At 43.8% G+C, this 230,663-nt stretch overlaps 1 protein-coding gene, 1 long non-coding RNA gene and 1 pseudogene across 9 annotated transcripts; 2 read left to right on the top strand and 1 right to left on the bottom strand.

Annotated features, from left to right (window-relative positions):
- Positions 1-15,079: 15,079 nt before the first annotated feature.
- LOC128781162 (uncharacterized) lies at positions 15,080-21,848 on the top strand. Its single transcript, XR_008427057.1, has 3 exons — positions 15,080-15,173; positions 17,072-17,316; positions 21,662-21,848. It is a non-coding gene; the product is annotated as an uncharacterized lncRNA (long non-coding RNA).
- Positions 21,849-75,120: 53,272 nt separating this feature from the next.
- Positions 75,121-229,773, top strand: OSBPL3 (oxysterol binding protein like 3). 8 transcript variants are annotated; one of them, XM_045197313.2, is made up of 26 exons: positions 75,121-75,426; positions 83,289-83,427; positions 93,909-94,039; positions 126,363-126,430; positions 155,769-156,009; positions 170,366-170,482; positions 170,640-170,693; positions 171,655-171,768; positions 174,853-175,020; positions 175,610-175,733; positions 176,688-176,791; positions 176,998-177,090; positions 178,388-178,544; positions 188,382-188,509; positions 191,813-191,920; positions 196,822-196,956; positions 197,875-197,968; positions 201,463-201,713; positions 204,345-204,482; positions 212,009-212,072; positions 214,902-214,980; positions 216,154-216,298; positions 219,061-219,205; positions 222,401-222,527; positions 224,315-224,437; positions 227,433-229,773. In XM_045197313.2, the coding sequence occupies exons 5-26, from the start codon at positions 155,914-155,916 to the stop codon at positions 227,527-227,529; spliced, it is 2,661 nt and encodes an 886-aa protein (XP_045053248.2). In that variant the 5' UTR covers positions 75,121-75,426; positions 83,289-83,427; positions 93,909-94,039; positions 126,363-126,430; positions 155,769-155,913; the 3' UTR covers positions 227,530-229,773. The 8 variants fall into 8 exon arrangements, with proteins under 8 accessions (XP_045053248.2, XP_045053247.2, XP_045053246.2 ...); XM_045197312.2 differs by lacking the exon at positions 83,289-83,427 and adding an exon at positions 110,201-110,323; XM_045197311.2 differs by lacking the exon at positions 83,289-83,427.
- LOC123479998 (elongation factor 1-alpha 1 pseudogene) lies at positions 86,630-87,926 on the bottom strand (annotated as a pseudogene).
- Positions 229,774-230,663: the final 890 nt, after the last annotated feature.

A 230,663-nucleotide genomic window follows, 5' to 3' on the forward strand; every position in this document is an offset into this window, starting at 1 on the left:
AGCCGGTGGTCCGCACAAAAGTGCTTCCCCTGGGCTTTCTCCTTCCCTAATCCAGGATTCTTGCAGGTACGTGATAGTGCCCTCAACCCGGACTGCAATTCCTGTTTCCGAATCCCATGTGCCCGCCCCTATGTTTACTGGTTCCATTTTTAAAGTTGGCAGTTTATTTTAGGTAGGTGGCATTCTGGTAGAAGTGCACCTTTGGGGCATCCTTTTCCTGTATTTTTCTCTAGTTCTTTATAGACATTGTACATTTTTGCTTTAACCACGGAAGATTATGGTAGATTGAAAAGCCTGTGCTGTGGAAGTCACATGCTGCCTAGGAAGAGGCCTCACGGCGGCTGGCCCTCCCCATTCGCTAGACTCAGGCTGTCTTGTGTCAGTCGGTCTGAGACAAAGGCAAACCAAAACCAGTTTTCATACAATGGAGAGCATTCCTGTCTGATGATGGGGTCTTTGGCTCCCTTCGTCGTATCGGAGTACTTCGAAAGCCAATTCAGATGCAACTGAGCATGGAATAAGAGTGGCTAATTAAGGAATAGTTAGTACAAGCAAGGCTGATACCTGACAGCGGATAAATACACACCTGCCGTGACCAAACTGTGCTTCCCAGGTGAATGCACGCCAGGCAGTTTGGGGGCACACTCTGAACTGCCTCCTTGGCTACGTTACTTGTTACTTGTGTTCACATGCTTAGAGTATAATAAAAATACTAGGCTTCCACTCAATAACAGTTGGATTCTAGGTACTGTTATTTGGAGTTTATGGTATTCGGAAATTGATCATGCCCTTCGGCTATCTTGGTTCACTCAGAAGGCTAAACAGCTTTGCTCTATTTCTCAGAGTAGATATGCCCAGGTTCTTAGAAGGAACTTAACTGGTCTCCCTATATATCACCAACAAAGTATAGCTTTCTATACATGGAGACACACAATAGCACGAAGACATATAGTAGAAATGGTTAAGAGATGGACTGACTTGCTAGAGCTTTGGTAAAGTGGGGTATTTTAATCACTTAAGACAGTTGCCAGAATGCTGGAAGTGGAAGAGATCTTTTTTAAAAGATTTTATTTTTCAGAAAGTGGGGAAGAGAGGGAAAGAAACATCAGTTGGCAGCCTCTTGCATGCCCCCTCAACCAGGGACCTGAGGTGCAACCCTGCATGTGGCCTGATTGGGAATCCAACCAGAAACCTTTCGGTTCACAGGCCAGCCCTCAATCCACTGAGCCACCCCAGCCAGGGTGAGCTCTTACAAGGTTTTTATAATCGGGCTGTGCCCCTACACGGGTGAGAGGTGAACTAACCTAAGCCAGGCCCAGGGAACTATGGGAACTGCTTGCTTTGTGTTGGGCTGGGCCACTAACAGGGTGTGGTGGTTCAACCTACGCAATCACTGGGAAGAGGGAAACAGGTACACGGTAGATACCTGGGTTTGGAGAGGGGTAGGGCTAGCCCAGTCCCTTGACACCCCTACCCTGACATGTGAAGCCTTCCTCTTGAGAGGGGTGAAGTAAGTAGTGAACAGAGTTAAACAGCCTGGGGTGGAACGTTTCCTGTACCCCTCCCCCCATGTTGTAAAAAGCCCTTCTGCTTGGGAGGACGTTCTTTGGAGGGTGCTGGCCCCAGAGTTGCCACAGTCAAAATGTGCTCTTGCCCCACGGACCTGGTTACAGGGCCCTCGGTTGTGGAGGATGAGCCATGCCCCTCCCTTTCCATCCCTCTGGATTTGTTACCATTTTGCACACAATACCTGCCAATAAAGATTGTCTAAATTAAAAAAAAAAACTAGCTTTTGAGCAACATAGCTGAAATCACAATCAAGATACCCTGACTCCTATTAGTCTTACTCTAAACCTGCCCTTCCCAGACATATTGATGAGCTTCCTTTTTGCTTTTTCTTCCTCTATTCATTAGAAATGCGGCTACGTTCCACCCTGGTCCCATTAAATAATGCATCTATAGCTTGAACACTGTACTTTGAACGAGGACCATTGCAGTGAATTGTATTTGTGGTGCAATGCAGAGTTCTGGGTTTGGAATCGTTCAGAGTAGGGGTTGGCTAACAGCCCCTGGGCCCAGCCTGGTCAGACCCCTGTGTCCGTAGATTAAACTTCATTGGAACACAGCCACGTTCATCCGTGTCTTTTCTAGGGCTACTTTCACACCACAACGCCAGAGCTGAGTGGTTGCTGCAGACTCGGGACCCCCAAAGCCTAACGTACTGACTGGCACTTTATGGAATAAGGTTCTCGACCCCTGGTTTACAGGGGAGCTTTGCACAGTCTCATTTTTGCCACCTGGAGAACAAATAAGCTGCACCTCGTAGCTGTCGAGCGCTCACTGCACAGCACCTGTGGGAGCTCTTCCCTGGTCAGCACTGAAATGCTTGCTCATTTTATATCCAGGTCGACTTCCTTGAACATCACGTATAAAATGACTGCTCCCAAGGCTGGCAGGGACCAGCCGTGTCTGGTGGTCTTTCTTATTCTCGGGTGTCTCTGGTGTGCTCTAGGACCTCTGACACCCGTGCCTTATTTTTTTACCTCTTTCAGTTTAAGTCAGTTTCACACTCCATGGAATAAAGTACATGGGCATTGTAAAGTTCGAGGAATGTATAGCTGTAGTCATCTGTTGGTAACTCAAATAGATACTGCATTTAGCACAGCATTTGCCCAAAATTCCAGTCCCGCAACTCAACTTGCTTCATAATTACAGGGTGCATTCCCATCTCAATCTATCCTCCCCACTTCACTAGTCAGATGGAACAGCAAAGTCCTTGGTGGATAGGCTCTGCAACCTGAGTGAAATGACATACAACAAAACCAACTTTTCCCTAGACTACTTGACACACACAAGAGTTAAGGTCTTGTAGCGTCTCATTAAAACTATAATGAAATGATGGCATCTGCGGACCTGCTGTGCTGTCCTGTCCCTATCTTATACCTAAGTAAACAGGCTCAGGGCAGTTACAGCCACAGGTAGCTCAGGAGCATGACTTCGGGAGAATCCCATGTACTGTCCAGAGAAAGACAAGGAAAGAATCATCGATGTATGAGAGATACATCAATTTGTTGCCTCTCGCACACCCCCAACTGAGGACCCAGCCAGCAACCCAGGCAGGTGCCCTGGCGGGGAATCGAACCAGCGATCCTTTGGTTCACAGGCTGGCACTCAATCCACTGAACCACACCAGGGCTTCACTTCTTTAACATGATTGCAACTTAGACTCGTCTTTGCTTCAGGACCTCCCCACCTCTGAAGTTAGAAATCCCACTGCACCTGTCTGATCACAACCTCATGTCACTCCCTGTCTCTCGTCGTCACTTCTGTTGCTGATTCAACGGAACCAGCAGACCCCATGCAACCGTCCTTTTATACATTCATTGTCTCCCAGGCTTCCTCGTGGTTAATTCAGAAGTTCATCGTGCTCCTCGGCTTATCTCACCCCTCACTTCTGTCCTCACAGCAGATGGCCTTGCCTTCCAAGTCAGATACGAATTCTCTATTTCCTGACCACAAGGAAAGTTTTTGTTCACCATCCCTTGCCTTCAACAACGTTGGTCTTAATTCAGATGTGGTTCAGAATGTTCGGTTACCTTGGACAGTCGCTCCAGAAGTTACCTACGAGGCAGCAGGGTCAATCTGCCACCCATTCCCCACGCCCTTGTGCTCTGCCTCCCCTTCCCTTAGAAACTGGACGAGCCAGAAGCTCGCTTGCATTCCAGTGCAGGAACTTTGCCTGGGAACTGCACTCCAACAGAACAAATACACCGCCTGAGTTCTAGAAGTTATGTACTTTTCATTCAGTTTCAGTTTAATGCGATTGTAGCTGTTTCTACTGGATCGGGCAGGGGTAATACATCTGACTAAGAGGTGACGAATGTTTCCAGTTTGGGGATGAGAGGGGAAAACTGTAGATAATTTTCTAGGTCACCTGCCCTCAGTTGGGGCAGACCATGTTGTAAGACGAAAACTTTATACTTTTTCCTGGTGAATGTTGGAGGAAGACAGCTGAGTCTGAGCTCTCTGCTGATACTGCTTAATGGAATTTTAGGCACATTAACTCTTCTGTGCTGAAGTTTCCTCCTCTGTAAACTGACATTCAGTATATTTACCCTTAGGGTTCTTTTGAGGATTAAATAAAAGATTGTACTTGGCACATTGCCTGACACTCAATAACCACTCAAAGGTTAGTTAAGTTTGAACTGCATGGACAAGACGTTTGTCAAATTAACAGTTGGACAGATTGTATGGAAGGGAGATAATGCAGACTAAGTGCCCGAAATTAGAGATTTATATCCATGATTCGGGTGCATAATTCTGATCACGCCCAGGCATACGACTTTTTTAGTAAAAGGCTTATCTTTGCCTTCAGCAAGCCCTGTCCATTGTTCTTGGACAGCTAGGCTAACACACCTTCGCAATGTCAGAGCAATCCTTTTTTAGACCCCCTAGAGGGTAACCCTCCTCAGTGGGGCACATAATCTTGTTGACGGTTCTGTACCGTGCTTTCTCCCACCCTCCTGTAACCTTCCTCACATTCCCTCCTTAATTCCAAAGGTAAAGGAAACTGCTAAACTGTTATTCTCCAGAGCATTTGAGATCTTGCTTTCTGGCAATGGTGGTGTTTTGGCTGAAATAAAAATCTTACACAAATTCTCCATGGTTTTGGATGTTCTTAGGGCCACAGAGTCCTTGACCCATAGTTCCAACATCACTTACAGATCTTTTATTCCTCTCAGTTTTTATAGGGAACCTATCCACGTGGTATGGGGAATGTAGCCCAGCCCTATCACAAAACCGACAGGCGCGAGTCGGCACACAGGAAGCCAAACCCACAGATCAGTTTTCCTGTGGGGAATCAGGCCTGCATTGTACCTAGGCTGCTATGAGGCTTGCTTTTTGCTAAAACTCCCTCACCCTGGACTGAGGCAGCAAATATTTACTGCGTATCTTTAAAATGGCTTCCTAAAATCTGTGCTAAACCTCCCAAGTAGGGAGTGTAACCAATTCAACCACTCTTCCCCTTGATATGCAACATCCTTCTCTTTGATGTAATTACCAACATTCTTTCCTTGGTTATTTGTAAAAGGTAATCACCTACGGCAAACCTGTGCATAGTAAATGAGGACCATCCTCAATGTAATGTGCCCAGAAAAGCAATAAAAGCCTGTCTGGGCGGGGGTCTGGGCCCATGCCGTCCCTTTTTTTCCACAGGACTCCTGTAGTCCATGTGACTTTGTTTGTTGCAGCCACAACACATGGACCCTGTGGGCTGGAGTCCACATCAACTTTTTAGTCATTTTTGTCCTTTTTCTTGACTTGCCAAGGAATTTTTGATTGAATACTGACATGGAGTATGAAAATTATAGCGATTCGGGATGATATCTTCCTCTAGAGAAAGCCCACCCTTTGTTTTGCCTGGTAGATAGACAGGAGGCTGATACCTTAATTCACTTAGAGACTGAGCTGACTCCAGGCTGGGTTTGGAAAGGCTTTGGTTCAACTGGGTTCTTAAACTGAAGCCTCCTGGGGTTACAGCAGAGCCAGGAGAGTTGACGGGGCTCATCCCAAGGTGAGTCTTGAACCCTAAACCCTTGCCTCCTCAGCACCCCAAGACTGGCACAAACGCAGCTCTGCTCCCCAGAGCCATTCAGCTGGGCTCCTGAGCCTCCTGCCTTGTTCAGCTGGGGAATGTGGCAAATGGCATAAGATCAGGGGGTTGGGCACAGATTTTGCCCTTTCATTTTTACTGAGATATTCACCCTCCAAGTCTCTACTTTTTGTTTCTCCCTCCCCAGAAGTTTCTCTGCCTTTCAGGAGAGGCCCTCTACCAAGCCCTTCCCCTGGGCATTTAGGCTTTTGCCCCACATCCAGTGTGGGTACTTCCTCTGAGGGAAGAAGCAGCTCCAGACCTCTGTCCACAGTTCTCTAGTCTTATTTAAACCACAAAAGTAATCCTAGCTAATTAGATCATAAAGTTAATTAGAATAACTCATTATATTTTTAACAAATGAAAAGTAATCTGTTTGTGGTTTGTGTGTGGGGGTGTGTGTATTTGTGTGCATGTGTAAAAATGATTTTTTAATAATATTCTGTCAATTTGGAATAGGTTATTTTGATATCTTACTCAACCATGAAGAAAGTATTTTATATTTTTAATCTTTCAATTAGTTTAATATGTTATTTAAATTTTGTGAATGATTTATTTTTAATGGTTTATGTTTTTCATTTCCATTTATCCCCTTATACCCTCTTCCACCTCCACCCTCCCTCCCCGCAATCACCACACTGTTGTCCATGTCCATGAGTCCTTTTTCCTTTTTGCTCGATCCCTCCATCCTCCATTCCTCCAACCCCCAACAGAGCTGTCAGCCTGCTCTCTACCATATTTTCCCATATATAATGCACACTTTTTTTGCCCAAGTTTTTGAGGGAAAAATAAGGCTATGCATTATACATGGCTAGTACCTGAAATACATTGTATCTGTTCTTGTGTTTTGTAATTATTTATTACATAAAATTTCTTGTACTACAATATCTTCAAAAATAAATGCTAAAATTCCTTTATAATACAAAAAACAAGTATCTAAATATAAATCAAAAATTGAATTAAAAAATTAAGATGAAAGATTTTTTTCCTGGAAGTTTGGGCCAAAAACGTGGGTGCACATTATACACAGCAAATGTGGTATTTTGCTTGTTAGTTCAGTTTGTTCATTAGATTCCACATATGAGTGCAATCACATGGTTCTTGTCTTTCTCTGACTGGCTTATTTCACTTAGCATAATGTTCTCCAGGTCCACCCATACTGTTCAAAGGGTAAAATGTTCTTTTTTTAATTTTTTTACAGCTGAGTAGTATTCCATCGTGTAAATGTACCATGAATATTTTATTCACTCACATGATAAAAATACTTTAGAAGTGAAAAAGTGTAGTTGTGTTTTGATTGCTGCTGAAAGTACTAAGTTCTTGCTATTCATTTTTTTTCCTTTACTAAAAATAGGAAAGATATTTGATATTAGGACTGATAAAACAGTAATATTTCTTTTCAAAGTGCTGAATAGTCTTCAGGAAAATATTGTGCATGAAAAGATGGAGTTTATTTTTATTTTTTTATTATGACCATAATCATTGACATAATATTTTATTATATATGACCAAAATCAATGACAATGCTTTTGTTTAAAAAATTTTGTTGCATATTCCGGCCAAATTTAGGGCAAACACTTTAAATTATGGTAGTCTAATTTGCTACAGGCCAAACAAACCAAAACCAGACATTTGTAAAGCAGAGGGATGTGTGTGATAACTGCACATTATTCGAAAGACTTGTGTGGTTAATTTAAGTGGATTGTTTAAACACTGGCAGTGGGTGAATTGAAATACTTTGCACTTAATTTTTGCAAAAAGAAACACTGCAGCTAATTGAAATCCTGTAGCTTCTTTTATTTCGCATGTCTCTTTTATTTCCATCTGGCAGGTGAAATCCAGAGGGGCTGCCACCCTTTCTGACATACGTGTTTTCTAGTTGACATCAGTGATCACTTCTACTTCCCCTCCCAAGTACTGCTGTCAATGCTGTTTTCAATAGGAGCTCACTGGCCGATGATAATAGGTTTGATTCCAGCCTAAAAAGGCCTGACGTGGAAGATCTCACTCGACATTCCTTATGCCTTTGCATTTTATCTCTTAATTTAATTTTTTTTTCCTTCAGCACAGATACCTGATGATGATGAGCAGTCTGTGCCCTACTATCAGGCTGAAAGTTCAAGTACATTGTGACTCATTTCTTGAAATTTCTCTTTGTCTTTGTCGTTTCCTTCTTTTCTTCGCTCCCTTTGGAGTGTTTCCATGTCCAGTGTCTGTTCTGGCATTGCACTGATGCCTTGTTAGCTTGCAGTCACGAGGTGACTTTATTTGTCTCGTTGTGACAGCAGCAGAATCCCTGTGTGATCTGAGCAGAGCTCCAAATAGGAGCTCAGGAAAACTGGGTTGATTAGAAGACGGCCCCCTTCCCTGGGTCTGGTCAGTTTCCCTGGAGAAGAAGCAGGGGGAGATCCATGAGTGTGCAAGTGGTGACTTCCGGTTTTCAGTTATGTTCAGGAGGAAAAGCCTGGATGATGATGGGAGGCAGTTGGTAGTTAAAATCCATGTGAGATTATTTATTGTAAAACTAGCAAAAATTCTGGGCCAAACATTCCTTGGCTCAGTATTTTTTACATACACGAACTATCGCCTGCTTTAATTTTGTCCTCATTTCTACTTCTTGGATGCAGGAACACAAAGGAAGGAGTCACTGGCAGCTCTTAGAATTCCCTCCCACGCTGAGCCTTGCTCCAGGCCTGACTGTCAGAGCCGGAGCGAGGAGTGATTCACCGGCACTGCCCTCCTGCCTTGGCAGAGTGAGCATTTGCTGTGTAAATGTGGTTGCCTCAGGGTTTGCACTGATATTGGACCTTTGCTGTTCCACCAGCTAATGGCAGCTATTGACTTGAGGTGCAAATACATAGTAAAAAAAAAAAGTATAAATATCTTGCTTATTAAACTGACCTAATGCATTTTTTTGTTCTGTTAGTGTTACAGAACAAGTTCCAACAAGAATTAAACAAGTTACAGCTCTAACTTGTTTAATTTAGTGTCACAGGAGACATATCAACAGTGATAAGGGATGCTTAACACCTCACAACTTAAACCAATTTTCCCACCTAATATCATAAATCCCACACAAATGGCCACGTTTCTTCCAGGGACAGATGTTTGTGAGCACTGTTTTCAGCTTTTCTGTTTGGTATCTCAAGTCATGAGAGGTTTCTCCCAGGTCCTTTCCCAAGTCACAAGTTTTAGTGCAGCTTTGTTAAAAAAGGGTTTTTTTGAATTGTAGTAAAATATACATAACCGAAAATTTACCATTCTAACCATTTTTAAGCATGCAGTTTAGTGGCACTCCCATTATTATGCAAATGTCAACATACCTCTTCAAAACTTTCTCCTCATCTCATACGGAAACTGTAGTTACTAAAAATAACTCTCCACTCCTCCCTGCCCCTACCCCTGGTAACTGCTGTTCTATCAGCTTGGTTTTTATACGGGAAGATAATTTTGTGTGCTATTTTGTGTCTGAATGTAGTTACCAGACAGATGATTTCGAGAAACCTATTCAGCAATGACATAAATCTTAATTGGCGACAGCTAAGGACGGTGGCTAGGCAGGGCCTCCCCTTCATTAAAGTGTGGGAACGGAACGGTCACACTCCCAGCATTTCCCTTCCTGCGGGATTCTCGGTGCTTTCTGAAAGCTAAGCCTGTCACCTGGGGGGGTAGGATTCATCTCACTGAGATTTTACATCTGAAAAAATTGGTAATGATTCCAACTCTATGCCAAGTGCTAGGATAAAGTAACTGCCTTTAGGTGGTTTTTATTTTTTTTAACTTCTTTCTTATTTGACCTCTTTTCAGGTTTTCTTATTTCTCACTATTTCGTCTCCTTGAGCTCTTCCCTTGGTCTCCGAGGTATGATTTTTCCTTCCTCCTTCTCACTCCCCCCATCTTCCTTCCTCCTCCCCAGGGTTCTGTCCCCCACCTTTCCTCTTATTTTACCTGTGCCATGTGATTGATGATGGGAATAGTCTATAATCTATACATTCGGTCAATAGCCACTCATTGCATTGGTCACTGAGCACACGAAGTGAGGCTAGTGAGACTGCAGAAATCAATTTGTGTTTTAATTTTATGACTTTGAATTGAAACAGACACCTGTGGCTACTGGCTACTGCAGTGGCCAGTGCTCCTCTGCAGCTCTGTTCCCTACCTTGTGATCTCTCACCCGGTGGCCACTCTGCCTGTCTGCTGGGTGTCCTCCCTGAACCACCCCTGGGGGCCTGTGCGGATTAGAGCACGCAGCACCCCTGGACTCGCTGAGCATCCGCACAGAACCGCATTTACACAGCAACCTGTCTTCAGGGTGCTGCCCCCAGACAGTCACTCAGCGAGGCCAATGTCAAAATCATTGTTTTCCCTGACTAACGTCTGTCTTCTACTTCTGTTGCCTTTTGAAGCTGATGGCATCACCATCCAAGCTGAAAACCTTCAATTTATCTTTAATACATAACCCCAGTTCTTTACCATTAGCCTCAAATTCCTTATCAAGCTGTCGATTCCACCTTTCAACGCTATCTTGATTTCAGGGTCTTACTTGTCTCTATTTACTTTCTTAGTTCACACCCACATTCTGCCTCCACAGAACTTGTAATCATCCTTTCGATGGGAGTCCCTCCCTTCCATTTTCCCTCCTTCCAGTCCACCCTCTGCAGCGGCAGTAACGCACAGCCAGCCCAAGTTGCTACTTTTCTCCTGCAACTTCCTTCAGGACAAAGTCCTAACTCTTCAGCTGTAAAGAACATTGTTTTATAACCTAAGCAGGGACTACTGTTCCAGTTTTAACTCCTGCCATCCCTGCACCCTATCCTTCCGCATTTTCTGATCTCAAGCCCTTCTAATTTTTCAGTTCTCCAAGCAGAGCTGTTTTATGCCTCTTCGCCTTTGCACATGTTCATTTTACTTTAAACAATTTTACAGCGCCCCCCCCCTTATTTGTGAAGTATACATTCCAAGACCCCCAGTGGATGGATGCCTAAAACTGCACCGCAGGTAGCACCGAACCCTGTACGTGTTGTTTTTCCTCTGCATACATACCTACGGTAAAGTTTAATTTATGAGTTAGACTCAGTAGGGGATTAACAACAGTACCAAGTAATAAAATAGAATAATTATAACAATAGCCTGTAATAAAAGCTATGTGATGTGGTCTCTCTGTTTCTCTCTCTCTCCCCCCACCCCCAACTCAGCGAAGATGGCTATCAAGTGACTAACGGAAGAGTAGCTTAGGTCGGATTCACGTCCCAGGCAGGATGGAGCGGTACGGCACGATATGAATTGTTTATTTCTGGAATCTTCCGTTTAATATTTTGGACTTTGATATTTTCGGACTTTGATTAACCACAGGTAAGTGAGACCACGGGAAGCGAAACCGCAGATAAGGGGTCTACTGTACTCGACAGGAGGAAACCAATAAATGTTCCGTGAATTACCGTGATATACATGACCCTCCCAACTACAGCTTACATTCTGTGATGGCAGTGACGAGCTCCTTTAATTGCCCCCACACTGCTGTTAATTATTCCCTCCTGATCGCAGGCACCAGAGATCTCACGCTATCTCAAGTCGGGGGGGTTACTAAAGACCACTAAGAAGAGCCCCATTCACAGTCAAGGCAGCTCTAGAGACCAGGTTAGCAGGCTTGCCCCTTCAGCAGGCACTGTTGGATCCTTACCGAGTTGTCACTAATTCAACTCCTCTTTCAGACTCCCTTCTCTTTTGTGTCTACAGCTGCTGTCAACTAGCTGACTCTTCCGCTTCAACGACCAGAGGGGGGAATCCCATTACCTTAGTAATTATCCCTGATAGGTAGAGCTTTCTACAGCAAGGCACTTTGTGGGTCTTCAGGTCTCCATCTCTGTCCTAATCCACGGCTTTCTCTTGCTCCAAAAACGGCCTTGGGAGGACCCTCTTCATCAGCTCCAGGCTCTCAAGGAGGAAGTAGCTGGGGGGCCCAATAGCTGCTCTGATTGGCGTGTTTGTTAAGGGTCTTGGCCAGAGTCCAAAAATGAATGTTTATTTTGGTTATCAGAAGGGAAGATTAAGAATTTTATAACTATGTATAAACTAATTCTGTTTAGTGTATCCTGCATATTTGTTTGGGTCTTAATATTGAATGAGGGTACAAATGTCCTGTTCTTCGATTTGTAGCGTCTGGAAGAGCTTGTGAATCTGCCCTCTCTCCACAGTCAGTTCCACGCCATCCGCAAAAAAAAAAAAAAAAAAAAAAGGAAAGAAAAAAGAAAGGCCAACTTGCTCCTGAGGTCAAACATTTTCCTCAATGGGATTAGCGCTACAACACTTTATTTTTAAATTACCATTTGCCAGAGAAACATGTCCTTTCCTCTTTCAGAATCATTCAGGATGCACCTCTACAAAAAGATGCAATTTTACATTGTCCTGATTTGGCCTTTTCGTATTATATTTGCCTTATGTCTGTTATTTTAATTTAACATGTATTTTTAAATACACAATTTGTATACTATAAATATACTACATATATTATCTCATTTAGTCCTCCTAAAAACCCTGTGGGAAAAGTACTATTATTTTTTTACAGATTAGAAAATTTGAGATTAGGAAGGTTAAATAACTTGTCCAAGTTTGCACAATCGATGAAAATAAGAAAGGAGGTTTAAAACCCATCGCTGTCAGGGTCTGTGGTCAGCCCACCTGTATTATGACATTTTCCAGACTCTTTCAAAACACAGGCCATTATTTAAAGGTCACACGCGAGCAGACAGATGTGCCTCCCAGCTCTCCTCTTCCTCATCACCTGTGCCTCCCCACTGCCTGCATAATCTGATGCGCCCGATTGCATTCTCTCTAGTCCCATCTGCCCACCTATATGACATGTGTTGACGCCTAACATAAGAAAGTATTTCTTGGAAGAATAAACATTACATGGATGTAAATTTACATGATTTAGTAACAAGTTACAGGGTCAAATATGACCTGAGAGATATGGAGGGAATAAATGTGGAAATGATAGTGTTGCAGAACATAGGATGAAAGAGAAAATAAGGGATCTAAAGAATTTCACATTCTTTTCTCAGTTCTTGCAAAATAAAAGATGTGTTTAAAAATATGATTGGGAAATCATGGAGGCCGGCTGTGCTTTCCAGTGAACACAAGAGGGCGCTAGGCTCCACAGTGATGCAACGGCTTTAAGGCCCCTGAGCATCACAGCACATAATAACAAACAGTTGTTTTCAAGTGATATTTCTTAAAGGTTATACCAAGTGTTAAATAGACATTTATAGCTTGTCTTCTAGCTAGATATACTGCTAGTTCAGTAGATATCCATCTCAGTTAATTTTGTGATTTTACGTGCCAGTAAAATTTGCCAGTCACCAGATGAAAGATATTAATATTTCTAAGGAAAATGAAATAAGGCTGGTTGACATGGGGCATGGAGGGGAAAGGTGCCAAAGCATTGGCAGGCACCACCTGAGCTTTCTCGGTGAAGAGGTAGTCTTAGCAAAGACGTCAAGTGTTGCAACCCCGTAAGAAGGCCACACACCCACACCAGTTTGCTGGAGACTGTTAAACCTTCAACCCAGCTAACCTCCTGCTTGCAAAGCAACCTCTGATGATTATGTGGCTTCTCACGGGGGTCTGTGCCCATGGATGGATGCTCAAGGGCAAAACAAACTTTAAGAATCATGTTTCTTATGGCAAAACAAATCAAAAATAAAAATATTAAAATTAAGTATTTGGTGGCAGTTCTAGTTCTCATATTAGGAGGGTTGCGGAACAAGCAAGGTTTTTAAGTAGCACCCAGAATTTAAATCTAAGTGTCAGAAAGAACAGAAACAGTGAAGAGTTGGGAGAGAATGGGAGTAAAGGTTTTGCAATGAACTTGAGGTACAGGCAGTTTGGACAGGTGGTGACTAGCAGCATGCAGTCGGAAATGAGGCCCTGGTGCCCGGAGACAGTGGAATGAGGAGGAGAAATACAGGTTTGGGAGCCATTGGTATGGGGGAGGGGTTATTTCATGGGTGGAATTACTGAGGAAGAGAGTGGGGAGGAAGAAATGAGGCCTCAGGACAGTAGTAGGGGGTTAGGAAGGAAGACCCAAGAAGGGCACTGGAACAGGATTCTGTGGTCATAAGGGAGGACCAGTGTCTTTCGGAAAAGAACAAGAGTAGTGTCAAGCGCTGCAGAGAAGACAAAAATGGTAAAGACTGGATTTTTCTACTTAAAATCCCTGGTTACCATCAAGAGAACAAAAGAAGTTGAGGTAGAAGTCAAATTCTAAGAGTTTAACAGTAGGTAGGCCAGGAACACCTTGTCATGCCAGAAAGCAAGGCAACTCAAGGACTTGGAAGTGCCTTTGAAAAAGATAACACTGGCCAAAGATGGGTTGATATGAGCATCAATAAGGAGAGCGACTTATTGTTGCTGTAACAAAGAACTACAATTTAGTGGCTTAAAACAGCACAAAGTTGCAGTTTTATAGATTACAAGTCCAAGACGGGGTTCACTGAGCTAAAGATCGGGATGTCAGTGGGACTGAATTCCCTGTTGGAAGCTTTAGAGGAAACTGTTTCCTTGTCTTTTCCAGCTTCTGGAGGCTGTTTGCCTTGGATCATGACCAATCTCCTCCATCTTCAAAGTCAGAACTGGCAGAGCCCTCACACTGCATCAGTCTGACCTCTTCTGCCTCCCTCTTCTGCTTTTAAGGACCCTTAAAAAGTAGTACATTGGGTCCACCCAGACTGTCCGGGATATCTCCCTATTGTACAGTCATCTGATCAGCATCCTTGCTTCCATTTGCTCCCTTAATTCCTCTTTGCCCTGTAACATAACATAGTCACAGGTTCCTGGGATTAGGACATGGGCATCTTTGGGGAGCATTATTCTTCCTGCCACAGTAACTACAACAGATTGAAGCCCATCAACTATCTTCAAATGCGTGAGTTCACAATGCTATTAAGGCAAAGAAAACTCCCTGCTAGGGAACACAGCATTTTGAAAATTGGTAAATAAAGGGAAATGATCCAGTCTTCATCCTGCTCTTCCTGTACAAACTGTAGCCTGGTAACCAACAATTTGAGAAAGAAAAAGTGTTCTTTATAAAAGGATTCCAGCTAATACATAAAGAGGGAACATCATCCTTTCCCAGTCCTGGGTGAATGGATGATCTGGGCAGTAATCACCAATGACAGCTAACATCATGAACAACAAAACAGGCACCTGGATATTCTGGCCTCCCGATGGGAGTACGGAGCACACCTCCTGTGACTTCTTCTTGCCAAAACAGCAGACCCTGACACTGGTGAAGCCTCCAGATATAACCACCAGTGTCAGGAATCACAGGGGACAAAGGAACACATCGATCGACTCTGTAGGGTTCAAAGAGCAAAATCTGACCTGGGGGAAACTGCAGGACACATGAGGTACATCATTCAAACAAACAAAAAACCCAGAACGACAAGAACAGAAGATGGAGGGGGGACTTCGTGTCGGAAGACTTAGGAACATAAGGACCAATGCATTGTATGGGCTGCATGTGAGTCTTAATTCAAACAAACTTAAAAAATTATTAGGCAATTTGGGAAATATGAACAGTAACTGAATAATCAATGATATTAAGAAATGGTTAGATTTTCTTTTTCAGGGTTACAAAGCTGTTTAAAATGATTCTTTTATTTATTTATTTTTAAAACTATTCTTTCAGAGATGTATACTTATTTACAGATTAGTGATGTCTGAGAATTGCATCAAAATACCCAAGGGGTAAGGCAGAGAGTGGGTGCAGGAACAGATAAGATCGGCCGTAAACAGATCACAGGTGAGGCCAGGTGATGGGTATGTGGAGTTTCATTATAACGTTCTCTCTCTCTCTTTAAAAACAGGGGCAAAGAATCTGGGCTCGCTAGTCAGTCTGTTCAAATCCATTTATGAGTTGCGTAACTCATCTGATTGGGTTGTTAGGAGGTTTGAATGAGAATATGTTTTTGTGGTAAACAGAACTTACCACTTTAACCATTTTTAAGTGCACAATTGAATGACATTAAGGACATTCAGAATATTGTACAGTTATCACCACTATCCATTTCCAAAAGTTTTGATCATCCCCAAAGAAACTTTACTCATTAAACACTAACCCCCATTCTCCTCTTCCCCCAGCCCCTACAAATTTCTGTTCTACTTTCTGTCTCTATGACTTTGCCTATTGTAGGTACCTCATATAAGTGGAATTATACAATATTTGGTTTTTTGTGTGGATTATTTCACTTAGCATAATGTTTTCATGGTTTATCCATTTTGTAGAATACACCAGAATTCACACTCTTTTATCATTGAATAACATTCCATTTTATGTGTATACTACATTTTATTTATTCATCTTCCTGTTGAGAGAATATTTTAAAAACATTTAGAAAAGTGTTTGGCATATAACATTCAGCTTGCTAAATGACACCTAGTAATTACTACTGTTATTACAGGAAAGTATTAGAAGAAAATATGCCAAAATTTTAACCACATTTATATTAGGGTTGAGGGATTCCATTTCCTTTCTCTTCCTTTTTTCTGAATGATATGCATTTCTTGGTAATGTGGCTTGATCATTGAAAATTATTTTAAGTACACATACACACATTTTAGCTATTCCTTTTTCTCTTAATTTTTTTTACCAAACTCTTTTTCAAAGGTGTCATGAAAGGCAAGGACCTACATCCAAGATTACTGTATCCAGCAAAGCTATCATTTAGAATAGGGGGGCAGATAAAGTGCTTCCCAGATAAGGTCAAGTTAAAGGAGTTCATCATCACCAAGCCCTTATTATATGAAATGTTAAAGGGACTTATCTAAGAAAAAGATGATCAAAAATATGAACAGTAAAATGACAACAAATTCACAACTATCAAAAATTGAACCTAAAATAGAAACAAACAAAAACAAAAAAACCTAAGCAAACAACTAGAAGAGGAACAGAATCACAGAAATGGAGATCCCACGGAGGGTTATCAGCGGGGTGGGGGAGGGGAGAGAGGGGGGAAAATGTACATGGAATAAGAAGCATAAATGGTAGGCACAAAATAGACAGCAGGAGGTTAAGAATGGTATAGGAAATGGAGAAGCCAAAACTTTCTTGTACGACCCATGGACATGAACTAACTCGGGGCAGGAGGGAATGCTGGTGGGAGGGGGCTGTTCAGGGCAGAGGAGGATAAAAGGAGGGAATGGGGCAACTTTAATAACATAATCAATAACATATATTTAAAAAATAAAAAATAATGGTATTTTTTAAAATTATAGATTATTGCCCAACTTGCTGTAAGGTGCTGCGTTACATTCTGTGCCCAGTTGGTGGCGGTATCAACACTTGAACCTACCTGCTACTTACCGGTCTATTCTCACCACCACAGCCCCAGTTAACACACTTGGGTTTATTTACTACAGGCTCAGGAATGTGGGCAGTAGCCATCTGCGTTTACAGACAGCATCTCTACTGCGACCGTCAAAGACACCAGTGCACCTGTGTCTGTGAAGTCCCCCCTTTCCTGGTTCCAATCAGTGCCTCCCCGATTCCCAGCCCGGTCCAACCCGGAGCTGCCAGTCATGCCGGGAAAGAGGGGCGGACCGGCCAAACAGAGACCCTGTCTTCTCTCCTTTCCTCAAGCTGGGCTGGAGGAAAGGCTTTGATGGTAAGTGATGGGGAGCCTTTTGACTAACATGAGATAACACCGTGACCAGTGACTTGGCACTGGACATGGCCAGAGGGTTCCTTTAATACCTAAGAATAAGGCCGATCCCGAGCGAGTCCACAACAGCATGGCTGGACCGATCCTCAAAATATTAATCCATAAGTCCTTCTGTACCAGATGGTAAATGCCCCAGCCACACACACACACACACACACACACACACACACACACACACACACACACACACACACACACACGACTGCCCTGACCCTTCTCCTGGGATCCTCCACAGGCCTCAAAATACAGAAATTAAAGAGGCCGCTGCCTGGCCCAGCAGGGGGCCCCAGCAGCCTGCTGCAGCCCTTGGGTTCTGATAGGCTGGGGGCCCAGGTGGAGCAATGGTTAAGGACTATTAGTATCACGCCCACCTAAGATCAGCTACAGAAATCAGGAGACCTGCCACAGATTTCGTCCAAGCGCAGGGCAGGGAAGATTGCCGTGTAACAGGTGATTGGAGGAAAGAGCAAAGCTGCACTTGCTTTGGCTAATGTCCCTGTTAACACTATTATTTGCATACCTAGCAAAGTCAACAAACACAACCAAAGGAAGGAAATGAAAAAGTTAGAGTTGCAGAATATAAGAGAAATCCACACACATCAAATGCATCGCTGCACTGAGTGAACCTTTATGACTAAATACTTTATTCATAATAGAAATAAAAAGCATTAATAACCCAAGACAGATTTTTTCAAGGAAGTAATTTTAAAATTCTGACACAGACAGAAAAAGGAAATCAAGACCTCAGTATGAATGGGAAATTGGTGTCCTATTTAAGAAGACTAAACGCAGTAAGGTGATAATAGTTGCTAGGTCTCTGGTTCTCAAAGCGTGTTCCTCAGACCAGGTACTCTCGTATGAACTTGAGTAGGGTCTCTCTCACTCTGCATGGCTGGGTATCACATTTGCCAGTGAGGGATGGACTGGGGAGGAATAAAGTGTTCAGCTCCTGAGTTTCCAGGATTGTTTAGGGGAGGCACTTAAGTTAAAACAGCTCTGCTTTACTCCAAAGCGATGTGTTTCCCACCAAACGAGGCTGCCTCCCAATGATTATGATGCTGGTCAAAATAATTTCATATACTGTACGTATTGCCAAAGCAGGCACAAAAATGATATTGTAAATGGTACAGAGCTATAGAATAAAAACCTGAGTATTGAGTACATCGTGACTTATTGCCCTGCTCCTGGATGTCAGGAAGCCCCAGAAGCTCCCACATGTCCTGTGTGTCTGACTTTCTTACACATTCTTGTGGCACAACCTCAGGTCACAGTGTTTTTAGAGCAGGTAAACAGACCGATTTGCCTGCATGGAGCAATAAATGCAGGATGAGTGCCTTGCGGCCAATTGGATGCATCTCACTGCCAAAGGAAAACCAAGTTGCAACCCTGATGTGCTGGAGCTGGAGGAGGAAGGCAAGTCTAATAACTCAGAAAGTTTCTGTGTGAGTTCCCACGCTGGCTCCTCTCAAGCCCCATCCATGCACAGCTCCAGCCTCCTCCACCCCTGGCGAAGCACTGGAGAGGGTAGGAATGTCACTCTGGAGGCTACATTAGGAGACAGAGAAACTGTAGTCCTCTGGAGAAAGTGCTCGAGACCAACATGGCCGGTTGGGTGATGATGTTGAAATGCCTGCCTCTCTCCTGGGCTTCTCTCTCCATCAGGAGTTAACAGTAGGACACAGCCCAGTGAGACTGTGTGGCTTTGACCATTCCCAGCAAGAGTGAATCCCTTCCCCAAATGTGTGTATAACGTATATACTTTTTAACAGGACTGTATCCTTGTAACATTTGTTTTAAACACTGCCTTAAGTAGACCCATATCACTTTAGCAATTAATATATGACATTCTGTATCTCAACTATTTAAAATACTGTGCCTTCCCTTTTGCAAAATGTATCAAGATTTGCCACTTTTGCCTCCGTTCAGGGCCCCAAAGCTCCCAGTTTCACTAACACTGATTATAAATGGGTTTTTGGTGGGTCAGCTCTTCCCCATGGCACGAAGACAGAAAGGGCTTCCAGGGAAAAAGCACATTTTCTCAGGCTCTTCATCCTTTTGTCCTTTTCTTCGCTCACTGTGTTTTTGCCTGGCATCTCAAGAGTTAGAAATTCACAACCCAATGTCAAAAAGAGTAACACCCAGCCCCAGGGTAACAGTTACTCCAGAACTGCCCACTGAGAGAACCGTAGGGTTTGGAGCAGAGCACGGAGTTTACTCAACGGAACTTCACCTCTGACTTTAATTTTTTTTTAAATTTAGGAACCAATAAGTTTATTGGAAGAAATGGTAAAACTTGAACATAAACACTGAAGTGAACACTTTGCAAGGGCAATGTGGCAATAGGGGTGCTGGGCCGGTGACCAGGGGAAGTCACCCTGTGGCCACCCTGAAGGCAGTCCAGGCTCAGTTCTTGCTGTCGCCCAGGGCGAGCTTGTCAAAGAGGTACTCCGCCAGGCTGGATTCCGTGGCCCCCAGCTTGCCCAGGGTGATGATACTGGCTACCCAGTTTTTGATGGACTTCACATCCTGGCGCAGGTGGTGATGCGCAGGAAATCATACAGGTGGACGTCGTTCTTGGTGGTAGCCAGGGGGAATAGATTGAGCAGGCTCCGGTTCACCATCCTCTCCATTTGCAAGGCGGGTTTCCTGGACCTCCAGCCGCTTTCTCAGCGGCGACGGTCAGGCCTCGGGATATCGCCCAGGCGGACGCGCCCTCTCGCTGGTTCTGCAGCCGCATCAGCACCTGGGCTTGCTCGCGTTCTTCCCTCCACTGCCACAAGCAGAAGGCAGCGAAGTGCTTCAAGGGCACTTCCCGGAGGTCGAAGTAGAAGGCGAGGGACAGGTACACGTAGAAGGCGGGAGCTCCAGGTGGATGTGTTTGTTGAGGGCTGCCTCGCATTCTGGGTGGTAGTTCTGGCGCACTTGTGAGGGCGACGGCGGGGGCAGCAGGGTCCCCACCACGGGAGGCTCCGGAACCTCGGCTGGAGGTGCAGGCACGAGGGCTTGCGTGTCGGGCCCCCGGCCAAGAAGGCCAACAAAGCACCCTGACGAGGGCTGCGGGGCCGGCAGCAGCATGGGTGAAGGCAGCGGCTCCTCGGGCCCCGGATCACCCCTGTGGTGGTCGATGGGGGTAGCCGGAGGCTGAGCTAGCAGCGATGGCAGTGGGGCCTTTGCAATGTCCCTGCGGTGGGCGACCACTGTGGCCGGAGACGGGCGAGCTCTCACCCCTGACCTGAGCTAAGAGAGGTCCTGGAACAGAATCGGGACAGGAAAGGACGTTTTCCTTGTGAGAGCTGTGAAGCAACATGAACACATCCTTAAAACTATACATTGAAAATGATTGATATTTAAAGAGGATGTTTTCTTCTGTGTTACAATTCTGAGATTTCCTGTCGTCGCTCTGTATTCCCCTCCTTTTGGATCTGCGTAAAACAGAGATCAGAGGAGACTGGGAGGTGATGGGTCCAAGGCTTGTGACCTGCGTCAGGGACATCAGCCCCCAGTTAGACGTGCCATCCGCAGTTGCAGCCCTCGCCGGAGTTCGAAGGGCACCTTCGCAGTCGGAATGCCCTAGGACACGCGAGAAACCAAGGGTGAGGCGAGGCCATTGCTCTGGGCCTCTTTCGGAGCGTTTTAGAAATGTTTAAAATGGGGACGGGCTCTGATGCCATTAGATTTAAAGCCTACATGTCATCTCCTGTCTCAAGGAGACCCTTAAAAATAGGCCATTAGTAGACAGCACTTGCGAGGCTCCAGGGAAAAAGGCACTCAGAGTAAAAAGGATTAGGATATTCAGCAGACACATTTTGCACATTCCGAGAGGCTGCGGGTGAGGGCGGAAGCGTCGCTAAGTGCATGGGTGCGCAGATATTACAGCAAACGGCGGCCGTCAGGGTGCTCAGGTTTCCCGCGGCAAAGCCGGAATTAGACCCGCACGCATTAGCCATTTGAAATGTTTGGAGTCTCTTGACATAAAATAAAGTGTTCCTGTGTGTGCTTGTGGATGGTGGAAACAGTGATGGGCAAAACCTGTGGAAGCCTGGGAGCTGGTGGGTGGAGAGGGCCCTTAAACCCTAAGTCAGACCTGATCAGGCTGCAGGTGGCACACCGGTGCGAGTGTTGTCCCAGCCCCCGGGAGGTAAGGGCTGGCTGCTGGGTGCACAGCACGCATCGGCTTCAGGGTCTCTGCTCCTCCCGCCACCGCGGTTTTTTAATATATGCGGTCTGTGGCACTAGACTGCCTGCGTTCTGGCTAAGGTTTCACTGATTTTAGTTTTTCTGTCTCCAGGAATGGAAGGATCTCACTTACTCACGTTGGCTTTGACAATGTGGTTTTTTGGACCTGTTCTGGCCTGATTTGGTGAATGAAGCTTTCTTGCTGCCCCCTAGCGAACACTTCAATGCCACGTGCGCTTTAACACTTTGCTAAAGACTTTACCAGGAAGACCAAAGCTTTGTGACCCTGGAGGTTCTTCGAGCCTCAGTTTCCTTACAAGAACCATAGTAATAATAACTACTTTTCTATGCTTGTTGTGAGAATATGAGGGGACTGTCACTTTTTTCTTAATTAGAAAAAAAATGCCCCCTAAAGTTCCTAGGAGGCTTCTGGCTGTGGAAGTCGAGGAGCCCCCACAACCCCTCAGGAGGAGGCTCCCTTTGTTTTGGGAAGACCACCAGCATGAACGACTTTAGTTTCAAAAGGCAAATCTCCAGTATAAATGCATATAACCAATATACCAATGCATCCAATCGTCCTGCCATTTAGGATGAAAATTCCATTTATTTTACATAATGAATATTCATGTAGCACTTATGTGCACCAGGTATTGGTCTCAGTGCTTTGCCAATATGAACCCATTCCATCTTCATAAGGAGCCACAGGACAGGTGTGAACTCCAATTACTTGCTGAGGTCACACAGAGAGTAGGGCCAGGATTCGTGCTAGTGTAGTCTAGCACCCGAGCCCGTGCACTTAACCACCGTGCCAGGCCCCAGGCCCCAGGCCCCAGACCCCAGGCGTCTGCCCTGTTTCTCATAGAGCCTGGCCCCAAGGAAAGTGCCCGGAGCACCGGAGGCACTGAAACACACCGAAAGGATGAACAGGAGCGTGACTGACCGGCTGAAACACCTTCCACATAAAAACCAACAGCACTCTTAGCAACCCCGTAATGTACTGTTCCTATTATTAGAGTGAGCCTGTGTTTATCACCGAAAACAGGACACTACTAATAATTACAGCAGAACAACCAAGAGCAGTCAGGACTGTCCCAGGCAAACCAGGACACATGGTAACCTGAACCATTATATCGTTATTAAACAGGCGATGAAACTGAAGTACACGGAGGTTCCTTTGCTCCAGATCACATGTTCGTCAGCAATGGTGACGGCCCGGGAAGCCCAGGAGTCAGGCTCCTGAGGATTTGGTAGGGAGTCTTCGCTATGGGGAAGTGAGACATAGCGAGGTAGAACGTTTTCCTTAATGTCACACAACCGTGAGCCCCGAATCCCGAATTCATAAAAAATTCCATTTTTTATCCTCCCTCTTCGAAGGCATTTGTGCCAAAGAGATAATTTATGAATCTTGTTTGTCCTCCAAACCACCTTTGAAGAAAGAGGTTCTCTCCAGGAAACCAACCCTCTCCTACACAGGAATTTGCTTTGCTAAAGCCTGGGGGGAAGCCCTCGGGCATTATTTAGTAAATTTGAATTAATACGTGTGCAGGTTTCCAGATATCTTTGTGTTATACAGCCTGTGACTATACTGCCTTAAAGTCAGTACATCTTACATGATGTAATAAGGGAACAAGGAGAGAGAAAAGAAAGGTATTCGCTTAATATATGTATATACACACACACAGATTTATAACAAAATTTGTGGCCATGATAAGTCCTTGTTTCTGTAACTGCTCATGAACTCACAGCTGGTATTACCACTACCTTCTTCTGCTCCCGGCTCTGCGATGCTTGAGTCTTCAGCAAGCATCTCAGCTGGCTGTGGTTCTTTGCTTGGAGCAGGGCCTAGGCTGCCTGGATTGGGCTGTAACTTTCCATCGACCTTAATCATAGGGCAATATAGCACTAGGAGATGCCCTAGGGGTCTCCTGTATTCCAGACATGCTCCTCACTTCCACTGTGGACGGGCCATCCAGTCTCCCCTTGGTAGTCAGGGTCCGTCACCGCAGCCAACACCACAGCTCTCGTCCTCCCTGGTGACTCAGAGGCCTGAGGAGCCCAGAGTGACTCGGTGGCCACCTCAGCTTTCAGGTGAGTGCAGTCATTGTTGTGTCTCCTGGTGGTAACATTCCTCCTCCTGGAACCAAGACCTCTCGGGTTGGAGAGCATGGAGTTGTGGGAACTGGAAGCACAATTCTGCTAGTGAGTCGCTAGAGGCCATAGGGAGGGGTGCCGCTCCCTGATTCCCGGCCCAGGAGTCCCAGCTACGGCAAACAGCACCACGTGTCGGATGCTGCATTGGAGCAGATAGATCCGTCTGAAGACACCTGCCCCATTCCCGCAAAGTACTGCCACCGTGCTGGCGGCTATAACCCAGTCTTCACAAGGCCTTTTCACCGTCCTGTCAGGCCGGCTGCTTCGGGTGGTTGGAGACATGGCAAGACCAGCGAATTCCATGAATACGAGTCCATCACCACACCGCTTTCGCTGTGAATTGATGTCACTGATCCGAAGCCGTGCCGTATAGGGTACCAGACAGTGGGTAAGGCATCTTGTACGTCCACAGAGAGTAGTTCTGGCAGCAGCACTGTTCACAGGGAAGGGAAATCAGCATCCAGACTAAGTGTTTATTCCAGTAAAACCAAAGCTTTGCCCTTTCCAGGACGGAAGCAGTCCAGTGCAATCAACCTGCCACCACATATGTGGTTGGCTGATCATCTGGGAAATGGGGGACTCAGCGCTGGTTTCTGCTGCAGGCAGATAAGGCACTCAGCGGTGACCAAGCCAGTTCAGCCCTGGTGAGTGGAAGTCCGTGTAGCTGAGCCACGTGTGACCTCATCCCTGCCCCCACTGCCACGTTGTTTGTGCGCCCCCTGGGTGACAGCAGGGGTGGCTGAAGGAAGAGACAGGCTGGTATCCACAGGGTCAACCATCCTATTCGCTGATTACCTGAGTCCTTATCTGTGGAAACTCAGAGTAAAACATCCTCAACTCCGGTCACTTGTTATGTGGAAACCAGCTGTTCAATAATCTGAACACTCGCTAAGTCCAATGAGCAGAGGGGTGGCAGCCGAAGGACTAGGGAGGACTGAACAGACTCAGTGGAAGAATTTCCCTCTGAGGAGCACTTGAGAAGCACTCAGTGTGTGTCGTAAAGGATCAAGCTCACCAAGAGGCCTGGCCTTTGCCCTTGTCTCCTGATCTCTAGGCCAGGGGTGTCAAACTCATTTTCACCAGGGGCCACATCAGCCTCACGGTTGCCTTCAAAGGGCCACATGTAGAGCTCCTTGCCCCTAGTGAAGGAGTAGTTACATTTATACAGTCCTAACATTACATTTGGCCATGGTCAAGACACTGCTAAAATAATGTTTCCACCCTGAAGTATTTATCATAACAATAGCATAAAAGGTCAGCATCATATGGGCATGTCACATGGATTAGAAGATAAATAAAATTTATGAGTTGGGCTTGCAAATCACCTTCCCAGTTGGAGTCTGAGGCAAAAAAATACGTGAAGCACAGTGCTGACAACCCTCTAAATTTGCAGGAGTTTGGTCTTCAAGTTCTTTGTGAAAATAGAATTTTCCTCCTATTCCAACCTGGTGTGTATTTTTGTATTAGCTTCATTCTGGCTCGGTTTAATGTGTGGGGAAAGATCTATGCTTCATTGCACACTGGGTATTGTCTGTATTCTAGAGGACACCCCTCTGGGGTCATCTGATTCCATCTGATTCTTTCTTTAGGGGTCTTGGGAGTGGCTCTACATGAAGAGCCAACCAAAATTCACTGCAAGTGAACCCACCTGCTGCTGCCTTTGTTCTATAGTTCAAAGTGATAAGGCGAGACCCTCTGTTGGACAGAGTCCGTTCCAACCTTCCTCTCAGATTATACGGAAAAAGAATTGTTTGTAACAGCCCAAGCCACTGCTCAGAAAATTCCAGTTGAGGGAACTCCACCCCCCCCCCCCCGCCCCCAGTTCTCCAAAGAGCCTTTTACTTCAGAGAATGAACAGTTTATCCTTCTTGCCAAAATTAAATTATGACTCCAGGTCCCCATCCTACGCACCAGGAAAATAAATTTTTCCCTTCTCTGGGGCCCTCCCTCCTCAGATGGCTCCAAGAACCTTTAGGGATGCGCATTCAATACAAAAGTTCACTCTGGACACTGGCACCTGAAGGAGAGAAAAATGGGAAACTCTCCATCAGGAATTCAATTCTTTTCAGCTGGTGCTATTTACTGCCAGTAGGTGTCGCTATTGAAACTTGAGTTATTCACCTCCACCATGGTCCAATTTAGTCCTTTTCCTGCTGTTACAGATTTTTTTTTTTAAGGGGCAGATTGAAGAGTGTATACAAAAATTAAATGTAAAGTGTTATTGCAAGGGATCTGGTCAAGATGATGGAGTAGGGAGACAATGCACTTACCACTAAATTATAGAACAATTCACCTGGATAACCATCTGAAAACTAGCTGAACAGAAGTCCTGTAACTAAGATTATAAAGAAAAGCCACACTGAGACTGGCAGGAGGGACAGAGACAAAGCAGTCGGGCCCTGCACCCGCATGTGGTGGTTAAGAATCTGGAGGGATAGCTCAGCTGCTGAGGTCCCCTCTGAGGAGGAAGGGGTCTCAGCCCCACGCCAGGTTCCCCAGCCCAGAACACCACTGCCAGCAAGAGGAAGCCACATAACATGTGGATGTGAAAATCAGTAGGGATTCCATCTCTCACTGCGAGACAGAGGCTGCTGGAAACCCAGGAGTCCTCTTAAAGGGTCAGCACACAAACTCTCGGTCTCAGGCACTAATCTTGAACTTCTGTAGAGGAACAGTGGCTCGTGGGGGAGTGTTTTGGGGGCGGGCGCCAGAGACATAGAAGGAGAAACTGAGTTGTGTGGCTTCAGGGTGAGGGCTGGAAGGACGACCACCAGTGTCTCATACTGAGCCTTCTGCCCACGTGACCTGTGAACTCCAATGGCTCCCCTCTCAGACCCGGACCTGCTGAAGAATTCTGCAGGCCCCAGGCAGGTGGCAGTCGGCCTCGGTGTATCCGAAGACTTTTGCTGAGTGTCTTCAGACCCAGTGCTGGTACCAAATCTGAATCTGTATTAACCTGGTGAACACCACTTGCCCTGCCCTGGTGACTCCCTAATACCCTGCCTTATCCAACTCACTTACTGCCTGAGGCTCGTTCAGTGTCCAGGTCTTATGAGCAGCCAGCAGGTGGCAGCATGTCTTTGGGTACCTTGGGTCTTTTGCTGACCCAGCCGGGTACTGCTAGCAGCTGGCCTCATTTCACAGCATGGCCCCTCCTACCCACATGCAGGCCCAGCACAGAGAGCTACAAACCGCGAAGCTCGTACTAGGTAGACCAGGGCCCATCACAGGCAGTGTCTGCCATTGACCAAAGTCCACCCCAAGAGTCCCTAGAACCAGCACACCTAGGGGTAGGATTCAGAACACAAGTGACACACCCAAAGGGAGGTCTTGGCAGGAACCAGACTCTGTTGTGGCAAATCTTGCTCTGTGTTGTCAGCCCCCTCACAGCAGCCAGCCTGAGAGTCAATCCCACCCACTGAGGTGCCAACAGCAATCAAGGCTCAGCTACAACAGGGGGGTGCATGCAGCCCACACTGGGGACACTCCCAGAGCACCTGCTCGGAGGGTCAGAGAGACTGGGCCACTGGGCCCCAAAGGACACCATAAGGCCTTACTACATAAGGCCACCCTCCCCAGCCTGGGAGACAGAGCAGATCTAGCTAATGCCTAGAAACAAATACAGAGTGGAAGCCAAAAGGAGGAGACAAAGAAACGTCCCAAATGAAAGAACAGGAGAAATCTCCAGAAAAAGAACCAAATGAAATGGAAGTGAGCAATCTACCAGACACAGAGTTCAAAACACTGGTTGCAAGGATGCATAAGGAACTTAGGGGAAGAATGGATGAACTCAGTGAGAATGTCAACACAGAGATAGTAAGCCTAAAAAAAAAAAAAAAAAGAACCAGTCAGAAATAAAGAAGACAATAACCAATGTGAAGTATACACGAGAAGGAATCCACAGGAGATTAGATGAAGCACAGGAATGAATCAAAGATTTGGAAGACAAGGTAGCAGAAACCATCTGATCAAAGCAGCAAAAAGAAAAAACTTTTAAATATGAGGATAGTTTAAGGGACCTCTGGGACAGCATCCTGCTCAACAACCGCTGCATCAAGGGATACCAGGAAAAGAAGAGAGAGAGCAACGAATTGAGAACCTGTCTGAAGAAATAATGACTGAAAACTTCCCTGACTTGGTGAAGGATAAAGACACACCCGTCCAATACGCACAGCGAGTTCCAAACAAAGCAAATCTGATGAAGTTGCTTCCCTGCTCAAAACATTCCAATGGCTTCCATCTCACTAAAAATGACACCCGAATGTCTTACCATGGCCGGCCCAGGACCTAACTGACCCAGCCTCTGGTCATTTCTCCTGCTCTACCTTCTATGGCCTTTCAGGCCGCTCAATCCACTCCAGCCACAGTGGTTTCCTAACAGTACCATGAATCACCATGGGGGCCTGAAGGCCTCTCCTGCTCAGAATTCTCTTCCCCCCTTCAGAGCCCGGCTCCCCGGCCTCCCCAGGCGGCCCCCCTGGCCAGGCTAACATCACATTCCCTGCCCCCACCTCCACCCCATTCCTGGTTTTATTTCTCTTCACAGCACCCATCACCATCTGACACTAGATTATATATTAAGGCACTCTGAGATATTTGTTAATTGCGTGTTCTCTTCTGCTACAAGGATGTTGCATGAGGCTGGGTTTTGGCACGTGCTCTGTCTCCAGCGCCGAAACCAACAGCTGCGGTATGAAGGGCAGTCAATAGACATTTACTGCGCAAATCGACGCAAGGGCAGTTGGCCGTGTCTGGACACGGTCTGCTGGAAGCGGGATTTAAGGCTCTGCCTGGATGTACGGATCTGCTTGTGATGTTCTGGGGTGTTAATCAGAGCACTTCTTGGTCGTGACTTACATTGTGCCTGGGCCTCTTAAGGCAGCCGGTCATTTCTTGTATCCCACACGCCAGCGCTTCCCGCGTTAAATCCTCTTCCGCACTGACACTCCCAGCAGCCAACCAGCACCCATGGTTAAGACAGCATCTCACAAACACATTCCATTCTCAAAAAAATCAGTAACATTTATTGCATTTAAATATTGAGTTCTCGTTCACAGTCAATTAAAAACCATTCAAAATTATTTTCTTATAATTCACAATTGTTGTAAGACTTCTAAACCCACTAACAATATCCCAAACGCTTTCTCAGCTTCTTGCCATGGGCTCAAATGATCCCTGCAAATGCGCCATCCCGCCATCGGATGCCCCCGTTCCGTCCACGTCAGGTCATCTGCGGTGACGGGGCAGGTGTCCCCACTGGTATCCGGTGATCTTGTTGACACAAGAAACATCCACATCTACGGGGAATTTTTATGAGTTTATTTGAGCCGAACTGATTGCCGGAAAGTAGTACCTGAACGGACTACGAAGGTGCTCAGGAGGGTGGCAGCCGTGCAGTTCATTTTATACGTTACACTCCAGGGAGGGGGCGTGAGAAGTGTTACCTGAAATCCACTGGCGGTAGACGAAGGAGGAGGGGAAAACAAAGCTCCGGGACTAGATGAAGCGTAAAATAGGGAGAAACAGATTTCCTTTGCTTTGGTTGGCGCAGGATCATTAACAATGCACGTGCACGGCACAGAGCCGTGGTGTGTGGAGAACAAGGTAACAATGAGGCTAGTGCTTCAGTGAGAGGTTGTGCCCGGAGGGGTCTGGATAAAGGGGAGGACTCTGACATTCCAAAGGTAGCTTGTCCTACATGTAAAAAGACAACAGACAAGCTCATTTAAGGTAAAGATTGACCTCTGTCAAGGAAGATACTGGCCTAGGGCAGGACCACTTGCCACAATTCACTTCTAGTTAGAAAGTTTTCGTTTCAGACCATCCTATGTATAACTTTAGGTCTCTGAGTTTGTGAGGCCCACTCTGCAGGCTTCCCCTGAGCTTGTCAGGTTTACTATGTGGCCCCTTTTTTATCCACAATCCCACACTCTGATACAGTCTCTGGCCACCCAAGTAAAAAGGCTTTGATGATTTACAACCACTGGTAAACTCACCATCGCGGTTCTGCCATCATGCCTCTGCATCCTGAGTCACTCAGAAAAGGAAATCGCTGTCCCTTGGCTCACGTTGGGTGCCCCAAGATACCCCCTTAGGGCCCAGGTGGCTGCACCCAAGGAAGTTTACTGGCTACCGCCCCAGGATGTCCTGAGGAATCACCCCTCTAACCAAACCTGTGCATATCAGAATCAGCAATCGGGGAAAATCCCCTTCTTGCTTCTGAGACTCAAGGCTCAGCCCATTTCCTATCTAAGGATGTGTCATTCCCTGGGGGGAGGGGAATTTGTCCTTTATTACAAAACTGTCAGTTGGTTATTCACAGTATCAAACAAGCATAAAAGCAAAGTGATGAAAAGGCAAACTACTGCTTGTTTACATAGAGGAAGTCACCAGGCACTAACCTGCAAATTGGTTACAATAAACTATGGTATTATTAACTCAGAGCCAGAAGGCAAGCAACAAAAACTAACAACTGTACCTGGCTTATTCTTTTTGAAAACACGTACATCAAGATGTAGGTGGTTTTTAACCTTTTAGATTATATGGTAATTATCACAGTTTTTAAAAGGATGGGGGGAAATATCTTGGGTAATGTTTCCTAAACAGGTTGGGGTGGGGGAGTGTCCCCAGGAGTAGCATGACTGTATATTGGCTAAAAGGTCAAGGAGAAAAACCAGTGTCATAAAATGAGTTGGTGAAGGAGCCGGCGCAATGAAATGTTAATATCGCTCTCTTTGTTCTCGCCTAAGGAGCCCGGTAGAGCTCTTTGTCCACTTGTTTTGAAACCGTTGCTCTTTCAGTTCTGCAAGGCAACATTTTAAAAAGACAGAACAACAATTTCAAGGGAGGACTGGTGTTAACAGATTTTATGGTGGTTTATTTATGGTGGAGGCCCTTAAATTCGCTGAAGGCTATTTTCCTTTAGAACTCTACCAGGATGGATGACGGGTATTTAATTATTTACCAAGTGCTTTGCCGTCACTTGTTTTCTCCGTAGCACCTGGTATTGATGGCTGCAGATGGGATAATGTATAGGAGAGATTTTAAAGAACACAAAGTCAGAGGATGTTATTATATCCTTGTGACTATGATTATACTTCTCTTCTTCTCTCTGTCATTGTTACAACTATTAATCTTTCCAGATAGCGATGGTTGAAAAGCTATGGAATAGCTGAGACTGGCTCGATTTCAGAGAAAAAGCTAAGAAATGCAGAGCATAGCATCTTTCCATGGCTCTCTGGCAAAGATACATGAGGCACAAAGAGACAGAAAATCTCATAGAATCCTCCCTTTCATTGAACTTGCATCCATGTGTATTTGCACACATGTTCACTTATGCACCTCCATCCACTCACAGTCCTGGGAAGAAAGGAGGAAGGGGATCTGGCAGGTTTTTTTCATTGCAAGAATCTCTGCTGATGTTTGCTGAGTTGCTACTCGTGGCCAATTGATCATTCATTTTGTCATTAACTTTGTTAATTTCCTTGTCAGTCACGAACCAGCTAAATCAATTATTTCTCTGGCGTCACCTTTTCCACTGATTTGCACAGCCAGTAATTGATGTAATTGGCAATTTATAACTTGTTCTCTTTGTGGTGACGCTCTCACCATTTCCCCAGTCGCCCAAGCCTTAGGGGTTGTGACTTCCTGCCACACCACACAGCATAGTCCCTGCTTCCTGGGGTGCTGGCTGGCATTTAAGCTATCAGAGTGCTCTGAGCTGCGATGGTTTTTGTTTTGGGGTTTTTTTTTTTTTGAGATGCTTAATATTTTACATCCTCTGCTCAGTGTGACTCATTCTGTAAGAATAGACAGCCTGAGCTTTCTCATGCTTCCCATTTCGCTCTGAGCTCACTGAAGACTACCCAATGGGCAGCTTGAAGGTCACTCTTGAAGGCCCCCCTCCCTTGTTTGCAATGCCTTATGGAGTCATGGAGCCAGAAAAGGAGGAACTTCTGCTACCTGGGAAAATAAAGCAACCCTGGACTCCCATACACCTGTGGGGCAGCACCTGGCGGGGTAGCAAGGGAGAGTGGGAGACTTCATCCCTCTTGTGCTCTAGTAAGAGGACTTCTTTTTTAAAAAACTAAAAAAAAAATTTAAATTAAAGTATAGTTGGTATATGATATCATATTAGTTGTACAGGTGTACAGCCACGTGATTCAACATTTATATAGCTTACGTACGATGGGCACACCACACTGTATGTAATAACCCTCTATCACTGTGTAAAGTTGTCCCACTATTATCGACTGTATTTCCCCCTCACCTTTCTCACCCATCCCTCTAATTCCCTCCCCTCTGGCTACTAGCAGTTTGTTCTTTATTTCTTTGCGTTTGTTTTTTGTTTTGTTTTGTTCATTTGTTTTGATTTTTAAAAATTCCACATATAAGTGACATCATGCAGTATTTGTCTTCCTCTGACTTACTTTACTTCAAATAATACTTTCTAAGTCCACCCATGTTGTCCCAAATGGCAGGATTTCATTCTTTTTTATGGCCAAGTAATATTCCATTGTGTGTGTGTGTGTGTGTGTGTGTGTATCTTTACCCATTTGCCTGTCAATGGACACACCTAGGGTGCTTTCATATCTTGGCTGTTATGAATCATGCTGCAATGAACGAAAGAGAACTTCCTCTCCAGGGAAGGCATTAGGGATGATAAGGAAGATGGTACTTGGAGGCACCTGCCGCCCAGAAGGGCACTTCTCTCCTTTAGCCTGGGTGGGAGTACCTGCTGGGTGTCTTTGTGAGCTTGCCTCTGGATCCTTTGTGTGGGGGATGATGCCAGGAGTTGAGAGCACAGGGTCTGCAGGGATGAATTTGCCCCTCATGTACCATGAGAGGAATAATAAGCTCTCAAGGCCCCTCCACAGCAGGGACACTGCTGCCAGTCCTTGTGGCACCTTCTTGTCAGTAAGAAAAACCACCCCTTCCTTGAGGCTCTAGACTGTCATCTGTTGGACTGTTGTTGTAATAGACATGAACATACAAGTGAGTGATCTGGGTAAGTATGATGCTCCTGAGATTTGTTCAGTGTATTCAGAGAAGGTGGAGGAGGGGACAGCAGTGAAGCAAGGCCTCGGTTACTTCTGTGGAGACCAGGCCTTAATGGGCCACAGAATCCTGCAGAAATGGAGTGTGGGTAGTAGTGGTAAAAGTGTAACCCCAGTTCTGGGGCCCGGGGCAGATCCCAGAGGTGGAGACCCAGAGAAGGTTAGGCATGTGTGTCTAACAGGGGTCTTGCTCAGGACATGACCCCAGTGTTGCAGGCTTCTCTGATGCTTTCAGCACATGAGCAGGGAGGGAAGAAGGTGCCACATGCTGGAGAGCACACGTGGGGTCCTCTCGGGGGTACAGGTGAGGGTTGGAGGTCCTGCAGTTCTGCAGGTTGGGGCTTAAGCCATAGAATTGTTATGTGGCTGCTATCATAGTGGTCAACTGTGCTCCCAGGACTCCAACCTGGAAAAGCACTCGTTCAGCCACAAATGCCCATGGTACCCCTAAATGATTCTGGCATCCCCACCATAGAAGACCCTGACTCTTTCTCCCGCCCTCGTCTCAGCCACTGCTAATCTCGCCCTGGACCTCTTTCCTGTGGACGAGGCTACCGAGCTGCTGTAAACAGCTAGAGAGCAGATGGCAAGAGAGTAAGATTCAAGAGACCACTGTCCTCCAGATCCGTCCAGGGAAAAAGGAAACGGAACAGAAATCATGGAGTCTTAGCATGTTTCAGGCCTTGCGTGCTGAAGTTTGCACACCTTTTATTATTGAGCAGTTGGCACGAGCCAGTCTGTTATGTATCTTTACTTTAATCCTGGCTCTCTTACATGGGGAAAGGGACTTTGCACAAGGGATTGAGTCAGGGACCCGGAGATGGGGAATTTCCTGGGTCATCCTGGTGGGCCCAATGTTAAAGCAGGTAGGTCCCTTATTAATGAAAGAAGGCACATGAATCAGCGTCAGAGAAGATGGGACAATAGCAGTGGCGTCAGTGATGCAATGTTAGAGAGACAACGTGCCATTGTTGCTTTGAAGACGGGAGGGGCCCCCAGCCAAGGAATGCGGGCACCTCTAGAAGCTGGAAAAGCCAAGAAAACACAGTGGAAATGAAGCCTGGTGCCATCTTCACTTGGGCCCAAGGAGACCCAGTTTGGACTGTCGGCCTCCAGAACTGTAAAGTAAACTTGTTTATTTTAAGCCAGCACGGTGGTGGTAAGTTGCTAGTGCATCAGTAACAAACCAGTGGAGGGGTATTTTGTCTCCATTTCACAGGGGAGAACATTGAAACTTGGAAGAACTTGAGCCAGGATTGGAATCTAATTCTCTATGCCTTCAAAGGTCACACTTTGCCCTGTACGCCATGGCTGCCCCTCTTAAATTTTTATAACTAATGTCCCTACTACAACCATCAAATATTTAAATGCTGGAACAACTACTTTAGAGAGAATCACTAATGGCTTACTTCTGAATATATTTGCTTGCCACAAGTGATTTGTCAAGAGAACAGGAAGCACCAGAGTTCATGAAAAGAAAATCAGAATATCCAGACTCCCCCGCAGAAGGACTGAATTCTGCAGGGACTAGCACAGTCAGCAACTCTTCAGAGTGTTTCTTCACTTGTTTATATTTATAAATCATCCTCTGTACGCTTAATAGTATATTGCTAATAAAAACATGCACAACATCATTAGTCAGGGAAATATAAGTTAAAGCTGTAATGAGATGCCACTAGACGTCCACTAGAACAGTCGCAAGTTAGAAGACTGAGCATTTAAGCATTGGTGAGGATGTGGAGAAACTGGAACTCTCCTAACTTGCTGATAAGATGTAAAATAGTACAGACACTTTGAAAACATGTTTGGCAGTTTCTTATAAAATTAAATATATATATCTAACCAATAGCCCATTAAGTCCACTACTAGACATTTCTTCTACTGTGTCAAAAACGCATTCAGTTGTTCACTTAAAACCTCTGTATGTAATTCATCTACCAAGTTTTTTTGGGAAAAAACCCAGGAGTTGAAAAAAGAAACACACACACGCACGCACCGGGGTCCTTCAGATAATCAGCATGCATAGACCTTTACAAGGGAGGTGAGTGGCATGGTGGAAAGAGCACCGAGCAGGAACCAAAAGCTTCCTTCTGGTCTCAGTCCCTTCCCTTCTTAGATACATATTTGACCTTGTGGGATTCAGGTCACCTCTCTGGGTCTTAGGTCCTTATCTGCAAGATAAACAAGTTGCATTAGATGACCTCACTGTTTCCATGTAGCTCTAAAACACCACTACTTACCATTTTACCATTCCTTGAGAAGTTTCTAGTTGCTAGAGCATTGCTTTTCCAACACACTCTGATTCTAATCTGTGATTCAGTTGACACTGGTCATCGGTTAGCAAAGTCATTCTCAGAGATTACATTTTCTTATTGTAGTAGGTCGTTGGATAGGCAGGAGCTGAGTGGGAATGACAGGCCAGGTGCAGAGGGTCACCAGGGCAGAGAGTCCTGGGTGCCTAGCAACGGGCAAAACTACAAGCCCTTGCACAACCACTCCCTTAAGCATTAACCCCTGGAAATGACACCTAGGCCTCAGCTGTGTTTCAGCTCCAGGCCCAGAGGAGGAACAAAATCAGACAGAGTGACGCCATGGCTGACATGCAGTGACTAATGACCCATGCTCTGGCACCAACCAATCAGTGGAGACCATGATCCTGAGGGGGCACACCTGGAAAGTTGATGGATATTCTACTGAGATCCTGCCTTAAGCATCAGGATAAAAGCCCTTAAAATAGGGGCTCCGCAAGTACGTGCACTCTCTCTCTTTCTCCATAAAAAAGCCGTGCCTTTCTTCCCTCTTTTGTCTCTCAAGGTATCTCTCTCTCTTGAGCCCCAAGGGCCCTTCTTTGCCTCTGTAACTTGCTTCCTGAGCCCCTTCCTTCAACGGCTCACTTCTACCTCTGTGACCCTCTAAATAAACTTCTTACAGTTTGAGTCTTGCCTTTGAATTCTTTCTCGGTCAGAACTGACGTTCCAAGGTTGCTCAACCAAGGTCTGACACCTGGTGCTGTTGCACCACCAACACTTCTGGGAAACTTGGATCCACTCCATCAGATATTTCCCAGGCATGTACCTTTGATCAAAGGAAGTGTGAGCAGCGTACATTCAGGTTCTGAGCATTTTCCATATCTAGATGCAGCATATACGTATGTAGTCAGAGAGATATGGGGATTACCAAGGACATGCTCTTTAAAAAGCTTTGAGCAAAAGGGCAACGTGACGGTAAAAATACCACTGGACTGAGAGGCTCTGCAGCCTCAGCCAGGAACGTGTTCAGAGGACATTTGCATATCTGTTTGCTTCCCCAGGATTGTTTAAAGATGAAACGAGATCTTGCCAAATAGGGAAAGCACGTTTTAACTTGCAAACTGTTGTACAAATGTAAAGTGGTTTGTTGTTACTGAGAATGAGGAGAGGGGAGGAAGCAAGTGTCAGAGAGGGGACCATTTTCCAAACAAGAGTTGAGGTGTGGTCAGTACCAATCACTGCTTGGAAGCGATGCAGGAGATAGAGAGGCTGGCTTTTTAAGGACACAGGGGTAAAGGTATTTTAGAAGGGTTCTGTGGTTGCACTGAACTCGGGGTGATATCTGCTGCTTCCTGCAGGCCCTCAGCCCATCCCCTAGATTGTGTCTGAAGAAAGCCCAGCCTCACTCATCTTCAAGATGACTGACCTTTATTTAGTTGCCAGGCTAGACTGGGAAGACTCGGGAGAGCCAAATGTCCGTAGCTGGAGGTGGGGGAAGAACCACAGAGAGTGCTTGGGAAACGGATTGCATAAGACTGCTGAGGCTCTGCCCAGTGTGGTGGGAGGCTGGAGGTGGAGAGATTGGGTGAGAGGGAGAACTGGTAGAGATGACCCAGAGAAAGCTTTCTAGCAGAGGGGTGAGTTTGGAGGGGCGGGGGGTGGGAGGGTGGAGAAGGGAGGGATGGGGGATGACTCTTTCACAGAGCACAAACTCTCCCAGCAAGCTGCTGATATTTGATGATATCATGTCCCCACTGCTACATGGTCCCAGGACCCCAAACAGCGTTAGTCATGCAGGATGCGCTGAATAAATAGACATTGGGCGGATGACTGGAATGGATGTATAGTAAAAAGGGGTCAAAAGACAGCATCCGAAGTGCCCCTCCACCCACACTGTGCCAGGAGGAGAGTCCTCGCCCATCTCTGCGGTCTTGGAGGCAGGAATGGAGAATTTCCCAGGCTAACGCAGCCAGATATCTAAACTATGCAAACCACACATCATTAATACATGACTATCCAAACCCAGCAGGCCTACTTGATTCCTCCTTTTCCTCGATATCCAGTCCAGGATCCCCATCAGCAGCATCCTCAAAATGTTTTTGAATCTTTTTGTCTTTACCATGGCTCTTACTCCACACCCCATCATTACCCATCTGGACCACAGCCCTGGCCTCCTAGTGGTCTCACTGCTTCTGTTCCCATCCACCCAGCTGCCACAATTATTTGTGAAGTCACTCCCCTGCCTGAAATCATCCAGTTGCTTCCAACTGCATGCAGAACAGTGCCCTAACTCCTAATGTGAGCCCTGGAGGCCCTATGAGAAGTGGCCTCCATTTTTCTTCTCTATTTTGTCACCTACCAGTCTGCCCCTCACTTACTTTCCTGTAGCCACACTAGCCTTCCCTCTGTTCTTTAAACTTGCCAAACTCTGTCTGCCTCAAGACCTTTGTTCCCACTACTTCCCAAGCCCAGAGTCATCTGGCTGGCTTTTTCTTGTCATTCAGAAAGCCTTTCCTAATTAACATGGTCACCCTTTGTCACCTAGTACAACCTATTTTCTCATCTGTTTTCTTTATAGGATTTATCTCTCTTTGGAGATAGTTTTAATTGTTGTTTACTTTGTTTCTTGGTTCCTCATCCTCAGGAATGTGTCCCTTTTATGGGAAGGGATTTGTAAATATTGTTGACTGTCGTAACTCTGTTTCCAAATGTTTCTGGTACCTGGTAGGCGCTAAGTAAAATTTCTTGCATGAATGCCCACTTAGCACGTGAATTTCTGACTCTAATTTAGCTTTCCAAAGAGATTGCTTGTAGACCATCTGCCAGCCAGAGGACAGGGGTATCTCCTATTCCCTAACAGCTCTATTTTTCATATAAATACATAGTAATACACGGATGCTTGAATTTGTATACGTCAGCCTCTGTGAGTTTGGTTAACATGAATCTGTTCCTAAAAGATGAATTCTTCTTTGGGGCACTAACAAATCAGGTGTCTGAGCCTGCAGACTTGAGAGCTTTGCTGCACACTGAGAGGCATTAACTGTGAAGGGCAGCCTGCCTGGGTGCACCTTGACCTTCCAGTTATGACCTTCCACTCACGATCTTCTACTCATGACCTTTGTGGGTTCCTCTGGCTTCCTTTTGGAACTGCTCTAGGAATAAGACAAAAAGAACTCCTGGTGGAAAAATTTCCAAAAAGGAAAGGAAGGCTGTATAAGTATTCAACGGGTCTTTCATCCTGAGCTTTTATAGTTTGGAAAGTTTCAATTCCAGCACCACATGGTGCCCTTCTTTGTCCAAAAGCAGGACTGAGACATGCTTACACTTCTGAAGAACAGGAAGGCAGATAATCTAACAGCTACTGAGTGCTCTAGTGTGTCTCAGACACTAAGGACTTTACAAATATTAACTCACTTAAAGCAATATTTCTAAAGACGAAGAAAAATAGACAAAATATTAACTGTGTATAAGAGTCAGACATTCAAGATGAGCTAACACAAAAGGGGCAGATTGTCAAATCAGACCCAGGGCAGCTAGAGATCTGGCCCAGTGACAAGAGTTACTAGTAATTCCAAGAATATGGGTAATTGTGAGGTACAGGGGAGTCCTGTAGACTCTGGCCCATGAAAACTGCTCTCTGGGTCCTTTCTTGCTGCATGAGGATGCACGAGTACTCTGGCCGCATTTAACATATGACGTCTCTAAGCAATGTGTATTGTCATCAACAAAGCAAAAAGAACAACTTAGTTCATGAAACATCTCAGTTTTATACTCACATAGCTTACATGTCATTTTCCAGGAAGCTGTGCCCCACACATTCACAGATTCCAGGTGTGTTTATCACAAGCCATCTAGACTGACCGGGTACATCCTGCTAAAAAGTTCTCCATAGATAAGGACTCTCTTACTAGTAAATACCCATTAGTTTCCTTTCCAGAAGGCCTATCATTAGTTTGTTTACAGAAGATTTGATCAAGTCAACTCATTTTCCTCCCTCCCTTCCTTCCTTCCATCCTTCCTTCCTTCTTTCCTTTCTCCATTCCTTCCTTCCTCCCTTCCTTCCTCCCTCCCTCCCTCCCTTCCTTCCTTTTGAGAGGCATCTCAGGCAAAGAGAGAGAATAGCCAGCTGCTAACTGTTTTCTTTCCAAGGAATAGTTTCCTGATCCTAATAATTCCACCAAAAGCAGTGCGGTGATTATTTCCTTGTACCCCCAAGCCTTTCCCCTCAGATTAACTCAGCCCCTGTTCCAGGAGAGGCAGCACAATTGGCAGCATCTCCTTAACCAGCCTCCAGTCTCTTTGGCTTCCGGACCTCTTTCTCCACTGCAGGGTTCACCTACCTCACCACTAACTATATTTACATCACAAAGATAATATGTGGTTATTTTTCCCCGTAGTTCTTAGTTTGTTTTTTAAAAGAATCTGTTCTTCAAATGGCTCTTAGTAGTAGTGTTCTGTTTCCTTTGTTCCACTGACTGTAAATAGTGTTAGCTCACTGAGCCCAAGTTCTGTTCAAAAGGTATTGGAAGCCCACCACATGCTGCTAGAGGATGGAGAAGACACCCCTGTTCTTGGGGACCTCACGACATGGGGAAACACAAATCCGTCTGTCCCCAAATCCTCCGACCTTATGGAGTCACCCTGACTTCAATCTCAAAGTAAGAATGGCTTGTGCCCTCAGAGAGAATGTAGACCGTTTTCCTCCTAATGGTATTCTGGAACCAATTTAAAACAAATATTTTGCTTTTCTTAATACACCAATAAATAAGTAATAGCAATGGAATGCATTTGGTGCTTTAATGTGATGAGGAGGAAGTAAATAGTAATCGCTAATTGGGGATGTGGAAGAAAGCTCGAGGAGGAGGTGATGGATAAACTGGGTCAGATGGATGACCAGGGGATTATCAAGCTGGAGAAGGGCATTCCAAACAGCAGCGTGTGACTGATGCATTCGTTCAGTGGAGAGGAGAGTGAAAAGGGGCAGGGACGGCATAACAGACGAAAGGCAGCTTGCTGTCCTCAGCGTTTTCTCAATGTAAAGCAAATCTGAAATCTTTGTCCTACACAATCTAGGAAGTTCACAGTGAGGGCCGGAAGGAGGGCGAGGCAAGGGAGGTTCTTGTCTTGGGTGTAAAATTTAAGGGGGTTCCCAAAACTTGTAAGATAAACAATATCTTAATACAACATTTTAAACAAAGATAAGAGGAGTGTTACTAAGCTTTCCTTTTGCCTCGGGCTCCAATATGGTTCTGTAAGACACTTTTTTAATTAAAAAATTTGGCATTTGTTCCTAATGGTTTTTGTGCTGACTCTGATATTTTTTTAAAAAAGTATTGCATTGAAACATTATCTTGGTGACTGAATTTTATGGGCACTCTATTAAAATTTTGGCATTTGAGATGAGAGTTTTACTTCTCTCACCCCAGCCCCAACCCTAATTCCAGCCAAACATACAGTGAGCATGGGTGACAGACACAGCATGTCACTCTGGCATAAGAGCTCAAGTTAGAAAGGGTTCACAGCACTAATGGGGTATGGGGATAATGGGAGGAGAGGGCTTAAGAATTTTGTCTTAGAAAACAGTATAGAGGTTCTTTACAAAATTTAAAAATAGAACTACCATATGATCCAGCAATTCCACTCCTGGGTATTTATCCAGAAGAATTAGAAACGAGGTCTTGAAGAATTACTTGTATACCCACGTTTATAGCAGCATGACTCACAGCAGCCACAAATGGAAGCAACCCGAGTGTCCATTGACTGGTGAATGGATAAGCAAATGTGGTGTATACATGCAACGGGGTGTCATTCCTCGAAATGGAATGTTATTCCCTGAAAAGGAGAAAAATCCTGCCACATGCTATAACACAGGTGAGCTTCCAGGACGTCAGAGGACAGGAAGGAGACACGGCGACGGAATGCAATGCAGAGCCCTGAAGGGGACCCTGGGACAGAACGAGGACATCGGGGAGGAAGTGAGTGGAATTTAAATACTGTGTGTAATTTAGCTAATAGTATCGTACCAATGCTAATTTCCTGATTTTTATAATGGCAGTATGGTTAGGTAAGTTGTTAACATTTGGGAAACAGGTTGAATGCTTTGTGTGAACTCTGTGTACTGCTTTTGCAGCTTCTCTGTATGTCTAGAATTATTTCACAACAAAAAGGTTTTAAAATTCCTAGTGAACATGATTTCATGGGTGAAAAACATCCCATTTTACATTTCATTTTTTTATGAATTAATTCCAAACTCTCTTCTGTTATTTTGCTAAAATGCACATATTTCTCAATATATAGTTCTAATCAGTTTTTATATACTGGTCTTTTTTTTTTTCCTCCTTCTTGAATTAATGTCACTCATTCATTCAATAATTTCACTTAATAGTGGCATTTTGTTATTATGAGTGGCCCCGTGCTGGGCACTGAGAACATAGAGATGCATAGCTTTTGGTCTTTACTCTTGAAAAATGTACAGAATAGTGAGGATAATAACCATGAAAAGAAGAGAAATCGGTATAATACACTAGGCTGCATAAGACGTAGGTAGGCAAAGGGCTCTGAGATACAGAGAAACCACTCTCCCTTTCATAAAGGATTCAGTCTAACATACTAACATATCTGCATAATTACGTGTAAAAAACAATCATCCACAATGTAATATGTCGCAGTTGGCAGAGCTCTTCTCCGATGGGAACAGAAGGGTTGGGTATGCGGGGCCTCTCCCACTTTGGAAGGAAGAGATCACTTTCCTGTCAATTCAGTCTCCAGGAGCTTCCGAGGACCTGAGGTCCTATTGAAGATTTCTACCCTGAGTCTCCTATCTCACACATCCCCAAATGATTCCCTTTGCTCTTCCATTTCCAACTGCCTCCTCTTTTCTGGCTTCTTCCCTCACACTGGAAATATGCTGGGTCTCTTACCCCTAGTTCCAGGCACCTACCCATCTGACCATATTTTCCTTGAACAAAAGGCAGATGGCTGAGATCAGTAAGGAAATATTTCCCTTTGCCCAATAAATAAATAAAGGCAACAAATAAAGGAATCAATAAAAATAATTCTTCCCTTATTTACCCACCTATGGCCACTCCTCTATTTATCTCGACTCATAGTCTTTGATGCCTCAAATGTAACGTGTCAAGGATTGAACCCATTCTGTGGTTTGTAATATTCACTTTCAGGATACATTAGGAATCCATTCCCTGGAAGGACATGACCGGGGAGTCAGGAGACCTCTGCTCTGGCATGGAATGAAGCTTTTTGTTGGTATTGAGCTGGCCATTTCATCTCTCTGGCTTCAGTTCTTGGATGAGTGAAATAAATGGACCACACCACATTATTCCTGAATTCTTTACAGCTCATATAACACACACGGGCCTTTAATTTGCACCTGCAGCCTGACCGGCTTCTTCTCTCGTTGTTCTTGCCCCTCAGCTCAACTGTCCAACCATCCTCTCTCACCTTATGTATCTTTGCCAGTTCCTCAGAGTGGAATGCCCTCCTCTCCTTGTCTTCCTGTGGACCTGCTATACACAGTGTTCAAGCTTCACTGCTGCTTTCCCGTGAATCATTCCTTGGCACCTCGAGGCCAGGCGCGCACACCTCCATGCATCTGGTGTCCTGTATATGTACCTGAGTTACAGCATTGTCCTCAGGGACTTAAATAAGTCTGTGTCCCCAAAAGGCCATAATGCCTTTAATGCAGGAATTACATGTGTGTCAGTCAGGGGCCAGTTTCAGAGAACAGAATCCACTCTAACCAGTTTAAGCAGGAAAGGATTTATTACAGATATTAAATGGCTATCAAGTGATTGGGAGGGGTGGAGAAAGACTCGCGATGAGGCTTTCAGGAACCTGTGCAAAACCACACTGCAGAACTGGGCCACTCAGAGAGCTCCTACCTTTTTTGGTATCAGGAAGTCTCCAGCTTCACCACAGTGTCATCATTAGAACAATTACTAAATTCTCTCTGCTTACATCTGTAATCAAAGCCTCAAAAAGAGCAAGAGCCTGTTGACTCCTCATCACCCTCACCTGGACAATATTTCGTGGGCCAAGCCACCCCCTAAATGACCAATTTAGAGGTTGATTGTACTGGGGTCAGGTGCTAAGTGTGGTCCAAAGCGCTGCAGTCAATGGAAGTTAAGTTCATCTGGTGCAAACACAGTGTGAGGGGCTCCGGGGGAATGGGGTGTGGCCAGTGTGTTTCCTCTCTCCTCTTGCAGAGCAAGCCATTTCCCCTACCATTGGGGTTCTTTAGCAGTGATCGATGACAAGACAATTGGAGACTAGATATCAAATTTAAATCTGCTCTTAACCCTAACGATCCCTGCTGCTCCTGTCTCCCACAGAATACGAACTGCTTTCACAAGGTAGCACGGGATCATAGAATTCTGGGAATAGGAAGAAGTTCAGGGGCCTTAAAAATTCAGTAGTTACCATGTACCACTTTGTAGCACAAAGAGACAAATAGAACAATGTAATTAGTTGTATTTTATCTAAATATATTCCATTCAAAGACCTGGCCTTCCTCTAAGACTTTCTTTGTCCTCCTATCTCTTTGGTGATTGATAAATGGATTTGTAGTTCATAGCTGCTGTTTGTTTAGGCTTTTCCTGGAGCAGTAAGGATGGGGTTGTCCTTTGTTCATTTTTCATTTTGTCCGGATCATGTCCCCAGAGGTCTGTACCACAGCTGCACTATGACTTCTTGTGTTTCTGCTCCTTCGTCCATCTCAGTCTTTGTTTTCTGTCATCTACGAGGACGTCGGCTGCAGCGCCTACAGATACTGAACAAGGGCCTGGACACATGGTAGATAAAGGATATGATGTCTGTGATTCTTTGTTCCTTCCTCCCTGCCTTGTCACATCACAGGGGATGATTCTGACTTCCTCATCAGTGAGGCTCGGCTCGCTTTGGGAAAAAGCAAGCTGTAAAGAATGTGTCGTTTGTCGTGAAGTGTGATCTCACGTCCACTAGGATTACCTCCCTCGGCATTTACAAATATGCAGTCCGTTTTTATTTTTCCTAACTCGAGCTTTTATTACACCTATAATGTATTTCCATTACATTTTCTGGGGCTTCTTTTCCTGGAATGCTCCTAATTATCTCACTTCTCTTAAATCCAAACTTACTCTTTGTAATTAGGTGTAAGCCTCTATGACTTCGTCTACCCATTTGTGAGCATTTACTTATTGAAATACATATTACTTCACTGTAGGTTGCTTTCCTGGGCCCGTGAGTCCTCAGATCCATTGCTTGTCCTCTTGGGTTCTGCTGATTGTCTCAGGGTGTGGGGACACCTGTAGCCTGAGCTCCTAGGCCCCATGTCAGCATTTCTAGCTGGGTTTGTTCGATTTTGTTTGTTTTTTTAAGATTTCATTTATTTATTTTTAGGGAGAGGGGGAGGGTGGGAGAGAAACATCAATATGCAAGTCCCCAACTGGGGACCTGGCCCACAACCCAGGCATGTGTCCTGACTGGGAATCAAACCTGAGACCTTTCAGTTCACAGGTTGACACTCAATCCACTGAACCACACCAGCCAGGGCTGGAGAGACTTCTTGATGGTGTTCCTCTCTTGAGTGTCCCTGCACTAAATGCTCAGAGGGGTTTCTCTTTCCCAGGGTGACCCCCAACAAATATAAAGATAAGTTCTCAGAAATAGAACTGCTGGGTCAAAAATATTAGAATTTTTAAACTAACGTTGAAAAACATTTCTTCCTGCTGTGTTTCTGTCCTTCAAGCCGTTTCTTCCACGTGTAGTTGTCTGTTCAGCTAGCTCCGGGCCTTTCTGCTTCATTCACTCCAGCTGTGCCTGCTTCTCAGCCTCTGGACTATCCCTCCAGTCTCAATACACTTTTAACGATAAAACAAAGATGTAAGGGGGGAAGCTGCCACCTCCTGTTGGTGATTGAAGTCTATGTTTTCAGAACATGCCCAGGCAAGTGGAAAGAATAAGCAACCATTTGGGGGGTTCAAGCGAACATCGACACTTGAACCCCCCAACACCAATACAACTGCATTGGTAACTAGCTGAGTAACCAAAAGCAGCAATTTATTCATGGTGAGGTTCCCATCTATTGAAAGTGCTGCAGAAGTAAAGAAGTTAAGGTGAAGGAGAAATGTACAGGTGAAAGCTAATGTTATTATTCGCTTTTTCAATTTTATTTTTCCAGTGTTGGTTGTGGAGGGCTACTGACTCTCATGCCACTTGTGCCTCTTTATTAGCCCATTATTAAAAGCAATAGGTCAAACAATGCATGTGTTAGGATAGCTAGTTAGGAGCCACCATCAACACTGGTACAAGTGTTAATGGTGGGGAGCGGGATCTGAAAGCTGTAACCAAAGTGACCCTCTGTCTGATAGTGTGGTTCCAAAATGATTCACTGAGAGAGCCTGGGGAGGCTGGAGTGAGAGCTTGGCTCGTTTCCCCTGACTCCTCCCTCAGCTTGTCCTTCCTGAAGGTATTTGGGCCTTCCAAGTCAGTCCCCAGCGGCTGACCCCCTGTACAGCTCCAGGGGCAGGGCACCCTCGGCGAGCCGGGACCTGTCTCAGGCCGACTGGGGACCGTGAGCATGATTAAGGTGAGACACCTTATGGGACCGACCCAGAAAATAACATTAACCCACGAGCAAGTAGATGTCATTTGTGATTTAATGTGTGGTATCACAAGAACAGAAGCATTTTTTGTGGTCAGGGAAGATTTGTTTTCCCAGGTCAGAAGAACTAATTAGGAAAGAATAGAAATGGATTTAGCAGCTTTCAGGTCTGTTTTTATACCTGCTGGGCCAGAGCATGCACCCAAACCTCTGCATCCCTTCAGCCCATGCGAATAGCCAGCAGGCCTCCTGGTCCTTGCAGGATGATGAGCCGAGTTTCACAGGTGCCCTTTAGACGTAATTTCCATCTTTGGTCCAGCAGGATTTTCCTGAGTTTTTCTAGAATTGTACCAGGCACCATGAGACCATGAAAATAGCATGGACGTCAGGAACAGACCAGGTGTAATGCATGGATTAAGAAAAGTACTTGTCGAGTGTTTTTCATATGTCAAACACAGTCCCAGTCAGCACACTGAAAATACAGCCGTGAACGAGAGAGCTGACCCCAGCTCTGGAGGAGCTTATGGTGTGGTATGTGTGTATGTGTGTGTGCCATCAGCTGCTCATCAAGGATTCTTCTCCTGCTGTACCCCAAACATATCATCCAGTTTGCTCTGCGTCTCCCCTTCCTGACCCCATGACCCCGCATCAGGCCTCTCCATCTCTCAGCCCTTTTATAAGGAGGGACATTAACTTTCTCCAGCTTCTGTAGCTGAGTGTGAACCCGCAGCGCCACCCACCCCAGCATGGCAGTCAGTGAGCGAAGGTGCTCCGGACACCAGGACGCACTCTGGGAGAGGGCTCACTGTGCTACAGGGTACCGGCCCAGCCACCTGTCTCTGAGCCCCGGGGCCATGTTTCTGCGAGAGAAAGTCTGATCAGTGCACCTTATGGCCTATGCTCACACCTCCTGCCCAATCGGCAGTGGCCAGAGAATTTGCCTTTGAGGCTGGGGGATTTAACAAGACAATTCCTAGGGCATACGGTGCTGCTTAGGAGATGGAGAGACAGACCAAAGGTGCCTCCGCTGTTCCCTACCGCTTACATTCCTCACAAACAGTATGGAGACGATAACACACTCCTCTCAGGGCTGCTGTGCTAGCTAAACAAAATAACCCAGGGAAGGGGCATTCCAAGGTATTGTGTACTCAGTAAGTGTTACTTTCATCCTCTTTCTGAGAAGCAAACCAACAAACAAACCTCAAGAAACCCTCTTCCTTGAGTTAGCCTCAAGGAATCCCTGCTTCAATACATGAACTGTCCATCTGACAAATATACTCATTGCAGGTATATTTAGCAAGTACAGAAAATTATTAGGGAAAAGGATCTACATCTCACTCCATCGCTCATGCCTTCTCCCTTCCTGCTAGATTGGTGCTGGTGTTATGTGATGGGATAATCCCCTTCCACCTCTGCCCCTTCCAGAGTCCTAAACTACGGATTGGAGGTCACCTGCTGGGCAGAACGGAGAAGCGAGGATGGGAACTGGCCTTGAAAAAGAAAGACTAGGGGGAGCTATAGGCAGAGAAGTTTGGGGGCAGACTCTGGAGAAGAGTAGGGGGTGCAGAGGGCTGAGGAAGGAGCATTTGGAGAACTGTCGCCGTGGCTTGTGCATCAGTCCCTCACTAAGGATGTCTGAGAGGTTCTGGTAAGAGGCTAGAAAGACTTCTTGCTCCATAGCTAATGAGCAGACGAGAACACATTAGGAAACTTGAGTCAAATTGACAATTTGCATTTAAACTCCTTTAAAATAAAATAATTACCCTTTTCAAAATATTAATTATAAAAGACATGTGTACTACAAAATACTAGTAGAAAAGAATTAGAATTCCTTCTACTTACTCTTGGCTGCTGGGATCAGTCTGCAGCTCCCAGATGAGACAGAACCCGGTGGGTGTCTGGGCTCTGTTCTGTCTACACGGAGACAAGAGAAACCTTTTTTCCAGGAAATTGCGGAATGTGGGGGACAAGAAGCTTAAACACTGAAGTTAAGGAGGCCTGAAATGATCGGGACATGATTCTATAGCAATATATAGAACTAAGTATAATCAAAGATTTCAGCTATAGCTGGGGCGAGGGGCAATCAGGAGTCACAGAATCTCCAGCTAGCTGCTGTTTTCTGGGCATGAAAGATGTTTACAAAAAATTTTGGAGAGTCCTTTGACATTAAGGCCAACAATCCATTTTGTGTGAAAAGTGAGTTTCCTCAAGGGAGCTTCTAAATAATTTGCTTCTCCACTGTGCAAAACAGAAGTTTTTATTGATGTAGCATTTAGTATGAGGCTGTCTTCTACATCACCGAGGCACCCTTTCACAAACCAGCTTTGATGAAAAATTAAACAGAGGCTAGAAAGACTTCCTTCTCCGTCGCTAATGAGCAGACGAGAGCACATTAGGAAACTCAAATCAAATTGACAATTTTCATTTAAACTCCTTTACAATAAAATAATTACACTTTTCAATTTTTTCACTTGTCAAAATTTTAATTCTAAAACTAATGTGCACTATGAAATACTATGTAGAAAAGAATGAGGTAGGTCTCCATGTGTTGACATGTGAATATATTTATTATTTGCTTTTTTTTAAATGTTAAAGCATTTTGCAGAGCAATATGTTACAGAAATTCAAGGTGACAAAGACAAACCAAGGGAGGCTAAGCTGGAATCAAAAATGTGAAGGTCCAGGTATATGACAGTAGGTACCAAGCTGTTTCTATGTTGTAAAAGACACCACTGTGTACCTATGCAACCCTTTAAATCCTTGCGTGGGGCAAACAAAACACCCTGCTGGGAGTGTCCAGTTTCCCTGAGACTGTGTGTAAGCAATAATTTTTTAAAAAGCAACACCAAACTTCTGCATATTCATATTTTCTCACATATGTATGCATTTTTGTAAATGCAAAGTAAAATACCTAGAAAGATACATATATGAACTTTTGTTGGTGCTTATCTTTGAGAAACAAAACTTGCGGAAGGGGGACTGGTAGGAGAATGTGGTAAAGCGGAGTTTTGAGTTTTACTCTATATTTCTCTATTGTTTGACTTCTACAATGGGAATGTAGTGATGTATCCATGACTAGTTATGCTTTATGCAAATTAAAAAGTAATTCATAAAGCTGTGGGAACTTGGAAAAGAATGAAAATTATAGATAAAAATCACCTATAATGTCATAAACTCAGATATGACTACTGATCATTGTTTTATTTTTTTAAATTTCTATTGTTATTCAATTACAACTGTCTGCATTCTCTCCCCATCCCTCCACCCCACCGCAGCCAATCCCACTTCCCTCCTCCACCTCTACCCTCCCCCTTGATTTTGTCCTGTGTCTGTTATAGTAGCTCCTGTAAACCCCTCTCCCCACTATCCCCTCCCCACTCTCCTCTGGCTATTGTTACGTTGTTCTTAATTTCAATGTCTCTGGTTATATTTTGTTTGCTTTTTTTCTTTTGTTAATTATGTTACAGTTAAAGGAGAGATCATATGGTATTTGTCTGATCATTGTTTTAATCTGCTTGAGGTGCTACTTACAGTACCATAGACTGGGTAGTTTAAACAACAAACATTTATTTCTCAATTCTGGAGGCCAGGAAGTCCAAGATCAGGGTGCCAGCATGGTCCAGGTCTGGTGAGGTCTCTCTTCTTGGCCTGTCAGTGGGTGCCTTCTCACTGTCTGCTCACATAGTGGAGAGAGCTCTCCTATCTCTTCCTCTTCCTTTGAGGGAACAAAATCTCATCAGGAAAGCTCCACCTGGAAGGCCGCATCTGCACCTAAGGTCGATCTCCAAATACCCTCACACTGGGGATTAAGGCTTTGAATGAATTGGGGGGTGGGGACAGTGAGGGGGGAAGATATAAACATTCAGCACATGATAAGAGTATTTTGGTATATTTCCTTTCAGTGTTTTTCTAATTGTATTTAAAATAGTTGGGATTGTATTGTATGTACATTGTTTGGTATCTGTCACAATATTTTTCCTTTTTTTTTGAAAGGATTATTATCTTAAGATAGATTCATGTAGGTAAAATGAATGAGTCAAAGAGCACAGACTTTTAAATACTTTTATGCATTTATTGCCCATTTGCTTTCTGGGAGGGCTGAATCGACTTACAGGTCTGCCAACTATGTACGAAAGCATCCATTTTATTGTGCCCTTGCCGGCATTGAGAATCATCAATTTAGAAGCCATCACACGCTTCTGATTATTATTTTTAATCTTTTTATTGAAGCATAAAGATACATACAGAAGAGTGTCTGATTATCACAAACAAACTCACCTGAGTAACTAGCATTACTAATAAGGAAGAGAATAGCATTACTAATGACTTGAGAAGGCTTCCTCATTCCTCTCCCAGTCCTTACTACCACGAGAATAACCACCATTCTTAACTAACAGCAACAGATTTGTTCTGTTCGTTTTTCTCATCTTGGTGTAGTATTCTATTTTATAAATGTGGTGTATCACAGTGTACTTACCCTTTCTACCGTTCATGGGTGTTTGGACAGTTTTCAGTTTTGGACTAATGAGCGCTTCTACACATTTCCTTTGTGACTGCACGGATGCATGTTGGTAGGCATGCACCCGGAGTGGAGTTGCTGGGTGTGCCTACACTCAGCTTCCATACGTGCTGCCAGACAGTGGTTTCCAAAATGGGTGTGTCACTGAGACTCCCACCAGGCGTGTGTAAGAATTCTAGTTGCTCCAGATTTTGGTTAACACTTGATAATGTCAGTCTTTTTTATGTTAGCTAGCTGGCTGGGCTGTGTAGTGACATATCATTGAGGCTTTAATTCGCATTTCTTTTGATTAATGACGTTGAACAACGTTTCCTGTTTACTGGCTATTGAGAGATAACGCTCTTTTGAAACAAGTCCCAGTAGCTTGTCCATTTTTAAAAATTAAGTTGTCTCAGTGTACTGGATAAGCCATTTTTTATAGTCTAGATTTGAGCCCTGTGTAATACATTAAATATCGTCTACTTTTTGGGTTGCCTTCTTCCTGTTTCTGATGAATAAAAGAAATTCATTTTAATAGACTCCAGCTTACCCATTTTTTCCCTTTATGGTTAATGCTTTTGTGTCATTTTAAAGAAAATTTGTGTACTTCAAGGTCCTGAACATATTCTTCTTTTGTTAAATTTGTGTTTTTTTGATGTTTAGACTGAGTATTTTTCTTTTTTAAAATATTTCTTTTGGTCTTCTGTAATTTCATTGTCAGCCATTATCTTTTACAGATTGTTTTATAAAAACATTGGTGTTTTTCTTATTGACTTCTGTTAAATATTTATCCATTAAGAAAAAACTTCACTTTTAGTCTTAGATATTTTTATAAGTTTGATAGGCTTATAGTTATTTTTACTAGATTTTAAGATGATTGATTCATATTTTCTTTTGTAATATTTTTCATTTACTTTAGTTTTAAAAAGCTTTTTCTTATCTGTTAGGAAAAATATATCTTATTTTATGGTGTTTTGTTATTTTGTTTTGTTTCTCTTCTTTACATTTACCTTTTTAACTAACAGTCATGATTTCTTATTTATTTTCTTTAATGTCTTTTCACTTCTCCTAACGCCCAAGTCACATTCCCTTTTATTAACTGATTCTTCTCTTTCTAATTGATTTATAGTGCTTTCTTTATAATAAGTTGGGTTAGTTTATGTAGTTTAATTTGCTTTTTTTGCTATTCTATATCCATTGATTGGTAGGTTAATTCTAGTTTTATGATATAAATTTTAACTGTTTTTTTCAATGTGTTTGTGCTTAGCTAGAAATGCTTTCCCATCATTTTTTATCTTTTTAAAATCTTTCTCTTTTTTTTTGAGTTTCAAAAAAGTCATTTGAAATTCTAGATTAGAATATTTCAAACCTATAAACCACCTTGTGAAGCACTGTTTCTTTTTTCCTTCAATATTTAGTCTTTAATACAAGATGCATTTGATACCTCTTCATTATTTATTCAAAACTTACTCTCCCTGAAGATAGACAGATGGGTAGACAAAATAGACTACAAAATAATAAACGTTTGGATAATACTTGGTGATCGGCTCCTGACCCACTCCTTTGTCAAATTCCGGCAAAGTGATAGTTTGTTATGAAGACGACTCAGGATGGGGAGCTGGCCACATCGGAAAGACCAACCATATGATTAAAGGGTTGTGGCTTTGGGTCCTGACATCCCTGATTTCAACCTATAAAAATTAGTAAACAGAAACCTCATTAAGATGGAATCGGGGGTTAGAAGAGCGAACTCTCATGCACTACTGATCCCAACAGCAAGTGACTACCTTGAATCTCTGACAGGAAGTGACAACCACCTTACTACTTCAACTGGAAGAAGGAAAGATTCCTCCTGGTCCAGTAACAGCGCAGCCAATGGGAGATGGCCATAGCTCAGCCAATGAAAAGTCACTATACTTCCAACTTTCAGTTTCCTCCAGTGGACTCACTCTTCCTTTACAACAGCTCCTCCCACGTCCATCAAAGAGCGTCCTAATGCTTTGTTTCCCTGTACTTGGAGGAATTCGCTGCATGCCCCCAAATGCAATTCTTTGTTCCCAAATAAGCCCATTTTCCTGGAGAAATATCTGACTATTTATTTGTTGAGGTCAGCAAAGCCCATCTTTGCTTCTTACTGAGCAAGCCTGGGCTTGTTCACCGAAACTGTTTCCTTATCCAAATGGAAGTAACGGCAGAAAAGACAGGGTTCTGGCTGGAAACCAGTGACATACTTAAAATAAATAATCTGAGAAGAATTTAGTAAAATTTAATGTAAGGGCTGTTTACAAAGCCGTGGGCAATGTGTAAGGAAGCCACAGGGATAGCACAGTACCTCAAGGGTAGAAACGGGGCCATTTCCACCCCTACATCTGAAGACAGGAGGGACAAGACCAGTTACCAGAACTCAGAGGACCATGTCCTGTTGAGACGCCAACAGGAGGGGACACCTTTTGTGAAGCCTGATGTGACCGTGCAGGTGGGAAGCTCGGAGAACAAGTAACCTGAGCTCATGCACCTCCTCCCTCTCATCTTGTGCAGGTGCTTTCGCGTTGATGAACCCAACCTGAATCCGGAGGGCAAGAGCGCCCGTTGAGGAAGTTCAGTGGATGTGGGACTTGGGCCTGCACCAGAATCACCTGCAGGTCTTGTTGAAAGGCAGACTTCCGAATCAATGCTGGAGGAGGAGGGCTGGATTTTGCATCGCAGCATGTTCCCACACTTGGAGAACGTGACCAGGGGGCCACACTTGGCGAGTCCTGGGCACACAGGAAGGCGGAGGATGGTGGGAGCGGCCCTGAAGAGGCAAGTGGTAAATATCCAGCACGCTCTCTTTCGTGTTGTTAGAAGATGGAATAGGATGTATGTTTAAAGTGCTTGTCATGCTGTCATAGGTGATCCGTAGATGTCCTTTTGCTGGACTTCAGACCTCAGAGTGCTCTTGGACTTTTTCGACCTGATTGGCTTTGCTCAGATCTCCAACACCTGCATGAGAGGGCTCACTAGGACCCTGACCCTGAACTTGGGTCGCCATCTGGTTTCAGCAGCTTCACCCAAGCTCAGAGCACTCCTGTGCCATCCTCGTTCTAACCCTGGGACATCTTCTTCTTTGCAAGTGTATCACTTTGAGCCTATTGTATGGACACTATCTTTAGTATTTGGGCCTCAAGCTGACTCTCTTTTGGGTTCTCAAGTGCTTTCTTTTAAAAGAGAGTTTATGATCCAGCAGTAGCAGAACTTGAAAATTTTCCCTTAACAAAAATTGTTCTCAATATGAATGTTTTCTCTTTTATTGCCATATGGCTAAACAAATACCTATTATATGACTCCTTTGGGGAGATAAACAATACTTTTGCGTTTCTGTGGAGAATACGCATTGTCTACACTCAGCATACCCTTTTAAGCGATCAGGTCTAGCCCTGTTCATCTGTTTGAGCTGTTTTGCAGCACTTATTAAGTTGTGGTAACTGATAGATGTGGAAATGCCATCTTGTCAGGTAGTGATTTCTGACTGACTTCCTCCCCTCTGTAGAAAAACTACTTTTGTCTCTATTTGCAATTATGGAAGATAATAGTTTCTTATTGTGTGAAATGACTTGTCCATAACTTATAGCCAAAGCCTTCCGACTAGCAGCCCTCGTGATTTGGGGTCAGGAATACTTCCTGCCTCCCCCACAGGATCCGAGCATAGAGGCAGTTTGAAAGAAGGCGTTTGAAGATATGTTTCCTAGAGGATGACGTACAGTGCGTGAAAGGTATGACGCATAGGTCCTTCGGTGGCTAAATGCTTAAATATCCCCTTGTCCGAGTACAAAAATTAGAAAAGAAATTAGTTCATGTACACTCCCTCTAGGCTTTCACATAATGGCGGTTTTTGCTTTTGATACTAACCTATAAAACCAGGTCTCATTCATGTATTTTTTGTAAGTTTGAAAGTTAGAATTTGTTGTAAATGGGCTGTTGGAATTCAAAACAGATTGTGGTTGAGTTAAAAGACCTTTAGTAATTAAAAGTGCAGTGGTCAATAGCACAAGGTTTAATTAACTGCTGTGGCATTCCATTACTGGTATACCATCTGCGCTTGATTACTAGTCTCAGTCCTGTGGGTGGTTGAGTTTCTAGATCGTTGTAGAACTGAGTGTTGGTTTCTAGCAAAATGTCTAAGACCCTTCATGTGCGTGGGCAGCAGTGCGGTCACTGCAGGGGAACAGGGTGGGTGGCGGTGAGAGAGGGGATGGGGGAATAAATGGGGATGGAAAAAATACAATAAAAAAAGAAAAAATATCTAAGATCCTTGTCATCTCTAAGGGATGTTACTTAATTTACACAAGGTCTTACATAAGTAAGTGACTGTTTATTAAATCCCCTTTGATGATTACAGTTGCTATAGAACCTCTCCCCACCACCCCCACTCTCCAAAAAGGTGGCAGGCACTTGAAAATTAGAGTCTAATTTTTCTTCTGTTTGTCTAAACATATTCTGAAAACTGGGTTTGAGTTAGGCTTTCTTGACACTTGGTTTTCAGGTTACAAAACTCTTCACCCCAGTGTCCTCAGTCTTCAATCAGTGTCCATTAAACGGACAGAGAGATGGAGATTCCGTCATAAAAGAAACAAAAGAAAAAAACAAACACACTTCTGCCCTGACCTGTGTAGCTCCGTTGGCTGGGCGTCGTCTCGTAAACTGAAGAGTCACAGGTTCAAATCCCAGTGAGGGCACATGCCTAGGTTGCGGGTTTGTTCCCCTGGTCTGGGAGCAAACGAGAGGCAAATGATCTATGTTTCTCTCTCGCATCAGTGATTCTTTCCCTCTCTTTCTCTCCCCCTGCCCCTCTCTCAAAAAATGCATAAATAAAATCTCTAATAAATCTTTAAGGTTTAAAATCTGGTGACTAAAGCCATAGTTATAAAAGCAGCAGGAACCAGGTTTAGGTCACGGAATCTTTGCTATGGTTTAGAATTTAATGTGAAATCATTTGAAAAAGCCATTCTCAGACTCCGCATACCTTCCGTTCCTTAGCTCAGACAAACTTGAACCAACTAACCAACATATCTAAGGATCTACTGTAATTTGGTTTTTTTTAAGATTTATTGTAAAAGGGTAAATGTGTATTCACTAGTTTGTCCTGATTTTCAGATAATATAGGTATGTTTGCTATTGATAAGAGGTGCCCATTTCCTCCTCCTCCTCCACTGCTGCATATTTTAAAGCCAGCAGTGGTTCTCAACCCTGACTGCATGTCAGAATCAGTAATATGATCAAAATAGGATGAGCATAAAAAGTATAAACCGTATAATTTACCTTTTTGTCATACTGCCTTGGAAATCCAGTGTGCATTGTATACATAAAGCACATCCTGATTCAGACCAGCCACGTTTTAGGAACTCAGTAGCTCCGCTTGTCTAGCACAACCACATCAGACAGCACAGATACAGACCTAAGAGTCCAAATAATTTTAAGAAAATGAAGATGTAGATCAGGAGCAAAAGCGTGCTGAGAATCTTGTCTTGTTCTCGGGGTTGAGTAGGCAGCAACTTACAGATCCTGGTAAAATGTTAATTAGTCCACATAAATACAATGGATACATTTTAAAACACTGGAGAAAAAGTAGAACCAATCAAACAAAAGGCAGGAAGTGAAAAAAAATTAAAGAAAATAAATGAGAAATCATGGCTGATAGTTAAAAAATATACATAGTCCCTTCAAACTTTGGAATAGTGCGCTATAATTGAAAAGCATAAGGCGGGCATTTGCTGATGTCCCTGGTAGTCCCTGCTTATGGGAACTGATGCTCTTGTGTAATCCTTGCTCCTCCACTGGAACTGGACTTGTGACTCTCTCCTAATGAACAGAACATGGCAGAAGTGATGAGATGTTACTTCCAAGATTAGGTTGCAAAAAGGATGTGATTTCCATCTTGGGTACACTCTTTCTCACTCCTTCTTAGGTCACTCACCCCAGGGAAAGCCAGCTGCCATGTCCTCAAGCGACCTTGCAGAGAGACCCATGTGGCAAGGCCAACAGCCACATGAAATTCCCATCCCACTCCCAGTCAAACATCCAGATGAGACCACAGCCCCAGCCAGCAGCTGACTGCAACCTCATGAGAGATTGTGAGCCGGTCACCTGAGTGAGTTGCATCTGAAACTCAGACACAGAAACTGTGAGATAATAAGTGTCTGTTGCTTTAAGTGCCTAAGTTTTGGGACAATTTTTTATGCAACAATAGATAATGGGCACAGTAGCCATACATCAACATTAAATATCAAAAAACCAGTTGCCGTTTAGTACAGGTAGTGTGAGTCCCATATATATATATATAAAACACCAAAGTTAAAATGCGTAAGAGGTAGTAGAATAAGATTGATTGATATATATGATTATTCCAGCCTTTGCTTTTGCCCTCTTCTCTCTTCACACACTAAAGTGAGTTTGCCTCCCCGTCACCCCTCTTTTTAGATGCTGAATCAGAAGCGTATAAAGAGATCTGCCTGAAAGAAAGGAGGAATTAGTGAGAGACCAAGGTAGTCTGTGTAATAAAGAGCTGAAGGTTAAGGAGAAGAGAGCAGAGGAAAATATGCACAAACTGGGGCTAGAGAAAATTTTGTGACTTAGCATATCAGAGCCCCCAGAGAGCCTGGGAAAGTGTAGTGTGTGGTATGATGGGGACACCTTTAAGGGCTTTCTAGAGATGGGTACAAGGATTAGAAATGCTTCTTAATTAGCATTTTTTGAATGGACTATATTTCCTTGAATCTCACTTTATTCAGAGACTGGACTATGTGGAATGTAGAATTTATTTTATATATATATATATATATATATATATATATATGTAAATATTGGTATATAACAAAATGGAAGGAAGCAGTGAAGGTCTTTCATTTTTTATTCTTTATTCTTCCATGTTTGAAATTTCAATAGCAAGCCTATATTGATAAAAAAATATGAAGGAGGAGCTGATTCACTTAAACATCTGTGAGATGTTGTTAGTGCAAGGCAGATGTGACATAATTCTCATCAATAGCTATGGCATGGGTAGCAGAGGGGTACTGGTGGCCTCAGTGGTGACATAAGACAGCACAAGAGAGAAGAAAATGGCGGCACCCTGTGTAACTGAGAGGCCTTTGCTATGAATACAGGTGAAACACCCCAAGGTATTGGGAGGAACTTGGAGGTGGGGCTGAAGACCCAGCAATTGTGGATTGCAAGAGTCAGAGAAATTCTGTTTCCTGACTGACTTGTGACCCAGTTTTTTTGTTTGTTTGTTTGGTTTTTTTTTACTGTTGACACTGTTAGAGATGTCCTCATTTTCCCCTCCCCTTTGGTCACCTCTACCCAGCCCCCGCCTCCCCTTCCCTCCAGCCGTCACCACACCATTGTCTGTGTCTGTGGGTTATGCATGTACATTCTTTGCCTAATCCCTTCACCTTCTTTTAACCCTGGGATTATGAAACCTGGGAAAAAAAGGTGGCCCTTTCACAAAATTACTGATAATCCTAATCATCCCCTAAACAACCTGCAAAAGTCAGCAAGTCAGGTCAGCTCCGGGGCGCAGAGAAATGGGACTACTCAGATACTGCTGGTGGGAGTGTGCATGGCAAAAACAAAGCAACTCTGTAGAGGGGAAGCTGCTCAACTCACAAATTGCTAAAAAGCCAATTAGATCTTTGAATTACACACACACACACACTTCCAAAGGAAAGTAATTCTCCCCCTGTGCCCTTATTCTCCATCCCCAAACATCTTAGTCACCCTCTGCCTGTGAAGGCTGTGCACCCCTGCTGGGGCATTTAGTGGGCTCTGGTGTAGTAACAGTCTGCTGAGTATCTGTCTTCCTTCTGCCTAGCACCATGCCAGAAGGCAAGGGACTCAAACATCCTAGAGATAGTCCTTACCTATCGGTTCTTAAAATCTGGTTGATTAGAGAAACCACACCCAGTAAACAGTGAGTGACAGTGTTGGGTAAACTGACACTGTCTACTGACTGTCAAAATACAAAACTGCATGGCACAGAGAAATGGATAATAACTGGTCAGTGCTAATAACAACAGCCAGACCGCATTGTATACCATCAACCCAATGGGGTTATTTGGGCATTTACAAACATTTCCATTATAAAGTTTGTTGAGGAGGAAAGGGTTAAAGGACTTGCTCAAAATCAGACCTTCCCTCCTCCCACCCTCAATCCCTCCCTTTTCCTCTGCTTGCTGCCTCTCCCCTCCCCTGCCTCCTTCCCTCTCTCTCTTCCTTCTTTGCTCTTTTCATCTATTTGTTAAACAGATGTTTATTGAGCACTTACTATGTGCCAATCTCTATATTTGGTCCTAGAGATAAAAAGGTTAGCAAACACCCTGGCCCTTGAGTTTCTTGGAGTCTGTAGGGGAGATAGATCAACCAATCATACAAATAAATATAAAATTATAATTTTGGTAAAGTTACAAAGGAAAACAATGCAGTGCTAAGAGACTATGTATCCATAGGGTTCAAGTCTAGTTTAACCCCAGCTCTTCCTACCAGTCACCCTTCACTTCCTGCAAAGTAGCAAATTCTCATCCTAAAGATAATGTTGCTGATTTGGCTTTCTGGAATCTGTTCTCCTTTGAAACTGTCAGCGTTGGTGACCATACTTGCATCACAGTTGTCATTGCTGGGGCATAGCAGCATGATGTCAGGCTTCAGATTTAGAGAGCTCCAGGCTCAAATGCCCACTTTGTCACTTTCTATCTCTGTGACATTGGGCAAGCCATCAGGTCTCTCTGAGCTTCAATCCCCATAAGTGTAAAGTGGGACTATTAGTACATGTCAAGCACATGGGACACAATACAAGGCAATAATTGGCTGTTATTATTATGACTTAAAACTGAGAATGTTATTTCCTTCAAATCTGGAGTTCTAAACCTAGGGAAATCAGGAAGTTTGTTCAGAGTTAGAGCCATATCTGATGTCTAATTAGAATTCCCCTTCTTTCTTTTCCTCCCTCCCTCCCTCCCTCTTTCTTTCAGGAGAAATGAAACATCAGTTTGTTGTTTCACTTTTTTATGCTTTCATTGGTTGATTCTTGTATGTCCCCTGACCAGGGACCAAACTCACAACCATGGTGGATTGGCACAGTGCTGTAACCAACTGAGCCACCTGGTCAGGACTCTAAATTAGAATTTTCTACCTTATGTTTATGAAATATTTTTCAAGATAAGAAACATATTGTAGGCATGAAGGCAGAAAAGCAATGGAAACATATATCAACAAAAGAAAAAGATAAGATCCTTGGTGTTTGTGTTTGTGCAGTCATCATTTTCTGTTAAAGAAACCCGTTTGAGTAAGAAGCTTCCACCTAAAGCACTTTAGCTGTCTGTTTTGGCAGCAGTAACGGGTGTGGTGCTAAGACTTTTAAATACCCTACGATTCTGGAAAGCTAGAGTCAGGGTTTTTGTTCCTCTAAAAGCGACATTAGATTGTTTGTCCACTTACATCCAGTAAGACTATTATCCACTGATTGCAGTGCATCAGAACCCTCTGGAGATATTTGGGCATCCATTCTATTAAATTCGTGGTTCCTGGCTAACACTTTATTTTATACCTCGGCTTTATCCAGATGAGCAAATTGTTGCCAATGTACATACGTTGTTCTGATCAGTTCTTAGGAAGGAGGCTGTGGGAGTACAAGTGACCTGTCCCGCTGAGTAGTTGAGGGAGCCCTGCGCCCTTCAAGCTGGAGGCTTGGAGACACCTTAATGTAAGGGATAGTGTTTGGACTAGGTTCTAATCCTGCTCTGCCACTCACTAGCTGTGCATCTTGAACTGGTCACCAACCTCTGTGAACTTCAACTTCTTTTCCTTGATTTTCTGTGCCTGGCACATAGTAAGTGCTTCTTAAGTGTTTTAGGTATTACTGCTGTGGCATAGGGTGTGTCCTCCCCATTTTTTCATATGGGAAAATCAAATTAAGTTCAGAGGAGTAAGATCAAGACCATATAGTTAGTTGAGGATGCAACTAGTGTTTAAACCAGGGTTTCTCAACCTCAGCACTACTGATAATATCAGATAATTCTTTGCTGTCTTGTGCATTGTAGAATGTTTAGCAACATCCTGGGCTCTGCTCAGTAGATGCTGGTAGCACTCTCCTTACCCACTCATGGCAGCTAAAAATGTCTGCACATATTGTCCAGTGTCCTCAGGGGACAAAAGTGGTGCCCTACCTCAGGCGGGGAAGCAATGATCGAAACCCAGGTCTCTCCAGCTCCAAATCCCATAGTCATTCCATGACATGATGTTGTCAGTTAGAGACACCACATGATCCCTTATTTAAAATAGAAATTTAAACAAGCTTCAAAGGTTGATTTAAGCCCAGTTGTGAGGTCAGTACCTCCTGTTGTAAGTTCCCCTCTTTTGGCCTTTTGGCCTTTTAATCTGTTAACACTTCCCAGGTGAGCAGGTTGACTTCTGCTCACTCCCCATCAGGTGCCCACTGACTTCATGGTCCCCATCCCTCCATCATAATCCTCTTTTCTACATTTAGATGCCTTAAAGTTTTAGCTACTGAAAGTTTGTTTGGCAACCCAATTAAAACACGAGCAGAGGACCTGGGTAAGCATTTCTCCAATGGGGACATAAAGATGGCCAATAGACATATGAAAAAATGCTCAATGTCACTGATCATCAGAGATATGCAAATTAGAACCACAATGAGATATTACCTCACATCTATCAGAATGGTATCATGAATAAATCAGTAAGAGTTGGCGAGACTGTGGAGAAGAAGAAACCCTCGTGCACTGTTGGTGGAAATGCAGACTGGAGCAGCCACTGTAGAAAACAGTACAGAGATTCCTCAAAAAATTAAAAATAGAACTAACTATGACCCAAGCAATTCCACTTCTGGGAATATATCCAAAGAAATCCAAAACACTAATTGGAAAAGAATATGTATATCCCTATGTTCATTGCAGTATTATTTACAGAAGCAACCCAAGTGCCCATCAGTGGATGAAAGGATAAGGAAGAACTGATACATATATACAATGGAATAATATTTCCATAAAAAAGAGTGAAATCTTATCATTTGGGACAACATGGATGGAGCTAGAGGGTATTATGCTAAGTGAAATGTCAGAGAAAGACAAATGCCATGTGATTTCACTTATATGTGGAATCTAAAGAACAAAGAAAACAAACAAACAAAACAGAAAAAGACTCATAGACACAGAGAACAGACTGTGGGTTGCCAGATGTGGGCGGTGAGGGGGAGGTTTGGGAGGCTGGATGAAAAAGGCGAAGGGATTAAGAAGTACAAATTGGTAGTTACAACATAGTCACAGGGATGTAAAGTACAGATCAGGGAGTATAGTCAATAATACTGTAATTCCTACGTCTGGTGCCAGGTGGGTGCTAGAATCACTGGGGGTATGACTTTGTAAGTTATTTAATTGTCTGACCACTATGCTGCACACCTGAAACTAATGTAAAATGATATCAAGTATCAACTGTAAGCAAAAAATTTTTTGAAAAAATTTGGTTGTGGTTGTTTAGATTTGCCTTTTTAAAAAAATTTATGTATTTTTTGTCTTCTGTTTTGAAAATGGAGTTCAGCATTTTGGGTTAAAAGCCTATGCCTCACCAGCACTTGCAACACGCTTTGTTCAGATCATCTGGGGGAGTTGTTATGAGTGACTCCTCAGGTCTGCTACTGGCATTCGGATTCCGCTGGGGAGAGGAGGGTGGGAGTTTTCCTAACTACTCTGTTAATTCTACCAGGCTAAAGTGTTGAGAAACTCTTCAGAAATGCAGGGTTCATTTATTGCGTTAGTAATGCTTGTCAATCAGAATCACCAGAGTTTGTTTAAAGAAACAGACACAAAAGATTTCTCATGAGCAGAAATTAATTAATTCAGCAATTCTTGTTGAGTCCTGAACTCTTCACTTTAACAAGGGACTGAGGTGACTCTGACATGGTGTCCCCAGACCACTTGGGGAAACACTTTCAGGAGTTAAGTTTGAGTCATACTGGGTTGTGCCACATGCAGGCCATGTAACCTGGAGTAAGAGGTAAGACTTCTGAACCCCAGTTTCCTAATCTGAAAAGTGAGGATATGTGGGGGAGCTTTGTCCAACAGAGCACCCCTGGCTGTCCCAAATGAAAATAAGTCTACCAAGACGTGATCTGCTTGGGGAGGAAAGGTGGCCGATCTCTCAGAGGAGAAGGACCAGGAGCCTCTTTCTCACTGGGCTTTTCTTGGGTTCGATTTGCACAAGAATACAGGTAAAGCTCATCAATCATTGTCAGGCAGTAATGATCAAACAATAGGTAACATTCAAAGAACTATGAGGGGTTATTTTGAGTCAGGGTCAGTTAGCTAAAGGGCCATAAAACCTTGGGAAACAAACTCATTTCATGCTTGGACCCTTATCAGAAAATTGAGGGCATCCTTAGCAAAGCAGGTTTCACAGGATTTTATGCATTCTTTCTTAGGCCTGATTGTCCCGGGGAACCGCCCATTCCTGCCCAGGGCTGCACTGCCCTCTGGCATTGTTTCAGGCTTAAGTCAGGTGGGGGAAGTAAGGCAGCCAAGAGATTAGGAGACTCCTCACAGACAGAATGAGGATTCTGGCTGTCTGAGGACAGAATGAGGACTCAAAGCCAAGGAGTGAGGTTCCATCAGCCCCTTTTTCTATAGCCCCCGAAATCCTTCCCTGAGGGCTCCTTGGTGACCGTGCCTGTCTTAGGTCATCCCCCCCTTGAGGAATCTTACCCATCATTGACTAACCAGTCATCCGCCCGGGGCCAAGCAGGGTGAAGTAAAGGGCGTGCAGGAGGTGTTGCTGCCAGGGAGATAAGCTTTGTCTCCTTAGTGGCTTCTGTCCCAAGGTCCTTTACTCAGCAGTTCCCAAGGAGGATAAAACAGAACCCGCCTTGCAGAGTTTCTGTGAGAGCAGAGACATCTCCCAGGTATAAAGCTTTGGGAAGGGTTTGTGGCCGTCAATGTGACTAATGGGTATAAAAACTTAAGCAATTTTGATTATTATTCTTACTAAGGCTTTTTAAAAAAGATACACCTAACAATAAAAACTATTTATAGATGACTTTTAGGGGGAGGGAAGGGTTCTTCCCAAAAATAGATGTAAGGAGTTCTCAGGGGTGGCCGCCAGCCCCCTTGGGTGCTGTGTGTGTGCAGTCGCCTTGCTCACTGCAGTGGAAGTTCCCCCACAGTATTTGTCACTCCACGGCCACCCAGTCCTGTTCTCTACCCTTACAGTGGCCTGTACACCTTTGTGGAGTTGAATGACTTGTCTATTACTTTACGAGTGACCGTGATGAAGTACCGCGAACAGACTAGCTAGAATGACAGAAACGTCTCGTTTCACAGTTCTGCAGGACCAAAGTCGCAGATCATGTGTCAGCAGGGCCGGTCCCTGCGGAGGCCTTGGAGGGAGAATCTGTTTCATGTCTTTCTCCCTGCTTCTGGCAGTTTGCTGGGCTTTTTGAAGCATCCCCCAACCTCTGCCTTCTCTCTGTGTATATCTGTGTCCCAATCCCACCCAGATGATGTTATTTTAACTTGCTAGAGACCCCATCTTCTCAAATAAGGGCACATTCTAGGCTACTGGGGATTTAGGACATCAACATATGAATTTTGGGGGACATGGTTCCACCATAGCAATGGTCCTCTCCACTGGGAATTGAATGCAAAGCCAAGATATTATTGATTCTTCACTACAGTGAAGTGTATTCTGTTTATGCCACTCCCAAACTACAGCTTGAACAATGCAAATTCGTCATCACATATTTGTGAAAATAAGTCACAAGCCCACCACCACCCTGAAAGGTGAGGCTCCTGTGATCGCCACTCGTTGCCCTGTCCCCGAACGACAGGGAACACCTGTGATGACTTGCCCGAAGCCCCTGCCATGACTCTGTGGCATGTCTCTCCATGTTTTCTGACAATATGGAGTCTTCATTTCTCTAATACCGACAATGTTAGGAAATGTGATTTCTCCCTCCATTAGCAAAGGCAACCATGGACTTGTTTTCTTTAAATAAGGGCAAGCGTTAGAATGCACGTGACCTCTTGGTTTTATAGCTCATGATGACTGGCGACACTGGTGGGGGAAAGAGAACTGACGAGATGGATGTAAAGATGATATACACGGTTGAAGAGTAAGGCTCTTAAAAAAAAAAGCAAATACGTGGAGTCATTATTTGATTTGCCCAAAGTCTCCCTGACGTGTCCTGGAATCTGGGCACTCAGATCTAGGGAGGTTCCCACAATTCCTTAGCTGCTAAGTGCCTCACTGTGCCTAAAGGGTTTGTGCAAATGATGTGGTTTATGCTGAACACCTGTCTTCCTTCTGAGAGCCTGGAGTTTTACTCTGTGCTGGAAAGAGAGTACCTGTGGGATCAGCCCCCAGTGAAAACTGGGGACACTTAGGTTCCCTGGGTGGCAGCAGCACTTCCCATGGTTTCTTACATGTTGTCATAACACTTGTTGCTAGAGAAATTAAGCATGTCCTGCCCTGTGTGCCTTCCCAGGGAAGCACTCGGAAACAAGTGCCTGGCTTCCTCCCTCCTGATGTCACCCAGGTGCCTTTTCTCTTTGCTGGTTTTGCTTTGCATCACTTGGCTGGAATGACTCACAGTCAGGAGTCTAACCGTGTGCCAGTCTGCGCATCCTCCTAGTGGATCCTGCAATGTGGAGGTGGTCTTGGGGAGCCTTGGACAGAAGAGCAGCTGCTAGCAGAAGCAAAAGCCTCTTTAAGCTAAATGCCTGCAAAAACATGATGTTGGACATCATTGCAACTTTTAAGTTGCTCAAGTGATTGCACTCCAGTTGGGATTCCTATATGTAGAAAGTAATTTACTATATAAAGAATAATGTTCTGGATTAGAAGGCAATCAAACAAATCGGAGACCCTTTTTACTTTTATTATAGATTTTCCTAAGTAAACTATCAGAGAGCTAGAAGCAGGGACCAACCAGCTGGCATTAATTAGAGAAAAATGTTCTTCCTCCTAAAACGTTGAAACTCAATTTCAGTTCATAACTTCTTGGAAAATTCAAAGTGCTTTTGAAGACTTAGACCAGGCTCTTCTTATTGCGGTGATAGTGCAGAAGTACATACATACAAATGTTGTTATCTGAAGCTTGAAGGCAGTCCCTGGAGAAAACTTTAGAAAGATGCCATTTTAGAGAATAACAAGAAAGCACTTTAAGAAAGGGAAACAAAAATGAATAATGAATAATGCGTGTGCAGGAAGCTGATGGTGCTGTGGAAGCTCAGGGAATTACTTGCTGACTCTTGATTTCTAATAGGTCAGTGGTTTTCAGACTTCTTAGAAATGAGTCTCGCATCTAGATATTTGAGAATTTGGAACTCTGCACCAAGCCCTGGAATTTCTCAGTGCCCTTTACCAACTGGATCATTCTCAGAGTGTCCAGAAGCCCAGTGGTGTGGGATCAGGTATGCTAATGAGAGGCCCATGCTTCTCCCATTTCCCCCTCTCTGTGGTAGAGCCCACACTACCCAGAGCCGGGCAGCTCCAGGCACCTCAGGTAATTCTCTGCCATCCAAGTTCAGAAATGACAACTCCAGAGTGCTGCTGGCTGTTGTGAGACTCTTGCTTTTGCCGAAGAACGGGCAGAGAGCTGACTGCAGCTGCGTCAGTCAGGGGGGCGGGTCCAGCTGCAATAAATGGGAACCTGTGCTCATAGCCCTGGGTGGGCACCGCATGGCCTGAGGAAGCAGGGACCTCGGGAGAGAGAAGAACCATTCGTGGCCTTTCTAAGGCCATGTGCAATTTGAAATGTGTATACAAGGAATTTACGTGGAAGTGTGAACTCTGTAGTGGAGGATCGATTATTTAATAACTCCAACTTTCTAGAACCCAGAGGAAAAAAAATACTTAGGGTCTTTGTACAGTCAAAAAGGATGTCACAAAGTCCACATGCTTTTCTTGTAGCTCCGCTGCTTTGGTCCTTACCTAGAGTACACTTAAACTTACTTTATACTCCCCCCCAAAAAAATCTGTCTTTGGCCTCCCCGAAAACTGCTCTCAGTGGTCACTATACCTTCCTTGGGAAAATAATGTTCTTTATTTTATGCACTGATTGGGCAGCATTTTTTAAATGTTGACTTCTCTTTTCCTTTCCCCTGACTTTTAGAAAATTAAATCATTCATTGAGGTGAAATTCACTTCATACAATTGACCATTTTTAAGTGAGCAATTCAGTGGCATTTGGAATGTTCAGTGTTGTGAACCTCCCCCTCTATCTAGTTGCAAGACATTCCCATTACTCCAAAGGAACCCCACACTCATTAAGCAGTTCCTCCTCATCCTCCCCTGCCCCTCGCCCAACAACCACAAATCTGCATTCTGTCTGTATGGATTTACCTATTCGGGACGTTTCCTGTGAATGGAGTCATACAATATGTGGTCTTTGTGAATGGTTTCTTTCACTTAGCATAAGGTTTCTTCAAGTTCCATCCACGTGGTAGCGTATTATCAGTACTTTAACCCATTTTATGGTTAAATAATATTCCATTGTATAGATATTCCAAGGTTTGTTTATCCATTCATCAGTTGACAGACATCTGGGGTGTTCCCACTTTAGAGCCGTTATGAATGATGCTGCTAGAAACAGAAACTTTGTGTGCTCCCTGACTTTTGCCAACTCAGTTCTCATCTCTGCAGTACAGATGATGATGACACCCACCTCACAGGGCTGTTAGGGTTAAATGAGGGTAGACGTGTAGCATAGTGCCTGGGACATGGTCAAAGTTCAATAAATTCTTGTTATTATTGTTTTATTTTTTAAATATTTTATTTATTTATTTTTAGAGAGAGGGGAAGGGAGGGAGAAAGAGAGGGAGAGAAACACTGATGTACAAGAGATTCAGTGATCGGTTGGCTCTCACACGCCCCCAACTGGGGACCTGGCCTGAAACCCAGGCATGTTCCCTGACCGAGAATCGAACTGGCAACCCTTCAGTTTGCAGGCCAGCACTCAATCCACTGACCCACACCAGCAGGGCTTTAAAAAAAAAAAAAAATATATATATATATATATATATATAACTCAAAAAGCATCAGGTGTTCATTTCCATCAAGGCAGATGACTTTATACTTCTCAATAATTCTTGAGGTCATCATTGTATCACTTCAATAATTAATGTAAGAAATAGTGACCCTGAATCATAAGGGAGAGGTTAACAGTGCAACTGTGGCTAGTGTTTTCTGGGTAAGAAGGCAAGGATGAGGATGATACCACATTGACGAACTTCCATCGGAACTTAGCATTAGGTATGGTAAATAAGCATGGCCTTACAGGGACCTGCAACACAGTATCTTTTGAAAAGTAATGAACTATGAGTTTGCGGAGGACAAGTCAGATAACAGGGGCCTTGGAGTGCTGTTTCCCAAGCAGAATTGTGTGATGAACGTGGTAAATGGAGAAGAGCACGCCGACACTTCTGAGCCCAGCAGATTTGAGTGGATGCTGGAAGATCAGAGAGGAACTTGTACAGGGGTTGACGTACTATCCTTGAGAGGTGACTGGGCTTATGAAGAAGACGCACTGTACCAGGGAGTCACCTGTATGAAAAATGAGTAGCAATGGGAAGAGATGGACCAGAGGAGGGGAGATTCAGAACAAATGCTGTGAGCTCTGGTGAAGTGAAGGGTGGCGATGCCGTGGGCGGTGTTTGGAGAGTGGGGAGGGAGCTGCTCTGAGTTAGGCCATGGGGACGTCTCTGACAGGTCAGTGTCAGGTGTGTCACATCCCTCACTTCTAGGTTCACACGGCTGTTACCTTCTGTTTAGGGATGAAAGCAGATGAACTCTTGGGTGCATTCTCAACATCCATTTTCCGCTTTTTCCTTGCTGTCATAGTAGGAATGGGTTAAGTGTTCCAAACTTCCAGTGATGTCACGACAAATGTTTATTTCTCACATGTGCTGAGAGTGCCTTTCAGCTGGGCTGGGTTGAGTCTCCTTCATCTTCATCATTCTCACACCGGGCCCCGGGCAGGTGGAGCAGCCTACGATGGGAATACTGCCCAAGGTGAAACACCTACTAAATGGAAAGGGGGTATTTACACCTAGTTGTTTGGAATCTTTCAAAATTCAGTCATATCTGTTATGGTGTAAGTTGAGTTGATATCATACATATTTAGGGGTTCTTAGTCTTCACAATGATTATTTTAAAGGATTCACAATATTCTGTTGATGAGTATAAAGTAGCAATTAGGAAAACATAACACAATTTAAGTTTGTATTTACTTAAAAATTACAATTGCATGAAAAGCAACTAGAAGGAAATAATGAATAATAATAATGTAAGCTAGGGTTGTTGTTTGTAGGTAGAATTATAGGCAATTTTATTCTCTTTAAACACTTTCTTCAGTGACAGTTGATATTCAATATTATATTAGTTTCAGGTGTACAGCAGAGTGGCCAGACATTTACTTACATTTCTTTGGTTATAAAGTAGTTTTTGCAAGAAATAATGATGTAAAGCAAATAGACTTTCTCTCGTTTCTGCATTTCGCAGTCCTAGAGAGTCTCCCCACTCTGAGGAAAAACACGGACTGTAGGTATTGCTGTGCCTCATTCCAAGTACATATTCTTCACAGAAGAATTTATTTTTGGTTCCAGGAATTCAGTTCATTACGTTAAGAGTCTCTAAAAGCCAGACAGAGCAAGACTGTTACAGTTTCTTCCCCAAAGCGCTGGTTTCACCTGAGTGTGACCCAAGTCTCTGTGGGTCGATAGGGAATTGGGAGTGAAGGACCGGTGAACAGTGCCCTGTACGTGATGAAAGCCACATGATACAAGGCCTCACACCGCTGCAGAAATGAAGAGGTTAACACAAAGGTGAAAGACCTCCTCCCAGAAAAGGTGAAAATATACAGCCATTAAGGATCGCTACTTTTCATTTCTATGAATAGGGAAAGATCTGTGGGAATTGGGCTACAGCAAGGGAGAGGCAGCTACCTGAAGCCCTCCTCTGAAGTTCCTTTTGATGTCATTTGGTAGAGTTGATGTGGGCATTCTAAGGAATAGGGAAATAAATTAAAGGGGGACAAAAAGGGTAAAGTAAAAGTCAGTTAACTTATGACCCTGGCAAAGTGATAACTTAAGGACATGGCCTCTTTCTGATGTCAGTTTGCTACAAGATCATCTGTATGATCTCCACCGCCACCCCCACTACCTTCAATAAAGGTCATTCCTTTGGGATTGCCTTTATTTACTCGACAAACATTTGAAGGCCTACTAGCTGCAAGGCATTGAGACAGTCCTTGGGAGATTACAAACTGGATTATAGGCCCTCACTTCGTGAACCTATAATCCAGTTAGAAATTAACCAGAAAATCACAAAAATAAATGTAATTGCACCTGTGATGGGTGCTACCAACAGACACACCCACACATCCACAATTTCTAACAAGAGCATAGGATGGACTGACTTGACCTAACCATGAAAGTCAAGGGTGACGACAGAATGACATGTAAAGCATGAGTCAGCATTAATTAAATGAAGAGAAAGGAACAGCATATTTTAAGCAGAAGCATATGCCAGAAAGTGCTCTGTGTCGGGCAGAAGCAGCAAAGTCCTGGAAGCAGGTCAGTGTGAAAGACAGGGGTGAGAGGGAGGGGCGCCACGGCAGGAGAGGAAGCTGATGGACACCAGATCACTTGGGACTTTGAAAATCATGTAAGTACTTCTGTCTTTCTCCTGAGAGCAATGGGAAGCTATGGACAGGTTTTAGTTTTAGATTTGGCTTTTAACAAATCCTTCTGGCTGCAGAGTGGAGAATGCCCTTCAGGAGAGCAAGAGTGGGTTTCAGGGAACTGGTCAGAAATCTGCTGCAGCTTTTCAGGCAAGAAACGACCGCTGCTGGAACTGTTATAGTGGCATTGCTGGGGGAGCCGGAGATGGGAATTGAGGGGGGCTGGTGAAAGACCAAGCCTTCTGGGTTGCTCTATGAAAACTGAAACACAGCAAAGAGGATATATAACATAGAAAACCTTTTTCTGCCAACACACTTGTTGGAGATTTGGAGATAAAAATAGATAGTGCATGCTGTCGCTTGGCTCACTCAACTCCTAACCCAGCCTCCTTCTAAGGAGCCTTGCTGCAAAGCCGAAAATCTCCTTTCCCAGCCTTCCTTGCAGCTAGACTTGCAGGTGGGATTTGGAAGGTACCAATCAGGTGCATGCGTGAAAAGCACGAATTTGCAGATGAGGTAATAAAGGAGAAGCAGGATTCAAGGCACACGCTTTATTGGTGAGGCTTGTGCCGGGAGAGTGTGGTTGGGGCAGTTCGGCCACGTCTTTCTGGTCTGACAGGGAGCCTCCTGGTAGTGGCAGGAGCGGCAGTAATCTTGGCAGCCCAGCTTGGCAGTGCCTGGCACATAAATGCTTGATACCTGTGGACTCTTGTTATAGTCCTTAGGATTTAGCTCGAACAATATGGGGGGATGTCCACGTGCCGAGGAGATAGTACCTGAAAGATAACGGAGTGCTCAGCCCGACTTCTGAGGTAGTTCAGTCCTGAAGGAAATACAGATCCATGGTTTAAAGTATATGACATTGGTGTCCCTGCACCCCTGTTTTGCTCCTTGTTTACAACTGCCCTATAGTCCCACAGTCTAATGTCCAAAAAAATCCGGTTCTTTCAAATGCTTGGGAGAGAGCTAGCCTATTGTCACTGAAGGTGAACTATCTTCCTCTAGAGCCTCCCGGAAATTTAAACATCTAATGTAAAAATGACTATCAGTTAGAATGAACTGTCACTTTTAGTTGCACTGATAATATGCACTTTAAGCAGGAGCTGTGTCTGAACCAGGAAGCGTAACAATGTTGCAACTTCCTCTACAAGAACTTTATTGTAACAAATAAGAATTTTTGATCAAAAAGTTAAAAATGTCAACAAAGACATGCAGGAAGTGACACTCTGCTCCTAATTCCCCAAATAATTTTTCTGTTCCCTGAACACATTTTTGGTGCCTCTCTTAGGACATTTTCCCTTTTTTTTTTTTTTAAAGCTTGCATTGTAGTTATTTATGTCCATGTCTGATCTGCCCAATATATGCAACTGTAAAAACATTGAGGGCAGGGACACCCACTGACTCATCTTTGGGTCTCTTAAAGTGCCTGCTGAGAATCGTCCCTTACACAAAGGAGGCGGTCAGTCTGTGTTTAATGAAGGAGTTGGTGGAATCTTGCGCAGTCCTGAGTCATGAGGACTAACACTTTTGAAAGTATGCTAACAAGGTGTTCCTATGCAACTAAATATACTTTGATTCATTTTCCAGAGAGAAGAGAAGGGGAAAGAAAGTGCGTGGGAGTGCACAGGATGGAGAAGGTTGCATCACTGCTTCAGACAAGTGTTTTCTCCAGCTCCCATTGGTGGTGGGAATGGCACAAAGAGGACACGTTAAGAGAGTAGGAGACTCAGCCTCCAATCACTCCTAGGCTCTATGATTCTAGTCCAATGCAGGAACTCTCTCCCCTCCCTCATAAAAGGGATTGAGGAAGTGAAGAACCATAGTTTCTCCTCAACACATTGTCTTATAGTCACCATTCCAGAAGATTTAAGCTCTAATCTTTTGATGATTTAAGCTCTTAATCTTAAAATGTCTTAAAGTTTATATATCCTCAACATGGTAATTCAGCATCATCTCACAAGCTGACCTATCAGTAGCTGCTTCCTAAAGCACTGTGTTTAGAAGGATTCTGACTCCCTCTTTGGGCTCAGTGGAAAGACAGTGTTGACTTAATAGCGTTACCTGGTATGAGGCAGGAAGGGGAGTAGCAGCAAATAAGGCAAGATATGTCATCCCTGATCTAGTCCAATGCCTTCATTTCACAGGAAGAAACTGAGAACAGAAGCTCATGTCTTAAGCTTACTATGTGCCAGGTACTGTTCACATTGCTTTCACAGTACATATTTATTTAATCCATAACCAGTCTTAGAGGAGTTAGCATTCTTTGATTCCCATTGTGAAGATTAGGTCTAGGGAAGCAAATTTTGCCCAGAGTTCACACTCTGGAAATCCTTATCTTTAAGCACTTCCCTATACTGCCTCCTAACCTGCGGGCACTAACTGCGTGGTAGGCTAATGGACAGCCAGGTGCAATTTTGCCCTCCCGGAGACTTCTGGCAATGTCCGGAGACTTTTTGGTTGTGGCAAGGAGAGGGCGTCCCTTGAATCTATTGGTTAGAGGCCAGAGATGCTGCTAACTGCGCAGAACAGCACCCAGAAAAAAGGTGTATCTGACCCAAAATGTCGATAGTGTTGAGACTGAGAACTTGGAGTTAGGCTACGTGAAAGTCATTTTCAGACCAATGATGAAACTCTTCCTGTGAACCGGTAAGTACAATTACTGTCTCCATTTCACAGACAAGGAAAAGTGCTCTCAGAATCAGGAAGATCCCAGGACAGGAACCCAGGTAGCCTGATTCTGGAGGCCTCTGGAGTTCCCCTTCCGCAAAACTCCATTCTCATCAGCTTCCTTTACTATAAAAATGTGTAAACTCTTTAAACACATGCTTACATGTTACAGATGTCAGAAGCTAAGGATGTACAGCCAACTCTGAAAAATTTCCATCATGGTGGGTGTTTCTTTATAGATAAAGTGTTTGTATTTGTTCAATAGTTCAAAGAAGAGAGTCTTTAGAAGCTCTTAGTGTAGAGCCATTGATCTCACTGGAGTAGACATGCAGATCCTTGCTTTAAAATAAAACTCTGATGAGAAAACTAATTTTAGGACATTAACAAGCTTTTTTTTTTTAACCAGAATAATTAGCTCTGCGTGGGATTCAACTTTAATTTTTTTTTCTTTTGTTTTTAGGAGCTAGAGTGAGCCTGGAAGCTTATTTAGAGGAGAAGAGGAAATGAAACTATTAAAACACAGTATGATTCCTCTTTTTCTAGGAGGTAAGGTGCAATCTGAGTATGAATAACTTTCTCATCCTGTCCAACTGACTGCCTCAAGTACAAATAGAAAAAATATATATGTACAAAAACATGGTTAGCTGGAAGAAATTGAAGAAGCCAAGAATGGAATGCTAGTTTCAACAGTAAAGCCCCACGCAAATAACTTCCTTTAGGAAGTGAGGCTCGTCTCCTGCAAAGAAAACAGCGCTAATATAGCTGGGTGAGGGTGGGAGTTAGAGAAAAGAAAAAGACATCAAAGAACTTGAGGGAAGAGGGGGAGGAAAAACCGAGCTTCCCTCTCAGAGGGAAATGACTGAAAAATGCAAGAAGGGCTGGGAAAACAACGTCTGAGCTGCGCCGGCAATCCAGGCTGGGTGTGGGCTCAGTGCTTCCTGGAATTTGGAATGAATGAATGGTCAGGCGCCTGCCGGACTTGTCCGTCCACCCGGCCTTCGTCAGGTGATGATGGGGGTAGGAGGATGACTTAAAACCCTCCAAGTCATTAGATTTTCAATCTTCTCCAATAAGGTTCCCCGTATGCTGACGTGGGCAGCCTGACAGTGGGTTCACTGTGCAGCTGGTTGGGATCCTCCCTCCCTCTCTCCTGCTTGCCAGATCCAAAACAGTCCCAGACACCCCGCAACGGGGATGGTTCCAGAAGCCGAGACTCTAGTGCGATGAATGAAATGTGAATAGTATGGCTCTGGCAAGAGACTCAGACACCTTAATGTGGGGTCCGTTGGGAAATTGGAAATGCGTCGGCTGCCGCAGGTGGCAGGTGGCACTGGAATTTAACATTCTGGAGTCCTTACTCCATGCCAGTGACCCTGGCGAGCGAGCCACGTTCATTGTTCAGCTCGGTGAGGTAGTTTACCTTGCATTTGCCCTTTCCTCAGCCTGGAATGCTCTTCCCGAGACAAGTTCCTTTCAGGAATCTGCGTCGAAGCCACCTCTGCCTCGTGGCCCTTGGGGCGCCTCGCGGCTCCCTACCACACATATCATCACTTTTGAAAGCTCTGCTTAGGAATTACCTCCGTGCTCACAGTTCATCAGCATTTTCTCGTTTGTTTATATTTGTACGTGTTCGTCTTTGTTTATGGTCTGTCTTCCCACTAAAATACAAGCTCCAAGAGAGCAGGATCCTGGTGTGCCATCATCCCCGCTGCACGCCTGCCACTGCCTCGGATGCACACCTGCGCCACCCGACAGGTTCGCCGCTCGCCCACAACCGTCCCTCCCGCCACGTGCGCCACCGACAGGGTTGCGTCTCCAAACTGACTCCAGGTGATCAGTTGGCTTGCATTCATGCTAGGATCTAAGGAGGCCTAGGAGTGAGTGGGCAGTCGAGTTAGGTGGACTTTACCGTCTTTTAAAAAGCTCCTGCATTTTAACTCTGAAGCTTTCTCTCTCGCCCCCCACCCCCTGCGCGGTAACTGCATGGAACAAAACCACCACACTCCCCGCAAGTTGCCTCCTGCCCCCCCCCCCCCCCCCCCCCCCGCCACGAATCTGCATCGCTGCCTCTGCGTGTCAGGGTCACAATCTAGGGCCAGGGCTCCACGTGCCTGCAGTCTTCCCGTCACCACCTACTCTTTCTTCTCTGTTCGCGATCCCTTCGCCTCGGTCTGACTTCCTCAAAAGGTCCAGTCGTCTTTGCCAGTTCGACCACTGCGTCCCCTGGAAGCTCCTCCTTAACCAGTCCCTCCCGCGCCGTCCTCCCCTTTCCCCTCCTTCTCTAGCCGGGAATGGCCACTCGACAAATATTTATGGAGCACCTACAGCGCACAGATAGCTCGCTGGGCCGCTGGAAGCCCCTTCCCAGCCCCCACCGCATCTCTCACCTCCCTCCACCCTCCCCACCTGTCCCGAACCTAGCTCCCCAACTCCCTCGACTGCGTCATGGAATCTACACGCTTTTTCCAAGCGCATCGCCCCACCTCCTTCCCCGCAGCCGACTCCTCATTGGTCAGCGTGTGGCTCACTCCTCGGCCTCTCCCTTCTTCCACGCCCTCTGCGCGTGGCCCTGCCCCCAGCGCGGACTCAGGCTCCTCCTCCTGATTTATTCCCACCTACTAATCGCTGGGGGAGGAGTGCAGAGAAGTTCTGGGCAAAGTCCTGGGAAGCGGCAGCGCTATCGCAGCGCCCGAGAGCCCTGCCGGGCTAAGGGACGCCAGCGCAGGACAATCAGTTTGCTGCGCGGGCTCCAACCCCTCTGTGGGCCCTCGAGTGGCTGTCCCCGCCCCAGTCTCCGGCAGCTGGTGAGGGAACTGTCAAATACACCTTGCTGGGGGACGGAAGAAACCGGGTTTGCCTACTCCGGGGTCTGTGGACAAACCTCGGAGCCCGGCACCGGGGAAGAAGGCAGGCGGAGTTCCAGGTTGCAGAGCGCGCAGGTAAGCGCCAGGACGCCTGCCAGATTGGTGCTGGGGTGTGGTGGGGGCCCAGCGGCGGCGGCTCGGGCTTGCTAGGGCTGCGATTTCGGAGGGGGGACGGACCAGTCTCTACAGGACCGGAGTCAGCCTCCTGTCGCTGGAGAAGAACCGGCCGGAGGGGCAGCCCCGAGCCAGGGAGATCATCCTCGGTGCCGGTGCCAGTCTCTTTGGACGTAGGGTTCGAGTGCTGCCCACCCTAGAGCTCTGTCCTTAGAGGGAAGGTTTGGCTGGGATTGAGGGCGTGAAAGCGCGGAGCTCCGGGGCCTGGGTCGTGGCGCCGGAGGATGCTTTGCAGAGGGGCTGTCCTGGGTTGTGTGGACGAGTGCCGCCGGGGAGGGAGGTCACAGGAAACCCGTTTAATTGGGCTGAGCGCGAAGCTTTACCACATCCGCGGGATGGGGCGCGGCTGGGGGACCCGGGTGACGCTGGCTTTGCAGGCACCCGGCTCCTTTGCCTCGTTCGCCGGGCCTGCTCCACCTAACGGTGCCCAGGCTGGGGGCTGAGGGCACTCTCCCCTCTGGGCTTCCTAGCGTCCTGCATATTGTCTTGGATCGTACAGATACTTCTTCTTAACCCTGGATGCACCGCCCTGCTTCGGTAATGAAACTTGCCAACCACCTTCTGCACACATGTACGCCCCCTCCTCCGTCTCACAAATTACCAGACTCCTGAGTCTGGACTCTGAGATGAGGGGACTGTGAAGTTGTCGCGTTAGATATATCTGGGAACTGTGTTGAGGTACGTAAGGTTCCCCAGGTGTAGATGCAAAGGAGATCCTTCCACAGGCAGGTAAAAGTGTAGATCTGACTTCTGATCATCGACCCTCTACCCCCACGCATCATCATACAAGGTGAGGTCCCCCTTCTGGCCAAAGAAGACCAGTCAAGCAGGAGAGCTCAAGCCCCTCCCCCAAGTTGCTAGCACACCACCTTGTTCCACATTCCTCATACCACTCAACTCTTTGAAATTATCTCCTTGGGCTCTTGACCATCTGCTTTTCCTGGAAGTTCCAGGAAAGGAGAGATCTTATCAGTCTTGTTCATCTCTGTCTTCAAAGTCAGCAACACTGCCTGATACACAGTAGGTATGCAAGAAATATTTACGGAATGATGCAAACCTCTTTAAAATATAAGGGATGGTGATTTTCATGTGTATTTTTTTTCTATCAGAGAAAATTAAACACCAATAACTCCTCTTGATTGAGCACCTACTAGGAACCAGATATGTGTTGGGAACTTTGTATACATTACCTCATTAAACATTACAGTGGTCTTATTAGCTAGAGATTTCTAACCAGGTAGGAAATTGAGGCTCCCCCAGGTTAACCAGTTTTCCCGGGATGATCCTGGCGGAACTAGAATTCCAGCTCATTTTTTCTTCTATTGTTCTGGGCCTCTTCCAAGAAACTGAAATGTGTTTTCCACTATTACAGCCCATTGATATTGAGCTTTATTTGCAACAGAAGCTATTGCTTAGCCAAAAGAAGATTTGTGGTTTTCTCATTCCGATATAGTTTCAGTAATAGTTAATAGGCCAGATGCTACTAGGCTGCCATAAGCCCATATTATCTTATTTAATCTTCACCAGTGTTGTGAGGTCATCTCCCTTTTGCAGATGAAGAAACTGCAGCCTAGCCTCAGGGACTGGCAGGGTCAGACAGTCCGTTGCTGAGCTGGATTTTGTTAATAGCCCTTCTGACTCCAAACATTTAGCTCCTTCCACTGCATGCACATGTGTCCTGCTCCCACTACTTAATTAAAGGTTACTTCATTATTGTAGAGTCCAATTGACACAACATATTAAAACCAACGGAATTTGGGCTATAAACTTTCTGCTGCCAATATCAAGTTTCTGTTGTCTTACTTTCTAAATTATTGAAACTCTTACTGCCATTGATTTTTGTGGTTGACTTTATGGTTTGTGGGCCTGCTAGTTGAGGGACTTTAATATAGGAGGGAAGGAAATTCTCCTTTCACCTAAATTTAAATTTACTTTCACCTAAATCTACAGAGAAAACCCTGTGGGTTTTGCCCGCTATGGTAAATGAACTCTGAACACAGTAATGCTTTGTGCCTCTTGAGGAAAGTGCGGGGAACATCCAGCTGGTTCCTCTGGTCCCATATGTGGAATGGAGAGTTAGAGACTAATGTGAATCCCCAAAACTCCTGCAGCAATCTTTTAGTAAAGTAACTAAGTTTCAACTCTTTGTGCTCTTGTAGTGAAACTGAGGGCAAGAAGTTGGATAAGAGTGTCATGGTTACTTCCTAAAGGGCTAGTAGCAAAATAGGGGGTGGGAAGGAATTAGAGACTCCTTTATTCTTCTACTTCCATTCTAGTTTTAGGGGGTAGTATAAAGTTTCTCCCTGTGTGAGGGTCTGTATAATCCAGTTTTACTTATAACATGCCTCTCAGCAGTACTATATTTTATTATTTATTTATTTATTTATTTATTTATTTATTTATTTATAGAGAGAGGGGAAGGGAAAGAGATAGAGAGGGAGTGAAACCTCAGTGTGTGGTTGCCTCTAGCACACCCCATACTGGGGACCTGGCCTGCAACCCACGCATGTGCCCTGACTGGGAATCGAACTGGCAATACTTTGGTTCACAGGCCCACACTAAATCCACTAAGCTATACCAGCCAGGGCTAGTACTATATTTCCTTAATTGTTAATTCCATTTCAGTAGTTTAGAGAGGGCAGGATAATGCTCCCACCTAGAATGGCCACAGAAGTGATGGGAGTGTGGGACACTAAGGGAGATGGAAGCTGTTAGGTGGCAAATGCCTTCCATGCATAACTGAGAGCTGTTTATGGTTCCCTGTGAATTCCTATCCTGTGCACGTCTTATGCACCAGCCTTTTAGCCCTCTCCTCTGGAAACCTTCTTGACTTCCAGATCCCTGCTATTCATTCCAGGTTTATGCTCACCCCAACTCTTGTCTGTGTCCTCCTCACTGTCTCCCACACCCATCCCCTCCTGTTGCCCCTGTACCGGCTTAGCTCAGGGTCTTGGAGACTTCTGTACTCTGGCCTAACGTTGCTCACAGGTGGATTTTCCTCCCTCAGTCTCTTCGTATCACAGCCCGAAGGTAAATTCTTTAAACATTCGTGAGAGGCTCATGTAGTTAATAACAGTGATAGTAACAGCAGCAGCAGCTGCTGAACTTTTTATTCCAGGGACTGTCCTAAGTGCTGTCTGTGAATTACTGCATTTACTCGTCAAGAGCAACACCCCCCCGAGCTGGCACTGTCATTTGTACTCCAGTCTCCAGACAAGGCTAGGAAAAGTTAACTTTGCAACAACTTCACACAAACACAAGGTGGAACAGAGACTCAAACCCCGGGTGCTTTCTCTCTCTTCACTTAAGTGTAGCCTGCTTAGTTTTAGCAGAAAGGCCTGATCTGGCAGCCTGGACTCCGAGTCGCTTTCACCCCATCATTACCCCACCCTGTGTACCGGCAGCCTGAACTTGATGCAGCAACAGAGCATTTTGCCTTTGCTCATACGTTCCTGTTGCCTGGAAAGCTCATTCATTGTGTCTGTCTGTGAAAACCCATGTCTTTCAAGGCTGAACTTTCATAAGCTACTTTCACCAGAACAATCTCTGAACTCAATCTCTCACGGCATTAAAAAAAAAAAGTGAGTCCCCAGTTCAGCTTCCGACTACTGAGTGTGTTGGATTCTTTCTTTTCTTCAGCACCTTATTCCTTTCTTATTTCCCCTCCCCCGCATGGGAGTGCCACCTGACTTAGTTATTTATGCAGATGTACTACCTTCCCTTCTAGATTGTAAATGCCTCGAAGGCAGGGCCAATATGCATCTCTCCTGTTTCTGTCCCTCACATTATTATCCCTGGTATTCTATCCATAATAAATAGGTGCTCGGTTAAAAAGGAGAATATGCAACAATTGTATTTGGCTATATTCTCTTAGAATATTCTGTGAGAAAGTAACTAGAATGTGGCATTTTGTTTCCTACTTTTTGATCCACAATACTGTAGTGCCTTCATCAATTTTTGCTGAAGCAATAAAAATCCTAGCTATTCAAGTACATGGAAACCACCTTTTGTGGTTGTTTTCACCTTGGAGATGTTGCAAGGAGGTCTCAAACCCCTACACAAAGCAAACATTGTAGAGTAAATATCTTGCATCTTATATGCACTATTGTTTTCATACACGTGGTAATGTCATTAAAAATATTAAAACCTAGGGAATTTAAAATAAATTTTTGTTGATATTTTATTGATCAATGAATAGTTTACATTTTATACCATCCGATTTACCAGATCCTCTATGAATAAGCTCCTCCCTTAGCTCATTGCTCAGTGTGTGAACTGAGGTCAGCATGCTGCCCTGCTCCCAGGCCATAAGGTACTCTGCCCTCCCAGTGTTTGCATATCTTTTGTTCTCCTTATAACGTTATCCTCTTGCCCCACATTCACCTGGCTAGTTCCCGCTCATTCAGCACATTTCAGCATGGATGTCACTTGTAGGAAGCCCTCCTCCGCGGACTCCAAGTTGAAGTTGGAACACACTCATGGCGCCCCGTGCCCTCCCATTTTAAAGGCAGAGGCTATCACGCCTATTTGTAATTGGAGGTCACTCCACCGAATCTTTCCTGAAACCAATGACTCTCATCTGGCTTACATTAGAATCACTTAGGGATCTTTTCTTAAAAATCCTCACTTGAGGGCATGTTTATTGATTTCAAAGAGGAAGGGAAAGAGAGAGGGAGAAAAACATTGATGTGAGAGAGAGATATTGAATTGCGTTTGCCTTCTGTTTGTGCCTAGACTGGGAGACTGAACCTACAACCTAGGTATGTGCCCTGACTGGGGATCAAACCCACAACCCTTTGGTGTATGGGACCATCCTCAAACCAACTGAGCCACCTGGCCAGGGCCCACTTAGGGATCTTTTAAAAATATTCCCTGCCGAGGCCCCACTCCCAGAGTTTCTGGATCAAGTAAGCAGCTTGTGGTGAAGAGGTCTGGTCACTGGAATTGTTTTCTCTTCTAAAGGAGTTTTCTCAGTCTATCTTGTAGCTGGAGACTCCTCCACTGTGTGAATGGAATGTATTTATCCAGTTACTTCTTTTTTAATAACAGTTTTATTGAGGTATACTGCACATTTCATACAATTTGCCCATTTAAAGTATATGTTTAGTATATTCACAGTTGTGCCACCATCACCATAATTAATTTTAGAACATTTCATCACTTCTGAAAGAAATCTGCACTAATTAGCAGTCTCCTCCTTCACTCCTCAGCTACTACTCTACTTCATGTATGAGTGGATTTGCCTATTCTGTACATTTCATGTAAGTGGTATAATGCAGTATGTGGCCTTTCATTTAGCATGTTGTGTTTAAGATTCTTCCTTGTTGTAGCATGAATCTGTACTTCATTCCTTTTTATTGCCTAATAAATAAAACCCCATTGTACATACACACCATGTTTTATTTATTTGCCAGTTGATTGAACTAATAGTTTTTGTCCTTAAAGTGCAAGAGGAAGGAAGACAGGGAGAGGAAAAGGGAGGAAGGAAGGGAGATAGGGAGGGAGGGAGAGAGGCGGCGGTGTGTGGGGAGAGAGAGAGAGAGAGAGAGAGAGAGAGAGAGAGAGAGAGAGAGAGAGAGAGAGAGAGACATCAATTTGTTGCTCCACTTATTGACGCACTCATGGGTTGATTCTTGTATGTGCCCTGACCCAGGACCCAACTGCAACCTTGGAGTACGGGGACGATGCTCTAACCAACCGAGCTACCTGGCCAGGGGTAGAACTGGTATTTTTTAAAGCTTCCCCAGGTAATCCTAATGTGCACTCAGGAGCTAAACAGGAAGGTTTTTTTGAGTCTTGGTCTTTGCTGTGTCTTGGTGCTGCTAGAAAAGTGCCTGGCACAAGATAGATGTTTAATGAGCGTCTGAACAAATATAGCCCTTTCCTGAAAGTGTAACTCCCATTACGTTGGTGCCATAAAAAAAAGTCATTAAAAAGTGATCCTTCTAGTTGATTGTTTAGATCTCAATTTGAACAAAACAACTGTTTAGAAAAATTATGAGATAGGAAATTTGAACATGGATGAAATGCTATGATTTCTAGTATCTGCTTCAAAATAACCCGGGGATCGGAAGGAGTATAGAGGAAGCAAGGCTGTTGGTTAATTAGCGATTACTGAAGCTAGGTGGTGAGTTGATGGGATTTTTAATGTCATTCTCCATGGCGTCTGCTGTGCGCTGGGGTGCCACTGGCCACATGTGGCTGTTGAGCACTCAAACTGTGGCTAATCCGTATTGAGAGTAACTGTAAGTGTAAAATACACACTGATTTTTGTACCAAAAAGAATGTAAAACTATCTCAATAATTTTTTGTTTATATGTTGAAATGATAGTATTTTGGATATATCATAATATATAATTAAAATTCATTTCACCTGTTTCCTTTTACCCTTTTTAACTGGCTACTTCAAAAAAATTTAAATTACATACGTAGCCCCTATTGCATTTCTGCTGGGCAGTGCTGCTCTGTACTTTTGTACCTGCCTGGAATTGTTTGTGGTGAGTTGAAAATATCTGAGACATGTGAATTTTCAAAAAATCTGGAGTAAAGTACTTTCCGTAAATGATTCGTCTTACATGGAAAGACTGGGAAATATTGATTACCTCAAAAATGATTCTTTGTAGAAGCTTTTAGCAGGCAGGCTGTGGTCTTCCAGTGTCACTCCTGGACTTCATCTGTGAAAAATTAAAAATTCTGTAATAAACGGAATAGCAGCATGAAGAAGCAGAATTTCTCCGTTAGTTATTCATCTGATTCTTTTGTCTTGTCTGTTTGTTTGGGAGCCAGACAATGATTGTTTCTAGACTCCCAAGACCTCTGGGATGTGAACGGAATATACAGCTTTCTTAAATAATGATGACAGTAATGTGTGGATTCCGAGCGGAGAAGCACATTGCCTTTATGTAACATTTCTTTAGATGAACACCCCGTCACTGTCTAGATGTCTGTGTCATCTCACAAGACAATAGCCAAGGCAGTAAAAGCAGTTCTCTGAGAGGTGTGGGCGAGACAAATGAGTCCAAGGACCTTCTTTCTCATCTCTGTTTTCCAACAAAAGAGAGTGGGCCTGAATTGAAAAATTGCTTCAATGTAAAGTAGAAAGGAATTAAATTGCAGCTAGCAGCCCAACAAAGAGGTCATCAGAGGATTTCTGACTGTCACTATAAAACAAAATAAAGTTTATTATCTGATTATTCTCCATGGATCAAATGCTAACACCTGTTTGTTTTTTCAATATTCTGTGGGTCACTTTTCTCAATATAACATTCCTCCACGTTTGTATTAAAATGTACTATTATTAAAGATTCCTGTACTTGTTTTCTGTCTTGATATCAAATGTCATACGAGGAATTTAAAGTTACAGTTTGAATCTTATAAAACAAGTGTTCTTCCCCAAATTATTTGTGGTGGGCAGTAATCCGAAATGGTTAGAAGCAAAAGCTAAATAATAGCTTTCTAATCTCACAAACATTGTTAAACTTGAAGGAAATGCCTTCCTAGGCCGAAAGCACACAGTAGGATTTTTGTTCATCCATTAGATAAGTATTTATTGTACATGCCGGGCACTGTGATGGGTACAGGGCACACGGAGGTGAATCGAATAGACGTGGAACCTCCCTTCAAGGAGCTTACAGTATAGGAAGGGACATAGATGTTAAACAGTGACAGAGAATGTGTTAATTATAATGGGGATTTGTGGCTCACAGGGAATGAGTCTGCATTTTAATTGGGACCCTGGAGAGTAAAGTTCCATTTTTCTGTAGGTCATGATTCAGGCCATTGATGGTGTGAAGCAGGAGGAGGGGAGAGAATGTGGCTGGGGAATCCTCAGAGGAGCCTGATGTGGGAAGTCCTGCACTTTTTGTTTCTTTCTGCTAATCGTAGGAGGTCAGGTGGAAATGAGTAAGTACAAGGAGGGGTGTAACTCCTCTTCCAGGTTTTCAGTTGCTATGATGCTACACATAGCTTTGTTTATTTGCTATGGGAAATTAAATCTGAAGTTGCATTTTTAGTACCTTTGTAACTAAAACTGAATGAGATCTAACAACCTGTTCTCCAGCATAGCCACGGAAGGAGCTTAAAATAACTTGCTGGCTCCGACTCTGGTGTAGCTCAGTTGTCTAGTAGCTGAGATGAAGTGAATTGTGGGTATTTAGGGAAGGCCCACTTGGGTTTTTCTCATAGGTTCAGAGCCGTTTGCAGCAAGTTTTTAGTGTATATGGAATGAACTGATGTGTCCCTTGGAGCTTGTTGGAGGCATTAGGGAATAGGGGCCCATCCTGGCTTTAAAGATGGCTGGGGAACAATGCCCAGTCATTTGCTCATTGGTTGTCCCACATCCATTTACCCTTTCAGATTTCCATTTGAGAAATCACTCCTGGGGCCTTTGGATATGGTCTTCCGGGGCCAGAATGAGGGCCTCTTTCTCCTCAGCCTAGCGTGGGCCTGTGAGCCTCTTGCTGGAGCCTGGGTCCAATGCCAAGGGTCATGGAGATTCTGCTGCCTAAGGTGTGTCCTGACCAGACCATTTCTGTTCTGACCACATTGTCGTAGTCTGGCTTCCGGTCCCCTGACCCTGTGCAGCTGCTTGCTTCTCCAGCTTCCCCCCCAGTTTTTTAAACTGATATTTTCCCAATGCATTTTCTCTGGTTTCATTTGCCAGATTGGTTTCTTTTGCTTCTACTCAAAGGACCCTTTACTGTCAAAGGCCCAAAGAGGCTTAAATAGTTTACCCACTGTCTCAAAGGGAACAAGGGGCGGAGTCAGGGGGAGGCAGGTCATTCTGCCTCTATTGCCAGGCATTCAGTGTGGTGGAAAGCACAGGACTCGGAGCCCGGGAATCAGAATGTGGACCCAATCCCAGCAGTGCCTCTACCTCTGTGACTCTGTAGGAGCAGAGCAATAGCCATCGGAGATGCTTTTGCTGAGAATTGGACATTTGTGCCAGGCCGGGAAGGACCTGTACAATTAAGACGAAGGAAGGGAGTGGAAGGCCAGATAGAAAGGACTTGGCAGGCAGAGAATGCAGGAGGAGCCGACACTTAGCATTTTAAGGAATGATGAACGCTTCAGTTTATGGAGAAGGACTCTTTTGAATGGAAAAGTGGCAGGAGCTGAGAATGGAGAGGTAGGTTAGGGCCCAGCTGCAGCGGATCTTGAATCCCGTAGTAATGGTTTGGACTTTATTCTGTAGACAGTGAACGAGGAGATGCTGGATGGGAGCTCTCTTAGAGAAAATACTCTCGTGAAGGTAGACAAGGTCAGACTGGGACGTCAAGCACTGTGAGACCGGAACTACGGTGGTCACAATGGGAGAAGAAAGAAAAGACAACACAGAAATATCGGGAAGTTAGAATGACAGCCTGTGGGAACTAGGGGGTGGGGGATGGGGTTGAGGGAGAAGGCAAAGGTGGTTCTATGGGAGATAATAAATGGTGTTGGTACAATCAGGTCAGAAACAAAGTGGGTCAGTGACTTGGGGTCATAGTTTGAAATTGGCCGTAGTGGAAGTATTTGTATCATGGAAACCAGCAGAAGCAACAAACCAGGACTTTTTGTTTTTCCAGAAAGCTGGTGGATAAACATCTACTAGTTCCCACTGTGTATCCTAAATGTAAAATATCTCTGAAGGGTATACAAGAGACTGGTAACATCAGATTTCCCAAGGAAGGAGGAATGGTGGCAAAGGGACAGATGTGAGATTTAAATCACACCTTCTGAATTGTGTCCCAAGTAAATATGTTACTTATTTGGCATCAAATATACTAGAAAACAAACAAAAACTGTGGCTCTAGAGTTTTAGGCCTATGTGACTGTGTTATTTAAGGTGCCAGTGAAAATATGCAGACAACTGTAATTGAATAACAATAAAAAATTTAAAAAAAGAAAAGAATATTTTCAAACAAACAAACAAAAAAGAAAATAGATGAGTAGATCTTAGGGAAAAAGAATGCTTTTGGTTTTGAACACACTGAACTTCAAGGGTATGGGTGAGATTAGTGGAAATGACCTATAGGTATCTCAGAAGAGGGCAAAGCTGGTGATCACTTCTGAGAGTCGGCAGTTTAGCTGAAATTTTGTCAGTGCAGGTTTCCAAGGGAGGCCCAGCCTATAACCCTTTTGGCCTGGTCCCAGGAGAGAGAGGGATGCATGTGGTGTCTTGGGGAATGCCAGCCAAGAGGTAGGTAGGGGAAGGGTAATTAGTCACAAAGGTAGGAGGACGGTATAATGATACAATATTAATAGTAGCTTCCTTTTATGGATGGCCTACAAAAAGCAAGGCTCTATTCTCAGTACTTTTTGAAAGAACATCACCTGACTTAATTCTCAGAACTGTTCTCTGGGGTGGGTATTATTTCCATGATTGCTGGTGAATAGAGGAGAACAATTCCAAAAAAACCCAAACAAACTAGAAAAGAGCTCCTGGAGGGATGTTCATAGAGCACGACCTTGAAATGTAAGATTTCAAAGGTTAAGGCATTTCGGGGAAGAGGGGAATGATGGGCAAAGGCTGAAAGTGAGCTATTAGATGTAGGGTAGAGGTGCGTAGGAGTTGGCAGGTGGTACATGGCCGCCCCATTCTCTGGCAATGGGAGAGCCACAAAATGTTTCTGAGCCAGGAAATATGCTTTAATCAGTTTGTATTGTTGAGAATTATTCGGTTTCGTTGTTGGAGGCGAGTCTGGTAGGAGACAGGAAACGTCACCATGGCACTTTGAGATACAGCGTGTCGATGGCCCGTGAGTACTGGTACTCCGTCTGCAAACAGGAACTGTGACGGCCGGGCCAGTTCTCTCTTACTTCTTGTTGTTTTCCTTTCTCATTAAACTTTGTTTTAATGAGTCTCATTTTCTGTGACAGATTTTTGGTCAAGTTGTTTCCATTACAAAGTACTGATTTTAAAAACTAATAACAAAACCTGCCACACATAAAAAACAAAAACAAAAACAAATGGTTTACAAAACATGTTCCTTCTGAAGGTTTTACAGTGCACTGTAATCATTAGCCAGTCTTTTCCTATCAAATAGCCAACTGAGATGGAGAGCCCTGAGATGGTTCTTCCGCCACTGAGTAAGGCTAGGCTGGTGGGTGTTGGAAATGATCTTCATTTAGCCTTCCGAGCTTTCTGGGCAGACGTGGCGACTGTGCCAGCTCCGGCAGCTCCACGGCTCTGAGGGTGCCCACAGCAACTCTCCATCTCGGGCCACAAACAGCAGATGGACCTGAGGAGGATAGTCAGAGCAGCTCTCGGCATGTTAGGAACTATGGCAGCATCACCAGGGTTAAAAAACTCCAGGCCATCTTGCAGCTTTTCCCCAGAACAACCATCAATTGTCTCCGCATCTCGGCAAATCGGCCAGCAACACGAGCTGTGTGGCAGCCCAGCACAGGTGCATGTCCCACACTGATTTGGCCGGGGTGGCTCAAGATAATCACCCGGGCCGTGGAGCCAGCTGCTTCCATTGGTGGGTCATTTTTGCTGTCACCAGCCACATTGCTTCAGTGAACATTTTTGACAGATATGTCGTGACACTGAAGCCCACGTTGTCCACAGGAAGAGGTTCACTCAAAGCTTCATGGTGCGTTTCAACAGACTTTTTACTTCAGCTGTAATGTTGACTGGAGCGAAGGTGACCACCACGCCTGCTGGGTTTGAGAACACCAGCCTGCATTCAGGGACGCTACCAATGCCACCATTTGCATTCATCCTGGAGGGGCAGCGCAGGGGATTGTCAGTGGGTGGGTTGGGGGCAGGATGCAATCCTGAGCTTCCACTGGCACTGCCATCTTTACTGGTGACTTCCCACCCCTTGAGCCAGGGCATGTTAGCACTGGCTGCAGTGCGTTGTTGCCACCCAAACCAGAAACAGGCACAAATGCTACTGTGTCAGGGTTGTAGCCAGTTTCCTTAATGTAGGTGCTGTAGAGCGGGTCGGTGGAATCTGTTCTGTTCACACCAACAATCAGCTGTTTCACACCCTGCGAGTGAACCAGAAGGGCATGCTCCTGGGTCTGCCAATTGTAGGTGATCCCTGCTTCAAGGTCACCAGCACCAGCAATCAGGACAGCCCAGTCAGCCGGGGATGTGCCTGTAGTAATGTTTTTGATAAATTCCCAATGTCCTGGGACATCAATGATGCTCACATAGTACTTGCTGCTTTCAAATTTCAACAGAGAGCTATCAGCGGTGATACCACGGTCACATTCAGCGTCAGATTATCCAAGACCCAGGCATACTTGAAGGAGTCCCTCCCTATCTGAGCAGTGTCCTTATCAAACTTTTTCTGTGCATTTTTATTTTTTTAAAATCCCACCACATTTGTAGATCAGATGGCCAGTAGTGGTAAATTGCCAGCATCTGCATGGGCAATGACGACGGTGTTGGTATGAGTCTTTCTCATTCCCGTTTTGGCTTTGATTTAATGGTGGTTTTACAACACCTGTGTTCTGGCAACAGCCCCATTGGAAAAAAAAAAAAAGCTAGTTCAGAAATTTCTAACATTTATGGCCCTATAACTTCAAAAATCACTACTCACACAGACAGGCTATTTGTACTGATGGCTGGTAATTGAATGAAGGAAGAACAATTGAATATTTTCTCCAACAAGTAGCCTTTGGTTTCCACACTTCCTCGTGTACGTATTACAGAGTTTACAGACCACGGCTTTGTGCCCAGGAGAACTCCGAGTTATGATTCCAGCCTCAATCTCCACACACGCAGGTTTCCTTTGGAAACAGTTCGTGAGGGGATGCGAACCCAGGCCAGAAGATGTTGTGCAGGTTGAATCTGCACAGAGAACCGACGGAAACTTTCAGTATGTTCATCTGGTCAGGGACAGCAGAGTGTTGAACGGTTGTCATTATTGAATTAATCACCCAAAGCCAGTTCCAGACATGACGTCAGCTTCATTAAGCTAAAGGAAGTAGTAGGAGACTGTAGACACTCCAAGACAGTAAATATTTCTAATTTGGTATCAATTACATGGCCTGTGATCATCTTCCAGCATGTTTCATTGTTCTCAGTTACAATACCAGCAATATCACCATTTTCTCTGACTTTAAGCCTGGGTTTACATATCATATCACACACTGAGGGAGAAGGAAAAGGGGTAATTGGATCCTCTAGTAGTATCTGCCCCTGCTGGGGTTCCTAGGCTGGGGGACATGGCCAGGAGGTCCCTGAGGGTGTAGCAAAAGCCTGGGTCCAGGTGGATACCTCGGTCTGCCCTGCCAAGGCCCACCTGCCAGGAGGTCCACAAAGGGGCACGCAGGTGCAGCGGGCACCTAGCTCCTCTCCGTCCACGACTTCCAGCACCTGATCTTAGTTGTTTTTTGGACTCAAGCTGAATTTGCCTGTTGTGGTGGTGTATTGTTCATCTTTTTTCATTTTATCTGTCAATAAATTAGGGGCTGGAGATTCTATTTTCCAGAAGACAGCAAATAGGGAAGCAGGAAAGTGGAGGTGAATATTTTTTTGTGTATGATTTATATATGCTTATAGAAGTAATATTCTCTACAACATACACACGAGACATTGTGCATGTATCAGCAGTCCTCTAACCTTGCAACTACACATGTATACAAACAATATAAAATTTCACCCCAATTGGCTTTTCAACGCATCCTTCCCCTGGGCTACTGTTGTCTTAAGGTTGTTGTTTGCGAGCCATTAGGAATAATACCAACAATGAGGTATCAGATATGAGGAAATGACACATATGAAGAAAAGAACAATACTTGTGGCCCAAACATAGTTCAGAAAAAGGTCTGCCTGGACTTCTTCATGCCAACCAGCTTATCCTCCTGACTTGTAATTCCTGTTTTTCTAGTCTTTGATCCCAGGGCCAAAATAGCATTCCACTTTGTTTGTTACTCTCAGTTCTGCATCATTTGTTTCTTGATTAAGGACCTGAAAGCCTCTTTTGTTCTCTGGCATCTGCAGGTCGTACTTTAATGTGGTATGTGCACGGGTGTAGGTGGCTGTTTATAGAAGATAGCTGCCTTTTCTGACCCATAGATTAAGACACCTTTATCTGACAAATGCTGGGTGACCAGAAGGACAGGATGCTGGAATTTGGGTCTTTGTAAAATGTGTGATGAGTGGTTCTGAGAGATGCCCTGATTTTCCTTCATTGCTAAGAACTGCATAGATTAGTTGGGCTAAATAACCGTGTTCTTGGGTCCTGCTCTGGCTAGTTAACTCACGCAGAGGTTTAGCATGTCAGGGACTTTCCCGCATCTTCCTCCTCTCTCTCAGAGGAGTTGTGTGAGAAGTAGCCAAGTGTTAATAGATGTGAAGGGGTTCTGGAGGACACGAGAGCCACATGATTGCTAGCTGGGCAGGGAGCCAGCTGGAGGAGCGTGGCCCCTTCAAATGGGACTCACAGTATGGCAGTCCCCAATGGCTTTCTCTGGGGCGGTGGTCTAAACTTCAGTAGCATCGCCTGCAGGGCTTCTAAAAACACAGATTGCTGGGCCCCGCCCCAGAGCTTCTGATTTGGGGGGTCTGTGGTGAAGCCCAAGATTGTGTGTTTCTGACAAGTCTTCAGGTGATGCAGATGCTGCTGGTCCAGGGACCCCTTGGAGAATCCAAGCACCAGCTTATTAGGCAAAAGACTCTGAGTCTCCCTCCACCAGCCCCGAGTCCGCTCTGATTCGGGGAAGAACCAGATAATTCTGGTTATCATAATCACCACATTTTGCATAGCATTTCCACATTTGTAAATCACTTCAATGTGCTTTGCTTCTCACAACAAAGCGAAAGCTTGTGAGAGGTAGGCAGGACAGGGACTAGCCTTGCTGTACAGGTGGGGAAAATCCAACGAAGGGCCTTGAGTGGGGAAGTGATTTACCCAAGGGGCAAAAGGCAGAGCTGAGACTGGCATCTGGATTTTCCTACTGTGGCCTGAGGGTAGCCTTTGTGTTCCTCGTCTTTAAAGGTGGTGGAGAGCTTAGAGGTCATGCGCTGTAGTAACACTCAGTTCGTTTTAACCACCCTTCATCCTCAAACAGCTTTTCATTTTGGAACAGTTTTAATAATTTTTTTAATCCTCACCTGAGGATATGTTTATTGACTTTTAGAGAGAGGAAGTGGGGGTTGGGTGACAGCGAGAAACATTGACGGGAAAAGCATCGATTGGTTGCCTCCCATACGGACCCAGACTAGGAGTGGAACCCATAACCTAGGTATGTGCCCTGACTGGGGATTGAACCCTCAGCCTTTTGGTTGAGCATATGGGCCAACGCTCTAACCAACTGAGCCACCCAGCCAGGGCTAGAACAGTTTTAGACCTACAGAAAGGTTGTGAAGGTAATGGTGAGAGTTCCCATATGCCCCCCACATCATTGCCCCTATAACCACTACCTTACAGTAGTAAGGTACATCTGTCACAATTAAAGGAACCAATGCCGATATATTACTATTAATGCAAGTCTATATACCTTATCCAGATTTCCTTAGTTTTTACCTAATGTCCCTTTCCTGTCCCAGGATCCCATCCAGGGTTCAACGTTATGTTTAGTCGTCGCGTCTCTTCTTGGTTGTCACAGTTTCTCCGGCTTTCCTTGTTTTTGATGAGCTTGACAGTTGTGACGAGTGCTGGTCAGGTGTTTTGTAGAATGTCCCTCAGTTGGCATTTGTCTGATGTTTCTCTCATGATTAGACTGGGTTATGGGTTTTGGGGCAGGGGATGCCACAGAGGTAATGCCATTTTCGTCACATCATGTTGAGTGTACATCCTGACAACTTGATGTATCTGTGCTGATGTTGACCTTGGTCCCCTGGCCGAGCTAGTGTTTGTTCATCAGGTCACTGCGCTTCCCCCAGCCCACTGTGCGGAGCCCACACTGAAGGAACGGGGACTTATGTCCCACCTCAAGGGCAGAGTAGCTACATGACCTATTTTCTTCTGCATGTAGATTTGTCTGTCCTCCCCCATTCATTGATTTATTTACTCAGTTAATTAGTATTTATATCAGTATGGATTTGTGGATATCTATTTGGCTTATAATCCAATAGCCCTTTATTTATGTCGGCGTTCCAATTCTTCTAGCTTTGACTAGAAGGAGCTTTTTCAGTTGACTTCTGTGTCCCTTTGACATAAGCCCATCATTGTCAGTATTGGAAGTACATCCTCACTTCCTGGCACCACAAGATGCTCTAGATTCACCTGGTATAATTTCTGTCTCCATCCTAGAATCATATTTTTAAGGTTGGTCTCGATCCACTGACTTGATTTCACTATTCACTCCCTGAGTCACTACCCACAGTGAAAAACATTAATCTGTCACATCTTAAAACTAAGGAAATTGGCACCTCAAAAGGTGAAATGGCTTACGCGAGGTCACACAAACTTGTTTGCAAAGCCAGGGCATGAGCAGGTCCAGCTCTCGGGCCCCGGGGCTTCTTTCTAGTCCTGTGCCTTTTCTACCAATTTATGCCATTCAGAACCTGGCTCAACATCCTCCCTGCACCCAAACGTGCCTGGGTAATCAGATGTAAATTCAACTGGACATGCTACTGGCTACCCAGGACAGATATCAGCAAAAAGGGACAAAGAGTAAGGGCCAGATTCTTGTGGGTTCTTGTGGCCAGTCTGTTTTCCTATCAGAATATGGTTGTAGAATGGTGAACACGTTAAAAACCCACAGATTTGACTGCTGACCTCAGCACTTTGTAACTGTGGTTTGACCGCAAACTGGCCTCTGTTTTGTGGGGTCAGAGGGAGGCTTGTAGAATCCACACACTCTGTATTTGGGTTTTCCTCCTTTTCACGGGGGAGGCAGAAAGAAGTGAAGTTAAGCTGCAAAACTCAAATTCTACTTCATCCTATGAATTCCTGGGATCCACCACAAAGACTGAGCTGAACACATTGGTTTGGGTGTTCTAAAGGCCCAGAGAACCTGGTATTAGGACTTGGTGTGACTAATCAGTTACACCAAGAAGCTTATTTTCTTTTGTGGGAGGAAATAATTCAGTCTTCAAAAGGTCTGTAGATGCAGGGAATAATAGAAGACAGACTTATTTCATGTCTGCTTCTCAGATGTTCCATTTCAAAAGATATTTTTTGATTTTTTAATAATTGAGGGTGAGTGCTCTGGCTGAAGGATTATTCCCATAAATGGTTTTAAAGGAATACAGCAACAGTGGTGTGTTAGGACATTTTGTTTGCAAGTAACAGAAACCCATCCAGCTTTCAAAGACAATTTCAAAGAAAATTTATTGGTTTATGTTGCTAAAAAGTCTAAGAGTAGGTGTAGTTTCAGACATGGCTCAATCAAGGGGCTCATATCGTGTCACTGAGGCCTTGTTTTGTGCCATCTCCCAGCCTGTTTTTGTCTGGCTTCACTGCCAGCCAGGCTTTCTCTGTGTGAGTACCTCTCACCAGCTACAGGCCTTTCCCTGCATGCTGGCCAACACTGTTCTGCAGATGATGGCTGCTTCTGAGTGTCCCTGCCTTTGGCCATGCCCCTAACTCTGAACCAGTAACTGGGGACAGGTCTTCAGGGCTGTCACTGGCCTGGCAGGGGTCAGAGGATCTCACAGAAAGGAGGTTCTGGTAGCAGAAGGATGAGTTGGCCGGACAAAAATGATGGATATCTGTCTTTTACAGGGTTGTGAGCACTCAGGGTAAATGCCTGATGAGTGATTACGTGCTCAGCTTGGATGCTCTCCATGCATTTGCTTATTTCATCTTTATTCTGTGAGTTCTTCTAGCGAGACCTCTTAGTTATTCTTTGATTAATGTACTAACCTGACTGTCAGCCCTTGTTGGGCCCTCAGCAAGTCCTCTTCTTGCTGTTTTTATTGCTAATTTCAATTATTCTTTGCTAGATGATGGTGATCTTCTCTTTAAACCTGTTTAACCAGATTAGTGTTAGACAGTATACATTTGGTTTTAGCTGAACCATTGGCATAGATGCCTTTAATAAACCTGCTTTAATAAAGGAGATAATTTCCATCTTCCTTTTTCCCTTAATGCCATCTCTAGCTCAGATCATTAGTGGTTAATTTGAATTGTTGCTTCTGTAAAGGAGAACAATTTTTTTAAAAAATCATTACATGAGCCAAGAATTACTAGTTCCAGATTTTTTAAAAATTTAATTGAAAGTTTGATTATTCAGATCTCTGGCTTGTTTTCATTGTTGCTACCTGCCTTCTGAAAATTTCACTGTTTATTAGCACCTTTGCCTGAAAGTGGACAAGATAAGACCAAGGGTGTAGTAAAACCTCAACAGCATCGTTTTTCTTATTTCTTTCTAGAGGAGCTCCTTACTTGGTGATATTTCTGCAAAACCAGTTTTGTACAATGACCACCATGAACTGTGATGGATTATCTGTGAGTTTCAGTTAATCATCCTTTTGGTATTTCCTTTTACAATAGGACGTTGAAAATTGGCTGCAAAGTCATCTCCTTCTGGTGGTTGCCAAGACTTCAGATCTTTTCCATTCGCCTGCTTCTTGAGTCCTATTGAGATCAAGTTAAAAATGAATTAATGCCAAGTTCATAAGAGGGTAAGTGTTTGGGTCTGTTCATCGGTCTCCCAGGTGTCTGTTATTTCTATATTTCATAGCCCAATAGAAAAGATTTTTAAAAATCAGCCTCCATGGGCACAGATAACTGAGTTTCATATATATTGATTTTATTTTGTCCATTTCTGTGCTTATTTGAAGCATTGCTTGACTAGTTGTGCCATCGATTTTTTTTCCCCTTTTTTTAAATCTCCAAAGTATTTGTATCTGCGCTATGGTTAAGATTCACAAAACCCATTTTGATTAGGTCTCTCATTCATTTAAATACTACGTAAGCAGGGCATGCCTTTGTATTGTGAGAATATTTTTAGACTAATGAGGTGGAAGGGTTTGTGTTTCATCCCCTTGGTTTCCCTCTGTTCAGACACCTGCACTTGCCATTAATTACTACTGACACGACTCTCTCTTTGTCTGTTGTGCGGTGTTTTAAAATAATGTTGGGAGGGAAGCTGGGCACTGAGGCACATGTCTGCTTTAGAATAAACAGGGGTTTTTTGAGTAGCTCAACAGAAGGCTTATTTAAGAGTAATTGCTATTTTGGTATAATTTTAAGAAGGTTTTGTTTCTTTTCATCTTTTTGTGCAATCGTTGCTTATCCCCCATAGCTGATCACCTCCGGTCAGCTCCTTTTTTTTTTTTTCCTTCAACAATTGTGGATGCCATTTGCGGCCTCTGCATTACTTCAGGAATAGAAAATTGCTTTCTCTGGGATCTTTTTTAGTAGTAGGCTCTTGGGTCAAACCAGGGCAAAGCAGTTGGGTTTGCAAGTGGCTAATGCTCATTATGACATTTAAAAACATTTATTCATAAAAGGTATTTTTAAAAAATGTATTTTCCTTTGGAGGTTTAGCCTATTGCTTTTCTTTTATTTTAGGTTAACTTTTTACTGAAATGTAATTTCCTCCGGTGGTGTATGACTTCTAGTTCATCTACATTCACACTTGGCATTGTCTGGCTTTTTCTTTTTAGCCATTCTGTTGGAGGCTTAGTGGTATCTTGTGATTTTAAAATTGCACTTCCTTGATTAGCAAAGAAGTTGATCACCTTTTCCTAAGTTTATTGGGCATTACTACCTTGCTTTAAGGAAGTACTTTGATCTTCGTTATGTTCCTTAGTCATTTAAGTCACAGCCACAATTTCAGTGTTAAACAACACTAAGTAAAAAACTCAAAAGAAGGATTTTATTAGCATTTATTAAGTTGTGATATGAACTTTTATGCCAGAGAACAAGTCTCCAGAACGTCACTTCCTTTCATTATCCCCATCACTAGATTTACAACATTGGTTTGGAAGTTTACGGAACAGCTTATAATTAAAATTCACAGTCTTTATTTCTAATGCGGTCTATCATCCCACATTAATTGAGTGAATGTGTTGGACATCATAAGGGATGCCAAGATGGGGACTTTGGTCTTGAACTTTGAGAAGCTCACATATGTACACGGCACAGTGAAATGATGCTATCACAAAGCTCTAAAAATGTGCCCCGGTCACCCTGAGAAGGGAGGGATTAAGTCCTGTGAAAGGAATATAGGAGCATTCCATAAACACTGAAATGCCTTTGAACTTGACTAGAGGTAGAAGGAATGGGCATTTTCCAAAATGTGGCCCATTTGGGCTATAACAAGTAGTTTAGAATGGCTGGATTATAGGATGTGCAGAAGGATATAGAAGAGGAAAGTCAAAGGGAATGAAATAAATTTTCTTAATACTCAAAGGGAGACTATCAATCAAAAAAGAACCAAAAAAAAAACTCATTAGAAAAAGCAAATGGAAACACATGGTGATGCTATTTTTTAACTATCCCATTTGCCGAGATTTTACAACACTGTTTGACAAGAGATTATATTGACAAATGGGTGGAGAAATAGTCTCTACTTATGGCCGAAAGGGGAATACATTGCTATAAATCTCTATGGAAGACAATCTGGCATTCTTTTTCAAACTGAAAATGTATACTTTTGATTCAGCAATTCTCTTTTAGAAACGTACCTTATAAATAGCTTATGCATGAGCAAGAAGCTATAATGGTAAAAGATTGGAAATAACCTAAATGTGGAAGGCAGTCCCTCCATTCAATGGCTTCCCATGTACCCAGAGAAACGAAGGGGGGCGGTCCCTCTCTATTGATAATATCAATGTGAAACAATCTCCAAGATTGTACATTTTCAAAAATATTTATTCTGTAGATATTTATTGAATGCCGATGAATGTGCCAGGGCCCTGTGGGTCCTGGGAATACAACAGTGAACAAAATTCTACTCTGGGCGAGTTTGTGGTTTAAACAAATAAGAGTACCAGGGACTGGGTGTTGTAATTTGATTTTACATAGAATGATGAAAGGCCTCTCTGATAAGGTGATATTTGAGTGGAGACCTGAAGAGAGACAAACACAGATGACACAAATGTCTGGGAAAGAGTGGTTCAGCTAGAGGAAACAGGAAGTGCAAAGGCCCTGGGGCAGGGGGAGCCTTAGAGTTTGAAGAATAACAAGGATCCCAGTATGAGTTTGTGGAAAGAAGTGGAGAGAAGTAGCAGGGCAGATAAAGGAGGTGAAGGGTGGGCTTAGACAATGTAGAGCATATGTGAAAAGAAAGGTAAAATGTTTGTTTACGAGGATGGTCAGAGGGTCAGAGGATGTAGACGTAGGAGGTAGAGTGCACACGAGTGGTCAGATGTTAGAAGACGGTGGCAGAGTAATCAGGTGGATGGTACTTGTGTAATCACGTAAACAGGAGCAGCTTCATGGGAAGAAGTGCATACAGGTAGAGGGAAGAGGTGTGCACTGGCTCATGCAGAGAAAGTACTTGTCTAGAAGCAGTACTTGTCTTTAAACCAAGGGATATGTGGGTTGATCCAGGGAGAGTATGTAGCACAGGAACATGACTGAGACAGAACTGTTCAGGTGAGTGCAGAAGAGAGGCTGGTGATGGAGACCCTCCCAGGAAGGTAGGAAGATGGCAGGAGCAAGGAGCAAGGACCCAGAGGTCACCAGAGCTGTCCTGAAGGCCAGAGCAGTGAAGGGGCATGGGAAGCTGAAGGCTTGTCTGTGGTGGAGCTGGGACTTGAACACGATGCTTCGACTCTGAGTCAGTCTTTCCATTAAACCAAGAAACGTGAGAGTGCGACATAGGGCGAACGCTCTGAGAAAAACAGAATGTAAGATTATATACACAGTATGAACCCAATGGCAGAATAAATTAGATAGGTGACCAGAGAACATTGCAGGATGAAATGCAACAAAAATTTGTAATAGTTATCACTAGATGGCGGGATTACATATTTTCTAAAATTTCTAAATGCAACAAACACGTATTATATTTCTTAATCTGGGAAGAGAATGGGCTTAACCTGCTGCTTAAGGGGTTTTGTTTAGATAAGAATTTCCTTTTTTGAAGACTTTGGTGCTAAGGAAGATGATAGTACCCACACTCTCCACCTTTCCTCCTGTTACAATGAATCCCTTTTTCCTGTCCCCATCTGAGACAGTCCACCAGTGTCTGGGATTCCAACCTCTACTGTTTATTCAAGGTCTTTGCCTATGGGTTCATCCCCTCTCTCCTGCATTATCAATTTCTCCATCTCCTGGATTTTCCCCATCAGCCTCTAAATGTGCAGAATACGTCCTGAATCCAACCCTTTTCGCCAACTCTGTTCAGGTCCGAGCCCCCATCATCTAGACTAGTGCCCTCACTGGACTCTTAGCCCTTCTGCTCCTCCATGACAGCCTGTCCTCCCCACAGCGGCCAGGGACAGTCACTAGATTGGACGCGCCGCGAGGGCAGGAACTCTGGTCTACCGCTTTCCCCCTTAGTGCCAGAAAAATTCCTAGCACATTGTAGGTGCCCAGTCATTTTTTGTTGCTGGAATAAATGAATCCCTGAATGATGTAGTGGCACTCGGGCCCATTATGGGAAAGGTTTTGGTGTGTTCTGCCTTATTAGTAGGCCTAACTGGTAAATTAGTGTGCTACTGGCTTTAAGCAAATTCATGGTTGTTTGTGCTATAATGTTGTGTTAGTTCAAAAATAATTAATTGGGAGCCTCTTACGTGCCAGAAACTCTTCAATGCGTAGCAGGGAGCAAAATAAAATCCCGGGTCTCATGAACCCTCTAGTGACCAGGGGACATCATGGGTCTTCGAAGTCATGGTAATGGAAGGTGGGATCATGTTTTCCTTCCTCATCTGCCCAATTGCTTTATCCTTTATTCTGACCCTTCCCATTGGAAGGAATACATATCCCATCCCTTTAGTAGCATTGGCAATTATCCTTGGCCATGGGACCATGTATCAGACCTAGTATATTTCTTAAGCTCTTTTCAAAAGATCCTTTCAAAGTGTCTTCCAGTATTATATTTTCTAGGTACCATAGGTTGGTCCCCATATTCCTGTTAACAGTCACCAGATTTGAAATCAAAGACTGTGTGGGTGCAGAATGACTTTTTCTTTGTCGAGCATCCCAGTTTGAACTTCTTTTTCCTGTGCTATTTGGACAGAACCTCAGTTTCTTTGCAGAAGAAGGAGTAAGAAGCTTTGCAGGACTTGCTGTTTTGTGCCCTCCCCCCACTTTTCTGATTTGGGTGAGAGAATTGGCCTGGCAGCCTGGGATACTATGGGTGGAATGGTGAGAGTGCTGTTTGTTAAACAGTTCCATGGGAGCATGGGTCCCTAGTGAATGTGTTTATGTGAATTCAAGTAGTATAAACGAGTCTTGGCGTAAAAGTAGCTAAAATGACATTCGTAATTATACAGAACTTTGCAAGCTATTTTGGTTTGATGCCCTACCTTGTGACTGAAAGATTTTGACATCCTTATGGAGAAAGGTTTAAAAAATAACAGTCTCTCTTGGTACGGAGAATAAATAATAACCTCATGTCTAAAGACACCTTAATTTGCAAAAAGATTAATCCAAAGTGTTTGACTAGAAAGACTTTTAATAATAAAGCAGCTAGATGATGATTTCAAGGGCTCAGGATGGTGTTTTGGCTTCAGTGACAGTATATTTTGACATCATAGCTTCTTTGTTTGTGGAGCTCTGTGAAAACTGCAGTTCTTGGGGAAGGGAGGAGAGTGCATCACCGGGAAAGAGGAAGAAAGGTCTTGGATGGAAAAACCTTCGTGTGATCTCTCTGGGGCTGTCATCTCTGGCGTTACCCACCCTTCCTCTGAGTATGTTCTAATGTCGGTTCCGATTGCCTGTCACCGTTGTGGTATTGATTATCGGGAAGGTTATTTTCTCCATGAACTGTTTTGTTTCACAGTTTGTAGCAGGGGTTATCCCGGGGTGCATGCTGCAGCCTTTTAGTTCAGGCTGTTGCACATTTAACACAGTGCCAGATGGCTCAGACCGCTTATTAAGTGGAGCCTCCGTTGTGCATTGGTGGGAAGTGGCTTGAAACTTCGTTTTTATTTGTTCAGTCAGCATTTATTAAGCATCTACTGTGCCAGGTCCTAAAATAGGGAGTGGATTTAAATCTATAGCTTCTGATTAAAATGAGCTTCCTTCCTTGGCTATGGAATGCTTAATCAGTGGTACAATCTGACTGCTTTTTACCAAGCTTAGTCCTTTTTCTGTTCATCTCTTTGGTTTTCATACTGAGAATAATAACAAGTACTCAATTAATAAATTCCTATTTAAGATGAAGATTGAAAATTCGGTCATAATTCAGCTGTCATGCACTACTTTCATAAGAGACATTTAAACCCATGTTCTGAGCAATCTTTCCTGCAGGGACAGGAAATTAGAACTTGCTGGTATAATTTTCCCTGAAGGAAACCCCACGGAAGAGGTGCTTCATGTGGGGAGATGAGGGCGAGCTCCCTGGCAGAGCTGACAAATGGTCGACTATGGGAATCAAGCTGTTAGATGAGTTGCCAGAACCATTAGAGGGATGAACCAAAACTACTCGAGTGCAGGTTTAATCTTTTCATCTTTTAAAGTGATATTATGTTCGAAAAGCCCGGAGCTGTTTCAGGTGAGGTGGAGGAAGGGAAAGGGAATTGGGTGGGGAGATGTTTTAAATTTGGGAACCCCAGTGGTACTCTTATTCAATGGTTTGCAGATTGTTAGGTATGGGGAATCCTGGAAATTACCTTAATCTCCAGAGGGCTGATGTAACACAGAGTTGAGAACGTTGTAGGATTTTGTCTATAACTATACACGTGCCTGGCATGAATTACATTGAACTAGATGAAAAGTTTTAGTACCAACTTTCTTGAGGTGGCTTGTGGGAGGCCTTCCTTCCTTCCTTCCTTCCTTTCTTCCTTCTCCCCTCCCTCCCTCCCTTCCTTTCTTCCTTTTTCTTCTTTCCTTCCTTCCTTCCTTATCCTTCCTTCCTTGCTTCCTTCCTTCCTTCCAGACCTTTCTTAATCAGTAGAACAACACGTAAAATTTCATTTATTGTTTAAGGATGCTACACTTTTTTTCAGGCGTGGAAGAGTGGACCATACCTTCTGAGATCCCTGAGGCCTCAGCCTGCTGGGGTGCATTCATGGTGAATGTCAGGGCCGACCCACGGCAGGCCTAGGTGGCCAGGTGCCCGGTAGTGGAAACATGACTCTGGGCAAATCTCGAGCCTATGGACCTTGGTTGTTCCATCCCTAAAATGAAAGGTTGAACTACTTATGTTTTGCTTAGTTCCTAAATTTTTTCTCCTTATTTCTGTTTAGATTACTGATCTTAACCCAAATAATATTAGTCTTGTTGAACAGAATTTTGTGTGTCCTTCCGGTGCCTGGGTAGTTCAAGTGCGTCTTCACTGTTGTATTCTAAGACTTTATCCGTGTCTGAGCTCCTGTGTCAGAGCATGAAAGAATCGCTGGAGGAGGTCCCTCCATCTTCCTTCCTGTCCTTCCTTTTAGTTATTCGGTGAGATAATCCAGTTAAGAGTATCCCCAGGAAATGTTATCAATGACACAAAGACTCTTTATAATCTCATTCATACTTGAATAAAATGATTCCTTTTTATATTTAAAAACATGAAAACATTTGTGGTCTCTCTGAAAGTGTTTACTCATTCAAGCTGCAAGATGTACCGTGGGTGTTGTGTTTGATTTCTGAGAGCTTTTGCAGAAGGTTTATGTCTAGAGTGTTTTGTCTTTTTTTTTTTTTTTATATTTGTTTAGACTAAAATTAATACAGAGCTTTTCTTGCTAACCCTAAGGATAATCAATACAGGTTTTTCCCCTGTGGTGCTCTTTTTGTCGGCTTTTAAATAGAAGAAACCAGTGAAAGGATACTTTTCTTTAAGCTCAATTCTTACATCTTCTCCAGTAAATTTGGGAGCTTGGGGGAAAAGAACAAGATATCTTCGTGTGTGTAGGTTATAAATACTCTTCTGGCTTTTGTAAACCAGATTTCTTTTTCAGCTCCAACTGTGTTCTTTTTTAAATTTTCATATCTGCATTCACAGTCGTGGCCTCTGTGTACATATTTAATATTCCTGAGTGACCCTTTTGGTTTGCATTTACTTTTTCTCTTTTTTTTAAACCACAAGGGATCTGACATTAAATATAAATCTTCTATGCACAATGGAATAAGTAATTATGATTTACTTTTTACTTGAACAACATGTTGCTTTATAAAAGGCATTTTACGTATTTATATTATTTATTTTATTATTTAAAATATTTTTTGCTTATTGATTTGAGAGAGAGAGAGAGAGAAAGAAACATCAATTTGTTGTTCTACTTATTGATGCATTCATGGGTTGATTCTTGCATGTGCCCTGACTGGGAATCCAACCTGCAACCTTGGTGTATTGGGATGACGCATTAACCAACAGAGCGACCTGGCCATGGCCAAGGCATGTTTATTTTTAAGAAACTTGAACAAAGATCACCTAAAGACCCACTTATGTTAGACCATTATAAAAAGATTTGTTCATAAGATTTTGATTGGTTTCTTTGGCAGTCTATTTCCACAATGCCAAATTTCTTTATTTTTCTCTTCCCACTTTCTATTCCCTGATACCACCGTCATCAATAACTGGTGTTAGGACAGACTTCCTTTCTTCCTTTCTTCCCCTCCCCTTTCCTCCCCTCTCCTCCCCTCCACTTCCTTCTTCTCCTCTCTTTCCCTCCCCTCCCAACTTTTAAGATTTGCTCTCTTAGCAACTCTCAAAAGTGCAATACAGTATTTTAACTATAGCCACTATGCCATATTTTATATTCCTGTGACATTTATTTTATAACTGGAAGTTTGTACCTTTTGATTCTTTCACCCATTCTGCTCCCCTTCCCCCACTTCTGGCAACCACCAGTCTGTTTTCTGTGTCTGTGAACTAGGTTTTCCTTTTTCCCTTTTCTTTCTTTTCGGTCCCACATATAAGTGGAGTTATATGGTATTCGTCTTCCTCTGTCTGACTTACTTCACTGAGCATAAAGCCCTCCGGGTTCATTCATGTTGTCGCAAATGGCAGGGTTTTCTACTTTTTAGTGGCTGAATATTATTTTATTGTGTGTGCATGTATGTGTGTGTGTGTGTGTGTATATATATGGATAAAGAAAATGTGTGTGTGTGTGTGGTTTCTTCATTCATTCATTCATTCATTCATGGACAGTCAGATTGTGTCCAGGTCTCAGCCTTTGTAAATAATGCTTCAGGGAACATGAGGGTACATGTGTCTTTTCAGGTTAGTGTTTTCATTTTATTTGGCTGACTACCCATTGGTGGGATTGCTGCATCATATGGTAGTTCTATTTTTAATTTTTTGAGGAATGTTCATAAATGTTTTTCATAGTGGCTGCATCAATTTACATCCTAACCAAAAGTACACAAGGATTCTCTTTTCTCCACATCCTCACCAACCCTTGTATTTTCTTCTTGTTTGATAACAGCTATGCTCATAGGCACGAGGTGGTATCTAACTGTGGTTTTAATTTGCGTATCCCTGATGATGACTTGATCACCTTTTCACATACCTGTTGGCCATTTGTATGTCTTCTTCAGAAAAATGTTTATTCATATCTTCTGCCCATTTTTAATTGGATTTTTTTTTGTTATTGAGTCATGTGAGTTCTTTATGTATTTTGGACATTAATCCCTTATGAGATATATAATTTTCAAATATTAAAGTCATTCTATTTACAGGGGGGAGGGGGTGGCTGTTGTGTAAATATTAAATAAACAAATGTTAATTGTGAGACTTTGATACAATTTCATATATATGCAACTTTTATCTTAATTAAGATTTAAGACTTAGCTTTCCATGAATATGAAATACATTTTTTTCGCCTCAGGTTTGTTCTCTGTAACTTGCCTTTCATCTGCTGGGCACTGACTTTGACCTGTCCTTGGTGGCGGTCCGAGTTCCAGATCACACAGCAGCTTTAATTCTGAGCGAACTTGTTCTGAGTGGCCTTCTTTGTCCCTTTTATCTTTAGCCAAGAAGTTTTACAAGTTTTGTGTGTTGAACCAAATAGTTTCTACTTTGGCCTTTGGGAGCTTTGATGAGTTTATTTATTTATTTTGGGGGTCTATCTTGGTTTCAAGACTGGTGACAAGGACTTAAATTGATTCTTGAGAAAGTCCCTTTCACCAGTGTGTGTGTTTGTCCGTGTCTGTGTGTGCACATCTGGGGGGGGGATATTTGTTCCTGGAGCCTTGACTGCATTACTAAATATTTTCTCGGGTTAAAGAAAAACGCAGTGAGGTAAAGTCATGTTTCCTTAGGCGCTTTTGTGCCGGCACTTCGTGCTTTTACAGAATAAATACTTTTAATGACCTGGCCTGGGAACCTAATCATTTATAATAGCATTTCCATGGGGAAACAAATTGTAGATTCCAAGTAGATGAATTTTACAAACATTATAAAACACTGGAACATTGGAAGCTGTTTAAATAGTCCAGTAAGGCCAGGCCCTCCAGCTGGGCTGTGTCTGTGTGAAGTACTTACCAAGTGACTTTATTAATGTGATCATCATCATTTGAAGATCAACACTCACCAGCTATGACACCTCTCAGTGGTTCTCTCTGTCTCTCTTGGATGGCCTGGTCCTATATTCACCATACAGTTCACTGAGCTTCAGGAGAAGGAGGCAGTTTGCTCCTCTAGTTTGACAAGGCCCACCCTCACTGGGATATACAAAAGAAGGTGGTCCCTTGGAGTCTGAGAATGCCAGAGCTGGAAGGGATATATGGAGACCTAGAAATAACCTGAATGGCCACTGCCTTAATTTGGGTTTCCCTGAAAGCATAGCCTCAAGCAAGGAGTGACTGCAGGTAGTTCATCTGGGAGGCAATTTTAGGAAGCAGGAGTGAGAGAGTAGAGAGTGTCAGGGGAGAGGAAAAGCCAGTGTGAGAGTGTGTTATGGAGGCCGATACTACAGGCAACTGGGGCTCAATTCTGCTCTCAGATTCCTTCTGTGGAAAGATAAGAGACTAGAGCATTTATACAGCTGTTCCTGTAGCCTCCTGGGGAGGTTGTAACCTGGGCTGTTAATGCTTCCCCATTTTGGGGCTGCCCTTGCCTTCAGGCTGAGTTGTGCTCAGCTCCAGGGAAGGTCCTGGAGGATAAGGGAGACACCTGTGTTGCCTGTGGGGGGAACTGGAAGCTTGAGTCTACCCTTCTTGGAGCCCCCCACAATGTCTGTGGCTGAAATCAGAGCTGGGCTGAGGGAGTATGACAAGGGGCATCAGAAGTATCTGCTGCCAACACCAGCACCAAGAATGGATTGATTATATAAAGTGCAGCGAACTATATCATTGAATCACATTAATTGTAAGATCCAGCATTAATTTCTGTACTTCTAAGAAAGGAAATGTACCACTAAGGAAGAAAAATATGCTATCAAGTAGACTATGTTGGCCACTAAGTGTGAGACACACCAAATATCAGAGATGTTAAAATAGGGGAAAAATATTCTCTAGAATTGATGAAACACGGTATTTAATAATACTATTGTTAGCATAGGTAGCGAGACATGAATACAGGAAGGAAGCAAAGGAAAGCAGACATTATTAAGCATCATCCACTAGGGAGCAAAAGCCTGCTTAACGGGGAAGCCACAACTTCACACACTCCAGGGGACAGCAGCATTGCCTGCCAAGGGGACTAACATCTCTTCCTCCCCGCACAGGGAGGGAGGGCCAGCTTTTCAGTCTCCCCTGTCCACTGGCCCAGGCTGTGAGGTGAGGTAAGCACTTGCACAATAGAAGCCAAGCTGGCAACCATAGAGGCCTGTCAGTCTAGCCTGGGAAAGGGGTTGGACTGGCCAAGAGATATAACCCCAGAACACCTGGGATATAGGTTGGTTAGGGGGTGGACCCATCAGAAGCCTTCAGAAAGCTTGGGAGGTTAACTGGTTAGTTTGAAGGAGCACGTGGTCCTTGCCAAGCCCAAGATAATATAATCCCAGCTAACGAAGAGTTTTCTCTCTCTTTCTCTCTACCTCCCTCCCTCTCTCCCTCCCCCTCTCCCTCCCCCTCTCCTTCCCCCTCTCCCTCTTTCTCTCTCTTTAAAATCAATAAACGATGAGGATTACAAAAACATTACACAGAAAATGTGACTTTGAGATTCATTCCTTGTCAGTGGCTGGTGGTGAAGTAACAGCATTGTGACTTGGAGGGTGGCCACTGGGGGAGCGCAGGCGGCAGCCGGAATGCTGTTCTGCAGGTCTCTGCTCCAGCCGCTGCGTACATCCCGTGGGCCCATTCTGCAGACCGTTGAATTATACCGGGAAGAGCTTTATTCCCAGTTTCCTAGGTGTCTTTTTCTCTATTTCAGTACATTTTTGGAAGGCAAATAGTAAATGGTAACATTTCACACATTTATGGGAATTCAGTTTTGCTGTTATTTTATAAATCCTATATTATAGAACTGTGAACTCTTAGAATCTTTGAGTCTGCCCTCCATCTGACATTTTAGTCCTTTCTAAACATCTCATCAGGGAGAGGAACTTGCGCCTTCGTTTTTATTTATTTTTTATTTATTTATTTAATACGTATCTTTATTGAGGAGTAATTGGCATGCATTGTATCAGTTTCAGATGTGCAAAATGACTGGGCACTTGTGTACACTCTGAAGTGACCTCAGTAAGACTAGTCATCTTCTGTCACCATAAAAAGCTGTAATTTTTTCCCTGTCATCGTAAGCGTGCTCTAGATCCACTCTTGCAGCCCCCTTCATGTACGCGCTGCAGCTCCGTGAACAGCAGTCGGCAGTCACCGGGCTGCACACCAGCCGGCCCTGTTCGGTTACTCGTTTCACAGCAGGAGGTTCTGTACTTCCTGATCTCCTTCACCCGTCACCCCCACCCCCAACTACCACTAAGTTCTCTGCATCCATGAGATTTTTTTTCTTGGTTCGTTTTGTCTTTTAGATTCCACATGTAAGTGAGATCACATGTTGTCTTTCTCTGTCATTTTTTAGACAGCTCTAAGCCTCCCTAGAACTCAGCAGTCCAGCCTCCTCTGATACAGATTGTCGTCTTTGTTTAGTGGTTTAAAGGTATGAATGGGGCAAGAATAATGAATGGAAGGCTCATCCGTTTTACTTGAAGCACAAGCCAAGCAGCCACTCTTTTTTGGGTGACTGCTCGCTGCTGTGCGAAAGAGAAGGAATCAAGAGAGTTCTCATTCTCACAAAGCTGATGATAGATACAGAGGGAGTCAGTGGCTTTCCTGTTGCTCTCCCTCCCCACCCCACCTGTTGCTACAGTGCACCCATCTAACGTGTGTGTATATATATATATTACATATATATACATATATGTAATATATATATATACACAATGACAAGGGAAGTGAGCAGAGCAGGGGAGGGAGAGCTCAGTGCCGCCCGGAGAGGGCAAGGTGGACCTGGAGCCTGGCCTTTGGAAACAGGCAGGACTGCTGTGCTTGTGTGGCCTTTTGTTACTTCAGAGTTCAGAAGTCCAAAAGCTGTTCTATGACCTTCTTATTAAGCTAATCAATTAGCTAAGCTTATTTAACAAAAGGAGATATTTGGAGTAAACAAAATAATGATAATATTTCCTCATAATGACTCGTATCTAGCAGACAGTATATTACTTAACCACATTTTTTAAGTAATTGAAACTTGCCCCTTTAAGAACTGTGGCAGCTTTTAAAAAATGGCCAGAGATTCCCATACATTGGTAAGTGATGTCTATATACCCTTCTTTTGAATATGAGTCATCTTGTGACTGCTTCAACCAATAGAATATGGCAGAAAGGGCCCTATGTGACTTCTAACACTAGGTCATAAAAGGCCATGCAACTTCTGTCTGCTTCTCTTGGAATACGAGTTCTGGGGAAGCCAACTGCCACATACAAATATGACTACTCTGAGGTTTCCGTGCTGGAGAAGCTTAGTCAGCAGCCCCAGCTAAGCACCCAGCCACCAGCCAGCATGGACTACCAGCCTCAACTACCAGCCTCTCTTCAGATGATTCCAGCTGTGGGATCAGGGTCTCTCCGTGGCAGGCCCATGAGGGGCCCTGAGCCAGAACTGCCCGGCCACGCCTTTCCTAAGTTCTTGACCCCTCCCTCTAATTATGAGCCAAATAAAATAGTTGTTTAAAGTTACTAATGTAACGTGTTACAGAGCGGTAGGAACAAGGACCAAGAAATAACATATTTTAAATCAACTGTCTTGCATCTCTCTAAAATGTATTAACTGCATTTTTGAACAAAGTGTAGACATAATTTGAACCTCCTATGAACAATGAACAGCTTATATCTCACATTGTGATTCATGTCGTTATTATGTTCTCCAGATATGCCAGTGAGTTGTGTGCTTCTAGTTGTTTTCTTATCCTTTGCTGCCAGTAAGCTTTTCACCATATCTGAGTGTGCCTCGTTCAAGGTTAAACCACATTTGGGATCACTGTATTCAAACTCAGGTGCTACATTTTATGAGAGCAGTTTTAAAACATATTTAGTGAACACTTACTTTGTGTGGGGCATTTTTCTAGGTGCTAGATGAGATGCTAAGCTTAAGAGAACAGCGGCGTTGAAACCAATGTATCCCCAGTTCCTAGAAAAATACACAGTGCTCACTAAGCCTTTGCTGAATGGACAGATACAGGACACTGAGTTGGGTGATCAGAGCAGGTGCTCACGATGCATTCTGTCCTTGGGGGAGTGACTAGGATGGAGAAGGGGCTGGAGACCATCCTGTGGGAGAAGGAATTGTTGATATTCAGCCTGGAAAAGAGAAGAGTTGCTTGAAGGAGGGAGGGATTGTCATGTGGAAGAGACAAGGTGTTGGTTTGAATGAAAGAGGATTTTCTCTTGTCTTTCTATTAGCAAACCATGCCTTAGGTGGAGTTTATCAGATACCCGGTGTGGCTGTTTGGGCTTAAGAATGTTGCTTGCTCAAATACAAGAAAAAAGCTAACCATGGAATTTGTCAGGGTAAAAAACAGGCATTGACTCATTGTGCCAGAATTATTGCTTCATGTTTTATGGTTTATAAAATATATATACACATATATTTTTACTCCTCCCCCAAGGATATGTTCATTGATTTTAGAGAGAGAGAGAAACATTAATGTGAGAGAGAAACATCGATCAGTTGCCTCCTCTGCAGATGCTGTGCCTGGGGATTGAACTCACAACCTCGGTATGTGCCCTGATGGGGGGATCGAACCTGCAGTCTGTTGGTGTACAGGAGGATACTCTAACTAACTGAGCCCCCCGGCCAGGGTGTGAAATATTTTTGACAACAATGTAGGTTGTTCATTAATTTAAAGTGTCGGTATTAAAGAGAGTGAGAAGGGCCTCAGGAGTTTGTACCTTGCCAAGTGAGATTACAAATACTATTTTGTGGTATAAACGTTTGGATGAAATAGAGCCCCTGGAAGAGCTCTTGGCATTCCTTCTCTTTTGAGGAAGGGGGGTCAGGTTTATTGAGATTTTTCAGTTTTGAATGGCGTCATGCCATTTTTGACACCTGGAGTTTCTTCTTGTTAGCATCGCCACTGTCGTCTCGGTAATCAAGCCAACAAGGTTAATGCAAATAAGAAAATAGAAGCTCTTGCTTAAAGTTTCATAATAAGTTATAGCCTTGTTTGTAACCAGAATAGAATACAAAGACTTCAGCCATCCCTCAAAATCAAGATCACTTTTTCATCTTTGGTTTCTCCCCAATAAAATTATTTTCTTAAATTATTCTTGATTTCTGATTGACAAATGTTAAATGTCTTCCTTGGTTTTCTTTGCATATTAAAGGAGATTATTGACTCTTTATAGTTTCTTGTCCCTGCTGGGATGACTGATGGAATAAAGGATTCTTAACTGTCATTGTCACTTCCAGTTTGTGTTTAACCTGAAACAAAAGGTAAACTGACTACTGATTTCCCTGGAGCACAGTGATGAGTGTTCAGAAAGATTCCGAATCGACCACCCGAAGTGACGCCTGTTTATAACATTTACTCTGGGCTGTGATCTTTTCAACAGTCCATCCCTGTTTCGTCATGTCCCAGGGGAGACAGTCAGCATCAGGGAATGGGAGAGCTCTTCTTGGAGCCACATTTCCATTTTATTCCATTTCCAGCCACATTTCTTCTTGGGGCCATTTTATTCAATTCTCCGTCCTGACTGCTCTCAGAATTGAGTCTGTTTCTTAGCATGGCTCTAATATTAGATAAGTCTCCTTGTAGATATGCATAGATATACAGTATAGTGTTAACCCTGATCTTGTGTAGTTTAACAGAGTTCTTAGAAAAGTGTGTTCTGATTACATTATTAAAATATTCCACAAAAGCAAATATAGAGACTGTGGAGATAAGACTTGAGATGGTAAATTTCTGGTTATGGATTTGGTGCTTTGATTCCGGGGTGATTTTGAAGGTCAGGGGAGGACTGGGGAAAACAATGGCACTTGTAGGTATCACTGCAGACTGGTCTTCCATAGGGAGCAGACTGTGTGATCAGTGCACCCCAATCCAGTCCCAGCAGTGTAAGAAATTCCTATGACTCTTGCAAGGGAGCGGGCATATAACTGACACCTTGTATTTACCGATGAGAGAAGAAGGATTCCTCTTTCTCAATTGTCAAACTTTGAAGACTTTGGAGAAGTAGAGAGGGAGTCTGGGAAGGACTTTGTGAAATCTTGCTCAGAGAAGAATTGAGCCTGTTTTTTTTTAATATTTATTTTTTAAATATTGAGCTATGTTTTTTCCAAATGATGCCAAATACAGGTGTGCCTTGTCTTGCTGACGCCTAACCTGTGGAAATGCAAACTGACATCACATCTAAGTGATGGGACGAATCTGACCTAAACAGGTGTCAAATGAAGATTATTTTCTACTTTGGCCCAGCAGGTACCTTACACTCTAATAGTCGGCGAAAGTATTTTCTGTCGTTGCTGGTTTGTAACAATAGTTTTCATTTCACTTATATTCTATTACTGACAATTTTGTCTTAGTCGAAGAAACAATGTTATTTGTCATGAAAGCTTCTAACTCAGCTACATGAGGAGAATATAATGAAAATATTATTGTTTCTCGGAGGTCCAGCAAAGGAGACTTACACTTGATCAACGAGATTAGCCTTGAGCAGGTTATGTTTACCTGCGTAATATTTGAATAAAAAGTTGTTGAGGTCATTGATACTGGCCGTTCAAATGAGGCTTGCATTGAAGTGGGGAGAGGCCACTTTTGCACATGTAAAGAAATGCTCTCAGGTGACCTTATGTTCTGTAACTTCCAAATGCTTCCCCTTGACTCCAGCTGAGAACACTGACTTCCATCCAGATTTCCACTGTAGAGCAATTACACGTACGGTCCGCCTTCTCTTATCGGCTCAGCGGCATCACATTCCATTTCTCCCTTCTTTGCAACGTGGCTTTCTTTTTTTTTTTTTTTTTGCGTCTTATCCATGGAGCTATTTATAGACTAAAGCAATGTAATTCCAAGAAATCTTAGTATTTTTTTTGTCTTACCCTTATGATTTATGCTGTATATAACTCACATATATCTTTGTTTAGGTATGTTGACACTCTCTTTGGCTGAAATTCCAGATTTTGATAGTGAACTTTGTGAATTATTCATCTGTTGACTTTTCTCTGTTCATAACTAATTGTGTAAACATGGACTATGGGTAAGAACTGGGAGTATATGCAAGTGCTTGCCTGAACTGCAGTGTAAGATAAATGAATTATGGAGAGGCAGATTTTCTTTCTTTTGCATAACATACTTAAAATTTTGCTCAACTATCACTTTTCCTTGGGAACTGAAGTATAATTAGAAATATCAATGACCCTAGCGTGGTGTATTGGGGTTAGTCTAGATTGGGTTTTGAGACTGGCCTCTGATTGTCAGTGTCTTTTTATAGTTTTCTGGGTGATTGTTTTCTTTTACATGTCTTGCTTCTTCTAATCTATTCATAAACTTAAGATGCTGTTGTGCACATGAAATCAATTAGTAAGTTTCGGGTATAAATCAGAGTTCATTGAGAGAGGAAACATTCTAAAGGGCTTGTGTTTGTGTAGTTGCTTTTTCCTTTCACGGGTCATTTGCTTTTGAACTCTAGGGCAGCATTAATAAATTGTGCAGCTGAATTGCCTCACATTTGACTCCCTTTTGGGGAGTTTGCAGGTGGTACTAATGCTGTCTCCCTCCTTGAGCACGTGTAACAAATGTCCTCTTCATTCTCCATTTTAACCTTGAGCCATGGAACCTCCTCGCAGCTGGGCCCCAGTTCTGCGGGCGTCTGCCTGCTTGGCCTGTTATTACTCCATGAATCACTGCTGGCCTTATTAAACTATTTTGGGCAGCAGCCTTTCTATCCTCCTTATGTGAACTTTGAAGGCTGGAGTTGCTACAGCAGCATAGGACCCGAGTGGAATTTGAATACGAAGGAAAGAAGGTTCACTGGTTTGTAACAGGGCATCCCACCTATAGGACGATAAGGTATGTGCCCACTGAGGCCACACTGTGTCTTGAAATTTTCTTTTGTTCTAAAAAGTGACCCCAGAAAGTTCATTTTTGAATGTGTAGTATTTCAAATGCTTGACTATCGGGCAGTTTGGTCCCTCCTCCACCCCACCATGGCCCCTTCCTTTTTCTTTCATTTTCTCTAGCTGCTAGAGTCTAGCATACCCATAATCCTGGTTCGTGTTGGTGGTGTTCTCTTGCTCTTGTGTTCTAACCTTTTGAAGAGCTCAGATCTACAGGAGCATAGTGTGAGGCTTGACCAAGGTTTGGCTAAATAAGCAAAGGAAATGCTGTGAAGAGGAAGGTGGCCTGTGGTGAGGCCTACATTTGAATCCCTGTAATGATGGCCAATGACATAACCTCTGTTAAGTTTAAAATAAGGACAGTGTGCCCAACTGCATGGGGTGCTGTAAGGACTGAGTGAGTAAGACATGCAAGAACTAATTAATGGGAAAGTTGACCACTGGTTAGAAGTAGTTAGTAGAAAAAGTCCTCTAGCTGACACAGAACAGGCTGGTCCCATATCCACATGTGGTGGATAAAAATTTGGGAGGGATATCTTAGGAGGGAGGAGACCCAGCCCCACTTCAGGTCCCCCAGCTCAGGGTTCCAGTGCCAGGAAGAGAAGTCCGTATAAGTTCTGGCTGCAAAAACTAGTGGGGATTGAGTCAGTGGAAGAAACTTCTGGAGCCCCAAGCAGTTCCTCTTAAAGAATCCACACAGAGACTTATTCAGATTCACTCCCTCTGAGCTCCAGCACCAGGGTAGCAGCTTGAAAGGCACCAGTGGCATACAGGGAGGAAATAAAGTATCTGGCGTGAAGGCAAGAGCTGGGGGACAGCTTTCTCCCAGGTAGAAAGGCAGGCAGAGGCCATTGTCCCTTTTCTGAAACATCCCAGTGCAAAGCTAAAGAGCCAGCAGGCAGGCAGGTGCCATATCCGAGTCTCCATCAACCTGGCTAACACTGCCCTGCTCTGGAGATCCCCTGAGACTCTGTCCCACCCAACTTACAGGCCACCAAAACTGTTAACCATGACTTTTCCATATGAATGGGTGGTCTTGGCTCATGCATTATAACTACCTAAATCCCCTCAAACAAGCAACAGCTGGTCTCAGTGAGTCCCCAGCCCCCATATCTCTTGCTAAGTAGCCCCAGGCCCAGCACTAGCAGCAGCCAAACTAGATTCACAGCTTGGCTTTGCCTGAGAACCTCCAAGCCCAGCATGAGTAGCAGCCATCTCAGATTGCTTTATAGCTCAGGCAGGGTGGCCCTGGGCAGAACACAGGTAGGAGCTGACCTTGGCCGGCACCACCCAGGAAACCCCAGAGCCTACACACCATGTAGACAGCTACAGAACACATTGGAGCACCACCACCCTGCCCCTGCACAGCTGATCCTCCATGGAGGATGGAGGTTGGTGGTAAGTGGTCACAGCCAATCCTTGCAGCTGACTGGCCTGGGTAAATCCCTCCCACTGATCTGCCAACAGTAACCAAGGCTCAACTACAAGAGGAGGGTGTACTCAGCCCACATGAAGGTCACACCTTGAGTACCCAGCTTGGGTGATGGGGAGGCTGTGCCACTGGACCCTACAGGACACCTACTACATTAGGCCATGCTACTAAGACAGGAAGTCATAGCAGCTATACCTAATACATAGTAACAAACACAGGGAGGCTGCCACAATTAGGAGACAAAGAATCATGGCCCAAATGAAAGAACAGATCAAAACTTCAGAAAAAATAACTAAACAAAATGGAGATAAGCAATCTGTCAGATGCAGAGTTTGAAACACTGTTTATGAGGATGCTCAAGGAACTTAGTAAGGACCTCAACAGCATAAAAAATATCCAGTCAGAAATGGAGGCTACAATAATTGAAATAAAGAACAATTTACAGGGAAACAACAGTGGAGTAGATGTAGCCAAGAATCAAATCAATGATTTGGAACATAAGGAAGCAAAAAACAACCAATCAGAACAAGAAGAAGAAAAAAGAATCCAAAAAAAATGAGGGTAGTGTAAGCAGGCTTTGGGACAACTTCAAGCCTTCCAATATTTGCATCATAGGGGTGCCAGAAGGAGAAGAGAAAGAGCAAGAAATTGGAAATCCATTTGAAAAAATAATGAAAGAAAGCTCTCCTAATTTGGTGATGGAAACAGACGTGCAAGTCCAAGAAGTGTGGAGAGTCCCAAACAAGATGGACGCAAAGAGGTCCACTCCAATACACATCATAATTAAAATACCAAAGGTTAAAGATAAAGAGAGAATCTGAAAAGCAGCAAGAGAAAAGCAGTTAGTTTTCTATAGGGGAGTTCCCATAAGGCTGTCAGCTGATTTCTCAAAAGAAACTTTACAGGTTAGACGGGATTGGCAAGAAATATTCAAAGTCATGAAAAGCAGGGACCTACAGCCAAAATTGCTCTACCTAGCAAAGCTATAGTTTAGAATCAAAGAGCAGATAAAGAGCTTCCCAGACAAGAAAAAACTAAAGAAGTTCATCATCACCAAGCCATTATTACATTAAATGTTAAAGGGACTTATTTAAGAAAAATAAGCTTAAAACTATGGACAATACAGAGACAGAATCATGGATACAGAGAGTGTTTTGATGGTTGCCAGGTGGGAGGGGGGTTTGGAGGAATGGGTGAAGAGGTGGGGTGATTAAGAAGTACAAATAGGTATTTATAGAATAGCCATGGGGATGTAAAGTGCAGTATAGGAAATGGAGCAGCCAAAGAACTTATGCACATGACCCATGGACATGAACAATGGTGTGGGGACTGCCTGAGGGGGTGAGGGGTGCAAGGGGCCAAAGGAGGAAAATTGGGACAACTGTAATAGCATAATCAATAAAATAAAATAAAAAAAGAAGAAAGAGAAACTTCTCTAGCCTTTATTAGGGAGACATTATAATTCATATTGTCTAATGTTTCATTTTAAAGATCAATCACTGGGACCCACGGAGGTTGAGCTTGCCTCATAGCTGTACATGAAGAGCGAGGATGAGAACCCGGATTTTCTAACTCATAGTCCCATGCTTTCCCGCTAAAGCACAGAACTGCCCCACATGTTACTGGGCAGGGTTGCATTTGAACTACTCTGAGCCTTGTTGATGGCAATGTTTGTTGTTCATCAGAAACTACTTTTTCCATATGCTGTTTCATATTTCACTTTTATTTCCTTATCCCCTGCTGCTATAACAAACTAAATTGTTTTAAGCCACAAAATTAGGGGCTTAAAACAATATGCATTTATTCCCTTACAGTGTTGGAGGTCATAGGTCTAACATCCTTCTGGAGGCTCTTGTGAACCATCTAATTCTTTGCTCTTTCTCCCTTTTAGAGGCCACTGCATTCCTTGGCTCACGACCCCCCATCATGCCTCCTTTTCCATCATCACATCTTATCACACTGCATTCTACTAAGATTTCCTGCCTCTCTTTTAAGGACTCTGTGATTACATTGGCCCCCACCTGGGTCTTTCTGGATAATCCCCCCATCTCCAGGGCTTTAATTTAATCATACCAGCAGAGAGTAAATTCACCAGATCCAGGTATTGGATGTAGATACACTGGGGGCCGTTATTCTACCTACCACAGACAGACAACTGCCTTACAACCCGGAATTCCCAAATTATCCTTCTTTTTCATCTGTAGCTCTGAATTTGTCAGTCTGCTCACATACATTTTTGCGATCCATTTACTCTCTCTCTGTGCCTCATAATGCATTTGTTTTTTAAGAGTAGACCGGTTCTAGAAATTCAATGCACTGACACCACCTACTCAAATGGCTGTTCATACTTCCCAGCTTACCCTGATGTTGAGAGGCAGTGGTTGGGAACAGATATCTGAGAGCATTCCCATGTTCATTTTCTCCTTCTAAACATGTGCTTCCTGTGAGAAAAATAGCTAATTTGGGGAATTTAAAAAATCTTTAAATTCTACCATGTGTATGTGGGGTTTGGATTAGGAAAGGTTTGCCTTTCTCTTTTTGAGTGTACCTCATATTTGAATGATTGTCAGCAGAAATCTCACCGATGAATTTATATAATCAGGGGTCCTTCATCTAAACCTAGAATTCCTAAACCTTTACAGGCTCAATGGAAGGTTTTTAGGGATCTGGACATCTTGGGACTGTGCAAAGCCATCTGATCAGTTTTCTGGAAAGACTCACCATCACTTCCATTAGAGTTTTAAAGAGCTTAGTGACCCAGGAAAGGTTAATGACCAACTGAATAGACACCAGGTAGGTTATTTTCCATTTCCTCAATAGGTAAAGGCCCTTGGAAGTATGCTGCATGTATTTTAGTACATGATGAGATCTTTTTTAAGCTGTGACTCAACTTCCTCCATTCATGTCACAATAGACCTCCCACCGAAGTCCATGTCTTTTTTGCTGTCTGCAGTAAAAGGTTTATCCTGTTTCTGCTGGCATATTCCGAGATATCTTTAGAACAAGATATGGGAAACCTTTGTTAAGTGTAATCGGAGTCTTGGATAGGCAATATATAATTTGTTTGTTTAAGCAGGAATTGAAGACACAAAAGTTTTATGTTGTTTTTCTCATATCCCCTGAATACCAGTTGTTTTATTTGCAATTTTTTTCCCCTTTGGAACTGAAAACTAATTTCCTTTAGTGTTTTGCCATGCATTTCTCCCTGACCTTTGATTACTATTTAGCCTTTCTTCTGACTCAAGTTTCCTCATGAAGAATGCATGATATTTTCCTGCCTTTATCATTCACTTTGCCTTTGCTTCTACTCTTATCTTGCCTTACCGAACCCAAAGGATAAGGACTGACTTTTGGAATTTGCTTAGCTTCCATACATTGCTAGATAAATGAGGCCTTACAATAGTGAAGAAATACTGTATGTGCATAAGGCAAAATGACAAATGGAATCCAGTGGTGTGGTTAATTGCTCCATACGATCTAAAGCTTAGTGAGCACCACATAAATGACCAAAGGTGATTTATGCTTTTTGAAACAGAAAGGTTTTTAAAAACAGGTACTATTTGGAATTAAGCTCAGATGACTACAGAAGGGAATATTAAGGTTCACTGATTTGGCAAAGCAACTTCAAATCACCAGGCAGAAGAGGGAGCCTTTCATTACATGAAATCTCCTTTCTTGACAGATTCTTGTTCTTTTTTTTCTAATATGTGGTGTTTTGGAGGGAATTATTCCCTTGACATTAAATAGGGTCTATGCAAATTTTCTTTGAAAACTGTGGGACATTATGTAAAAATATTGCTTAACTATTTGAAAGGAATATTTTGCTTTTGATAAACCTTATTTATGTTTTGTTTTTTTTTTTAAGAAAAGGAGTTTAAATCTCATTTAGCCCAACTTAACCATTTTAGAGACAGGGAAAAAATGAGGTTAGGATAGATGGTTTTTATAGCATTAATCAAATTTTAGTGACAAATTTGGTGATAAAAATGTAGGACTCCATACTCCAACCCAGTGATGTTTCATTTTACCATATTGCCTGTGTTTTATAGAAAGAGGAAAAGGTTGAATATTTAAGGAAACAGATTTTATACCTTGTATGGGGTACGCCTACGCCCACCAGCATGGCTAAAATTTAAAGGACTATCAATGCCAAATGTTGCCTAGGATGTGGAGCAACCGAGCTACCAGGCATGGCTAGTTGGAGTATGAAAAGGCACAGCCCTGTCGGAGAGCAGTTTGGCAGTTTCTAATGTTAAACAAACACTCTTACCCAATGGCCTAACAGTTCTGCTCTTATGCGTTTACCCAAGAGAAAGGCCTGTATGTAAATGTTTATTACAGCTTTATCATAACAATTAAAAGCCGGAAGTAGCTCATATGTTCACCTACTGGTGAACAGGTAGATTGTGATATATTTATACAATGGAATACTACTCAGCAATGAAAAGCAAGGGACTGCTGAAACTAGCAACAATGTGGCTGGAACTCCAAAATATGATGTTGGGGGAAAGAAGCAGACACAAAAAGAGCATATTCTATATGATTCTACTTACTTGAAGTTCTAAAACAACCAAAACTAATCAATAGTGATAGAAATCAAAGAGGTGACTGCAGAACTTGATTACAGAAGGGCAGGAGGTAACTTTTGGGGTGGGGAACTTGTTGTACCTTTTGTTTGCGGTGGTGGTTACGTAGGCATACACATTTGTCCGAACTTATCAAACTGTGTACTTAAAAGGGGTGCATTCTATTTTATATAAATTGTACATCAGTAAAGGTGATTTAAAAGAGAGAAAGAGCTGGGATAATGAGAAGCTAAGGTCCTGAACAGCAAAGCACAGCTAATATAAAGCATAAAATATTTTTCCCGTGCTACTGAATTTTCTCTGATCTCATTTTCCCTCTCAGAACTGTGGTCCTTCTGTTGTTGGCCGTTGCCACTTGCCCGAGAGCGCAGGTGTAACAACAAGCCAGCGTACCGTCGTGAAAAGCAGCTGAACAATCCACTCATGCACATTCCCACAAGCAAGTTTCTTCTGTGCTTGAGGATATTTTGCCAACTTAAACTGTAATCATGGGAATCATTTAGAACTTCAGTTATTAATTCTTCTTTAGTTACCAAAATGTTACCAGCATAACTATACATGCCAATAAAATGATACCTGGAAAAATGCCAAGTGCTTTTCTGTTCTCTGGGAGGAAGTTTAGAGGATTTGTGGACTGAATAGGTTGACTTTATAGCTATATTCTCAGCTAAAAAATCCAAAAATGAAAACGTTGGCATCACAGTTGGGATTCTGAGTCATATTTTAAATCCTGCAAGGCTGTCGCTTAGGCAAATGCTATTCAAAAAACTCTTAAACTGTGTATGTATCTTTGTGTTGCCAACTCCCCTGCCAGCGTCTCTCAGACATTTCTCTCAGCGACATCTAAGACTAGAATTGAAGTCACATGAGTCCTCTTGAAATGAGGGCTAGACATAAAATGAAATCAGCATTGCTTCTAACTGAGTGAAAGATTGCCAAGGGCTTTCTCCTTAGTGTGCTGGAGGATTATTAGGTAACTTTTAGAACCCAGGCACATTATGGAGCATCTGATTTAAATAACATTAGTGATTATATTTATTCAAGTTTTCTTTTGCTCAACTAAAACAAAAAAGACCTCCAGTATTCTTTGTTACAGTTTTGGCTATATTATTTTCACTGATCTCATTTTCAGTGGGTCCATTTATTAGTTTGCTCACTGAACATTTGACAGGTATCTTGCTAGACAGCAGGATATAGAGATGAAAAAGAAAAGTGTCTGCCCTCCAGGAGCTTACAATTCAGAAAAAAAGACAAGACATGCAAACAAATATTTTTATAATACAGTTGCCAGAATAAGTTATGTGGAAAGGCAGCCTGGTGTGAGCCAGCCTGGGAATGTAAAGTCCATCTGGTCTACCATGGAATTGAAGGTCAATGTTTCCTCATTGATTTTCTGTCTGGATGATCTCTCCACTGATAAAAATGGATTATTAAAGTTCCCCACTATTATTGTACTGCTGTTTATTTCTCCCTTTAGGTCTGTTAATATTTGCTGTATATATTTAGGTGTTCCTATGTTGGGTGAATAATTTTTATAAATATTATACCCTCTGGTTGGATTGACCCCTTCATCATTATATAGTGACCTTCTCTGTCACTTACCACAGTCTCTTTCTTAGTCCCCTTTGTCCGATAAAAGTATTGCCAACCCAACTTTCTTTTGGTTTCCATTTACATGGAAAATCTCTTTTTATGCCTTTACTTTCAGTCGGTGTGTGTTCTTATATACAAAGTGAGTAGGCAGCATATACATGGGTTGTTTCTTATCCATTCAGCTAGTCTATGACTTTAGATTGGAGAACTTAGTCCTTTTGCATTTAAAGTAATTATTGGTAGGTATGTGCCTATCGCCATTTTGTTCATGGTTTTCTGGGTGATTTGTAATTCCTTTGCTCCTTTCTTCTCTTGCTGCCTTCCTCTGTGATTTGATGGTTTTTCTGTAGTAATATGCTTAGATTCCTTTGCCTTTGTCTTCTGTGTGTCTGGGTATGTTCGGCAGGAGTGGATGGAAAGCCCCATCTGAGCTACAGCCTGGGAGGGGCTGCTCTGCTGCGCTCACAGTGGGGGTGGGATGGCTGCTGCAAAGGCTCAGAGACAGTTCGTGGGGAACTGCTGTGGGCTGGTGTGCTGGAAGCTGAAACGTGAGGTGGGAGTGAGGGGAACTGAAGCTTGTGTGTACTACTGAAGACTCAAGACTTCCTTCTGAAAGGAGGTAATCCTCAGTCCTGTGCAATTTAATCATCTTTTGAAAAATGTTCACATGGAGATCCCAGCACTGTTGAATTAGAATCTTCAGGAGGGGCCATCAGCATGTGTTGTCCTTTAACATGTCCAAGGATGATTCTCTGTGTAGCCAAATTATCTATTATTTGTAGGTAATTAGTCTCCACTGAGGAAATTTGACAGGGACAGGACATCCCCTCTCAGGCTCAAACTGAGAACTGGAGAGAGCTTTTTATAAACCAGTATTTGTCTTGAAAACACTGCTTCTGCGGCTGCAAAGAGGCCGCTCTTGTTCTCCTCCATTCGGAACACCTAGGAGGTAACTGTTCTAGGCATGAAGGCAGAATCAATTCCGCCACCACGGCACACCAAGCCCAGTTCCAGGAGCCCACCTAGCAGCCGTGTTTGCCTGTGATCACAGCAGCGCAAAACCCAAGGCGGGTAGATCTCCCTCTCTGGCTATTGAAGGGCCATTTTACTGTAACAGCATTTAAGTTTAAGCTTATCTTCCTAGCTCCAGCGATGCCATCCTGTCCTAAAACTGATCCATGGAAACCAAAATAGCTACTCTACTCAGCCCTTCCCATGTCCCAAATATGGGCAAAATAGTGGCTGTGGAGTTGGGCATGTCAAACCAGCCAGCTCTCTGAAGTCGAACCACATGCAAGTGTGGGGGAGATAGCCTGATTTAAACACACTGCTCGTGAGACCCACCTCAGTTCCTGCTTTGCTCCTCTCTGTGTAACTCAGGGATGCTGCTTGTGACAGATAGTGATCGGGAAGAGCAGTGAAATGTTCCCATGTGAGTAGGAACCACTGAATGCATTTTCAGCCCTGAGAAGCTAGAGAATGCTCTTGCAAAAAAGGGATTTCTTCCCCAGGAATGTAACTCGGGAGGAAAGACATCCTTGTAGAACTCACTTGAGACATTACAGTACTTCTCACTTGAAGCAGGCAAGTGCCTGGCCACTTGCAAGGAAGGAAAAAAATGCTTACTGTTAAATGAGAAGCCCGGAAGGAGAGATGTGGAATACTCTAGTGGGTCTTGGAGTATTTGGGCGGGAATAGGGATATTTCTGCTGACTTTGAAAAGGCACCTGGAGATCGATCTATCGATTGATCAATCGATCTATCTATCTATCCATCTGTCTATCTATCTCTATGTAGGTAGATAGATAGATATACACATCCTTATATTTAGTAATTCTAGTAATAAATTTAGTAATTTCAGTAATAAATATTTAGTAATATTTAATAATTCTGTATTTAGTAATTCCATGTAGGAATCCATGCTTGGTACTATAGTAATAGGAAAGTCACAGCGTGAGAAAAACAGGTACAAACATGAAAGGTGGTAGACTCCCACTGCTTTTTTCCCCTCTCACTTTATTTAAAGTGATTAAATATGTTTTGAATACATTTTTGTTTTTAAAAATGTTGAAAATACAGAAAATTAATAAGAAAAAAGGTGGAAATTCCCATTTTTTGCCACCCAAATGTAACTATCTCTTTGGGTGTTTTCTGTGATCTTTATTTTCAATATACTTTTTACATAGTTCTATGTACTTTTATATTTAGCATATTTCCTTTTTTTAAAGATTTTTTAAATTCATTTTTAGAGACAGGGTAAGGGAAGGAAAAAGAAAGGGAGAGAAACACTGATGCAAGAGAGAAACAGTGATTGGTTGCCTCTCATAGGCACCCCGACTTGGGACTGAACCAGCAACCTAGGCATGCGTCCTGACCAGGAATTGAACCAGTGACCTTTTGCTTTGTGGGATGACGCCCAGCCAGATAAGTCACACTGGTCAGGGCTAGCATTTTTCTTTTAACATGAACAACTTACATGCTGTATTCTTCATAAATAGTTTTAGAGGCAATATTATTCATGATATAAAATAATATATTCTAGACATAATTTGCTTAACTTTGCCTCTAATGCTGGGCATTACGCAAGAGGATAAGAATATTTTATAACATTTTGATAACAATTGCTAAATTGGTTTCCCAAATACTTATTTTATTTAAATTAATTAATTAATTTTAATCCTCACCTGAGGATATGTTTATTGATTCTAGAGAGAGAGGGAGGGAGAGAGACAGAAACACCAATAGGCAAGAGAGGCCTCAGAAACATTGATTGGTTGCCTCTCGTCTGTGCGGGAACCGGGGATTGACTGGCAACCTTTTGACTGTGCCCCCTGGCCACCTGGCCGCCTGGCTCAGGCAGGGTATTGATATTTAAAATTACTTTTCTAATTTTATATGCAGAAAACAATATCTGACACTGGATCAGATAAGGGAGGAAGCTGTTGGACTGATGCAGGGGTAGCTGCCGGGGCCGCAGGGAAGGTGGCAGGAAGCGCAGCTGGAACTTGGCAGGGCCTCAAACTTGGTGGAAATCTGTCAAGTCCTCCCTTCCCCCCACCAGGTCTCCCACCCCCCATGGCCTCTCCATCTGCTTTGTCTGTCTTTGTGTGTCTGATACTTTCCTCAGCTCTGTGTCATTGCGTGTGTGTATTGTCTGTCTGTCTGTGTCTCACTCCGTGTTTCTGGGTCCATGTTTCTCTGGGTCTGTACCTCCTTGCCTGCCTCTCACTCCCTCCCCCTGTCTGCCTACCCTGCTTTCCCATTCTCTTATCTCTGCTTCCCCTGCACATGGCTAAAAATAGCTCCCCACAGTAGCCCCACTTGTCCCCTAAGTTCCATGGTCATGAGTCTGTCCCTGTCCCTGTGTCTCTTACAAATTCTGGACGAAGTGAATCTGCTTGGCTCAGCTCCGTCAGTGCAGTGTCTGCCTTTGCTTTGGGTCACCCCAGTAACCAGGGCGGGGAGGGGCAGAGCACAGGGAGGGGCTGGTGCTCAGAGAGAAAGGCTCCGTGGAGAGGTGCCCCTTCCAGGTGCCTGGGGGACAGTCCTGAGCCCAGCCCTAATGAATCTCACTCCACAGAGATAAGTTGGCAAGTGGGGCTGGTGTTCTTTTGTGGGCCTATTAAAGAAAGCTGAGATTAGCGAAGACCTTCTCTTGATAGAGGATCAATCATAATTGATGGAAAGCATCCTCTAGGATTAGATTTGCTGTCCCTAAGGTGTAGGCGACTTTGCTTCATTGCTCCCATCACTGATACTGCCTGTGTGTGGTATTGGTGGGGGAGGCGGGGAGCTGGGGAGACGGTGAGCTCTACTGCAGACAATTTCAGAGGGTCATACTTACAAGTTTGCTCTTTCTTTTTCTTTTGTTCTTCTCTTAAAGCTAATTCAATCCTGCCTTTTTCTCCTGGTTTGTTTGTTTTCTTTCAAGGTAATTAGCTTACTTTGTACTCAGAACGGAGCCTGTGGTTTTTCAAAAGAAGGAAAATGCATCACTTTTCCCCAGAAGCTCTGAGTCAGTGAGGGGTGGGAGGTTGTAGGGGGTGGTGGTGGGGAGGGGGACAGAGATCCTTGAACTGAAAACCTGAAGCTGGGCTGACAGCAAAGCTGTACGTCAGAACCAGGAGGTCAGGCTAGAATGAGGTCAGGATCAGGCCTGGGGCTGAGCCGGGGGCTCTGTGCAGGTTAGAGGAGAGCTGGGGAGGGTAGGGGAGAGGGTGTGGTGGGAGAGGGCCAGGGAGGGTGGCCTGAGTTGTTATAAACTTCCCAGCTCTCATTTGGGATTTATTGTAATGATGAATCACAAAATGCAGTCTGTTTCTTTAATTGTGTAATAAGCAATACATATTTGTGAAACCACATTCTAAAGGCACCAAGGTATTCACCGAAAACTTAATTTCCCCCCCAGCCTGGTCACTCAGCCACACAATTTTCCCCGGGCGAGAATAGTTTCCAGAATAGTTTCCTGGTTGAGGAAATCATGAGACAAAGAGGCAAATTGCTCCGATCACCCCGGGCAAGGGCAAGCCTGCCTTTCTCACACCGGGCTTGGCACTGTGCCCTGCTCACCTCGCTTGCTCTGTTGGGACCCTTCGTAACACAGTCCAGACACTCAGCGTTTATGGATAGTTCTTATCAATATTTTAACCACCTGTGTTCTAATTCTCCCTAAACAATACCTTTGCTGAGGCCAGGCCAATCCTGCTAGTCCCTGTCACAGTGTGTGCGAGTTATTCTAGGGTATTTTTAAAATGAAGTACGTCCACAACACTAACGGTTAAAGGTACAGAGATTCCACAGATGTCTTTCAGTGCCTGCTAGGTACTGCGTGGAGGACATAAGGGTAATACAAGCCTGTACTGACCTTAAGAGACATTTAGAAGTTGCCAAAAGTCATGACTTTCCATGTATCTTCCCTGAAAAAGATATTTTTTAAAATCCAGCAATTGGACGTTCTGTATCACTGTTATACTTCAACCAAAAGTTTTTAAAAAATCCTATAATGTAAACTCCTTTGTTTGCTTTCATTTCTAGATAAGCAGACATTTTCTGAAATTAGAATTTGGGGAGAGGAGCAAAATGCTGCGGACACTCCAGCCTCAGGATCCCTTGTGGGTGGGTTTGCGTGTCTGAGTGGCGGTGGGGTGGGATTCCCACTGCGGGGCGTGGCCGGTATTGTCCGGTCATTTGGGATACCAGGGGAATGATGGGACCAGAGGGCGTGCACCCCATTTCCCGATGCTGGAGCCGGGGTACTGTCGCTCTGAGCTATGTTCTGGAGTTGAACCTGGAGGGCAATTTCCCCTTATTGGAAGTGCCACGAGCTTTCTACTTCAAGTACATTGCTTTCTGGATGCCCTTGGTGTGTGACCACGACCTAACAGGTTTTTCTGAAAAAATGAGTTATGAGTTTCAAATAGCTGTTAGTTTTGGAACGTAACCTTTCAAAAGTTGAGATGACTTGTCCTTGCTCTATTTATCTTGCTCATTTGACTACAGTTGGGGCTGTTCTTTTGACTAGTGAATACTGCGTATATACATGTATGTATTTTAACCTACATGGTGGTATTTCTGAGAATTAGAGTTGTAGTAACGTTTTTCTTTTTTTTTTAATGCGGACCTTTGCTAAATGTAAAGCAAGCATACAGATCAAAGATCACACAACTGTTTTGGAGCTTAAAGGTCATTTTAACGTCACATCTAGATTTGGCTTTTAATTAGTAAGGGATTTAATTAGACCTCTGATTGCTTGGAAATAGGCCCTCAGTGAGCTAAGCTGTCACTGCCCACCGGGATAGAAGAAGGCCTTCAACATCTTGGAGGACCCCATGTTTTATTTCTGGATGTGATTGTCAGCAACCTCGCAAATGAAGAGGAATCTCCATGATCTTTCAGAGAGTTCTGTGATGACTAATGTGGCAGCTGGGGTTGACGAGTCTTGTTGTAATTTGTATTGGTGTTTCCACATGTTGAAGTTGACTTTGACCTTTGCCATTTCATTCTTTCCTTTCCATGAGTCCTCTAGAGCATATATATTCAGGCTTTATGTGGACTGATATGAAATTATAGGCTTCCATGTTGATATTATTTAACTCATTTGTTTTCAACTTAGTATGATATTTTTAAGGCAGTCATGGTGGAGTTCTCAAAACTTTCTTATTGGAGCTTCCTTCCTCTCTTTCAGAGCACAGAATAGTTCTTCGAGTCGTAGGACTGGATTTCAGTGTCAGAAATCTCACTCTGCAAAAATAGATTCACCTCAATGCCGGTGGTTTTTGTGGGAGAAGATAGGTAATTGCGTGTCTGATTCTATTTGAATCAAAGATTATTTTTAGAAGAGGAGAATTTTTTTATTGATGTATAATTTACATACCACAAGCTTTACCCTTTTAGAGTGTGTAAGTCAGTGACTTTTTTTAGTACATTCACAAAACTGTGCAACCATCTTCGCTGTCTAATTCCAGTGCATTTCATCTCCCCCAGGAGAAATCCCATATTCCCCATTTCCCCCTACCTCCAGGCCAAGGCAAACACTACTTCCTTGTCTCTATAGATTTGGTTATAATAGACATTTCATATAGATGGAATCACATAATATGTGGCCTTTTTTATCCCTCTTCTTTCATTTAGCATGTTTTTAGTGTTTATCCATGCTTAGCGTGACTCAATGTTTTATTCATTTTTATAGCTGAATTATATTCCATTGTATGGTATCTCTTAGTCAGTTTGGGCTGTTATAACAAGTTGTCTTTGACTGATTGCCTTAAACCATAAACACTTATTTCTTACAGTTCTGGAGGCTAAGAAGTCCAAGATCAAGGGGCGGCGAAGCCACTGTCTGGTGAGAACCCACTTCCTGGTGAGTTGATGGCCATCTTTCTGTAACCTCGCATGGCTGAGAGCAGAGAGAGGAAGCAAGCTTTCTTTTTATAAGGGCACTAATCCCATTCATGAGGGCTCCACCCCCTGACCTAATTGCCTGCCAAATGGTTCCACCTCCAAATACCATCACACTGGAGATTAGACTTCAACACATGCATTTAGGGATGACACAGACATTTAATTTATAACATATGGATATCCCACTTTTTGTTTATCTATTCTTCAGTTGATAGACATTTGGGTTTTTCACTTTTTGACTATTATGAATTATGATGCTATGAATATTCTTATACAAGTTTTAGTCTGGGCATGTGGTTTAAGGTCTCTTGGGTACATACCTAGGAGTGGAATTGCTGCCTCATCTGGTAACTATGTTTAACATTTTGAGGAACTGCCAGATTGTTTTTCAAAGTATACACTTCCACCAAAATGTATGAGAGTTCCAATTTCTCCACATCCTTGCTAACACTTGTCATTATCTGCCTGTTGTTTGCTTGTCTGTATCTTTTTGCAGTTTTTTAATCTTTTAAAATATTATCTTTTTTATTGTTTACACTGTTTTAGATGTCCCCATTTTTAACCCCCTTTGCCTGCCTCCACCTTATTCCCCTCTTCCCTCTGGCCATCAGCACACTGCTGTCTGTGTCTAAGGGTTATTTAATTTGTATTCTTTCATGGTTAATGATGTTTAACATCTTTTCATGTGATTTCTGATCATTTGTGTGTCTTCTTTGGTGAAATGTCTATTTAAGTCATTTGCCCATTTAAAAAAATCGGGGGTTTTTTCATTGTCGAGTTGTAAGAGTTCTATATGTATTCTGGATACTAGACCCGTATCAGATATAAGATTTGCAAGTATTTTCTCCCATTCTTGGGTTTTCTTTTCATTCTCTTGATGTTATCCTTTGAAGCATAACATTTTTAAATTTTGATGAGTTACAACTTACTATTTTTTCTTGTATTGCCTTTGTTTTAGGTGTCGTAGTTAGAGACGATGACCTAATCCATGGTTAGGAAAATTTACCCCTGTGTTTTCTTTCTAGAGTATTACATTGTAGTTTAGCTCTTACATTTACAACTATAATATATGGTGTGATGGAGGGGTTCACCTTCTTCCTTTTGCATGTGAAAAATCCACTTTTCCTGGTATCATTTGTTAAAAAGACTATTTTCATCATCGAACTGTGTTAGCACCTTTGTCCAAAGTGAATTGGTCATACACGTGAGAGTTTCATTTCTGCGTTTTCAATTCTATTCCATTTATCTATATATCTGTGTTTTTGCCAGTACCCACTGACTTGATTCCTATAGCTTTGCAGTAAATTTTAAAATTGGGAAGTGTGAATCCTACAAACTTGTGAACATTATATTCTTGATATGATGTTGCCATCGACTCTTCTCCCACATTCTTTGAGAGATCTCTTCTCTGCCATCATGAAGTCATGTTAGATCTGCTACTTTGAAGTGGCCATGAGTTCAGTTTCAGGTGCAACCTCACTGTTCTTATATAAAAGGTATGGATTCCAATCAGGCATATTACAAAAGTTCGAGCACTAGCTCCGTCTCAGTTCCTTAACTATGAAATGAAGCTAAAACCTAAGTGAAAGGATAATTCTGAGAATTAAAAATACACAATAAAGATTTAAAAAGTAAATAAAATAATTCTTCTAATGTTTTCCTACTAGAAAAGTGATATGTATAGGAAAGCATCGAGCATGGCACCGGGAAATGATAGACACAACATAAATTGTCTGTTGCCTTCCCCATGCCCGCCCTGCTCACGGATGTGAGAACTTCCCTTGTACCTTGTGAGATGGTTTGAACTCTTCCTTAAAGTCAGCCTTCTTCTGTGTAGAAACCGTGTTCTCCAGAGTCATCACGTGGGTTGGTATTACTGAATTTTCTGGTCTGTTTTGTGCTATTGTTTGTAGCATGGTGTTTCAGACTTGGCTCACTGCTTTATTGCCGATGTCTAGCGGTACCTGCCCAACAGCAAGTGACCAATAAACATTTGTTTAGTGCATACGTTGTTGATCCCTTGTTCTTGTTTCCTTGGTAACTGTAGTGCAGGTTGCTCAGAGGTAGGTTTTGAAGTCAGCCTGCATAACAGTTGTGTGTATATTTCATTTCTGAGATACTTTCCACAAGATTTTTTGAGCATTTGTCCCATTGACTGAGTGCCACTCGTGGAGTGGCTCTTCCTTCTTCTACATGACGTTACACTTGCCATTCAGATGTTTCCCCTTCCAGGTAATTCGGATTGAAATAGAAAAGATTGAGTCTGAGCAGTAAGCTTTAGAAAGCGAGGGGGAATGGGGAAATTAGGTTTGGGGAAAGATACGTGATAATGAGAGACCCGGAAGGGCTTTTAGGGGAGATGGGGTCAAATAGAGAACCGCATCTCCAGTATCTAGAACATTGTTTATGGTTTCTATGGGATAGTCATGGTTTCTCATGGCTCTGCATCTCTCAAGCCTGGACATGAAACTATAAGCAAAAGGTATCCGAGTGTTATTACTGGCTCTTGTGAGCCTGATTCGTAGCCAAGAAACAGTGTCTGTGCATGCTAAGCTATTATCTACATGACGAGGAAGCCAAGCTTTAAGAGAGTTTCAATTTTATGGACTCGTACGATAATGGAGTTTTAAAATTAGACAGGACCATCAGGCTAAAGGAATGTTGGTGAAGGTTACCTCAAACAATGGATTCCATGATCAAATAGGTTTACAATTAATTCAACAAAGTGAACAGACTTGGCTTGTCGTTTGCTTGTTTTAACTCAGAACCTCCAGAGTGTTTATGTGTCAGTATGTATAACTGCGTGTCTTCGGGGGGGAAGGCAGAAGCAGTACTCCCCGAGGTAATGGTCTGCGGGGACTTACTTCTTCCCCCACAGAGAGCCCTGTGACGCTGGTGTTTAGCAGAGTGTGAGTCGCTGTTTCTAGGAAGGGTCATGTCTGCTGGTACATTACATACAAGCGGACTATGTCCGGTGTTTTACTAAGAGAACTTTCCAAACAGCAAGTGCTTCAGTTAGGGGTTAAAGTCAAACGCCTGGAACACTGTGTATGGAGGCATAAAGTGCCCTGCCGCCCAGGATCTATTCTTTTGGAATGTGCTACTTGTATAGATTGGTCTGTGTGGTGCCCTGTAGTCCCTGATCTAATGAACTGGTGAAATTTGATGGCTGCAGCTTTTGCTCTTACACACACTCCTTAAGTTAGAGGACAGGGTGGGGACACAAACAAAGCAAAACCATTGACTTCTGCTATGAATTAAACAAAACGGGGACAGCTGTTCCAAGCGGTCAGACAAGCTTGTTATGACTGGAATGCAGTCTTGGGGTTCTGCGGGAGAGAAGGCTGCTAGAAATGTGGATGCAGGCTACTCTGTACCCCTCACAGTTCTCTGCTCATCCCTCCCTCCACCCAGACACCCACCCTGCCCTCTTTCTTCCAAGTCATCTGGTAGGGTTTGTTCTTTAACTTTCTTTAAAAGAGAAGGATAGAGAAAGGGAAGGGGGAGAGAGAATGTCACCATTGTCATGGAAAAACTGCGCCTCTGGGAGTCCCAGCGTCAGTGGTTTCCATTCACACCTCTAGGTAAAAGGCCTTAGCGTCTCACCAACACTGTTGGGAGGTCCCTGCACTCCCCTGCTGGACAACTTTGGGGAGGCGTGACCTAGGCAGGTTCTCCCATCCTGGAGCATCGTGTTTCTCCAACAACGGAGACACAGCCCAGAACAGAGGGGCAGAGAATGAATGAGGACTGCTGGAGGTATTTGAGTCAGAATCTGAGATTGGTGAGTATTGGGGAAACGAGAGAAGCGTGGATCAGGTGACCATTTTAGAAAAATGAACCATAGAAATCAGAAAAGTAATGACTGGTTTCTCTTTATTTCTGTGATTTGTGTTTCTTATTTTTAAAAGTCAGGCAAAAAATGTATATATATCATTTTATCAATGTAAAAAACATCCAAACCTGTAGAGAATTTTTATGAGTTTATTTGAGCCAAACTGATGGCAATTGCCAGGAAGCAAAATCTCAACGGATTGAGAAATGCTTCAGAAAATGGCAGTTCTACCGCTTATTTTATACATCAGAATCAAAAGGGAAGGCAGGAGGGCGTTCCATGAAATCCATTGGTGACAGATTAGGGAGGTGGGAGAAAGCAAGGTGGGGAAATCTCTGAGGTTGCATAAAAAGTAAAATAGATAAACATATACTTTTACATTGGTAGGTATAGGATAGTTAAAAACTAGCATTTACTACACACAGAGAGGGTATTTGGGCAACAGGAAAACAATAAGAGGATCCATGGTTTTATGTTCTGGTGGGAGATTGTGTCCTGAGGGTTCTGGGAAAAGGGGAATTACTCCGACATTCCTAAGGCATCTTAGATACGGAAGGACAATGGGCAGGCTCACTTACGATAAAGACTGACCTTTGTCATGGAAGCTGCAGGCCTAGGACATGACTACCCACCATGTCACACTTTTCGTTAGGAAGTTTTAGTTCCAAACCATCCTGTGTGATTACTTTCGGTCTCGGAGTTTGTAAGGCCACCGTGCAGGCCTCCCTTGAGCTTGTCAGGGTTAGTATGTGGCTACTTTTTCATCCACAGTTCAAAGGGGAAATTAAACTATTACTCAGAAATCTCAACCAGAAAATAACCAATGTTAACATTCATTTCAGCTTGCCTCTCTCTACATAGTGAGAGAGATGGGTAGAGGAATGGATAGAAAAATGATGGGCAGAAATAATTGTATAAGACTGAGCTGAAACTAAACATAGCTTTAAAAGTAAAATATTCTTGTAGAAGACATGATACTCTATATAGAATTTCTTAAAGAATTCAACAAAATTAATAGAATTAATAACACAATCCATTAAGAAACAAAATACAAACTGAATATACAGAAATCTGTCGCATTCATAACACTAATCAACAATGAAAAAAAAAGTAAAATATTCTATTTGACCATACTTGAATTTAACAAAAGGAAAAGAAATGGCCAGTCCACTGAAAGGCTATTCCTTATTCTGAGTGGGTTAGTTTTCTTAGTTCAGAAGAGAGCTGTTTGGCAGTGAGAATGGGTTCAGCCTGCCATAACAACATAATAAACGATCTAACACTTCACTCAGCATCCCTCCTCTGACTCAGATGTTTGTGCTTGTTTTATTTTTATCATTAGGATTTATACTTTTAACACGCAGCACCTTTTTTTCCTCTGGTTATTCCCCACCCCCACATTTAATTCTAATCAATGCCCTTTTAACTCTCGATTTTTTCCTATGGCTTTACCATTCCTAATAGTTTACTCTCTGGTAGGCTTCATTGTCAGGAGTCATTAAGGTTTTTAAGAAAAAGCATATTTCCTGAGTTGTTTTATATTTGGGAATTGTTGCCTATTGTCTTTATTTTTGAAAGAAAACTTTCTAATACAGAATATTTTGCTAAAGATTTCCAATTTATGTTCTACTAGTCTTGCTGGAGGAAATAGGATTCTTCCACAGTATCACAGGAAGTGCATTTTAGGGATACATACAGGAGAATTTGAGATAGAATGGCAAGATTTATTGGAGCAAAAACAAAGGAAAGAGCTTAGGCAATGTCTCATCCATTACCTGGTGGCTCAGCACCTCCTCGCCTGTGGAAGAAGTCCAGCCTGCAGGGCTGCAGGCCTGCACTTGTTCCCACCAAGTCCAGGAGGGCCAGGACCCAGAGCTGCTGAGCCATTAGCCAGGCACCTGAGGCTCCAGTTGTCCAGCACAGTCTCTGTTTCTGCCCAGCTCCCACCCCATCAGCATCGTGCTCCTGCCCGTTGGGCTGCTAAAGAGAGAGTGAGCCTCGGGTGTTTGTTAAGTCTTGATTATATTTCCTTGGGCTTGGGAGAGAGCAGGCTTTCCTTCAAACTGTCCAATATCTTTCCTGGCTTTTTCTGAGCTTTCATCCTTATCCTATCCAGTCTTTCCCCAGATTTTCCCAGGTCTGTCGTCTCTCCTTTATGGTTGCCATTTTGGCTTCTGCACATGTGCTTAGTAGAAGGACTTTCCCCCTCACCATTTCTCCCTCCCCCTCTAATCTAGGGGAACTGGCTGGTTGTTCCCAGGGGTGATTGGAGAGCCAGTCTTTCCTGCCCACTGGGAGGGTGTTAATTCATTTGGTTTGGGGGAGCAACTCCAGCTATTCTCTGGAGTTTCTGTGAAACTAGTTTCCTGACTTATTCAGGCTTAGCCAGTTTTCTCCCTTCTCTTTTGTTAATATTGGCTAATATCTAACTAGCTACCTATGCTAACATTACCCATCTGTGAGAATGCCTGTCTTGAATGGGGAACTTTTACTGAAGACTATCCGTTTGCCTGAAATGGTGGAATCATATTGGGCAGTGATTAAAATAAGTTTGAGTTGGTAAATTGGATATCAGATTACGGGAACACTTGAATGTTGGGATATATTGGCTGTTTTCCTGGTGAATGTCTCATTTCCTTGCAAAATTCATAGCTTGCCTGCAGGCCAAATGGTTAGCTGCTGGGTGCTTTTTGGAGCTGTTTCTAGGACTTTGTAAATTTTGTGGGAATCCTCTTAAGTCTCTCCCCATCTATCCCCACTCTGTAGAAAGGCATCTGGCTGGCTGAGGGTGGATTTTTGTTGACATCTGAAGACAGTAGAAAGTGATAAATATTTACATCTGCCAAAAAAAAAAAATAGCATGTGCTAATTGTTTAAACTGATAACAATCCTTGTTCCAAAATACAATTTCACGTCACAGACTATTTTTTGAAAACTGAGTATCTGTTATAAGCCATTCCTACATGACTCATGGACTTCACACGTCTTTTTGTAACATTCCCAATGCTTTTCCGTTGAGGCTGTGGGAGTCGGAAGGTCTGATCCTTTCAGCGCAGCTCATCTCTGTACTGACACAGTTTGAAGTACCTGTAAGTTGAAGTTGGGCTTATTATTAAAAATCCCTGCTGACCTCATGTAGAAAACGAATAGCCCAAGCCACGCTTTAGTTCATGCTCTCCTAACGCTGGAGGGAATGGGAAAGAAAATTTCCCCAGTGACTCGATACATTTACGTTTTGGCCATTGAAGTCCAGCCGTGGGCTTTTTCAGAGCCGGTAGAGTAAGAGCACACCTGGGAGACTTCCGGAGGCAGAGATGCCCCGAGGTGTTCTCACCTGGTGCTGAAGGGAAGGAGGGGAAATACCTGGTGCACTGTAAGGCTGTGCTGTCCGACATGGTAGGTGGCAGCCACGTGGGGCTATCTAAGTTTAAATTGTTTAAAATTAAATCCAATTTAAAATTTAGTTTCTTAGTTGCACTGGCCACATGGCAGGGGCTCCAGAGCCACATGTGGCTGGACGCTGCTATATCAGATGGCACCGGAAGTTCTGCTGCGTAGCTCTGGTTTATGGGCTGATCTTCTGTTTCATGATCATTCAGGGATCATTACAGCCCTAAGGAGCTGATCTCCTGTCTCTTCTCCCTTCCTCCTTCTGCCTTCTGTCATTCTGCTGCTGCAGCTGCAGTGATGAAGCACTGGTCTCCACATTAACTTGCTGGCGTCCTCTGGTTTCTGGGCATGGATAGCCCTTGGGGATCCTGTGTGTGGTCCAGACTAGACCTTTGCTCCGCAGGACCAACTAGACAGCGCTCTGGCCAAGGTCCAGGAGTTAGTCAGTGTTCTCACCAAAGGACTGAGTGATTCTTGAGATTTTGACTCTTGAATTTAATAATATAACTGCTCTTTCACAATCTTTAAATGTATCCACTTTGGACTTTTACTTCAGTTCCTTCTTTCCCTTCTGGATGTGTCTTCTTGATGGAGAGTGCAGTCCTGGGATCTGTCCCAGCTGTACCCCCATGGACAGACTCTATGACCATAGTAAGACAATTTCTCTTACTAAGAAATTGTCTGAGTGTCTCAGTTGCCCATTGAGAACCCACTCTCCATCAACGCTAAAGCTAATGAAGATAAATGCCAAATGATAAGTGGGAAATGTTAAAGTTTGTGTTAAAGGGTTGTTAAGGGGCTTGTCTGTCTTCTTACTGTTGTGCCTAGTTTTAGATTTCCAGTGTCCCACTTGTGGTCTGTCACTATTGGACACATGCCCAGCTTGATTAGCTCCTTGGCCTATTCACTCCACAGTGTGCTTCGTGTCAGTCACAGGGAGCCAGGTCTTGGGTCGTTGACCAAGGAGCCCTCTTCCAAGTCTGACCTAGAGGACAAAAGTAGGGTGCTGTGTTATGAGGAGCCTGCTGGCCTAAGGGTGGGGAGAAGGGGATTACTGCTGATTGAACTACGAGTCTCTTTGACCCCATGTTCTCATCCTCCCCCTGGCCACCCTGGGTGTCTGTCAAGGGTTCCTGCCTGGTGTTGCAGTTTTCTAATGCTGTGTGACAAGCAGCCCCAAACTTGGTGGATTAAGACAATGACCTTTAGCCATCAAATCTGCCATGTGGGCAGGACTCAGTGGGGAGAGTGGGACTTTTAGTGGGTGACATTTGAAGGCTCACTACTCACATGGCTGGAAGCTGGGCGGGTCTTAGTTCTTTTCTAAATGATCCCCTCCGTGTGTTCTCTCTACATGGCCTAGTTTGGGCTTCTTCACATCCTGATGGCCAAGTTGAAGGGCAGGCATCCTGAGAGAGAGAAAGAGAGAGAGAGAGAGCGTGCGCATCAAGTGAAGACTCTATTACCATTTCTAACATAGCTTTGGAAATCACACAGCATCGCTTTGCCTATAATCACAGGCCCACTCAGGCTCCAGGGAAGGGAGCAGTGACCCCCATCAGTCGATGGAGAAGTATCATTGTTACTTTATAAGAAGAGCTTTGCAATGAGATGTATATTGGTCTCATCATCTTTGAAAAATGGATCTTCTATACCTTGTTGTGATGAATTAGAATTGGCATCAGCTCTCTCTAAGCCATCAATAAGACTGCATCTGGAACCTGGGGCCCTTTCATTTTCAGGAGGTAAGATCGTCACTGCTCTGTGCTGAACTGCTCTGCCTTCGCGTAGCGGTCAGGGAGTCAACACCATGATGGCACTGGGACTCCTTTGATGAAAGATGCTATCGAAACACAGAATGGTATATTGAAACACCTGCAGTGTGCCAAGCTCCCTGATTCAACTGACATCTGCAATGAACGCACCATGTATGGGCGTTCGGAGTGAAAATCAGGGGCCTGGTTGCTGAAAATGACCTTTAAAATTAATTTGATGGAATCCAGCTAGACTTGAGAACATTATTTACACCTCCCATTTTGACGTAGGTTTCCTTATTTGTAATTTCTATTACTTATGACTCTTTTGTGACATTCTCATTTGATGCTCCTAAAAAATTAAGATCCATCTTTCTACAAAAGTTTTAAGTTTGATAAATGGGTACTTTAGAATATTTCTTTTCCTATTTGAGATAAAATAAGTTTTAGTAAAAATCTTGTAGCTAGTATAAGGGGGAATTGACACAGGTCATCAATTTGATAAATAACCTGCCACGTGCCAGGCTCTGTGCCAGCTGTAGGAAATTAAAAAAACAAAACAAGACAGAACAATAAGACAGTCTTCAAATTGCTTCTGATCTACACGCTCTCCTAGAGGGAAAAAAATAACCATTGTATGGCGGGCATTAGTAACTAAGGGGTGTTTACATTCTTCTTGCTATTTGAGTCTAGTGTACCAATAATTGCCCTGTTTTTATCACCTCTTTTCTTGTTTCCTTCTACTTCTTGTAATTTTTGTTCAGCTTGTACAGTTTAAAAGTGTTGTATGTCCATTTTCTTGCAGTATCCTGCCCCTACGAGTGAACAGAGCTTCCTGTACCCCTTCTCCTCCCCATCTGCATTCACTAAATTAGTGATTCCTTGCTTTCTCTGTGGCTTCTTACAGGCATCGTTTCAGAAGTACACCCGCAAAATATATCTTGGGAAATTCATTGTATAGAATTTGTTTAAGCTTGGATTCTCAGTCCTTGGGTTATTTTTAGTGAGGTAGACGAACTGGAAGTGTGCACATTTGAAACATTAACCATTAGGTATTTAGTTTCTTGCTATTTGATAGTGTTCGGTTAGTGCTTATAGAGCTTCATTCATTCAGAGCTCAATGTTTACATTTCTGAAAAGACCGATTAGTAAGTTTTTATGGAAGATAGGTAAGTTTTAAAGATTTACCCTTCATATTTCATAGTGACTCAACTGATAGTCTTTTCAGATAAGTAATGAAATTCAGTCTGTGGTTGCCAGTTGTTAAAATTCTACCCAGCATCTGCCAGCAGTTGTCAGGTGAGGGAGGGTAACAACACCCACTGATAAAAGTCAAACCACAAGATGTTATTTATAGCTCTTGGGGGACGCTCTCTCTTCCTACCCTTTAAACTGCTCAGTCACATCCTGCTTTGCATTTTAATTTGATGTAAATTTACATGCAGTAGAAGAATTTCTGGCAGTAGATACTAACATGAAATTAAATACTAAAATGAAAGAAGGCAGTTTCGTGGAATAAATCTCCGTATCATTTCTGGGTGGAGACAAGATTTCAGGCAGCGGTTCTCAACCCTCACCGTGTATCACGGTCACGGGGGAGCTTGTCAAAATGCCTTTACCAGGCCTCATGCCAAGGTGGTCGAGTGCGTGGTGTGGAGCTGGCCCCGACTTTGGTATTTGTGGAAGCTCCCCGGGGTGATCCTGACCTGCAGCCAGGCCTGAGAAATATTGCATGGGATGCCGTCCCTGCCCTCCACATTCCTCTCTACATAGTCCAGTCCTACCCACACCTTCCAGGCTCCCTGCAGGCCACCTCTTTCTTTTTAAATATTTTTAATTTAAATTTATTGGGGTGACTTTGGCTAGTAAGATCACATAGGTTTCAAGTGAACATTACTGTGATACATGGTCTGTGTACTGCATTGTGTGCCCACCGCCCAAAGTCAAATCATCTTCTGTCTCCAAGTACTTGGCCCCCTAGACCCTTTACTACTCCCCACCCCACTTTCCTCTGGCAACTGCCATACTGTTGTCTGTGTCTATGAGTTTCAGTTTTCTATCCCACATATGAGTGAAATCATAGGCTTCTTAGCCTTTTCTGGCTGACTTATTTCACTTAGCTTAATAGTCTCCAGGTCCACCCATGTTGTCACAATAGCAGTATTTCATCTTTTCTTACGGCTGAGTAGCACTCCATAGTGTATATGCACCACCTCTTCTTTTTCCAGTCAGCTATTGAAGGGCACTTTGATTGTTTCTACATGGGAAACAGTATGGAGGGTCCTCAAAAAATTAAGAAGAGTTACCATATGACCAAGCAATCCTTCTTCTGGGTATCTACCACAAACATTTCAAAGCATTTATTTGCAAAGATATATGCACCCCTATATTCATTGCAGCACTGTTTCGTGATGACCAAACAAGGCCACCTCTTTCAAATGTTCACGTACAACTCCAGCCAATGAGCTCTTCCCTGTGACTTCCTACAACCCCTGCGAGGTTTCCTACCCTCAACTGTGTTTTGTTGCATCACGTACATTTTCTCTCCTTGATCAGATTGATTTCCTCCTTGGATTAAGCTTTCATCATTTAGTTCCACCTCTTAGGGTTTGGCACAGCCATGGACACACAGTAGGTACTTTACAGATTTATATTGAGTTGATTTTGCATCAGTGTGGCTGTTCTCCTTTATCCCCTTGTCTTTGCACTATAGCCTCCTTTATTAGCCCGCACTTATCCACAGTGTTTCTTCCCCCTGAGACATGGAAGGACAAGCAAGAGTGGCTAAACTGTGGAAGGAGGAGGAAACTCAGCCCCTTCCTGATTTTATCACTTAAGAGTGGAGGGATTGTCATTGCCCTGTGGCCTCAACATTCAGTCATCCTGTTCTAGGGTGGCTCTCAGGACCACAGGGGTGACAAACGCAAGATGGAGCGGGCTGTCCTGCTGGAGAAGGTGGAACTGATCTGGGGAATGCACCTCCACCGTAAGGCCTGTTGAAGGATGTGGGATTATTTCAGAAGAAGATAATATACTCCTAGAACCTGAAAATAGAAAGGAAAGGGAGAATGGATATCGGTAAACAACAAGCCAAGTCATGCATCATAACTTGCCAAAATATCAGATCTACCACTTTTCACCTTTGTTCATTGGTTTGGATAAAAATACACTAAACTGTCAACAAGGAGCCTCAAATGTATCCCTAGTCCTATGAAGTCATGGTGAAAAGCTGAAGGACTGGAGGGGGAAGTGTGGTGTTTCTACCTTTCCAGGGACTGGAAAAGGGTAAGGAAAGTGTTCAAATAACTGTAGCCCAGCTAGTGTTTACAAACGGGCTGTGGTTTCTGGGGGAGGTTCTTGACATCTTTGAGGACAAGTGTGTTGGGCAAGAGATTTGCCAACTTAAGAGCATTCAACTGAAATTTTATGGGAAGGAAAAACATTAATAAAATTTGATTGGATGGAGAACACTAAGCATAGCAAAGATAAGACTGATATCAGAGAAGGAGAATGTCAGTAATTCACACACACTCCTAACTCCCCCGCCATGGGGAGCCTGGTGGTCATAACACCTGTAGCTGCCTGCCACCGTGCAGCTTCTGAGGACTAAGCAAGTAAACCTGAAACATTAAAACTTGGACATAGATAGGGCCATCTGAGCTGTCCACCTAGGTTAGGGTGGTTCTCATGACTGAAATATGATTCCAGAAGGGACTATTTTGCTTTAAAGAAGCAGGCCTATGGAAATGCAGCCCCTAAAGGTGCACTGCCAGGTATAAGGTTGCCAGGAAAGGTTGTTAGGGTAGGATCAATCTTATGGATTGCCCGACAGAGGTCATAGAGGGTGCTTTCACCCCAGAGACCAACTCTAGAATAGAGGCCACATATTCTGAAAAAACCCACTGGAGGCTTCATTCTGTTCCCTTCTGCTAAACCCTTGACTCGTTTTGCTGGTCATTTGATTTTTAAGAAGTCTGAGAAAACACTGCAAGGAGATACCTCTGAAAAGAAACGGAAACTTTGGTCAGTTATGTAGAATGACAGGAGTCAGGAGATGACACCCCCAGAGAAGCCACGTGCTCTAGAAACATTTCAACAGTTCAGACAAAAGAAAGAAACTAACTCTCTATTGGCCAAAGACAAAATGGTAAGGAGACTTCAAAAGCACAGGATAGCTACTGTGTTCTGACACACACGTATAACCCCAAACGATTCCTATAAAGAGGACAGGAGGAAGGCTCCTGTGGAAATACATAAATGTGCTCACACTGAGAATTGTTTTCCTGCTAACTCAGATTAACGAAGGATATACAAGGATATACAGCTCAACAACTACTGCTACCAGTCTTTGGTAAAAGGCGAGAGATTTATATGATCTGAAGAGAAACCAGAGCATACTACCAGTCTTTGGAAGTTACTTTCCCACAGAACGGAAAATGAGCAAAATGCAGTCCCCGAGTGAGATGTAGACGTAACACCTGGTGGTCAGGGTGGTAAGAGTGAGTCAAAGTGCAAGAAGCGTATGGCATCCTTTCGGAGAGCACAGAACCAAAGCAGGGGCTCGCAAGAGAAATAAAACTGGGGGTGGGATGGTTTCAGAAAATGTTTCATGGCAAAGGTGACACATGAAGTGCTCTTTGGAGGGTGGAGGGAATTTCTGCAGGTGGAGGAGAGAAACCGGGTTCGAAGGGTGCTCTGCACGGAAGGACTAGCCGGGAGCAGGCAGAGCAGCATACTTGCAGGAGGGCCTAGAATGTAGGGCGTGTGTGTGAGTTTTTGGAGATTAGGTTTGAATGATAACAGCTAAAATGTAATTGAGTGATGTACTTTATTGAGGTTTACATGCATTATTTAAAATTTGTTCTTCATTTACAGTTGACATTCAATATTATTTTGCATTAGCTTCATGTGTGGAGCATAGCGGTAGATAATCATACACTTTATAAAGTGGTCCCCCTGTACCCATCTGGCACCATACATAGTTTTTATAATATTATTGACACTATTCCCTATGCTATACTTTACATCCCTGAGACTGTTCTCTAGTTAACAATTGTCCTTAACCCCTTAACCTCCTGCAGCCAGCCCCTCAACCTCCACTTCCATCTGGCAACCACCAGTTGGTTCTCTGTATCTGGGAGTCTGTTTCAAGTTTGACATGCATTATTCCAGTGAAACTTCACAAAAACTTAGTACTTCTCTTTGTCCCTCTTTTCAGATGAGGAAACATCTCAGAAGTTCAGTAATAGCCAGTGTGTGGTGGATAGAGCCAGAGTCCAAAGCCAGTTCAATTTAACTGTATTGTGAAGAGTTTAAGATTTTTAACTTAATTCCATGACTCCTGGGAATTTAGAGCCGAGATCAGACCCTGGAACCCTTTTTGCAGTGAGGATGGACTGGGGAAGGGAATGTCAGGTAGATTAAAGTGAAGGGAGAGGTAAAGTAGAGACCCCCTAAGGGGGGGTCCAGAGTGCATTGGTGGCTGTGGGCACGGAAGAATGGAAGATGAGTTGGAGGGTGATGAGATGCACGTCAGGGCAGAGCTCTTCTAGTCCTGAATCACAGTGTTGGGGGACCTGGGGGGAGGAGTCTGGGTGGCTTAGGAGAGGTCAGGGGTCTAATCAGAGTGAGGGGAGCCAGCACAGGTATCAGCACGGGGGAGCGATGAGTTTTGCTCTTGAAGTGACCAGGAGGCTTCATGTTCCTGTGATAAACCCAGGAGCTGTCCACCAGGCAGGGGCCGGAGGGGGAAAAAAGAGATCAGTGGGGATGCTGAGCTGCCATATTGCAGTCATGGGTGTGGGTAAGACAATCAAGAGCTAAAGTTAGTAGAAAGAAGTGTGTGAAGGACAAAACTTTGGTAACACTTTAAAGATAAGAGGAATTAGGTAAGAGTGTTACACAAATATGATAGAATAATCTCGGTACAACTAAAGCCAGGAATGAGCTATGCTTGCAAAAGTGGTTAAAAGCTACAAGGCAGTTTACAAACGTGTATCCAGGACCAGATGAAAAAATAAAAGATAAGCTTCTAGGTGTGGAAACTATCTTCACAAAACATTAGAAGTCAAAAGACTCATTCTAATTCTATTTGTTTTCCATCTCTTTTCTAAAGAACTACTCGTTAAAAAGAATAAGCATGGAGAAGAGGAAATTGAAACCAAAGACAGGTGAAGGGATAGGAAAGAGGTTCTGGGTTCCAGTTCAGCCCCAAGCACACCAGAGACTGAACCACTTCCATCTTCACAGGGCCTCTGGGAGTGAAGTACGCCACGTGAAAGAGGCTGAGATGGTGTCGAAGTCTAAAAATGGGTAGATACTGTCAGGATTATTACACAGAGAAAGGAAATTTCTGAAGACTCTAGACCAGTGGTTCTCGAGCCTGGCTGTGCATGGGAACTTGGTAGGGAGCTTTTGCAAAATACTGTAGCTCAGGTCTCACCCTCAAAGTTTACGATGAAAGTGGTGTGAGGACATTACACCACCTCTCAGGGCATTCTAACAGGCACCCAGGGGCTAGAAGCACAATTCCATAGCCGTGAGTTCTGTCTGTCACTGCACAGCTCTTGAATGAATTACCTCTTACTACACAGGTGGACAGTTCACGTTTAGAAAAGGAGCCTATTTGAGTTCACTTAAGACGAGACACACTGAAGGACCCTCGTTTCCTTTCGTGGTGAGGTTGTCGGATCATAAAATACCACAGACACAGTCGATCTTATTTCTACTAGTTGACACCCGAGGATTGGGAGGGTCATCCCCAGCTCACGAACCTGTCTCCTTTAGGGCTTGGATGACATAACAGTGAGGTCTACAACACCGGGAACCACCCGGGTTGAAGACTGTTCAGTGAGAATATGGTAGCTGGCGAGGACGACACAGCCCGATGACGCAGAGCCAGCGGCAAACGCCCCTCTCTGGAGGGAAGCCTGTGCTCAGGGGTGCTGGGTAAGTGCCAGGAGTGATGAGGAGTAGGGGCTCAGCATTGCAGCGGAGTCCGGGGCATCGAGGCCATCAGCCAGTGTTGCCAGGGAAAGGTCTTCATGAGCAGCAAGCTCCTTTCCCGTTTTCTAAAGGAGGATGTCAGACTTCTGAAAAGTCTATTTGGTGTTGAAGTTTCTGCCTTGTGATATCCTTGTCAGAGCGGAAACTTAAGGTCTCAGTTGATAGCTTCTCTACTAGTGAAGGATAGGATCGTCTAGGTGTGTGACATGGAATTTTCATAATCACCATTTGGAAATTACTTTCGCCTCCTTCTCCGTATCTGCCTGCAAGTATTCTCTCCTAGAAATCTACCGGCTTTGAATTGTCCGCCTGTAAACTTCTGAAAGGCTGGTAGTTAGCAGCCTTGGCCACTCAGGTCTCTTCTAACCTTCCTTTGCCTTTCTTCATGAGCAGCCTTTGATGGGCCACGTTCTGATTCTGGGAGCAAAGGGTTACTATGTGATTCCTCCCTCTCTTCTCACTTGTTCTTAAGGAGTTTGGGGAATTGGAACCGCTAATCCAAGGCTAGGGCTCACCCAAGAAGATAACATGGAAGGCTTGCTAGAGTTGGAGGCAGGGTAGAGAACTGCCTACTCTCAGAACACCTCATCATCGGCCCAGCAGCAGCTTGTACAACTTTCCAGCTTAAAAAAAAGGGGGGGGGGATGATGACTTATTTAAACACTGCCTTACTCTGCAACATATTTGAAGTCATTTCCAAGAATACATATACCACACAAGAGAATAGTGGGTAGTTGAGAGAACTGGAGCACAGTGACAATAAAGGTAAGCCAAGCACACAGAAACACCCATCTATCAAAGATTACCTGCAGCATGCCATTAATCTGGCTGTGTCCATCCTTGTACCCCAAACAAAGAGGGTATGTTCTCAGACATACATTTTTCATGTCTAAAGGCCAAGAACAAGCCAGTCATTTAGGAGGGGCACTTTGATCCAAGGCCTGAACTGTTTCTCACAAAGGCCCTTTAAAGCGTCTGTATTGTGTAAATTGGTATGGCCATGTTGCAGAGCCATTTGGAATATCCAGTAAAACTGAAACTAGTTCTGCCTTAAGATTCAGCAATCCCACTTATTTTAGAAAATTACTCCACAGCCTCACCAGGAGCGGATCTTGCAGTACCATTTTTAATAGCAAAGACCAGGAAACAACCTAAAGGAATACTAAGTTAAACAAGGCATAGTCATACCATGGAACAATGTTGCAGGAGTAAACTAGAATGTATGTGGTGTGTGTAATTATTCTGAGTGGAAATAAGCCAGCTGCAGAAATGTCTGGTATGATACTATTTATTGTGCAAAAAAATTAAAAAGCCAGAAAAATGGTGGATATTATGTTTGTATAAACAAGGGTAGAGAACAGTTCATTTTGGGTGATAAGAACATGGATTATTTTTATTTTTCTAATAAAAGAGAAAAGCAGCCACTGAGACGTTGTGCACGACAATGACCCCCGCATCCCACAGAGGCTAACTCATCAAGAGATGACTACCCTGTCGTGTTTTATATATGTTTATGTGATTAGCTCATCGCCTCAACAACCCCTTTAGGGAGAGCTTTTAATTATTTCCATTTGTCAAATGAAAAGCTGAGAATTAGAGAGGCTAAAAATGTACCTAAAGCCACTTAGGCTGGCTTTGGACCCAGTCAGTTTGAATCAAAAGCTCGTAGTCTTATTATAATATGACTGTACAAAACTTCCCAGTGGGTTGGTTGTAATGCCCCTCATTGCAGGCCAGGGGCCCAACCCCAGAGGACAGTGCAGGAAAAGTACATGGCAAGAGCCTGGAGGGTAGATATTTTGTGTTCAGGATCAAGGACAGGTCCATGGGCGTTGACTCTTAGAACCAGACTACAGTCAATGTCTTAATGAAAATAGGGCTCCTAAACAGGATGAGGGATGGCATGGGCTTCTGCTCACCCCACCATGCCACGTGGGCCTTAGCAGGATAGGGTCTGTCTGGCCAACTCTGTCTTCGTGTCTGAAGAGCTGTTTGAGAAAATTTGATGTGGTGATAAGCGTGGGAGTGGGGACTGGAAACACACGTATCTAGCATTTACCATCCCTGGTTTGAAGTAGTAGCTAAGCAGTGGCACAGTATGTTTTTGAAAAAGAGCTTGGGGGTCCACTCCAATCTATTGTCAAAAGTATAGAAGATGCCTCAGGATTCTATGCCCAGGATAAAATATTAACCTTGGCAGTGGTTCTTAAACTTGGGCATCAGAATCGCATGGAGAACTTGTTAAAAACAAGTTACTGAACTTCTGGTCATGACAGCAGAGTTGAAAAAATGCCGTGCTTGCCTTCTCCCACGACCACATCGAAATTACAACTAAAGGACAGAACGGCCGCTATTGAGAACTGCCTGAAGAGTGGCTGAACAGAACTAAAACTAAGGATGTAGAGAAGCTCCATCAGGACTGGTAGGAGGGGCAAAGATGCTGAGTGGGTTGGTCCCATGCTTATGCATAGGGGTTAAAAATTTGGAGGGACATCTTGGATGCAGAGATTCTCTCTGAGGAGTGACGGGTCCCAGCCCCACACCAGGTTTTACAGCCCAGGGCACCAGTGCCAGGAAGAGGAGTCCCCATAACCCTGGCTGTGAAAACCAGTGAGGATTATGGTTGAGTGAGAAGGAGGACTTCTGGAGTTCCAGGTGCTCCTGCTAACGGGCTCATGCATGAACTTGCTTGCTGAGGGGCTCACATGCTCTGAGCTGTGACGCTGCAGCAGCAGCTTGAAAACCCCGGGACATATGGGGAAGAACTGAATTGTGAGGCTTCAGGCAAGGTCTGCTTTCTCCTAGATGTAAGTGCTGGCAGAGGCCATTGTTTCTTTGCTGAGTGTCCCCTCCCCCGCCCCCTGACAGGTGCAGGCAGGTGCCACATCTGAGTCTTCATTAGCCTGGCTCACACTGTTTGACCCATCCTGGTGATTGCCTGAGACCCTGTCCCACCCAACGTGTGGGTCCACCCAAGCCATTTTCAGTGGCTTTTCCATTAGAAAATGGCCTGCCTTGGCTTATGCTTCAGACTTTCCTAAAATCTCTCAAGGGCTCACAAACCCCAAACAAGTAGCATCTGACTTTGGTGCGCTCCATACCTCTTGCTAAGTGGCCCTAAACTTGACACTAGTGGCCGCCAGCCTTGGTTTGCAGCTTAGTATCTCCAACCTCCAAGCCCAACACAATAGCAACCATTGGCAGTTCACTTTGTAACTCATACCAGGTGGCCCTGAGCCCTGAGCAAAGGGAGAAGCTGACTTGACCTGCATCAGACTCCTACCAACAAGCCCCAGAATCAACATACCTAGGGACCAGCTTCAGATCACACTAGAGCACCACCCAATCACATCCACAAATGATACACCCAGAGGGCAGGCTCAGTAGGCACCAGAACCCTTCTAAAGTGAATCCTGCTCTATGAAATCAACCCCTGTATAACAGGTCCTTCACTATAGTCACAGCCAGTCCCCACAACCAAGTAGCCTGAGGAGTAGTCAATTACTCCCATTGATGTTCCAACAGCAGTCAAGGATCAGTTGTAACAGGAGGGCATACACAACCCACACAAGGAACACTTCTGGAGCACCTGGCTCGGGTGACCAGGAAGACTGCATCAGTGAGCCCCACAAGACACCTACTACATAAGGCCACTCTGCCAAGACTGGAAACATAGCACCTCTACCTAATACACAGAAACAAACACGAGGAGGCAGCCAAAATGAGGAGATTAAAAAACATGTTCCAAATGAAAGAATAGGACAAAACTCCAGAAAAAGAACTAAACAAAATGGGGACAAACAGTCTACCAGACTCAGAGTTTGAAACACTGTTTATAAGGATGCTCAATGAACGCAATGAAAACTTTAAAAAAGAGACAGGAAACATGAGATAAAAAAAATACATAGAAAAGAGCCAGTCAGAAATAAAGAACACAATAACTAATCTGAAGAATACATTAGAGGGAATCAACAGTGGAGTTGATGGAGCAGAGGGTCAAATGAGAGATTTGGAAGGTAAGATAGGAGAAAACACTCAGAACAGCAAAAATATAAAAGAATCCAAAAAATGAGGATAGTGTAAGGGGCCTCTGGGACAATATCAAGCATAACAACATCCACATCATAGGGGTACTAGAAGTAGAAGAGAAAGAGCAAGGAATTGAAAACCTATTTGAAGAAATAATGACTGAAAATTTCCCTAATCTGGTGAAGAAAATAGACATAAAAGTCCAGGAAGTGCAGAGTCCAAAATTAGATGAGTTAAAAGAGGCCCACAACAAGACATACCATAATTAAAATGACTAACATTAAAGACACAGAGAGAATCTTAAAAGCAGCAAAAGAAAAGCAGTTCGTTACCTACAAGGGAGCTTTCATAAGACTGTCAGAGCTGATTTCTCAACAGAAGCATGTCAGGCTAGAAGGGATTGGCAAGAAATACTGAGAGTGATAAAAAGCAAAGACCTACAAACAAGATTGCTCTACCCAGCCAGGCTATCATTTAGAATTGAAGGACAGATAAAGAGCTTCCCAGACAAGAAAAAACTAAAGGAGTTCATCACTACCAAACTGATATTACAAGAAATGTTAAAGGGACTTATTTAAGAAGAAGTAGAAAAAAAGATAAAAAATATGAATAATAAAATGACAAGAACAATATACCTCTCAATAATTACTTTAAATGTAAATTGATTAAATGCTCCAGTTAAAAGACATTTGGTTGCTGAGTGGATAAGAAAACAAGGCCCATATATATACTGCTTACAAAAACCCATGTCAGGTCAAAAGACACACAGACTGAAATAAAGTGATGGAAAAAGATATTTCATGAAAATGGAAATTAAAAAAAAAGCTGGGGTAGCAATACTTATATCAGACAAAATAGCCTCTAAAACAAAGGTTATAATGAGACAAAGACAGACCCAGCAATTCCACTTCTGGATATTTATCTAAAAAAATTCAAAACACAAATTCTAGAAGACATATGCATTCCTGTGTACATGCAGCATTCTTTACAATAGCCAAGGTATGTTCATTGATAGGCAAGTGAATGAAGAAGAGATGGTACATATATACAATAAACTGTTACCCATAAAAAGAATGAAATTTTGCCATCTGCAACAACAAGGATGGACCTAGAGGGTATTATGCTAAGCAAAATAAGTCAGACAGAGAAATACAAATACCTTATGATTTCACTTATATGTGGAATCTAAAAAAAAAAAACCTAAAATGAACAGACCAAACAGAAACAAACTCATAGATAACACACTAGATTTTGATGGTTGCCAGATTGGCTGGGGGTTTAGGGGGATGGGTGAAAAGGGGAAGGATTAATATGTACAAATTGTCAGTTTAAATGTTAGAACAGTCATAAGGATGTAAAGTTCACCATAGGGAATATAGTCAATAATATTGTAATAACTATGCCTGGTGTCGGAGGCGTAGAAGACTTAATGGGATAATCACTTCATAAGTTACATAAATGTTTAATCATTACGTTGTACACCGTAATGTTTCATCATTATGAAACTAGTAAAATATTGCATGTCAACTGCAACTGAAAAGTAACAGTTATTTTTAAAATTAAGTTAATACATTTGTAGAGTAATTTTATAATTTTCCTTTACATCCTCTTTAATCATCTCTTATGACAAAGTTTTTGTAGTGCCACCTATAGGAAAAAATGGAAAGATAAATTAGTGGTGCATCTCCAGTGAATAAAATTGATCAATTATAAAAAAAAAAAAAAGCAGGTTGTCAGGCCCTATCCTCCATTCCTGACCTCACAGATTGGTAGAATTGACATTTCTTTCTTTTTTTTTTTTTTAATGATTTACAATTTATTGTTTCACTCTCTGAGTCCACCCAGTTATGTCATAGAACAGTATATCATGTATATACATATACAATGGAATTTGTATTCAGTATAACAAGCACTATTTTCTTGATTATTTCAAGTATACAAGTAGGAGAGGTTCATTTTTCCTTATTTTGTTATGGAAAAAAGATTTTATCTGATGTAAGATATATTAGATCAAAGTATCATTAGATATTTTGTTCTTTCTGAAATTATGAGTGCAAAATTGTAGGAATTAGATTGGCTATATTGTACTGGTCTTTGAAAACTTAGTACTTAAAATATTTCTGACAAGCTCCCAGTGGAAGCCGCAGCTGCTGGTCTGAAGGCCGCTTTTTGAGAATCCCAGGCCTAGGATAATAAGCTAAGGTTTTGGCTTCCTACCCTGTCTGCTACGTCACAAATACACAAGTGGAAGAATTAGTTCAGGGTAAGATGAGAACAGTTGAAAACTACTGGCTACATCAGAGGGTCTCAAACTCTAAAGTGCACAGAAATCACTTGGGGGATGTGTTAAATATGCACATTATCAGGCCCATCCCTAGATATCCTGATTCAATTTATCTAAAGTGGAGTTTCCAAAATCTGCATTTTAATCAAGGGTCCAGGAGACTTTGAAGAGGGTGAACCTAGATACTTTGAGAAGTCAGACGTGACTGCACAGTTATGGGGATTTACAGTGGGTTGGCTCCTCTGGACCAGAGATGCCAGTTAATGAGGAATTAACATGAGCTGTGGAGGGGATCTCAGCACCCTGGGTAGCTTCTCCTTAGTGAGTCTCCCCGTGTGATATCCTTGGGTGAGGACAGAGTTCACATACCCATGCCATCCACGGACGCTGTGACAAAGGACAAGTGGGCCAAGTACATGGAATGACATTTGGTCCCTGAAAATATCTTGACAGACTAGAATAACAGGCCAAAATTAATAATGATAATAATAAAGTTACATCCTGAGTTTCAGTAAAAGGAAGTCAGGGAGGCCCGTTCAGAAAGAAGAAAGCCTAGCGTCCTCCACAGTGGCTCCGCCACCCGAGTCCCAGGGAACAGTGAGCACCATTAGTGGTCGCAGTGTGTACAGGGCAAGAGAGGCGACTGCCCCCTTCCGTCCAGCACCGCCAGACCGCACTGGGAGCGTGTCTTTTGATCTGGGCATTTTCCTCCCTGGTCAATGAAAATGACCTCCCTGGTCATTTTCAGGGAGGCACAGATGGATGGAAGTGTAATCGGAGTTGGACATCTGTGACCTAAGGGCTCTGGATCCGTGTCACATAAGAAACGGCTAATGGAAATGTGGCTCTTCGGTCTGGAGAAGAAACGGTTTGCCGGGTGGGAGGTGGGGATGGCAGGAGTTCCAAGGCTGGCTCTGGTGGGGAAAAGGTGAATCTTGTTCTCTGTCATGGTAGAGGGTAGATCTGGGACTGACGTATGGAAATTACAGTGAGATAAATTTCAACTCGAAATGAAAAACCATCTGGAATTTTTTTTTTTTTATAACAACATTAAATCTCTGTTCTGGGAAATGGTCAAGCATTGATGATCTGGCAGAGATAAAGAAAGAATTTTTGCTTTGGGTAAGAAGCTGGGCTAGAATTCATACTTAGGTTTCATGATTCTGGGCAATGATTGACAAGTATTTTCGTGCTTTTCCTTCAATTTCCTCAACAGTGGTAAATAAGCGGTTTGAGCCTCTGTTGGACTTTCTGTCTTGTGGAAACTGCCACACCGCTGGCCTGTGCCCGAGCGCATTTCCATTGCCATATCGGGCTCTGAGCAGTAACCGATCTAAGAAGTGGCTTGCCAAGGGCATAAAACACCTTCCACATGGATGGTGTGCAGTGGGGATGGCTGTTCTGTTTCAACAGGAGAGAGTAAGCATTTGAATCTTGAGGCCTCTCAACCCCAGCCTTCCCAGAAGACACAAAGGGTTTCTGGAGGGATTCTTTGCCCGTAGAGAAGTGGGGCTGGAGGTGTCTTTGAGTCTCAGTCCTCATCCTGCAGGAACGGCCAGGGAGTGTCCCTGCCTCGGCCCGTGGTCCAGGTCACTGCGGTGTGTCAGCTGCATCTCACACATTGGCCCAGGGTCAGCCCTGGGGGCACTGTGATTGGAACCCTCTTCCTGGAGCCCCTGCTCCGCTGCAGAACCCGCCACCAGATAACCAAAGCCCTGCTTGTGGTCACGGAACATTTTGGAAGTCAAGACAGAAAGTGTCACTTATTTTTAAAAGGCTTCATATCCAGGAGTAGAACAATTTTCTTTTACCAAAGAAGATGCAAAGATCTGAAATGGACGTTCCATTATACATTTGTTGGTGTTAATTCAGGACATAGTGTATCTATATGCCATCTGGACTTCATGTGAATTGTTTGCAAGGATGGAATCAAAACTGGTTCTCAAACAAAACACGACCATGTGTGTGAGTGTCTGCCCTTCGGCCTAATGGCTGAGTAAGTAGCTGTGTTATATGCCAGTGTTTCAAATCTGCTAGTTAATGTTAGGCTGCTTTTTTGGACAGCCAATGCTGATGAATAATGTGGCTTTTATATTTCAGCATTTCTTTCTGGCTCCCAAGCAAGCACTCTATTTGGGTGATTGAAAAATCTGTTCGCACTTGTGTTATGGGTTTTGGGAAATGTTACTATGTAGAAAGACAAAAATGTTTTAAAATTCTACAGAGTCCTTATATAGTTTTGGTTGCAAGGGCGGGTAGGATCTCATCTTTGCTGCGGCTGCCCCTCTCAGGAAGCCAGGAGAGGAATAAATGGAACTAACATCTGTTCGGGGTCTGTTCTATTCAGGCCAGGCAGCTGATCCTCATTTCCTCATTTCATCCTCACAGTTCCTCATTTCCTGCATAACAAAATGAAGGTCAGAGAGGTTAATACATTTGTCAAGATGCACAGGGTTTATAATGAGGGAGCACCAATTCAAACTTAGGTCAGGCTCCTTGAGAGGCACATACATGTCGTGTCCATCTCCTTTCTATCATTTTCCAAGCTCTGTATTCTTTCCTAAGTGTCCAAAGTAAGTCTTAAAATCAGTCTTTGTTGCCAAAAATGCTCAGCAGTGGCTTGGTCATCTATTCTTCACCATTCTTGGTAGAAATCAGAGTCTTCTTCTCCCTAATGGAAGCCCCATATGTTTGCATGTCTATGTCCATTGGACTTTTAGCTGGAACTCCGTTTTCACCTGGGCCTCACCCATCAGCTTCCCAGGCTGGATGGCGATGGTGATAGAGGACCCAGCTCAACCCAGAGGCCCAAGCAGGGCCTTTTTGATTTGACGTAAATGCATTGGGCTTTATACACCTGTCGGGTTGGGCTGCCAGGTGGTCTGTTGAAATGAAAGCAGGTTCCAGACTGGACTCTCTCACACAGCAGACTCTTGGGTTAGGCAGCCACACAGCCTGTTCCTGTGAGCTCAGGCACGTCCCAGCTCTGTCCTGGGGCACGAGGACAAGTACTTGTAGGAGAAGGTTCTCTGGGCAGGTACCACAGCGTTCAGCAGAGGGATTGGCCCCCGCCAGTTGGATCAGGGGCCAGGGGATGGAGAACCTTCTGGGGAGGCTGCACATGCTCCATTTCTTCCTGTGCGTGGTGGTGATGGCAGCATTTGCAAAGGTAAAATTTCACAGAGCTGTCTGTGCCCTTAGGATTTGTTCACTTTACTACTTGCAATTTATGTCTCAGTAAAAAATAAAGGGGGAAATAAACGATTGTCTGTAGGTTGTTCACAGCCGATGAGCAGGGCAACTATTCTGTTTTGTTCAAACCCCTTGAGTCAGAGGTTTTCCACAGAAGGGCCTAAGGGAGGGTAAAATCACACAAGGGTCTTCATTCGTGCCCACCTCATCCTCTCAAACACCCCAAACTGGTGGCCTGGCCCCTGGACATTATCTGTTTCCCCACAGGGCTTTCCTTCACCATTTTGCTAGGTCAGTGCAGTGATGTCAGCTACAGGGAGTAGAAGACACAAGGCTCCTGTCTGACTTCCTTGTCAAGGTCGATGGCTTTGCTTTGGGACTCCCATTGCGAGGTCTTCCCTTTGGTCACCCCCCAGGCCAGCCCTCAGGGTTCTCTAGGTTGGAAGCAGTGGCCACCTCATCCCAGTAACCACCTTACCCTCAGGGCCACCGTGGCCTTCATTCCCTATGCTGCCCTGCTTTAAGCAAGTTCTTTCCCCCGAAATTGACTTCTTTTGTCCTTTAAGCTGCTCTTAGTAATTTCAACAGAATTTCTGACCAGGCTCGCAGGAGGTTCTGGGGGATGGATGAAACAGATCTATTTTCCTAGGCAAGAATTCCAGACGCACCCAGGATGGGTATGGGGGTGGAGCTGTGCATTCCCACCCTTTCTTCCCCACCTCCCCACCAAGGAGAGGAAGAGAAACCACTGGCCACCGACAGTGGTTTTCACAGAAGTCTTAACATTAATTACCAGTTGAAAGGAGTCAGGCATTTTATTTGGCCTGCTCACAGCCCCTGGCCTTGGCAGCTGGCCCCTGAGAAGGGGAGTTTGGCGGAGTTAGAAGATAAGGAGAGGACCCCGTTCATCGGTCGTCTCTACCGCAGGGTAAGGGTGCTTCTGATTTCTCAGTTTCAGAATTCCCGTGACTCGTACTTTATTGCCCAAGGGCTCTTTCCTTTTCCTTCTTCACTTGTCGTGTGCCCCCTCTTCCCATACTTACTGTCAGAATCTCAGCCTTGAGAAACAATAACAGAAGCCTTTGGGGGCATCCCTAAGCCACTATGGAATCAGTTGTACTAGTGATGGCCGCCCCCCTCACATTTTACCTTTTTAAAATCTTAAACAGCAACAGCCAACGCTGTTGTTAAATGAACCATTAATATATCTTCACAGCCTCTCTTGGCGGTTGTTAACTCACGTGCATTTGCTTCTAACTTCAGGTACGATTAGTCATGCCCCAAAGTAAGGCTAAGTTTGTGAAGAGGGTGGACCAGTGTTGGATCCAATGCATAATGCATACAGAGATTTGGGGGGTTTCTGAGGAAGCAACATGGGAATTGAGTTCTATAACTACAGGAACCTTAATTTGGTTTTCTGAGATTTTATTTCCCTTCATTGTCTTGGTTTTAATTTATGGCTTTAGCATACTTATTTATTTATTTATTTATTTTTTAAGAACTAAGTGTTAGTGAAAGGCAGAGGAGATTTAAGTACTTAATAATTAGCCAAAAGTTTGATACAATATCTAACTAGCTAATTCCTGGACAATTATATAACACTCTTCTTTTAAAATACACTGTGTAAACATGAAGAACCAAATGGGTTAGATATATGTATTTTTTTTATTGTTAACATGCTTGGAAAAGTTGTGGAATTTATTTGAAACTACTAGTATTTCAAATAAAGGCCTGGCCTTCTGAAGCCCAAACCAAGCACATTAATCACCCTTAACTCAGGGCTGTGGGTGAAGGCCGTGGTCCAGCCCTAAAAAGATGCAGGGGTGGCAGGTGGCAGCCCAGCTAACACTCTTAGCCTGTCCCTGTTTTTGTCCTGGTGGGTCCCCTTCCCCAGCACAGACACTTTGCCATCTTGAGGGTGGTGCTGTGCGTGGGCAGGAATGGGGTGCTGCTACCTCTTCAGATCTGGGTTATGATGAAGTGCTCACTCCCCAGCCTTCCTAGTCCAGCTCCTCAGTTCTCTCAGGTCCCAGAGAGAGTGCACTAGCTGGTATCCCCTGCCTGGCCACGGACTTGCTAATTTCCAGCTCTAAGGGTAAAGGCCTGGGATCTCTTACCAGCTGCGTGATTAGGCAAGTCATCTAACTTCTCAGAGACTCTGTTTTTTAGTTTCTTCCTCTGTAAAGTAAAGAAAATGCTCTCCCATCAAAATGTTGATTAAATGAGACAATATGTATGAGAAACCAACAAATGATCATTGTTTTCATGGCTAATATACTAACAGATGATATGGGAAAATTCTGTTTTCCCCCTTGGTTTTTGTTATACCATGTAATAGATCTGTGTTTTTTTTAGAAGACATCTCCAAAAACCTTTGGTAAAACAAATCTCCTATCCCCCTCCTCCCAAAACAGATTTTTAAAAGTTGCAGTAAAGTGCACATGACATAAAATTTACCTTTAAACCATTTTAAGTATGTAATTCAGTGACATTTAGCACATCCACAATGGTTCGCAACTATCACTCTTATCTAGATCCAGAACATTTTAATCACCCTAAAGGAAAAGCCATAGCCCTTAACTAGTCACACCCCACTCCCCAGCTTCCCCAGCCCCTGGCAACCACTAGTTGGCCTCCCGCCGCTATGGAATTGACCACTCTGGGTAGTTTATATAAACAGAAGCGGACACTAAGTGGTCTTTTATGTTTGGCTTCTTTCACTTAGTGCAACATTTTCAAGGTGCATTCATGTTATAGCATGTATCAGTACTTTATTCTTTTTAATTCCTGAGTAATATTGCATTGTATGGTATGCTCTCTGTATACTCTCTTAGTCCCTTTGGACTGCCGGCTGTAACAGAATCCCACAGGCTGCGCGGCTTATAAGCAACAGAAATCTGTTTCTCACAGTTCTGGAGGCTGGAAGTTCAAGATGAGGGTGCCAGCATGCTCAGAGGGCCGCCTTAGGGTTGCAGACTTACGGGTGTATCCTCTCATGGTAGAAGGGTTAGGGAGCTCTGTGTGGTGTCTTTTATAAGGGCATTAATGCCATTCACAAGGGCCTTGCCCTCAGTACCTGAGCCCCTCCCAAAGGCTCCACCTCCTAACACCATCGCTTAGGGCTTGTGAATCTGGCGGGGGGGGGGGGGGGGGGGGGGGGGGGGGCGGGGGGCAGACCATAGCATATTCCATATGTAGTCTATCCATTCATCAGTTGATGTACATTTGTGTCATTTGTCCCTTTGGCTATTGTGAATAGCATTGCTATGAATATTCCTGTACAAATTTTTGTTTGTTTTCTATTCTTTTGAGTCTCTTCCTAAGAATGAAATCGTTGGATCATATGATAAGCCTATATTTAATTTTTTTAAAAAGACTACCAAACTGTTTTCAACTATGGTTGCTCATTTTACATCCTTCGCAGCAATGCCTGAGGGTTCCAATTTCTTTTAAAACTTGTTATTTTCTGTTGTTTTTAAAAAAAATTTATTATAACTATCATAGTGAAGTGGTATCTCATTGTGGTTTGGGTGGTTTTTAATACTACTGATTTCGTATGTTTCTGGACTCAAATTTTTTTAGTACGCAGTATTCTTATTGCAAAGCTACATTAAAAAACCACCTACACATAATCTCCAGGAAGAGGAAGGTGTGAAAGCATCTTTTCCTTCACAGTCCTTGGTGTAGCTAAGCCCCATGGCTCTGTAATCTGCGCTGTAGGTAAGCCACTTGCAGACAGTCAGTGGCTAATTATAAATGATGCCTCACGCCTCTGACCTTCCCTCTAATTTTTTTTCTTTGATTTTAGGGATTTCCTCTGGATCATCCAAAATGCTGTCAACATATATTGGATAAGAGCTGAGCCACCTGCCTGTTTGGGACTTCCATACTTTCTGCTCCACTGTCTTCGGATGGCATTTTGACTGTGTCAAGGCCACGTGACCCACCTGCTCATGATGAGTGATGAGAAGAACCTCGGAGTGTCCCAAAAATTGGTCTCCCCTTCAAGGAGCCCAAGTAGCTGCTCCTCCAAGCAGGGAAGTCGGCAGGTAAAGTTTTAACTAATGCAACTTTTAAAATGCATATTGAAGTCAGGAAGTTTGCAGATTAAAGAGTGTGTATTTACTTGGGAACGCCTACTTCTCAGTTTAAGATCATTTGCTTCCAGTCATATCTTAATTACATGAGACAAGTACATTTTAGATGATTTTAATAATGCAGCTTCAGTGCCTACCAGATGGAAAGAACTGTATTTGGCTCTTTGCATTATTTTACTCAATCCTTGCAACTGTCCTCCAACACAGATATTAACATCCCCATTTCCTCCATGAGGAAGCTGAATCAGACCCCCTGAGTTACTTTTTTTAAGGACAAAGAGCTAGTAAGGGCAGAGCAAGCAACCCAAACTCAGTCTGTTTGACTCCAGAGCCCACACTGTCATTTATACCCTACAAACCAAACAAAAAAACAATCGCTTTTCCAGTAATTATAATACCCCCCATTCTCCTCTTCCTTCCCTTCACCACACTCTTTATGACACCTTCTGACCACAGGCTGCCCTGGTAGCACCTTTGAGTCCCACCTGCTCTGTTCCTCAATGGATGAAGAAGTGGTCAAAAGTAGGAAGAATATAGAAGTGAAACAAGGACTAAATAATTAACTCCTAAATTCCTTTTAGCTAATTATCTGGTTTTTTTGGTTTGGTTTGGTTTTGGTTTCCTTTCTAATAAATCCCCACAGGCAGAATTTGCTGGTTTGAGATCAGTGGCAGAAAATGCACGTTAATCTTGACAGCTCGTCCACCTTCAGTTCAGTAGAGAGAGAGAACAGCTGTCCCAAAGCTCTGGTTTTACCACCAAGGCAGCCTCTGAGCCTTTTCAGTGTCTGCTGGCTCTGCGGCTTTGCCGATGCCCTGTGGGAAGCACCGGCCTAAGAATTGGCCCAGAGGTCCTGGCTCCAGATTTGGAAGCAGCAACCCGGCAACCTCCCACCAGAGGCATGCCCACACATCTATGACACATGGTCACAGGTCTCTCCATTCAAACGCTGCCAGGGACAGGGAGCGCACCACCTCACAGCACTGCCTCCTATCGTTAGAATCTATGACTCCAGCCAAATTATATTTTGCTGTAGGCCTGACATTTGAGCAGTTCTGCAGGATCTCTCCTGAGGGGTTAAGAAGAAGAATTTTTTTTTCAGCACAGTCATTACTTTCTGCTGGGATTTAAACCATGACTAAAAATAGTCCTTGGCTGACGCATTATGGCTCCCTGGGACTTCCATTTTCATGAGGGTGGTGATGCCTACTCCCTTTGTCAGCGTTCCAGGGGGCATTTCTCTCCCAAAGCCAAATTTCTGGGTGGGGTTAGAGTTGAGTGAAGATTTCCCCCCTACCCTTTGTACCTGGTAGCATCTATTGTTTACCCTCCTTGGGTAAAGGGGGAGAACATGATTTATTTAAGCCAGAGCTTATGACACCGTGGGAATCAGAGCAGTCCAGTGAAATCCTAGGACTGAACACTACAGAAACATTTTTGGGGGGGGTGGTGTGTTATTTGAAATTGATTGATTTGGTTATCATAGAGCTTTTTCTGAGGTTATATTGTAAAGGATAAGAGAAACGTGTTTGATGCCTCAACTTGTTCTGACTTAGAATGGTTGGTCTCTCACCATTCATTCAGCAGATGGCCACCTTTTCTATTTAGGACCTCCCACTTTAACGTGCTCGTGATTTTGCTTTATAAACATAAAGACGTATTTTTCCTCTGTGGCATGGGTGTAAATGTTTCCCGCTCTTTCTCTCCCCCTCCCACCCCCCAGGGCAGCACCTGTCTACTGGTAGTAGCTGCTAGGAGCCCTGTGTTGAGAAGGGTTCTGCAGTTGAGTCTGGGCGCAGTGGGAGAGTGCCATGTTTTTAGCTATGGCTCATGGGCACAGGCAGGGTGAGTGGCAGCACAGGGGCCTTATTTTTCGCTCCTTCGTGATATTAGAGGATTGACATCAGGAGATCTCTGCCACAGTCTCTGTATTCTGCTACTGGAGACATGTCAGGCAAGTGACATTAGCCTGTTTTCTGTCCATAAGATGGCCTTGTTTCAGACCCCCAACCCCCTGCAGAAGAAATGGTTCGCTTTGAAGTAGACCATCCTTTAGATCTAGGGCGTCTACCGGATAGGAGTCTGTGCTCCTTGCAGGAAATCCCCAGCGAGAGGCAGACAGCTTCCACAGGGAATAGGTTGTTGGTGCCTGCCGACTGTCTTAATCGTACCCTGCTGCTTGTAGTGTTCTGGGTTGGTCTTTGCTTCAGTGTTCTTCCCATCCCTGCCTTTGGCCCGCTGTCCCTTTAGCTAGACTGATCCACACGAAATTGTTCTGCCCTCTTGAGTTTTGTGATTTTCTTGAGCAGAGTCTGCATTTATTGCTTTAACACTTTAAAGATGACTTTTTATAAAAATAGTATCTGCTCACTGTAGGCCATTTCCCAGGTACATGTCATCTGTGTGAACTGCAATACCTTAGTTAGTTTACTTTTAAATGGCTGCTGACAGGTCAAGTTAAAGGAAGCCTGAGAATGACTGTTGTTTGTGAAGGTCATCCGTGACATTGTCGAGTGGTTTCCTTTGAGTGGGGGGCATGAAGGGCCTGGTTAGGGGCTATTCATGAGGGACTAGGAACAGAGGGAGAGGTTCCCCAAGTCCTACCAGACCCCCAGACAGGGCCTGGGAGGAGCCTTCACAGATGTTCTGTTTGGGAACCTCGAGCTTGGCTAATGCCATGCTTAACACTGCCTTCCTCTCTCTCCGCGTGAAAAATTCTCTTTGACTTACTCATTGATTGAAAGAGTATATGGCTCTTTGAGCCCCAGGTCTTACTTATGCATCTTGTTGGTGTTCGTAGCACAATTAGTGGACTGAGTGCACTGAATGCCAGCAGCAAGCATCCCTCCATCAGGGCAGGTTAGAATGGGTGGCCAGGTGTGGGGCATGGGGACAAGAAGCTCAGATTCCTCAGCTCCCTCACTCGTAACATATTGTGAGGACCTTAAATAATGAACAAAGGCCTTGCGATTGAGTTTCTTCTGGCATATGATATGCAATCCCAAATGCTTTGTATGCCTGTGGTCTCTGAATGAGCTGCTCTATTGGAAGCTATGGAACACGAGTACAGACTGTCTCTGGTGGTACTGACCTGTATTCACACTGGCTCTGTAGCCACCTGGGTGACCTTGCCAGGTTATGTAAAGCCTCCGAGTCTCAGTTTTTCAGCTGTGAAATTTAGATAATTGCGCTTCCTTTTGAGAACTAAATGAAATAATAAATATGAAGTACCTAGGCTAGCAGATGGTAGGCGTTTGGTAAGTGTGGATTAAATTAATGAATGAAGAAGCCTTCAGTTGCTAGGTAGAAAATTACTACTCACAAAGCTCTGTGGACACATGAAGTATGTTGAGGGGTATCTAAGTGGGAGAGACAATTGCACTTTCAAAAGGTGTAAAATATGAATAATTGCAGTTTCCTGTTGTGTTTTCCCTACTACCCTGTTCCATTTCTCTCCTGGAAGTAACACATTTCAGAAGCCAGATTGAGCTGAAGATGAATGAGTAGGTTGTATCTTTATTGAAAGAGTGTTACATGCCCTACACTTCTACTTCTTCGACCACTGTCTATTGAGAAGCTATTATTAAAGGGTGGGCAGGGAGACTTGAAGCTACAAAGGTCAGGACAGCTGAGCAGACCACTACAAACACGTGGTCGATTCCAATTGGGAAGACTGTGGATTGGAAAGAGGGCACAACCTCCATCTTTTCTTCTTTTTTTTCTATGTTGCTAGCATTTGCTATGTAAGTCAGAAATCAGAAAGTGAGTCCTGCTAAAATAATTGATAATGGCTTGGTTTGTGATCACAGGGGATTTGAAATGGAAAGATCTATTGCCAGATAAGTCTCATACGGCAATTTGTCCTTGTCACCCTTTTGTCCCTGGGCTAATCTAAGGTGGCCTTTGAGCCTCCCAGGGTAGTCAGTGAGAGTTTATTTCTGCTGACTATTAGGTTAGGCAGCACTGCAGGCAGCCCAGGCTGGCTGAGCTTGGTGCCAGAACCCATAAAACACAGGAGTTGAATGAGAGAGAACTTGCCAAGAGGAAAAATGTGAATTAAAGCTATAATACTCAGGTGTTTATAAGTTCAGCTGTCTGGGTATTGAAAATACTTAGTCCTGTTTATTTCTTTCAATTTATCGAGTCTTCAGAGATATATAGATTTACCAGCTGCCTTTTGTAAGTATGGGCTTAATAAACACCACAAGAAAGACCAGTCAAGGAGGAAGGACTTGGGAATGTCATAGTTTATCACGTTGTTCTTTGATGGGCACAGAAGAAGAAAGGCAATGAGTATGAACTTGCTGGGGAGCCAGATGGCCTGAGTTTACATCTTGGGTTGTTTATAAGCTGTTTGACCTTGGGCAAGTTACTTAACCCCTCTGTGCCTTGGTTTCTTATAAGATATGCAAATTGCTTAGCTAGAAGACAGCCGCACATGGAGAGTGCTATGTAAGTGGTGGATATATGAACCATTCACCTTCCCTGAGCAGAGTTCCAGGAGCCCTCAAGCAGTTCCACAGGGTGACTCCCCCCTGCCTTGTCCTTTCAGCTGTCCAGGGACGAGGCACGGTGCAGAGTCAGTGACTTGGCTTCTGTCTGGATGGCTCTGGGAGGAAGAGTCAGCAATGGACACTAGACATGAACATGTTATCTGGTGGCATCTTTACCGCTCACAATATTCTTTCCTATGATACTGTGGAGTCCCAGAACAATCCAGGGAGGTCTGTACTGTTTTCTACAAAGAAAATATGGTCCAGAGATATAGCTCCTCGTTCAGAGTTACACAGCTAACAAGTGATGGGGAATCAGGCAACCATCTATTTGGAGAACCCTGGATTGTTTAGATGCCACAAAGCTTCTTTAGAAGTTCATTCAAGTTCCATGAGCCTTATGTACAAATGATTCCTGTTCAAACAAACCCACAGAAACCAGCTCCTCTGTGAATGTAGGGGCAGGAATGACATGAGTGAGTGAAGCAGCTTTAAGGATCCCTGAGGTCTGGTTGCCTGGAGCTGTTTTTTCCTGCTGGGAACAACAAAGAAGAATTAACTATATATTTCTGTCTTAGTTTTCTGGATCCTGCCTTTCTGGACCTTTCCTGTCTACCTTCTGGTCACATCTATGGTTGTGACACTATACTTTGGAAGTAGGAAGGGCAAAGATACAAGACTCAATTCTCAATGTATTTCTATTCTAAGTCCTGCAAAGGAAAACCAAACATTTGATATAGGAAGAGGTTAAACTTTAGCTAAAATGACATATTTGGGTTGTCAGGGTATCTCTGCTCCTCTCCATGTGCACAAATGATAGACTGTCAGCTGCATTTCACACCAAAGAGCGAGGGCAACAGAACTTTGAGAACACGCCCGGGAGGTGCTGAGCTGTCGATACTGTTCTGCAGTCCCAGAATAATAAGCACAGCACATATATTTTGGTGGGTTTTAGAAACACTACCTAGATAGAAACTGTATGGGATGGCTTACAAAATAAATGTATTTATTCAGGGTTGGCATGGGCCATAGTGCAGGGTACAGGAAGACAGAACCCTGGCCCAAACGCTTTTATTGAGAGCACAGCTAACCAGCTGCGCAGTTCCTGGGATTTCCTCTAGAAGCTATAATGCAAATGCGAACTGAACTGGCTCAACAGTTCTTTCCCAGGGAGGGGAAAGTCTAAATTTACCTCAGTGATATGATGATGTTAAAATGCTAAAGGCCAAGAAATGACAGTGTGAGAAGTAGGAAAGAGGCAACACAGAAGGCTTCCCTAGAACCAGCTGACATCTCTCTAAGGTCCTCTGCGCTCTGGCCCCAGTGCCGAGTCCAGCTGGTCTCCCTCTGCGCCTGCGCACAAGCCGGCATCAACTAAAATCACCTCCTCTGTCCCCACTCCAGATGAGTCACATTCCTGGCTTTCGCTGGCTGAATAGTATCCCCCTCCCACCCCAAAGATATGTCCACATCCTAATCTTTGTTACCTGTGAATGTGAACTTGGTAAAAAATGTCTTTGCAGATGTAATTAATTTAAGGATCTTGAGATAAGGTGGTCAGATTGTCCAGGTCAGCCTTAAAAATCAATGACCAGTGTTCTGATAAGAAGCACAGAGAAGAAAGATATAGGGGAGAAGGGGAGAACATGGAGGCAGAGATTGGAATGATGTGGCTACAAGCCAGAGAATGTCAACAGCCACTAGAAACCAGAAGAGGCAAGGAATGCTATCATGGACTGAATGTTCATGCCCCTGCCCCACCCCCGAATTCCTATTTTGAAGCCTTAACCCTTAAGGTGGTGGTAGTTAGAGGCAGGGCCTTCAAGAGTTTAAGTTCAGATGAGGTCACAGGGTGGTGCCCTCAAGATGGGCTCAATACCCTTGTAAGAGGAAAGATACCAGGGCTCGTTCTCTCTCACGCTTGGAGGAAAGGCCATGTGAAGGCCTTTCCAGAGAGAAGGCAGCTGTCCACAGGCCGGGACGTGGGTTCGCACCACTCACCGAACCTATAATATCAGCACCTTGATCTTGGACTTCCCAGCCTTTACTCAGTCTGTGGTTTTTTGTTACAGCAGCCAAAATCAAACAAACACATTCTCCCTGGAGCTTCCAGAGCAAGCATGGCCCTGTAACACCTTAATTATGATAGACTCTGGACTCCAGAACTATTAGAGAATAAATTTCTGTTGTTTTAAGCCACCGAGTTTGTGGTAATTTGTCAGGGTAGCCTCAGAAACCCTGCTTCTCCTTGTATGTCAATTTTCCTTCATGTCCCAACTCAAGTCCTCACCCTAAGGTGGATCTAGCCTGAGCCCTCCTGCAGTGGGTTTGTTTGAGTCTCCTATTCTGTATTTACAAGTTTTCATTCTTGTGGTGTCTCTTTATTTTTAATGTATGTTAATATATGTTGGAGGCCAGAATTTGGTTTTACATCTTTGCATCTCCAGTACCTGGTGCTAAGCCACAGACCTTTGAGTAGACATTACCTTATTAAATAGAAGCTCAGTATGAACTGGAATATAGCCCACTTAATATGAAAGTCACTCCAGGATCTGAACCTGTTGCTAGGTTCTCACTATGAGAACCAGCATTTCTTGTACAGTACTGTGAAAAATGTCACTGGTGACGTGGATGAAGGATGAGGAATTTTATTATGCTAAACTTCTGCCACCTATTGCTATGGCTGTTAAATCATGCATGCATTAATTAATCAGAATGTGTCTCTACTTTGATTGCAAATTTGAGTTAGCTCTGGAAAAAATAGCTTGTGCATTCTCTAAGACAGAACACCATTATCGGCTATGCCATCCAGCAATGGAGGCGATTTCTTAATGAGTTGTGAAGGCCCTATAATTGGAGTGCAAAAGCGTTCTACCTGAATACAGAGTCTGATTCTGTCCAGTGCTAAGACACCAAAGGGCAGAGCTCTATGATCTGCCGAAGGAAAAAAAAAATTTTTTTAATTAAAATGCAATAGAGAGAAAATATGGAAAGAGGGCTGGAAGGTATAAAATGAGGAACAGAAGGCTCCCCCTGTCACACCTCCGGCCCAGGCCCATTCACATAGGAGTCTGCATTAGAGATTTTCTTCCTCACCACGCGGTCCCTGCCCAAGTGCAATGAGTTAACGCAGGACCTCCTCCTCAACCCGTCTGTTCCTGGGGAGACAGGAATTCTTGGAAAGCCATAGGGGGAAGGACGCTGTGCTGGAGTCAGAAGACAGGGCCGTGGTCCTTACAGGTCCTTCACTCACTGTTGTGGCCCTGCGCAAATCAGTTAGCTTAGAGTCTGCAGCTCTAAAACGAAAGAGTGGGGTGGATGACTTCCACATTCTCCTTCTAACTCTGACATTTAAAAGAAAAAAAAAGGAAATACTGCCATTTTCAACAACATGGATGGATCTTGAGGATATCATACTAAATAAAACAAGTCAGAAAGAGTTAAGAACCATATGATTTCACTCGTATGTGGGATATAAAACTGAAAGCAACAAATGATCAAACAAGACAAACACAGACAACAGTGTGGCGGTCACCAGAGGGAAAGGGGGTGGGGCCGTAAAGGGTGAAGCAGGTCAAATACCTGGTGACAGAAGGAGACTTGACTTTGAGAGGTAAACACCCAAATGCACTGTACAGAGGATGTACAATAGAATTGTACACTCAAAAACTGTATAATTTTCTTAATCAATGTCACCCCAATATATTTAATAATAAATAAAAAGAAAAAATATTCCATGACTCTATGAGGGAAAACACATCATTACTGTATACCAAGAAAGAGAGACTCTTGCGTCCCTTGGGTGGACAGACTTGTCCTGTCGTCTTAGGCTGACAAACGTGCATAGGAAGTGCAGGAACGTCAGGGATGGACTTATTCTGCTCGGGGAGAAAGTAGTGCTGGGTGCGAGCGCTGGGCCGGCAGGAGAGTAGGTAGCCTTGGATGCACTCCAGTATACCTGCCGGTGGTCTTGTCCAGCGTGAACATTGAGCAGAGATTCTGGGGGTGGTCTTCCATCCGGAAAAGGCTCCACCACTTAACAGTTTGTGATCTTGGGCAAACTACTTTGGAGCTTCATTTCTCTCAACTGAAAAATGAGGACAAAAGTACCTTCATTATAGAATCGTCGCAAGGCACACAGAAGATATTTAAGAAATAGTAGTTGTTACTTGTGTTACTATAATCACTACCACAATAGCAACCATAAAAACTCTACCACCACCCCAGTGGGCTGCATGGACAGAGCAGAATGGCATTCTGGGTTGGTGTCTCCATCCATAACAGTAGCCACAGCTCTCAAGAGGCTCTTATTTACCACGTTACAGAGAGAAAAGTGCATAGAAGACGCTCTTCATTGTGTTGAAGGGCTTGCCTACAAACTAGGCAGATATTTGACAAATATTAAGGACCCACAAATCTATTTGAAAATCCTAAAAGAGTTCCAATATAATTAGAGCTACAAATGCTAAGTGAATGATCAACAGGGTAGAAACAATCATTATATATGCATTAAAGTTTTTTATTAATAGTAATTTAATTATAAGTATATTTGTATGCAAGACAATCGGAAAGCATTTTTCTCTGGAAACCCAAGGTGAGAATGACCTCAGGTAGAGACACAGCTGACAGATCACCTGGTTTTTTTCTTCCCATTGTCAGCATCACCTGCTGCCAGTGACCCTCCCCTCTGGCACCTCCTGTGCTTTCTTCAAGGGTTCACACCAAAGACTGAGCACATATTCTCCCATTACCTAAGTAATTAAGGCACCAGTGTTTTTGGTCCAAGACTACCCAAATCATTAAGACTTAGAATATTTGGGGGCCTGCATCATGTGTCTGTTCGCTGTCCCCGCCCTGATGTGAGTCAGTAAGCTGCATCAGTGTGTGAAGGGAGAGGAAGGAAGTGGCCGTTGGCTGTGATGACTGCTGCTCCCTGCATAGCCTCGAGAATCGGACTGGGTTCTTCCCCGCTCAGCCCTCCTTTTTTCTTTAATCGTCTCACTTAGAGCCTAAGGTCAGAGACTGTACTGAGGAGACTAGACTGAAGCTCATGCTACTATATTTTTTGTTTGTTTTTTAGGAGACTTTATCAGCCACTGTTTTATTTTATTAGTTATGGTAAGAACACTTAACATGAGATCTACCATCCTGATAAATTGTAAGTGCACGGTACAGTATTGTTCACGAGTGGCCCATGTTGTGTAGCAGATCTCTTATTCATCTCGCATAACTGAGACTTTGTATTCAATTAATGTGACACGAGATTATGATGTAAGAGTTGGACCTGCAGGAGCTGAGGCATCACCCCAGACCTGCTGAACTGAAGTCTGCATTTTGACAAGATCTTCCGTGATTGGTGTGCACATTGCGGTATGAGAAGCACTGCGTTTGATCACATGGACCACTGTACGTCCCCCTACTTTGTTCCCTTACTTGCTATCACCTGAGCCTACTGGTGTTCACAAAATGTTAGCTGAGGAAGAAACAAGTAGCAAGAAGCAACAACTGCAAATTTCAGTAATTGAAATATAAGTACAGAATTGGTCTGACATAAGTTAAAGCTGTCATTACATTAACTGGAATTCTATGGGCAAGTATCACCACGTGTCCATAGTACAATCGTAAAAGGTGATATTGATGATCCTGAGGCTTTAGAAGGTCACAAATGCCTTTGATCATGAAAGACACATCAAGTTATGCTCCATGTGATTTCATGCTGCGTCTTGCCTTGTGATTTTTAAAACCCTGAAAAACAGACTCAACAACCGATCAGAACAGCTCATTCTCTGAGTCACGGCAGATAGAGGCAACCACAAAACTTCCTTCCATCACACTCTTGAGCTGCAGGGAGAATGACAGTTGAAATTCTTCTCTATTTCTGACATCGCTGCCAGGACAGTGACTGAGAATCCAGCCTGCGAGGTGCACAGGAGAGGAGCACCATGGAAACAGCTGTGCTGGAAGGAAGTGCTTTCAGTGAGTGCACTCAGCAATACGGCGATGAACTTGGCCAGTTCGTGAGCATGAGTAAATGCTTAGCTGCCTTTCCAATCACAAAGTCTCTTTCTATATTTGGCACTTTTTAGATATCCAGTAAAACAGACTGAATTTAATGCCGGATGACAGTGCTAGACTGTCTTCAGTTAAACTCAAGCAAAAATCTTAAGCCCCTTCCCCCACACCCTGCCATATTTCTCTCTCCACCTGCTCTCCATGGTGAGCTTTAAGCCTGACACCCTCCGGATGGGACATCGGCCCAGCACGCTGGACTAAGTCAGCAGGGTCTTGATCTCCCCAAGGGCCCAAGTCCACCCTGTACTGTGTATTTCAGCTCAAGGTGTCCTACTCCCTGGTCACGGGGGTGTGTGACAAACAGGTGGAGCCACTCCCTGATACCCACTCCTTTTATCCAAGAGAAACGGGCATCTCAGCTTTTTTCTGTCCTGAGTACCAATTCATCCCAATCCAGCACGCTCTATTAAAGGCCTTGTGGGGTCCTTTCTATGCACTCCCTTGCTCCTCAGGCTCATTCATTGGGTAAGTATTTATTTAAGGCTCCTGTGCCCCAAGTAGTGAGACTATAATAAACAATATCCAGCCCCTGTCCCCATGGAACTCTCCTTTTAGGGAGGGAGACAAGACAGTTCACGTGAGGTTTGTGTAGGTGCTGAGGAGGGAGTGAATTTCTGTTTGAGGAGGAGGTTAGGAGAGTTCCCCAGCTGAGAAGCAGATGGGGCAGACATTTAGATGTAAGAGAGCCAAGGAGCTAAGACTTGGCTGCATCCTAGTGCACTGGCCAGCGGATTCCCCGCCCTGGTTGGTGGGTGTTGTCAGAAGCCTGGCAAGCCTCTGCAAGGCCCAGACCTTGCTTGTCAGCATCCACAGGGCATTGTTTCTGAACTCCTTACGGTTGTTTCAGGATCTTGGGCACTTCCTGGATTTGCCCACCTCTGGTTCCCTGCCCTATGGCATTTATTTCTGGTTCATCAGAAGTCACATATTTAAATTGCAGTAGAATATACAATGTGCTATATAATAGGGATCAGAGGGATTAAAAATATAGATTTTGCAGTCACTTAGCAGCTTTATAGCACTGGGAAAATTATCTCTCTTTTCCTCAGTTTCCTTATTCAAAAAATAGAGAGACTAATACATTCAATATCACAGGATTGTGCAAGGGTGAAGTGCAATATTGTAAGTATGGTCATTAGCACACTGCCTCATGTTTAATAAATGTTAGCTATTGTAATTGCTTCACTAATTTGTTTAACATATTTATATATACTATGCTCTATTAAGTAGTAAACCAGACAGAAAAGGCTCCTGCTTTCCTGGAGCTAGAAAGTATGCGTGGCATGGTGGGATCAAATATATGGCCTGGTGACTATAATTAACTATACTGCATTATATACGTGAAAGCTGTTAAGAAAAGTAGATATTAAATGTTATCACCACCAACAGAAAAAGTGGGAATTTTGTGAGGAAGTGGAGGTGTATTAAATCATCACATTGTATGCCTTGAACTTAAATATGTGTTATATGCCAATAATATCTCAATAACAGTTTGTTATTATCAATAACTGTTAATTACCCTGCGTTCAAAATGCTTTCTCTCTGATCTGGATGGTAGTTACTGAAGATATAGGTGTATAAATTCATTGAACTGTACACTTAGGATTTGTGCATTTTGTGTGTATATTACATCCTAATAAAAATGTAAAAATAAATAATAATCAAAAAGTCCATTATCTTAGCCACTGGAAATATTGCCAATTTTGGTCCATCTTCGGATGATTTGGGGATGATTTATGCATTGTCAAGCATTTAAAACTAAGTCTTCAGAATTTTTAGTGTTTTAATTTTGCATCCCTTTTTAAAATTCTTTTTCAGTCAGTTAGTTGAAATAACCTAAATAGCCAACAATGGGAGATTAATTGTAACAACTATTTGTACATCTTCAAAATTGCGAACAGCTCAGTAGAGCAATAATTGGCCAACAAAAAGTTTTTGAAACAAAAGAAAGGGGGAAGGGAGCAAAATTGCTGTAAGAAGATGAAAATACATATTGCAAAAGCACTTTTTTGATGCTTCAGGATTTTCAATATTTAAATACCTAGAATTTGAAGATAATAACCTGCAACTAAATCATTGTTTTAATAGTTTTAAAGATTTGATTTCTTTATTTTTAGACAGAGGGGAAGTGGGGTAGGAAGAGAGGGAGAGAAACATCAATGTGTGGTCGTCTCCCGTGCGCCCCCTACCAGGGACCTGGGCTGAAACCCGGACCTGTGCCCTGACTGGGAATCAAACCAGCGACCCTTTACTTCGAAGGCCTGTGCTCAATCCACTGAGCTGCACCAGCTGGGCCTTTTCATCTAAATCTTAAGCCAGCCTTACCATATTCCCATCTCACCCCACCCCTTCTTCAATCCTCATGTCTGTAGCTTTTGGTTAAAACTCAGACTGAGGTCTAGTGGTGAGTAAACAGTGACTGTGTGATAATATCAAAGGGAACAAAAATAGAACTTAACAGTGAAATCTTTTCTCTTTGCCGTGGTTGCCAAGGTTTGAGCACCAAAAAAGGGAGAAACATTCCATTCTAAGAGCTTTTTGGGAAAAAAAAAATCAAACTTGGTGCCATTAAATTATAGCATTAAGTCTATAAAATCCAGGAATGGTATAAAAATTAAATTTGAATCTCTTCTCCCCAACAAACCCAGCTAGACTCTCCATCTTGAATGGATTTACTGATAGCATAAAGGACTTCTTAGTGTCATTATTATTTTCCTTTTAAAAAAATATATAATCTTTATTGTATTTTTTCCATTACCATTTAGTCCCCTTACCCCTGCTTCCCCCAGCAATCACCACACTGTTTTCCATGTCCATGAGTCCTTTTTCCTTATTACTCAATCCCTCCACCTCCTCACCTCCCCCCACCCTGCCCCCACTGGCTGTCATCTGCTCTCCATCTATGAGTCTGTCTCTGTTTTGCTTGTTAGTTCAGTTTGTTAGACTCCACATACAAGTGAAATCATATGGTGTCTGTCTTTCTCTGACTGGTTTGTTTCACTTAGCATAATGTTCTCCAGGTCCATTCATACTGTTCCAAAGGGTAAAATTTTCTTCTTTTTTATGGCCAAGAGGAATTCCATTGTGTAAATGTCCAATAGTTGTTTTATCCACTCATCTACTGATGGGCACTTGGGCTGCTTCCGTATCTTGGTGATTGTAAATAACACTGCCATGAACATAGGGGTGCTTATGTTCTTTTGGATTAGTGTTTTGGGGTCCTTCAGATATATTCCCAGAAGTGGGATAGCTGGGTCAAAAGGCAGATCCATTTTCAATTTTTGGAGGTATCTCCATACTGCTTTCCACAGTGGCTGCTCCAGTCTGCATTCCCAACAGCAGTACACTAGGGTCTCCTTTCTCCACGTCCTCACCAGCACTTGCTGTTTGTTGATTTATTGATGGTAGCCATTCTGACAGGTGTGAGATGGTATCTCATGGTGGTTTTAATTTGCATGTCTTTGACAATTAGTGATGTTGAGCATCTTTTCATACGTCTATTGGCCTTCTGTATGTCCTCTTTGAAGCAGTGTCTATTCAGGTCCTTTGCCCAGTTTTTAACTGGGTTGTTGAGTTTTGTAAGTACTTTATAAATTTTGGATATTAACTCCTTATCAGATGTATTGGTGAATATGTTCTCCCATTGGGTGGGTTGTCTTTTTATTTTGTTGACAGTTTCCTTTGCTGTGCGTATTATTACTTTTAAAGAGAGCCATTTAACATGAATTCTCTCATTGGAACAGGACAGCTGGGAAGTGGTAGAAGGACTGAGGGGAGAGATGAATTACACGCAGGAGCCACCAGTTCAGAAAGGATTTTTGCTGAAAAAGAGGAAGTGGCCCCTGAAAGGCTGGCACAAGGTAAGACGCGGGCCTTGGCCTCACCTTTATTTGCACCCAGACTACCACGCTCAGTACTCAGTCCTCAGGCACTTAATTTGAAGTTGAAAATTGGGACCAAGGGAGGGACAGCCATTTAAATGGAATGTTTTCTTGAATTGTACTTTCTTTTCCGCAGAGATTCTTCTATCTTGACAAAGGAATCTTGAAATATGCCAAGAGCCCAACTGATGTAAGTCTCCGTATTTATCCACATGCTATTGGAGAATTTGGAAGGGCTAGCTGTCAGCTCACGGATGTGGTTGTGCACATGGTGGGGGGCGGATTCCATTTTCTGACCTGGGGAACGCAGAGGGGTGATAATTCCTTCACATAGAGCAGAGATGGCTGCGCCCCCCCTGTCCTGACTCTGGGTTCTAGGTGGCCTCGGTTCACCTGCTGAGTGGGGGAAGGGGGCTCCTCTCAACGCCCTACTATGTATCCAGGGGACTGTTCTGGCCTTAGGGTCTCACTGAGGAGTTCTCTGGGTGGGAGAAGACATTTCTGCAGTGAGATAACAGGACAAAACTAGGGCGAGTGCCACCCCCACTGTCAGAGCGACTGCGGGGTTTGGCGGAGAATGCTCGGTGAAGGTGACCTGGAGTTCCCCTTTGGTGTTGACACTAAGCAGATGGCCCGACAGGGCTCAGAATGACTGTTGGTTGTGCTGCTCATGGGGACCCTTCTCTCCTTCCTCCTTCCTCCCGTCGCCCCCCTTGCAGTGCTCATCTTGTATGGTTGTGTGCAGAACGCTTGGCCTAATGTCAGACCTACGGTAGCCTGTGTTGGCTGCCTGTCCCTATTCCTCTTTTTAAATCACTTCCCCATGAATGTAGACACTGGAAGCTAATTCTGTGGGAGGCAGTGCTGTTAAAGGGGAATTTGCTGCTGTGCAGTCAGTCCACGGGGCTCACCTTTGTCCTCAGTGGTTGTGTAAACCACTTGTTACATAGCCCTCACGGAGTAAATAAGGTAGCACACGTACAACACTTGGAACTCAGCAATGGTCACACTAAATGCTTGATGTGTATGTGTCACAGTTCTTCGGGTTACTAACGAGTGGACGTGCAGGTGAGGGTAGAGGGAAGGAGTGTCAAGGATGTTACGACCACTTTAACACCTGGTTCTCAAGTGACCACTTCATGCCTCTGCAGATAGAGAGAGAGAAGCTGCATGGCTGCATTGACGTTGGGCTCTCGGTGATGTCTGTGAAGAAGTCATCGAAGTGCATAGATCTGGACACGGAGGAGCACATCTACCATCTGAAGGTGAGGCCGCCTCCTGGGCCCCAGCGCCCGTTGCAGAGTGCCTTCCTGTCACTGTACAGGGCTGCTGGCGATGCCTTCTGAATACTCCGGACACCCAGCCACCTTCTTCAACACACAGAAGATCTTCAGTGTGAAAGTATTTCTAATGGGCCCTATTGTGAGCGACTGTCACACTGCTGAAGGTTTAGCATCCTTGTCCCCTCATTGCCCGTGACTGTGACAGTGGTCAATAACCAGAAGGTCACATTTCCAGATGCAGTGCTCCCTGCCCCAGACAGTGCCATCTTTAGTCAAGGATCACTTACCGCAGGTTAAGCTATGTTCCTTGAAATATAATATTTAATATTTAGTCTTATAGCTTTGGCTCATTTTCGGTGGATTCCATTAAAATGCTTATATTAAATTGAATGTTAGGAATTTCCCCCCTAAAGGGTGGGGCTCTAAACAGTAGCTCTCAGAGCTGCTCGACTACCCCCTGTCCCCTCTTTCCTGCAGGTAGTAGAGATGGCTGAAAGTGTGAAACGAGAGCTTTGTGGATTCAGATCTGGTTCAATTCTTAACCTGGCTACTTACTACTTGTTGGCCTCTGGCAAATTATTTAATCTCTGAAAGTCTCAGTTTTCTCACCCCCCAAAGTGGGAATCATTAGAGTAGGAAACTTGGCATAATGCCTGACCCACAGTGATCTCTATAATTTCAGGTATTGTGTAGAGTTGTTCAGTGGCACCCGAATGTTAGAAATTGAGAAAATGTTAGAACTCTTTTCTCCCTTGGCCACATTATTTGGACTACGGGCAAGGGGGGCTGAGTGCTGGGAGAATAAAAGCACGAGATTATGAGCTCCATGTCTGAAGATGTCCCTGTCCTCCCCGTCACATACATGTGGCGCTTGGGCAAATGCACACAGCGTGTGCATGTAAGTGACTGACCGCACACAAGCCGTTCTGATTTCTAGCCTAAGCCTATATCTGTGGGCGTGGTTCATTCTGTAAAGCAGGGTTTCTTACCCTCAATGCTAGTGGCCTGGAGGATTCTTTGCTGTGGGGGCCGATCCTGCGCACTGTGGGATGTCGAGTGGCATCCTGGCCTCTCCCCACTAGAAGTCACCAACAACCCCCTCCAGTTATGACAACCAAAAAATGTCTCCAGACATTGCCAACTGTCCGCTGGGGGGAGGGGCTAAATCACCCCTGGTTGAGAACAACTAGTGTGAAGTAAAGAAGGGAGAGACCTATAATCTTAATTTAAAAAAAAAAGATTTAAGAAAGAATATTTTCTGCACCCCCATTTAAATGGGCAATCTTCCTTATGATAACTTAGGTTATTTCTCCACATAGTTCCAATGGCTCTTAGTTCTGTGTTTTGACACAGTCAGGAAATTATAGGTTCTTGTTCACCCACTATTCTAGTTAACCGAATAAAAGTGATTATTAATTCCTAATGTTTAAAGAACTAGAATGCCGTAAGACACATTAAGTGCTCATATCATGATTAACGCAGTTTAATACTTCTCTGTGTTGATTCACTTTAAGTTCTATTTGTGCTTCTTATTCATTCTTTTGAACATCAGCTGTGACTACGTGTAGGTCCCTGTAGTTGTCTGAAGCTCCTACTTTATGGCCTCAGAGGCAGGCAGTTTTTAAGTGGGGGCCATCCAGTCCCCTTCTCTTGTTTTATAGATGAGGGGTCTGGCAGCAGAGGTCATTGCTTGTCCACCCACAGTCCTGGAGCCACTTGAGGGGCTGAAACAGATCCCCGGTCTGCTCTTTAATAAAGGGCTTTTATCCGTCTCCCCTGTTCAACCAATACCCAGCGAGTCGCGATGAACACCCCCGGCGCGCTGATTGTTAGCGGCCTCTGAGGGGAGATCAGTGTGACGGGTGATGTAGATGCCTGTAACATTCCTGCTAAGCACATCTGGGAAATGAACATACTTCAAAGACACGATTTAGGGGAGACAGAGGTGAGCGCTGGTGTTGCTTCTTCCTGTACACATTCAGCAGCCCCGGAAGAGGTGTTAAGCCTCATACCTACTCCACCCTAATGGAAGAGCCACCCTAACATTTCCTCCATGAACGATGCTGCTGACAGCTATTTCCACATCCCTGCCCTCAGCAGCGGCGTTTGTAAAGGTTATAACAGGACTGACCTGAATTTTTCGTTTTAGAAGCTACCCTACCATGCATCCTTTTGGGGTGTTATAAATTGCCACTGCATAAGCCTTGCTGTTCTAATCTATAGGTATATATCATTTTCCACTTTGAAAATATTAATATGCCCTTACACACGCGCAAAAATATTGACTATTAAGAAACATATAGGGTGCATAAGTGTCAGTTATATTCTTTGTCATACTTTTATGAACATTTGAAATATTTTGTCCTAAAAGTTACTATTTACAAACATTATTCTTCATGGAAATTAGACATTGATAGATACTCATCTGTGGAGAGAATGGCTAAGTGTTCGTCTGTGTGTGTCTGAAAAATCCTGGAAATCACCAACCATACTTTTTCTGAGAGCAGGAAAAATGTTCTTTGAAATAACCTTCACATTTATTAACATGTATTCCTCAGCAGTGTGTTCTTTGACAGAGAAGATTAACAAGGTTAAATATTTCAGGGAGAATTTACTAATTCCAGTTCAGAGAAGATTAATCTGAAATGTCCGAATTATAGAAGAGTTTAAAAAGAAATAGGGCGCTAGTATTTTCAGCAGGGAGAGGAAAAGCTCGGACAAGAGGACTTGGAAATGCTTGGAGACACGTAAGTATAAACTTCAGTTTTAGTTGTTTAGTGTAATTGACACTGGCTTGCTTTCTTAATAATAGCGTCACAACTGGACCCTCTCATACACAGCCTAAATGTATAGTTCATGAAGACCACTTTTACTCTCCGTTTCCTCCTCAGATTTGTTCCCGTAGATCCCATGAATGCAAACTAAGTCAATAAGCTGGTATTTCTACATTTCTGCATGTGCCAGTGTGAAAAGAGAGGGTGTCGAGAGTGACCTCGAATTGGTGAAGAATTGTTCCTTTCAGTGAGTGACGCTCTTGTTTCCTCCTTTCAATTTAATACAATTCAGGTCAAGTCACTAGACGTCTTTGATGAGTGGGTATCCAGACTCCGCCACCACAGAATGTACCGTCAGAATGAAATCGCCATGTTTCCCCACGAAGTGAATCACTTTTTCCCGGGATCCACCGTCACAGACTCTGTGGATGGGGTCTTTGACCCCATGTCAAGCAGGAAGGTAGTAATTTGCCAATAATGAATCTGAAAGAGGGGATGGCTTTGGGTGGGGAATCCCACCTTGGTGGGGGCCGGTGCTGTGTCTGAAGAAGGGAAGGCTTGGGGGCAGGCGCAGGGAAGCTGGAGCTGGTTTTAACGGGTCTGTTTGCCCAGCCAGTCCCAGCCAGGTCTGAGGAGCATCTGTCATCTCTGGGACAGTGACTGAAGCAGAGCGTGAAAAGAGGGGTTTATCAGCCCTGAACGCTCCAGCTTTCTCCTGGCCAGTCTGACTTCGGTTTTCTTACCTGGTTGCAAAATGCAGCAGGGACATTCGTGGCTATACAGGATCGCAAAATCTCCCAGCATGCATGTCATTATTTTGATATGATTATCATTTGACAGCAGAAGAAATGAAGGACTTTAGTCCAAGGCCACCTAGCATGGTATGGCCAAGCTGGGGTGACAGAGGAGTGCTTTGCTAGAAGCTCCTTTCCCATTACAGGCAGAGGGCTTCTGTGAGCAACTAGCCCACAGTGTTACCCTTTTACCCTAATGTGCGCCCGCACTGGGCTCTTTTCACTTACAATGTGTCCTCGTGTTCTGCGGAACAGCGTAGCAGCATATCAAAGCAGAATTCCCTTCAGACCGGAAGCAATTTATCCAATGCCTGTGGCGGCGAGGCGCGAGTTCCTTTGTGGCTGCAGTCTTCAGAGGACATGGAGCAGTGCTCAAAAGGTAGAGTGACCTGAACCCTCTGCGCTGTCTGTCACAGCCCTGAGGTTCCACTGCGTCTGTGTTCACCCCTCAGGTGAACTTGCCTCCTTCCCCGGCGCTGGACTGCATTCCCTTGCATATTTTGCTGATTCAGTCTGCCCTTTGTGACACTTTCATTGCAGAGTTTCACGTCTCCTCCTGGGGGTGTGTGCAGACTGGGGATCCCAACAACCTGTTAACAGGCTGAACAGGTTCTCCAAGTGATTCTGATGACACCAGCATTTGAGAGGCACGATCTTAATGCATTTGGACTTAGACTCCCCAGCAGAAACAGCTACTGTCATCCAGTGAACAGCAAACTGAGGACTATTCTTGAGTTAGTGACCCAGGAACTGGTTCGAGAATACTCTTAGGTCTTGTTAGGTCCAGCTGCAGAGGATCAGCAGAGTCTTCATACAGGTCCATGTTCAACCAAGTATCTGTAAGACCAGTACAGCCTTCACTGATTTAACTTGTACCGGCTCCTAATAAGCGGACAGCGACACCCTGTTATTGTGACATTAGAAATGATGGTGACGATTTGTGCTTACAGTGTGCCAACACTCTAAAGGCACACTGCATATATTAGCTCATTGAACTCACAACCATCCCGTTAGTTAGGATAATTATCCAGAGCTAGGTGTATAATTATCCCCATTTTCTAGATGAGGAAACTGAAGCACAAAGCAGGTACGTGCTTTGCCCAAGACTCACAGTTCATGAAGTGGATTCAAAAGGAAGCAGCCTGGTTCTCCAGATCCATGCCTTTATCCATGACAGTCTATTGCCTCTCCTGAAAAAAAAGGAAGTCAAACTTCCTGTCCTTACAGATGCTCATCACATACAGATAACTGAGAAAAGTAGCTGGTGCTACACAGAGAAGCCTGAATGTCAAGATAAGTGCTCCTGAATCCGCCCTTTGCTTTCCCCCCACAGACCTGGCACACTGTCATTCCTACCTGGTGGAAATGAGCCAGCTCCTCCAAAGCATGGACGTCCTGCATCGGACGTATTCGGCGCCAGCTATCAACGCCATCCAGGTTAGCCAGATCCCTCTTCTGTTTGCATCCTGAGTCTCTGCTGCCTTCCTTTCTCCTCCCTGCCTTTCGCTAACAGCAGGATGTTGTCTCTGGTCAGGTGCTTTGGCAAGTTCAAGGGGATGGAAGTGGTCACTTTGCTGTGTGTTTTCCCCTATTGCTGTGGTGGACTTTACTGTCTGTGCTCTCTTTCCCATTTTGAAACAAAGGGTGGAGCTTTTGAAAGTCCCAAAAAGGAGAAAAGATCACACAGGAGGTGGCGGTCCAGAGCTATTGGCAAAGATGCCAAAGGAACACTACAGGTAACCACCGCCTCCCCAAGGGGCTGGATTCTTCACTGGCCCTTCTCTACACCCCAAGTGCTAGGGGCTACTTGAACTCAAGTAGGAGAATAGACAAGTGGGTATTCTAGTTATTCCCTCAAATACCCTGTGCAGAGAGATGACTTCGATCACGTAGGTTTTTCTGGACACTAGAATAGGCATGTAATGGATATTGGGTAAGGGAAAATAGTGTGAGGTTGGAGGGATATAGCCATTTCTAGGACTTGGGTTTCTCCTTTCACGCTGAGCCCGCCTGCAGCGCCCCTGCTTGCGTAGGCGCTCTGATCCACCCCTTCTGCTGCTGCTCAGCGGATTCCTCATCCCTCCGAGCCCCTGGCTGGAGTTTCTGAGTATGCGACGTGGTGCAGATGCTCTTTTGCCTCTTGTCTCCAGTTTCCCATCAGATGTTTACTGTGTCACACTAACTGCTGGCTCTCCCAATACCAGCTCAGCCAGAGGCCCAGATCTGCAGCTTGGACGTTGCATGTTAAATTGCAACATCATTAGGGTCCGAATTCATCAGAAAGTTACAGATAAGACACCTGCTATTGTCTTGTCAACTCTTTGGTTCGAAGCAGTTTATGGGTTGAACTAAATAAAAGAGTGATTTGTGTACAAATATGTGAGAAATTAGATCATTTTCTAGAAGCACCAGGAACAAATTAAACACACACACACACACACACACATTTTAAAACCTATCCACTCTGACAACCTAGACCCCGGGTGACCAATGCGGAGAGGAAGGAATTGAGTGGAACTGAGAAAGAACCCAGCAGCTTTGGTGGCCATTTTGAGCCTATAGCTCTAATGCTTCTATTATTTATCAAGAATACAGCAGTCTCCCCTCAGCTGTGGTTTTACTCTCCATGGTTGGTTTCCTAAGGTCAACTTTGGTCCAAAAATATTAAATAGAAAATGCCAGAAATAAACAATTCATAAGCTTTAAATTGCGTGTCCATATGATTCAGTGCTGTCTGAGGTTTCAGACATTCCCCAGGAGGGGGAGGGGGCGTCTTTTAACATATCTCCGCAGATAAGGACTGAGTGCTCGTAGGCAATTTTTCACCCATTTTTATTTTTGCAAGAAGCCAGGTCAACTTGCAGTAGAAAGTGCTTTCCTGAGTTTTCATTTATTTTCCGTATAAGTAATCATCCAGTAGAAAGACTTTCCTATGAATAGCCCTTTTCCTAACACTTTCCAATCTTAGAAACACATAAAAATTCTAAGCCATTTACATCTAAAAAGTAATATCGCCTTTTGGTATCACTTCAGGTCCCTAAACCTTTTTCTGGCCCGCAAAGACTGCATTCTTCCAACCCTAATCTGTCAACACTAGACTTTGGGGAAGAGAAGAACTATTCTGATGGCTCCGAAACCTCATCCGAGTTTTCTAAAATGCAGGAAGATCTGTGTCATATCGCCCATAAAGGTGAGTGAGCTTTCTTCCTTCCTAAGGTGTCTGATGGAAACGTCACACGCACATCTGAATGTAGGCTGTCCTTGGAGAGGGGACCTCAGTTGGTTAATTTCCTGAGCCACTGAGATTTTAGGCAACCCAATTTTTATTTTATTTTATGTCCCTGGGAGTAGGGAGTGTATTGGCAAAAAGGTTTTTTGGGTTTTTATTTTTTTTAACATTACCGTTAGGGGAAATAGTGAGAGCATTAGGTATAATTTAAGAGCTGAGCAATTTCTGTGCTGCCGATGGAGGTGTAAATTGGTACTACTCTGGAGAACACTATGATATTATGTTTCACCTTTAAAAAATCTGCCTGTTCAGTAACTCTAAAGAAATCATTTGTAGGAATTAAAATTTATTCAAGTAAAGACATGCATTGTAGCATTGTTTATCACATCAAAAATTAGAAATAGATGTTCAACATCATTAGCCATTAGGAAATGCAAGTTAAAACCATGCTATTACCACACGCCGTAAGAATAGCTAACATTAAGAGAAATACGACAGCACCAAATGCTGGTGGGAATACAGAGAAGCTGGCTCTCTCTTACATTACTGCGGGCAGTGCAGGATGGTATAGCCACTGTGTATAGCAGTTTGGCAATTTTGTATTTAAAAAAACACACCATGAACCCAATATTTATTCACATTCCTGGGCCTTTATCCCCGAAAAATATTAACTTAAGTCCACAAAAAACAAACTGTACACAAATGTTCAGAGCAAGTTTATATGTATTAGCTAAAAACTGGAACAATGCACGTGTTCTTCGACAGGTGAATGGTTAAACAAACTATGGTACATCTTTATAACGGAATACTACTCAGCAACGAAAAGGAGCAAACTGTGGTTATGCACAAGAAGTTGAAGGGATCTGAAGGACATTATGTTGTCTGAAAAGTCAATCGCAAAAGGTTACATAGTGTAGGATTCCACTTACTAACAGTTTTGAAGTGATAAAATTATAGAGATGGAGAAGAGATTAGTGGTTGTCAGAGGTTACAGACAAGGAGGAAAGAGATGGGAGAGTATGGGTGTGATTTTAAAGGTTACTAAGTGCCCCATAATCGAGGGACTGGAGTTTTTTAATGTAATAGAATCATATGACAGAATAGTCAATAGCCACATAATAGTAATAGCTACCTTATTCCTAACTCAGAGCTGTCTGTCCAGTGTTTGTTAAGCGCTTTATGTACACTGTCTCATTAATTCTAGCAACAGGCTATGGAGTAGGTGTTGCTATCTTCTTCGTTACACAGATGAGAAACCTGAGGCTTGGAGAAGCCAAAGAGCTCCCTGAGGTCACATGGTAGAAAACAGCCAACCTGAGACTTGAATCCTCACTGGCCTGACCCCGGAGTCTAGCTCCTGCCCTGGTATCTCATCGCCCTTACAGACAGGGCAGCCAGGGTTATTTTTATAGAGACAGAAAGACGTTCATAGCATGTCGTTGAGTAAATGTATAAGGTCACAAAACAATCTATAGGTACAATCCCAATTTTTCAGAAGAAATAAACTATATAAGCCTGGTGTACACAGACATACTCAAAAGTCTGGAAGGAGATACACCAGCATTTTTGTGATGGAGGCTGGAGTAATAAATACTCTTTATCTTCTTTGTGCTTATCTTTTAAATTTCATATATTAATCATTTTTTTCACTTTTTAAAAATTATTATTCAAGTACAGTTGTCTTCTCCCCCCCCCCCCGCCCCCGCTCCACCTATCCCTACCTCCCACCCTCAGTCCTGCCCCACTTTGGCTTTGTCCACGTGTCCTTTATACATCATTTTTGAAGGAGAAAATGGCTTGGAGTTTTTTGAATGGGAGGGCTGTGTTTACTATAGGAAAGAAGACATTCCTTCTATTGCCTTGCTCTCCTAGACCTGTGCTTCTCTTCCTTCCCGATACTGATTCCTTCGGCTCTCTTTTCCCTTACCCTACAAACCTAAAGCACATTGGCTGTGAGGAAGCCATGTTACCCTCTTTGCAATGCCCACCTCAAACTCTGGCCCTGGTTCTTATTAGAACATTGTCAGCATTTTTCAGTGCTGTTACATGATCCATCTGTGGAACGGGTGGAAGTACTACCCTGGCCCTTTAAATAAAACTCTTCTCATGTCCCCTTGTATGTTCTCTACTATTAAAGGATCAGTTATAACTAGGGCATTGCATGTTAGGCTTGGAGGGAGGAAATGCCTGTAAAACACTATTACTTTTTAATAATATGAACTGTCTTTTTAAAAGTGGGAAAATAGTTCTCCCAGCAGAAGGGAAATAGCCCAGCTTTAACTTACACTGAAGAAGCTGCTTCCTCAGCAGGAGCAGGGTATTGAGTGGATCCATTGATCCCGTCCTCCTGCAGAGACTCAGACTCATGGACAGTCTCTAATGGCCTCAGACAGCGGTTCTGTCTTTGGGGCTTTGTGAAAGCCCGCTGGCTGCAGAGCTACCACATACCTAGACGAGGTCAAGGTCTGAGCTCCGAGGAAGGCCCCAGCAGCACTTACTCCACAGCAGATGGTACCCCGTGGGCTTACAGACAGTGACCTCCACAGGGAGCCTGATGAGCTACAGTCCCTTCCTCCCTATTAACACCCACACAGAGACTGCAGGGTCTCAGGAGTCTCTTCCACGGTCCGTAACTCAGAGGCCTCCTGGGCTAAAGACCACTCTCAGGTTTGCCCGAAGTCCATGACCTTCATGCTTTTTCGCTTCCATACATTTCTTTCTGCATAAGCCTGATTTTGTTGCTGAGACTTTCCATTGTACTTTCTTGACTGTATTGCTAATTTATTGCCTATTTTCCAGCACAGTTGAACTAAAGCCAAGAATTCTACTGATTTTGTAAACTACCATATACCCACTGTTTCTTCAACCTGTTAAATTTCATTGGAATTCTGCCTGTTGTGTAGAAGTTAGAGCAAATGGTAGGCAACCAATATATAACCATCATAAAAAGTGCTTGTTATGTTTTTATAGACTATAAATTTGATTTTTATGGTATATCTTTGAACTAATTCTCACTGGTTCATGTGTCTGGCCTTGTGTTTATGCTGACACATACAGAACAAAAAGTCCTAAGATCTAAAAGCCATAAATAATTTACATGGCATATATTAGCCATCACGTTCCCCAAATTGTACTTTATGGGACACTTTACCCATAAAACACGTTTAAAACAAAAGATGAAAACGTCTGGAGAACATTGTTGATTCTAGTTTCCTTTGCACTTATGTAAGAAACAATAAATATTAAAGGTCCTGATAAGTCAGTCATGAAGCAGAAGTTCTATTAGCTTTGTTTAACTCGATAATTTTCAATGTTATTTGGGGAATTCTCCCCGCTCCTCTCCAAACAAGTACCAGCTATTATCGCTATGGGACTAAAATTTCTTAAAAACATACTTCAGGAAACTCTGTAAATAACAAGCCTTTTTAGAGTTACCCTCTATGCCAGCTGAGTCAGAAGACAGGCATTCTCTCTGCGCCGCCTCTGGGACGGACCGGCTGGGGGACTTCGGCCATACTGGGCCTCTCCGTGACTCGGGTGCCTCATCTGTAAAAAGTCCTGAGTTTTCATTTATCTGGGTTTTCAAGTGGTTGTCCTGACTCTTTTAGTTCTGTAATTTTGTAATGGTCTTCCTTGACTGATTATTTTGCACTGATTAGGAATAATTCATACGGTTGCTTGTTGTTACCAGGATATTTTATGAGAGTGTTCTAGTGGTAAGAGGAACAGAAATGACTGGACTTGGCGAGCAGATTTGGGATGGGAAGCAAGGAGTAGTATAGCACGGGGGTCAGCGTGCTCCAGATTGCAGTGGAAGTTCATTCTCCCTGGGAAGGGAAAATGAGGTCTTACAGATACTTCTGCAGCCTGTGGAAGGTTTTTCAGTGAGAGAGATCATTTACAAATGTAAAGGCTAACAGTTGAACAAAATTAAATTCTGTTAAGTTTGATATTCTTTTGTTTTTGAATCGTATTTCTGTGCTGGGTTTTAATTGAGTGACCATTTGTTTTTCTATTTATTTGTTTGTTTATTTATTTATTTTTGTTTTTAAATTAAATATATTGGGGTGATATTGGTTAATATTATTATCGGTTTGGGGTGTACAAGTCTTTGATACATTGATCTGTATATTGCATTGTGTGTTCACCACCCAAAGTCAAATTGAGTGGTTACTTTTTCAATGGTTTTGAGCTTATGGAAGCATTGAATAAAAAACCAAGTATGTACAGTGACATCATTTTCATCAATTGAATGAAAAGCTAAGAGATATATTCATATATGGTTTAAAGAGAAGCCAGATGATTTATCAAACATAATGTAGCATAAAAATTTGCTAAGCAATTGTATTTATATAAATAATCAGTAAGTAAGTAGGACCATTTAATTAAATCACTCCATACATTTAAATTTAAAGAACCATTTAGATAAAATATAGGTTAGAAAGTATTTTAAAATGCTGGACATTCTGTGAGGTTTGAAAATTAAGGGACACTGATTACCAAAGATCAAACCACCCCAGATAGTTTACATATGTTAACGTTTTTATTTATTTATTATTTTTTGGATTTTGTTATTTTTATTTTTAGACAGAGGAGAAGGTAAGGAGAAAGAGAGGGAGAGAAACATCAATGTGTGGTTGCCTCTCACCCGCCCCCTACTGGGGACCTGGCCTGCAACCCAGGTATGTGTCCTGACTGGGAATCAAACTGGCGACCCTTTGATTTGCAGGCCAACACTCAACCACTGAGCCACACCAGCCAGGGCTGGTATGTTAATATTTTAAAGAAAATTCACCAAAATGTGATTTTCATTCAAAACAGGGAAAGGTAAATAATGAGTCCTACTGTGGGTTGGATGCTATATAATAGCATGTTTTTTCACTGTTTCCTTAAAGAATTCTTGAGATATGGGCATCATCCATCCATACGGATGTGAAAACCGAGGATTTATCTGATATCTAAACAGTAACTAAGTGGTAGAGGTAGGATTGTGGTTTGTGTTTGCCTGTTACGAAATTCCTTAACCTTGTACCACACTGCCACCGTAAAGGCGACATCCATGCTTTTCCTGTCTCCCTCAAGACCTTACTCTTTTCTGATGCTCAGAAACTTCCAGAGGAGCATATTCAAAAATAGAGCTCAGGTAAATTAAGAATATAGGTGTCCCTCAGCACCAGCCGTGGCCCTCCAAACATGCTGTCTGTACTCTCACCACGTGGCTTCCATGCCGTTCTTTTATTGAGCTGATAGAGATGGGAAAGGTAGTGACCACCAAGAGTCAGCTGTATGATGCCTAGGGTGTTCTGTTCTGTCAGAGGCTCGACCTGTGTCCCACACTCTCAGTACAGTGAGGGGGTCTGAGAAACGGCTGAAGATGGTCTGGGAGAGAGATGAGTAAACAGAGATGCCAGAATTGCCTTCCAATATTTGAAAACCCCAGGAGAAAAGAAGTAGTTGTTTGCCAATGAGGAGACACTGGGGTCAATGTCAAGTTAGGAACACAAAGGACTTCCTTACCCCAGAAGAGTGGGCCACTTCAGGAGACAGCGAATGCTCTAAGAAGCGTAGAACCACCCCGATCATTTGACAAGGGCGTTTGGAGGTGGAGAGCTGCTGGTCATTCTGTGTGGCGGTGGCCTTCACGATCATTGAGGTTCTTTGCAGTTGCGAGCATCTAACACTTTTATGTGGTTTTGTTTATTATCAGATACCTATTGATATGATATACCCATTGATCTTCCTTTTTCTCTGGCATCATGTTAGAAGTTAGTAAGGAAGCTCTCCCATCACAGAGAATTTTCCTGACCTCTGAGATTCTGTGTCTTTAGTGATTAATGTAAATATGACCTCCTATGAGCACCCTTTAATCATCGCTCTGCATGTGTTGGGTCATGAGGCTGCTATGAAGGACTATTTTAATGTCCCCTGAGTGAGCCTAAGCATTCATTGAAGAAATTTAGCGCTTCGGGATCTGGGCTTCTGAGCCCCTTTGTTGTGTGGCTTAGAGAGTGCTTTATATGTTAAAATTAAATACAGTGACTGTGCCCTGGCCAGTGTGGCTCAGTTGGTTGGAGTGGCGTCCCATAAAATGGAAGGTCACAGGTTTGATTCCTGGTCAGGGCACGTACCTAGGTTGCGGGTTGAGTCCCAGGTAGGAGAGCATACGGGAGGCAACCAATTGATGTTTCTCTCTCTCTCCTCCCTTCCCTGCCCCCCACCCTTTTAAATAAATAAACAAACAAACAAATAAGTGACTATATGAGGTTCTTTCTGCTAACTTTATGCCCACCACAGTCTAATCAGCTATACATTTTGAACCAAATGGTGTACGTTCCATCAATTAAAAAATTTTAATAGGAATCTTCCAGTGTAGTTGACTGCCTAGCATTAGTGCAGGCCACCTGGAAGCCAGAGGAATTGATTTAGTAAAGTGGCAACCAGCTGAGTGCCACATTTATTTAATTTAGAGCAATAAATAAGACAGTGAAAAAAAATTTTTTTTGCAATTAGGTAAGGTAATGAATGTTAACTAGACTTACTGTGGTGATCATTTTGCAATGTATACAAATATTGAATCCTTTTGTTGTACACCTGAAACTAATGTTATGTTATTAATTATGCCTCAATTTTAAACAGAAAAGAATTCTAATAATAAACTAGAGGAGCTTCAAAATAACAGCAGAGAAGCGGTAGCCCCGCGGGACCCACTCAGCTGGGTGATGTGTTCTGGGGAGTCGCACAGGCCTGGTGCACTTATGAGGGCACGAGAAGCCGTGATTCCACTGGGGGCTCAGTGCTTCCTAGCTGCGTCTGCTCTCCCACCGCTCAATAGAGTCTGGTCAATCCCTCATTCATAGAACCTCTGCCCTGCGTGCAGTTATTTATAGGCGTTGTCCTGGCAACAGACTAAAGCATCCCCCTGAAGCTGCTGCCTGTATTTCGGGAGACGGCAGTCACCACCATTTGCCTTGTCCTGTGCTTCTTTCCTCACCATCCCTATTCCTATCGCAGTAACATTTGTTATTTATTATATGCTCTGCATTGGGTTAGTGCTTTACCTGCTTTATCTTATTAATCCCCTAATGATCTTACGAAGTAAATGCTATTATTATCCCACCTACAAATGAGGAAACTGGGTCCTCATTCACTTGTCCACAGTCATACGGTAAGTAAGGGATGGAGCTGGGCAAAGTCCAGGGCTGGTGCTGGAGCCCACACTATTGGTCACTCTGTGGGGCTGCCCACTATTTCAGCACAATTGAATCCTTTAAATCAAAGAGTTGAGTGTGTTCCATAGGCGTTATTAGAAAATTTAGTACCTATTGACCCATGACCTCTGTCTTGTGTAGACAGAAGCACCGTAATTTGTGTGTTTTTAAACAAAGTGTTTATTGGTACTATAACTGTGAAGATGCTCGAAGTCTATTGCCAAACACCACAACCTCAGATGATTTCAGTGGCAACCTATAGGAAGGTTCAGTCGTCCTCATGGCTGTGAACTGAAAGGAGCCAGCCAACAATGCACATATAGTTCCTGTGATACTAAGTAGGCCACTCTTGAATAACTATCTCTAAAAACTCCAAACCCATGGCATTCAATAACATACCAGGCCACTTGAGAAGAAGTATGTTTCTTCCTTCTTCCTGCCCTTCTAAAACACAGTATAATAAAGGAGATGGGAAAGATAATATTCAGATGTGATGTCCACCACCAGTAATTTGGGTGGCACTTTCCTCATTTGTAGGAGGTAATTTGTACATTCTGTGGTCAACACCTGATGAATTGTTTTGCTGTATGTGTTAGTGGGTGTTTTAAATTGAATTTATTGGGTGGCACTGGTTAATAAAACCATACAGGTTTCCAGCGTACAACTCAATACCACAGCATCTGCATACGGCATTGTGTGCTCAGCACCCAAGGTCAAGTCTCCTCCGCCACTATTTATCCCCACTTTGCTCTCTTCCACCTTCCCGCTACCCCCCTTCCCTCTGGCAATCACCATACTGTTGTCTGTGTCTATGTGGTTTTTTCAATCCCTTCACTTTTTTCACCCAGTCCCCCAAGTGCCCTCCCCTCTGGCAGCTTCTCTTCTATGTATTTATGATTCTGCTTCTATTTTGTTGTTACATTGTTTTGTTCATTAGAATCCACACATAAGTGACATCAATCACATAGTATTTGTCTTGCTCTGACCAGCTTATTTCACTTAGCCTAATACTCTCCAGGTCCATCCTAGAGAATATTGCAAAAGGCAAGATTTCTTTTTTACTGCTGAGTAGTATTCCATTGTATAAATGTACCACAGCTTTTTTTATCCACTCATCTACAGATGGGCACTTGGGCTGCTTAAACGTCAGTGCCGGCATCTGAGTGCTTAATAGTGCTAAGCTCTCATTGTACCTGAATACTCACTGAAATGAGCAGAGTGGCTGACTGACAAGTTAGAGGTGGGGTATTCCAGGTCATGCAGCTGGAAAGACTGAAAAGGAAGAGGGTAGGTAACACCTTATGTATTTTGAAATAATTTCAAACTTACCAACAAGTTGCAAGAATAATACAAATAACTCCTATATGTACTTTACTCAAATTCACCATTTTTAATATTTTGCCACATTTATTTTACCTCTTTCTACACATATCCATATGCATGTGAGCTTATTTTTCTGAACTGTGAGAGTAGGAATCCTATGTCTTGTCTTTTTTATGCATTTATGCTGTAGTGTATATTTCCTAAGAATAGGGATATTCTTAACCACAGTTTAGTTATGAAATCCAGGAAATTTAGCATTGAAACAGTGCTGTTACCTCTTCTCCCTCCTTATTCAAATGTTGTCAGTTATCCTAGTTATGACCTTTAATAGCACTTTCCCCCTACAGTACAGCATCTAGTCCATCATACATTGCATGGAACTGTCATGCTTGTTTAGTCCCCTTTAATTGGTAACAGTTCCTCAGCCTTTCTTTCTCTTTCATGAAATTGACATAGGCCAACTTTTGGAAATAGGATGTTTCTTATTAGGGATCGTCTGATGTGATGTGTCCTCATGACCATACTCAGAGTGTCCGTCCCTGGCCAGCATACAACAAAAACGACAGCGTGTCTTTTTCAGGGTGTTTTCCCCGCCACATAACACAAAGCCCATCTGACTCCCATTGGTGATTAATTTTGGTCACCTAGTTAAGGTGTTGTTTAGTTCCTCTACTGCAGTGTTACTGTTTTTACCCTGAGAACCAGTTAGCTTTGTTTCAAACATTTGTTTCTAGTCTTAAAAGCAAAACTCAATAAGAATCCAGAAGTGTAGTACTTTCAAGTGTCACAATGTCTTGATGATAAGTCATAAAATTATGGAATTTTATGGTGGGTAGCTGCTTTGGAATTCACAAATGGGATTTTTAAAAATTTAATAGGCTTTCTTTTTTTAGAGCAATTTTAGGTTCACAGCAGAATTGAGTTTATCAAGCACAGGGTTAGCATACACACCGCCCCCGCCCCCCCCCACACACAGCCTCTCCCACTATCAGCATCCCACCAGAGTGGTCCATTTGTTCCGATCAATACACCTACATTGAAACGTCATTACCACCCAGAGCCCGTAGGTTACCTTAGGGTGCCCTCTCGGTGTTGTACATTCCGGACATGTTTTCAAACAGTCAATTTAGAGTGTGCCTTCCCTGCACTCAAAATATTCAGGGCTGTTAGTTTTCTAAGTTCTTTTCTAAGAAATATATCTCTCTGCATCTCGTTTTCAATCACGCCTCCTCCTTCATCCCTTTTTATAATGATTATATCTTTATAGTTTACTTCACTTTAAGGTCAGCTTTCAACACCGTGTCTGCGGAAAGAGAGAAACTGAAGCAGCTGATGGAGCAGGACATCTCGTCCCCGTCGGCCCAGGTCGTCGGCCTGAAGCGCGCCCTGTCGTCTGTAAGTGCCACGTCTGGGTAGGGAGACGCCTGCCCGCGGGGCCTGGCTCACGAATCTTCTATACTTTCCATCTCCACACTTGTGTTGAAAATTCATGAGAAAACCAAACAAATCATGCAAATTATATTCCAGCCTTTCATCAGATCTTCTTATTCGAAAGACCCAAACTAAGCCTACCCCAAATCTTAGGAGCTAGTATTTCATTGAGCGTAAGATTCTTCAGGTTTGGTTTCCTCTCTTTGTCTTGGTTCTTCTGTTTCTGCAAAGCTTTTGTTGTGTGTTTGTGTGTGTCTGACAGGCATGGGCTTCCTAATGCTTATAAAAATCTGAAAGTTGGGAGATTTCTGTACCTAAGACTTCACAAGCTTTGGTTGACTTTCCAAAGAACAGGCAGTAGAGCAAGATTTTAAATTCCCTCGTATCGTCTCTGCTGCACAGCACTGATTCTGATTACCATTCTTCCGAAGACAGGAAAATTACAGTGGTACCTCGGTACTCGTTAATTCGTTCTGGAACCCGTGATGAGTGCGGAAACCGATGACTACTGAACGAATTTTTCCATAAGAAAAAACACTTAGCTTCCCCCCACCCTGCCCGTGGGAGGGAGATGAGCGTATGCACGGAAGGTAGTCATCTGCCTGTGCGACAACCGAGGAACCCCTGTCAAGTGCCAGATGTTTTTCATTAAGCCACTCTGTCTTTCACGCTCTCTCTCCTTTTTGTCATCTACTCCCGTTCATCCTTCAGAAGAGTTAGGCTCCCGTGAAGGGCTCCTAGAACTCTGACTTTGAACGGCTGACGTCTGGCCGCTCCCTTTGGATCTACAAAAAGCTAGAGAACTTTTAAAATAGCATACGTACTTGCTCCTGCTTTTGCTCCTGCTTTGGGATTCCTATGGTAAATGGAGAATGTGTGCACACCTGTGAAATTATTGTCTGAATAAACAATAAACTCACTATTTAGACCTAGGGTGGGGACAGGAATTGTAGGATCTTGTTTTCAGAAGTCGGCTGAGAGAACTAGAACATATCCGTTCATGTTCCCTGGCATCCTGTTACTGAGAAACTGAAGTAATGCTCCTGGTGGAATGTTAGTGGTAAATGCATCACCAGGAGTGCGTAATAAAATGCTTCAGGAATATTCACTCAGTTGAACATTCCACATATGTTACCTTAGAAAGAAAGAAATAATGTGGAATGACTTCATGTATAGATGTATACATGTATAGACATTAATGATGTCTGCCTTGAGGAGCTCTGGGGTCTTCAGGGTCAGAGACAGAAACACTCCCTGTTGGGCTGCAGTGGCCAGCCTTACACGGGGCGCTAACTTGTTTCGAGAGAAGCAAGGTGGTTCTTTATTTTTAAGGTTTATTTTAGCATTTAGCAAATAGGTTAGCTTTCAGTGGTTTTAGAAAGTACCTCACTCTTAATGGGCTAAGTCCTTTCATTGTGGTCTTCCTCTCCCCCACCCTCTGCCCCGGACGTCTGGCCTCCTCTAGGTAATCTGTTGGCCGATGGAGCCATTGAGACGCAGTGAGCCATGGTATCCCAGGCCAAAGGTGTCGTTACCCTCGCTGAAGGATTCCCTCTCACCCCTGCTCAGGATCTGGGAAACTTGAGCTGCATCAGAACGATCCTTTCCTTTTTGCATCCCTGATAGAGTCATCTCAGGGCTGTCAGAATGGATATGTTGTGCTGTATGTGCAGTCTTGCCATTTTTCTTTTTCTGCCTGTAGCTTACAAGGGGAAAAGGAACTGGTAAAACAACACATTTTGGAGGCCATAGTAAGATTCTAGCCACTCGTACTAAGATACCAGTGGCACAGTGGCCAGAAAAAAGTAAGTGTAGAGATTGTTGCTACATGTAACAATGTCTGTTCTGTGTGTTTAAGAAACTTTTACTCAGGGTTTCCTAAATGATTTTCGAGAATTTCCAAATAACCCATTCCATCCACGGGTACTAACAAATAAAACCAAAATCCTTGCTTGAGACCCAAGCCATGGATTAGACAGGGCCACAGGCTTCTGTTTCTTAGCAGGTAGATCTGCGTGTGGGCTCTGGTGGGTGGGAGGCTCCGAGGAGCCTGGGAGAGGTCGGAAAGAGAGGCAGGATGGGTCTGTGTGCAGGCAGCGAGGAGCTGATCGTGGGAGTGTCTGTGGAACGGCCAAAGGAACTTGCCCCTTTCCAAAGACAGAGCACCTGGAGAAGGGTTGGTCAAGAAGCTTGAAGGAAACATCTTCTTTACCATCAGGCCAGTTCCTTCCCAGGTGGGAGGTTGGGGTAGGAAATCAGATCAGCCCAGGGGGAGATAAAAGAGGACAGGGAGGGTGTACAGGTGTTCCCAACTCACCCCTGCCCCCCATTGCCAAGGCCCTGGCTCTTAGCCCTTATCCAGGTAAGTGAGTTGTTGTTGTTGTTGTTTTTTAATCAGATATCTTAATCATAAAGAATGAATACAACAATCAACACCTATATTGGGGAACAATAAAATTAATCCTCCACAAAATTCTACTTCCTAAGATTCAATTCAACTGGTGTGATAATTAAATAACATTAAAATATGGGCAATCATAAGGGGTGGGAGCAGCATCTTTTTTAAAGATGAAAGAAGCTTGGGATCATTTGGGAGCGACTTGCACAAAGAGACTACAGTAGCCCTCGGTATCCCCAGGTTCCACATCCACAGATTTAACCGACCAAGGACAGAAAATATTCTTTCAAAGAAATGTCACGTTGTCGCTGAGGTGTACTATGTAGTTGGGCCAGTGATGGTCGTGGTAGTTGGGTCTGTACTGAACATATACAGACTTTTTTCCTTGTTGTTATTCCCTAAACAATACAGTATAACTGTATGCTATTTACATAGCATTTATATTGTATTTAGTATTATAAGTAATCCAGAGATGCTTTAAAGTGTACGAGAAGATTTTGTAAAAGGGACTTGAGCATCCGTGGATTTGAGGATCAGTGGGGTCCTGGGGCCGACCCCCTGGGGGTACCGAGGGGCACTGTGGACACAGCTGGGAAACCGCTGGTCACAGTAAGAGCTGAAGGTGTTTGTGATTTCCTTCCCCATCAAAAAGAAAGCCTTACTAACAACCCCTCCTCCCATCTCTGGGAATGGGACTAGAGAAGGGCCGCTGCTTCCAGAGTTTACTATCTTTCCTTTCCCAGGCATCTCAGAACCAGCTTCCTGTTGGGTAGCACTCCAGGAGAAGGGCCCAGGAAGCTCCCCCTCAGGGCTCTCTCACTGGGCCCACTGCGGTGCTTTTCTGAAACACTATTTTTAACATGTTCCAGGCCCTAGCACAAAACACAGATCTTAAAGAACGCTTATGCAGAATCCATGCTGAGTCTCTGCTCCTCGACCCCCCGGCTGCTGCCAGGTCGGCGGACAGTCTGGCAGAGGTGGGTAAGGCTTCTCCTCTGGTGACGTCTCTGTGGTCCCCCTGCCTTCCCCCCAGAGGGTGGCTCACACCCACCACCGCGCCCACAGAGGCCTGGGCGGCGCCCCGAGTGCCCAGCTTTCCTGACTCTGCTGCAACCTGCATGTTAAAAACTGTTCTTCCCCCCAGAATTCTTCTTCCCTTCGTGTTTCTTTCCCCCATCTTTCTCCTAAGTACCCCCACTCCACTAGGTGTGACTGCAGTGGGAACTGTGGAGAGACGAACATTTTCTCCTCTTACTTCTGAGGAAACCCAGTGTCTCCGACCTTGGTTTCCCGGTTCCCCGCTGGTGTCTGTGCTTCCTCTGTGAGGCCCACTCTCCTTCTTTTCAGCTGTTCCCTTCCTCCTTTCCTGTGATTTTTTTCTTTTCTTTCCTTTTAAAAGCACAGCCTTACCCTCTGAGGGAAAAAATATGCTTACTACAATTGAAGGGTTTGGCCAGTTAATAGTACCTTTAAAAAAAATGTCTTTTCTGAAGACTTGAGGTGTTAATCTAAAATACTCTTTGAATGTGTTTACAACGAGAAATTTCAGAACAATACAAATGAATTGCTTGAGAAATGGAAAAGGGTAATTAGGGTTAAAACTGTTTTTAGCTATCTCTTGTGTTTTTATGCCTGCCTCAGATATGCTAAATGTTTTATGAACAGATTGATTAGACTGAGTGCATTTCAAATAAAAAATAAGGAAGGTAACATACAAGGTGCGTGTGTGTAAATTTTAAAAGGAATTTCTAACACCCAATCCATCTCTCTCCTTTTCCTGTCCTCAAAGAAAACCAAACCTCACACAATCCCTTTGCTCCTTGGGGAGCTGCGCTGTGACCATGAGAAGAGGCTGAAATCAGTCCGTGCCCAGCCTGCCAGGCCCAGGGGCCCTTAGGGCCATTTGAAGCACAGGCTGTGACGTGCTGACAGATGGGACCCTCTCTTCTGATGAGGGAGGTGCCTTCTCTCCACAGAGCTCACAGGCCTCTTATTACTTCTGAGACCAAGTCTTGGTTGCCTGCAAAATTCCTCTACACATTTGCTACACCCCCCCCCCCAAGAGATCTTTGCAGTCATTTTGGCCCAGACTGAGACCGACTCTCCTGCAGGCTGGAGCACCTCCACGTTACCTGGGGCAGCCTTCACTGTGGTCCTGGGCCAAGAAATAAACAGGGTAGAAGAGGCTCAAAAATCAACGGGAGAGAGATGGATTATTCAGTCAGTTAGGTTGGCACAGCTCAAAAGCAACTTGGAAAGCAGTTTAAATCTCCCATTGCACACTAAAATGAATCACTGGTGAATTAGAGTTAAATATAAAAATTCAAACTGAAAAGTATTGATTTAAATATTTATCAAAGGGCTTAGAGTAGGGAGGACTCCCTAACTGTGGAAGCGATCGGAACAATTACAAGAGAAATGTTGATTGCATTTGGCTTTCGTTTTTCCTAGGGGGGAAAATGGTGTGCATGAAAAAATAGTGCGTATGGTAGACTGGGAAAAATATTTTCAGTGGAAAATAGCAGACTTATATAGTGCTAAGTAGGTAGTAATGTATTTAATGCTTAAATCATTAATAAATAATAGCAAGCAACTTAAGACCTCAACAAGTAAATGGGAAAAAAGATGCAATTCATCCAAAACCCCGAATACAGAGAATTTTTTGAGAACTTTTTATTTAGTAATACTTATAAATTCATAGGAAGTTGTAAAGAAATGTTCATGTACCCTGACCTAGCCGCCTCCAAAATTAACATCTCTACATGTAGTTTTTTAAAAGGAAAAATTGTTCACCTAATTCTTAAAAGACAAATGCCAATTAAAATAATTAGATTAGCATAAAATATTTCTAAAGTATTTGGTGCCCTTATGGATGTAGAGAAAATAGAGGTTCTCTTACTTGTTGATGTAATTAGGTAATGATTTGAACATTTTAAATAATTCTTCTGAGAAATGATTTTAAGGAATAATGAAATGTAATCAAAGACACATTTGCCAACATGTTCACCATCTTTCCAAATTTGGAAACACCCTTAATTTTCCAATACAGGAAATGGTTCTCTGTGGCACACAATTAAAATAAAATATTGTCTCTCAACTGAAGTTTATTGTCTCAAAGAACTTTTAACAGTCTGGGGAACAGATCATAATATAACGTTATGTGTATATAACAGACTACCTAAAGACTTTGTACAGTGTGATCCCAATTTTTCAAACTTAAAAAAAATCTATATACAAATATTTTAATACAAAAAATATACCAACAGATTAATAGGAGCACATCTGGGTGATGAAACTTGATGTGATGTTTATTTACTTTTTCTATTTTCTATTTTGAACACATTACTTTTATCTTCAGAAGAAATGTTAATTTTGAAAATAATTATTATGATGCAGTCCTGTTTGGGGGAAGTTTATAAAATTAGGTAGATAGATATTACAATTATTTCAAAGCAAAACTATATATATAAAAAAGATTATAGAGAAATGTATCAAAACAGTTACAGTGGTTGTTTTAATGTGGTGGGACTACGTATTCCCTTTCTTCCCTTCTCTGTTTACTTATCCTTTAGTAATATAAAAAATAGATAAACAACTGCTCCTGCCTGATAGACTTCAGGGGATGTTATTTAATTGAACTGACTAGATTAATACTTTTTTCATTGTTGTTCAAGTACAGTTGTATCCAGATTAATGTTTAAACACATGAGGTCCTGTGTTGTACAAGACCCTGTGAGTTTAGTAGGTATTTATAGGAAGCAGCCAAGAAATCCTTCTGACACATCAGTCTAGGCGAAAGGTAGAGAAAGTGTGAGTGACCAGTAATAAATTAATGAGAATGGGTAAATAAATCATGAGAGTCTTATGTGGCAGGCACAGCAAAGGCAGGACGACTCCATTGCTTCAGCAAGTGTTCGAGGAGCTCCGTTACTCACCACAGTGTCTTCTGTCCTGAGGAGGGAGGCCTTCGGTTTGAAAGTAGCAGCTGCGATACTTATTTACAGGCCCTACAGTGATCTCTTCATCAGGGTAGAGAAGCCTGCTTTTCAGAAAGCTGTGTGGATAGCCCTGGCAGTGTGGCTCAGCGGACTGAGCGCCTGCCTGTGAACCAAAGGGTCTCTGGTTTTATTCCCAGTCAGGGCACATGCCTGGGTTGCAGGCCAGGTCCCCAGTAGGGGGTGCATGAGAGACAACCACACATTGACGTTTCTCTCCCTCTCATTCTCCCTCCCGCCCCCTCTGTCTAAAATAGATAGATAAAATCTTAAAAAAAAAAAAAGAAAGCTGGTATGGATATTAAAATGGGTAGGATCTTTCAAAAAATACCTTGGGCCAACTGTTGTAGGAAGAATTCAAGAGGAAAGAAGACACATTTAAATGTGCCCCTGGAGTAAACATTTCATGAAGATCCCACTTGCCCTTTATTGATTATGAAAGCCTGCTGTGACCCTCCTGGTTTAGCATCCCCATCATGGGTATAATTTGTTTATGAGGCTGAGAAGTGTGTTCTGAACTTGTAAAACTTCTAAGAAAGACAAAATCTACTGTAGAAGCAGCTCTTTTGTCAGCCCAGGGAGAAATGGGAACTGTTGGGAAGTTCAGGGCAACAGTCTTCTCTGTTTGGAAGGAATCAATTCCTCGTGTTCTGAATGTGTACTCATTCCTCAAGGTCAAGTCAGGTGTCACCTCTTCTGGGAAGCCCTCTCCACACCAAGAGTCCCCTGACAGACTCAATCGCACCTTCCTCTTCACCTCTAGAATCTTTATGCTCCACGGTCTTGGTCTTGTTTACTGGATGTATTCTCTGCCAAGCTCATTCAGGCAAGAAACCTGGTCTCACCCATCATCGCGTCCCTCCATGGCCAGCACAAAGCAGTTGCTTAATTTGTTGAGGCAAATTGAATTTTCACTTACAACTTGAATAGAAAGCACATTCCCTAGAGCACAGGTGGCAAACACAAGGCCCAAGGGCTGAATCCAGCCCTCCACCTTGTTTTATCCAGCCCGGCACCTTGTTTCTACCCAGCAGCAGTGCTGAGCGCTCACTTAACAGTTAAGGGGTAGTTACATTTATATAGTCCTAAAATTACCTTCAGCCCTTTGAAGGTAACCATGAGGCTGATGCGGCCCCTGGTGAAAATGAGTTTGACACCCCTGCCCTAGTGGGAAAGTCTAGAGCCTAGACCCAGTGAAGAAGGGAATGGAGAGCCAGGCCAGATGAGAAAATTGCAATATTCTATTGTGTTATTTGTGTGTAGTGGCTTCTGAAGGGGACCAGGGATTTCCTTCCCTCGAAGAGTCATCGTGATTGGAGAGAGACAAAGAGTTTATCTCATTTATCTCATTCATCCATGAACAATGAATGATCTGCCACCAGGGGCACTTCTGGACCCAAACACACTGTTCATTTGCCAACGGGCGGCTCAAAAGCAGCACAATGGCTCAGTGAACACGTGCGACAGAAGAAAGCTACATTGCTCTGAACCAGCCACGCAAACACATGCATTCAGTGCAATTCAGAGGAAATTTTAAACATCCTGCAGTGGCGGAAAATAAGAGGATGTGATTCAGAGAGCGCTGGAATTTTTTCCTCTTACGTGGAACAAAGACTGACTTGGATAGTCTTTTTCTGCTTTGAGTTTGCTCATGCGCCTGAACAGCAATGTGCCTGTACGTGAGGTGCCCATTTGGAGATCTTCATTTTTCATTTTATTTTGTGTGAGGCTTGTTTCTCCTCTACTCTGGAGCTAACCTCTGCTCTGAGCTGCTTGTTCGCATGGGCCTTGACCTCGCATATCATGCAACAAAATCAGTTGTTTATTTTGCTGCTCTTGCCACTGTTTCTAAATATATGTATTTTTGTTTTTGTGTTCAATAGGAAAACTCCACAGATGACAATCGACCCCTGGTCCATCAGCTTTCCAATGAGAGTCGACTCTCCATCACTGACTCCCTTTCAGAGTTTTTTGATGCACAGGAAGTTCTGTTATCTCCAAGCTCTTCAGAAAATGAGGTTTGAGCACTGTTTTCAGTTAGGGGCCTCAGAATCTGTCTTGTTGCTTTACCCATTCGCTTGATGCCCATATTTAGAAACGCTAAACTCAATTGCTGCTTTCTACTCTTATATTCTGAGGATCTTCTTACAACTCCCAAAACACAAAAGGATATAAGATTTTAGAAAAAAAGTGTGTAAGGGTAGGTGTTGGGCACTTCCTTATTTCTGTTACTTGATTTGTTATCCCTCTTTTCAATTACAGGTTAATATTTTGACTCTTAGCTATTTGATAATGTACTACTTCTGTTACAGGGCCAGAAATGAGCATCTTGTGTTTTTTATCATTGAATTTGACCTATATTAATTTATAACATATAATTATTATATCATTATAATGTTGTAATGTGGTTATTGTACTAATTTATAATATATAACAATACTGTTTTAGGTTGGTGCATAAAAACATACTTTCCTGAATAGGTGGTATCATAGTTGGCATTGCTGTGTATGAGTGTGTATTGGTAATTCTACCCCGTCAGTACAGATGCATTCATTTTGTTTATTAATTTCTATAGAAGATCCTTTTTTCACAAATAGGTCAAAGACAAATTGTAACTCATTCTATCCAAACACTAAAAAATTCTGAAAATGCAGCCTGAATTAATAAGAATTTTAATAACACCCAAAATGTTGAGTTTACCTGAGTTTTCCTTGTGAGAACGAGTCAAGAGAGGATGAGGATTTTAATAACAGGTGTTTGCTGCGAACACCACCTGTGCGGACAGGTGCATGGGCCTGAGTAAAAACAGCATCCAAAATTGCGTCTCCAGGTTTGCAGTGTGGGACTCAAACTGTTTGATGATTTGGAGTGAATGTTTTTTGAACGTCCAGTGTATTTACTCTCACTCTAAGGTTTATTATTTCTTCTTCCCATAGGTTTCTGAGGATGATTCATATGTCAGCGACATAAGTGATAACCTTTCCTTGGACAATCTCAGTAATGATTTAGATAATGAGAGACAAACCATGGGTAAGATTGAAATTATTTGATCTCCAAAAGTTTGGAACTTTTTGGAATACTAATAAACATATACCAATTATATAAATATCAAAGATTAATGCAACAGATATCCCTTATATGGTCATTCTGTCTGCAAACATATTAGAATATAATTATTTGTCTCTAGGTTTCTAGGTTTTTATAATTTAGGAATTCTATAGGGCTTATACAGTAAAAGTTCTCTGCTAAGTAGTAATTCAGTTTCAGATTCTTTAAGATAACATATATGAAAGTAATAAACCATCTCCGAGAAGTGGGGGCCCTCAGGTTATCCTAAGATGTTCATTTATTACTGGTTGACCCCAGGAGTAGAAATGATGCCCAGGAAATGCTGTTTGAACCATGGGGTACCTAGAGTATCTGGCTATTCCCCAACAGCTCTGATTTAGCAGTTCAGTGAGCAGACTAAAGTCTGTTTAGCAAGGTGCCCTTAGGAGGGATCTGCCCATTGGACAGTTCTTGGCAAGAGTACTGTAGCATCATACACTCCTGGTCTTGGTACTCTGCGTGCCTTGGATATCTAGGTTTGACTGTGCCATGCACTGGATACTGAGAGCAACACCTTGTTTTCTCATCTACATGGAGGACAGGGACCGGGTCAGGTCCCCTTTGATATCTCAGTGCTTCCCAGCACAGTAAGCATGTGTGAAATATGAGGATGTTGAGTTGTTATCTGAATGCCAGTGAGCCTGCTCTTTGGGGACCACAAGAAAGGCAGGTCATTTTACCACCCTCTGGAAGAACGTCCTTTCAGCATCCCATCTGCTGGAAGGCAGATGCTCATTGGGCTCTATCTTGCTTGAAGTGTTTCTGGAGAGATGAATCCTTTGGTGGAAAAAATCTAAGTACCAATCAGTGGTTCAAAGCAGAAGACTGATACCATAGGAGCTACTTGCTTTCTAGAAAAACAAGGTGAACTGAAAGAAAAATAAAGAAACATCACTTAGTCCCTTGCCATATAGTGCACACACTAAAATGGAACTCATGCTGTGGATGAGGAAGACCAACAACTGAAGAAGTCCTGTTTGAGGCCTTAGGAAGGGGGCCTAGGGGTCAGAGGTCAGAGTTGAGAACAGGGGACTTGCCCTGGAGCCTAAAACCACAGCTGTACTGAGTTGGCACCAGCCAGGAACAGCATACAAAAGGTTGAAGTTGGTTTTCTCTATTTTATCCACAGCCATTTTGCTAGAATGTTGACCAGCATCACCTCTGGCAAACCCTGGGACAAGCCCAGCTTTCCTCTTTGGCGGTATTTGGAAATAAAAACAAGTGCCCTCCTGTTGCTGAGGAAGATTAGGTTTCCAGACATCAGTGCTCTACTGAAATGATTGGATATAGAAATGACTTTTACAAGGGAGAGCAATGGGGAAGGGGAAGGGGACAACTGTAACTGGAGAATAATAAAAAAGGAAAAAAGAAATAACTTTTGCATCTATGACACAGGTTTGCCTGCAAAAGGAAATAGGATGGGATCAAGGCCTTGATAAATTATTACCCTAGAATTTCTCTGAGCTCATGGTAAATGCTAGGCATTTGGAGCGCTTCCTATTAATGTCATCCCCCCAGATCAGATAGGAGCTGCACCGTGAGGGGTGTTGTGGGAGGTTAAGTGGTTGGGAATACAGATACAGGGCGAGATTTCCTTGGTTAACTCCATCTCTGCCTCTCACTGGTTACGTGTTCTAGGGCAAGGACTTAGCTGCTCTGTGCGTCAGTTTCTTCATTCATAAAGCGGGAATAAGTGAGATAATGTATACAATACTTAGACTTGCTGCCGCAGAGTAAAAGCTAGATTTGTATTAGCCATCAGTAGTAGTCATAGAGTGTTCTTTCAAATTTAGATTAGTTTAATCTAAGAAAATATTTTGAAATTACATGGAAAACTTTTAAAAACTGTGATCATTTGCAGCTATTTGTGTAAATCAGATTTTTACCCATGTTGCGCAATTCAAACAAATTCAACCATTAACTGGATGCTTCGATAAACATAAGACTGTGAAGTAGGGCCCCAGTTTCATACCCTTCTGTTCATCAAAGCAGCTTCTTTATTCAGAGTGACTGACTGTATAAAGAATAACTGTGAAATTTTTATTTTTAACAAATAAATATATTGAAATATGATCAGCTCACCACTTTCCCATAAGTTGGTGTAATGCAAAAGGTTTCATTTGAAAATAGTCTCTGTTGGGATGGGAAAAGAATTCCAGAGCACGAAGCAATGGAAGCTGTCACGAGGGAAAAGATTGATAGAGGCATGAAACAACGTGTAAATGCTTCATTCATCACGAAACCACTGGACCAAACTGAAAGCAAATGTCAAATGGGGATTAAATTGTCAAACAAGTATAAAAACAGAGGATTATGTCTTAATGTATAAATAGGAAAGCAGATGATTCGGAAAAGAAGAAATGTTCTTGAAAGCAATCCGAACCACACTAGGAAATTTCTAAGTGGAATTTAAAAGCAAGAAGATAACACTGTCCACCTTACAATTTGCCGAAAATTAAAAGCACATGATGACAAGCCCGAGACGCCCTCAGGGTGGGGGGCACAGTCACACATGCTGCTGATACAGGGGAAACTGAGGCAGCCTTTTCGAGGAGCCCTCTGATTATACCACTCAAAAGTCTAAAAATGTTCGTAGTTTTTGGCATAGTAATCCCACTTCTATATTTCCTATGAAAATAATAAGAGATAATCAGATATGTAGGAATACAAACACTCGCTACTTTGTTGCATCAGAGCAAAACATTGCAGTAAATCCAAGCCCAGCAGAAGATGAGTGATTCATTCAATTACGGCACTATAGAGTGGCATTTTATTTACAGTCATTAAAAAGGATGTTTTAGAAGAATTTTGACTAGCATGGACAAATAACTTATGTTAACTGAAAACGCAGAACAGAAATCTAGACATACAACATGAGTTATAACCATGGAGGAAACACTAAGTGAGAATACCCCAACATATAAATCACTACTATTTCTGGGTGGCGGGATAATGGAAGACTTTTATTTTCTTCATAATTATCCTGTAATAAACACAATTGTCTTTATCAGAATTTGAAGTGATTCTTTAAAAAAAATTTTTAAAGTTTTTTTTTTTTCTCAGAATTTGAAGTGCTCTTTACAAAGAGTTTAAAAGTGAAAAAAAGTAGCCTGCTCTGGGCATAGAAATCCAGTTTCCGGTTTTATTGTAAGTGTGTGCATAGCTACGAGGAACTAGCTTTTGAATAGGAGCTGGAAGACCTCTCTGTGAATGCAGCCCATGAGTGTTAGTGCATGTAATTTTTGGTACTAATTTAGTTGTACAGAATTCTTCCTCTCTTATGACTTTCCATCATATTCTGAAAAACTGATTAATAGTCAAATTGAGTATTTTTTAGGTGAGGTTTTCTTTATGGATTTTTTTTTAATAATAAAGTGAAAAGTCTTATAAGACAACTACGCTTATTTCCCTTCCAGAGCCGGTTCTCAGAAGTGGTGGGGAAGCCAAGTCCAAAAGGAGAACTTGCTTGCCGGCACCCTGCCCTAACACCAGCAACATCAGCGTGTGGAACATCCTGAGAAATAACATAGGGAAGGACCTGTCCAAAGTGGCCATGCCGGTGGAGCTGAACGAACCACTGAACACGCTGCAGAGGCTCTGCGAGGAGCTGGAGTACAGCGAGCTTCTGGACAAGGCCGCTCAGATCCCGGATCCCCTGGAGAGGATGGTGAGGACTCTGCCTGCCGACTGCCTCTGCACCTGCGCCCCACTCACGGCCGGCCACGCCAGCACGGGCAGAGCCAGAGCCCCAGGCCCCTCTGTTGTTCCTTGGGATTGTTCTTTTGATAGGTTCATTTCTCAGTGGCATCTGGTTCCCCTCGGCCTGGCTGTTTTCAGTCACCCTGTCAGGACTTGCCATGTGGCGGGAAGGGGGGCGCTTCTCTGTGACAGCTGGAGCCTGGGGGTAGTTCTGCTCTGTGGGTTTGTGCTGCTGCTTCCCCAGAGCCTTCCATGGGATTGTTCTGATCAGCCTCGCTGGAAAACACGTCCATCTCGAGGGCTGTCTGGGTATTTATTTTTACTATCCAGCTGGACAGAATTTAATTTCTCAAGCTGTTTTTCTCATCCAGGGTAAATTTCCCTTGAGGATGTTTTTGTTTATTTTTGGAATTGCCTAGGCTCCTAGATTTTCAGAAAATAACACAGAAGAGATTTTCACATAAGAAACATTCTTCTTCCCCCACCCCTTTCTGATTCTATAGAGCTGGGGGAGGGGGGGTTGTTGTCTGATTCTACAGAGCTTTTTTTATTTTTTGAAGTTCATCCTAGGAAAATTCACCTTCTGTTCTCTACTCAGTTAGCATTTCCAATGAAGGGGCTTCCAAGTGTTTCTCATCCTTCCGCATCTTGTGAGGGATTCCGCGGTGGTAGGACTGTAGAAAACTCAGCCCTTTCTGCGACTGTGGCTGACGTTGTTCTTCAAGAATTTCTCTTCCTCTTTTTGCTTCCTCACATGTTACCTGCTCAACAGTAAGGTCATTCATTGTATGGGAGGTTGGGACTACCATGTCTTCCCCCAAGAGTTTTGTCCTGGGCATTTGCTGATTGGCTAAATTGGAGTTGGCACACCCCCTTGGCTTTGGGTCCTGAAGTTGCCCTCTACCTGATAGAGGACACCATTCTTTTCTAAATTCTAAGCATTCTGCAATTTCAACCTTAATTAAAGCTTCATTACCTAAGTGATTTGAAGATTAAGGGGAGTCTAGTGGGTGAGGAGATGCATCCCTCATTCGTTCCACAGTCTCCAGGGACTTCTCCCATCACAGGATAATCAGAGCAGGGGAGAGAAACAAGCACTGTATCTTTTCAGTCTTCTTTGTTGCTCTTCCCCTGAGAATCTCTGCCAAGCAAAGGGAAGCAAATAGCTTCCAGGGCAAGTGCTAAAAGTCAGCATCTTTAAAGAAACTGATTGACTTTGAAGATGAAAGTATTCTTAAAGGTGTTTCATGCTTGTGGCAATTTAGAAAGCCTCAGGTTCAGCTGATTGATTGGTGTAATTGACCTTGAGAAGGAGCTTGAGGAAAGGCTGTGCATTCCAGTGCCCTGCATCCGAGGGAAAGTACAGGGAAGCACTGAGCGGGAAGCTTATCCTGGGGTCCCTTTCTGTGGGTGGACTCTCTCTGCTGTTCCAGCCCAAAAGGAGGAGCCTGCATCGTGCCTGCTCCCTCTCTCCCTCCCATCTCCCACAGCATGATGAATGACACCAGGTTCATTTATACATTTTGTTATATTTTAAACTGTGAAGGTGATTCAGGGTTGGTTCAGTATAGACAGTGTGGCCTTACTGTTTAACAGGAAACAAACATTTGGAGCAGAGGGAGCAGAGAGAATAGATACCCAGGTTTCCAGAACAGAGACTGAATTGGGCATAGTGAATTGGTTTTTATAAACAATCCAGCTGCTCTAGAGTGTTCTATAGTGAGCTGGCAACGTGGATCCTATTTGCAAAAGGCTAAGGAAGTTATGCAACTAGTGAACATTTATGAAGGGCATTCAGCATTTCTTCCAAGGTAAGAAACCTCATGAAATGTGTTGGGAAGAGGAAACATGGCAATTGTTACCCAATATTATAAAGGGAAAGCCGCTGATGTACTTAGGTTTAATTTTTTAGCTGCCCCCATTGACCCCAAAAGAGAAAAATAATAACGCGTGTATTGTTACCCCGAATAAAAATGCTGAGAGCCTCACCGCGAGGGCCGTGTAAGAATCTTGCTTATTTCGTGTCCACCCATAGTTTTCCTTTCTTTTCCTTTTTGAGTTTCCCCTCTCCCAAAGCAGAACTTTTTAAAAGGCACTGCGCTCTGTCCTGTGGCTTGTTGCTCAGGCTTAGGAATGACTCACAGACTTTCTTCTGCCAGAATGAATGTTAGGATTTCTACAATATCAGATTGGGAATGGTTAAACTTCGGATGCTTATTCCTGAATTTTGAGGGAAGTTTGGCTTTTTTTTAATGCTCTTCTTCCTCCTCTTCCCAGAAAACCTCAGCACGGTATCAGGATTCTCAGATATTGTCAAGTTTAGAGGTGCTGCGCTCTGCTTAACAGCCCCCAAACAGCGCAATTCCGGTGGTAATATCATCATCTCGAAAGCCTCTCCCAGCTTCTAGGCATCAGAACAAATGGGCAGTTTGAAAATGTTTGGTTCATTTGTTTCTGGGGCCACAGCAAACATTACTTAAGCCTGCAACTTTAAACCGAAGTTGGTTTGGTTGTCTTTACACCCGGGACGAATCTTTGGCTTTCTGAAATAAACCATGGTCACAGAGAAATAACAACAGTCTTCCTTCCCTCTCCTTAGGTGTACGTGGCAGCCTTCGCCGTGTCGGCCTATGCGTCCAGCTACTTCCGAGCTGGGAGCAAGCCCTTTAACCCGGTTCTTGGAGAAACGTTCGAGTGTATTCGAGAGGACAAGGGCTTCCAGTTTTTTTCAGAGCAGGTGGGTATACACCCTTTTTGTTTGTGTACACAGCCTTTTGTCCACTTATACTGAAGGAGTTGCTTATGCCTCCCATTACATGTGCTTTGAAATATTTATTTTCCACCTTTCACTAGCTTCAAAGCAACTGAGATGATTACAGCGCTTTTACACGTAAAGAGAAGGATCGAGTTCCCTTCCGTGGAAACCTAGCCATCACTCCTGGGCACAAACGGTACTAGCAATGTGAGCCCTCTCGCTGGGCCGTAGGCATTGACAAGGCTTTTCTGTTTGTTCCAAGTCACGGGTGAGAGAAAATTTCAGAGTAAGAAGCAGTCGCCCAAACTGCCATGTAGAGCTTTAAAATGTGCGCCCTCAACTCGCTGCTACCATCATTCCAGAGCATGAGCGCCCCCATCAGGTTGGGTAGCACCAAATCAGTGCATTATTCTTGATTTTAAGAATACATTCATGTATGTATTCAGTCCGTAAATATTTCTCCAGCAGGTACCATGTGCCTGGCATTGCTCCAGGGGCCGGGAGAATGCAGTGGGGTGGGGGCTGTGGATGCCTGTCCTCATCTAATGGATGGGCGTACTTTATACTTATGCAGCCTGAGTTCCTTAAGCTTCCATAAGACTCTTCCCATCTCAGAACTAGCAGAGGATAATATTCAAGAACAGTATCTCTGGATCCAGACAGCATAGGTTCAAATCCCAGTTCTACCTGTTCCCTAGGTTTATAACCCGGGGCAAGATGCTTCACCTCCCTGGGCTTCAGTTCCCTCTTCTCAGTGGAGGTGGTGATAAAGGTGCAGACCTCAGGTGGCTTTGTGAGGGTTGAATGAGATACGCTCTCCAGAGCACTCAGCCCAGGGGCTGACACAGGAAGTAAAACGTGTTCCCTGAGTGTTTGCTCTCGTTTCTGATGCTTGACGGCACAGCTTGCAACGCTGTAACATTGGCAGCATCCAAAATACCTGTCAATAAGGAATTGTTTGGCAAAAAATGGGTACAAAGGTACTGAAAATAAAAATAAAAAACAATTCTCCTCCCTGGTTAAGGCAGTGACTGAACATGTCCATCCACCATATATCCCTAAATGACCCCTAGGGACATTAAACATGATTGGTTTGATACATTACTCTCTGGCCGATTCTTAGAAAACTGAGGGGAAAAGGGGTGGGGTTTTCTAAAGTATTATGTTTCCTTCCTGTCATGTGCTACCTTCTTTATAAATGGATGTGCATTATGAGGGTAGGAAGGGAAGGGGGTGTGGCTGGAGGCCTATGAAGACGGTGCTGGTCGTAACTGAGTTACAGGCAGTGCTCTCTGAAGCTCAAAGGAGAAAGGGCTCACAGCAGTCCCCAAGCACAGTGTCCGTGGCTTTCCAGCCAGAAGCTAAAATGAGAAGTTAAACACTGATATTGGGGAAGTAGGGCGTTGAATCAGTAGTTAAAGAAATACAATAATCTGATTCAAATTCATCTGGGTTATTTCAATACTTAACCTAAAATGGGATGAAAATATAATTTGGTTACCATGGCATTATGTGCACTCATGTGAAAAAACAAAGGCCAAAAATAGCCCCAAACTACAGCCGACAATCAGGATAAGATGAGTGGGTACGAGAAACAATAGTAATGTGAGCTTGTCTAAGCTAAGCTTCAACCCTGTGAGCCCCTGACAGGACAGAGCCAAGTTCAGGGTCTGCCTGTGTATCTCTTGCAGTGGCAGGGAGAGAGAAAGCGGAGCTTCCGGGCACATGTACACAGAGATGGAAAGAGCGTTACATAACGTAGTCTTCAGTTCCACGAAATGGATCCCAAGGAAATAAGCAGGAAAGAGATCTGGGCATTGTTAGTAGCATAGGGTGTGCTGGGTATAATGTAGACCTGCTTTCAAATCCTCACTCCACCCCTTACTCTGCATGTGGCCTTGTATTAGCGACTTAAATTTCCTGAGCCTCGGTTGTTTCTTTCTTTCTTTCTTTCTTTTTTTAAGATTTTATGTATTTATTTTTAGAGAGGGTGAAGAACAGGAGAAAAAGAGGGAGAGAAACATCAGTGTGTTATTTCCTCTCACGTGCCCCCCAGCTGGGGACCTGGCCTGCAACCCAGGCATGTGCCCTGACTGGGAATCCAACCAGTGACTCTTTGGTTCGCAGGCTGGCACTCAATCCACTGAGCCACCCCAGCCAGGGCTCAGTTGTTTCTTCATAAAATAGGAGTGGTAGTGCTAGCTCATCAGCAGCAGTAGGGCTTAGGTGAAATTGTAATACACTGCTATATAGAGTATTATTGCACTAAGGATCATAAGCGTTCAGCACATAGTTACAGGCAACTTTAAAATCTTTTTAAATATACAGTATTAAGAATAGTAAGAGGAGTGTTGAAATAAGATATACTATATCCACGCTACTCACTCAAGTGCTTTGAAGGGGGCCCAATGTCACTGGTGTGTCTCTGAGAGAAAGCCAGCGTGGGGCAGCCAAGAGTCCTCACAGCTGGCTTCCCCGGGGTGATACCACCCATCCTGATCACGGCGGAGCCACCTCCTGTGTCTGGAATTTAGCCTCATGGCCTTAGATAGTTAGTTCTCCTAATACACCCAGGAGTGGGTGCGTCTCTCTGAGACAGAGCCGCACTGAGGTTACAAGAGACTGATACGTGAATCACAGTGCTGCCCTGCGCCCTCACTGTGAAAAATAGACCTGCCGCGGGGCCCAGAGGCTTTGTCAGCACGACCAGGCATACTTTCCCCAGAGACAGATCACTCAGGAAGCTGGCACTGCAACCATCAGCTGAGTGTGGTGAGAGAGAGAGGTGGCCGTTTAATTCAAGGGGACAGACCACCCACTTGCTGCTTCCGGCCCAGGAGACATCGAACCTTCCTGGAGACGGCACGACCCTGCCCTCGCCCTCTATGTGCAGGAGACTTGGGCTTTCAGAGCTTGGGGACTTCTTTGCCTTCTTGCACCTCTACATTGTGTAGAGGTCACCAAGTGACTAACATAATAATCTGGGAAGGACCCCCTCATTAACATTTGTGGGGTGGAATGTATTCTAAGGAAGAAGGACATTGATGGAAATTGAATCCCCAAGTGAAAGGAACTGGAAAGTAACAAGTAACTGGGCTTTCCTACTGTGTTTTCTGGACATCGTTTGAAAAGGGATGTCGGTGCCTTTCCTCCAAGCCCTGGGTTTTGTCACCTCGTGGTTTCGGTGGGCACATGGATGTTCGAAGTGGTCAGTGGTCAGGGAGGCTGAAATGCTTCCCAGAGCTCAGCTGCACTGAGCTGTGTTGTTTCTCTCCTAACAGACCCAAACATGCGATGTCAAAGTGACTCATGAGGTCAGAAACCAGAGAACACATTTGCTCTTCCAATTTTCCTTGTAACTAGGCATGCAGAGTGCCTTATGCTTTTCAAACTTGTGCAGGGTCGGTCTTATTTGATCTTCAAAATACCCACAGTGTGGCAGGTGAGGAGAGGATCAGTTACAGGCGGGGATACCGAGGCTGAGGGCAGTAGCATCATCCAGTCCCCCTCAGCTAACGCCCTTTGTTCCTACTCCCCTGTCCCCTCTCTATCTCCTTTTTGGGGATCTCTTGTGTAGGTTTAGTTGCTGTGCCTGAGTTTATCGGCTGCCTATGTGAAAATAGCCTTTTTTTGTACTGTTCAGATGACAGGATTTTGTCTGCCTTTGCCACTTAAACCTTTCATCCTCCAGACTCACGGGAGGACTTTGTTCTAGGCTCCCGTTGTGGGCTGGCGGGCGGCCTTTGTGGGTGGGGCACTTCCAGGAGTCAGTTACAAACATCCCTGTCGTTTGTCCACCGTCTCAGGGAAGGAGCTTCCTTTGTGCCAAGAAATCTGATTCAGCCTTTGCTTTCTAAAGAAGCCCAAAAAGAGGGAAATTCAGAGAAAAAGGACTCCCTCGCGCTCCTCAGGGACTGAGGCTCCTGCTGCCTGGCACAGAGCGAACACGCGTTTGGAGCTTCATCCGTGGCTGGAAGGCTCAGAAAGCTCATTTCAGTCAGCTTTGTGTCTCTGCATACCTTTGGGAAAGGTTCGCAGTCTAAATTTAGGATGTGCAATTAAGCTGTTACCTAAAAGTAGCTTTTCCTAATTACCTGAAACTTCAGGTGTCAGGTCCCTCTGCTCCTGTCATCTTAACCATTTACCTGCCCTGCCACGTACTCTCAAGAGTTTGCGACAGGAACGCTGAATGGAGTTACTGAGAGTTACTAAAATGGGAGAAATTCAAGTAAAGTGTTTTTTCCTTTGCTCCACGGGCTCAGCCCTTCTTCCTTTTCTGTGATGCATCAGGAGAACTTGACCAGCAATGCTTGGACAGACTATAAATAGCCCTGCCTATCACTTCTCTCCTTGCACCCTCACGTCGCCTCTCTGAAGACTTCTTTTATCTAGTAGAAGCCAGAGGTATTTACTACCGATCACAGCGACATCTTATTTAAAGACACTGTCAGGGGCAAATTCAAGCTGTTCCAATAAAACTAGCAGTGAATTAAATGTAAGGTGACGAAACCAGTGCCTCTCCATTTCTAGGTCAAGTCATCACATGTTGTTTATTTTTTGGTTTTTTGCAAGAACCCATGTGTGTATCAAATAAGAGATTAACTCTGAACACAGGGGAAGAGAAAATAATTTGGTGACTGCATGTTCCGCCAGTCAGGCCAGTGTCTTTGGCATCATTCTTAATAGCTCATTCTCTTATAATCCCCATCCTATCCATCAGCAAATCCTAGGGCCTTTGTGCAGAAGCCTTCCTTCCAAAGCCAGCTGTTTTCACTGCCTCCCTGCTGGTGCTGGCCACCTCGCTCACGCCACCGTAATCAATGAGGGGGATTATTGCAGCAGACTCACTGTCTGGTCTCTCGTTTCCAGAGCAAGAGCCTCGCTGCAGCCAGAGCGATTGCTGCAAGTAGGAGGCACTTATTCTCTAAACTCTCCAGTGACTTCCCTTGTCACTTGGAATAAAAGCAGAAGTCTGTGGCCCACGATGCCCGCCAAGATGCCGCCCCCAGAAACACACCCCCTCCTGCTTTCACTCATTCAGCCTCAGCCACGCTGCCTGTTTGCTTCTCCTAAAACACACCAAGCATTTGCCAGCCCTGGTCAGTGGCGGTGTCTTCCGCCTGGGACGCCCTTCTCCAAGCTGTCTGTGTGGTTCATGCACTTATCTCTCTTCACCCCAGAACTTTCCATTATCGGTAGTCCTGCCCCAACTCTGTCTGGGACAGCACTACCACTTACCCCTCCCCCATCTGAATGACTGGCTTTATCCTTAACACTGGCACTACTGACCAATTGTGTACTTAGTTCTTTATCGTCTGCCTCACCCACTTCTGCACGGAAACGTCGACTCCACGAGGGTGAAGGTTTTTGTCCCTCACTGCTTTCGCAGTGACGGGGACAGCACCCGGCATCTCGTGGCCATCAGTCATGTCTGGTGAATGCCATGCGCAGACTGGCCACTGGGTCCCCTCCCTGGATGTTGTTTTTTTTCACCTAGCACTTGTTCTCTTTCCCACAGCTGCCCTTCGAGGACAGAGGTGAGTCAGGAACTAGGACTATATAGTTATGCCTTGGGACAGCTGCAGAATTGATGTACTTATGGGCTATTTTTATAAATCCAAAAAAGAAAAACTTACAAAATACACAACCATTGAAATAAACTGTTTTCCCATCTGCTTCTCCCCTTTTGATACATTCAAAGCATAAATCAAAAATGATTAGGTCAGGGTGAAGAAAGCCTCCAAATATATAAATCAATCACCGGAATTCTTCACCAACAGGGGACCTCACTGATGCAGGCTTGTAGAAAGAAAACATGCATATAAAAACCATATATACTAATTTCCTGAGTGTTTGGGGATCCTTACCAGTCGGGGGAGAGGGATGCTAGAAAACCAGTCTAAACGGGATTTAGGCAGTAGGCTAACAGAGAGTGTCTGCTCCAGGGCCAGGTCAGTTCGGACTCCAGCTAAGAATCAGGTGCCTCTGTGGGTTACCACTGGGTTAACGTGAACAGAAACTGAACACGAAGGCAGCCTCTAGGCTACCCTGTCCCTGCTGTTCTCTGCCTAGGGGGGTGTCACCCAGAAGTGGTGTTCAGACCGTGTTCCTCATTGCAGCTGAGGGTCCAGAGCTAGGAGGACTGGAGGGTCTCTTATCTCCCCCACAAGCCCTGCTGCGAATTAAACGTGCTGGTTTTACCATTACTTCCTCCCTGTTGGTGTGGTGGGGAACCCTTTCTTAACCTCCCTGGTTTCCGTCCCCTTGTTTGTAATAGGAAGCCTTTGGGCTGAATGCCCCAAATGTAACATTCTTTGCTAAGGACCAGCTAACAGGAATTTCTGGAAACACGGCTGGCACCGTGACTGGTCTCACTGTCACTGAATTAAGATAACCGCACCTGTACCAGCCGCGTGCCTCCAGTTCCGGAGGCGCCAGCTTCTCCTGAGGGCCTTCTTTAGCCAATGGAACAGAAGTAATGGCTGCAGCGAGGAGAGGCGGGGGCGGGGGCGTCTGCTGCAGGGGACTCTCCTTCCTCGAGTGCAACTGCGTATTTCCTCAAGTTGCACGTTTCTATCTTTACCGAAAAGGAATAAAGTTTTTTTTAGCAGATGACTAGTATTTCTTCAATGATTGTTTAGCTCTTTGTAGAAACATGATTCTTTTTTAAAAATTAGCTTGAATCAGTTCCTGTAGGTAATTTGCAAAGAGGTTGGACTTGTGACTTTCGAAAGAGTGAAATCTGCTAAGCCAAAGAGTTTTATTTTTATTGAATTTATTGGGGTGACACGGGTTAACAGTATTACACGGGTTTCAGGTACACAATTCTACAACACGTCATCTGTACACTGTACCACGTGTTCACCTCCCCAGTCAAGTCTCCTTCCATCTCCACTTATCTCCCCTCCCCTCCTCCCCCCTCTTTTGTCCACCGTCACTCCCCCCTCCCTTCGCCCGGGCTATCACCACACTACTATCTATGTCCCTGAGTTCTTTCTCCTTTCTTTTTCATTTTGCTCAATCCCTCCACCCCCCCCCACCACCCAGCAAAATGAGTTTTTGTGTTGCTTAGAAGTAGCATTTAAAAATATTTATGATTTGACAATTTAATTAAACGTAAGTACTTTCAGAACAGCTAATAGGGATTTTGACCTTGGCAGACAATGTGGATTATAGGGTTCGTGAGCGTGCAGCGCCTGTGTGCCCCTGACTTTATTTTCACGTCTTTCCAAATGTGTGTCTGTCCTCATCACTCACCACCTGGCTGCTTTTCTCCCAGGTTTCCAGAGGCTTCCATTCACCCAGTTTCTTCTCATCAGTAATGAACTTGAGCAAATCGAAGCTGGCCGCCCTCGGGGCATCCCCTGAGGCCAGGCTGGTTGAAAAGAAACTGAAGAGGCGCCGAGCATTGTTACATCTCAGTGGGGGGGGGGGGGGGGGGGAAGAATGCACTTCCTGAGACACAAAGTTAATAACTTCTTTCTGGTTTTGGCCTTTGTTTCCATCAGGTCAGCCACCATCCACCTATCTCTGCTTGTCACGCGGAGTCGGGGAATTTTGTTTTCTGGCAAGGTAAGGTGCTAACTAACATATTTGACCCCCATTATTTTTTGCGATGTTATAGATTTGTGTTATAAGGAGCTGCTGTCAAATGCTTGCTAAGATTAAAAGTGGGCCCTGGACTTGGGCTCGCCGGAAGTGTCTGCACATGTTCTCACCTGTCATCCCTGAACAATAACTGATATTTGTCTACTTCTCAGCTGAGGGGTCAGGAGGATAATTCAGTTGTTCCCGCTTTTAAAACAATTCTCAATCCTGTGGTCTCCACCATTTTCCTGTAACCTTTTCTCTGACATGTTCCGTAGACACTTGAAAGGCCTCACATTTCAAAAGACTCAAAACACTCAGCTGTTTATCAGAGTCTAGATGGCAGGGGAGCTTGTGCTTTTAAATTTTTTTAATTTTATTTCTAAAATTACATTTTACCTTGCTGACTTTTCTTCAGTTTGAGAGCTGTTCCTTTTGGATTTGGGAGGGTATGGGTTCTGAAGAATAAATAAGGCTACAAATATTTTCTAAGTGGACTAACGAACTTTGTTAACTCATTTAGTTACTCAAAAGTCAGCGTGTACTGTAGAACAAACATGTAAGCATCCTGGGTTTTCAAACAATGGGCTTGCATCAGTTTTAAAGACATTTTTCTCTGCTAACAGTGCAAACACCTGATTTGCCACGTTGCCTTTAAAAATACATCTATAAAATTTAAATGATATAAAGGAGTATTCTGTGAAAAAAAAAAAACCAAAACCTTTTTCCTCACCTCAATCTCTCTCTGGAGGCAATGAATTTTACCGGTTTAGGTTATAAGTACCATGGTTTCTTTTCTGAATCTTTGCTGCTGAAGTTTGGAATTGAGGTTTGATTAGAAACTCTCTAGCTTTCACTAGAAGCCATTGGAAATAATTCTCATTAGGAAATAATTCTCTAAACTCCTACTTGCTAAGCGTCATTGGCCTCGTCAGCACGTGATGGTTGTGTGTGGCGTACTGGGACGGGTTTCCCCAAGCAGTTGCAGTGCGCTCCTCACTGTACTCAAGCTCCTCCTCGGCTCCCTTCTCTCTTTCCGCATCAGCCTTTTGGGGTCATCTCACCCATGTCCACAGGCCCATGGCTCCCAAATCTTGCTTTTAATATCCAATCTGGCATTTCTCTACCTTTTAATTAGGTTGTTTAGACCATTTACATGTACTGTGATTTTACTGTAGTTGGGTTTAAATCTAGCCTCTTGTTTTGTTCATTCTTTCTTTTTTTTAAAGTATATTTTATTGATTATGCTATTAGAGTTATCCCATTTTTTTTCTACCCTTTGCCCCTCTCCGCCCAGTACCTCCATTTCCTCCAGCAATTCCCCCTTAGTTCATGTCCATGGGTCGTACATAGAAGTTCTTTGGCTTCCCTTCTTTTTTTTTCTTGCCTTTTGGACTGAGTTCCTTTGCTAGCTTATTAGCTATACCTCTTTGTTTCACTGCTCAGTTGTTACTTTAGGATTCATATTACGTATCTTTACTGTATCACAGTCTACCTTCAAATACTATGCCACTCCACCTGTATTATAAAAAACTTACAAAGTATACTTCCATTTCTCCTACCCTAACCTTTGTGCTATTGTGGATGTACATTTTCTTCATGTGTATTATAAACCCTGCAGCACATTGCTACTGTTTTTGCTTTAAATGGCCAATTATCTTTTTCTCGAGGCACCTTTATCGAGATAGCCAATGGTTTTTAGTATATTTACAGAGTTGTACAATCATCACCACAAAAAGTCAATTTTATAACATTTTCATTACTCCCAAAGAAACCTATTTATCAAATCCCCTCCCATCCCAACTTCCAATTTCCATGGGCCTCTTTCACTCTTGGACAATCACTGACCTACTCTCCATAGATTTGCCTTTCTGGATAGTTCATGTAAATGAAATCATTTAATGTGTGACCAGGGTCTTCCTGGGCCTGCTCTGCCTCTGGCCTGGCCCATGGCCATGGCCCCCCTGGCCTCCCTGCTGTCACCTCTGCCCCCTGTGGCCTGAAGCATCATACAGCAGCCAGGGGGGTCAGTGGTCTCTGCCTTTCTTTTTCTGTTCCCCGTCTCCCTGTTGACACCACCACTCACGCAAATTGAAGAAGTCTGAAATTAACCACAAGTTCTCCCTGTCACTCACACTCTGCACCGAATTTGTCACCCAGTTCTATTTCTACATCTTTACTGGTTCCAGGATCGTTCCCTTCCGCTCCATCCCCACCACTATTGTCTTGGTTCACCTCATCCTTGTTTATCCCTTGAGTAACTACCATAGCCTGGTAACTTCTCGCCTGCTCCTCCTCTCTCCTGCTCCTATTCCGTTCTCCACATTGCTGCCGATTGCCTTTTCAGTTAGTCCTCTGCCCAAACAAACACCTTCTCTTCCCCCAGGGCACACAAACCAGACTTCCTAGCCAGGCTGCAGAGCCCACCTTTTGGTACCCAGTCTGTCTGTCCTCGCTTCCCGCTAGACAGTCCGAGACCGATAGGACCGAGCCACACCCTGTGCCCTCCCTTGAAACAGCAACGCCTCCTGCCTTCAGTTGCTTTCCTCTGCCTGGTGGCCTCCTGCACGGCGGCCATTCCTTCTCTCTGGTGCCAGTTCACCTCACAACATAGTCAGTTGTATAGTTCTCCCGAGGGACCTCTCCCGGGAGGCACTGAATCTCATACAAAGGCACAAAGTCACCCTATATGGTAATGGGTTTTATTATGAAGAGTGGCCTGTATCATAATTGACTATTTCTGTGGCCCAAGAACTCTTTTATCTACCTAGCTCTCCTGCTGAATGTGTAACACTTGGTATTATTTTATTTCAGACGTGAGATGGAAAAACAAATTCTGGGGCAAATCCCTGGAAATTGTTCCCATTGGCACAACCCATGTGACTCTGCCCGCGTAAGTGCTCCTGTGGGCGGGAACTTTATAGAATTCAGGGCCAAGATAACGGCTTTAGGACGGGCTGCCCACTGTCCCCCCGAGGCATTGAGTGGTTTTTTCTCAATCTGTTTGACAGTAAATTCAAACGTTCCTATTTTGACAGCCTCACATTTTATTTCCCTCAAATGAAAATGCTTCCTGGAGACCAAAGTCCCCTGAAAAGATGCTTTCTGAAAACTCATTTCTACTTTCTAACCAAGTTAAGAATGGTGGTTTTTCTTTAACACTGGAGTCCTGTCTCACTGTCAAGGTTTCTTTTAAGGAAGATCTGGCCTTGATCTTTCAGGGACTGTTGATACTTATTCATAAAACAAAACATGGCCTCTGGAAACGGGCTCCCGCGATCCGTGTGCCCTCGTTCTGCTACTTACTAATTGCCAGTCCTTGGGAGGTACCTTCACCTTTCCGACCTCCAGTGCTGTCACCTCTGAACTGGGGTAATCAACCCTCTACTTCATAGGGCTGCTGCGAAGATTAAGTAGATAGCATGTGCAAAGCACGTGAAATAGTACTCGGCCCGTGGTATGTGCCATGTAAGTGCTTGGTCTGATTAATATTACCCTCATAATTATCATTTATCTCTGTGAGTAGTGTCTGAACACTTTCTCATTATAAAAGATTTAAGACATATGTATGTTGAGATTTATATATAAGATATATGTGTGCACACCTATATGTGCATATATTTATGCACATACATATATGTGTACCTATATGTGTGTGTGCACACATGTATGCATGGGGAGAGAGAACAGACTGTGAGTACCATCCCCCATTGCCACTGCCCTTTCCTAGTTTGGGGACTTCAGGCAAGTCACCTCTGGCTCTCAGCTCCCTCCTGTGTCTGAGGGAGTGGGTTGTCTGCGGAGATTACCAGCTGTAGAGAAGCCTCCAGAGGCACCTCCTGGAGTGCCCGCCCAAGCCTGACTGCTCCCAGGTCCGTGGCACACACGCCTCCCCGGAGAGTAAAAGCTCAGGCCGCTCAGTGTGGCTGAGCAGCTCCATCCATGCTGGTTCCCTGGGCGCAGGCATGAGTGATTCCCGACACGACTTGTTTGTTACAGTAGCGTGCCTGGCTGTGTGCACTGCGGGCTCTGCTGAGAGCCGTTCCGCTCGCCTCTCCCCCTCTAGTTTCGGAGATCACTTTGAGTGGAACAAAGTCACCTCCTGCATCCATAACATCTTAAGCGGGCAGAGGTGGATTGAGCACTACGGAGAGATCGTCATCAAGAACCGGAATGACGATTCCTGCCACTGCAAAGTGAATTTTACCAAGGTGAGCTGGTGGCCCTGGGAGCTCTGGCCCGGGAAGGACCTCAGGGCACAGGGTGTCTTGGGGAACTTTTCACCTTTGCCTTTGTGCCAGCAGACCAGCAACGCCAGGGGTTCTCTGGTCCCAGTCCACCTCTGTCACCTGGCCATGGCTCCTCCTGGCCTCCTTCCTTCCCTCTGGTCCGTCCTCAGTGCAGCAGCCATGGGGAGCCTTTTAAAACCAGCCATTGTAGGTCCTTTGCTACAATGTGGATGAACCTTGATGACATTATGCTGAAGGAAATGAGCCAGATGCAGAAGGGCAAAAATACTGTGCGATTCCATTCTTGTGAGGGACCCACATCAGTCAGAGCCATGGGGACAGAAAGTGGAATGCTGGTGGCCAGGGGCTGGGGGCAGGGCCTGGAGAGTGAGTGTTTGATGAGCAGAGGTTCAGTTTGGGGGGATGACAATTTCTGGAGAGAGATAAGGCAACAGTTGCACAGCATCATCATTGTACTTAATGCCACTGGATTGTACACGTACAAGTGGTTGAAATGGTAAGTTTTGTTATGTATGTTTTAGTACAATTTTTTTAAAAGGAGGTTGTGTCATATTCAACCAAATCTCTGACAACTTCCATCTTTCTCACAGTACAAGCTTCATCCTCACAGCGGCCCACAAGCCCCGCCGAGTCTGCACTCCCCACCCACCCTTCAAGCTCACACACAGGCACGTGCACACACAGGCATGCACACACACGTGCACACACAAGCATGCGCACATGCCTCCCTCACTCCTCTCCAACCTCAGTGTCCCCGTCCTTCCTCACTGTGGTCCTTGGGCCACACTGGTCTTCTTTCTTTCTCTTCGTCTTCCCTGCCTGGACCCCTCTCCCCAGATCCTCACACCACCTTCCCTGCTTGTTAGTCACTCTCATATCCCATTTTCTCCAAAGTAGTCACCACTGCCTGGAGTTAGCCTGCTTCCTGTGGGTTTACTTGTTTATCTTCCATTCCCCACGCCCTCCTCGCCATCCCTGGCCTCAGGAAAGCAGAAGGCTGGTCTGACTTGCTCAGGGCTGCAGCCTGCAGCCTGGAAGTGGTGCCTGGCACCCAGCAGAGGCCCATCCACAGGATGAGTGAACAGACCGGCCTGAGGCAAACGTGTGGAACAGTCTGCGTACCCTCCCAACTGCCTTGGTGGCAGCCCTCCTGCACCTCTCCTCCTCCTTCGATGTCCTCTTGCTGAAAATCTCAAGTACTTCAAAGGGCCTGAACGTGTTACCCGCCTTAAAAATATTTGCATTGAGTTAAGATGAATTCTAAGCTGAGGTGTTAGGTTCTCATCGTGGGATTTCATGGGGTACCCTCTGATCTACCTGTAGCTGGTGGGGGCCATGATGGACAGGTAGACTGGGGTCTTTCTTACACACTGCAAATCAAACTGGGCTGTAGTCAGACATAAAGCTAGTAGTGATCTGACGTTAAAGAAAAATGGCCTTTATCTAAGCTCTCTGCAAAAAAGCTTCATCTAAGCTCTCTGCAAAAAAGAAGCAAAAGGCAGCCTGGAGCGGAATCTATGCGCTCTTCCTGCAGGGACTAGCTGCCCAGCTCTCAGCATTGCACCCGAGGAGATGTGCTGGGCTCGTGCGTCTGCTGGCCTCCTGGCACTTGGTCACCTCAGACCAGAGTGTAGGTTTCTGTAGCCACGAGAGATGAAGAGAGTTCGAACGCTGGCCGTGTGCCTGGTGTTGAAAGAGAACCTGAAAGCAGGTGCCAGCGTTGCCTTGGAGCAGGACCGCTTCCCGGCTGAGGCCCCATCCTATTGCCGGCTTTGGATTTGTTGGCAAATACGTGTAAGAAAAAGGCCTGACACCTGCCTCAGAACAAACTGAAGAGCCTGGACAGTATTTTTATCTTTCTTTCCTCAGTTTTGCATGATGTGAGAACTCACTTTTAAATTTCTGATTCAGGTCAAGATGTTTACCACAGACTTGGAATGGGGAAGCCAACCCATCAGAATATGGCCTGAAAATGCCACTCGACTTTATTGGTTTCCAAATATGGATTCTGTTTTGGCTGAAAATAGTAATAGGATTTTTGATTTGTGGAGTAATGCCTTCCCTTTTTCTAGTGGAGACTTTTTTAGGGCAGCCCGGTTAATTGGGAAATTTTCTTTTTAAAATCAATTCTAGGAAGTTGGAGCTCCCTCTGCTGGGCGTGGTGTAGTACTGCATAAAACCTCAAGGCTGAGCTGAGCTGACCTGAGCACCTGGTCTCAGACCGGGTCCAACCACAGTGTCATATGATGGGTTGCCTCAGGTTCCTGTGGATTGGATGAAAAGATCTAGATTTGGGGGTGGGGGGAATGATAGAAGAAACGGAACATTTGTTGGTTTACAAAGCAGCCGCCTTTATTGGTTTACAAAAGACTGTCTTGTCCCTTTGAGAAAAAAATGACGGGAGGTACATTTCTTTCCTGCTGCAGTTATCAGACCGCAGAGAGAGCCAGGGAACCCCCGCTGCTCCAGGGGAGGGGGCTTGGGGGCTAGCCACACTCCGCGGCTCTTGGTTCGTTGAGTTGCAAACTGTAAATAAAGGGTCAGCTGTTAATTTTTATTACATAGTTAAAGGCATAATAAAAATGGTAGAATCCAGAACAGGCAAACTATATGCAGCGTAGAATTATCCTTACGGTTCTTTCTTTTCCCCTTCCCCCCCTTCTCAATGTCTGTAATAAGTACACCCCGTAATACTAACCGGACAATGCCTGCTTGACTCCTAGGCCAAGTACTGGAGCACGAACGCCTGTGAGATCGAAGGCACCGTCTTCGACCGGAGCGGAAAAGCGGTGCGCCGGCTTTTTGGGAAGTGGCACGAGAGCATCTACTGCGGCGGCTCGTCCTCGTCCTCCTGTGTCTGGAGAGCGAGTTAGTACCGGGGACCAGCCCCAGGCGGGGGGACCGTGCCGGGGGGCTGCACATGGGTGGGCATCCGTGACCACCGGCGACTCCGGCGGCAGGCTGGGAGGTCCTGAGCTCTTATTCCCAGAGCGAAGCCATGGCTCCTGCACAGTCACTCCGCCTTCCCGTCAACACGCATCACCCCTGCGCCTATACTGGGCCCTAAGAAGGGGTACAGTGAAGTGCAAGAAGTGATCCTAGGGTCGGACAAAGGGAGAAATGTTCCCGGAAAAGCAGGGTGACCCGGGGGCACTACAAGAGTTAGGGATCTCCCAGGTCCGTCCAGCCCCACAGGCCACTCCGCTTGCTCCCGTCATTCCACAGGGATGCTGAGCCCTGCAGTCGGCCTGGAAGGAAGGACCAGAGGCAACCAGACCTTCCTAACAGGCCCCAGGACATTTTAAGACTTTAGTTCATGTTCTAATCTGATAAGTATGTTTCCTAGTCGTGGTCATATTAAAAAAACATTATTCTGAAAGATCACCATGAGGAAGCTTTAGGCTGATCAAAACTAGAAAATCATTCTAATAGTGGCTTAAACCATTAGGATATGTGCTGATAATTAATAATAAGGTGGTGGGGGGCCCCAGGGTTGAGGAGAGGTGACTTGCCTGTGTTGGGGGCACAGGTCAGGGAGGGCGCATTCCACCACTCCTGATATGGCAGCCACGTTTCCCTCCTGGATGTACATCGTTGTCACACGTCACTGTCACACCCCCACGTGACAGCTCACAAAGCAGGGAGAAGGGAGGACAAAAGAGCTTTCTTCACTTATGCCCCACTTTTCTCAGGAATGCAGTTTCCTCGGATCCCCTAGCGAATGTGTCTTTACATTCCGTCAGCCTGAAGCGGGTCCAAACCCATCCTGCAGCAATGCTGGGCACCTGGGTAGCCAGGAGAGCGTCAGAAGGCTTTAGATCCATCCCCTAGGGAGGACACAGTGCCACCAGACCGGAGCGGTTTCCCATTAGCGAGGAGGAAAGGGAGCTGACTGCAGAAGAGGCAGCAGTGGGTAGCAGCCGCCTCGACCTCCATCGCCCAGGTCACCGGGAAGTCAGCATGAGCTGGCCCCAAAGGCTGCCTCCCTGGCTCCAGAGGCTCAAAGGCGCACGTGGGATCCGGCGAGGAAGCATTCCCTTTCCTTTGCTTGACGTCTGTGTCCCAGAGCAGGGCTACCATCCCCTCTGGGGGTTAGGGCAGCACTTGGGCCCAGAACGCTGTATAAGCTGTTACTGCTGTTGTCGGCGTTTTACTCACGGACTTTCTCTGCCTCGGCCATGAGCTTCCCGGCCCATCTCCAGGCAAAACCACCATCTTCAGTCTGGTGGGGGGAGACGGGGTTGGATTTCTGAGGGCACTTTAGGAAGCTTTGATATGATTTCATACTTAGGATACGCAGAGAATTAGACCTAGAATTTGACAGAGGACTTTGGAAACTTCCAGAAACGGTCTGTAGAAAAGTTCGCGGAACACGTTTGTATTTGTATATGTGAACAAATAGAGCTTAGCCTATGAGAGATTTTATTAGTCTAGGTTTGATTTACCCAATGTAAATTTGGGGGTTTTTAGCTTGATTTTTAGCTGGAATTCAAGTTAGGGCAATACACCTGAGTTAACCTGCTTGGGCTGCCATAGCAAAATACCACAGACCTGGTGGCTTAAACAACAGAAACTGGTTTTCCCACAGTTCTGGAGTCTGGGAAATCAAATATCGAGGAGCTGGAGAATTTGGGTCCCGGTGAAGGATCTTTGCGCACAGCCACAAGACCAGGGCCAGCCCCAGCCCTCTGACCTCATTTAACCATCCTTACCTCCTTAGAGGCCCCGTCTCCAAAACAGCCACACCATGGGTAGGGCTTCAGCCTATGAATTTGGGGAAGATACGGACATTCAGTCCATGACATTCTGCCCAGGGACCCCAAAATGCATGTCCTTCTTACATGCAATATATATGTATCCCATCCCAACAGTCAAGCCTCCCAAGGTCTTGCCTCATTTCAGCTTCAACTCTAAATTCCAAAGTCTCATTAAATCTCATCTGTATCAGGTGGGGGTGAGACATGAGGTTTGATTCATCCTCCCCAGCTGTGAGCCTGTGAAACCAAATGTGCTTCCGAAATACAGTGATGGGACAGGCATCCCACAAAGGAGACATAGGAAAGAAGGAAGCGGGGACAGGCCCCAAGCAAGGCTAAAAACTAGCAAGGAAAAAACATTATTGGATCTTAAGGGTCCAGAATAATCCTCTGTGGTTCAATGCCCAACCCTCCGTATTCAAGGCCCTGCCTCCATAGCCCCTAAGGCTCTGGGTGGTGGCAGCCTGGCATGTTGGTGCTGCAGGGCGGCCTCACCCTCTGCAAGGTGGAGGCTGCCTTGCCCCTGCGCCTGTGCTGTCTGGGCCTGTTGTGGGAGTGGCAGCCTGATGATCTCCGAATCCCCTTCAGCCATTCTCCACAGCTCCAGAAGGATAACAGGCTTACCAACGGGTAGCTCACTCTACGGTCCCATCCTCTGAAATGCCAGCAGCCCAACAGGCTGTTCTTTCAGTCTTGTGTTCTCCGTCCCCTTCAGGTCCAGCTGCCAGTGCTTCTGCCAGTGTGATCCATCTTTATTCCTGGCTCTGCTGAGAGGGTTTTTAATGGAAATGTGTAGGATTTGGAAGGGCAGGAGTTAGTGAAAAGAAGGGCAGGTATGGAAGAAGGAATAACATTTATTGAGCGCTTACTAGGGGTTCAGCATTATTGTAGGCAGAAGACAGAGCTTTAGGAGAATTTGACATCTCTCAAATGAAAAATGGATGCTCTAGAGTGATAGTCTCCTTAGTCAGGAAAAATGGATCTAGAGTTCTTTTTAACATATCTATTTTAGTAACAAATTATTTTTCTGGCTTAAACAATATAGAAACTTAAGGATGTTTTGTAAATGTGCTGTGTAACCGCACAGAGGAGGCCTTTTCCTTGTAGGTGGGAGAAAACTTACAGAGAAGAAAATTTAGAGGGAATATTCAGCCCTCTTTGTTAGCCAGAATATTTTAATACAAATGGAAGAGCGTGAAGCTAAGAGAGAAACATTGTAGCTGGTCTGAGATGAAAAGGATGAGGATGTTAAAATGGAATGTAAATGAAATGCAAGTTAGGGATGAATGGTCACTCTTTCTTGTAGATCCCATGCCGAAAGGCTACGAGCAATATTACGGCTTCACACAGTTTGCACTGGAATTAAATGAACTTCATCCGTTGTTGAAGACTTTATTACCACCTACTGACACTCGATTTAGGCCAGACCAAAGGTAAGGATCCTTTTTCTCAATCTTTGTCTCCAGAGCTGTAAAACTCTATATAAACTGTTATTAACAACCCCCAGGCCCCTGAGGAGCCTCAAAAAGATACATAACGTCATCAGGAATAGAGACTTCAACAGGTCCAGGAGACTTCAAGCAATCTTGCCGACGACAGGGAGCCCAGCTCACGTCTGTGTGTGGCATGACCTCTGTTCATCAGGAGAGCCCCATTTCTGTGGACATATCCAGAAATGTTTATTTTTAAGAGTTTTACTGCATTCGATTAAAAAACATTGTGCATTTGAAAGAGTAAAAAGCATCCACCTCCTCCACCCCTAGAATGTAAATTATTTTGGTGCACTGAGATCTAATTTTTGAGTCTTTGTTTGCTGCTAACAAGCTGTGTGACATATGACATGCCTTTTAATCTTCCTCAGCCTCAGTTTCTGACTCTGAAAAATGGGAAGAATTATCTCTCCCCTAAGGCCTTTCTAATTAAGACTCAAAACCCAGAAGGGAAAAAGGGGGTAAAACTTGCCTTTATTTAAAAACACACACATACACACAACACCCTTCTTCGTGGCAAAGTCAATAAAATATAGACCCAGAGACAAAAGATAAATGACAAACTGAGAAGTCTGTGTTTGCTACTCATTCCATGAATTGTTTCTAGATATCAAGATCAACCCATTAAAAAAAAATGGACGTAAGAAAATGAACAGGTCACAAAATCAGAAATGCAGATATCCCTTAAACATGACGAGATGCTTCATCTGACTCAAACAAATGCACGTTTTTCAAACCCCACTGACACGCCGTTTCTTGACCTACAAATGGCAATGATTCGAAGGCGTGACGCTCTGAGCGAGGCCTCAGGGAATGGCGCTCTGGTAACGCTGCTGTAAATCACTAGAATCCCCACAAAGGGCTGTTTGATCATATATATTACACACTCACCCTTCCACCCAGCAATCTCACTTCTAGAATTTCTCCGTATAGGTACACTAACCCATGTGCAAAATGGCAGATATTCATGGTTCTTCCTTACGGCATTAATTGTAACATTAAAAAATTGGTAACATCCTGAATGTCTTTCAGCAGGAAATTGTCAAAATACATTCAGATATAGCCACACAACTGAACGTTGGACAGCCTTGGAAAGTGGAGGTGTCCGTGTGCTATTACGGGTGGGCTCCAAGTCACACAGGGTGGGGCACAAGTAGGTCTACAGTTGTTCGTATGACAAATAATACAGTAATTAATAAATCAAACAAGAATAAACTCCGTTCCGTGTTCTCACAACTATAAAACTATGTTTTCCCCAACCTGTGTTGTTAAATAAAAAGTAAAACAAAAGGAACTAAAGCATAGACAGCATGTAAGCCTGCTACCATTTACGTTTTCAAAAGGGAGGGAAGCGGTAAGAATATACATTCATGTTTGCTTTACATGTATAGAGAATCTCTAGGAGAATATGCACTAGGAACTAGTAACACTGTGGTGGAGTGAAGGGGGTGAGACGGGGGGAAATCGGTGAGAAGAACCAGAGACAAGGACGAATGGGAGACTTTAAGTTACTTTTTATAGATCTGATTTTGGAACCATGTATATATATCACCAATTCAAAAAATAACATCTTCCTTACTCCCTCGAATACCATTCGAAGGGTTGCAGAGGGGTCTCGTGTGTAGGAAAGTGCCTGGAGTATCCGGTTTAGACATGTGTGGTTCCAGCACTAGTGATTGTTACAGTTCCGTGGAATTTGGATTCCTTTATTTTTTTCCTCAATGCTTCAGGTTTCTAGAAGAAGGGAAGTTAGAAGAAGCTGAAATACAAAAGCAGAGGATCGAACAGCTACAGAGAGAAAGGCGGCGGGTCTTACAAGAAAATAACATGGAACACCAGCCGCGGTTTTTCAGGTGTGTGCCCGGGTCCTGTGGGTTATCAGTTCACAGGTACTAGAGACACCTGATGCTTCTGGTATGAAGAGAGTGGACAGGGGTGTCCCCTCCCCACAGAAGATGCTTGATGCTTTGCTGATGTCAGCGTGGTGACAACTCCCTCTGCCTGAGGGCCCAACCATCTGTGACACTTGGCTCTAGGCTGTCCCTCCCTCCCTCCTTCCCAGCTGCAGTGACTTCTTTTTTGCACCCTTTGCTCTGTCCCAGCTGTGTCTCGGCCTCTAGCCCAGTGAGTTCGCACAGGAAGTGGTCAGTCAGTAAGTGCTAGTGGAGAAGCAAGGAGACCACCGTAACCTGGCTCGGGGGCCCGACCAGCTGGTTTAATCCGTGCCTGAGCTTGGTCGCCCACCTCGGTAGATTATACATAGCGACAGACACAAGCAGCGATCACCCCACTGGTTACCAAAATGCCAGGTCCAAGTAGTCTCAGGTGCGGAAGTCCCAATACACTTGGGCTTGGATTTGGAACCCTTCCTCTTCATTTTAAAGTAACTTGCCAAGATGGTCTTGTCAAAAACAGATGTAAAGCTGTGGAAGGGGCATCAGAGCTCATTGGCCCTTCACCCCCCTTTTATTTTTACCTGAGAAGAAACGAAGAGCCAGGGAACAGAGGCAGCTGCAGAAGGGGCCTGTGGGGTGTCCTGGGCTGGGGCCTGGCTCTTGGACCACCAGGCCAAGGCTCTATATGGTTTTAGGGGGTTTGTTATTTATTAAATTTTTAAAAAATCAACATCAAGACACAGTTGCAGAAAAGCTGTAGGCTCCGGCCCAGCCCTTCCGCGAGTCTTATTTTCAGGGAAACCAGGGTTTTGTGGTCGTTTGTGTGGATTTTTGTTGTTCTTGTTGACATTGGTTTTTAACAGGCAACAAAAACACTTTTAGGAGGAATCAGTTACTTATATGTCACAGCAGCAAACTAGCAGAATATAAAGTATGTATTCAAAAACAGCAAACTAGCAATAAGTAATGTTTTATCCCCAAATACAATGCTTTTTCTTTTAAAGTTGATGTGGATTTTGCCAGATCCCTTCTGATTTTTACAATCTCAGGGTGTGAGCAGTTGGAAACTAATTGGCCAGAGTTTCATCCCCAAAATTTCATAACTTTGTATAAATGTTTTAAAAATAAGACCTTAAATTATTTTTTTGAAAACAGGCCACAGATAGGTAAATGGATAGATTAACAAATAGACTGATGAATTGATAAATACATACATATACCCTTAAGTAGGTCAATTCTTTTTTTTTTCTCATAAATCATCTAGTGTCACTTTTAAACAAGGAGTGTCTATAATTATAAAGATGTTCATTACAGTATTCTTCAGAATCATTAAAAACTGGGGGTAACCAAACTGTCTCGAGAACTCAGTAAGGAGATTCATCAGCTTGATGTGGTGTGAAGGCATCACCACTGACTTCACACACCCCGCAGGGCCCTATGGGAAGCGAGCGAGCATTTAAATGCAAAACGTAAAGTGTCAGGTAGGCCTCCTGCATCTAAGAATTGTGTCTGGCACGGAAGGACAGAGCACAGCTGCAGCCAAGGGGCTGTGGCTCCTCTTCCCTTTGATTTATCCATAAAATTGTCAGAGTGCTGTGCGCAGCAAATAAAAAGTTGGAGAGAAGGCATGAGCTCTTCTGCGACCAAGTTCTTCAGCAGTCGCACTCGCTGAAGAACAAGGAAAAACATCTTCAGGAATTTCAAGTGGAAACTAGAGCTTGGGCAGAACTGGGCCTCTTTGTTTCCTGGTAAAGTCTCTGATATGCAGATTGGCTCATTTTAAACACATCCCTCTATTAGAATAGGAAAGCAAATGTGAAAAAAAAAAGACATGTGTCCCTGAGAGTGGAAAAACAGGCATCTCTACTTTTGCTTCTAAAACACATGATAATACCCGTCAAAATTACGAATCCACATTCTCTTTGACAACTTCTTTGACACAAATGTTTAATGTAACTACTCATGTACATATAAAATAGTGTATGTGCTTACTATATTATTATAAACATATTTATAATAGCTAGAGATTGAAAATAACCTTCCATGTGCCCTCCAGGAGGGTTCCTGTTACACCGAGGTTCATCCCCACCATGGAATACTATGTAACTGTTTAAAAAAAAACGAGGAATCTCTTGTGGCCAGAGTCACCAAACCTTTTCTGTAAAGAGCAGATGGTCAGTACCGTCAGCTTTGAGGACCATAGGTCTCAGGAGGGATCACTTGGCCCTGCTAGGCAGCATGACAGCAGCTACACACAGCACTTACGCAGGTGGGCACGGTCACGTTCCAATAGAACAGTATTGCAAAGGCAGAAGGCTGGACCTGGGCCTGGGGCTGTAGTTTCTGACTTTATTGTGCAAAATGACCTCCAAAATATACTGTAATGTCAAAAACTCAAGAGGTAGGACACCACAGGGTGCTACCATTGAGTAAAAAATGGGAGAGGGCAGAGTCCCTGGGTGTGTGTCTGCGAGTGTGCCTGTTCCTGCATGCAGGAGATGTCTCTGAACGGGGAAGCTGATAAGACGTTTGCCTCTGAGAAGACCTGGGAGACAGGAGTAGGAAGAAACTTCTAGCTATTTACCCTTTTGTGCCTTTTGAATTTTGATTTATGTACTATCGTCAAAGAATAGTGAGCCAAGTTGATTTTTTCCAGACTGTTACCACTTCCTATTTCTTTTGTTGTTAATGTTAACGTACCACTTGGTATGAATAACCCAGTCGCCTTAGCTTCTACAGCCCCACTCGGGAGGTGGCTCTCTTCTCGCAGAGAAGGCCCAGGCAGAAATAAGAAGGTGGTTTCCAGCTGGCCCACAGCTCCAGTACTGGACTCCCAGGGATTTTGCAGGCATGGGAAAATGGTAGCGGGCATAGGAGAGGAAAGGAGGGAAGGCAGAGAGAGCAGAGAGCAGTACTTTCAAGAGCCTTCAAGACTTTCTTTCCTCTTCCACAGGAAATCCGATGATGATTCTTGGGTGAGCAATGGTACCTACTTGGAACTCAGGAAAGATCTTGGTTTTTCCCAACTGGACCATCCCGTCTTGTGGTGAAAAATGAAAACCGAGCGATACGTTCTCATAATTCTGTGTTGGCTTTCCGAAGCGACAAACCCATGTCTATATATTTAGAAAATGTTATCTAGAATGACCACTTGTGCTTAGCTTGGCATTGTAAGTGTTCAAGTGCTCTATGTTTTCTTCCGTAGGGTTCTTTACAGTTTCAGATGTTATCATGATTGTTTATACAAATGTAGAACGCCTTGATATTTCTTTTTTATATATAAGTATTTAATAAAAATGAAAGATTCAATGTTAACGTGTGGGTTGCAAAAGAAGCTTTAACACTAATTTTCCAAAGGTTAGGAAAATTCAAGTTGAATTTATGCCTTATAAAATTATGTTGCAGAAAAAAATAATCCATCTCTCCCGGGTGCATTATGAAACGAGAACGCCCAGGTACTCACCCGTGAGGACGCTACCCAGGTTCAATGTGGTAGCTCCATCTCTTTTGCCTCAAACAGCTACTGACTTGCTCATACAGAGCGACCCTGCTGCTGCTGGATTCTGAAGAGTATTTGCATTTGCATTTGCATATGGGTGGTAGAGAGGATGGTGTAAGTTTAGTGGAATGTGTGTTTTTATACGAGGTGCATATGGTACCTTCTTGAAGAGGAAGCGTTTGAGCGCATCCCTCCCTATAGTTTTTATTGCCTTATGTGCAGAATTATGCAGGTCACTGCTCAGAGAAATCGTCATTGATCTGAGAAAATCCCCATTCATTAAATGTCCAGATGAAATCCCAGAGAGGCAGTGGGAAATTTCTCCTAGGTGAGAGCTGAATCCTTGACAAGAAACTCTGCTCTGCTTCCCCCACCCCAGCTTCCCGCCCTGTTTGACCGCATCCCTGCTGAGTGTGGAATGTCCCAGTTCAGTGTAACACATCCAGCACATTCCATGCACCAGCGTGGCTCTGTAAACATTTAGCAAAATAACTGATTGTTTTAAAATACTCTTGTGGTATTTTCTACCTCTTAATAAGCACTGTATTTTAGATCTTGTATAAAAAGTCAGACCATCTGCCTTAGAGACGCGTGGAGAATTGATGTTCTTCCTTTGTGTTGAGCTCTGATAAAGCTTTCGGTGTCTTATCCCTTTCCTGCACTTCCTTCTTCCTCACGTCCCTCTCCTGTGAGTTTTGCAGCAGCCCTGAGTTTTACAGACGACAACTGCCGTAAGGGGAAACTGTGTCTTTGTAAATGTGTCATTTCAAGTTACAAGAATGGAATCTGTGCAGCAGTTAAATTGTGCTACCAAAGCAAATCCAACTTCTGCCCAGATTACATTAAAACCAAAGCCTGATTTTTAAGCCTTTTACTCTGATGTCCATAATAATTCTATGGAGTGTGAAATAAAATGGTGTGGTATAAAAGATGGCTCCTGAAAATATTTTTTAGATATTTAAATAACTTCAGAGCACGTAGAATGCTCTGCAACACAAAGTGGAATAAATACCAGAGGAAGGAATGCATGCTTTTTCAGTGTCACACCACGTAACCAGCTGGACAGTGCTGTTTTCAAAGTGGAGAGGAGTCTGCAAGTGACTAGCATTTTATAACAACAAACTCATCAAATATTGCACTCATCCATTCCATTTCATCAAGATGTCACGATGAACACGATGTGAGTAGCATTTCCATTTCCAAGCTGTTAAATGACCCAGTCAATGTCTTCGGCGTGCACTTTGTTCTTTTCAAGCATGGATCCAGATTCTGCCCCCGGACAGGCAGAAGCAAGCTGTCGATTTCAGGGTACTGAAGAGGAAGACAAATCTGGTTTTTACAGAGTGAAGATAGATATAGAATTTTAGTAATATTGACTATGAAGTAGGTCTGTTCTAGAAGCTGGTTCCAAAAAAGAAAAAAAAAATACTGAACAGATGTAGCTTTGTCCTGCAGTATTTGTAAATTCTTTGTCTCGATGCTCTTATTTCAACTGATACTATGTTGTATTTTGGAATCACAAGGATGAATGGACCAAATATCATCTCTGTAGTCACTTTATTTGAGATAGGGAGGAGGAGGAATTAGAATCTGATACAGAACTGTATGCAAATTTTAAAATCTGCTAGTCTGTACCAGGATCTCTGAAGAGTTTTTGCACATTCGAACTTTGGGGACGCATCCTGACACTACCATCTTAAAGCCACCTTGAGCAGGACATGGCTTCCTTGTTTCCCTTCAGTTCCTATTTCTCAAAAGCACTTTGCCACCTAATTCGTAGTTTGGTGGCTTTTTTTTTAAAATTAAGATGAAGAAAACAGAAACATGCTATTATTTGGGTAGAATTGAGGTAAAAATCCAGTGTCCTGGACTCCAAATCTGATTAAATAATGCCAATCCCTGCACCAGTCGAGACACTTGCCATAACCTGCCTTTTAGTTCCACTTATCCTGTCCCAAACTTATGGTGAATTGCACAGATATCCTTGGAAATGGGACTTGGTGCAGCCCACCACATGGCACTCAGCTGTTCCTGTGGCCGCTGTCGACTCCCCGCAGCGTCCCCAGCTCAGCTGCAGCAGGTCCATTTGGGAAGGAGCCCACAGTCTGCGGTGCAGCTGGGCAGCCCATCGCTTCGGTCCCCAGGCCCCAAAGCCTAGGTCAGCATTTCCCTGAGTCAGATGTACCCACAAAGTCTCACGGCAGCTGCCCTGCTCACGTCACCCCTGGGAGCCAGGCTGGTCCTGGTATGTACGAAGCAGTCCACTTCAGGACAGCAGGACAGCTACCTACCGAGTCCCCAGGATGCCCTCCTGGGGGACTCTGGAGGAGAGAAATATATACAAACCAATGTTTAAAATGTTTTCTTTATCCAGGCTGCTGCTTTTCTCATGCTCTCATTCTAATTACTTCTCATGAGTCATTGGCCTTGGCTTTGAGCACTGCCCTTCATCTGTATTTCCCAGATTTATGATGAGTGGTCTTGTTCTACTATGAACAATGTCGACTGTAAAAGAAAAATGATAAGCTACAAAGTTTGTATTCGGCTGTTGAACCTTGTTGTAGGTCAGCTGCACATTCTATTAATTATGTATGCCTTCCAGCTATCCCAGAATTTCCTCAGACCTTTGAGTTATGCGTAGGAGCAATAAGAAGTTGTTCTTATGACATTAGGGGTAATAGTTCC

This window comes from Desmodus rotundus, chromosome 6 (genome assembly GCF_022682495.2).
Source record: "Desmodus rotundus isolate HL8 chromosome 6, HLdesRot8A.1, whole genome shotgun sequence".
NCBI lineage: Eukaryota > Metazoa > Chordata > Mammalia > Chiroptera > Phyllostomidae > Desmodus > Desmodus rotundus.

Coding starts and splice junctions, on each gene's coding strand:
- OSBPL3 (XM_045197313.2), top strand. CDS start 155,914: ATGATGAGTGATGAGAAGAACCTCGGAGTGTCCCAAAAATTGGTCTCC. Junction 175,021..175,609: donor ACCCCATGTCAAGCAGGAAG/GTAGTAATTTGC, acceptor TCTGCGGAACAG/CGTAGCAGCATATCAAAGCA. Junction 219,206..222,400: donor CTCCTGTGTCTGGAGAGCGA/GTTAGTACCGGG, acceptor TCTTTCTTGTAG/ATCCCATGCCGAAAGGCTAC.